Source organism: Barbus barbus (genome assembly GCF_936440315.1).
Source record: "Barbus barbus genome assembly, chromosome: 30".
In the NCBI taxonomy this organism is placed as follows: domain Eukaryota; kingdom Metazoa; phylum Chordata; class Actinopteri; order Cypriniformes; family Cyprinidae; genus Barbus; species Barbus barbus.
The window spans coordinates 1,227,171-1,452,959 of NC_136758.1; the positions used below are offsets into that span (position 1 = coordinate 1,227,171).

The 225,789-nt window shown below is 37.7% G+C and overlaps 5 protein-coding genes across 6 annotated transcripts; 4 read left to right on the forward strand and 1 right to left on the reverse strand.

The window, feature by feature from the left end:
* The first annotated feature begins 14,719 nt into the window (after positions 1 to 14,719).
* LOC306850079 (uncharacterized protein) lies at positions 14,720 to 129,935 on the forward strand. Of its 2 annotated transcripts, XM_079385516.1 has the most exons (16): positions 14,720 to 14,824; positions 14,859 to 14,897; positions 14,969 to 15,060; positions 15,701 to 15,891; positions 30,352 to 30,425; positions 33,379 to 33,497; positions 42,960 to 43,021; positions 44,594 to 44,688; positions 44,816 to 44,909; positions 51,283 to 51,433; positions 53,988 to 54,113; positions 54,929 to 55,058; positions 59,524 to 59,698; positions 92,305 to 92,544; positions 113,007 to 113,373; positions 128,832 to 129,935. In XM_079385516.1, exons 2-16 carry the CDS (start codon positions 14,875 to 14,877, stop codon positions 128,933 to 128,935), a joined length of 2,043 nt encoding a protein of 680 aa, XP_079241642.1. In that variant the 5' UTR covers positions 14,720 to 14,824; positions 14,859 to 14,874; the 3' UTR covers positions 128,936 to 129,935. The 2 variants fall into 2 exon arrangements, with proteins under 2 accessions (XP_079241642.1, XP_079241643.1); XM_079385517.1 differs by lacking the exons at positions 14,720 to 14,824; positions 14,859 to 14,897; positions 14,969 to 15,060 and having other exon boundaries at positions 15,708 to 15,891; positions 30,352 to 30,423.
* Positions 129,936 to 131,985: 2,050 nt separating this feature from the next.
* Positions 131,986 to 164,592, forward strand: nek9 (NIMA related kinase 9). Its single transcript, XM_079386211.1, has 23 exons — positions 131,986 to 132,472; positions 135,608 to 135,785; positions 135,996 to 136,051; positions 140,553 to 140,623; positions 140,702 to 140,807; positions 141,668 to 141,799; positions 141,902 to 142,012; positions 142,097 to 142,161; positions 143,683 to 143,733; positions 143,827 to 144,019; positions 144,976 to 145,120; positions 149,276 to 149,476; positions 150,739 to 150,785; positions 152,487 to 152,648; positions 153,734 to 153,842; positions 153,927 to 154,088; positions 155,330 to 155,497; positions 155,944 to 156,003; positions 156,183 to 156,361; positions 158,542 to 158,691; positions 158,787 to 158,879; positions 160,949 to 161,002; positions 163,368 to 164,592. The coding sequence occupies exons 1-23, from the start codon at positions 132,287 to 132,289 to the stop codon at positions 163,479 to 163,481; spliced, it is 2,793 nt and encodes a 930-aa protein (XP_079242337.1). The 5' UTR covers positions 131,986 to 132,286; the 3' UTR covers positions 163,482 to 164,592.
* Positions 164,593 to 165,891: 1,299 nt separating this feature from the next.
* Positions 165,892 to 178,864, forward strand: LOC306850342 (tubulinyl-Tyr carboxypeptidase 1-like). The gene is made up of 7 exons (XM_079385917.1): positions 165,892 to 166,853; positions 171,978 to 172,066; positions 173,213 to 173,269; positions 173,482 to 173,556; positions 174,602 to 174,983; positions 176,659 to 176,768; positions 176,849 to 178,864. The coding sequence occupies exons 1-7, from the start codon at positions 166,524 to 166,526 to the stop codon at positions 176,919 to 176,921; spliced, it is 1,116 nt and encodes a 371-aa protein (XP_079242043.1). The 5' UTR covers positions 165,892 to 166,523; the 3' UTR covers positions 176,922 to 178,864.
* Positions 178,839 to 207,005, reverse strand: angel1 (angel homolog 1). Its single transcript, XM_079385916.1, has 10 exons — positions 206,899 to 207,005; positions 202,935 to 203,735; positions 194,237 to 194,454; positions 194,086 to 194,155; positions 190,786 to 191,216; positions 184,919 to 185,045; positions 184,720 to 184,833; positions 181,401 to 181,431; positions 180,903 to 181,057; positions 178,839 to 180,062 (listed from the first exon to the last, which is right to left on the reverse strand). Exons 1-10 carry the CDS (start codon positions 206,960 to 206,962, stop codon positions 179,920 to 179,922), a joined length of 2,154 nt encoding a protein of 717 aa, XP_079242042.1. The 5' UTR covers positions 206,963 to 207,005; the 3' UTR covers positions 178,839 to 179,919.
* A 3,910-nt stretch (positions 207,006 to 210,915) lies between these two features.
* Positions 210,916 to 217,841, forward strand: LOC306850027 (leucine-rich repeat-containing protein 74A-like; the record flags this gene model as incomplete). Its single annotated transcript, XM_079385441.1, has 13 exons — positions 210,916 to 211,039; positions 212,014 to 212,189; positions 212,267 to 212,374; positions 212,463 to 212,556; positions 212,641 to 212,690; positions 213,928 to 214,009; positions 214,092 to 214,177; positions 214,269 to 214,463; positions 214,707 to 214,802; positions 216,000 to 216,143; positions 216,235 to 216,339; positions 216,679 to 216,764; positions 217,277 to 217,841. 13 exons carry the CDS (start codon positions 210,916 to 210,918, stop codon positions 217,839 to 217,841), a joined length of 1,911 nt encoding a protein of 636 aa, XP_079241567.1.
* Between the last annotated feature and the right edge of the window lie 7,948 nt (positions 217,842 to 225,789).

The window sequence follows — 225,789 nt, forward strand, 5'->3', positions numbered from 1 at the left end:
ATACGAGAGACATGAAACTAGCACAGCGATTGAAAAAGTCACTCAACTGTGTCATTAAACACAAATAAATGCAGCACATAAAAGAACAGGGACAGGGGTCATTTCTTAACTCAACTTACTGTCTTAAAATGCAATGCTGATGCATTTACTCACGCTCATGTTGATGCTTTTGCTGAACACAGAAAAAGTTATAGTGCAGAGTGTTGGTAACCAAAGAGTTGACGGTAGCCATTGATTTCCATAGTACAGGAAAACATACCATGCAAGTCACTGGCTGGGTTGAATATATGATCCCTTTAAGACTGTAACTATAATTCACTTGTAAGTGACTTTGGGCTTTCTTTCAGTGAGGCTTGTCCAAAAGTCCAACAGTACACTGAAAATAATGGTAAACATCTAAATTAACTGTTTTACAGGTGTCAAAAACGTAATTTAATATCACTGTTTCAACCTAAATACATTCATTTATACCAAGAAAACTAGTTTTTATGAGTTAAACCAGGCAGAAAAAACTCTTAATTTTTTATTTAATTTTCTTGAAATTTACTGTTGAAGGTGGTGAATTTGCTGCTTTGATATATGAGTCATTTAGACACCTTTTATGATAAGATATTTCAATGCTATTTTCATGGTCCTTTATTTGGAGTTCACTATCATTGCTCAGCCAAATAATGACGATGTTGAGGGTGAACTTTCTCTGCTCGTCTATTCTTGCTCGGAAACAAATATGCAGACGCGAGACATCTGCATCATGTCTGGAATATCCCTGGTCTTGTTGAGTTTGAATAAACAGCGTGTGGAAGCTTGTGAGAGCGATCTTTACTGGCATGCGTCCATGAACTGGCCGTGAACCAGGGTGAGCCAGAGGCTAATGGCAGAGGTGTGGTGTTTATATCCAGTATATGAGTGTGTGAGCGTTAGAGGTAACACTTTACAATACTGTTCCACCATTAATGAATAACAAGAACACATGAGTAACGCAGTACAGGCACTCAAACTACTAGTGTCTATCAAGGAGCTATGATTAATGCATTAGTAAGTAATAGTGCTTAGTGGAATGTGGTAGTTCACTATTAGCTAATAATCAGTAACTACTATTTTTTCATACCTCCCCAAGAACTACTAAGTACTGTATACAGGTGCATAATAAATATGAATAATGCATAATGTATAATTAATTCTAAAGTGAAGGTCATGGTAACCCACTAGTAATGACTCAAATATTACCAAATTACTAATTATTTGGATCAGTGTTCTGAAGTGAATAACATGATTAATGCTCTAGTAATGATTGAACTCATTGTACACTTTTGAGGGTTTTGTAAAGTATTGGATAATAATTATTCAGGTGTTACATCCTTCTAAGGGAATTACACATTTTTGGGATCAGTTTTCTGAAGTGAAGATCGTGTTACCGCTCTAGTAATTATTGAAATCATTGTAAACCTTTGAGGGTTTTATAAGTTTCTGGTTAGTAATTCATTTTGCTAGATTTGGTAACACTTAAATCATTACTAGTGGGTTACCGTGATCTTCACTTTAGAATACTGATCCAAATAATTAGTCATTTCTTCAGAAGAATGCAGTAACGCTTGAGTCATTACTATCCAAAACCTTACACATATCTCAAACGCTTGCAATGACGTCAGCCACTTTTAAGTTATCATGCTTTTCACTTTAGAATAGTGATCCAAGTAATTAGTAGTTCCTTTAGAAGGATTTGGTAATACTTGAGTCATTACTAGTGGGTTACCATGATCTTCATTTTAGAATTAATTACACATTATCCACAATTCACATTAATTATGAAACTGTATACAGTAGTTCTCCAGGATATATGAAAACAAATAGAAGTTATTGATTAGCTAATAGTGAACCACCAGTCCGAGCACTATTACTTACTAAATCGTTAATCAGAGCGTCTTGTCTGTAAACTTAAAAGTTTAAGGCAATCAGCTTCGGGAGATTTTTGAGTTTTCTCAACTTGTTGTTTTCAGTTCATACAACAAAAAGTTGAGAAAACTCAAATCTCCTGAAGCTGATTGCCGTAAACTTTTAAGTTTTCTCAGCTTTTGATTTTTTAGCGTGTAGTAGTTACTAGAATGTTAAAAGTGCATTAGCCAATTATTCCTTTGAAGTTATTAATTACTGATGGAACAGTATTCTAAAGAGTTACCAGACAGATGTCTGTAAACGAATGAACGGTGCATCATGGGCTCAGGTGTGAACCGGTCATCGGAGAGCCGTCGTTCACTCAGCACACACATGGCCTTGTGCGCTCCCTCCTCCTTCTTTCATTTTCATTAGTTCTCCAGCGCGGCCTGAAAGCCCGGTTGGCCTGCGCGGAGGTGACAGCTGCTTAAATCACGCCGGTTTAGTGGAGCACCCTGCTTTTTATACACTTTAATCACAGAACTCCTACGGCAGGGGAGATTGGACCAGTGAATAGAATCCACCAATAAAATGAGCAGGCTGAGGATCTGCCGACGGGCTTCTCAGGGCAGAAAGGCATCACCTTCTTCCTGACATACTGCTGGGACGGAGCGCTGCTGTTTTCTCTGCCCACAATCAATCGCCGTGGAGCAACAGGTCTGGGTCGTAAACTCTAGGTCACGTCCTGAGCGGTATACAGTTTCTCATATGAAGCGTAGCCATTAACGCATCGGCCAGAATTCACAGCGAGGCCTTGGGTTGTGTGTTTTTATGGTTCGTCACAGGTTGAGGTCTGCTTGAAATGACACACAGTATTTTTAAACGGTCACCACTTTAATCAAGTGCAGAGAGGAGTTGAGATAGACACCGTCTGAAAGTATTGCATGGGTCTTTCTCTGCCATTTATGACAGCCAGATTTAGGAATGCTTATTTTTTATGTTTTTCAATGTCATGCTAATTATGATTTTTCAAAAACATATTTTCCTAACTCATGCACCCAAAATGCCAGGGACAAAACCTAATGATAATGTGAAACTACTGCTATTTCATATAATAATAATAATAATAATAATGTTATTGCACTTTATTTTACAGTACGTGCACTTACATGTACTTACAGTGTTATTACAGTGTACCTACCTAAGAAAGTACTGGTAATATAAAATAACTACATGGGGTAGGGTTAGGTTAAGGGGTAGGTTCAGAGTTAGTACCTAGATATTAACCAGTTGTTGTAATCACTATAATAATTACATAGTATACACATGAGGAACAGGACCGTAAAATAAAGTGCTACCATGTTAATAATAATATTCCAAATGTTGAAGAATAGACCTGAGCAAAAAATAATATCACAGAGAAATTGCAATTGCAGTAATAAGGATGTAGGATGTACAGTAGTTCAATAAACAAGATTTTAGTACATAGTAACATTTTAGACAATATTGTCAGTGTGTGTGTGTGTGTGGCTCTGAGTCTGGTCCTGCGCATAACACTCTCCTAGTGTTAGCTGCCCTACCGAGCCATTCTGTGTTTTGTAAGTCTAAGTTTAGTTTGTTTTGTTTATAGTCTCGTTTCCTGTCTTCTGCCCGTGTTTCCTGGATTAATCCTTTGCCTTGCCCTTTGGACTCTGTTTGCACCTCTCTTGGACTACTGCTCATGTACCTGGATTATCTCTCTGCCTTGCCCTGTTGGATATTGTTCGTCGATCGTCGACCCACGCTTGCCCTAGGATTACTCTTGTCTTGCCCGTACCATACCTGTTTGCCGTTGTTTGACCCTGCCTGTTTATTGACTGTTTATTAATAAAATCTTGCACATGGATCCGCACGTCTCACGTCTTGTTCACCCCGTTACACTCATTCATTTCAATAAGTGCTTTTGAACAAATGGGTTGAGTGAATTATGCAATGGCTTTTGACAGTCATTTGTTTCATTCATAAATGAATATGAGCTTTTAAACTAATGGGTTGAATGAATGATTCAATGACCCATTATAAAGATAGTCATTTTTCTTTGTAAGGCTGTAACCTGCAATAAAGAGTCACTATTACCCCCTAACTAAAGTACAGAATGACTAACAATGGCCTTAATTAACAAATTTTGTTGTGTCAAACATAAATTTAAAATAAATAAATAAAAGCTACACACACATAAGCTTCTTTAAAAGCTAAATTTAAGTAGAACAATTCTATATAACCCATTCAAATGTAATGATAATGAATGAGAGACAATGAATACTGTATTGTTAATATATATTTTTTTTCTTAGTAAACTAAAATGAATTTAAATTTACGTATTTGAATTAACGCTCCTTTGCATCAAACATTGAGCAGCTTTCATTCTCAGTATGGATTCATTAAGCTGTTGGGACACTGATCACAATGGCTCTGTTTGCTGGCTGTGTGCCAGATACAGTACATGTTTATGCACATGTGTGTAAATGCATAGAGTTCAGTTTTTGGACAGTCCTCTGTTGGATCATTCCTCTGTTTTGAATTAAGTCTCGTACTCCAAAAGTAATGTTGATGAGAAATTGAGTGACCTGTTTGCTCTGATGACCCTGGATCACATCTGAACTGAAAAAGAGAAGCATGTGTGAGTTTTCATGCAAAAGACACGATAGAGAGGAGACAAGCACGGTGAAAACACAGCGGAAAATTACAATTGTCAAAGTTACTGAGATTTTAGACAAGACAATGGGAAAGTGGAAATAACTGTCGTCTTTTCAACACTCACATCTGGGCCGTGTTAGATCTTCAAGGCCAGAGCTTTGGATTCAAAAACATTAAAAGTTCAAATAAACAGTCACATCCAGTATTTTAAGTGCTATTATAGCATTTAAGAGAGCGTTGTCTTTGTCCAGCACATCTTTTCAAAGGGTGCTGGCTCAGATAATAACTCTGATTGGGGGAAATAATGTTTCCCATGTGGCAGCTGCTTTCTGAAGCACTTCATGTATGCTTCATGTATTCCTCATTTCTGAGAAAGACCCGGATGTGTGCGAGAAGTCAGTCATCAAGTTCTGCTCTGGAATCGCTCTTCTCTTCATTGCCTTTGTGTTCTCTCTCTTCATGGTTTTAACAGATTTGTCTCATCCCCTGTGGAGGGAGTTTATCGAGTCTCTGTTGACTTGTGTGGAGAAGCGGCCGTGGTTATAAACTACAGGACCACAATGGTTTCAGGAAACTACTTTTAAACTCTAGTTTGACAAGATACAAGCTACTGTTATGGAGTTGCATTTTAAGATGATAAACTACAGTTGCACTACTCTATATATACTGTATTTGTGTGTGTGTGTGTGTGTGTTGTGTGTGTGTGTGTGTGTGTGTGTGTGTGTGTGTGTGTGTGTGTGTGTGTGTGTGTGTGTGTGTGTGTGTGTGTGTGTGTCCAAAACAAATTCAATATGTTAAAGAAAAGACCAGAGCATAAATTAAGCAATATTACAGAGAGGTTGCTGGTAGGGCAAACAATGTTTTAATAAACAAGAATTCAGAATATATTTTTGTTTGAATATTGTCACAGTGCTGTTAGTCTGTGTTTGATCTGGTTCCAAACAAAGCCACAGCAGAACCACTGCAACACACAGCAGTTCAGTTTCATTCCCACATGAAAATCAACTTTTTAACAAATTGGTTCAGCGAATGATTCACTGACTCAGTCACTGATTTAGTTCTGAATGAATCAGTGGGCTTGTCCAAATTCTCACACTTGCAGTCTTTGCACTTGAGCACTTACATGATACATTTCCTGAGTTTGGCCCAAGTGTTCAAGTGAGTGTAAAGACCACAAGTGTGTGAAGAACCATTCATTATTTAATGGAACACACTTATAGTTTTATAAAAGAATTTAAGTGTTTACAGAGCTTTTTTTTTGTTTTTGTTTTTTCAATACTTGATATACAATGCATTTATATATAAAAAAATAATTCTAAATGTCTGTTCATTAGTCTTTATAACATGATACAATTTAATAATTGTGGTGCTTCTAATTAAATGATAATAAGCAGTTGCAAATGTAGTACAAAATACACAAACTCATCTTTTTGGATTCAACTTTGGATCAGACTAATCTACACTTTTATATAACTGAATTTAAAAAAAAAAAAAAAAAAAAAAAAAAAAATATATATATATATATATATATATATATATATAACCAGTCTTTAAAAAAAAATAGATGATAAACCTTCTATGCAACTGGCCCTTTATTTAAATTTGGCAGATGCTTTTCAGAATCAGAATCAGAATCAGAAAGAGCTTTATTGCCAAGAGTGTTTGCACATACAAGGAATTTGTCTTGGTGTTAGGAGCTTCCAGTACAGAAAGTACAAACATAGTGCAGACAACATATAATTAAGGTGATAAAGAACACTAATGAAGAGAATATACAATAATTAAGGATAACAATAGTAATAAAAATAAAAATATACAGAAAAGAGACATGACCATAGACAGAACTGTGAATGTGCATGTGTCCTATGTACAGATGAAGGTTTGATGAGTTATTTACAGATGTACAGTACCGGGGTGTGTTATGTGTTGTTCAGGTGGGATACGGCCTGGGGGAAAAAACTGTTCTTGTGTCTGGCTGTTCTGGTGCTCAGTGATCTGTAGCGCCGGCCAGAGGGCAACAGTACAAAGAGAGAGTGTGCTGGGTGTGAGGGGTCCAGAGTGACTTTCTTAGCCCTTTTCCTCACTCTGGAGGTGTAAAGTTCTTGGAGGCTGGGCAGAGGGGCACCGATAATTCTCTCAGCAGTCCTAACTGTCCGTTGTAGTCTTCTGATGTCTGTTTTGGTAGCTGAACCAAACCAAACAGTTATAGAAGAACATAGGACAGACTCGATGATTGCAGAGTAGAACTGTTTCAGCAGCTCCTGAGGCAGGTTGAACTTCCTTAGCTGGCGGAGGAAATACAGCCTCTGCTGGGCCTTTTTCGCAATAGAGTCAATGTGATTGTCCCACTTCAGGTCCTGAGAGATGGTGGTGCCCAGGAATCTGAATGACTCTACTGAAGTCACAGTGCTGTTCATGATGGTGAGTGGGGGGAGAGCAGGGGGGTTTCTCCTGAAGTCCACTATCATCTCCACAGTTTTGAGCGTGTTCAGCTCCAGGTTGTTAAGGCTGCACCAGACAGCCAGCTGCTCAACTTCCTGTCTGTAAGCAGACTCGTCACCGTCCTTGATGAGGCCTATGACTCTAGTGTCGTCCGCAAACTTCAGGAGCTTGACAGAGGGGTCCTTTGATGTGCAGTCATTCGTGTAGAGGGAGAAGAGCAGTGGGGAGAGAGCGCAACCCTGAGGGGCGCCAGTGCTGATGGTGAGAGTCCTGGATGTGAGTTTGCCCAGCCTCACTAGCTGCTGCCTGTCTGTCAGGAAGCTGGTGATCCACTGACAGATGGAGGAGGGCACAGAAAGCTGTCTCAGTTTGTCTGAGAGAAGGTCAGGTATGATGGTATTGAAGGCCGAGCTGAAGTCCACAAATAAGATCCTTGCATAATTCCCAGGTTTGTCGAGGTGTTGCAGGATGTAATGCAGTCCCATATTGACAGCGTCATCCACAGACCTGTTTGCTCTATAGGCAAACTGAAGAGGATCCAGCAAGGGTCTAGTGATGTCCTTCAGGTAGGCCAGGACCAGTCTCTCAAGTGACTTCATGACCACAGACGTGAGTGCGACAGGTCTGTAGTCATTAAGTCCAGTGATTTTGGGCTTTTTGGGGACTGGAATGATGGTGGAGCGTTTGAAGCAGCAGGGAACTTCACACAGCTCCAGAGATCTGTTGAAGATTTGTGTAAAGATGGGGGCCAATTGGTCAGCACAGACTTTTAGACAGGCAGGTGAAATACCGTCTGGTCCTGAAGCTTTCCTAGATTTCTGTTTTCTGAAGACCCGGTTCACATCCTCTACACAGACTTTAAACGCAGGTAGAATGGTGGGGGAGGGAGTAAGGGGGGTTGCAGGGGGGGAAGGTGAATGTGTGAAGTGCAGATCAGAGCGGGTGCTGGGTGTCAGTCTGGCCTTTTCAAATCTGCACTAAAACACATTGAGATCGTCAGCCAGTTGTTGATTCTCCACAGACTGTGGGGGTGGTGACTTGTACATGGTGATGTTCCTCAGACCAGTCCATACCGACGCCGGATCGTTGGCTGAAAGTTCTTTTTTCAACTTCTCAGAGTAGTTCTTTTTAGCCACTCTGATCTCCTTTGTTAGTCTGTTCCTGGCCTGGTTATACAAGATTTTATCCCCACTTCTGTAAGCGTCCTCTTTGGCCTGACGAAGCTGTTTGAGTTTCCCAGTAAACCACGGTTTATCATTATTGAATGATAAGAATGACCTGGTGGGGATGCACATATCCTCACAGAAACTGATATATGATGTTACAGTCTCTGCGAGTTCATCCAGATCGGTGGCATTTTATTTAAAGTGACTTACATTGTTTTATCAGTTCATACATTCCCTGGAAATCAAACCCACAATTATGGCATCGCTAATGCCATGCTGTATAGTTGAGCTACAAGAATATGGTCATTTGTTTCACTGGTTGAATGCATGATTCACTGACTCGCTCATTAAAGCCACCTACTGGTGTAAAGTTGTAACAACAGCCTCTAGACTCTAGTTAAACTAAAGTCGCACTACATTGCAAAAGTACAGTAGTGGCTTTAGCCATGTTCTTAAATCTTCTATACGATTCATAAACCAAAAACAAATGTGGTTCATATAACCACCAGCCGAACATTTCTCCATTTCACTGGAGAAGGTGTAACTGTAATCCTTCTGTTTCTCCAGTGTAATCTCATTCAGATTTCTTAAGAAGATTAAATCATGAGCAAATACCCGAGATCACTGGGATATGAGCGAAGGCTTGATTGCAGCCAAAGGCAGCTGGGACGGAGCCGCGCTAGTAGTCACGGGCCCCGACAGACGCATATGGGGCCCCGAACGCAGAACAGGTGCCTGTGATTAGAGCGTTCGATTACATCATCCCAGTCCATCCAGACGTACACAAACACGCTGACAACACACAAGCTGACTTGGCATCGAGTGGACAGGGGGATCCAAGAAAAACAAAGCGGGCACACGAGAGGGCCGGGGCTTTTGTGTTTGCAGAGTGTCATACTTGATCACAGGAGAAACCTCTAACAGGCCCCGCCGCAGCTTTGAAGCTCGGGAAAGACCGCCTCTGTGGCTACCTCTGATGTCAGATCCAATATTCTGATTGCGAGCTATTTCCTGGATTAAGATTGTGTTTGTCGGCAAGAAAGCAACCGTCCTCGGATTGTATATCAGAGAGCAGACATCCTAATTACAGCATCCCACTTCGTTTAGCGGCCTTGAAATGGATGGAGCTTTCTTATCCAGCGGCTGGATAAAATGAGTATTACGGTAACACAAACACAGGATCACTGCAGGAAAGCGATGCCGGTTATTTCTGGATGGTACAAGGTCAAGGCTGATTTTAAACTGGGTTTAATGTCTCTAAATGTATTTGTGACACATTACATAACACTGATCCGCAACCTTTAAGGGGTTGATTCACCTGAACCTGTCATCATTTACTAACTGGGATTTATAAAGGCAAAAACTGATGTTCTTGTGTATACGCCAGCTGAAGAGCATGCTTACACAATCACAATACGCATTGCAACTACTATGTGATAATTACTGTGTGTCACTGAAATGTATGAATTATTACTGTATATGATTTCCTGAAAAAAAATGGAGTTCACATTGCACTTTTAAGATGAAGTGCAATTTAGGAATTTAGGATCATCATCATTTAGCATAATTCTATGGACATCTTTACAAAAGAAGCCACAAGTCTTCATTTGATATGTAGTTTGAAGAAATAGACCTGCAGATGTTATTCACTCATAATCTTCCCAGCTGCCTTCAAAAGTCAAACAATGCACTACATCCCTTTGGCTGAAACTTCACAACTTCATTGTGATGCCAGCACAACCAAAGACATCAAACCAGGAGATATCTAGAGAATAGCTGGCAAGTCCTTATAGAAGAACCTCATCATGCACCATTGCAATACATGCATGTTCGCATGTTGATGAGACAGATACATATAATTGGTAAAGTGTTTACCCAGAATTTAAAATTCATTCTTCACAATCATTCACATCATTTCTTCCCTCTCATGTCATTCTCCTATGATTTTATTTCTTCAGCACAGCATAAAATGATTAATATACTGTATGTTGTAAACAGTGAAGCTCAATAAAAAGTAGAATGTTTCTTGCCGCTGAAATTTTGTTATATGAAGTTTGATACTAAATATATCTTCAATTTAAAAAACATATTTAGTTTCAACCTTCATATAACAAAACTTCAGGGGCAAGAAACATTCTACTTTTTATTCCACTTTTAGGCTAAATGCAAATGTAGATTATATCTCTTATTGGTCATCAAACCTAGATTTATAATGTTTTTAATATGTTTAATTCTTTCTGCATATTATAATATTGCAATTATTATTATTTTTATTTTTTGGGGGAACATTGTAAAGTTCCTTGCTGATTTTTATTCAAATGTGACATATGAATGTACATTCTTGAACTGAAATATACAGTATACATGGAGGGCAAAATTTATTTTTAAATGTTTTTAAAAAATTATATTTTTAATTTTAGATTAATACCTATGTTTTGATATATGCTTTTAATGTATTAATGTGTTTTCAAAAATATACAAAAATGGCCAAAAATATATTGGCAGAAAATACACTATTAAAAATAAAGGTTCTTTGATGGTTCCATGAAGAACCTTTATAGAACCTTTCCATTAGACAAAAAGGTTCTTTCTAGAAGAAATAAGGTTCTTTAGATTAATAAAATCTGCTTCAAACTTATAAAATAATGTTTGTTTGTTTTTTGAGTATTGTTCACTGAGAGATTCTTTGAGGAACCCGAAGTAGTTCTTCACTCTTAGAAATAAAGGCTCAAAAAGTGGGGTTTTGCAGCAATAAGAACCATTTTTGGTTCCCCAAAGAACCTTTGAGTGAACAGTTCTTTAAAAACACATTCCCCCAGTTTCACAGACAAGGCTTAAGCCTAGTCCTAGACTAAAATGTAAGTTTGAGCTGTTTCAAGTGAAATAAACTTGCACTGACTGATCTTAAAATACATCAGTGCCTTTGTTTTGTCTCAAGATGCACACCGGTAATGTCAATACATTGTATGGATCAAAATTATACATTTCTCTTTTATGCCAAAAATCATTAGGATATTAAGATCATGTTCCATGAAGATATTTAGTAAATTTCCTACCGTAAATATATCAAAACTTCATTTTTGATTAGTAATATGCATTGCTAAGAACTTCATTTGAACAACTTTAAAGGTGGATGATTTAAAAGAAAGATTATTTATGATGTACTGTATATATCTCAATTAAAAAAGAAAAAAGTAAGACCATAATATTCATAGACCCTTATGACTGGTTTTGTGGTCCAGGGTCACATACGTGTGAGTTGATCAGTGATTTGATTTGCATACTGAACAGTTTTGTATAGCACTCTGTGGAGATGTTGCACAGTAAAGAGATGAATTTGCATTAGGTAACAATTCTAAACATTGCAGATTATTGTTTATTGAGAAACATTTCGACGGGCGAATGCTTTAAAAACTAACAGCTGCTTTTCCAGTAAAGATGCAAAGTAATTGCAGTGTATTGTGAGCATGCAGCGTCCTGCCTAGTGTTTGAGGCTCGATCGTGAAAGAAAGCATGGAGAACACGGCCTGCCAAACGCTCAGGCTTTACTGCACCACGAGGATCTGTAAAGCAGAAGATGTATGACATCTGAACAGACAGATCTGCTGCGTTTGCGGCTGCAGTAAGAATTATGAGCTGAACTGATTCCTTCTGAAAGTCACAATCTGGATTTTGTGGTACTTTTGAGGCTGGGCAGACATCTGCCTTAAGTGCGGCTACAAATGCGCTCCCATTGCAGAGGAAATACTTGTCAGATGATGTAAATAGACTCGCAGTTATGACTCAATCATACTGTAAATCTGCAGGAAGCTGAAGTTATTCTTGGGAGAGTTCGGTCCGTCCTGGAGCTTGGAATGTGCTGCCATCAGGACGCCACGCTTTTCCTCACAGAACAGCCTAAACCAGGCCGTAATTCACAGCAGACACGCTTTTGGGCATCTGTCATGAGATGTAAAGAAGTGAATTGAAAAAAAGGCTATAATAACTTTGTCAGGTCAGCGTGTGTGATGGTGAAAATACTTCTATAAAACTGCAAAATTGCTCAAAGTGTAATTTAAGGAGCAATTTGTCCCTGCAACAAGATGAGCATGTCACCGCGAACAGAAGCTGTTTTGTTGTCCTCTTAAAAGAAGATGAATAGATGTGGAGCTGTGTGCTAAACCTTGACTGCCGCGACTCTCTGGACGTCTGTGTCATAATTTCACGGCTTCTTATTAAGTGCAAAGTTTTTGTGTCCTTGTGCGACTAAGATGAGTTTGTGTGTGTGTAAATCAGCTTTGAGATGCCCACAGTCTTTATAGAAGAGACCAAAGACGTCATTCAGTGCTTCTGCGCTCCTACACAGTGTTAAATGTTACTCCAGTCCATCAGTTAACATCTGGAGAAGACAAAAGCTCAAACACATCCAGCATTAAGACGTTTTTAACTAAAATACATAGAGTCCATAATCCATAATAAGGCTTCCTCCAGTGAAAAAGTGTTCTGGTCTGAATCAGGAGAGAAATCTGCACAGATCCAGCAGCGTTTACAAGACATAACAGATCTAAACAGATATGTGGCTGGATTTTGTGAGAGACAACAGGAGATGCACTTTTTAAAAAAAGTCTTAATGATGGATTACTTGCTTATCCATTACTTCTGTATTATTGTGATGTTTTTATCAGCTGTTTGGACTCTCATTCTGACGGCACCCATTCACTGCAGAGCATCCAGTGCTGAGACACTGATGCAGAGACACATTTCTACAAACCTGATCAAGAAACACACTCATCCTAATCTATATCTTGGATGGTTTGAGGCTGAGCACATTTTTCAGCAGATTGTCATTTTTTGGTGAACTGTTCCTTTAAAAACTGAAAAACATTCTAGCTTTTGGATACTAAAAACACTAGATATAATGTTTCCAGAACAGGAACCATATGGAAACATGAAGAGAACATTCTCTGTCTGCTGGGATCATTCCTTCAGCAAACTTCTGCTGTAGAATATTTTCTAAATGTGCTTTTGGACAAACCCAGTCTCGTTTTAATTGTGCCGGATGGGTTTCACAAGGCACACAGTGAAATAAACAACTATAGCAGACGTGAGGAAGCAGAGGGCTGGGAAGATGTCTCTGTCAGTTGTGTAAACTCAGAGGGAAGGCGTTGCCTTTGGCCAGCTCAGGGGCACGAGGTGAGGAGAGCAGCACAACCCCAACATCAACACACAGCAAACACAGCATGAAAGGTGTTTGAGTCTCCCTCAGAGGAAAACATCACCAGACTCCAGCATCATCATGGTCAGAGATCTCATGCTGTGAGAGCTCACTCATTTCAAACTAGCTACTTTATTCTCATATGAATAGCCCAATGGTCTCTTTTGACCTCTGCTTTGATTATGTGCATCTGCATCATTTCCCACATGAAGAAATACTATAGTAATTTATAGTAAATACTAGTGCTGTCACAGTGTGTACTGTGTATATTTATTATGTATAATAAATAAATACACATACATGCAGTATATATTTTGAAAATGTACATGTGTTTACATGTATACATTTATATTACAGAGAAATATATTTAATATATAAACATTTCTTAAATATATATGTATGTGTGTGTATTTATATACATATAAATATACACAGTACACACACATATATGATGTAAACACAAACTTTTATTTTGGATGTGATTAATGATTTGACAGCACTAGTAAATACTGTAGTGTTGAACCGTGCTATAGTAAAGTGTATTATACTGTAGATATTATAGTATGTGCAACACTGTTAATGAATGCTACTATTAACTACAGTCAACTGATAAACTGTAACAAATACTGTAGTATACTTTAGTTTTTAGTATAATATACCCTATAGTTGCAGAAAACAGTCCAGTATCGGGTAAAGTCATTTGTTTACATTACTATAGTCGTTATAATACTACAGCCACTATAGAATTACCACAACAAATTAATTCAAGTACTTTACTAGAGTATGGTTCAAAAACACTGTTTATAAATGACTATTAGTCTATTTGTTCATGTGGGTTAGGCTCATCGTTACAGTCTGATTATTACATCCCAAACAGATCAATCAATCGTTTATTATGCACACGTGACACACTTTCCTTTAATATCTTATATGCAACTTATTTTTATTGAGAACCTAAGTCCAAAAATGCATAAAAACACATTTTACTCACAAACTAAATCCTTTGATCTGCATGAACTGAATGAATAATGGCACACATGATTTCAAAATAACTAAGCAGAGACACGGTCTCACTGGTTCTCGCTTTTGGAGAAAAAAATCTAAATAATTTACAAAAATGGGTTGTATGAACACTGGAAGAAGATTTCTCTTACAAAAAAACTAAACAAAAACAAAGATCAGCTACTAGAGTATGTTATGTTACAAGTAAATACCATCCCAGTCTTTCTACTTCAAACATTTTATTTAAAAAAGATATTTAAGCAGAGTAACATGTGTGATGTTTAACAGGAGGGCTTTGTTTAGCAGTCAGCCAGAGCATTTCGCGCAGGCGGATTATCAGGCAGCCTCCTGTAGGGGTCCTTCAGAACCCGGAAGCGCGCCAGTGTTTACAGCAGAGTGGAAGAAGCACGTGTGTGATGATCAGCAGCACAGACTACAGTCGCTGCATCTGAGTGTGTGTGTGTGTGTGTGTGTGTGTGTGTGTGTGTGTGTGTGTGAGAGAGCAGCAGTTTAATAAACATCATGAGAGTTGTTGCGCTGATCAGGTAACGTGATGCGACTGTGTTTGTAACGCCTCCAGAGATTGGAGCTGGTCAGTGATTGTTGTGTGTTTCAGTGGCGGTAAGGACAGCTGCTATAACATGCTGCAGTGTGTGTCTGCTGGTCACTCTATCGTGGCTCTGGCGAACCTCATGCCTCACACACATGGTGAGATCATCGTTAACACATAATAACAACACATGATCTGTTATTTCTTTTAGTTACCAGTGGAAGTGAGTGTCCTGCAGTATGACTTGCCATAACTTCATCAAAAACGAGTTTTTAATCTCCTCAGGTGAAAACTGACCAGTTATTGACCCCAAAACCTTTGAATGGTTGTGTATAATGTTACAGCAGATTTCTGTTTCAAATAAATGCTGTTCTTTTGAACTTTCTATTAATCTGTGAATCCTGAAAAATAAAATATATCACAGTTTCCACAGAAATATTGCGCAGCACAACTGTGTTCAACATTGATAATAATCAGAAATGTTTGTTGATCAGTAAATCAGTATATTATAATGATTTCTGAAGATCATGTGACACTGAAGACTGCAGTAATGATGCTGAAAATACAGCTGCAGATCACAGAAATACATTACAGTTTAACACATATTCACATAGAAAACAGCTGTTTTACATTAGAATAATATTTCACAACTGTTTTTACTTCATACCACAACTTTTTATCCCACAATTCAGACTTTTTTTTTTCAGAATTTGATTATTTTTGTACACATTAATATGTTTAAAAATGAATATCCATGTGGCTTGTGTGAAGTCAATGATTGTTCTGATGTTTTTCCAGTTCCAGATGAGCTGGACAGTTACATGTATCAGACGGTGGGTCATCAGGCCGTCGAGCTGTACGCCGAGGCCATGGATGTTCCCCTGTACAGGCGCACTATTGAGGGCTCCAGTCTGCACACGGGAAGAGAATACAGCCAGACTGAAGGAGATGAGGTGGAGGATCTCTACCAGCTGCTCGAGCTTGTCAAGGTACACCAGTGTGTCGCTCTATCAGACATCACTAGTGCTAGCACTCATACTGATCACACCTCCAGTGCTAAACCTCACATAACCAGAGAACAGACTGCTGTGATGTCCAGCACTAATCATTAAACCCCCTGCAGTGGGTGGAATATGTGACCCTGGACCACAAAACCAGTCTTAAGTGTCAGTTTTTATAAATTGAGATGTATGCATCATCTGAAAGCTGAATAAATGATCTCTCCATTGATGTATGGTTTGTTATGATCGGACAATATTTGTCTGAGATACAACTATTAGAAAATCTGGAATCTGAGGGAGCAAAAAAATCTAAATATTGAGAAAATCTCCTTTAAAGTTGTTCAAATGAAGTTCTTAGCAATGCATATTACTAATCAAAAATGAAGTTTTGATATATTTACAGTAGGAAATGTACTAAATATCTTCATGGAACATGATCATGATGGGTCAAACTGTTTCAGATGCTTCAGTCTGATTTGATGAACTGGTTCGTCATAAAATAACCAGTCTGTTTTTGATTTAAAGGTCAGAAGAAATATCTTGCATGAATAAAAATCACAAACATGACACTTGTAAATTAAATAATTTTATATATATAGATTTATTCATTTATTATTGTAATGTTTTATTTTTAAAAGGATTATGAAAACTGAAATATAAGGAGCTTTAAAAGGTTTTTAGGATTTTTACAACTCTTTTGCTTTAGACCATCCACACACATGATATCTTCAAATAAAATGTTAAGGTTGCCACTGCATCTGTGATTGATTTATAGTTGATTTATAGTTATTTTCAAAGCTTTCAAGGTACTCTAATTATAAAAGAACTTCATTGTTATTTATTTAATACTTTTATTTAAAAACTAACCAAAATTAAAAATACATTTTTATCATCTCTGCAAGACTTGGTGTTGTTCCAAACAAAAGGAAATATATCAGTATCGGCAAAAATGAGTTGAAAAATATCGGATAGTGGCACAATTCCAATATTATGCATCCCTCCTCCAGACCGCTTGCCTGAGGCGCTGGATTACAGATAATAATGCTGTAAATAACCGATCGCTTCACAAAACCTCAATATATCGTCAGGAGCCACGGGATTCATTTTGTGTTGCCTGATGTGCTTTTTGACTCTCAAAGTGCTGTAGCCATTGACTCCTGTGTCTGTCTGTCAGCTGCTGAGATGAGACGCCTGATGCCGCTCGCATCACTTCCTGTTGCTGAGGGGAAATGAGCAGAACGGCTTCAGGAGAGAGATTTCAGAGTCCCACATGTGTGTGTGAAGCCAGACAGCAGCATTTCCCCTTATTTTCACACAAGAGTGCTGTCAAACATAAAGGGCTTGTTGTTTTGGGCTGGAGAAGGTTAGACTGGGAATTACAGGGAATTTAGTTGTTCTGAGGCAGCAGAACTCAGTCATTGATCCTGACTATATAGTGCACTAAACAACACGCATCTTAAAGCGCTCATATTATGAGGAATCACAGTGTGAACATTCAGCAACATCAGTCTCTTCATAGACTTTTAAATTCCACTGCAAACACATAAAACTCCGTCATCTTTTACTAAATCTGTGAGAAATGTTTTAGTCCATACAATGGAAATCGGTGCTCACTAAAACTGATTTATTATTAGTGTTATTGAAAATGTCTTCCACTGAAGGTCATATAGGACCCTATGAAATCAGTTTTATTTATCAATTTTTTCTTATTTTTTTTTTTTCTGTATTTATTTTTTCCATTTGAATTTTTCTGAATTCCTGAATTCAAACAACCAAAAAGCATGTGTCGTTGAAATCATGAAAATATATATTTTAACAACAATATAGTGAAAGTTTAACAAAAATAAATTTTTTAGGGATCTATTAATCCCCCCCCCCCCCCCCCCCCCCCCAAATTCCTTTTTAATGGTTAAAATAATTTTAATAATCAAAAAGCATGTCTAATCAATTGAATTAATACAACTATAACAACTTAATAATTTATACAGAAAATAAAATTTTTAAAGAAATTCTGTATTGTCAGTTGTAATTATTCTGAATTTATGATTTAATACAAATGTATTATTAAAACGGTAATCAAACAACAACATAAAACATTAACAATTTAATTACATTTAACATTTATTTAATTAAATAAAAATAAAAATTTAATCAAATAAAAAATTCTTTTTATTTTTTTGGAAAAGTACTGCGCAACAGAGGTTTACAATTAAAATATGGAAGAACAATTGTATGATAGTCCTTAAAGTATGAGTAGTAGTAGTAATATAATAATAATAATTATTATTATTATTACTACTTTGAGAAGTAGATTCTACTGTACAATAGTAATATGTTTCTGTGGCAGTTTCTTCAATGAAACTTTTAGTTTGATTTTTAATCAGCTGAACAACTACTTAAACTCAAATGGATACCTGGACAATTTTCAATCTGGTTTCCGAGCACATCACAGCACAGAGACAGCACTCATTAAGATAATAAATGATATTCGCGTCAATTCTGATTCTGGCAAAATATCAGTGCTGGTACTACTAGATCTTAGTGCTGCGTTTGACACTGTCGATCATAACATACTTTTAGAGAGACTGGAAAACTGGGTCGGGCTTTCTGGGATGGCACTCAAATGGTTCAGATCATACTTAGAAGGGAGAGGTTATTATGTGAGTATAGGAGAGCATAAGTCTAAGTGGACGGCCATGACATGTGGAGTCCCACAAGGCTCAATTCTTGCACCGCTCTTGTTTAACCTGTATATGCTCCCACTAAGTCAGATAATGAGGAAGAACCAAATTGCCTATCACAGCTATGCTGATGATACCCAGATTTACCTAGCCTTATCTCCAAATGACTACAGCCCCATTGACTCCCTCTGCCAATGCATTGATGAAATTAACAGTTGGATGTGCCAGAACTTTCTTCAGTTAAACAAGGAGAAAACTGAAATCATTGCATTTGGAAACAAAGATTAAGTTCTCAAGGTGAATGCATACCTTGACTCTAGGGGTCAAACAACTAAAAATCAAGTCAGAAATCTTGGGGTGATTCTGGAGACAGACCTTAGTTTCAGTAGTCATGTCAAAGCAGTAACTAAATCAGCATACTATCATCTCAAAAACATTGCAAGAATTAGATGTTTTGTCTCCAATCAAGACTTGGAGAAACTTGTTCATGCCTTTATCAGCAGCAGGGTGGATTACTGTAATGGTCTCCTCACCGGCCTTCCCAAGAAGACCATTAGACAGCTGCAGCTCATCCAGAACACTGCTGCCAGGATTCTGACTAGAACCAGAACATCTGAGCATATCACACCAGTCCTCAGGTCCTTACACTGGCTTCCAGTTACATTTAGGATTGATTTTAAAGTACTTTTACTTGTTTATAAGTCACTCAATGGCCCAGGACCTAAATATATTGCTGATATGCTCACTGAATATAAACCTAACAGACCACTCAGATCATTAGGATCGAGTCAGTTAGAAACACCAAGGGTTCACACAAAACAAGGGGAGTCTGCTTTTAGCTATTATGCGGCCCGCAGCTGGAACCAGCTTCCAGAAGAGATCAGATGTGCTAAAACATTAGCCACATTTAAATCAAGACTCAAAACTCATCTGTTTAACTGTGCATTTGTTGAATGAGCACTGTGCTATATGTCCGAACTGACTGCAATGAATTTGATGTATAATCATTTTCTATTCTTAACTGTTTTAAATTAATTTTAAAGTTTAAACTGAAGGCTAAAGTAAGTGCTGTGATGGTAAAGAGAATGTGGGCAAAGAAAGACAAGTGTTGGTTAATCAGTTTAAAGTAGGACCTCTGAGTTGTATTTGTTTGGTTTCTGGTTAGGGACTGTCTGTAAGCGGAGGGAGTGCGGGAGGGGAGAGCGATGGACTCACTCAGACGTGAGTGAGGGACACCAGCAGAAGAAAACTGCTGTCATAATTTAGGTACATCTGTAAGTGTAAAGGTGTACGAGTGCACATCTATAGACTGAGGGACTAAATGCATTCTCTAAGGCACTAAGAGCCCTAGAGGCAATTATAATTAGTGCATTTGAAGGTATACATACCCCGGACCTCAGAGAATGTGAGATGCTAGAAGGGAGGTTCTAGTCATGAATCGCTCTACCGTCTCTAAACTCCTACCATTACAGACAGGGCCACGCTCTGAGTTTCAGCGAATAGCTCAGATATGATGGTCAAAGTAAGTAGGGGGTGAAGTAGTGGAATAGTTTGGTGTTTTGGAAGGGTTTTTTCAGAGTTGAAAAAAGCTTGAGAATATTTGTTTTTATTATTATTAATATTATTCAATTTTTTAAAATTCCTTATTTTTATTGTTGTGATTATTACTATTTTTTAATGACTATTTTACTTCCTTTTATTGTAAAACACTTTGAATTACCACTGTGTATGAAATGTAAACCTTTTGATATCAGTGAGGCTTGTTGATGTAATTTTTGCTCAAACAAGGTTTCACACTAGTCTTGTGTTAACACACGTATTTGTTGTGCTTATGCTTTTGCATCAGCGTTTTTGTCCTTTTCCATTGTTAATGTGATTTTTATTGTCGTATTATCAACGTTATTAGACATATAGCATCGATGCATCTGGTAAAGCTTTAAGCTTCTCAAGTGTTTTCTTTTTACAAACATCACAGCCCGTTTCCAGCATCAGATCATAGAGAATGATGATAAAAAAAGATACATCTTCATTTTGATGATGACAAAATTAGCAAATAGAAAGTTTCTTTGTCTGGCCGAATGATTTCAGGATATCAGAAAGTTATTTTTCTTGTGTTTTGTTGTAAAAGAGTGCATGTCAGAAGACTGCGGTTTGATTTGGGTGTCAGGAATGGTGTGATAATGAGCTGTTAAATCTCTCGTAGTGCGGCGAGAGTGCTTTAGCATCAGAAGTGTGTTCTGTTTGGGAAGTGTGATGTTTTAAAAGATTCATCCAGCACTTTGACTTAATTAGATGTTATCTTTTGAGCAAATGACAATTGAACATAAAGGAGTGTGTGTGTGTGTGTGATGGTGCAATAGTGCCATCTATAGCTGTACCTGCATGCAGCACATGTGAAGTTTCTCCTCTTCAGACACCAGGAGAATGTTGTTTTCTTCAGTATTATTGTCAGTAGAAAGGCTGTGTGTATGTATTGTGAGGATGTGCTGTAATTGTCTCTGGCTTTCTTGTGTGTACACTGCAAAGATCGCTTATCTTACTAGTTCAAATATCAAAAATTCTTAAATTGTATAAGATGAATTTAATAGATAAGCAAAATGACATAAGATATTTAGTCTTGTTCCGAGGGGGGAAAACTAAATGAAGTGCATTTTGCTTAAAACAAGTCAAATTGGGTCATTGTTTTACTGAAATTTCTTAGAGTCTGTGTTCAGTCTAAATGTAGCTTTTTAATTCAAATATAATTTTTCCTAAGATGCTTTCTGTCTCTCTCTCTAAGATGTTTTTGTTTATCGATATTTCATAGGAGTGTAGTAATGCATCATCTCTCAATATATTTCAGCACAAGATCATAACAATATGTATTGTGCATAGTGACATTATCATTTAAAGGTCACCCAAAAATGAAAGTTTAGTTTGAATTTAGCTTCAAATACGGTGAACCCAGAAGGACACATAATTGAGCTTTGATGTTTAGTAATTATAATTAATAAGTGCAAAATAAAATACATTATAAAATTAAACCTTTTAAATGTATGGGGAGTATTTAGCACTAATCTATATATATATATATATATATATATTATTTAGCAATAACCCAGAAACATTTGAGATGTAATCGATTAGCACAAATCTTGTTTTATAGCACATCTCTGTATAATGGACCCTCAATATTTGTGATATGGCTGCTTTTAAGCTGAGGAGGGAAAATATAATTTCTAAAAGCTCAGCCTTTTCAAATGAAAATAAAAAAATAACACTGAAATTCTCATGAAATTTACTTTCAAACATGGCAGTGTTTATTAATGGCCTAAATGTATGAAATTTAATCAACTTTTTTTGCATACTGACTATTTCTTTCTTTTTTAATTTTTTTATAAATCCTTTAGTTTAGTTTGGTTACAGTGATCAGCAGATATAATTGTGAGGGGTTTTGAGAATAATAGAACAGATGAAATCTTCACACATCAGAAACACAGCTTGTGTGCCTGCAGTCCTTTCAAGATCTGTGAAGAAAACAGTGAAGTTTAATGGCAGACAGCAGAAGACAAATATCGACGGCTGTGTTTGCAGCTCTGCTGTGAGACGGTGTGAAATATAATGATCTGCGAGCAACAAAACATCGCTCTCTTCTCTTCTGCCTGTACTGTATGTGCACTATTCGTTACAGCAGGACTTCAGACAGTAGTTTCACAAAACAATAATTACAGTCTTCTAATCTTAGTTGATTCATCTAAATATAATTATATATACGTGCCAAAAATACTCTTCTTTCTCTTACTACTATATAGTTTTTTCATTTTTATATTTTCCATTTTCATTGCAATTTTAAAGTTATAGTGCTTCTCTTGTGTATTTTTGTTATTTGTTGTTATAAGTTAAATATCTACATAGTTTTTGTTCTACATTTCCTTTTGGTCTAGCTTGTCTTCTAATATAGCTTTCTAATAAACGTTTGTGAGTTATAAACTTGTAATTCTGAGTTTACACTTAACATTTTTTTTCTGCCATAGAATAAAAAAAATCTCTCAATTCTCTTTTTTAATCGCAGTTGTGAGTTCATATTTCACATTTAATAAATTGCAATTCTGAAAAAGTACACTTGCACTTATTTTTTTCGCCAGTTTACATCTCACAATTTTATTTTATTTTTTAGAGTCTATTCCTTGCATTTCTGATTTTTTTTCTTATTGTAGTGGAATTAAGTTTCCTTTATTATGTTAAATGTTTCATGTTGAAATTAACATTAACTATAATAATGAAAGCTTAACTGATGTTGATACTGTAAAGCATTACGTTCTACAAGCATTAAGCATATATTATATTATAATATAATATATTATATGGTCTGTCCTGCTTTAAATACAAGTAGACATCATTTTTATTCAGGATCTTCACTTAAGAACTGGTTTAGTAAGAATTTACTAGAAAGAGGTTTAGAATTTTTTTGTCATATGTGACCCTGGAGCACAAAGGGGTCAATGAGGGTAAATGTTTTTAAATAATCTTTCCATTGATGTATGGTTTGTTATGATAGGACAATATTTGTCTGAGATACAACTATTAGAAAATCTGGAATCTGAGGGAGCAAAAAAATCTAAATATTGAGAAAATCTCCTTTAAAGTTGTTCAAATGAAGTTCTTAGCAATGCATATTATAAGTTTTGATATATTTACGGTAGGAAATTTACTAAATATCTTCATGGAACATGATCTTAATATCCTAATGATTTTTGTCATAAAAGAGAAATGTATAATTTTGATCCATACAATGTATTGTTGTCTATTGCTACAGATATACCTGTGTTACTGATGACTGCTTTTGTGCTGCAGGGACACATATGTGAATGTAAAATATGTTAACTGCTTAACTGCTGTGTTTTTCTATTTGTTTGGCTTTATTTTCCTGTAACTATTATACTACTGCTGTGAATAATTATTGAATTAAGAGTTTGAGACTGGAAGTGTGCATGAATAGTCATTGTGTTTGTGCAGGATGGTTATTTCCTCCTGTCCTGAGATCCACCGAGCGCTCGATCACCTTCAGATGTTCAAACGCTTGCTTCCGCCGGCGCGTGTAAGAAACACACACCAATCAGAGGCGGAGCTAAGCTGCTCTTTAAGGATCCCCGCGGGCCCGTGCTCCAGTATCGACAGCAGCAGACGAGCGTCCCGCGAGAGCGGGGTCCGACAGGCCCTCCAAACACACCTTTGTTTTCTCTCCTCCGCTCCAACTTTTATCCAGCAGCTTCAGAAGGCCGTGTCCGGCGAGCCGTGGGCGTCCATATGGATTTCTCCCGCCGTGAGGAACGGGGCAAAAATCAAACCGTCTCTGATTACTTCCACATTACTGCTGCAAAAGAACATGAAAAGAAATGGACACCTTTAAACCTGCTTAATACATAAATGATGACCTCTCGGGTCACTCCCAGGATGGTGGCGATCGATAGCGCAGCTAATAGAAGAGTGCTTTACCTGAGCGGGTTTGCAGCTGGAGAACGTCCTCATTAAATAACTCCAGCTCAGGCCACTGCCGCCACATTTATTTGATTACTGTCGACATGACATTTATATCACAGTGTCCTGCTGCAGGCTTCAAGAGTCAGCCTCGATCCGTTCTGAATCAAACATCTGTTCTGCTTTTAATATTTCCCTATTGAAAAATAAATATACTCAAATGTATTTGAAAGACATTTATTTCATGCTAAGTGTGTTACAAATACATGTGCATATTTATGTACTTTTGATATACTAAACTGGTATACTTAAAGTCTGCTGAATTGGAACAGCTAATTTTGTTCTTGATACACTTTAATTGTGCTGAAGTTGTGCTAAAGTCCAACTAAAGATATACTGAAGTATATTTGATTGTGCTAAAGTGGAACTGCTGCAAGTATACTTCAGGTACACTTTAAATATCTTACATTTAAATACAAGATCATACAACCCTCATCAATATTGAAATGTGCATTGTGCACAAGTAGTACTCCAAATAAAGTTATAAAGGTATAATTTTTATATCAGTAAGTCTCCAGCAATATGTCAGCAAATATGTTAATAGATTTGAACTATACTTAGTATGAAATAAATGTATTTTAAATATATTACATAGGGTTTAAAGCTAAATAAAAAAAAATAAAAAAATTTACTGAGCCTGATGTCGTTACTAAAATATACAGTCGGGAAAAAAATGATTTGATCCCCTGCTGATTTAGTACGTTTGCCCGCTGATAAAGACATGATCAGTCTATAATTGTAATGGTAGGTTTATTTGAACAGCGAGAGACAGAATAACAACAAATAAATCCAGAAAAATTAATTTAAAAAAAAGATATAAATTGATTTGCATTTTAATGAGTGAAATAAGTATTTGACCCCTTCACAAAACTTGATTAGTACTTGGTGGTAAATCCCTTGTTGGCAATCTCAGAGGTCAGAGGTGTCTTGTAGTTGGCCAGCAGGTTTGCACACATCTCAGGAGGGATTTGTCCCGCTCCTCTTTGCAGATCCTCTCCAAGTCATTAAGGTTTTGAGGCTCCCTCCACAGATTTTCTATGGGATGAAGGTCTGGAGACTGGCTAGGTCACTCCAGGACCTTAATGTGCTTCTTCTTGAGCCACTCCTTTGTTGCCTTGGCCGTGTGTTTTGGGTCATTGTCATGCTGTAATACCCATCCACGACCCAGTTTCAGTGCCCTCGCTGGCTTCAATGCTCCGGCCCTGACGGTACATGGCCCCGTCCATCGTCCCTTTGATGCGGTGCAGTTGTCCTGTCCCCTTAGCAGAAAAACACCCCCAAAGCATCATGTGTCCACCTCCATGTTTGACGGTGGGGAGGGTGTTCTTGGGGTCAGGCAGCATTCCTCCTCCTCCAAACACGGAGAGTTGAGTTGATGCCAAAGAGCTGGATTTTGGTCTCATCTGACCACAACACTTTCACCCAGTTCTCCTCTGAATCATTGGCAAGCTTCAGACGGGCTGTACATGTGCTTTCTTGAGCAGGCGCTGCAGGATTTCAGTCCTTCACCGTGTAGTGTGTTACCAATTGTTTTCTTGGTGACTATGGTCCCTGCTGTCTTGAGATCATTGACAAGATCCTCCCGTGTAGTTCTGGGCTGATTCCTCACGTTCTCATGATCATTGAAACTCTACGAGCTGAGATCTTGCATGGAGCACCAGTCCGAGGGAGATTGACAGTTATTTATCCCGTTTGCAAATAATCGCAGCAGCTGTTGTCTCCTTCTCACCAAGCTGCTTGTAGCCCATTCCAGCCTTGTGTAGGTCTACAATCTTGCCCCTGTCATCCTTGGACCGCTCTTTGGTTTTGGTCGTGGTGGAGAGTTTAGAATCTGATTGATTGATTGCTTCTGTGGACAGGTGTCTTTTATTCAGGTAACAAGCTCCCTTTAAGAGAGCGCTCCTAATCTCAGCTCCTTACCTGTAGAAAAGACACCTGGGAGCCAGAAATCTTGCTCACTGATAGCAGATCAAATACTTATGTCTCATTAAAATGCAAATCAATTTATATATTTTTTTAAATTAATTTTTCTGGATTTATTTGTTGTTATTCTGTCTCTCACTGTTCAAATAAACCTACCATTACAATTATAAACTGATCATTTATTTGTCAGCGGGCAAACTAACTAAATCAGCAGGGGATCAAATAATTTCCCCCCGAATGTACCATTGAAGTGTCATTAATATTTTAAATTAGTATTTATTTTTATATTTTTCATTCTCATTGAAATATTGCAGTTATAGTAATTATAGTGTTTTTAGTTATTTATGTTATTTGTTTTTGTAAATATATCTATATAGTTTTTATGAATTATAGTTTTTAAGTTATTTTAGTATTTCGACATAACTAAAACTGAGAAATGTTGCCTTTCAAATGATAAATATAAAATGTTTAAGTTTTAATTTATTAATGTTTATTTTATTTTTATGGTTTTATTTTTAGTTGAATAGTTCCAAACCCGTATGTTGTCATTTTCCCAGATTCATCGTTCGGCTCTTTTATGTCTGTATGGTTCATAGTGACCGTGAATGTCATGCTCCAAATAAAACAACCCGTCATATAATTCTGTGTGTGAGGAACAGAAGCGCTGATTATTCCCTGATAATCTGAAGCCCTCAGGTCTTATTGTTCATTCTTCAGACTCAGATTCTCCTGTTCAGTTATAATGTCTGTGAGATCCAGTTCAGGGTGATGAACACGAACGGAAATCAGATTACACCGTTTTACATGTAGTCATGGTGCAGCAACCACTGAATTCTGGCTGATATCTCTTTGCCTATATTTGTGGCATTGATGGGATTCCATCACTTCATCATGCTGTGATCTTTGGATTCTTTTTTTAGCACAGAAATCAGAGATTGGGTAAAGCCAGATTCATAATTGTTGTTTGATTTTCTCAACATATTACACTTGACAGTTTTTCCAGAGAGGATTTTGGATTTACTTTTTTATCACTTCTTCAATCAACACTTTCAACAGACAGAAAACAAACACATTTTCACCTTGCTTTTAGGAATAAAATAAGGTGTTTCATTTTGTTTTTAATTGAAATCTACAGACACAAATAGATAAACCGCAATAAAATAGACACTTACATTTCAATTAATTATTAACTGAATTGTTAATCAGATCAAATTGTTGAGTCAAATTATTCAGAATTTGCTCTTTTTTTTTTATTGAATCAAAACCCAGTGAATTGAATTGATTCGTCCATGATGCACAGGCCTAATTGTTAATGAACAGTGACTTAATGTCATTCTCTTCTTGTGATTTCAGAAGAGGCTTGTATGTAATGCACAGGTCAGTTGAGTGTGCAGCGTGAAGATTCATCAGAAGTTCTTCTGTGTTTGTGGAACAAAATAACGGCACACAGGGTTTGATTTCATATTTACACGGCGTGAGGTTGCTGTTTGTTTGCCTCATGAGAACAGACCCAGATCATGTCAGATGTGTGTGTGTAAAGGCAGGACGAACACACACACAGTCCCAGTGCCAGATAAAGAGTGTAGCCTAAAGCTCTTGTAATTTGTTTGTATTTTCTGCCTAATGTAGTTTGCTCAATCTTGTTTAGTGCTGATGGAAAGCGATAGGCCTTATCTGGGTTTGCCAAAGGCATGAGTGTCTGACAGAGCTTGAGCGGCGTTCCAGCACTGTGTTCATGTCTGAAGTTTGACCTGAGCTGCACACATGGCTCGGAGGTCCTCCAGATTCAGTGTTTGAGAGGATAATGTGGACATACAGGAGAGATATATACTGGCAATGTACCGATATAGCAGCCAATAATCGGTATTGGCTGATAAAAGCACTTTCTGACATCAGCCGATGATCAGGGACGATTATATCCATCAAAAGTGGGCAGAAAATACTGCAGCTCATACTGTATGTAAAGAAAATGTCTCTTGTGTAGAATTTAGGGCACTTGAAGTTAACACAGTACGCAGTAACATAATTTTGCTTAAAGGGGTCATATGAAGTTGCTAAAAAGAACATTATTTTGTGTATTTGGTGTAATGCAATGTGTTTATGCGGTTTAAGGTTAAAAAAACACATTATTTTCCTCATACTGTACATTATTGTTGCTCCTCTAATGCTCCGCCTTTCTGAAACGCAACGGTTTTTACAAAGCTCATCGTTCTGAGAAGCGAGGCGTGCTCTGATTGGCCGAATACCTCAAGCGTGAGACGGAAATGTTACGCCCCTTACCGTATTATGATGCCGTGTCCCGGTGCGACGAGACTAAAACAATAAAACCCATTACAAACGAGGCATTTGTGTTGCATCCAGTGAGGACATAATTACTGATTATAATGACTTATACTGTCTTTTTACGCGTCGTGTTGCATCGCGCCTCATAAACATCACCATGTCTGCATTTGTGATCGGAGAAACGACAAACAACACTCGCTACTCTACACTGCTCAAAACTCGCGTTTGAATCGTCAGTGGCAAATTCTTTAAATAAGAAAACATACTTACAGGCTGAGAGTCAGAAGCACCAGACTGTCCTTGTGACGTTGGAATTGCTCTCTTTATAGAAACAGCCTTTGTGCACAGCTGGCAGCTTTTATAAAGAATATCTCTTTGGTTTTGAGACTTTAGTCTTTGCAACTTCAGGGATCTTATCTATACACAAACAGCTTGTAACACTCCAAAGAGAAAGCAAAACTTGAAATCGCATCATATGACCTCCTTAACAGCGCCATTAACGGTTCTGTTTGACCCAGTGAATCACCCATCCTCCTAAGACCCTGCGTCCTCATGTATGAGGACATTATATTTTAGTGAATTTCTCTGAGACGTTGCAAACAAACATTTTAAGTCTGGATGTCCTGTAAAGAATACATTCAGGGCTTTTCAGAGATACCAAATGACTGGATGTTTCACCATGACCACTCCCTCTCCTTGGTCTTCAAAAATGGCTGACATTAATGTAGTGATCAAATGTAACACTCCTTTGGAAATATGATAATATTTTGTAATTATCATTTAAATCTGACTAATTTTTCAACTGTTTGTCATGAATCAACATCTCAGAAAAATGTTATGGGTTTTTAAATCCAAAAATGACTTTCTGTTACGAAACAGGATGTTGATTTCATTCATGTCCTCAGTTGAGGACACCGGGACTAAAAGCATGTTTATTACACATTTTGGAAGTCACAACAAATGAATAGGGAAAGAAAATATATTTCAATATTACTATGAAAAAATCTAGTCAATTATTACTCCCATTATTACACTTCTTTTTTCATTACACGTTGCCCCAAAAACACATTAATATGCAAATTAGATAGTTTATAGATACATTGTATATAATGGGAAAACCTGTTTATGGCCATTTTACACACATTTTGCATAAAGAAAAATGGTATATCAAATCATTCTATTGTAACGGTTATGAATCATCTTTGGTATATAAAAATCCTGAAACCTAAAAATGTATTGGTGATTTAAAAAAAAATATCAATTGTTTATGCCTATGTATGTTCATTCATGTCTTTTTATTTATATTTTAAAATTGAGTCCCAGTGTCCTCTACCGAGGACATAGCATAACATATGAATGAAATATAATTTTCAAAAACAATTATTTGAAAAAATATTTCTAATGCTCTAAACAATGTAATGACATGAGAAAATAGTAATGTTTCCCTAAAAACATGTTCTGAGTCTTAAGAGGCTGTAGTTCAAGCCAGGGTTGCCAGATCTGCGGTTTCCCTTCACCAAACATTGTTTATAGTGCCGCTCATCCAATAATCACAAAAAGCTTTGTGATAAGAAACAAAGTCTCAGCTCTCACATCTGTCCATTTTATCACAAATTTCAGACAATAAATGCTGTTTTGACGCTCTTGAATGTGGTGTGACAGATTGCTGTAGCGCGAGTCTCTTCCACTTTACTATTAGTTATAACACAAAATAAACGAGTGAATTTCAGAAAGTGAAAAAAAAACTTACCGAAATGTGTCATGTCTCATGTAATCACCAGTGTGGGAATGTAATAGGTTACAGATTGCAAGTTACCCTATTTAAAATGTAATAAGTAATGTAGCTAATTACTTCAGAATGTGGAGTCGCGTCTGATTTGGTCACGGTGTTAATATGTGTTAGTGTTGATTTATCACCATGTTGTCTGAGGCCAGTGGTATTTGTGTGACACTGACATATCACAGCATCACTCTCTGCAGTTTGAACCTGCAGCTTCTCATCTATCGTCTCAGACCTTTGATTTGCTTTCCTCTCGTTCTTCAGGAGAAGGAGCGTGTTGAGGCCGTGTCTGTTGGGGCCATTCTGTCTGACTACCAGAGAGTACGTGTGGAAAATGTGTAAGTGGACCCTCTTTCTCTCTTGTTTCTCCTTTCCCTTTCTCACACATAAACGACACTTAATAGACTCCATTATGTCATTGGCACAACAATTAGCCAATTTACCAATGCCTTGTGTCTAGCATGTAGAACTGTGCATCATTTTGGATGAATAAATTAATAAATCAAATTCATAGATGCTAATATGATCAGGAAGTGTTGTATTTTGCCATGAAGCTATCATCAGATGCTGATGTGGCATTAAAATCTGTATTACTACACTACTACTAATGATCAGGCTCGTTTGTTTCAAACTCAACTCACTGACTAAACCCAAAGTGTTTGAAGAGTACCTATAAAATAAACACATTTATAGAACATTATCAAGGTAAACCCATGTGTTTTAAATCTACCTTTGTTCAAAAGCAAAATTTAGGGTCAGAAAGGTTTTTAATGTTTTTGAAAGAAATCTCTTCTGCTCATCTAAGCTGCATTTATTTGATTATAAATACAGTAAAAACAGTAATATAGTGAAATATTATTATAATTTAAAACAGCTGTTTTCTGTGTGAATATGTGTTAAACTGTAATGTATTTCTGTGATCTGCAGCTGTATTTTCAGCATCATTACTGCAGTCTTCAGTGTCACATGATCTTCAGAAATCATTATAATATACTGATTTACTGATCAACAAACATTTCTGATTATTATCAATGTTGAACACAGTTGTGCTGCACAATATTTTCGTGGAAACCGTCATACATTTTATTTTGAATAGAAAGTTCAAAAGAACAGCATTTATTTGAAATAGAAATCTTTTGTCACATTATAAATGTCTTTACTGTCACTTTTGATCAATTGAATGCATACTTGATGAATAAAAGTATTAATTAAAAACAGTTGTGTAATTAATGAGATATGTCATGCTTTCATGCTCAAAGAATCTTGTTTTATGAAAGATTTGAATGCATAACTATATAATATTTGTAGAAGTGTCATTGAATCAGATTGCAATCGGCTGTTTCTTGAACACTGCTCTTGTCTTTCGTCGGTCAGTCAAACAGAAAGTGCCGTCCAAACTCCTTCTGTAGGTTGTTTCAGACATTTGCTCAAACAAATCAATGTTGTCTTCAGGATGTCAAACTTCCAGTGACTCTGAACATTAGACGGACACCACAAACTCTCTGAACATGCTGTGAATGTGTTTTTCACTTCGACGGCTCAGTCTTGGTCTGTGCAGCCGTTTTTGCTTCAGCTCACTTTAGCTGTCAGTCAGCTATTGTTCCTCCGCTGATACCGCGGGGTAAATGCTGTAACTCCATCTGTATACCTGACAGCCCGTAATGCCGCAGGGCTCGACCGTGTCGTGCTAATCACCCTAATCACCGCAGTGCTCAGTTTGACCTGTGACGCTGGCATTGAGCGGACATCCACCCGTGTCACATGAGCGCGGCGGTGGCGTTCTGCCAAGCCAGAGAGCGAGCGCTAATTTGTCTTTGAAGTGGTGTCGGAGTGCCGCCCTGTTTTCACTTCACATGCATCCATATCCTCTTCCACGCTTGCTTAGTTTGCTTTGTATTTCTCTCAAAGGGCCTAGGTTTGCTTTTGGCATTGTTGGGAACATAAGAGCAGAGCACAACATATGTGACCATGGACCACAAAACCAGTCATAAGGGTAAATTTTTGAACTTGTGATTTCTACATCATCTGAATAAATAGCTTTCCATTGATGTATGGTTTGTTAGGATAGGACAATATTTAGCTGAGATACAACTATTTGAAAATCTGGAATCTGAGGGAGCAAAAAAATCTAAATATTGAGAAAATCTCCTTTAAAGTTGTTCAAATGAAGTTCTTAGCAATGCATATTACTAATCAAAAATTAAGTTTTGATATATTTACGGTAAGAAATTTACAAAATATCTTCATGGAACATGATCTTTAATTAATATCCTAATGATTTTTGGCATAAAAGAAAAATGGATAATTTTGACCCATACAATGTATTGTTGGCTATTGCTACAGATATACCCCAGCGACTTAAGACTGGTTTTGTGGTTTAGTGTCACAAATTTATAATTTTGTAATTCATAAACAGTGTAGACTATGTTTTACAGATAATAATTACTCAAATTAAATTTTATGAACCAGCACCATCACAGCAGCATCAGAGCGCTGGGTGTGTTAATCACGCATAACTTTATTTTAATATTAATCGAATTGGACCCAGGATGATTCTGAAAGAAAACTACTGTTGCTCTAGTTAGCTCAGTTAACAGTTTGCTTTGTACATTCAGTTTAACAACAAAGTTAAAGACTGTCTGCGGTGATCCAGACGCTGCTTCAAATCCTGCGCCACTCGCATAGTTTACCATAAAATCACATTATATTTGTCCCAAATTATTGTTAGTGTACATAATGACTTGTTTATTGTGCATCTTTCAGCACAATATGTTATAATAATATTGTTTATTTGTCTTTCTGCCAGTATGCTTTATATAGAGAGCTAATAATAGCTACAGATCGCAATTTATTTTTCTGTTTGCTCTGTTTTGTCAAACACCATATTTCAAACTTATCGACACAACTTTAATTCCTGAAGTGATCTTTTATTTGAACTGTTTTGGACTGCTGTCTTCTAAATGCGGCTGCGCTTCTCGTTCTTACTCTGGCCATGTATTAAATGTGTGTCCTTGAAAACGCACCGTTTTCTAACATATTTACTTTAACATAATATGGATGGTATGACATATTTAGATGCGTCTGAAATTTCAAAAACATATATATATATATATATATATATATATATATATATATATATATATATATATATAATCGTTTGATCAAAATTATTGCTAGGGACAATTTGGTAGTTGTTGTATATTGGTTGGGACATGTCCCTAGCACACCCCTCTAATTCTACGCCTTTGATTTCTCCCATTTCTGGGCTTGACGCTGTGGCTCTCTCTGCAGGTGTGTGAGACTGCAGCTCCAGCCGCTGGCGTACCTGTGGCGTCGAGACCAGGCCGAGCTGCTCAGAGAGATCATATCAAGTGGCCTCCAAGCCCTCCTCATCAAAGTGGCAGCGTACGGTGGGTGACGGGCAGGACTTGAGCAGTCCAGCTACCAATGAGGTTTTACAATGACCCTCTTCTTAGGCTTCTGACCTTCAGGTGACGCAGGGCTGAAACTAGGGAGAAGCACAGAACAAATGTGATCTTAAGTGACGTTAAAGGGTTAATTCACCCAAAAATGAAAATTCTGTCATTACTTACCCACCCTCAATCATTGTCACTGTCAATCAACAATCGTGGGAGGGGCCTCCGTCCATGTGACATCACACGGACAGACGGCTCGATTTGAGAAAGGGGTAAACATTTAACGAGATTACAAACAAACCACTGGATGGATCTTTATCATTATAGGGTGCCAACACACATTTCAGTTCAAACACCATGTAAAAGTGCATATAGCATTATATGACCCCTTTAAGCCGACGATGCTTTTGGGAAACGCAGCCCAGGACTATTTGAAACACTTTTTTCCACTAAAACTTTGATGTGCATCGTCTCAGTTTAATACGTGAACATAACAAACAAAAGATGTGATCGCAAAACAATCAGAAAAAAAGGCATTACGTGCCAATTTTTAAGTCATTACATGTAAATCTATAGTTGCCAGTGGTGACCTCAGCAAGAACGTCACTCACAAATGAATATTTTTGGTTGCAGTTTGGAGCCCTGCATAGACTGTGTCCTCAAACGTGGCTCATCCAGGTAGGATTTAGAGTTGGGAAGTATTAGTTTTTTAATTATGATCTGATAAAACATAAAGCTCTTATGACCTCTGTGTGGGTGAAGATAGTTAACAAAAAAACATCTGCAAATATTGTACCTTTAGGGGTGTAACAGCTTGTCACTGAAGCAACACCCTTAAAATGACACCTTTGTACCTTATCTACTCCTAAAAGGTGCTTATTAGTACCTTGGAGTAGTAATATGTACCCTTAAAGTACTGCTATGAAGTAAATAATGTGCAAAGACCCCAAATGTGTTTTTTTTTTCCTGAAAGCATGTTTATTTAGAAATGATGTATTTGTTTGTGCTTTACACGAATGGGTTGTGTTATAACCCAGTGGCTGTTTTACGTGTAATGTTTATATTCAGTTTTAAAGCTTGAATGATTAGAATATAAATGTGCAGTTGTAAATCTTCTGTCCCTTTCTATTATTTGAAGGGTTTCAGATGAATTGGGATTACCTCTTGTTTTTTTTTTCTATCAAAATCCCTTTTTTCCAAATCCCGTCCCGTGTCTTATCTGCGCTCTTCTAAATGTGTTTTTAAGCAGATAATTCGGTGTGTGAATATGAGCGATCACACGTCTGTGTTTTAAACCCTTCACATGAGCTGCAGGAGACAGAAATACACTCCAGAGGATCTTTGTGTTGTTGTTGTTGTTGTTTGTTTAGACCGGCACACACCGGATCCATGTGTGTATTGAAGGAATGTTAAATATCACCCGACGTGGAAACGCTTGTCCAAATGAGCCCTGAGCGATCCGCCGGCACGGCTTACCTCCAAACCCCAACAGCAGCTCCGGCTCTTGACAGATCTTCCTCTAAAAGCAAATTCCCCACATGTCTGGAAGAGTGTAATTATGTGCGCACACTGAGCTGTGTTTTTCTGCTTGGCTACAGGTAGAAGGGAAGATGCTATCAGCACTGGCTTTTCACCTTGCCTCAGGCGGCGGTAATTAGAAATTAGAGGGTTGGGATGGACTTACACTGCCGCGGGCCGTCGGGGAGCACTGCAGTAATTGTGGCTTTCATGGGTTTCATGGGTCAGGGCCGCGGGCTGAGCTGCATGTGTGTGTTGGGTGACAGAGGTGTGTTGTACATTCACACACACCACAGGTGGAAATACACGCGCCTCAGAGGGCATGACGCGGGAAACTCGACTGCGTGATAAAAATAACAGTTACAGTTACCTTTGTATTTCTACCGAACAGCCACTGTAGATGTATAGATTTAAGATATTTAATGCAGAATTATTTTCTGTGCACTAAACAATACAATGTTTACCTACATTACATTCATACTAAAATGTTATAATATGTGACCATGGACCACAAAACCAGTCATAAGGGTCAATTTTAATTTAGATGTATGCATCATCTGAAGCTGAGCTTTTCATTGGTGTATGGTTTGTTATGATAGGACAATATTTGGCTGAGATACAACTATTTGAAAATCTGGAATCTGAGGGAGCAAAATCAGTAATTTTGATCCATACAATGTATTGTTGGCTATTACTATAAATATACCTGTGCTACTCATGACTGCTTTTGTGCTCCAGGGTCACAAATATGAAAAATACATAAATTTTGTTAACATTTTTGAACGACTTCAATCAATCATGCAAACAGTTTGAACTAATTCACAGAAATTAATACAAAATCATTGTGAGGTGACAATAAGGTTCAATTCATTAGCAGTAGATAATGTGTTCATGTGTAATTAATGCAATAATTAATCTAGGTAAATGTTAATTTATGAATATTCCATAATTCAAATTATCTCATGTTTGTTCACAGTACAAGATTTACAGCATTAAAAATGTAGAAATGAACATTGCTGCAAACAGCGTGGACAAACAGTTTTTAACTTAAACTCCCTGTAAATGGTTTCCCATTGTGAATTTATCATGGTGCCCACGCATATGGCATCTGCTCACTCGTCACCGGCAATGAGCGGCAGATATAAATTATAATCCTGTAATAACAGTTGAAGGAGGATTGTGGGTAATCGCCGGGTTGACAGAAGACATTCAAACCACTTTAAAGGAGGAGATCTGGTGTTACGAGACAGCTGCCCACACAACACGCAAAGTTGAAGTCGAAGAAAATCTCTTCTCAACATTTGTGCAAACAAGTTTCTCTGTGTAGTCATGTCAGAAACCGGAGCAGAACTTCTCGGCAATCGCTCGCCACCTCTGTGCAGCCGAGCAGAAATAATTGGCTGGTAGCGTCAGATATTCCTGTAATTAGTTAATTGGTTGATTTGTGTGGGTGAGGATGGCCAGACGCGGTGTTGTTTCCAGTAGTTAATTGGATGACAGTTCCAGTGGAAATTGGCATGTGTGAAGTTAAAAGGTCTGTTTATAGTGTTGCTGCTTTCCTTTTTTAATGCCTTTATTAATTTATTTTCTGCAATTATGCAGACTCTTTCGGCGTGAACTTTTCCACTCAAATTGTTGGCATTATATTCTTATTATTTAAATGCACACAACCCTTTCCTAAACGTGTGTTTTAGTATTTTTAGAGGCATGTGGAAGTCTTGATGTAATCAGCTAGTGCAGCATTTCTTAACAGGGCATTCAGAGAATATCAGGGGCGCTGGATGGAAGCAGTATTTCTAAAAACTGAGTGTTGAGATCTTTTATAGTACTTTTAGGAATCACACCAAAAAGGTCATCCCAGATGTAGATGAGTGTGTTTGTTCATCAGGTTTGTAGAAATGTGTCTCTGCATCAGTGTCTCAGCAATGGATGCTCTGCAGTGAATGGGTGCCGTCAGAATGAGAGTCCAAACAGCTGATAAAAACACCACAATAATCCACACCACTCCAGTCCATCAGTTAACATCTGGAGAAGACAAAAGCTGAAACAAATCCAGCATTAAGAAGTTTTTAACTCCATAATCCATAATAACTCTTCCTCCGATGAAGAAGTGCATCTCCTGTCACATCAAAATCCAGCTACATATTTGTTAAGAGCTGTCTTGTCTTGTAAACAGTGCTGGATCTGTGCAGATTTCTCTCCTGATTCAGACCAGAACACTTTTTCACTGGAGGAAGTATAAAACATCTTAATGCTGGATTAGTTTCATCTTTTGTCTTCTCCAGATGATAACTGATGGACTGGAGTGGTGTGGATTATTGTGATGTTTTTATCAGCTGTTTGGACTCTCATTCTGACGGCACCCATTCACTGCAGAGCATCCATTGCTGAGACACTGATGCAGAGACACATTTCTACAAACCTGATGAAGAAACAAACTCATCCTGATCTCTGATGACCTGAAGGTGAGGACAATTTCCTATAAAGTGATAGTTTACTCAAAAATGAAAATTCCATCACCATTTAGCCTAATTTCCCACCAAACCTATATGACTTTCTTTCTTCTGTAGAACAAACCAAGTAGATAGTTTGAGAAATATCTTTGTGTATTTTTTTTCTATACGATGGAGGTCAATGGTCACCAAAGTGATTTAGCTGCTAACATTCTTATAAACATAGTTTATATTTCACAGAAGACGATAAGTCATACAGGATTTAAATAATGTGAATGAATTTATGTTGTAAATGTTTGAATATTTTTGGGAGTACAGAAACAAATAGTCCTGCTGCACTCTAATCATAATTTGCTGTTGGTGTTTATGGGACAAAGAGCAACAAGATTTTGAGATTGGTGCATTTAAGAGTAACAGTAAAGTCACACATTCCCAGCCTGATTCTAAAGCGATCAATCACACAACAAAACGAGTCTGTGTGATCATTATGAGCCGATCCAGATCCGCAGCCCGACAGCATCTCAGTCAGTGTCTTCATAAACCTTCATAAGTGTCATTATAAATGGCTTTATACTCTTCGTAAACATCATAAGTCAGTCATGCATTGAGCAGAAGTGTTGTATTCGGTTTAATGTGCTTAATGTTTTTATTACTGCTTTTATGTTTTCAATATTCAGGTTATAAGACTGTCAGTTTTAACAGGCAGTGATAAACATCAGATGAGGTTATAATTGCAGCTTCATTCCATTCATTGGATAAAAAGATTAAATCTCCGTCGTGTCTGCTGAATTGTATTCGTGGTACGGCTATTATTCCTCACACAGCTGTTGAATTTCAGATAAGAGCTCGAACAAATTTTCCGATCTCTCTTAATCTCACCATCTCGTGTGTGTTCGTGCACACGCTCTCCTTCCTAAGCTCTCGCTCACACGCTCACAGATCAGGTGATAGCACGCCGCTATTGTTTCGCTCAGGTCTTTGGGAGCATTGTTCAAAGGATAGACTGGCTCACCTTCCAGCGCGAGATGCTTATTTCATCCATTCTAAAGCTAAAATGTTCCTCAACATGAATCCAATTTTCCTGGCGTTCCTCTCTGAAGGCAGGGATTAAAGGCGAGCTGTCAGTCTGTGCTCCTCAGATCCGGAGAACCGTCACCGGTCTGATGCTCTCAGCGCCTCGCGCTGCTATCTGGAATCTGTGCGCTTTAATTCACCTCTGTGCTCAGTAGCAGATTTGATTCACATTAAGCATGTAGGCAGGGCATTGGCGCTTTGACTGTTTAATGATGCTGTTTGTGATACTGGAGTCTCATTGATAAGGGCTGTAAGGTGAGGATTGCTCCGATGAGACTGATACTGAGCTCTCTCAAACTTTAGTTCACTCAAGACCGCAAGGTCCTGGAGGGGCAGTCATTTTTCTCTTTTATTATTTCTGTAATTATAATCTAGCGTCTAATAATGTAAACAATTTCCAACCCGAATGACTTGTCGCCTTCTGTGAAACCCAAAAGGAGAATTTTGTTTTAGCACATCCCAGTTGCTCTTTTCTATACAATGACAGTGTATTTCAGTCCTTGAACATTTTACTTTTATGTTCCACAAAAACACGAGAGCGAGTAAGCCATGATCTGTCCCTTTAAACTTGACATATTCATCAGTGTATATTAAGACAGTTATTTTACAAGCTTTCTGAAATGTTATGTTTAAATATGCAAATGCGGCATTATCTAATTCAGTATGCACTCATTTGCATAAATTTCCAGAACAGATATCTGAACATTGGATAAAGCCAGGCTCAACATTCTTGTTTGGTTTTGTTGACATATTAGAGTTTTTCCAGAGGAGATTTTGAATTTCTTTAACACGCTAGAAAAACAATCTTGTTTTTAGGAGTATCATTTTGAATATAAATCAGTGTGAATGATATATGAACAAACCCCTCAGTAAAAGCCTTCAGAATATAGTTAGGAACGAAACTGTAAAGCTTGGTGTATGCAATTTCTGCTGAAGTGGAGAAACAAACGCTTTAAAGATTGATTGGACTGAATTAAAATCTTTAGACGCAAATAGATAAAGTGCAATAGAATAAGCACTTAAATGTGTATTTTGGATGTTTTCTTTCCACTTGTCTGAAAGAAGACATGTTATTGAAGCAAAACAGACCGAGCTCAAAATTGACTAATGCATGAAAACACACTGGCTTTGCCTGCAGTGTCTTAATGCATCAGACTAAAGAAGCGCGTATGGAAAGAAACCCTTCACATCTCTGGCAGTATTGTAAGAACTTGTGACCTAAAAAGAATTTGCTCTAATTTGAAGCTCATGAAATCTAATGCAAAACTTGAAAATCCATTTGTGCCCAGTTCACTGGCTTGGAAGTTGACTGGATTGAATTTCAGTTTTATAGGATAATAATGAGTTAAAGACTTTTTGCAGGCATATCGCTCCTTGGGGCTCTGCTTGGACTCTGCTTGTCTAAAGGGCAGCGAGGATGGACGTGCAGGCAGATGAATGGAGCTTGGAGTGGGCTTATTTGTGTTTAATGTGCCATAAGGGGCTGAGGTAATTAGCTTTAGGTCAGGTAGTAAAACAGGTGCAGATGAATGAACATCGTGCAGCTCATGCAAATGAGAGCGCATGACTGCGGCTAGTCTTGACTGTCTGAATATGGACGTAGTTGGTCCAGATCTGCTATATTCACTTGGTTTCAGATGTTCAGTATGTCAGCAGTGGCACAGAAATCTTTAACAGCTACAATGACGATAAACAACACAGTGATAAATACAAGGGCTGTCAAGCGTTTTAAATTTTTAATCTGATCAATTATGTCATGTGCCGATTAATTAACCAAATTAATTGCAAATTAACTGCACATCTATTTTGGCTGAAAAAATTACCCCCAAAAGATAAAGACATTGTGTTAGATGATAAAAGCATTGAATAGACATTACAGAAAGTAGCTTTGGAAACAAATATTTTGATTCAGCATTGCATAAATAATGATAATGAATGGTTATTAAAGTTTTTTAAATGGATATTGAAATAATGAAACTAAATGTGCCAGTAGGTAGCAGCAAGACACTGGGTCATTTAATAATTTATTTAACCAATCCATTCAAACAACTGATTTGTTCAAAAATGAAGCAAGTGACTGTCTTTATGAATGAGTCACGGAATCATTGATTCACCGGATTCATTCAAAACCGCGGATTCATTCAGTAAAACACAGCTGCGTGTTGCTTGGAGACTCACAACAGTTTTGTGTTGTCCTGCATCGTGTTCGTCAGCAACTGCATCAATGTAAGATGACATACAGGTCTGGGCAGGTGCATTGTTTTTTCCATAATTAATCGAATTAAATAAATACCGACACTGTGATTATGCTTTTGCCCTGATTCAGGTTCACTGTACACTGATTCACTTCATAGGGAACTAGGGAGTGGAAGAGACACAGCTTTTTTATTTTATTTGCATATATTCTTCTTGCATCCAAGCCATCAAATTATGCTGTGCTTCATCCTTTATTTAAAATCAAGACATTAATGAACATATTATAAAACATACTCCCTCTTAGCAGTTTGAAATCAATCATTAGAATTTGTTTAAAAGCCATGACTAATTAAAAAGGATATTTAAATAGGATTGAATTTTAATGGTGTTCTCCCTGTTACCTTTGTGTGGGGTTAACATGAGAGGAGAGGAGATTAGATATTCTCACACTAATTATGAGCGGTGTTCCCCAGGGGCGGGTAATGGGGCCGCTCTCATTCTCATTGATCCCCTGCAGATCAGTGGCATCCAAATGCAGCTCGCCGCTCCAGAATGCTGGTCTGAAAACACACCGTCTAAAGTTCAGCTTCCCCTCAGGGCTTGTGGTTTGGACCCTTGAACTCTGAGGTTAGGCAGGAAGAAACAAGCCTTTCACCACACGGCGGTTTGCTCTAGCGGTAGGCGCCAATCATGAGAGGCAGGGAAAATATGGGTTTGTGTTATGTTGGGTTGTCGTGGTTTGTAGTGAGAAGTGGTAAGAGTTTAACCCCTTGATAGACTGGAGATGTTTGTATAAGGGTTGTAGTATTTTGCAGGGGTTGGCCACGTTTATGGCACTTTCCACAAACAGGGTACAGATTGATTTTATAGTATATTTTTAAAACCAATAAAGGTGCAAGTCCTCTGTTCTGTTGCAGAGTTTCCCAAACTGATTTGTGAGAGAACTAAATAAAAAAAAAAATTACATAAATATAAAATAAAATATAATACTAAAAAAATATGAAATATTTGTTCACCTTCATGGTATGACATCAGAGAACTGTGAACATGTAAATGTGTTGTTAAATTATTTAAATATTAACCTAAAATGTAATTTCAAGTAAATAGTGTGCCTCAAAATGTGTTTGGCTGAAAAAACCCCAAAGAATCCCTGATCTACTGATTCATCATTTTACAGTGTTATCATTTTGTAGAATAGATCAGTTCATTGTATAAAATATTTTAATGAATAAAAAATCATTAAAATAATCTTCAGCACTGGCCCACTTTTTGCATGCAGCTCTGTTTCTGACCCTTATGACTGGTTTTGTGGTCCAGGGTCACATATAGCATATATTGCTTTACTGTATATTAATTTACTGTATGTATTTTTCTTTAATTGGTGGGAAATTTAAGTTTATCAGTAACCTCAAACATTTGGTTTTACCTACTGATATTTTATACATTTTATGTATAAATCTTATATATTTACAGAATTTAGTCATTTCTCAAATTGTGGTATTACATACTACATATATGTGGGAAGTCGTGGCCTAATGGTTAGTGTGCACTTAGGATGGGTTAAATGCAGAGCACGAATTCAGAGTATGGGTCACCATACTTGGCCGTATGTCACGTCACTTTCACTTTTCTTTCACTTTACATTGTGGTAACTGCAGATGTTTAAAATAAACCATCTGATATAATCTTAAATTTAGCCTTAGTTTGCTCGAGGTTGAAGCAGCTTCTTGCAGTGATCATTGGCTGAAAAAGAACCCAGCATGGTAGGAAAGCATATCACTCTACTCATGGAAAGTTCCTTATGTGTTTGAATTTGAGTCTGTCCTGTGGATGCTCTGTGTTTGATTATGTTTGTTTGTTGATTATGTCTGTGTGTTGTTGATATTGGCAGCATGATTTAATTCCTGTGTTGTGCCAGGAGAGCGGCGCTCAGCGGAGCTGTGGTTTCTGAGCAGTAGGTCATGATATGAATAGCCTGTGTGTTTTTTTATGAAGGATGGATATGAAAACTTGTTTACAGAGAGAGGTAGATCATAACCAGGTGGCAGTGCATGATGCTCATGTGAACCTCCATCTTGTTCATGATGCATTTCTAATGACATGCTGAGCTCTTTTCAGACAGATGCATGTTGATCTGCAGCTCTCAGAAGAGCACAGACGCTGAAGCTCTGAGTACACGAGTCACTGATTGGCTCTTTTGTTGTGTGTCTGGCAGGCCTGGATCCAGAGAGACATTTAGGAAAATCCCTGGCGGAGATGGAACCGTATCTGCACGAGGTCAGAGACACACAAACACTTCTGTCAGAAAGTAAATCAGCTTCAGCTTTCAGCTCAAGTGTTTCATTATGACAAGCTGTTTTGACATTTCTTCTGAATCATCGTTATGTTGCTCTTTTAGATTTAGTCCATTATTGAAAACAATCAAATGAGATGCAACACCTTTGTATAGGACTTTATTTATTGGGTCATTCCGTGTCAACTCAACCAGAGGTCCCGGCTCAAATTTTTGATTTTGCTAATATTTATTCTGAAGAAAGATAAACATGTATAGTGATGAAAGCCAAAATATTAAATGTTGTGGATGAATATTTACTGAGTAATACACTATTTTGTAGGTGGGGTCAAAATGGCAATTTTCAGAGCCAAATTACAGGGGAGTAAAAATTTCTTCAGAAAGACTGCAGCATCAATGTTATTTTTACATAGAGATTAGTAGGTCTGTTAGTAAAATCTATTTAATTTATCTTTGTTGCATTATGGTGACCATTCAAAAATGAGGAAAGAGCACTTTTCAAGTTTTTTCTCCATAGTTTGCAGGCAAGTCCTATATAACTGTTTTGAAAGCGGGAAAAAAGAAGCAATTCTAGTTTCAACATAATTTATTCTTCTAAAGTTGTTCATTAAATACAATAAGTATCTGCTGTATACAAAGTGACCAAGATTTGGTTTTCAACCACTGAAACTGGGTATTATACAACAGTCTGAATATGGAGCCTTATTGAGGTCCCCGTTTCTCTGGGACTGAACGATACAGGGCCTTGAAAATAAAGATTCCAAAAGAAAAGTTTATTAAGAACTAGAACCTAAAATTATATTGTGATATCTTTAATACTTCTTGAGTTATAGCCACACAAACTTTGGAAAAAGAATACTTATGGCACTCAGACAGGTATGTTCAATGCAGTTGTTTTGACAGAAGGAAACGAGATACATTTCTAGTTTCAACATTATTTGTTCTTAAGACATTTCTCTTTAAAAGAAAATAATTATCATCTTTTTGCAAAGTGACCCACATTTGGTTTTTGACCACTGAAAATGTCTACAATTTATCGATTTACTCCTAGAGCCATATTGAAATTCCATTCTATATAGGGAATTAAAAATGAAGAAGCCAAAAGAGAAGTTTGTTAACACCCAATATCTAAAAGGGCATTAAGATACCTCAAATACTTTTTGAGTTACAGGCCTGCAAACTGTGGAGAAAAACTTGAAAAGTGTTCTTTCCCCATTTTTGAATGGTCACCATTGGCACATATTGCAACAAAGATTGCTAAATTCAACAGATTTTACTATCAGACCTACCAATCTCTGTGTAAAAATAACATTATGATGCTGACATCTTTCTTAAATCTCTATTAATATTTCACAATATTGATGTTTTACCGTATTTTGGATTAAATAAAAGCAACCTTGTTGAGCAGTTTAAAACATTAAATCTTAAGTTTTATTGCGGGTAGAGTATATAAACATTTGGTATTAATGTGTAGCAAAAAATAACGACACTTTATAATTAATACAAATAATAACTATAGTGTTCCTGTTATATGAATGTGTGACTGTTTATGGCAGCTTTCAGAGAAGTATGGAGTTCATATCTGTGGGGAAGGGGGCGAGTATGAGACCTTCACCGTTGACTGCCCGCTCTTCAAGAAGAAGATCGTCATGTAAGTAACAAACACAACACCAGTGTCAGTTGATAATGTGTGTGTGTGAACAGAAAGAATGCAGACAGAAGTGATGGTTGTGGAGGAGAAGCGCTGCGCTATCATGACGGCGTGCTTTGTGTTTCAGAGACTCGATGGAGACGGTCATCCACTCGGCTGATGCCTTCGCTCCTGTTGGATACCTGCACTTCACAGGCATGCACACGGAGGACAAGAGAGAAGTATGATTCCACTTAAAGACTTCTACACATTTCATTTGTCCCTGAGGTCAACTGCTCGTATGCGAATGAGCTCATGGTTGTGATTAGTGATCGACCGATATTGATTTTTTATAACCGATACCGATACCAATTATTTGCATGTCTATGTGCCCGATAACCGATATGCAGAACCGATATTTATTTACTGTTATAAAGTAAATAAATGACTGCGTGAAGTAAGTCCATACATCACTTTGGTTTTTCCTCCTTTCAGTCATCTTAACAAAACATGTTTTGAGAATTAGCAGTCTTTCATGCAGGGCTCTAGACTCATTCTTCCCACTGATCTCACTTTTGCGCACGAGCACATAATTTGGTTGCAATTTGTTTTTTGTTTTTGCTACAACATTTGATTAATCAATGCATGCTGATGAACTTTTATCATAGTTTATAGTTATATGGTAACGAAAGTGTTCAACATTCAACTCGTTCTTTTTCATCTGTATTATTTGTGATTTAAATTTTGTGAACAGGAATTCCTTTTTTCGTGCGCTTTTTACTTTCAAATTTGCGATCTTGGTGTCACATTTTACAAGAAAAGATCATTGTCTGTTTTGCTTATATCTATACACCTTTAACTTTTTAAGACTAAAACAAAAGATGGATTCATTGTTATTCTTAATTAAAAAGCGCAACAACAATAAAACAGTACGTTGACAATGACAAACTCTTACATAACATTTATCAACAAAAACGAATAAGACGAGGCATGGCACAGGACACACCACATGCTGTACTATATACCTAGTATATTACAGAATGTTTAGCAAACTCTGAGGAAGCAAATAAATATTAATATATATATATATTTTTTAATTAAGGAAAGCCTCCATAGCATAACGTGAGGTAAACAGCAAAGATAACAAGCTTCTCAAAACGAAAACAAAAAGAAAAGTAAAACTAAAGTGGCTGTAGCTGACAGGACTTGCATGTTTTTTCTACAAGAATACCACCACGTTCACCTTCTCTGGTTTAAGAAGCGGTCTTTTACTTTAGTTTGAAAACAAATCCATCCGTTGCGCTCCATCCGCGACGCGCACCTTCACGCTCGTGCTGACGCGGCGAGTATAAACCAGGCTCTACCCAGTAAGCGCTCGGCTGAAAGCACCTCTCTTCACGTGATCAGTGAAATCTGACTCCTGCTCTAATGTGCTGCGGCTGGCAGCGCGCGCTGTATGAAGCAGACGCTTTGGAGCAGCGCAGACCTGGCACTCGTACAAATGCGACCACGTCAAATTTTAACTCGCAAACAATTACCATTTTGGTCGCAGTCTAGAGCCCTGTCATGTTAAATTTAATCTTCGTATTACAACAATAAAAAAACATTTTATTTATAAAAAGCTTTAGCAGCAACACTAATATTAGCAGTAAGCAAAATGAACATAGAAAGTCTAATGTTTTCAAATGGAGAAAATAAAGGAAAGGAGTCATATCAACTTCATTTTTAACTACAGTTTTAGTAGGTTTATAAGCTGTTTAATAGGATAAAGAGTGAAGAATAATTCACTGGATAATGTTAATTCACGGAATAATATTCTCTGGAATATTGGAATATAACAAGCATTGTATTTTATTGCATTTCTCAACTGGCATGCTCTAAATTATGCTGCTGACAGCGCGGTTTATCTGCCTTTACACAGAACTATAGGCTACTCAAACTGCGATTGATCGCGGAGATAATAAATAATTAATTTCCATAGAGTTGTATTAATTTAGATGTTTATAAACGAAATAATGGTTATATAGTAAGTGTTAATACAATTTAGGGTGCTTCAAAAAAGTGAATCTTGTTAAGTTACATGCGGTGGCCGTGCTGAGCATTTCTTGAGCATCAACCGCTGAGTGAACTGCAATATGAAAGCGGCTTCACGAGACTAATGATGAGCATATAGACAACAGAGAGAGAATTACATTCAATGCTTTTCTTTCCAACATGCAATCATTCATGGCTGTATTATTTAATTCATGCAAAGTTACGTCTTTATTGGGAGAGGACTTGACGGATTATCTATGTGACTCCGACTTCACGAGACTAATAGACCACAGAGAGAATTAAATTCAGCGCTTTTATTTCCACCATGTGCTAATTCATGGCTGTGTTATTTCAGGCAAAGTTATAGCCTATCTTTATAGGGACAGGGCTTGACAGAGTATCTTATTTATCATATTTCTTAGAACCAAGTTGCATTTAAACTATATATCAGGCATTTATGTAATACATCTAATTTGTGCATTAATGCCTGTAATATTAAATAGTTTACTAACTACAGCAAATCAAGTACCTGCACGCCGTTGCTGTCTCGTCTCCCCTCAGATGCGCTGCAATTGCGATCCTGCGCGCAATTCTGAAAACGTCCACAAGATGGCGGTGTTTATCGGGGTATCCGATATTACAAAACCGATATTCGATTATGGAAAAATGCTTAAATATCGGGAAAATATCGGTAAATCGATATATCGGTCGATCTCTAGTTGTGATGACAGAACGAGTGGCTTTTTGCAGTATAGTTTCGGTAATTGCTCTTTTTGTGCTGAAGATGTATGGAGGACCAAACCTGCAGAAATGATAAATAAAGAAAATGAAGGAATAATTTCCTTGTTAAAACAAATATAAATAACTTTTAAGTTAAGTCGTAAACTTACTTTTGTATTACTTTTCCATCTTTATTTAGTATGTTTCTTAGTGTTATTCTTTCATTTATTAGTTTTTAGATTTGACATTTGAATGTGCCAAAATTTAACTATGGAAATAAATACATGTGGAAATAAATATTAAAAATAAACGAATGTACAAATACATAAATATACAGGTAAAGAAACAATGATGATTTAATCTCTGAATATTACAGTATGCCAAACTCTTTTATTTGCATTTCCTGGGAATCTAACCCTCCATATTGATATTACTAGCACCATACTCAGGTTTTTGAGCTGCAACATGGTTTCCCAAATTTTTGTCAGACAAACACCTTAGAAATGAAGTATTTACTTAAAATACCCTAATCTAAAGTTAATATTTCAGTCATTTAACAACACATTTGCATGTTCTCTGATGTCGGTAATGGTCACATGACATGCAGCTAAACATAGTAAATATCTAATCTTTTTTTTTGTTTTTTGTAAATGTTTTATGGTAAAAATGGAAACGTTATATTTCAATGCTTTTGCGTTCACTCACAAAACTTTTGTGATGGAAATAATATGAGAAAAAAATTCTCCAATGCTTTTGGGAGTGAATGCAGTTTCTCTGTGAAATGCTGTGAGAGAATTTTTCCTCCTGTCTCTCAAATGATTTTCCATCACCATATCCCCTTAGGTCCTCTGTATATATATATATATATCAAAATAAAACGCTTACTAAAAAATAATGCACAACTACACAACTTGGCCAGAGAATTATATGGTGATCATTTTGGCTTATATTGCTATTGGAACTGCAATATTACATTTCATTTTATATGAAAATGTCATTGCTACGGCTGAGACATGCAGACACAAAAAACGATGCATTGTTTTTAGCATGTCTTCAGTAGCACTTCTACTGCCGACACAGAAATCCTGTGAGCGGTTGATGTAGTCTGTTAAGCGGCAGACTGCAGGGCACATGATGCACTCATTCACCGCCTCTCTGCCAGTCCTCTTCTCTTTTTGTCCCCTCACGTAGGCGACTTTGACGTCTGCAATATTCACCCGTGCCTGAAAGCAGGCCTGCCTTAACAAATATGTCCGGTCACATTATCCAGTGTGTGCTCAGGTACGCTGGGCAGCAGTGATAGCGGGAGGAAGTGAAGGGAAGGTTATTTGTGTGGATCTGTGTGACTTTGTGTTGAGGGTTTCCTCTAAGCACATCTATCACTGTTGTTTTAATGTCCTTAAGGAAGTGGGCGCTTTTCATGCCGACACACTGCCATATTTCTCCCCTTGTGCTCTGCTTCTCTGTGGGTTCGTCGCAGTTTGTCTCATGCATCAGGATTGATGTTCAGCACAATTGCTCATGTTATAATGCGGCATGAACCTGATCTGGTCATTCGCATATTTTGGAAGCCCATTTTCGCAGCACGATAAACAAATGAATGCTTTGGTAAATCATAATTATTACACAAGTCATTATGAGATAAAAAGTCAAAATTATGAGGTACTAAGTCATAAATATGAGAAAAAGTCACAATTATGACAAAAATATATAATAATGTCTTAGTATCTAATAATTTAGACTTTTTATTTTATAATCACAACTTTATCTCATAACTTGTCTTTTAATCTCATAATTATGGCTTAGTATCTCAATTTAGAATTTTTATCTCATAATCATGACTTATCTCAAATTTTAATTTTTACCCCGTAATGAGTTAAGATCTCATAATTTGCCTTTTGATATCATAATTATGACTTAGTATCATCATTTTAACTTTATCTCATAATTATGCCAATGTGTTCCCGTATGTCTCCTCTCGTGCTCTGCACCTGTGTGTTTATCACAGTTTGCCGCATGCTGCAGGGATGCATCAGAAATGTTCAACACAATGTGCATGTCGTAATGCAGCAAGTGAACTTCTCTGATTGATGTTACTGTAGCCTTTAGTCGCAATATTAAAGCAATTCTGTCAATATTTCCATAAGCCTGTTTTCATTACTGACAAGTTTCAAAAAATACAAAAATAACACCATATCATAACGGTAGTCCAGAGTAATCCATCTCATGCACTGTATTCCTAGTGTTCTGGAGTCATGTGATAGAACAGACTGAAATCTAAGACCATATTCACTGAAGTGAATCAGACTGATACACAGTAGCTGCTGAATGAGAAGATAGCAGCAGAATTATGTGCTTTATAATGTGCATTTGATTGGTATGATGAGGTTGCATTGTGTGATCTGTCCTCACTCCTCATGAGAAGTTTGGAGACGAGCTGTATGTGTGTTTTGGGTCATGCCGTGTCCGCAGTCTCAGCTGCTGGCTCTGCGCAGCAGTGTGTTTATGCGTGTGTTCTGCTGTGTGTTGGTGGAGGATCAGGGCTTCGAGGGGATGAAAACACATCGCCCAAGAAGGAAACTCCCGCAGCCATGCGGCCTTCAGCGCACCCCGCCGTGTCCTCACCCTACAGCGCAGGGAAATTCCTGCCCCGCTCCGCTAGAGAAGCTCCCACACGCAGCAGTCCAAAGGACTCTCCGTCACGCTGACAGATCCGCGCTGACATGGGCTCTGGAGGAAAGTGCTCCGGCCGCGAGAGGACGCCTGGGGGGGGTGGCAGCGTTTGCCCTGAATTAACGCTGTTCCTCTTCTGCACTCGCTGCACAGACACACTGGAGGATAATTAATTTAATTATCATACGGCCAACTGCAGATGACAGCAGGACATTAAAGAGATCTGAAATATTTATTAAAAATGTGCTGTAATCAGGCGGTGTGTGTGCCGTTTAAGGGGGTCTTCTTGCTCATCATCACAAAAGTTACTGTGAGGAAAACATATAAGAGAGTGAATTCTTGCCAAAACCCCCTGAGTGTGACCCCAATGACACCTGAAAACACGTGTACAGTATCAGAATAAACCTGCTCCTGTAATTCACAGACATATAGAAGCCCACTCTTGCAGCATGATGAAAACAGATATTCTTTGGAAAATCATAATTGTGAAAAAGTAATTATGGGATAAAAAGTGAAGAGGAAAAATGTCTTCATGTCATCATGTAGTAACTCATATTTTTTTCACTTTTTACCTCATAATTATGAAAACTGTCATCATTTTGATAACAGGTGTCTCGATAATTATGACTTGATATCTCATCATTTTGACTTACCTTATGACTTAGTATTAATTTTTTTAAACCTCATTAACATCTCATAGTTGAGATAGTGAGTTAATGTCTCATAAATTATGACTTATTATCTCATGATTGTGACACTGTATCTCATGATTGCGTATGTTATAATTTAGACTTTTTTCCTGTTGCTAGAATAGTAGTTTTGCACACTGTAATGGATTATAAAATACAGGCACAATGTACAATTCTACAACGATTTTGTCTCCAATCAATGTCCCCATCATTATTTAGGTACTGAAAAATGATAACACATTTCATAATTATGACATAACTTTTTAAATCATAATTATTACATAGTATCCCATAATTTAGCTTTTTTTAATCTCAAAATCAAATTATGTGATAATTATGAATTCATGTTTTTTTTTCTTATGTGGCAGAAATGGGCTTCCATAGTGACATGATCATCACATTAATTTATTTTGTGGAGTATCAGCCTGCAGGTTCACTGATCAAGCGTGTGAGAGTCGGTGTGTTTTCAGGGGTGTTTGTGTGATTTATTCTCCTGCAGGGCTCCGGAGGGCGGCCGCTGCCTCTCAGTAGATGTCCTTGCCAGAACACCATTGACAGGATGACAGAAGAGCTGGAATATGCTGATAAAACTCCAGACGTCCAGGGAGGATGTCCATCAAATGCTGAGCGCAGTTGTCAGTCGGAGCCGGGTGAGATGTGTGTGTGTGTGTGAGAGAGAGAGTCAATTCAATTCAAGTTTATTTGTATAGAGCTTTTTACGATACAAATCATTGCAAAGCAGCTCTACAGGAATTTCAGTTTCCGCAATATATTTATATATTGCAGAACCTTAATATGTTTAACTTATGGCAAAATTTGGTAATTCTGTATGTTGTCTGAGCGTTGGCATCCTCTGAGGTCCTCTGAGGGGTTGGCATTATCTTTCCTCAGGTGTTCGGTCATCTCAGATCATTTAAGGGTTGGATCCAGACTGAAGCTTCTGTAATTCCTAGTTACCACGGGATGTTAATCAACAGAGAAACAAATAGAGATATAATTAGCGTAGCTGCTGTTCCATCTAAGCAAAAATGATTTGTTCAACCCAAGCTAAAGAATAATAATAATGTACATTTGATCAGATATAACGGCAGTACAAGATTATAAAATGCATTATGTGAATGCTTGGCTAAAGAGATGCGTCTTTAATCTAGATTTAAACAGAGAGAGTGTATCTGAACACCGAATGTTATCAGGAAGGCTATTCCAGAGTTTGGGAGCCAAATGTGAAAAAGCTCTACCTCCTTTAGTGGACTTTGCTATCCTAGGTACTACCAAAAGTCCAGAGTTTTGTGACCTTAGGGAGCGGGTTGGATTGTAGCGTGGTAGAAGACAAGTTAGGTACGCAGGAGCTAAACCATTTAGGGCCTTATAGGCAACTATCACTATAAATAAATATCACTATATATTGTTGCCACACCGCCGCCACGGCCAGTCTGACGGGGCTCATGTTTATAACAGTAGCTTGGTGGAGTAAACTCATTTAGACCAAAATATTCATTTGGTTTCAGCCAGGTTTCAGTCAGGCAGAGCACATCAAAATTATTATCTGTGATCATTTCATTTACAATAACTGCTTTGGGTGCGAGTGATCTAATGTTTAGGAGCCCAAGCTTTAAAAATTGAGTGTGTTCTGGTATAAAGCACATCATATTGTCTTCTTGCAGCATAACTGTTACTTCACTGATATTCTTTCAGAATTCTATTGTTTCATCGAACACCAAAACAAAAGAAGCATTATACCGCTATAGTTTTGTTAAGGACAATATCATATTTATGGCTGGAGACGCTGATCCTCAGACCAGTGAATAGATGCACCATAGAGCTGCAGTGTTTTATCAGTTCATGCACTGACCATATAATTGTGCGTCTTTAACAAAATAAAAATACAGACCAAAAACACTCACTGACTCCATCACGTTTCCAGTTGGCTCTGTTGGGAACGGCCCTGGGTAATACTGTGTTTCTCGACATGAACCATGTGTTTTGGATATTGCCATAGTTAATTCTATGGTGTTTAGATATTATATAGTATATTTCTCTATTATTTTAATAATTCAGTACCATGATATTGTCCAGGCCAGTGGTTCTTTTTAAATCCAGGGCCCACACTGTCACAACAGTATTTGAAGGGCCTCTCCCTGTGACGAGAAAACTATTTTCAACAACAACAACAACAAAAAAAGAAAACAATTTTCAGTATTCCAAATATTTTAAGAGCTGAATGTTTTTTAGGGATCTCACTCTTAAGCAGTAAATTTACTTGACTATTCAAGTCATTCCTGATAAAAGTGTTTTTTTTATTATTTAGAATCATTGAGATACTATTATAGTTTATATGAATATTTTGAATTAGTTTTTATAATCTCTGTTTTTATTATTTTATTTTTAAAAATATGTTATTTCAAGGAACACATTTTTTTTTATGTTTTAGTATGAAAAAACTGTTCTGAGAAACTGGATAAGATTTTTTTTTTTTTACTCACAATTTAGACCTGGGGCCGGTTTCATAAATGGTTTAGACTAGTCTTAAAAGTAAGTCATCTAATTTTTTTCTTTAAGACTGGTCAATTTTTTTTTAAATTTGCTTAAATACAAACTTAGTCTAAGTTGAATCAAAAATACCAGACTGATTACCCCGTGGGTAACTGCTAGTTGGTCAAACTAGTTCTTAAGAGACTGTCTTAACATAGAGGCTAAGTTTATGCAACTGGCCCCTGATTATAAATGTTTTAGACCTTGGAAGTTTAATTTAAAACTGTATATTTATTATAAAAATGCCAGTGGAGCAATATTTTATTAATTTCCATTAATTTTTCCAAGTCTAGAAATCACACTTTTAAAATTAATCTTTAAAATTAAAATGAATCTATATCAGTTGTTGATAGGGTGAATCAAAATAGCAAATATCTTGATTGTTTTGGATTATTTTAAATGATGCTAAGCCATGTTCAGGCCTCTTGAGAGTCTATGTCTAAGTCAAAATGAATGACTAACTACTCGGGTAGTGTTTTATCAGTGGTGCTGTAATTACTGTGCTGGCATAGACACTCTCTCAGAGGAGCAGCATCATCTCCCATTCACCTCTGAGACCTTGAGTGGTTGATTTTGCAATTGTAGTTGATATAAGCTCTGTATCGCAGTACTCATTACTCGTTTGTAATGTCAAGCACTAGATGTTGATGTGTGTGTGTGTGTGTGTTAAAGGTTGTCTGCCATCACACTCGTCCAGGAGTTCAGCAGGTTTCCAGTGGATATCTGGTCTAACAGCGCTTCAGTCCGAGCACCCAGACGTCCAGAGCCAAACCCGGCACGTTTTCACACTCCTGCAAAGTAGGAAAATTGCTCTCTTTTCTCTCTTTCTGTGAGATCACAGCATATACGCGTGCATTCGGTGTCGTCTCAGATGTAGTGTGCTGTTTTAACCCTGACGACTGTGAAGAAATAATGAAGAACGTCGATCGCAGCTTCTGGCCACTCGTGTGCAGTTCAGCCCATCAAACGCTGACGGCAAATAGGCCTTTGTTCCAAACACGCTTTCATTTTCCCTCTTGTTGTGCTGGCAAAGCGCACTTTTAAGAGGTACGGCGGGGCTCTTTATTCGGTGGCTGCTCTTTTCTTCACACAGCTTGTTTGGATAGGACTCCGTCCGTCACAGAGAAGCACCGACGAGGACAGACGCTTCAAATTAAAGCCGGAGAACGAAAGCGCTGCTCTGGCCGTTTCTATCGCCCGCAGAACTTTTAAAGAGAGCGGCCTGTAAGAGCAAAGAGAAAAATCTTAAGCAAGAGCGGTTGGAGATGAAAAGCATATTTAATGTTTTTCATCTTACTTCGCCAAACAGCCTTCACAGCGCTGAGACAATATTAAACAAGTTAATATTTAATGAGCGGCTTTCTTGTGCGCTGAAACGCAAACGCCTGCGAAGGAAAAACAAACTTGATGTCGTGTGAAATTCTAATGGGGTGCAGCGCCGCTGCGGTTCCTCCATTGTGCGTGTTTTTAACAGACTGTGTTCATGTCGTGTGTTTATGCCGGTTTGAGCCTGAGGTGAGAGTGGAGGATCCTTAGAAGTTCAGCCGCAAACTTTTCTAATGAGAAACGAGCAGCTCTTTGTTTAATTGACCGGTGTGTGTGTGTGTTGGCAGGACAGCTGCAGGAGAAAGGCCTGCTGATGAAGCACGTGCTCCTGGTTCATCTCTACTTGAGCGACATGGAGAACTTCAGTCAGATCAACTCCGTCTACTGCACCTACTTTACTCACAATCCTCCAGCCAGGTAAACAACGCCTCCATCCTTTAAACAGGGAATTCACTGCTGTAAAGATGTGCTTTTAATGAAATGTGTCTGTTTGTGCAGTAGAAAAGTGATGAAAATGCACATGGCTTACTGGATAACAATTTTAGGTAACAATTTACTTGAAGCCGTTATACATAATGCATTATACAAATATTTGAATGCATTAATTAGGCTTAATTCACATTTTGTATGATCTTGTAAGTAACAGTTATAACTTGGGATGCATGATATTGGATTTTGCCGATATCCGATATGCCGATATTTTTCAGCTCATTTTGCCGATAGCCAATACAGATACATGCAGATGTATTTCGTTTTGTTTGGAAACAACAGCAAGTTCTCCTGTGCAGAGATTCTAAACAAATAATTTTTAATTTTGGTAAGTTTTAACAAAAACGTATTTGTTAGAATTAAATTAACAACAATGGAGTTATTTTATAATGAGAGTACATTGAAAGCTTATTATAAATCATTATAAAATAAAATTATTATGAATCAACTATAAATCAATCACTTTTTTTCAGACAGATGCAGTGGTAACCTTAACAATTTATTTAAAGATTTAACATTTGGAGATGGTCTAAAGCAAAAGAGTTGTAAACATTCTGAAAATATTTCAGAGCTCATAATCTGTTTGAAAAAACAAACAAAAAACATATTACACATTAATATTGTAAATTAATATTAATTACGGGGAAGTCGTGGCCTAATGGTTAGAGAGTCGGACTCGTAATCGAAAGGTTGCGGGTTCGAGTCCCCGGCCGGCAGGGATTGTAGGTGGGGGGAGTGAATGTCCAGCGCTCTCTCCACCCTCAATACCACGACTGAGGTGCCCTTGAGCAAGGCACCGAACCCCCAATTGCTCCCCGGGTGCCGCAGCATGGCTGCCCACTGCTCCGGGTGTGTGTTCACGGTGTGTGTGTGTGTGTGTGTGTGTGTGTGTGCATTTGTTCACTACTCACTGCTGTGTGTGTGCACTTGGATGGGTTAAACGCAGAGCACCAATTTCGAGTATGGGTCACCATACTTGACAATACGTCACAACAACTAACTTAACAACTTAATAAAAAAATCTATATATAAAATTATTTAATTTACAAGTGTCATGTTTGTGATTTTTATTCATGTAAGCTATATCTTCTGACCTCTAACTCAAAACATACTCGTGATTTTACAACATCAGTTACTGCTCTATTTAATCAGAAATACAATCTTAATGTTATTTGTGTATTTGACTTTAATTTTATTACAAGTAGGCCAACAGCACCCCCTAGGGAGTTAAAACTCCTTACCTGACGGGCATTAGGACCCGGAGTAGTGACTGTTGAATCTGTTGCGGATGTGTCATTCTGTTCATGCATTCTCAGTTTAAATGCAGCAAATCAGAAACAGTGAATCTAATCACTATTCCGGCAAAAAATCAGTTCAGGAATGAGCCACACTGCTGACTTTGTCTTATCGCTAGCTCACCCTGAGCACATGCGAGTTATTCGTCTTATTCGTCATTAATGTCTAAACCGCTGGCCACAAAAGTGAGTACACCCCTAAGTGAAAATGTCCAAATTGGGCCCAAAGTGTCAATATTTTGTGTGGCCAACATTATTTTCCAGCACTTCCTTAACCCTCTTGGGCATGGAGTTCACCAGAGCTTCACAGGTTGCCACTGGAGTCCTCTTCCACTCCTCCATGACGACATCACAGAGCTGATGGATGTTAGAGATCTTGCGCTCCTCCACCTTCCGTTTGAGGATGCCCCACAGGTGTTCAATAGGGTTTAGGTCTGGAGACATGCTTGGTCAGTCCATCACCTTTACCCTCAGCTTCTTTAGCAAGGACTGAGGACTGAGCATTTTGATTGGACGAACATTTCTTGGTCCTACGCCTTCCACAGAATATATAAAGACAGATTAATACATTTAGACCACTTAACTTAATGATTGCTATAGGGATGTGAAGAGACTTTCAACCAGAATAACAAAATATGTTTCTGAAGATAATCACCTATTGCACCTTTAATCGTTTGACATCACTAATATATATATATATATATATACACACAACAGTTCTTTCTGGTCCTTGAATCTGATTGGCTGATAAGAGTGTTGATGTTAGAGCCCAACAGAACTCCAACAACCATTTCACCGTTTGTATCGCTCCGCTTGCCGAAGTTGCCGTATTTCTCACAGCAAGTGTCATGGCGGACGCCCAAATCCACTATAATTTTGAAAATAGTCCGTTAGTGTCAGCGGGTGCTCAACGCTCGTAAACCTGCGGAGAGAGCCTCACCTCGGCCAGATGTTCTGGAATTTACAGCTGACTCTGATGTCTCTATAGTGGTTAGACATGAGATATAATTCATTTTGGGTATATCTAATGGGCAGTCTTTGGTCTCATTAATCTATTATTTGTTCCAGAGCAAATAGTTTTGGCAAAATCTCATCATGTTTATGTAACTTCAGTGCTGTATATCAGAGCGCTGCCTTTGTACTTCTGACTGAATTGCCTAGCAACTTTTATGATGGCTGTTGTTTGTTAAATATTATTATTATTATTCAGTAAATAATGTTTTATATAACTAATAGTAGTATTTAGTATTAGGAAACAGTGTGTGTGTGTGTTCGTGATGGTGATTTTAGTTACATTGTTCTGCCATTAGGTGGAGACAAGAGACTTTTAAATAGAAAAAGTAATAAAGCGCAGTTTTGAGCAAGGAAGTTATTTTTTCTTTCAAAAAGCTTGTATGCAGCCAACAAATGCACCGAGCAGCGCTGTCATCAGAAATCACCCTTAACAGATGAAAGGATAGTATGATAAAGATATCGCTTTCCTTAGCGGACATTCAAACTAATGTTTTATTGTGAATATGAGATTGATCTGAAGAATGAATGCTGCATCAGATGCAGGTAATCACGATCGCTCAGTCAATCTGTCTGTCATAAAACTCTACAATACATAATACGCCACTTTTACTACAGTAATACAATAAGCTTTTAATGAAGCAACTCAACGTTCCTTCATTACTAGTTCTAAAGTGATGTTTCTGAATTAGTAACAGAGGCTTGAACTCAGCTGTTAAACTGCCAACTTTAGATTTTAATCCGTGGTGAAAGGAAATAGTTTGCACAAAAGAGGGCTTTTAAAGACCCACCGTTGTTATTTTTTATGTATTTACACACTCATGCCATCGAACTGTTGTATAAATGCAATATCACACACGTAGCTGTGAGATATGGCTGTATATCAGCATACTGTGATTACCTACGGCCGAATCACAGCTGTGCCGATATACATATATATAAACCTTGCTACTTGTACTGCATTAGGCTAACCGAGACTTGTCATAGCACTTGCATGGTTAGAAGACAGCTGCATGGTTAGAAGACAGCTGCAGTGCAACAGTCCTCAATGAAACAGCCTCTCCTAACTTTAATTTTATAAGTGTCTGCAGGACTGTTAGGAGAGGTGGAGGTGTAGCTGCTCTGTCTAAAGATGTTTATCAGTGCAAGCAAATGTCATTTGGTCAGTATTTGTCTTTTGAATACCTAGGTATTGTGCTGAAAGGTGCTCCACGCACCCGGTTTATCATTATTTACAGGCCTCCAAAATGTTCTCCAGCATTTGTTGATGAGTTCACTGAACTGTTATCAATGATTTCCTCAGAGTTTGACTGTTTTGCTATTGCAGGGGATTTTAATATTCACATAGATAATGCAGAAATCAAAACTACAAAAGAAATTATAACTGTTTTAAACACTTTTGACCTGAGTCAGCATGTGCACGGACCCACACACAATCGTGGACACACTCTAGATTTACTCATCAGTAGAGGTCTAAACATCTCATCCATTGTAATTAAGGATGTAGCACTATCTGATCACTTCTGTATTTTCTTTGATATATTGATCTCAGTCACCACTGAATCTAGATCTGTCTCTATCAGAAAGAGATGCATTAACGAGAACACTAGTACGCTATTTATGAAGGCAATATCATTAACACCAAGCATTTCTGCAGACCATGTTGATCTCCTGGAGTCATTTAACTCAAAAGTTAAGAATGTTATTGATGATATTGCTCCGATAAAGGTCAGCAAGAAGACTGGCAGACAAAAATCACTTTGGAGAAAATCAGCAGCAGTTCAGAGCATGAAAATACAATGCAGAAAAGCTGAGTGGATGTGGCGGAAGACGAAACTCAAAATTCACTATAGCATCTATAAAGACAGCCTTCATGCTTTCAATGTGGAACTAGCCACAGCTAGACAGACTTTCTTTTCAAACCCTATAAACAGTAACTTAAACAACACTTGCACTCTTTTTGCGACTGTTGAGAGACTGACAAACCCCCCAAGTCAGATTCCCAGTAAAATGCTCTCCGACAGCAAACAGCAAACAGTTTGCTAAATGTAAAAACAAATTTGCAGCTGTGTTATTGTGTGATGCAGGGTCTGTGTCCAGCTGTGGCTCCCGGTCTCTCAGCAGCTGCGGATGGACGTTCTGCTTCAGGACGGGACGGCGCTCTGCGAGGAGGACGCTTTTCCTCAGAGAGACACGCTTCACGTCCAGAGTCTGTCCCACTGGGCCCCGGCCAACATCGGGCCCTACAGTCAAGCCGTGCAGGTACAGTGAGCGCTCATGCATTTGCAGTGTTAATGCATTACAAGTTTTTTTTTTTTTTTACTTGTAATGAGACTTTCTTTTAAGTAATTGGTAAAATAACGCATTTTTAATTTAGAAGGAAATATCTGAGTCACTTTTTTCAAATAAGTAACTCCAGTTCCTGTGTTTCTGATGTATTGAGTGACATCTCTGGTGTTGCCATGTTGAGAGAAATCAGGAGTAAGTGCAGAGTGTTGTGTGTGAACATGATCTTACTGTAGTTCTATTCTAAATATCAACATGATCTTACTGTAGTTCTAGACTAAATATCAACATGATCTTACTGTAGTTCTAGACTAAATATCAACATGTATTTACTCATCTCACCTGCACTAAAACACATTCAGTGTTCCTCAAAATGAATAAAAACAGTCAAATACAAACTCAGAATATTATACAAACCTGCAATAATTAAATAAAACAAATATAATTTATGTATTTAATCCCATTTTATTAACCAATGTCTTTGCTGCTGACCTTCGATGATCCAATTAATTTACATTTACATTTACATTTAGTCATTTGGCAGATGCTTTTATCCAAAGCGACTTACAATTGGTGAATACAAAAAGCGATTCATCTTGAAGAGGCAATCAGACAGAGGAAGTGCTCGTAACACCAAGTCTCAGTCATTGTTCAAATAAGTACAAGCTAGTAGGTGGAGAGAAAGATAGAGGGAAAGTTTTTTTTTTTTTTTTTTTTTTTTTTGAGTTTAGGATGAAGTCAAGTACTGCCGAAAGAGATGAGTTTTCAGTTGTTGTTTGAAGATTGCCAGGGATCCGGCGTTCTGGATAGGGGTGGGAAGATTATTCCACCAGCCAGGAATGGTGAACGAGAATGTTCTGGAGAGTGATTTTGAGCCTCTCTGTGATGGTACCACAAGGCGTCGCTCACTAGCAGATCTCAGACTTCTGGAGGGGATGTAGGTTCGTAATAGTGAGTGGAAGTAGGAGGGTGCTGAGCCTGTGGTAGTTCTGTACGCAAGCATCAGTGTCTTGAACTGGATGTGAGCCACAACCAGTAGCCAGTGCAAGGAGATGAAGAGAGGTGTAACATGCGCTCTTTTGGGCTCGTTGAAGATCAGTCGTGCCGCTGCATTCTGAATCATTTGTAGAGGTTTGATTGTGCTTGATGGCAGACCAGACAGATTGTAGTTATTGCTGAATAGTGTTGAACTTTCTTCTCCTGCGTCATATTCTTCATGTGATTAGTTTGAGCGGCGTCCTCTACTGTACAGACCTGAATTTACATTTCCTTCAGTCTGAGCCGGATTCACTTCACTTTTGTTGTGAAACAGCTTTACATTTGTAAAAGAAGAACTTTATATTAAAAACAAACACGCAAGCCCTGCCCAGATTTAAACTCAAAGCTCAAAAGTAACGTAAGACATTACTTTCCATTAAAAGTAACTAAGTAACATAATTAGTTACTTTTTTAGGGAGTAACGCAATATTGTAACGCATTACTTTAAAAGTAACTTTCCCCAACACTGTTCCTTTGCCCTTTACAGAGACGATTGGCACGACTGCAGCGGCTGCGATCGCTCTATATGTTAATCTGTGTTGAATTAGCACACAGCAAGCGTAATATCATAAATTCAACAGCTCAATCATGAGTAAATGCACTTCCACAGCCCATCACACATGACAGCCAGGCCTGCGTGTTACATTTGCTAAATTGGAGCGCTGTAGACAGTGCCCCATATTGATATAATTACCCCCTCGCTGTGCCCCCTGCCTCGCGCTCGTGATGAGAAAGGCTTCTGCTGATGGCGTTTGTGCCACACAGACAGCTACCTTTCCCAGGAATAATCACTGATTCATGCCTATATTTAATTTAGAAGAGGGAATAGCTGAAATTAGCCAAAGCACTTTGGGGCGTCTTCATTATTGTTGCATCTCCTTGCGTTAATTTAGTAACATTGAGACTCTTCTGTAGCTTTGATTAATATTTTTTATTTCATTTTTTAATATATTGTTTTAATTTTCAGTTTTAGTAATTAACAAAATTACCAAAACTTTAAATGAAAAAATAAAACATGTTTTTGCAATTTTTATTACTTATTTTTCTTGATAAATCTATATCAATAAGAATGATTTAAAGAAAAAATATAATATTAAGTATTCATATATATATATATTTTTTTTTATTCTGAAGTGTCTTTTTAGATGCGTATGTTGTTCTTTAATGAATTTAATTGAATGAAATTAAATTGTAATGGCCAAACCTTTAGTGTGTAACTGTGTTACTGCAAGAAACATTATCTTCTTAAAATGTTTTTCTGTAATTTACGGGGAAATTTAAATTTGGTCCTAAACTAGTTAGGCCAGACTGAGTTAAGTGTTACGGTTAACATTTAACCTAGGTTTTCAAAAATTCTCAATTAATATTGCTAGAAAATGTTTTAAACTGGGTATTAAACTCATTTGAAGAGATTTGATCTAAATCAAATTTAAATTTATTTAATTTTAAACTCATATGAAACTATTTTAATGCATATAATATTGAATTTTAAAGTAATTTTCTGAAGGTTCAGCCGCTCCGCTCACAGAACAAAACACTGATTTCAGACCCTTTTGTCAAATGTGTGTAAAACATTAAACGTATTTCATTATCAGGGAGTGTTCTTTGTCTAATTGCCGAGAGCGTGTTGGTTCTGTGTGTAATGTGAAGGATCCTTATCAGATTTGATTTACCAAATTCGTTAACCTTTGCGTTCGCGTAGCTTCAGGCCCTGAGCGCCATCATTTCGATGAAATTAAACGCTCTGTGTGTTTTTTGTTTTCTCAGTTTCACTCTTGATTAGCTCGCGCGGCGAGGTCACGTTTAGCATAATAGTCCCTGTGTCCTTAATGAGGAATTCTGGACGTGTGACAGCTTCTCCTCTGCCTTGAGATACGTCTCGCCAGATCTCCTGATCCTCTGCTGTTTTGATGTTTATGCAAATCGCATTTGATCATTAAGATTGTAGCGTAACATATTTATGTCCAGCAGACGTAGTATAATTTTGCCAGAAAAAGTTTTAGATATTTTTATATTTTTATCATTATGGACCACAAAACCAGTCATAAGGGTAAATTTTTCGAAATTGAGATGTATCCATCATCTGAAAGCTGAATAAATGATATTTCCATCAATGTATGGTTTGTTATGATAGGACAATATTTGTCTGAGATACAACTATTTGAAAATCTGGAATCTGAGGGAGCAAAAAAATCTAAATATTGAGAAAATCTCCTTTAAAGTTGTTCAAATGAAGTTCTTAGCAATGCATATTACTAATCAAAAATTAAGTTTTGATATATTTACGGTAGGAAATTTACTAAATATCTTCATGGAACATGATCTTAATATCCTACTGATTTTTGTCATAAAAGAGAAATTGATAATTTTGACCCATGCAATGTATTTTTGGCTATTGTTATTGCTATTATATTACTACTACTACCATCCAGCAGACATCTGAGGCTGCCGGATCTAATGAGCTATGATCGAATGATATTTAACGTTACATTAGGACAAATATTTTACACCTTGCTAATATTGCGAGTCTTCCGGCATAAGCTCTCAAACATTTTTCCAAGGGAAGAGGAGAAAAAAAAATCAATTTTCTCTCATAACAGACGATTAAGCTCGTGTGTTGGCAGATGTTTGGAATTGACCCTTCATTAACCAAAGTCGTCGTTAACAGCAGGAGTTGTAAACCGCGCGTCGCCGCACACCTTGGTGATTTAATGTTTCCCGTTCCCTAAAATCCCTTCAGGAGCGCCAGCCATCGTAATGGAATCCGTAAGCAAACAGAAGAGCTGTGTTAAATCACGATCCACACGCTACCCTGAGACCTGGCAACGCTTTAATAATCCAATTTAACATCCGCCGGCATCATGTAGTCCTGTTAGTCCCAGTTTTGGGAATACGCCCACTCCGTCGGGAGGGTCGCTTTATTCCTCGCGCGGCCCCGCAATTGGATTTGCATTGGGAAAAATCACAATCTGACGCCCACAATTAGAGAGCCTCTGCTGCGGGAACATTTGAGTAATCTTCTTAAAGCGGGCGAAACGATTAAAACAATGAGGCCGGATTCTCCCGCATGGTGCTCAGGAATGAATGTGGCGACACAGATGCTCCTGCCGCTCAGATAACGAACACTCCTCTGATTAACAGCAACTCGTGTAATTTCATTTCTGATACATACTCTATCGGTCAGAAGTTTGGAATCATTGAAGTCTTCTGCTCACTGAGGCTGCATTTATTTGATCAAGAATACAGTAAAAACAATGAAATATTATTATGGTTTCAAATAGCTGTTCTTTTTAATTAATTATCATTTTTTCTTGATATGGATATATTTCTATTCACTTTTATTTCAGTTTTAATTAGAGTTATTTTAGCACATCGCGTTAAACTAAATTAAAATGAGATTTTTTAAAAATATTTTATATTTTTGTATATATATATATATATCAGGGCTCGCAAAATCGCTAGCCCGACGTCCCGGGGCTATTGTGTTTTCCAGTCGGGCTACCAAAATGTGTCACTGCCTGCCCGACGGGCTACCTTAAATGAGTTGGGAAGCCTTGATTGAATGCCGCCAGTAAAAGGGAAAGAATAGCAATGCTCGGGCAAACCGCTATAGAGCTGATGTCACGACAGAGTTAGAGCCGGTTTCATAGAAAGAGAACGATATGCACCAAATGAGTCGCTGTAGAAACTGAATACTTCAATGGTTGCGGTGCGCTCAACACGAGAGACAAACGTCCTCATGTGTTAAAGAAGAGTGGCTTTATTAAGTGCTGGAAATAGAGGAGTATGGGTAACTAAACTCTGAAACATGTTCAGTCACACACAAGAGTATTGTACAAACTGTACTTCATAACCATGTTTAGACAGATATAGAAGAATTCATATGTTCATGTTTTTATATTTAACTTACAGATCTCAGCTTAAGTTTGGCTTCAGTTTCTATTCTATTCTATTCTATTCTATTCTATCAGTTTAAATAGTTTGTTTTGATATATGTTAGGCCTATATTATAGACTCAAAAACAAGGTCAATTATTTATCAGGTTTTTTACTTTGAGTCTCTTGCTCATCAAGGCTGTATTCATTTAAAAAATACAGAAAAAACAGTGATACAGTGAAATATTATTGCAATTTCTAATATTGGTTTCCTATTTTAATACCTATACTTTAAAATAGTATTGATTCCTGTGATCTGCAGCTGTATTTTCAGCATCATTACTCCAGTCTTCAGAGTCACATGATCTTCAGAAATCATAATAATATACTGATTTACTGATCAACAAACATTTCTGATTATTATCAATGTTGAAAACAGTTGTGCTGCTCAATATTTCTGTGGAAATTGTTCAAAAGTTTGGTTAAATTAGAAAAAAAAATAGTTGTATTGATCAAGGATGCATTAAATACATGAAAAGTGACAGTACAGTCATTTATAATGTGACAAAAGGTTTCTATTTCAAATAAATGCTGTTCTTTTGAACTTTCTATTCATCTGTGAATCCTGATAAATAAAATATATCACGGTTTTCAACTGTTTTCAACATTGATAATAATCAGAAATGTTTGTTGATCAGTAAATCAGTATATTATAATGATTTCTGAAGATCATGTGACACTGAAGACTGCAGTAATGATGCTGAAAATACAGCTGCAGATCACAGAAATACATTATATTTTAACACATATTCACACAGAAAACAGCTGTTTTACAGTGTAATAATATTTCAGAATTGTACAGTGTTTTGTCTTTTGTCTGGTGTGTGTCGTGGCGATCACAAGCTCGTGTGTGTAGATGTGTTGTGTGTGGAAGCCGCTTCAATTAGCAGATGCAGTTAATGAGGCTCGCTGGGCAGGAGGTGCGTTGTGTACAGATTAATTAGAACATTTACGTTAGTTAGTAACGCAGCTAAATGAGCGGCGTCTCTGAGGAGGAGCTCGTCAGAGCCCGCGGTGATCTCCCTTCGCCATAATCTATTAAAGCGCCGCTTTTATCTCACCTCGCCCTTGTCAAATTTTATGGATTTTTTCATAAACACTGCCTATACTTCATAAATGTCTCAATTTTCTAGTCTATTAACATTACTTCAGAAGCAGTTGATAAAAGAGGCAGGCAAGCATGAAATAATGCCCCAGTAATATGCAGCGCTGCAGGCTAGAGCAGTAGGGCGCGAGCCGGCGCTCAAACAATGCTAGGATGCTATCAGCTCTAATAAAAGAGCCAGCAATCACTTACCGCCGGAGAGAGACGGGAGAGACGGGGGCGGCGGGGCTCAGCAGCAATTGAGCTGAAGAAAAATGAGCTCTTCTACTGTCCTGCTTTCATCCGCCTCGCCAGAGCAGCGTTCAGCATCACCGACCGCACCGAGATACACCAGTCATGTCTCATAGTCCTCAATATATACGCTATAGAAGCTTTAGAATTAATGATCTTTCCATTGATGTATGGTTTGTTATGATTGGACAATATTTGAAAATCTGGAATCTGAGGGAGCAAAAAAATCTAAATATTGAGAAAATCATCTTTAAAGTTGTTCAAATGAAGCTCTTAGCAATGCATATTACTGATGTATCATTTCTTATTACTAATACATAAATACTGTTTTATTTTTCAGAAACATTTATATGCACCAATCTAACAATACTTAGAAAAGCAAATATCTATTGTTTATGACATTTAGTATGTTTCTGAATATTGTCTTCAAATACAATTGAAACTACATAAACATCTGAAACAAAGTTGTTGAAAACTACAAATGTAATGCTAGTAGAATAATACTATAAATCTGTAGCTACAAATAGGTGTTTTAAACACTAAATCAATATATGGAAGAATGTAATTGAATCTTGTAACATTTTATTAAGTTACTTCATATTACTAATATTGATATTATTGTTAAAATTTTATATTTAGTAATAATTACATAATGGAAAAATCTCATATTTTTCATGATATTCAGTATATTTCTTAATATTGTCTGTAAATTAAAAGCAAATTACATGACCGATTGTTGCCAAAATGTTTCATACAAGTGGTTCAGTGCTTGTAAAATACTATAATATAGCTACAAGTAATCAAGGCTTTTTTTTAAATACTTAATGAACACATGGATGAATGATATTTTAATCATTTGATTGAATTATTTCACATTATGTATATATTGGTATTGTTTTATGTTATATATTTAATAGTTATGTGCACCATGAAGAATAGCTGGTAAAAACAGCGGTATTGACCTGCACTTCATCTGAGCTGAACTGAATTGTTTGTAATTAGTGAGAGACGGGAATGAGTGAAAATCTAACGACTTGAAAATAAGCGCCACAGCAACTAAATCAGAGTATATGCAGGCCATATTTGACCCTAAAACATTTTAATTGATATAAAATGCCATTTATGGACCTAATATTTGGAGATGAATCAGTCCATTGAATCAGATGTAGAAACGGAGAGCGTGAAGCACTTGTGCTCAGCCCTGCTGTTTGTGAGGATGAACCCGGCCTGCAGCCGAGCATGATGGGTGTTCAGTGATGTCGAGCAGCGGATCATTAATGAGCTGCTCTTCACAGCTGATCCGATCCGCCTCTGACTGGCTCTTCATGTCAAGCAGCCACTGTCTGTCCACAAACACACCAGCGCTCTTATATCCAGCGTATCGCTTCCTCCGTTTCACCTCCGTCTCTCAAGCAGATTTCAAAAGCCTGCAGCATCTTCACTTTTATGCAGATTCAAGAGTCTGCGGGATTCTCACAAAAACATCCAAACCACGTGTCCTCTCAGCACTTAAAAGAAACATTATATTTTACCTAAAGTCAAGCATGTTTGTAGGATTTAGGATTTAGAAACCCTTTTTTCATTCAAACCATTTTGATGTCCATTAACCAAAAAAAATAAATAATTAATTAAAACTTAAAACCTTTGACTTTTTTATATATATATATTTTCGTTGAAGATCCTCATTAGTTATGTTTCATTATGTAACATTCTCATTAATCTCATTAATACAGTACTTTTGCAGTAAAATGCAGTGTTTTTATTTATATTAGAATAAATTAAATAGTACCGTGATATATTCATAATTCGCAATGTTTGTAATATGCAATGCTTTTTAAAAATTGGAATAAATTAAATACCTTCATATGTATACAAATAATTGATATGCAATATATATACCAAATCTAAATATTTCAATATTTTGTCAATAATGTAATGCAGTGATTTTACCATAAAATGTTTGTTATATGTAATGATTTCACATTTAAATCTCAATAAATTATATGATATCATGATATATAAATAACTTGCCATCATAATAATATATTTATTTTCTGCTTAAAATTAGACTTTAATTTTCGTGTTAATATAATGCAGTCATTTTACAGTAAAATGTTTGTAATATGCAGTATTTTTTATTTAAATCATAATAAATTAAATGATAACATGTTATACTGTGTGTGTGTACACATAATTTGCTATATGTCATTTTCTGCATGGAATATGACTTTTTCTTGTTATTTTACAGTAAAATGTAATGTTTTTGCACTTAAATGAGAATGCATGAAATAATAGCATGATGTGTGTTCAGTGTTGCAGTGCTGCTGAATGCATGTGAATGTGAAGTGTGGCAGGATCATGTGTGGCGTTGGATGTTTTTAAATCTAAAGCGCTGAAAACAGCACAGTCTCTCCAGACAAACACACATTCTGTGCTCATTTGAATTGCATTCTGCAGATGGAAGATGCACATATAAAAACTGAATAATAAGTGCTATATTTGAAGAGCAGCGAGCGCTGTCCGGTTTCATCACGTCCAGAGCCCATTACTATGGTAACGAGGGTCTATTCCTGTACGCCGGCGTTTGACGGGACAGACATTGACAATCAGAGAGCCGCGGGTCAGAGCGCGGTCCGAGGACGGCCGTCATCTCTCCTCTTCATTTATTAGGGAGATGCTGCTTTTAACGGCTGCAGCTGAAGTCAATGATTCACTGATATTAACGTTTCTCTTCCGTTTACTTTTAGCCACTCTCGTAGTTCATTTCTCATCTTGGGCCTCATTGGAGTTGTACCTTTTAACCCTCATTAGCCGTTGTTCTGCAGATATAAACGTGTTGCAGATTAATAATAGACAAATGTCTGTTTGGAGCTGCAGCTTCTTCACTCTTATGCAGATTCATTATTCATATTTCAGCGTCTTACAAAAACATGCCTGCTTCACAAATTTAAAAGAAAAATTACTTTCCTTAATGAAAATGAAGCCTGTTTTAGACCCCTTAAAATTTAGATCCTATTGTATCACCCCCCCCCCTCCAGTTTTATAATTATTATTTTAATGCCACTTAGCTGAAATGCAAACAAAAAAAGTATTTTATTCTTTTCATTCTGACCATTCAAATATGTTTAATGTAATATAGTCATTTCTGCTATTAAATTTTTACATTTAAATCAGAATAAATTAAATAATACCATAATATCTTAATAATTTGCTATCTAAATAATATATCACGTTTTGCTTTATTTTAATGAGAACAAGACTTTTGATTTAGATTTAATTGTCACCAAAATGTCTCAATGCAAAAAAAAGTGCAATGATCCTAAAATAGAATTAATTTTCTTTATGAAAACTTAATGTGCCACATTTAGATACCGTTTTATCATTTTCATGCCTATTAACAGAAAGCAACCCGCATCATTATTGTTCATAAATGTTATTATTTTCATTAAAGATTGCTTTTAGATTCCCGTTAATGAAATACAATATTTTTTACATTTAAATCTGAATAAATAAAATAATGTCATTATATAGAAATAATTTGCTCAATAATATATAATTCTTTCTTGATATTTTAGTAATAAAATATAATTAAAATACAAAATAGAATAATTTTTTTATTATAATATATATGCATGGCAGGTTTTGTGTGCTCATCTATCCATCCATATGTAACAAAGTATAAATAGCATTTGACAAAAAATGTGTACTGTAAAATAAAAAAGAACAAAGGGTGAATGTTAACCTGGCACAGATAGTTGAGATGTTTTAATAGAAAACACTCCAGAAGCTCATATATTGAAATAAAGCTGCTGGTCAAATAAAACACAGGTGTAAGAGCCTGTGAAGATAATAAAAGCGCGTTGATATTTGATAATGAGGAAGATGTGTGTGTGTGGTTCTCTGGTGTTAATGAGCAGACCTCGGCTGTGTTTCCTGAAGTCATACTGCCATCTCTTGAGCAGATCTCACACTGCAGGTGTGTGTGTGTGTGTGAGTGTGTGTGATGTGACACGGCCTGACATCAGCCGCGGGTCTGGAGCAGAGACCCTCACAAACCGGACCAGACCCCATCAGATCCGGCGAGAGACGCTGGGCATTAGGCAGATTAGCAGGAGAGCACACAATGCGGGATGATGGAGTTTGTCATCATTTGCATTGTCCTGGAAAGATGCTGTTTGATAGAGCGGCGCGTGGCGGGGCCTGGCATGTCTCGCGGGCAGGTCGCGGGGTTTTGTGGGATGTGCATCAGTCGAAAAAGCCTCACAACCAATTTGTCACAGACGCAGAGGTCGAGAGCCATGACTTTCCCTCCTCTTCCTCGCTGACAGAACCGCTCGCATGATTTGGACAGATATGATCAGATGTCTGAATATTTCAGCTTCAGAACATTGTTGGTTTCAAACAAATAATATAAAATAACGCTTTGAGTGTTGTGTGATTCTCCAGTCTGACCATGTGTTATTTCAGTGTCATTGAGATGCTGCTGTTGAAAATATAAAAATGTTTATTTTGATATTTTCTGCATACGTTTTTTTTTTTTTTTATCTATACAGTCTTCATTTTTTATTTCAGTTTTAGCTATTTTAGTACATCAGGTTAAACTATGTGATAGAAAATGATAGCTTAATAATTTGCTATTTGAATAATATATCTTTTTTTTTTTTTTGCTTTACTTTAATGAGAATGATATTTTTATAATCTTATTTAGAGAGATTTGGTGGCAAAATCTGTTTGATTGTTGCAATGCAAAAATCGTTTAATGCTCCTAAAACAGAATGAATTTTCTTTATAAAAACATAAATGAATGTGCCACATTTAGATCCCATTTTATCATTGTGATGTTTCCATGCCAGTTAACCAAATGCAAAACCAAACAAACAGAAAAAGCAAAACAAAACTCATAGTTTTTTTGTGAATGGGTTCATTATTTTCATTAAAGGTTCCTGTAAAATTCTAGTTAATTTAATACAGTAAAATGTTTGTAATGCAATATTTTTTCATATTTATATAAAACATAATAATAATAGAGCATGATATCATACATAAATAATACCATATATAAATAATGTGCTCAAAAATATATATTTGTTTGCATTTTGGTTCGGTAACCTTAATGAGAACGAGACATTTTATCATTTTATTTTGAATATATTAAAGAGATCTCATTAAAGAGAAATGTTGCCTTGGCAAATGCTGAAAAAAGGACCATTTAAGTTTCTGATGTCTCTCTTTTCTCTTTTTTTTTTGTCAGTTAACATTTATTTGTTTATTTAAACTGTAATGACCCTGGCGTGAGCTTGCTTGCGCTCCAAACAGCGGACAGATAGAGAGGAATAACCAGCATAAAGCTGACAGGAGCCGATGTGACAGCGTCTGTGGGCGTGCTGGGTCAGACGGACACACACACGCTCCTCTCACACACTTCTGTTACACCTACAATATCTAGACTACTGTTCAAAAGTTTGGGATCAGTATGATTTTTTTATTATTATTTTTTTTAATTTAAAGAAATCAATACTTCACATATTTATTTACTATACATTTAATTGTAATTTAGTATTAAATAGTTCATTTTAATTTAGTATTTATTTAATTTTAATGTTGAATTAAAATATAAAATTTGTAAAAAAAATATATATAAATTTTAATATTATTATTGTAATATTTTAGTATTGTAAATATACTTTTTTAAATACTTTTATAGCAACATTTATAATGCTGTTCTTTTAAATTTTCTATTTATCTTTGAATCCTGACAAATAAAATGTATCACGGTTTCCATAAAAATATTGTGCAGCACAACTGTTTCCAACATTGATAATAATCAGAAATGTTTGTTCAGCAGTAAATCAGTATATTATTATGATTTCTGAAGATCATGTGACACTGAAGACTGCAGTAATGATGCTGAAAATACAGCTGCAGATCACAGAAATACATTACAGTTTAACACATATTCACATAGAAAACAGATGTTTTAAACTGTAATAATATTTCAGAATTTTACTGTATTTTTGATCAGATAAATGCAGCCTTGATGAGCAGAAGAGATCTTCCTGATCCCAGACTTTTGACCAGTAGTATATTTGTCAAACTAGTCTCAGTCTCAGTGATTTATTCCATCACTCACATCACTCTCTTTCTTCTAACAATATATTTTTAGTCCTAAACAGTGTTATTTTGGGGTCAGTTCACTGATTTATGGAAGTGACCTGGAATCGTAAAGTGTGTTCAGCAAAGTTGTAATTGAACAGCATCATCACACACACGTGTGTCTGAAGTGTTGCGTGTACAGTAACGCATGATGCTGTGTTTGTGAGGAGCCGGAGCGTCTCTATATGTGTGCCGTTCCTCAGCGTGATCAATTATGCATGAAGATCCAGTTGGGATGTGAGTCCATTAGCATACCTGATGGTGTGTCCTTGACCGGAGCCACCGAGTTTGACTGTTCGTCAATAGCAGGTCACTTTCCCCGGCGCGGCTCGTCTTCTGGCAGCAGCTCGCATCTTTAAGGTCACCTCCACTGCCAGCGCTCATAAAACAAACAAACAAGATCCGGGACCTCCGAGATTTCACACGCAGGCCATTAAAATGCTGGCTGGAGGAGGAACATTTACACACGTGTTTCCTTCCGGCCGTCTGAGCTTATGGAGAAACTGTGTGTTTGAGCCGTGAAATAAAGCTTGAGAATGCATGGAGCAGTTTCTGAAAGTTGCACTTTCCTGAAGAGTTAAACGACACGCGGCAGCGTAGTTTGACCCCTATGAATATTAATCGTCTCCCTCGGCTCTATTAAAAATGCATGGGCCGTTGTAGTTGTTGATCAGATTTTGGATGCCCATGCAAATTGGCCTGTCTTCCTTGTCAGCGGTGCGGATGAATAATGTAGTTGTGTTGTATATTCAGGGACACACCATTGACAGTCAATTAACAAGTTTGATTGGTGTGTGAACTCCTTCTTTTGAACTGTTAATTTTATGTAAATAGTATTCCCCAGATCTCCTCCTGGCAGGGTAACCTGAGCGAGCCTCTTAATAATTGATCGCATCGCACCTGTTTTTTATTTTTAAATATTATAATAGCCGAGAGGTCTGGCTTTTGATATTCAAATGCACAGATCGCGGGCCGGCGGAGGCGAGAGGGCTTGTGAAGGCCGAGCTGTTAGAAGATCCGATGCCGAAGCTCTGATGCCGCTTGATGGCTCATAACTGGAACGCCAATGCTGATTTGTCTGGGAGGCGCAGACGATCCCAAATAACGCTCACAGGTAAATGATGCGCTGATTGATCGGCTGTTTGAAGGCCGCGAGCTTCCGCCCGTCCCGGTAATTTGTAGCGGCCCGGGCGCGAATGAAGATTCATCAAAGCTGACAGGTGAAGCCAGGAGCCGGGAATCATGAGAAACCCGTATGATTATGGAAATGGAAGTGACTCTTTCCTCCCTGCAGCAAACGCTGTTTGTTGATCTGCTGTTTCCCAAGCTCATCTTCTAAAATGCTGATTTTGTTCAGAGAAGAAGGAGCAGCAGATGAATTTCCAAACATCCTCACGCTTTCTAAGATTCTGATCCTTCAGTTTAGTTCTGCTGCGGGAGAATCAGTTTGGTCGTATGTGTTTGGACTCGATATGCACAGACTAGTTTGTCTCCAACACAGAATAGCAGGAGGTGATGGGAGTTTGGTTTGATGAGGTTCTCCAGTGCACTGAACTCTATAGAGCATCAAACCTACAGTCATGCTGGTGATTAATGTGCCAAGGATATTATAATCAACTAAAACTGAAACCATACAAATAAAATGTTGTTACTTGATATAAAATAAATGTAAACTGAAATAAAATAAATTGTATATTTCAGCTAGTTTCCTATGCAACATTTCTGTTTTTCATATGTGTCCCTGGAGCACAAAAGCAGTCATGAGTAACACAGGTATATTTGTAGCAATAGACAACAATACATTGTATGGATCAAAATTATACATTTCTCTTTTATGACAAAAATCATTAGGATATTAAGATCATGTGCCATCAAGATATTTAGTAAATTTCCTACCGTAAGTATATCAAAACTTAATTTTTGATTAGTAATATGCATTGCTAAGAACTTCATTTGAACAACTTTAAAGGAGATTTTCTCAATATTTAGATTTTTTTGCTCCCTCAGATTCCAGATTTTCAAATAGTTGTATCTCAGACAAATATTGTCCTATCATAACAAACCATACATCTATGGAAATATTATTTATTCAGCTTTCAGATTATGTATACATCTCCATTTAAAAAAAACATTACCCTTATGATTGGTTTTGTGGTCCAGGGTCACATTTAGTTGAAAATTAACTAAATATAAAAAAGAAATAAAAAAATGAATTAAAAACTAAGACATTTAAGAGAAGCTAACAAAAAGAACAAAAACTAAAAACAAACAAACTTGAAAATATAAAAATTAAATTAAATTGGAAACATTTCTTAATTTCATCTAGTTTAACTTACTAAAAATAATAATAACTGAAATTAAAGGTAAAAATTATAGACATTAAACATTTTTCAAAAACACAAGATTACTAAAACTTGAAAATGGAAAATATGAAATTGGAAACATAATTTTCATCTAGTTTATCTTGATGTATTAAAATAATTTAACCGGCATAACAATTTATAAAAACTAGAGAAAAAATGATAAAAATGACAAAAACACAACAAAATGACTAAAAGTCGAAAACAGCAAATATAAAAATATAGTGGAAAAATAGTTGAAATCATTTCTAATTTTAGTTTAAATTTATGTTCCTAAAAACCTAAAACTGATATATATATATATATATATATATATATATATATATATATATATATATATATATATATAAACTATAGACATTTAAAAAAGAATAATAATAATAATAAAAATGACAAAAACCCAACAAAACTACTTAAAAATTTTAAAATAGAAAATGTAAAAAGAAAAACTCTTTGGAAATATTTATCATTTTCATCTTGTTTAACGTTATATTCCAAAATAACTAAAACTAAAACATTTAGAATGACATGAAAAAACTACAAAATGACTAAAACTTTAAAGCTTGAAATACTAACTTGTGTATATATAAACAAATTCAAAGTAAAATGTGAATTAAAATGACTAAAACAACAAAATTACTAAAACTTGAAAAAATATAAAAACTGAAACTCAAAATAAAACAAAAGCTATAATAGCATGTCAGTGATGCTAGAACAGTACATTATATGATTACACAATGAAGACTAATCCTGTGCGTATGTACAGCAGTTTTTACAACAAACCCATGTTTATATTCTAAACTCATGCCTAGCTTTCGTACTGTCCACCAACCGCCAGAAATCACCTTCTGTGACGCTGTGGAGGTCAAGCGGCCGGTGCTATGCAGACTGGACATGTGTGCTCTGGCCGGGGCTTTAGAGTCGCTCTGGTAATCTGGTTAAATGCAGTATCTGCACATGCATGCTAATTGGCTCTAAAGCTGCGTTTGACAGTATGTACCAATTGATCGAGTCCGCTGTGATCGCTGCAGAGGTCACTGTCCTCGCGCTAAACACTTCACCAGAGCTTCAATTAACACCTGATCACCTACGAGACCTGACCTCTCCTGCATATCTGATGGTGCTCGCCTCGTGTATTTTTAGCTGTCAGGATTAAGCTTCAGAAGAGAGTTTGTCTGTGGATTCTCAGCTAATTATCAGCTTGTTATGAATGCGTAGGAGCTGGAGTTTCATCGCTGGTGTGAAACGGGAACTCTAGGTGATACAATCACAATGAAGGTGTAGCGTGTTAATTGATGCTCTGCTGTTCAAACACAAATGCTTTAATAATGGTAATGAATTGCACCTTTTTTGATGTAAGGCTCTGATATTTGGGTGAAACGATCGCTGTTTTATGATTTATGGCAGTTTCCAACTATAGGCCACAAATTAGGGCTTGAAACTTTTTCTTTTACACTAAATGGCTAGGGATTTCAGATGCTGAACCTTCAAGAAAGCCTTAGAAAGTCAAACTAAATCAAGTCTTTTTTAATTGTACAAATGCTTTATAATAAATATTTCTGTTTCTGTTTATATTTTATGGGTTTTGCATTATTTTCTAATAGTGAACAATATGTTCAAATATTAAATAAATGTATCAAAATATAAAATGGGTTACAGGCTTGCAGATGTATCCTACATGAAGCTGTCATTCAGTAGCAGTTTAATATTCTGGTTTTTAGTTATTGGTTAACTTGTATTTCCTATACAATTCTGAAAATATTAGCTCAAATATAATTTGGAATATTGTGATTTGTGTTAAAACTGAGAAAATGAAACAAAATATTCAGGACTGCTTGCATAATGTGAGAAATTGCACAATATTATTTATTTATTCATATACTTACAATAAATTGACAGTCATTTCAAATATGATTATCAAAATTAATGGTTTCACAGACAGGGCTTAGACTAAGCCAGTATTAGGCCATAGTTTAAGTAGGACATTTAAGTAGTTTTTATAAACATGTCTTAGAAAAAAACATTACTGGTGTGCATCTTGAGACAAAACAAAGGCACTGATATATTTTAAGATCAATCAGTGCAAGTTTATTTCAGTTGAAACAGCTCAGACTTACATTTTAGTCGAGGACTAGGCTTAAGCCTTGCCTGTGAAACCGAGGGTTTCATTTTTAGATACAGAGAGTAAATATAATAACCTTGCACCTCTGAAAAAAAGCAGGCATAAAAGAGAACAACTATATGATGAACACAGCAGATGAAATCCTGTACACTACCCAGAAACATGCAGTATATATAATGCAGTTTTATTTTGTCATCCAAGAATCAAACGTTCAAAAAATAACAGACAAATCCCAGATCAACTTCCCAGAAAACACTAGCTACCATAGATGTAAATACATACATGCCTCATTAGCTACTGTTTCTATGGGCCGCGATACGTAAACCATCCGCCAATTTTGGAATGGTCTGCAAACCTTTGAGCCCGTTGACTGTAAACCACTCTGTAAAAAAAAAAAAAAAAAGTTGAGCCAACTTAAAAATTTAAGGCAACCAGCTTCAGCAGATTTTTGAGTTTTGAAGTTTATACAACAAAAAGTTGAGAATCTGGTGCGGTCGAGTAGGGTATCTATACATATCTATGCTAGTTACTATGTAGCAACACACTAGCAAGCACCCAGAACACCCTACATAACAGTCTGTCTGTCTAAGAGACTGCATGGCCTTCAGACTTAGAGATTTTCAAACTCTCTGACTAGGCTTTCTCAAGCTAACGTGAAGTTTGTCTTGATTGCCTTTTTGTAGCAAGTGTATAGTGATGAATCATGAATAGGGTTGTTTTTTCTAGTGATGTCCCATGTTTTCTCTCTATTAAAGCAAAGTGAAGCCATCAGTGTGTTGTTTGGACTCTTTTCTAATGTTGAAGTGCTGCTGGCATGGGTCAAGTCTATAATTGTTTTTCAGATGATAGAGGGATTGTTTTAGAAGTACACTTGTGTAGATCTGTGACTCCTCATGGCTAATAATTATTATTTAGAGAATTCTCATTTATTTTTAATTTTCCACTGCTTATCCGGGACTGGTTTTCGGTGGCAGCAGATGCTCATTTTCCCTGACCACATCTCCCAGCTCATCCTGGGGGATCCCAAGCCATTCCCAGGCCAAGTGAGAGTGCAAACACAGCTTTCACACTGGTTGTAAAGATAGCACACATTAGTGTAACAAGCAATCACGTCATAGGCTTTCTCCAAATCTACAAAACTCGTGTAGATTGGATAAGCAAACTCCCATACCCCCTGCGGTATTCTTGCCAGGGTAAAATGCTGGTCCACTGTTCCCCATCTGGGATGGAATCTATATCGTTCCTCCTCCACTAGGAGGTTTGAGAGTGGGTTGGATTCTCCTTTACAGTACTCTGGCATAGACTTTCCCAGGCAACACACCCTTCGGTCAACTTTTTTGAAAATGGGAACCACCACACCTGTCTGCCAATCACCAGGCACTGACCCAGATTCCCATGCGATGTTGAACAAGCAGCCCAACTTCAATCAGGGCCTTCAACATCTCGGGAAGAATGTGACTTCCACCTGAGAAATGGGTCAAAATTCCCCAGAGTCATCCAACCCTGCCTCAACTTGATCCTCAAAGAATACCTCCAGAATACATCGACAGGCGAGGTCAGCAAGTTCCTGTCCTGACTTGAGCCTGGAATACACTACGCCATTTTTGTTGAACGCTTGTTGCTGAAAATCAGAGCCAGTCTGCAGATTTGAGTTGACAGATTCCATTGAAAATCACACAGTGTATGATTGTCACAGACTCCGATTTGTTAGCTTCAGACCTAAATATTCCATCCAGTCGGAGGATATCAAACATGTTTGATATTTTCAGCCGATTTTAGAACACACATTATTTTCATTTGTCATGCCTCTCCTATCAACAAGGCATACGTTTCTTTTGTTTGGGTTTGTTGTGATCAGAACAACTTGAACCCTTAAATACATGAATGTTTCACCAATCACTATTACATATTGATCTATATATCCAGCACGGATGGATCTCTAACTGCTGCAATAGCAAAAAACTCTCTTGATTTTTTAAGAACAATTACAGAAGAATAAAATAAAGCATATTTAGTTATCTTTTGAAACTTAGAAGTATTCAGTTTGAGTGGATGATTTTACCATTGCTGTCATCATCAGAGCACACTTCCATAGTACATAAACATCTGGCTTATATTCGTGATCTCTACCATATTCTCAAACCTATTGTTTTCAATGACTTCAAAATCAATATTTTGATCACTGGCAGCTTATTCACCTCATCCACCATCAAATGACAGTGACATTTATATTTCATTGCGTACAGTAATTGCCCTGCAGTAAAGCCATTCAAACCAGTTACATTTCTGCTGCTGATATTCTCTTGTTTTATGCCTGTGGTAATAATGAGTGAAACATCACGTCATCATTGTGTATCAAACAGTGCCACCTCGAGGAATAAAGATGCATTGCAGTATTGAGTCAGCAGAAAAATATACTCACACATTTGCATACCTCCGGCCTCTACACTAACAAAAATATTTAGGCCCAATTCTTAAGATTTATGTATTTCAATTGCATATAAAATTTCCATCCATTTTGATTACATATTTTTAACTTAAACTAATAAACTTTATGTGATGCAAATTTGCCAACCTTATGTAAATTAAACAAGTACTTATGTAATAGTACCAATAAATCCAATTTGTTTTAAATGCATAAGAAACATGTATATTTAGTATTAGGTAATAAACCCAGTGTACTTAAAATGCATCACATTTACATAATTGTTTTATCATAAACCCAACGTATTTCATATATTTAATCCTACCCCACCCAATCACACTGTGCTACAACAAAATCTAACTACAACACACAAAAAAGAACAGCAAGATCACCCTGTTACATTATATCAATTTATTAATTCTTCAAAGCATTTGGCTATATATGAGCTAGCAAGACATACTACACAGTGTTCATACACTTGTGTGCAACAACAAGAAACAAAAAGTGCCTTCATATTTACATGTACATTAAGGTTAAACACTATTTTCAAACATTTTTGCCGCAATCAACCATTCTGCAAAAAAAAACAACAACAACTTTTTACAATTTTTAACAAAAAATGCCATAAGGTTGAGTGGTTCTGCACCACCACACTTTTCATGCATATTTAATTACGTTAGGAGTACATGAGTACGAAAGGGACATTCCACATCTACATTTTAAACTTTTAACACTTAAGTGGACTCAAGTACAAAAATCTTTCGTCTCAAAAATGACATCACAATTGTCATTACTTAAGAGTTCTTTGGTAACAACTTGGTTGTATCCTGGATTTTCTTCAAACATGCACTTGAGCTTCGTTGCGTAGCTTCAGTTTGTAACATCTCTCTCAAACATCAGTTTAACGAGAGCCACAATAAAAATATGGGATACCATCATTGAGTTTTTGATACTAATATATTAGTGTCATACAAACAAGCAACCTCCACACATAAACAACCAGTTCACTGGCTCTCCATAATATGTATAAATCAGTTCCTTCAAAACAGTCCATGTAATACGTTCTACAAAAACCTGTTTCCCCAGCGTTGTTTGGCTGTTGCCAACAATTTTGTCCCAAGCGTTCCAATACCAGCAATCAGCACGATGAATCAGTCAATGACTAATCCACAGGCAGCCGGTATATAATCCAATGGCATTTCCCACACACATTACGTGGTTGAACTTATCGTACACAGTCTAATAGAGCAACTTGACTCAAGATCTTATGTAACATACACTTAATTTAACATAAGGCTCAGGGATTCAGTGGAGAAAAAAACCTTTTCCCATCTCTGACTTAACAAAGGATGAAAACAGTGAGCTATAACTCAAACATCCTGACTTTGTATTAAACACCCCTCCTCCACTTCACTTACTCTCTGCTTATATTAGAGTCCTCACCCTCATACCTGAGGTCGTAGTGTTGAGGAAAAGAACTACATTAACAGTAAATTCAACATAGAATTGTTACAAGTTCAGCACATAAATCAGTCCAAAAAGCATCAAACACAAAAGAGTGACACTGCAGAACTTCCACACCAACATCCATAGGTTGGTCTCCAGGACCAGCACCCTCTGAACGAAAGATGTGCATGCCCGCTGTTGTCTGTGCAATTCCAGACTCAGCCTCTGCACTTTTACAGTCCTGAAGGATAAACAAAGAGAATGAGTAGTGTTCCAATGCCAGTCACAGTGTCATATTCAGACATTTTAAGGGCACATTGTTTGCAAACTCTGACATTTTGGATATGTAGACTCATTCAAATACACTGCCTGGTCAAAAAAGTATAATAAACAAAAGTCACCATTTAAATAAGCAATTACTGAAGAGTCTAGAATTGGATGATTATTGCAGTGATTTTTATGTTTCTGGCTTGTTGTATTTTGGCAATAATGATTTTAACCCAAACTGATGCAGTGTGTAGATTTCCAGTTCTTAAACAACCATGTCGGAGGACGTACCAATGCACACACTCCAGCATGACAATAACACAATTACTCAGGCTCAATTTGTGAAATAGTGCTTCAGTGAGCACGGGGAATCATTTTCATGTATGAATTGATCACCAGTCTTGAGCTTAACTCTACTGAATGTCTTGAGGATGTGTTGGAGTCGACTTTACAGAGTGGCTGGACCCTCCCATTGGCAATACAAGATCCAGGCCAAAAATAAATGCAGCTCTTGATGGAAATAAATGTTGTGATGTTGCATAATGTTGTGCAAACAATGCCACAACACAGCACGTTATGAAAGCTATAGGTGGTCCAATCAAATATTAGAGTATGCAACTCCTTTTTGGACAGGCATTAGGGATAGGGATTCGGTCAGGACTCTGTGGTGGACAATCTTTCACAGTTTGAGCCTGATGAATCTTGACATTGTTATCCTGGAATATAGACATGGGTACGACTTCCGACCAGGTTGTTTGAGAAATAAAAGGCTACACACCGCATCAGTTAGGGCTAAAAGAATTGTTACCAAACACACAACATGCCAGAAACATATTAATCACTTCAAGTAACGAGTCAATCCTTAAATATCAAGAATTTACTCATTTAAATCCAGACAGCAACCTTTTTTGGCCTGGCAGTATAAAATAAGAATGAAATGTATAGCCAGTTATTCTGAACTATACTACCTTAAGGAGAAGAGAATTGTGATGGAACTGGACACAGCCGAGCTTAAAAACATGAGCACTCGTGTTGTTCCAGGACGCTCGAGTGGCTTGACTTCACTTGCACTGCATTAAAAAAATAATAAGAAAAAAAGTATTAAACATTGAGTACATTCTACAAGAAAACAGTGTTTCAGTATTTTACTTCAAAATATCATATTTTTTTAATATGACATTTATAATGTCAAAAGAGCAGGTTAACATACACTTACCACATATTCTTTAAAGAGTGTCTCCATGTCTTCACTGAGGTAGATACTTGGGCTCCTCGGGATGTAATTGCAGTTGATTTTAGTCTTCAATCTCAAACATGCAGAACAACAAGATCCCAAAAACACAACATTAGTCATTAATTTACTCAAGGCAAGGCAAGGCAAGTTTATTTATATAGCACATTTCATACACAGTGGTAATTCAAAGTGCTTTTACATAAAAGAAAGTGAAATAGACATTAAAATCAATAAAAACATGGAAATAAAAATAATAAAAACAAGGAATTTTAAAATGATATAGAAAATGATTTAAAATAAATTGAAAGAAAATGATTAAACCTAAAATTTATTGCAGTCAGTTGGGACATATAGCACAGTGCTCATTCAACAAATGCACAGTTAAACAGATGAGTTTTGAGTCTTGATTTAAATGTGGCTAATGTTTTAGCACATCTGATCTCTTCTGGAAGCTGGTTCCAACTGTGGGCGGCATAATAGCTAAAAGCAGACTCCCCTTGTTTTGTGTGAACCCTTGGTATTTCTAACTGACTCGATCCTAATGATCTGAGTGGTCTGTTCGGTTTATATTCAGTGAGCATATCAGCAATATATTTAGGTCCTAGGCCATTGAGTGACTTATAAACAAGTAAAAGTACTTTAAAATCAATCCTAAATGTAACTGGAAGCCAGTGTAAGGACCTGAGGACTGGTGTGATATGCTCAGATTTTCTGGTTCTAGTCAGAGTCCTGGCAGCAGTGTTCTGGATGAGCTGCAGCTGTCTAATGGTCTTCTTGGGAAGGCCGGTGAGGAGACCATTACAGTAATCCACCCTGCTGGTGATAAAGGCATGAACAAGTTTCTCCAAGTCTTGATTGGAAACAAAACATCTAATTCTTGCAATGTTTTTGAGATGATAGTATGCTGATTTAGTTACTGCTTTGACATGACTACTGAAACTAAGGTCTGTCTCCAGAATCACCCCAAGATTTCTGACTTGATTTTTAGTTGTTTGACCCCTAGAGTCAAGGTATGCATTCACCTTGAGAACTTCATCTTTGTTTCCAAATGCAATGATTTCAGTTTTCTCCTTGTTTAACTGAAGAAAGTTCTGGCACATCCAACTGTTAATTTCATCAATGCATTGGCAGAGGGAGTCAATGGGGCTGTAGTCATTTGGAGATAAGGCTAGGTAAATCTGGGTATCATCAGCATAGCTGTGATAGGCAATTTGGTTCTTCCTCATTATCTGACTTAGTGGGAGCATATACAGGTTAAACAAGAGCGGTGCAAGAATTGAGCCTTGTGGGACTCCACATGTCATGGCCGTCCACTTAGACTTATGCTCTCCTATACTCACATAATAACCTCTCCCTTCTAAGTATGATCTGAACCATTTGAGTGCCATCCCAGAAAGCCCGACCCAGTTTTCCAGTCTCTCTAGAAGTATGTTATGATCGACAGTGTCAAACGCAGCACTAAGATCTAGTAGTACCAGCACTGATATTTTGCCAGAATCAGAATTGACGCGAATATCATTTATTATCTTAATGAGTGCTGTCTCTGTGCTGTGATGTGCTCGGAAACCAGATTGAAAATTGTCCAGGTATCCATTTGAGTTTAAGTAGTTGTTCAGCTGATTAAAAACTACCTTTTCAATAATCTTACCTATTAAAGGAAGATTTGATATGGGTCTATATTTGCTCAACATGGTGTTATCAAGATTGCGCTTTTTCAGAAGGGGCTTAACAACTGCAGTTTTAAGGGAGTTTGGAAAAGTCCCAGAAAGAAGTGAGACGTTCACCACTTCTAAGAGATCAGCTTCTAAACAGTTAAGCACATTTTTGAAAAAGGATGTGGGAAGTGTGTCAAGATAGCAGGTTGAAGATTTAAGGTGCTGTACTATTTCTTCCAAAATTTTGTTGTCAATTTCTTTAAAAACACACATAGTCACTTCTTTTTGAAATTGCGGTCGAATCTGTGTGACCTCTGCATAACTTGAGGATGTGCCAATCTCCTTTCTGATATTATTGATCTTCTCAGAAAAGAAGGAAGCAAACTCATTGCATTTGCTGTCGGAGAGCATTTTACTGGGAATCTGACTTGGGGGGTTTGTCAGTTTCTCAACAGTCGCAAAAAGAGTGCGGGTGTTGTTTAAGTTACTGTTTATAAGGTTTGAAAAGAAAGTCTGTCTAGCTGTGGCTAGTTCCACATTGAAAGCATGAAGGCTGTCTTTATAGATGCTATAGTGAATTTCGAGTTTCGTCTTCCGCCACATCCGCTCAGCTTTTCTGCATTGTCTTTTCATGCTCTGAACTGCTGTTGATTTTCTCCAAATTGATTTCTGTTTCCCCGTCTTCTTGCTGACCTTTATCAGGGCAATATCATCAATAACATTCTTAACTTTTGAGTTAAATGACTCCAGGAGAAGATCAACAGGGTCTGCAGAAATGCTTGGTGTTAATGATATTGCCTTCATAAATAGCGCACCAGTGTTCTCGGTAATGCATCTCTTTCTGATAGAGACAGATCTAGATTCAGTGGTGACTGAGATCAATATATCAAAGAAAATACAGAAGTGATCAGATAGTGCTACATCCTTAATTACAATGGATGAGATGTTTAGACCTCTACTGATGAGTAAATCTAAGGTGTGTCCACGATTGTGTGTGGGTCCGTGCACATGCTGACTCAGGTCAAAAGTGTTTAAAACAGTTATAATTTCTTTTGTAGTTTTGATTTCTGCATTATCTATGTGAATATTAAAATCCCCTGCAATAGCAAAACAGTCAAACTCTGAGGAAATCATTGATAACAGTTCAGTGAAATCATCAACAAAGGCTGGAGAATATTTTGGAGGCCTGTAAATAATGATAAACAGGGTGCGTGGAGCACCTTTCAGCACAATACCTAGGTGTTCAAAAGACAAATACTGACCAAATGACACTTGCTTGCACTGATAAACATCTTTAAACAGAGCAGCTACACCTCCACCTCTCCTAACAGTCCTGCAGACACTTATAAAATTAAAGTTAGGAGGGGCTGTTTCATGAAGGACTGTTGCACTGCAGCTGTCTTCTAACCATGTTTCATTTAAAAACATAAAATCCAGGTTGTTTGTGGTTATTAAATCGTTGATCAGAAATGATTTATTTTTAAGTGAGCGAATGTTTAAAAATGCTAACTTGATGGATTTACATTTGGTCTCTACAGCAATCTTAGATTGATGCATTATAGGCCGCAGGTTAGATGGGTCAGCCGTACGGCTTGAGAAGGCCTTAGACTTTCTATTGCTTAATAAAACAGAAATAGAGGAGGCTACAGGCACACTGGGTTCCCGCTTGTTCTGTAAACATTTGTGAATGTTGCTGCTAATATAGCGGGGACCCGACACATATCACTGAGAGCTGTTATCAGTTGTTTTTGGTTCACCTACATCAGATGGAGAGGGGTTTGGGCCCTGACGTTGTGGCAGCGGCCGGAGAGCTCTCGCAGGAGGAGGAGGGTGAGCTGGGCCTGCAGTCTTTGGTGGTTGTGGGGCCCGCCGTTTTTTAGTTGATATCTGAGGGCTTGCAGCGAAAGAGTGGGAGAGTTTGGTCCCAGCATACACCAGTTCCTCCATTTTCTGTGAGAAGCTTAGAAGTGGAGATTCTGGAGAGAGGGAAAGTGTGTCTGGTGAGCAGGGCTCTGGCTCTGGTGTTTCCGCTGGCTGTGAGATGCTGTTTTCCAGAAAGTCGTCCTTGGGTGCTGAGTCTTGGAGCTGTTGGAGCTGTTGTAGTACGTCACAGTCTGCATGTGATGAGCTCTGTGGGCAGGGCTCAGCTGGGATGTCCATGAGCAGTGCTTGTTGTGGCTGCGTGGTGTTATCAGTATCCTTGTGGGATGTGTCAACCACATGTTGACTCAGAAGCTGACATGAATTCCTGTGGTCACTCATATTCTGTCCAGGTGTGTGTGTGCCATTCAGGCCGAGTAGATTGGCACACACCGCTGAAGGATGACGGAGGGAGAAATAGATATTGTCCTTAAGCACTCTTGCACCGAGTCTGTTTAGGTGGAGGCCATCCGGTTTAAACAGTTGTCTGTGGCCCCAGAAAAGATTGAAGTTGTCGATGAAGTTGACTCCTTTTATACTGCAGGTCCTTTGTAGCCATGTATTCAGCCCAAGCAACCGTGAGAACATGTTAGTTCCCCTTGCTGGGAGTGGTCCACTGATGAACGACTGAACTTCAAGACTTTGAAGCGTTTCAAAGAGTTCACTGAAATCCTTCTTAAGGAGTTCTGACTGCTCCTTCCGAATATCATTCTTCCCCACATGGATGATGACTCGATTTGCAGTCTTGTGCTTCATCAGAATGTTCCGAAGTTCTTTGTTTACATCAGAGACATTTGCTTGAGGAAGGCAGTATGTAGTTGTAGTCCTGCTACTGATGTTTCTGATAATAGCATCAGATACGTGCATTTGCACCTGCCATGTAAGCGGACATAACGGATATTCCCCTGTAAATGCGACTCCTACATCATTGAAAAGTGAGTTGTTTTTTTGTTTGTTTTTTACATTTCGCCGTACAGACATATAGGGATGTAACGATTACCGGTTTGACGATAAATCATGATAAAATTCCCCGCGGTTAGTATTACCGTTTCATATTTTAATTATCATTAAAACCGTATTCGATTACCGTGATTTAAACAACTCGCGATAAATAAATACTGTCCAGCATAAAGCAGAGTTTTCAGTAACAGTCTCACGTGCGCACAGCAGCACAGTAGTTTCGTTCTGAGTGAAAATAGGGCGGAAAAGCTGGGAGGTTTTAAAAGAGTGCTTAGGGAATTATACAAATTAATATATCAATGAATTAATCATATGAATGTACCTCTGAAGGATCTGACTGTCTTCAGAAACAATTCGATGGCATTTTGTTTTCATCTTCGCTCCATGTAATACCTAAAGGAAGTGTTCGCGGAGTTCACAGGAATCAGCTGTAATTCAGCTTTTCCGTATAAAGCGCCACCTGCTGTCAGAGACTGGATTTACAGACACTTATTTACATTCAGCCTGTGTGCAGTTTCTGTCTGGCCAAAAAATTGACCAAATTTGCATGACCTGCTGTAAATTTTAACCGGTTGATGAAAAACAAACTTATGTACATTTAAACAATTCAGATATGCTATATAGGATTATTTATGGAGCCGATAAAATACATATAATCATTTATTAATTATCATTTGAATTTAACCCTTTTCTTTAAAGGCTGAAATGTGTGGTCTACCTTTATGTTAAACTTTTTCAAAGCTTTATTTGAACATTTACATTATTTATTTGAACATGCTATTAAACTGGTGTCAGTCAAATTGTCATTTAAAATCCAGACCTCACTGGTAATGTTATTGTTTTAGTGATTATGCAAACAAAAAGTCATTTTATTTGCTGTTTGTTGATTTTTAAGTATGAAACTTGGTGAAGTGATTTATGTTTCGGTACTTTTTGAACATCTCCAGCACATTTTAACAATACCGTGATAATACTGATAACCGTGATAATTTTGGTCACTATAATCGTGATTAGAAATTTTCATACCGTTACATCCCTACAGACATACCTCTAAATGTGCTACTCTAATTGAGTAGCAGAGTATTAATTTGGTTTGTTGGTTTGAAATGTTACTTTTGAAATCACTCTGAGTGCTCAGTGATGGCTCAGTGACGCTTAAGTCCCGTTGGGGAGACTCTACCCATTCATTCCACTGACACCACAAAATAAAATGCACACAAACATGTCCCTGCACTTGATATACAATCACTGATGAACGCATTTGGTTTTAATGAGTAAAACAACTCAGAAGATGTGACATGCTTAACAATATCTACCACCTGAGTATTATTCCACTTGCAATCTTTCAGCTGAGGTGCGTACATAATCACTGTCATGAAGAATTTGTAGCCACCTACTATATCATTATTTTGATGTATTGATGTAGCTATTGCATTAAAAACGTTTCTATCTGAATTGCATGTCAATAAATTAAACTCAGTGTACTATTGAAATCGATTTGTTTCAATACAATATATGCTATTTTTTGTTTGTTTCACCATGTGCAGTGTAAAATGCACACATCTGCTACGGATCACTTACGTCATCCAAAAAATCGGATATTGTAACAATATCGGAAGTGCTGTGTAAATGTGGCCTAATTGTCTGGGCTTTCACCTCGGACCATTTCCCTAGGGAGACTCTATCAGGAGATTAAGCTCCAGACAACACCGGGGTCACTCAATATGAGTGTTAAGGTGGGGGGTATTTATTTACTTACTGTTAGGGCTGCACGATTAATCGAATGTGATTTTCATGCGCAGTTTGTCAGTGAAGCACGGTTCTGTGATCAGTAGTAAATCTCCATCCATTATACATGACTCAAACTCACTATGCTTTCAGATGGAGCAGCATTTACTACACAGAGCCGTAGTTCCCTGACAAGCTGCGCAAAACAGCTTTCATAATCGCAGATCAATTTAATCATGCAATTATGAAATCGATCTGCGATTATGTTTTGTACAGCTTGCCAGTGAGCTACGGCTCTGTGTAGTAAATGCTGCTCCATCTGAAAGCATGGCAAATTTGAGTCATTTATAACATGCATTTGAAAGAGCAACAAACATCTTTCCAAACATGCGACGCATTTATGAACCTCTTGGCCAACAAAATACCACATTTAATAACATGTTTTTAATCAAAACTCACTTAGCATTGCATTATATATTTACTTTATTATAATGAAAATTATAATAAGAACTCAAATAAACCATATGTTGCCGTATTCGTGCATTAGTCACGTTGAATCAATAGAAGCAGTTTCTTCTGTGGGGTCTATTTGGAGACAGTGTTGCAAACTAATTTTCAGAGAAAGTTGCTAAAGGAAGGTCGATTTGTTGCTAAGTTGCTAAATGACTTTGTGTGATTTCGCAATGAAGACATTGCCTAATCACGACGCAAAATTGTCACAACATCAAATCTCAGCAAAAAAAAAAAATGTTATGTTAATTTAGATTTAGTTAATTTATGCTACACTCCAAGAAAAGTCTGTATAAACAGGGCATAATCTACTATGCTAATATGAAAGAATTTTACGTAGGTTTTTTTTTTTACCTGCATTTTTAATTACGCATTGTGTTTTCAGGTTACAGGGTTACAATGGGTAATGATAATGTCCTGGAAAATTACTAGTATCTTTTCCATTTTTCTTACGGTGTACTAACTGATCAACAATCACAGGGTCAAGCTACTACCAAAGTGTATTATAAACAATGAACAATTATTACAACAAAATAATAATAATTATTATTAAATTCAACAATTGCAAATAGCTTATATTTAACTTAATTCACGTGATGTGTGTACTGCTGGGCATCTTTGGTTTCCTCTTTTTGTGTAATTTGGATGGAATATATGTATTTTTATTGTCTGAGTCACTTATCAAAAGTTGCTGAAAGTTGCCAAATAAATTTTAAAAATTGCTAAATTTGTTGCTAGGTGCTTTTGGAAGAAAAAGTTGCTAGGGTAGTCTGAAAAGTTGCAAAATTTTGCAACAAAATTGCTAAGTTGGCAACACTGGCACGAGAGCGTCCTCTGCCCTTCGGATGGAGATTTCCTACCAAACACAGAACCGTGCTCCACTGACAAGCTGCGCATGAAAATTGCAGCTTTTGCCTAACGGGGAATGCGATTTAATTTTCGATTAATTGTGCAGCCCTACTTACTGTTTTTTTAATATCAATTTAATATTTTTCAAATCAGTTAGACCATCTACAGAATCAATTCTATAGTATTATTTTTTGCTGGGTTCCAGGCCACGTTAGGCTTTCAGGAAATGAGCGAGCTGATGCAGCTGCAAAGGAGGCTGTTAATCAGGAAGTAAACAGATGTCAAATTCCTCCCGCAGAGATCAGGCCATGATCATTCTACTCTGTTAATTAAAAGGCTGTTTATATGCCACTAATTGGGTTTGAGAAGCATACATTTAAGAGGCTGACAATTAGCTGAACATATACTTGTTTAATTAGTGACACTTATCCTGCATTTTTAAACCTTTATTTGAATACGGCAACATATCATGCTCCACAATATTTCTATGAATAAATCTCTGACAGAGACTATCAGCCAATCACTGTGTGCATAGTTAATAACCTTGATGACATCATCCATAGCAACTAGACCCGCCCCCTTAAGCCCGGCTCACACTGTGCGATTTTGGCCACGATTTGTTCACCTGAGACAAATTTAGAAAATCCTAAAATCCTAAAAGATTCCTATAATCCTAGGCTAAAATCGGTTGTCTAGATCGCTGGTTTGACATGTTCACCGACAGCCGATTAATGGCCGTTGCGATCAATTTTTTCCTCCGATTAAATTCTGGCAGTGTCAGAATATCGCGTCTTGGCTGTCGTACAGTCTGACATTAAGACAACTGAGATCCTACAGTCTGACATGGGGATCATGTTCGTACAGTGTGACAAGCAACAATCGCAAAAGATTATTAAAAATCGCACAGTGTGAGCCCGGCTTTACTCTGAGCTTAAGACTTCTCTCTATTCTTAGTAAAAGTGTGTCTCAGCAGCTTTGTGAATAGGTTTTAAGAGAAAACTCTTAGCTAAAAACATTTACTGCTATTTAGGAGAACTCTTAGTGGTAAGGTAAAATGTTTTGTGAATACGGGCCCAGACCTATTATTAATCCTTATATATTAAATAAGTGGCAATAAGAGTGTACAAATATGTACAAATAATAAATTACATGAAATGCATCCGGGAATTTCAAACAGATTTTTAATCTCTTTTAAAGGGGTCATATGAAGTTGCTAAAAAGAACATTATTTTGTGTATTTGGTGTAATGCAATGTGTTTATGCAGTTTCAGGTTAAAAAAACACATTATTGTCCTCATACTGTACATTATCGTTGCTCCTCTATGCCCCGCCTTTCTGAAACGCGTTGATTATTACAAAGCTCATCGTTCTGAGAAGCGAGGCGTGCTCTGATTGGCCGAATACCTCAAGCATGAGACGGAAATGTTGTGCCCCTGACAGTGCATTCACACCAGACGCGACTTGCACGAATAAATCGCGCGTAGTTGGACGCTTGAACATTTTGAGTTTACTCGCTTCATTCGCGCGTGAAATTCACTTCACAACAGACGCGAATTCGCATCATGGGAGGGGCTTCTGCAGGCGGCTCCAGTCTCGATGAGAAATGGCTGACATGGATTTTGTTGAGAGGGTAGTTGCACTTTGTGTGCTATGGAAACACTGGACGCGTGTATTTCAGCCGAGAATGTAGTTGTTTAAAACTCAAATCTGCAGTTTATTTATAAAAACAGCGCCTATTTGAAAATGTGCTTCGCCGATTTCGGAGCCGTGAGCTCCAGGCGATCACCGGGCGCTCGTGCTCATGTATCCCGAAGAGAGGAGCATAACTTCGGCTAGTCCTTCTGGCATTTGCCGCTGGCTCTGATGTCTCTGTAGTGGATAAACATAAGATATAATTTGTTTTGGGTAAATCTACCAGGTAATCTTTGGTCTATGGTACAGCTCTGGGTATCCACATACAGGACGATGATTTTGTCCTCTGTTGTTGTTTTGGATTTCTGCCTCCGCTCGTAATCACGTCACTACTAGAGCAAGCTCCTGATTGGTTAAGGCGGCGCTAATATCCGCCAAAGTTCCGATTTTTCAACTTGCGTTATTCACGCGAAACCTTCTTTCTTGGCGTATACATTTGTGCGGTGTTTTGCAAATCTTCCCACACCGTGACGTAGACATGTGGGGCGTGTTTAAATGAGCCGTTTTAGGAGGGCGTGGTCGAGTCTTAACTTTGATAAAGAATATCTCTTTGGTTTTGAGACTTTAGTCTTTGCAACTTCAGGGATCTTATCTATGCATGAACAGCTTGTAACACTCCAAAGAGAAAGGAAAACTTGAAATCGCATCATATGAACCCTTTAAAACTAGATTTGATCAAGTGGTATTTACCAGATGTCGCATAAGTCATACAAGACTGCTTCATGCATTTTTCCTTAAAGGTGAAGACCCTACTCAATGCCTGTTTAGCAAAATTAAATAAATATATACCTCTACTCAAATCAATTAAATATAAATAATTTACATTAATTGATTAACAGTGTTCGTTAAGGTGTTGTGTGTCTCCTGTAATTGAATGTTTGAATGGTTTATCTCTGAGTTGTTGTGTGTGCAGACCTAACTTGCGGTTTAACTCATTGTGTGTGTGTCTCAGGTGCGGGATGCAGTGTTCTGCGCGGGACAGATCGCTCTGGTGCCCTGCTCCATGCAGCTGGTGAAGGGGCCGGTGGCTCTCCAGGCTCGGCTCTGCTTCAGTCACATGGAGAAGGTTCTGCGTGCGATGGACTCTAGACTCACGCTGGCTCACGTGCTGCAGGCACACATTTACATCACCCGCCGTGAACACGCCGCAGCCGTCACCGAGGCCTGGAACACGAAACTACAGCACATCCAGGTGAGTCAGTCATTGCTTCAACAGCCCGTAAATTCTATAAAAAGTGGCCAGTGTTGAGACATTTTCGTAGAGGCCCACAGTGGAAGCTCATTGGGCCAACATCATGCTCCACATACCAGTATATTACACATGAAATATCTTCTGACTGGCTGTGATTGGGTCAGTCTTCTGACTGCGGATCTCACTCAGGTGAACTACTGACCCACTGTCCCCAGCATACGCAATAACAGTTTTCTTAGTTTTTGTCAACAGGAAATGTTTTTGGAAAACAGGTCCATAATAATACTGTATGACATTTAATAAAAAATTATATTAATTGTTTATGCAATATATGATACGTTATGATAATATATGATAATAAAATACATGAATACAGTATGGAAAATAGGAATACTGCATAGAAAATAATTATTAAAAAGCCAAAATATTGTATTTGTTTTGCAAAACAATCCTTTAGTGATAAACTATTCAAGCAAAAACATGAATATCTTTGTCAGTAATTTTGTCTTGTTTTACAGTAAAAAAAAATCTAAACATCCTTAAATCATGATACTGTACAATTGCTTGAGATGCATATTGAAAATATGACGTCTTGTTTTTTTAAAATTAAATATAAATGTGTTTTTGATTAAAACAACACTATATATATATCTGTCAGTGGGGTTAAAAACTTGTTTTGCCTTTTGAATTAAGTTGATTTTTCTGAGCCCATTGGCAGATATATTTTTTCTTTACATCTTGAGACCCTATTGACATAATGTGTTTTCAATTTAACTTCTTCCTTAAATTTTCTTTACTTGGTCTTAATAGGGTCTTAAAACCCTTAACTTTACCTTCATAAACCTGCAGAAGTCCTGCTTTTATAAACCAGAGCGCTTTTATTTGGCTTGGAAAACACACAAAACCCTTCTCTAATCTTCTCTACAATCTCCAGATTTATAAACAGATTTATTTTATTTTTAAGTGCATTTTCTACCATTCATTCTTAAAGGAACACTCCACTTTTTTTGGAAATAGGCTCATTTTACAACTCCCCTAGAGTTAAACTGTTGAGTTTTACTGTTTTTGAATCCATTCAGCCGATCTCCGGGTCTGGCGGTAGCACTTTTAGCTTAGCTAATGTACTTGTAATGTACTTTAGCTCTATTATTTATAATACATTATGTATTTTAACAGTTTTGTTCAATAAAAACCATATGATTACTTGGTTTTTACACTTTATTTAAACTAATTATTATTGCCTCATTGCTATTATATTTTAAGTCATTTTAAAGGCTATTATTGTAAAAAAAACTATTGTAATTATCCGATTACTCGATTAATCGGCAGCATAATCGTCAGATTACTCAATTACCAAAATAATAGTTAGTGACAGCCCTATTCTTAAGTGACAAATGTTACATACATTTTACGAAACTGTGAAACCTCAGCCGTGGTGCTGCTTGATGCCAAGCGAGATCTGATGTGATGAAGCTCACACACTTCATCAGATCCAGCGACTGTTTCCTGTCAGACTGATGTAAACCAGACCAAAGACTGGTGTTCAGCAGATCCGGTGTGTGAAGTGTGTCGTCTGAGCCCGAGACTATTATCTTAAACCTTTTATTAACGTGTTTGCTTTGTGATAATTGTAATTATTTTCTCTTGCTGTCTGTATTGTTTCATTATTTTATGTTTATTTAAGAGACCTCGATTAGGGAAAAGCAATTAATCCCCGAGACCTCCGGACCCTTCATGAATCTGACATTTAAATGCAAATGAAGGCTCTCCCTGGTGAAATCGGCTCTAAAGTGTCGCTGTGTTTAACGCAAGCCGATCTGGAGCTGCTGAGCGCTCATGAAAACTTGATGATGTGAGAACGGTGCGTGTCTTTAATGATATGGGCAGATGTCTTCCTCAGAGCCCCTGATTGAACCCTGGGAGCGGCTGACTCTGATCTGCTGCGCCGTATGGCTCACGAGCTCTTATTGATCAGCTCACAATCATGACGATTATTGGGAGTTCAGATATCACAAACCAATTCCTGCTCAGATACATGCACTGAATGTACAAATGTGTTGGAATGGTGTGATAATGCTCACCAAGGCTGCATTTATTTGACAGTGAAATATTATTACAGTTTAAAGCAACTGTCGTCTATGTGAATAAATTTGTACAACCCAAATTCTGGAAATGTTGGGGTGTTTTTTTTTTTTATTAGAATAAATTGAAAACTAAAAGACTTTCAAATCACTTGAGACAATATTTTATTCACAATAGAACATAGATAACATAAATGTTACACTGAGAAATGTTATAATGTTATGAACAAAATGAGCTCATTTCAAATTTGATGCCTGCTACAGGTCTCAAAATAGTTGTGACGGGGGCATTTTTACCATGGAGTAGCATCTCTTCTTTTCAAAACAGTTTGAAGACGTCTGGGCATCGAGGTTATTAATTTCTGGAGTTTTGGTGTTGGAATTTATTCTCATTCTTGCCTGATATAGGTTTCCAGTTGCTGAAGAGTTTAGTTTTTTGTTTAATGATGCGCCAAATGTTCTCTATAGGTGAAAGATCTGGACTGCAGGCCAATTCAGCACCTGGACTCTTCTACTATGAAGCCATGCTGTTGTAATAGCTGCAGTATGTGGTTTTGCATTGTCCTGCTGAAATATACGTCATCTTGAGGGGAGCATATGTTGCTCTAAAACCTTTAAATACCCTTCAGCATTCATAGTGCCTTCCAAAATATGCAAGCTGCCCATACCGTATGCACTTATGCACCCCCATACCATCAGAGATGCTGGCTTTTGAACTGAACGCTGATAACATGCTGGAAGGTCTCCCTCCTCTTTAGCCCCGAGGACACGGTGTCTGTGATTTCCAACAAGAATGCCAAATTTGGACTCATCTGACCATAGAACACTTTTCTTTGAAACAGTCCATTTTAAATGAGCCTTGCCCCACAGGACACATGGCGCTTCTGGACCATGTTCACATATGGCTTCCTTTTTGCATGATAGAGCTTTAGTTGGCATCTGCAGATGGCACGGTGGATTGTGTTTACCGACAGTGGTTTCTGGAAGTATTCCTGGGCCCATTTAATAATGTCAATGACAGAATTATGCAGATGAGTGATGCAGTGTCGTCTGATAGCCCGAAGACAACATGCATCCAGCAAAGGTCTTCGGCCTTGTCCCTTACGCACAGAGATTTCTTCATGTTATGCACTGTAGATTATGAAATTTGCAAAGTCTTTGCAGTTTCATGTTGAGGAACATTGTTTTTGAAGTATTCCACAATCTTTTTACGCACTCTTTCTCAGATTGGAGAGCCTCTGCCCATCTTTACTTCTGAGAGACTCTACCTCTATAAGACATCCCTTTTATAGCTAATCATGTTACAGACCTGATGTCAATTAACTTAATTAGTTGCTAGATGTTCTCCCAGCTGAATGTTCTCAAAATATCTTGCTTTTTCAGCCCTTTGTTGCCCCCGTGCCAACTCATCAAATTTGAAATGAGCTCATTTAGTGGATAAAAGTGTAAAATGTATCCGTTTAAACATTTAACATTTTTAACAGTTCTCAATGTTCTATTGTGAATAAAATATTGGCTCATGTGATTTGTAGTTTTCATTTTATTCAAATTTAAAAAAACGTCCTAACATTTCCAGAATTCGGGTTGTAAAAGGTAATTTATTCCTGTGATCAAAGCTGAATTTTCAACAGCCAAAACATTGTAGTTATTATTAAACTGATCAAAAGTGAGGGTAAAGACATGTATGATCTTCCAGAAGATTTCTGTTGTAAATAAATTATGCTCTTTTGAACTTCTTATTAATCAAAGAATCCTGAAAAATAAAATGTATCACAGTTTCCACAAAACATTAATGAAGTTTTATGCACAAAATCACCAAGGCTACATTTATTTGATCAAAAATGCAATTAAAAATTGTGAAATATTGTTACAATCTAAAACAGCCATTTTCTGTGTGAGTGTATGTTCAAATGTAATTGATTGTTGTGATCAAAGCAGAATTTTCAGCATCATTACTCCAGTCTTCAGTGTCACATGATCTTCAGAAATCATTATAATATGCTAATTTGCTGCTCAACAAACATTTATGATTATTGGCAATGTTGCATTTTATTTTTATGGGTTCACAGATTAATAGAAAGTTAAAAAGAACAGCATTTATATGAAACATGCATCTTTTCTAATATTATAAATGTCTTTACTGTCACTTTTAGATTAACATGAGATTAATGTCGTGGCCTTAATGTCGTGGCCTAATGGTTAGAGAGTCGGACTCGTAATCGAAAGGTTGCGGGTTCGAGTCCCCGGCCGGCAGGGATTGTAGGTGGGGGGAGTGAATGTACAGCGCTCTCTCCACCCTCAATACCACAACTGAGGTGCCCTTGAGCAAGGCACCGAACCCCCAATTGCTCCCCGGGCGCCGCAGCATGGCTGCCCACTGCTCCGGGTGTGTGTTCACGGTGTGTGTGTGTGTGTGTGTGTGTGTGTGTGTGCATTTGTTCACTACTCACTGCTGTGTGTGTGCACTTGGATGGGTTAAACGCAGAGCACCAATTTCGAGTATGGGTCACCATACTTGACAATACGTCACGACTTTACTTTTTTTAACATGAATCACAAATGGTAACTTTCTGGATTTCTAAAATCCAGAAACTCTGAGAAGGGGTTTTTCATTTAAAGTAACTGTGATGAGAATTTAGTGGTTTTATGTGCTGAAAATGTGATAAACCATCACAATGCAAAAAATCATAATGATCCTAGAAAGGGCTGAAATGTGAGCTCATCAGATGGAGCCTTTGAGCAGAGGTGATTGATGCGAGTCACGTCTGTGTGTTGGCATCGGTGCATGTGTGAGATTATTCGGTCTGCTCCGTTTGATCCCGTGCTCGCTGCGGACGGGCTTTTCCCCGCGGTGTGGATTTCACACGGCACCGGCGCTCATTTCAGCCGAATGTCATGAGAATATATCCATGCAACAATAGAGACACTTGATAGACAATAGAGTTCATGATTAAAACCAGCATACAGGAAAATACTCAAGACAGAGACTAAATATTAAAGTTTAAGCATCAGTTATGTTGACGAGCCACTTATCTGAATCCTGGCAGGACGTGTTTCACAAGTGAAGAGCTGTTTTGCTTCACATTATGATCTGATGTGTGTATTCAACACATGTGACTAAACTAATCACACGCAGAATCGCCGATGACTGACGCGCTGTCAGAAGTGATGTCTCATGAAAGTTTGCACACCTGAACTGCTGTTACTTTAAAGGGGTCACGAACTGAGAAACCAAAATTCCCTTTAGAGTTTATTGTACTATAAAATCATCCTGTAAATTTCAGAGCTCAAAACATTGTTGTTAGTCTAAAAACAGCTTATATTGAAGGCAGTTTGCCAAAACAACAGCTTGTGGAATGTTCTACTCTATGATGTAATAGTGTGGATAAGCACCGCCTCCGCAGAAGATAGACATCACTGTCTGTTTATCCCTGCCCACCGATTCTACAGCATTGACATGGTTGCCTGTTTAGTCCCGCCCACCGATTCTACAGCATTGACATGGTTGCCTGTTTAGCCCCGCCCACTGATTCTACAGCACTGCCTGTTTAGTCCCGCCCACCGATTCTACAGCATTGACATGATTGCCTGTTTAGCCCCGCCCACCGAGTCTACATCACTGCCTGTTTAGTCCCGCCCACCAATTCTACAGCATTGCCTGTTTAGTCCTGCCCACCGATTCTACAGCATTGACATGACTGACTGTTTACCCCCGCCCACCGATTCTACAGCATTGACATGATTGCCTGTTTAGCCCCGCCCACCAATTCAACAGCACTGTCTGTTTAGCCCCACCCACCGATTCTACAGCACTGCCTGTTTAGTCCCGCCCACCGATTCTACAGCATTGACATGATTGCCTGTTTAGCCCCACCCACAGATTCTACAGCACTGCCTGTTTAGTCCCGCCCACGATTCTACAGCATTGACATGATTGCCTGTTTAGCCCTGCCCACCGATTCTACAGCTCTGTGTTTAGCCCCGCCAACCGATTCTACAGCATTGACATGATATCCTGTTTAGCCCTGCCCACAGATTCTATAGCACTGTCTGTTTAGTCCCACCCACCGATTCTACAGCATTGACATGATATCCTGTTTAGCCCTGCCCACAGATTCTACAGCATTGACATGATATCCTGTTTAGCCCTGCCCACAGATTCTACAGCACTGTCTGTTTAGTCCCACCCACCGATTCTACAGCACTAGGTGTGTTCCACTTCATGCAGCACTGCGCAGACCGATTGATGGCTGACTTGAAGCAATGCATACCGGTTAGAAATTTTGTCCGACTTCAACCGGCGCCGACACTACGTCACTGTCACATGTGGCATCAAAGTACCGCAATAGCGTTTCGAGTGCAGTCGGCTGACTTAGCTGATGCAGCTTTTTCAGAGTGACTGCAAGAGCGCTGATGACGACACAGCTGTTTCACGATTGGCCAAATTCACCACATGACAACCATGACGTGTGTTTCTAGCATCTTCAATTCCAATACTGTTCACAAATCTGTTTTTAGAACAGTAAAAACTTTTTTTACTGTAGTCGCAATGTTATATTGAGTCACGTTTAATAAAAAAAACACTGATAAAAGCAAATATACCCCAACTTTATTGGTATTTAAATAGTATATGTTTATGTTGAACTTTATTCTTGAACAGATGGCACTGTATTAAGCAGTATATAAAAAGTGTTTCTGTTGCTGATGAAAACGTTTCTGAAACGTTTGTGCATTTGACAAATATTGCATGTTATTCACTTCATCTGTGATGCAAACACAGCGAGAGCATCACTACCGGGAGCAGAAAGTGTCTGATTTCACGTCTCCGCTTTCAATTCCACCCCCGACTGCAAGCGGCTACTCTCGCCGATAGGTCTGCGCAGTGGCCTTAACTTTAAAAAAAAAAAATATTTTACCACTTAGGCATGTTGACATGAAATCAGCCGTAAACTAGCAAAACACTGAGAACGTGCAGAAATCCTGGCGAGTCACAGTGACAGAGCGGAGGCGAGAAAGCTGCGGAAAATCCACTTACCCAGAAGCGTCCGTCACTGATGTAGATTTACAGAAAATTACCGTTTTTTTTCAAATAAATTATTTTACGTACTTATTCCCAACACTTCATTAAGCTTTAAGTTACCTCTCAAATGACAAGGGATTAACTTATTATCATGTTTATATTAATTAGCCTGTGATTCTCAAAGACGGCCTGGGTATGCGGTGCATTCGCAGCTTATATTGACAGAACGCCACTGGTATGTACATGTAGTTAATAAATATTACTCAGTACTTAAAGATATAATTACACTGTAACAAGGACACCTTAAAATAAAGTGTAACCAAATTTTGTATTTCATTGTTCTGTGCTGTTGTTTTTGCACTTGCGTCTTGCATTGAGTATAGCATCATGGATCATTGCCGCATTAATCTTTTTGTCAAGCATTTATACCCTTAAAAGTCAAACTAAAACACAAATAAGGTGACATATCTTTTCTTCTTCCATATTATGATGTTCATCTGAGTGAAACAGATTCTTGACAAATAAAAAATATAGGGTCAGACTTGGATCTGTGCATCGGTTATTGATTGGATGCTGAGATGTGGGCGTGGCACTCTTGCAGGGGGCAGGGTTTAAGAGCACTAAATGATCCTGCATATGTCACTAGAGAGAAGATCCAGTTATGACAGACTGGTTAAACATTGCAAGGTCAAAAATACTGAATACTGTGCATACTCTATGCATAAATTGTTCACAGTCAAATCTATAACATGCATTTAAATATATAGAGTGAAGTTCTGTTGTATGCCAACTTTGAAGAAGTTATTTTGACAGAGCAAGCAAGATAAACATGTTTGAATATCTTCTGAACAATGCATAAACTATGTGAGTGACAATACAGTATAGTGTTAAAGTTAGCATGTGTACAGTGAGTGATTTAAATATTTGTCATTTTTGTTCCATTGAGCAAAATAAATGTCAGTGGATTTTGTTCTATTAGAGATTTAAATGTTGGTTGTTTTATTCTAATAAGAAATGTAAATATCGGTTATTTTGTTCTAATAAGAAATCTAAATATCGGTTATGTTGTTCTTATAAGAAATGTAAATATTGGTTATTTTGTTCTAATAAGAAATCTAAATATTGGTTATTTTGTTCTTATAAGAAATGTAAATGTCGGTTGATTTGTTCTAATAAGAAATTTAAATATCTGTTATGATGTTCTATTAAAAGATTTAAATAGTGTCACTAGAGAAGATCCAAACATTTATTAAAAAATGTAACAATGCACAAAGTTGTTCACAGTCAAATCTATAACATGTATTTAGAGAAAAGAGAGAATTTCTATTTTATGCTTCTATTTGTGAATATATTTTGAGCAATGCATTAATGACATGAATGATGCTGTAGTGTTAAAGTGTGTGTGTGTGTGTGTGTGTGTGTGTGTTGACGCTGGCTGTCAGCAGTGATGTCTAATGAGCAGTGATCTCTCCTGTGTGCTCTCACATCATTGACATGCTGCTGGATTTGTGCACTCAAGTGATATGATGGAAATGCTTTCTTTAGATGAACGATAAACCAGTCGTCCCGTTTACCAGTGGCTTCACCACGCATCAAACAATCAGAGTGCTAGTTAAAGGAGATGGAGCTGCTGAAGTGGAAGAAGCCGTAATAGAAACACGGCCATGTGCTTGTGCCTGGTGCTGGAGCGTTCATAATGTCTGTAATGGGGTGTGTGATGGAGTTTGCAGGGTTAATTGGCGGCTTAGCAGATGTGTTGTTTGTGTAGAGCGTTTAACTTCAGATCAATCAAAACAAAACCTGCTCACGCCTCTCATGCTCACAACTTCATGAAGTTTTTGAAGTTGTGTATGAACTTTCTCACTCAGGTTATTACATTTACATTGATGCATTTGGCAGACACTGTTAAATAAAGGCACTTACATTGTATTTAATTGTATACATTCAAGCATGCGTTCCCTGGGAATCGAACCCATGACCTTAGCATTTAGATCTGGCTATATTGTATTTATAGTGTTGTCTAGCACAGAGGTCTTCAACCCTGCTCCTGGGGACCCATGCTGTATCCGAAATCGCCCCCTATACCCTCAAATAGGGCACTATTTGAAGGGACAGCCATTTTGAGTGGTGTTCGAAACCATAGTGGATGTTCTCGAGTGCACTCATTCAATCCCACAATGCACCGCAAAAACGAGTGTACAACCGATGTACACTCAACGGCTAGAGAATCCCCAGAATGCACTGTGAGAGTCGCGCGCCGAATGAATTCCTGCGTCTCACCAGAAGATGGCGCCCGCAGCTGAATCATCCATTAATTCATTTTAGAAACGCCCGTCCACGGTGTAATACAGCGTAATACAACACAGGGACAAATTAATTGTAAATTGACTATTAGGGTTTTATACATAATTTCCGTGACAGAGTTCAAGATAAATCCTTTAATCTTACTACTGGAGCTGCCCATTTCAAATGCTTATTAAACAGCAAGCAAACTATGCAAAAGCGGCAGTCCTTCCGGTGCACTCAGTGTCCGAATTCACTCACTCATTTTCATTCACTCCTGTGAACTGTATGAGTGGACTAATGTAGGGAATAGTGAATGAGGTATAGGGGGCGATTTCGGATGTAGCCCCATTCTCCTGGAAAGTTTATTTCCAACCGGCTTCGGCACACCTGCCTGCAATTTTCAAGCAGTCTTGAGGAGCTTGATTGGCCGCTTCAGGTGTGTTTGATTAAGGTTGTAGCTAAACTCTTCAGGATAGTGGGTCCCCAGGAACAGGGTTGAAGACCTCTCTGGTCTAGCAATACATCAGTGCCACAGTGACTCGTGCACACATTCAGGCGTTCAGAGCGAATAAGAGACTGAAATACTTTTTTATATATAATATAATAATATAATTGTATTAAGAAATTGAAATACGTTTTGTTTTGTTCTATTAAGAAATGAGCAATATAACACGAGTCAGCCGTAGGTAATCACAGCATGCCGATATAAAGCCATATCTCACGTCTACTCGTGTGATATTGCGTTTATACAACAGTTTGACGTAACGAGTGTGTAAATAAATTAGGAACAACAACAGAGTGTCTTTAAAAGCCCTCTTTTGTACAGAACTACTTCCTTCCGCCACAGATTCAAATCTGAAGTTGACAGTTTAACAGCTGAGTCCAAGTCTCCATTACTATTTCCAAAACGTCACTTTAGAACTACAACCCCCATTCCAGAGAAGTTGGGACATTTTGTAAAATGCAATAAAATCAAGAAACTGATTTAATTCTTTTTAACTTTTATTTAATTGACAAAAGTACAAAGAAGATATTACACTGACCAACATAAATATATTTTCTAAATATGAACAAATTTTATTTTTGACGGCTGCGACACATTCCAAAAAAGTTGGGACAGACGCTAAATGAAAGTGAAAAGGTTATAGAATATCCATGTTAAATTGTTTTGAAACAGTTTACAGTAAGCAGGTGAATTGGTAATACAGTAGGTCAAGGTATCATCATGTTTGGGTTTAAAAGGAGCATCTCAGTCTTTGCAAGCAAAGCTGGATCATGGCTCATCACTTTGTGCCAAATTGCACAAGAGATGTGTCAAACAAATCAAAAATCACATTTCGCAATGCAAAATTGCAAAGAATTTAGGTCTTTCACCAAGTACCATACATACTATTGTTAAAAGATTCAGGACACATGTAGGGCAAGGCAGGAAACCTCAGTTGAATGTGCTTGACGTTTGAGCCCTCAGATGGCATTGCATAAGAAACCGTCATGCTGCGGTGTAAAATATAGCCACGTGTGCTCAGGAGTGCTTCAGAAAACCACTGTCATTTACAGCAGTCTACCGCTGCATCAAGAAATGCAACTTGAATATCTGTTACTCTAGGAGAAAACTACACATCAATTCTATGCACCGATGCTGCCGGTTTCTCTAGGCCAGACCTCGTCTCAGATAGTGAAGTGACATTCAGCCAAGTATGGTGACCCATACTCGGAATTCGTGCTCTGCATTTAACCCATCCAAAGTGCACACACACAGCAGTGAACACACACCCGGAGCAGTGGGCAGCCATTTTATGCTGCAGCGCCCGGGGAGCAGTTGGGGGTTCGGTGCCTTGCTCAAGGGCACCTCAGTCGTGGTATTGAGGGTGGAGAGAGCACTGGACATTCACTCCCCCCCCCCACCTACAATCCCTGCCGGCCGGGGACTCGAACCCGCAACTTTTGGATTACAAGTCCGACTCTCTAACCATTAGGCCACGACTTCCCAAGAAGATAGTCAAGAAGACAGTGAAAATGTGTGCTGTACTTAGACTGAGTCCGCATTTCATCTTGTCAAAAATGGATTTCGAGTTCTCAGTCCCAAAGACCATAGGACCGTCCAGACTTTCATTAGCAACAGATGCAAAAGCAAATGTCTGTCATGGTATGGGGGTGCTGCAGAGCAAACAGCATGGGTGACTGGCATATGTGCGAAGGTACTATTGACATGGAGGTGTAAGGTTATTACATATAATATTAATACGTAATTTAAAGAAATAGTTTAATTTAGCTCAAAGGGAATCATTTATGATTTTATAGGGATTTGAACAGAATCAGTGTTACGGCGATTCACTGAACGAGCCGTATGACAAACTCTGCACTGGATATTAAAATCCAAATATAGTGAAAACACTATTAAACAGCATTGTAACAAGATCGGCAGATTAAGGCATTAACTTATGAGCAGAAAACACAAGATACTTCTCTTTCAATATAAATCAGATTTTATTTATATAAACCTAAGACATAAACTAATCTAACACATGAACACAAGCATTCACACATTCACACGTTGCAGAAAGAGAGAAAGTGAGGAGAGAATGAGTTTAAGAGAATGGAAATGTGATATCCCAAGTTTACAGCAATATGTTCAATTGCATAGACCTGAACAACCATCAATCACTTATTTAACCCTCGCTTTGAGTTTCTCAATGAGGCTAAAATTTATATTAACTGCACCTAATTCAGTTAGAATTTGGAGGTGTAGCTTGCGTGCTTTGCCTGTGTAACGGGGCTGTGTCCTCGTTGCAGACAGGGGGTTCCCGAAGTGTCTGATTGGCTGGAAGTTCAGTAGTCTTTGAAGTGACGTCTTTGGGCGTTGGCTTGCTGGAAGTTGAAGCGAGTGCAGTCGAAGCTGGACTTTGTATCAAACTTACATTAACACACGAAACTCCACGGAAAGAAAAGAAACTAAAGTAAAAGAATAAAAATAAAAATAAAATGATGTAACGAAACTAAGTTGTTTTCCTTCTCATTCTGGCACGTGGGCCAGAGCATGCTCAAACAGCAGCAGGCGGTGAGAGGTACGAGAGATAGAGAGAACAAAAGAGAAGAATACGAAGAGAGAGGGAGGAGAAAGCGGACAAGAGTTTTAAACTCAGCTTTCAGACCCTCTCATCTGGATGTCTTGACCAATTAGATAGGCTGTTATCTTAGCTAGGGGTGTTCTTTACATCATAAATCAGCTTGTTATCAGTCACATGGTCCAAACTTTACAGGCTCGTGCAAAGTATACCTTTTCAACATTGATTTTTATAACAAGACTATGATACATTTGACCAAGAATTGATTGGAAGAAACACTTAAAGCATGAATTTTCAAGCTCATACATACTAAATATGCAATATTTATCTTTAAGGCTCGAGCTATTCAATAATGATTAAAAAGACATACATATTATTTGATTAAAACATGATATGTGGGTACAACATAAAAATGTCCTTTTAGGATGATTTTATGTGCATATGGAGAAGAAAGTCTTGTATAGTTCTAAGGAGAACGAAGGCATGTTCTTTAGACAAAGGAATGTTGGGTTGGACTGTCTTCTATGTGGGGGAGAAGTCAGTCTAAGGAAGCTTGTGAATACAATCGTGGAACACGTGATGGCCATCTCTTTGACAATCAGTCTTGATTACTTGCAACAAATTTGACAGTCTCCTTCTTGAATTGGAATTATCAATAAGTGTTCTTTGTCTCAGTGTTGCAAGCTGTTTGGTGAAAGAGGCTCGCTGGTTAGGAGGCAGGAATCCGATTTATGGCGTTGTCCTGTTACAGCTTTGAGGCCTCTCTGCATTCCAGCTCCTCAGGTCTCAGTGTTCTGATGCATCTTAAAATTGTCTGATTCAGTCTCTGATATCCTACAGAGGCATATATTGGGATTGTACATTGGACATATACTGCCATAAAGATTGTCTTTCATGGGAAGTCCATGGTTATTAGATCAAGACAATGCCAGGTCTCATTCTGCATGTGCTACAACAGCGTGGTTTCGTAGAGACAGAGTGAATGTGTTAGACTGGCCTGCCTGCAGTCCAGATCTGTCTCCTATATATGACCAGTCATGAAAAGGAGAGTCAGACAAAGATGATCAGAGACTGCTGAGCTTCTGACGTCTTGTATCAAGCGAGATTGAACAAAAAAAATGCTTGCAAAACTTTAACAGTTCAAATCCACAATTCCCAAACAATGAAACACTGTAATTAAAAGGAAGGTGTTAAACATGCCTCTTTCCCAACGTTTTTGAAGTGTGTTGCAACCATCAAAATCAAAATTTGTTCATATTTACAAAATACATATATGTTGCTCAATGAAAACTTTGGAAATCTTTTCTTTGTACTTTTGTCAATTAAATAAAAGTTTAAGAGAATGAACAAATCACAGATTCTTGATTTTATTGCATTTTACAAAATGTTCCAACTTCTCTGGAATTGGGGTTGTAGTAACGAATGAATGTTGAGTTGCTGTATTAAAAGCTTATTGTATTACTATAGTAAAAGCAGTGTATTATGTATAGTAGAGTATTATGAGAAAGAGATGGACTGAGCGAGTGTGATTTCCTGGGTCTGATACAGCATTCATTCTTCAGCTCAATCTCATATTCACAATAAAACATTAGTTTGAAAGTCGAGAAAAGCGATATCTTTGTCGTACTGTCCTTTCATCTGTTAAGGGTGATTTACATTGACAGCGCTGCTCAGTGCATTTGTTGGTTACATCTTGTAACCTTTTGTTAAAAGTAAAAATAACTTCTTTTTACTTCTTTTTCAATATAAAAGTCTTTATTGCTGACTTGTAAAAATAGTCTCTTGTCATCATCTAATGGCGGAACAATGTAACTAAAATCACCATTACGAACACACACCGTTTCTCAATACTAAACACTAGTATTATATACTACTATTATTTATATAAAATATTATTTATTGAATAATAATATTTAATAAACAACAACAACTGCTCTAAAAGTTGCTTTGTTTTGTTCTATTAAGAAATTTAAATATTTGTTCTGCTAGGAAATTTAAATATGGGTCAGAAATTTAAATATTGATCAAAGATTTAAATGTTGGTTTTGTTTTGTAAATACATGTAAATATTGGTTGGTTTTATTCCATTAAGAAATGTCAGTGCTGGTCAGAAATTCAAATATTAGCCAGTTTTGTTGTATTAAGAAATGTAAATATTGGTCATATTTAATGTTGATAGGTTCTTTTTAGCGTTTTTACCATTGGTCAGTTCACTTCAAAGTGAGAATAAGCGATACTGAAAAAGTATAAATGAAAATATGATTAGGCCTTAAGCGCAACAGAAAGTGTAAATCACTGCTTGAAATGAAGCAGGAGTTTCACACTCGATGAGCATCTGATAATGATCTGTTGTTTGCTTTTAACGTCTTGTCACACTGAAACATTGCTGTGAGAATGTGTAGGTGTTTGTGGAACAGCTCGTGCAGTGTTTGAGTTGAGTGGTAGTGTTCTGGTCCTGCTGTATCTCAGGCGTCGGCCCACCGCACAGAGCCGCTGCAGCAGAGCGTCCCGCTGGGAGGAAATGTAGAGGAAGCGCCTGAGCATCCCGAGCCATCAGCACCCCGCTGAGCACTGACTTTACACCGCTTCCTTATTATGGTGTTTACTGTTCCACCTCCTCCCAGACTCCTGCGGGCGAGAGACGCGCTGAGAACAGGACAGCAGAGAAACATCACGCTGCTCAACACAGATTCTCCACCCGACAAATCACTGCAGACCAGGATTCTTGGGAATTATATGTGAGGCAATTTTAAAAGTCTGATTTCTGGACCTATAAAAAGTAGGAAATTAATAAAATCTTAAAAGGTCACAGATAATTAATATACATTTATACATTATACAGTAATTAATATACATTTGTCTAGTTATGTCAAGTTCTATAATATTTTTTATCAAGAAGAAATTTCTTAAATTTTGGAATTACAAAACTTAAATTGTATTTATCTTTATTGTATGTAATTATTTTAACATTGCTAATTGTTTGTTTTATTTTAATATATCTTATATTATTTTAATATACTGTAGCTATTTTATTTAATATATACCTTATATAATATATAATGTTGAAAACAGTTGTGCAGCTTCTTATTTTGTGGAAAATGTGATGCTACATTTAAAAAAATAAGTTGTTTTTTTATTACAAAAGTAGAAATTAATATCTTTATTCATCAAAAGTGACAGTAAAGACATTTAAAATGTTACAAAAGATTTGTATTTGAAATAAATGCTGTTCTTCTGAACTTTCTATTCTGTGAATCCTGAAAAATGTATCATGGTTTCCACAAAAATGTTCAACATTGATAATAATCAGAAATGTTTGTTGAGCAGTAAATCAGTATATTATTATGATTTCTGAAGATCATGTGACACTGAAGACTGGAGTAATGATGCTGAAAATACAGCTGCAGATCACAGAAATACATTACAGTTTAACACATATTCACATAGAAAAGAGATATATTAAATTGAAAAAATATTATACCATTTAACTCTGTTATTTGTTATTTGATCAAATAAATGCAGCTTTGGTAAGACCGGTAATGCGATCTGGGTGGGATTACGGTTTCAAATGACGTGAGGCATGAATTGTACCTGAGCTAGAGTTTTGGGCTGGTTTTGACCCGTGAAGGTGGTCCACCGATGATGCGTTTGAGCTCCACGCTGAAGAGCTGGATGTCAGGGGCCGTGAGGTCGGCCTCTAAAGCCACTAAACGAGGCCCTCCAGATCACAACACAGCCTTATTACGGCCCCCGAGGGCCATTAACAGCCTCCCGTTCATTACGGCGCCTCGCCACTGTTAAGTGCTAATCTTTGGCGTATTAAAACGCGCTCGTTACAGACGTCTGAGTGAACGCTTTACACACAGCTTAAAGCTGCTATTGTTTACTCGCGGCCGCGCTGAAAAGTGGTTCGATGTTGATCCGCAATCAGTGGCAGCTGCTTTAATCTGGATGTAAGTGCAGCGTCCGCCCGGCGGGTCACGAGCAGAACGCGGCCTGGAATTGGGAGAAAAGCCTCTCCACACCACCTCTGATTTATTCGCCGTCTGCTTTTGAGTGAATTTCAAAATAAAGTGTATGTAACCCATCATTATTCTGCTGTGCTGGAGTGGGATGTGAGTGGATGAAAATTGATCCAGCCAATTGAAAAGGGGGTTAAGTGTTTTTGCCCTTATCGACGGCCCAACAAAGGGGCTGTTGTATAAAACACTCATTTGTCCCCCATTAGCAGATGAGACGGTGTTATTTGAGGGCCACATTGTGCCGCACATGAGTTTGAGAGGCGATAATGGCCAAGGATGGATAAGTGCGCAGACGCCAGCCGAGAATAAAGATTTTAACTCTGTGGAGGAGGAGGATGATGATGAAGACATTTAAAGCCATCACAGCCGCTCTCCAGTGTGGTGAAATGGTGTAAAATGACCTGGAATCAATCACGCCGCGTGTCTTTGTTGTGGCTCGGTCATGCAAGTTTTGAGGGTTCAGGTGATCTTTATTCAACTGCTCTGCTCTTTGCTAGTCTTGGCTGGTTTAGAAACCAGCTCAGATGTTTCGTCAGCATGCATTGGCTCTGCAAGCCTTTACTTCACACTGCTTGTTTTGTAACTTCAAGCAACCTGGTAACACTTTCTACAGGCTTTCTGCGGGTCTTAATTCACCTTTCCACAAAACAAGGCAAAATAAGTGTTGGTAACACTTTACATAAAGCACTTATGTATAATGCATTATAAAATATTAATGCATTACATTAATTCACCTTATAATGCATTGTATAATCTCACAAATAATTGTAACCTGAGTTATGATAAATCATAAAACTTTGCTATTCATTGCTACATCTTTAGAAAGTAGAATGCATTTAAACACATGATAAACAAACCTTCAGATATTATAATGCATTTTAAATTTGGTTACAACAATTATTCATGCAAAAAGGCATTGCAACATATTATGAATACCTTTGTTATGCATTATACATAATGGCTTTAAATCTCACCACTTAAATCAGAGCAGAAAATCATGGCAGTAAATGTGGCATGCACTACAAAAACTAATTTTTGTACATACATTTACTTGAGATGCACAATGAAGATGAATACGAAGTCTTGTATTCTGAGAAATATAGCAAAATTAAATGCATTTATGTTTAAAACGAGAACATATATCATTCAGTGGGGTCAGAAAAATCAACTAGTTTTCCCTTTGAATGAGGTTTATTTTTCTGACTGCATTGGCAGATATTTATTCTTGTTTTAATCATAAGCTCACTCCATTTAGATGAATTTCTTTGTGTCTCCTTCCATTTATTCCTTCCATTTTAAGTGTTCATAAAAGAGAAAGATGCCAAGTTTGTCATCACTCCTTCAACAGTGTAATAAAAACACTCACACGGCAGTGTTAACTAGTTCCCTGACAGGGTAATAGAACAGAAAGAATAGAGTTATTAATAACTGTGGAAAGGAGTCATCACAGGATCCATACACTGATGTTCACTAGGGTCATTTCAAGAGAAATCAAGGTTCCTGATAAATTGAAATGCATTTTTATTTATTTTTAGTCCGTAACATGTTTTTAAACTCAGTAGCTTCTCTGTATGTAGTTTCAAAGCAGAGGCAGCCAGTGTAGATCTACTGCTTCAGGGTTTTGTTGTGTTGAATTCTCTTGGATATGATCAACAGCTGAACATCCTGATGAATGAAAGACATGTAGGGACAGTTTTACTTCATTAGCACAAGAGCACAATTCCAAAAGAGCGCTGATGGGTGTGGAAATTTCTGCGGGTGATTTAGGAACAATGCACAAATTAAAGAACACAGAGGCAACAGATCATTTACATATCAACCAACGCAATATACCAAGCGCAGCACAAATTAGCGTAGTCGCAAATAAAGAATAAAGAAGCCACAGTATGTGGAAAAAACCGGAGGCCAAAAAATGAAGGTTTGCTAGAAGTTTTGATAGACCTGGTATTAGGGATGGGGCCGATCCGATCCAGTATCGGTATCGGGTTCCGATACCAGCTTAATTAACGGATCGGAAATTTCCGATCCAACCAGGAGAAATGTCCGATCCAGAGTTATGTTTTTTTTTTTTTTTTTTTAAATGCTTTATTTGAACATTCAGTTTACAATGTAAAATAATAAACTAAAAACACAACAATAATTATTACGAATAACAAAAATATTAAAATAGTGAAAGAACACACTTCAACAATATCAACGCACAAAACCGATCCAGAGTTATGTCTACAATGCTGTCTGCTGAAATGACGTGTCGGTGACGTGGGCTAGGTGACGTGTCTGTGCTCCAATGAGACACTGAGAGAGATGACACGCCTCCTTTCAGGAAATCCTCTGCAGTTTGCAGGTAGCAGTTTAAGCATTGAGCGCCATACAACATGTCCGCTGTGTGGAAATATTTTACGGTCGAAACGCCGCAAAGTAAGACAGCAACGTGCAATGTTTGCAAAGCCGTTGTTCCAAGAGGTGGAACCTCCGCCGCGACGTTCAACACTACAAATGTAATTAAACACCTGAAAAAGCACCACTCGAGAGAGCACAAGGACTTTTTAACCAGGGGGGAGAAAGAAGAGAAGAGCCGCTAAGAATCACTTCTGGAATCATTCAAAAAGCAAAGTAAACTTCCAGCTAGGGTGACCAGACGTCCCGAAAAATTCGGGACAGTCCCGAAATCTAAGCTGCTGTCCCGAATTCCGAATCCCGCTCTAATTGTCCCGAAAATTATACTGAAGCAAAATCTTAAATAGTTATTGTCTGATAAAACATAAAAAACTGTCCGTGGAGCGAGGTTGAGTCATCCTGCAGCCTGGCAACCAGCCCCCGCCGGCTGCGTTGGTCAGTCACTTTCGTTTGAAATTCATTATCTTTATTATTCATTAAATAAAGATAATGGTCTGGTTCCTCAAAAAGAACCTGCCAATGTTTAAGTGAGATTTGTTGAAAACCATGTCACTCCCTCAGTCATTTGACTTTTTATTTTATTTTCAAGAATAGTTACACAGACTCTGGGGTTAAGCTTATCCAGGTCACCTTCAATGCCAAACCTCCCATGCTTGAATTGTGCCGTTCAGATGCACACTCTTATTGATAGTGTTTGTGTAAGATGTTTACAGTACACTTATTGCACTTTTATTCAAAATGTTTAACATTTGAAAACCTTATTTTGTTGCTGCTACACAAGCAAGAATTTACTGAATTTATGTTGATCAGATGCACATTGTTCTATTGATAGTGTGAATATTTATTTTTATTTCAAATATTTGATATTTGAAAACCTTTTTTTATGCTACAAGAGTCAGTGTACTTAATTTGTGTTGATCGGATGAAGCAGCCCTTTGTATTATTTGGAGAGTGGTTGTATGGAAGTTTACCCTTTTATTTCATGTTTGACACTTTAAAACTGTGTTGCTGCCTAGTGGTGATTTATATCTGTGATGTTTAATTCATATGACAGGGTTTGTTTCTTTGATGGTGTATATTGCACTAGTATCTAGTAATCCTGTCTTGAAATTTAAATAAATATCCATTTAAACCCTTAAAGTTGCATATTTGTTTTCAGGATGGGATTTCTGCCGTTTTCTAACCTCATACTTACCTCAAGTTGCTTTTTGGGACATACATAGACTTGCTTGTAGAGAAGTTTATTACCGCCTCATAAAATCAACAATAATGATAATAATCATAGTGATATTAAAGCAAATAGAGCTCTGGTATCGGAATAGTATCGGTATCGGCAGATATCCAAATTCAGGTATCGGAATCGGATCGGAAGTGAAAAAATGTGGATCGGTGCATCCCTACCTGGTATTGCGTGACTCTGAGGCTTCCAAGTCGTCTTTTATTTCCTGAAGCAAATTAAAAATAACATGGCTTGTCTTTAGTTAAACCCGACAGTACAATTTTAATGCCAGAAGACGATTTGCGCTGGCGGAAGCTGTTAGTAAAACTGGCCCTTACAATCCATAACTTGTGTGCATCTGTCTCTGCTCAGGAGGAGTGTGCCGGAGCGGCGCAGGTGGAGAGCAGCATTGCGGTCGTGCCGTCTTTGCCCAGAGGAGCAGCGGTGGAGCTGCATGTCACGGCTGTGCAGGACCGTCCCACAGACAGATCGTCTCATCTCTCCGTCTCAGAGATACCAGGGTGCAGCGTCGAGTGCCGTCTACTGCAGTCCAGCTGCGCTCGATACGCCTCTCTGTCTCTCGCCGTGAGCTTGAGCGATCCTCCCGCCGCGGCCGAGAGCATCACCCATCAGCTACTGTCTTCATACCAGAGCGCTCTTCACAAGACCAGTCTCTCTGCACTGTGTGCCAGAGTCTTCTATAAGAGCCACGACTCGCTCGTCACTCAGATCGCCACAGGTACGCTTCAGCTCCGCAGTCTGGTAATGTTTGGTCACTCATAAAGGAATAGTTCAGCCAGAAATGAAAATGTGTTCACCCTCAGGTCATCCAAGATGTAGATGAGTTTGTTTGTTCATCAGGTTTGTAGAAATGTGTCTCTGCATCAGTGTCTCAGCAATGGATGCTCTGCAGTGAATGGGTGCCGTCAGAATGAGAGTCCAAACAGCTGATAAAAACATCACAATAATCCACACCACTCCAGTCCATCAGTTAACATCTGGAGAGACATTTTTAACTAAAATACATTGTAATGGATTTAAATAAAATTAATACAAATACATGGATTATTAGAATCCATAATAACGCTTACTCCAGTTTAAAAGTGTTCTGGTCTGAATCAGGAGAGAAATCTGCACAGATCAAGCAGCGTTTACAAGACAAAACAGATCTAAACAAATATGTGGCTGGAGTTTTGATGAGAGAGACAACAAGAGATGGACTTTTCATTGGAAGAAGTGTTATTATGGATTAAAGACTCGTATTTTAGCTGGAAGAGACAGTTAATTATGTCTTAATGGATCATATGTGATGCACATCACACCTGTCCCTGTTCACACACACAGATTCATTCAAACACAATTCATTCAAAAAGACTGATTCACTCAGGAACCAAAACACTGCACAACAGTTCTATATTCAGTTATTTTTTAATGCCAAAGTAGAAAAAAGGAGTTATTAGCTTCTTGATTATTGAACTGTTGTATAAATCAATATCACATTTGCAGTCATGCAGATAATGGGAGAAAACTACACTCAAGCTTTACATCTGGGTCTGAATTCACAGAACATTTTTATAAAATGATTATCAACTGCTATTTTCTTGTTATTTTCTATTAATATTTAGTGTTACCCATATAAGACTGTTCTTATATTTTTTCTTTAGATTGTTTTAAAAACAAAACTTGAGAAGAATTTTAAATACTGAAACAAATGTTCTTAAAAAAATCATAGAAAAATAACCTCTTGAAGTTATAACTTCAAGAGGTTATATATATATATATATATATATATATAGCTGAAAGTTATATAGGATAACTTTCAGCTTGTCTGAAATCCCAAAAAGTAGGATGGTTAACAAATTTATTATTTCAAATATTAAACATTACAACAAAACACCACCTATGTATACAGCATATAACAAATATTACTAGTAATGTAAACAGTGATCTGACATGATTATGGCATGATGTGACTTGCTTCCTGCTTTTTGCTAAATTCATAATTCATTCATACAAAAAACAAAAACATAAAAAAACACCCAACTAGGGACCTCATTTGTCATTTTAAAAATAAAATTTTCAGCAGCATTCACAGGAGGTTCTTCAGAAGATATATGAGAACATCTTAAGAATTTCACTACTTATTAATCTCTTCGATTTTTTTGTTTGTTTCTTCACAAAATGTCTTAACATCTTTAAGAAGATTTTCATGAATCTGGCCCTAAAATTCCTCCTCATGTTATTCCAGACCTGTTTTTGGAGAATATCCTGCCTGCTCTTTTGCATCAAATGAACTGAAGTTATGACACAAAATCATCATAACAGACTTGTGCTCTATATTCCAAATCCTCTGAAGTCATTCATATAGTTTTGTGTGAGGCTGAAAATGTAACTACACTTCTATAGTCGTGTTTCCAGAGCACCAATGCTAAGATTATATTGAGATATTAAGATCATATTAGCAGCCCTAGCACATGTCCAGTGTTTTGCAGTCCGCTGAGAGTCCGAGCGATTTCATATTTACGGGACGTTTCTTGAGGACACTTGCGGTCGTTCATCTGTCTGACATGCGTGATGTTTTGAATGCAGGCCTCACTGTTGCTTATTACAGGAAATGAAATTATAGTGTGAGGCACGGAATAGAAATGAGACGTCTCGTCTGAGTGTCTGCCGTATGACAGTTTGTTTGTCTTGAAGATGATGTGATGCCAGTGCAGAAGTCAGTCTGAATGCCCTCTTACATTAACATCAGGTCTGCTGACGGGATCCTTTCAGGTCTGGTTTGATATCAAACTGTCTCAAAAGCGGGATTGAGTCTGGAGCGTTTGGTAGGAAGACCTGGTCTGATTTCAGACGGGCTTCCATTGGGTTTCTTCTACCTCCTGAAGTTTGCTTTCACTTCAGATCGGTGATCTATCGGTGGTCTATAATGGTCTTTTGTGTGTGTGTGTGTGTGTGTGAGAGAGAGAGAGAGAAATATCAATGTCAGTGATAAAGCGATTAGCATGAAGTCTGGTCCACATTGGTGTTTATTCTGACCATGAGCTGCTCGTTAGAAGAGATGCATGTGCTGCATCTAAGAATGATGATATTAGAGTAACTATTATATTAGACTGGAAAATCAGACAATCACCAGTAGAATTGAAGAAATGATTGGCAGAAACCCTGTGGACAAGAGTTAGGGTTAAGGTTAATTTTTAGTCATTATTTGGTTATTACTTATAGTTTTACATAATTAGATAATTAAATAATTATTTATTAAAAACCTTAAAAACATAACCTTTATTTTAGCTGTTTGCCAAGGCATCTTTTCTCATTTCCATTTAAAGAGATGTACTAAAATAACTAAAATAAAAATTACTGCTTTTTAAAACACACACACACACACACACGTTACAGATCGACCAGGCACAGCGAGCACCTTCACCAGAGTACTAATGGGCACACCTGCACTTCATCATCACCTCATTAAACCCCGCTATAAAACCACACACCTCACCACAGTCAGACGTCCGGTCTCATTTATTCGAAGTGGACTCCTACATATTATCTCAGCGACCTACCTGCTACTTACCGTCCTGTGTACTAACCTCTTGTGTTTCCTCCAAGTGTTGTCCATCCGTGTCCTGGATCCCTGTTCGTCATTCCTGGAACTTTCCACAAAGCAAAGAGGTGTGTGGTCTCCCTGTCCATCCACGAGCTCCTGCCAAGGAACAACACGATTCAGTAATCCACTCTATTCATCCGCCAACGTATCTACATCTGATACTCACCGCTGCTATATCCTGCCATTGCTCATCTGTCGAAATAAACCTTACCTCTTTTATATCTCCTGTGTGTCCGAGTCCATCTTGTAACAGAAGATCGGACCAACACCGAAGGATCAGATGAGCAACCCGGATCCGTTTCAGGAGCTCGTGGATCACCTCCGACGAGTTCTTGCTCCAGCAACACCGCCGATCACACCCGTCACCGGAGCCACGGCTTCTTCACCGCCCATGATCGCCAGTCCCATGGCCAGACCAGCGCCCTTCTCCGGTGTGGCGGAGGAGTGCAACGGGTTTCTTCTACAATGTTCATTGAATATCGATATACAACCGCATCTGTTCCCCACTGAAAAATCCAAGATAGCATTCATAGTATCTCTCCTTTCCGGTAAGGCACTACGGTGGGCTGAAACCATTTTCTCTCAGTCTGGTCCAGTAACTCAGTCATATCAAAGTTTCACCACCCACTTTCGGGAAGTGTTTGGAAGAGTAGAAGGGGACCCATCTATCAGCGATCAGCTCTATCACCTCCGCCAGGGTGCCAGCTCCATTTTCGGATTATACTCTCCAGTTCAGGATGCTGGCGGCGGCCAGTGGGTGGAATGAAAGAGCCCTACTCACCACTTACCGTCAAGGTCTAGAGCCGATCTCACCTCACTGATCACGAGCGGCAGCGGCGACTAAGAGAAGGGCTCTGCCTGTATTGTGGAAAGGGTGGGCATATCAGGTCGACATGCCCCATTCTCCCACCACAGCTTTTGGTGAGTGCCATTCAACCCATCTCTCAGAATATGAAGCCACTCACATTTGAAGTCATGCTTACTGCCTCTAACGTCTCTATTCCAGTGCAAGCCCTTCTTGATACCGGTTCCGGCGGTAACTTCATCTCCGGGAGCCTCTGCCGCCAACTCCACCTCCCGACCGTTGCCAACCAAACCGTCTACCAGATCCATGCGATAACGGGAAGGCCCATCGAACGAACCACAGTCCGATACAGTGCCGGGCCCGTGCACCTAAGATTCAGTCACTTACATGAGGAATTCATCACCCTGTTGGTTCTGGAAGGAGTGCACACGTGTTCAGTCTGGAGAAGGCCTCCAAATTACCTCCTCATCGGCCATGGGACTGTGCCATAGATCTCCTGCCAGGTGAGCCAGTGCCCAAGGGTAGAATTTACCCTCTGTCAATCCCCGAACAGAAGGCCATGGAGGAGTATATCGACGAGGCTTTAAAACAAGGTTACATCCATCCATCCACCTCCCCTGATGCTTCGAGTTTTTTCTTCGTGGCCAAGAAGGACGGAGGCTTGCAGCCTTGCATTGACTACCGGGCTCTTAATAATATTACAGTGAAGTTTCGATATCCCCTTCCTCTCGTCCCAGCGGCCCTGGAACATCTTCGTGGTTCCACCGTATTCACAAAGCTCGACCACCGCAGCGCGTACAACCTCATCCGGATACGCGAGGGGGACGAGTGGAAGACAGCGTTCGTTACACCAACCGGCCACTATGAGTATCTTGTTATGCCGTATGGCCTAGTCAACGCCCCCTCCGTGTTCCAGGACTTTATGCACGAGGTGCTCCGGGAGTTTCTACACAGGTTCGTCTTAGTTTACATCGATGACATCCTCATCTACTCCCGGAGCTTGGCAGAACATCGCCACCATGTTGCGGTGGTCTTGAAGCAACTGAAGAAGTTCCATCTGTTCCTCAAAGCCGAGAAATGCTCATTCCATCAGTCTTCAGTACACTTCCTCGGGTACATCATAGATAGTGATGGCATCCGAATGGACGAGGGGAAGGTGGAGGCAATCCGAACTTGGCCGGCACCCTCCAGCATCAAGGAACTCCAAAGATTACTGGGCTTCGCAAACTTTTATAGGAGATTCATTCAGGATTATAGTGCCATTTCCAGTCCCCTCACCAACTTCCTCAGAAATAGGCCCAAGTCTCTGTCCTGGACCCCAGCTGCCACAGAGGCCTTTGAGAAGTTGAAGGAAGCCTTTACTCACGCCCCTATCCTCGTTCATCCTGATCCCCAGAAACCCTTCGTGGTAGAGGTTGACGCTTCCACCTCAGGCGTGGGAGCTGTACTTTCTCAGCAGCAGGGGAGCCCGGCCAAACTCCATCCATGTGCCTTCTTCTCCAAGAAATTCAGCCCGGCGGAAAGGAATTATGACATCGGTAACCGAGAACTCTTGGCCATCAAGCTCGCCCTCGAGGAATGGAGGCATTGGCTGGAAGGTGCACAACACCCATTCACCGTCCTGACAGACCATAAGAATCTACAATACCTAAGGGATGCCAAATGGCTCAATCCCCGTCAGGCACGATGGGCTCTCTTTTTCACCCGGTTCCATTTTACCATCTCATACCGTCCCGGGTCCAGAAATACCAAAGCCAATGTTCTCTCACGTATTCATGCCACTGAGGAAACCGACGAAACCCCTGAGTCAATCATCCCAGAAAAGATGTTCACCTGTCCTATCCAGTGGATTACCGAGCCGGTCACTCCTGCCAATGCCTCCACAGCCGCCCTCCTGGTAAACAATATGTTCCTAGACAGCAACGCACTGCCATCATCTGCTCCGTTCATAATTCTCTGGGCACTGGCCACCCAGGGACCGACAGAACCCTCTCGCTGGTAAGGGATCGATGTGAGAAGGTTCGTTCGGGGATGCGCGGAGTGTGCCATGTCCAAAAGCCCTCGCCATCTACCAGCAGGCAAACTCCTCCCGCTGCCCGTGCCCAATCGTCCATGGTCACATCTGGGAGTAGACTATGTTACCGACCTGCCGGCATCGGATGGAAACACTTGCATTTTGGTAATAGTGGACCGATTCTCCAAGTCTTGTCGACTTCTCCCCCTAAGAGGTCTACCCAGCGCTATGGAAACAGCGGAGCACCTCTTTAATCATGTCTTCAGATATTTTGGCATCCCCGAAGATATAGTGTCGGATCGTGGTCCACAATTTGTCTCCAGAGTCTGGAAGGGGTTCTTTAAGCTCCTAGATGTGACCGTGAGGCTCTTGTCAGGATACCATCCCCAGACGAACAGGCTGACAGAGAGGAAGATCCAGGAGATCGGTCGCTTCCTGCGAACCTTCTGCCATAGCCACCAGGACTCTTGGAACCAGTTCATTGGCTGGGCCGAGTAACGCCCAGAACTCCCTACGTCAAGCTTCGACTGGACTCACTCCCTTCCAGTGCGTGCTCGGCTACCAGCCACCGTTATTCCCCTGGTCAGGGGAACCCTCGGAAGTACCTGCGGTGGATTACTGGTTCAGAGAGAGCGAGAGGGTCTGGGACGATGCTCATCACCAGCTCCAGCGTGCAGTACGCAGACGCAGGATGACAGCCGACCTTCGCCGGTCAGAAGCCCCGCGATACCAACCAGGACAGAAGGTCTGGCTGTCGACTAGGGACATCAAGCTGCGTCTGCCCTGCAAGAAGTTGAGTCCCAGATATGTCGGTCCCTTCACCATTCTCAAGCGAATCAACCCGGTCACTTTTCAGTTACAGTTACCCCCATATTACAGAATTAATTCAACCTTTCACATTTCACTCCTGAAGCCTTATCACTCTCCTGTTTCTCCCTCCACAGAGCCTGGTCCGAGCGAGGAACCCCCTCTCCCATTAATACTGGAGGACGGAGCCATATATAAGGTTAAGGAGATCTTGGACTCCCGGCGCCGTGGTGGCCGCCTGGAGTACTTAGTGGACTGGGAAGACTATGGGCCAGAGGAGAGATCATGGGTCCCCAGAGATGACATCTTAGATCCCACATTACTGGAGGAATTCCATGCGACCCATCCCAACTGTCCAGCCCCCAGAGGAAGAGGAAGGCCACCACGACGTCAGGGTTTTCGGCCCCCCAGGAGCGGGCCGTGGAGAGGGGGGTAATGTTACAGATCGACCAGGCTCTCACCTCCACCAATCACAGCGAGCACCTTCACCAGAGTACTAATGGGCACACCTGCACTTCATCATCACCTCATTAAACCCCGCTATGAAACCACACACCTCACCACAGTCAGACGTCCGGTCTCATTTATTCGAAGTAGACTCCTACATATTATCTCAGCGACCTACCTGCTACTTACCGTCCTGTGTACTAACCCCTTGTGTTTCCTCCAAGTGTTGTCCATCCGTGTCCTGGATCCCTGTTCGTCATTCCTGGAACTTTCCACAAAGCAAAGAGGTGTGTGGTCTCCCTGTCCATCCACGAGCTCCTGCCAAGGAAACACATGATTCAGTAATCCACTCTATTCATCCGCCAACGTCTCTACATCTGATACTCACCGCTGCTATATCCTGCCATTGCTCATCTGTCGAAATAAACCTTACCTCTTTTATATCTCCTGTGTGTCCGAGTCCAACTTGTAACAATATGTATGTGTATATATATAAACAAAATTACTGAAACTTTTAAACTAATTAAACTATTTAATCGTTTGCAAATAATAATAATAAAATTGACAAAAACATAATTGCTAAAACTTTAAAATAAAAATAAAAATTATTAAAAGTGTTAATGAATTTAAACAACATGTAAACATAAACATTTAATCAAATCATTACTGTCTATAATAGTTTCTCAATAATACTAAAATAACACTGCTTTGGACTGCTTGTTGTGACTGAATGCAGATGTAACTCGTTCATCTAGGTTGATCTGATTAAATGTCCCGAGTTTAGGGTGTTAAAATTAAAGAGAAGAATATTGTTTTATTATGTTATCATTCAGAAGGCATCTAAATTCCTTGTGTTCTATTATAGTGCTACAGTAGTGATACTGAAAGCATTTAAATATTTTGAGACAGAAGCACTTCACTAAACGAGTTATGATTCATGCATTAATAACCACACACATTTATCTGTGTTAGAGTCTCTTCATCTTCTCATGTGGAGGTTTCTGTTTCTGAGGCATGTGTTCATATGCTGTAGCATATGTTCAGACGTGTTTATGGAGCTGTCAGTCGTCTCGATGGCCTCTGAGAGCGCCCAGAGCCGCTTCACGGGTCACAGCCCCACCATATCAGAGGAGAGATGAAGACTTCTGCCCTCCAACCCTTCTGCTTGGACGGGACAGTTGAGCATGAAAACACAGATCTGTTGGCTTCATGCAAGCCTGAATCTCGTCTCGTATCGCCTGACAGATGAGTGTTTGGCTTCTGGACATTTGGACGCATCTCAGAGAACCACTGCAGAAGGTGTCTGTGGTCTGACGCGCTTCAGAAATCAAGCTGATGTTCCTCAGCAGAAATGAAGATGTTTACATGCACATCAGTCGATACCTACCAGAAATCAGTTTATTGAAATAGCCTGTTTAAACAGTTCACATGCAAACCAATAACCTGGCAATCCAAGAAAACAGTGTTTTTTAGACAAAGTTATTTTCTGTTCCTGTGTATTCCACTCTGAGTAATGCATTGATGTGAGTTGTGATGTTGTTAAAGCATCAAGCCTGACGGCTGTAGTAATACTCAGGAAAACTATAAAAAAAAAAAAAAATGGAACAGTTTATTGTACCTTTAGACAAAATCTAAAAACAATGTCTAAAAGGTTTGCATATGTGTTTTTGTTGAGTGTCATATTTGATCTGTCAGGCTTTTATGGCTCATATAGTCTGATATAGCGAGAAAATGGAGAGAAAAAAACAGCTCAGTTTTATTCAGAGACTCAAACTGAGCAAAATATGCATGATAATGTAAATCACTGAGATCTTTATAACAGTAGAGCAGATACTGACATAAAATGATCTAAATATCAGTGGTCACTCTATAGCTGCAATAATATGTCTCAGTAAGATGAGACTGAAATGATCCAAACATATAATGCAATGCAGTCCGATGCTGATTGAGAGATGAAGAAATAAACGCTCCTCAGAAGATGTGAGATGAAGATCATTCCTCCGCTGAGGAACAGTGAAAGTAAAGCTTCTGGAAACAAACGCTCCTCAAAAGATCCTGATGATCAGATTTGAGACGCACTGATTTATCTAGAAAATTATTGATGGAGAATCAAGTAAAGCTGAGCTGCTTCAGTCCAGTAAGAGTTCATCTGGAGATATGACTGCAGTTATTCTGACGTTTACTTGATCAAAATCAGTCAAGATTTGACAGAAAAAGACACTGAAGCAGCAGCTGAAGCTGGACGTTTCTACAATTACACTAAAAGAGCTTTTACTGGATAAAACACTCTAAACTATCAGACGACAGAAGACATGGAGGAGATTGAGTGTGAAACAGGTTTAACAGCAAAGACTGATCATGTTGATCATTTAGAGGCCTTAGAAATGTGTGCATCAAATCTGAAACAGTAGCTTTATAGGGTTTAATCCACATGCTTTATCACATGCAGACTTCAGAAAGCAGACTGAATGCAGGTTTATATGCCGGGTGAAATCAGGGTAATGAGCAAAATTGGTTTATGCATTAGTGCGTTTACATGACCAAACGTGTTGTCAGCTTATTAAGCAGAATCGTTTATTAATGTGTATGTAAAGGCACTCAAGGTCTGAATTTTATGAGCAATTACACCGGTTTAGTGGTTAATGTAACTGACCCACAGGCTGTGCGTTTGGAAAACATGAACCTGTCAGAAATTCACTGCAGGAATCTACACGTCTTTATTGATGCTAGACTATGAAGACTAAGACTTTTACTTTCTGCTTTTCTTTATTATTTAATGTGCGTAAATAAATCTGTCATGAAAGCAAGTTTTTACTGTAGCTAATATTTAAATGTTCATATTTCAACAACAAATTGGAGTAGAAACAAAAGTTTAGATAAAACTGCAATATACAGTGCCCTCCAAAAGTATTGGAACAGTAAAGACAAAATTGCTCTGTTGGCTGCAGAGTCAAGACATTTACAAATATGATTAAAAGATGAATATGAGACAGAACTACAGAATGTCACATTTTATTACTGGGTGATTCAACACACAGATGTTTTAGCAGCTAAGAAGTTGAGCACTTTTAGAGTTCATCCCTCTATCTGATGTGAGCATAAGTATTGGAGCAGTTGCCTCACAGGTCTTTCTAAGTGATCAGCTGTGTCCTGTTGCATTAATTCTTCAGATATTAAAAGCAGGGAATGTGTCGTATCAGTTATATCCATTACTTCTGTATTCTGAATCTTGCATTCGATGATGACACACACAAACCAGGATGAAGACGAGGGAGCTGACTTTGAGAGAAAAGCAAACAATTTTGATGCTAAAAGAAAAGAGGAAGTCAATTAGAGCTCTAGCAAAAACAAAGCGCATGGAGAAATCAAGAGTTTGGAAACCAACAACGACCTGATCGCCTGAGAAAACAACAGTAGCTGATGACAGACAAATCATAAAAGCTGTGAAAATGAATCCTAAAAGACGTGTCTGTAAAATCACCAGCAACTTCCAGAAAGCTGGGGTGATGCTCTGACAATCTACTGTCCTCAGGAGACTTTGACACAGAATTACAGATGCTACACAGCAAGATGCAAACCTCTGACCAGCACCAAACATAGAAAGACAAGAGTAGAGTTTGCTAAAAAGCACAAAGATGAGCCAGAAGAGTTTTGGAACTGTGTTTATGGACCGATGAGACAAAGATGAACCTTTATCTAAGGGATGGGAAAGCAAAAATGTGGAGAAAACAAGGGAACTGCGATGATCCCAAGCATACAGCCTCATCTGTACAGCATGGTGGAGGTGGTGTCATGGCATGGGCATGCATGGCTGTCTCTGGAACAGGTCCTCTCAACTTTACTGATGACTTAATGTATGATGACAGTAGCAGAATGAATTTGGAAGGGTACAAAACCATCTTGCCTACCAATATTCAAGAAAATGCCACCAGATTCATTGGGAAGTGCTTCATATTGCATCAGGACAATGACCCAAAACACCCTGCAGTTCAGTCAAGGAATTTATAAGAGCAAAGAAATGGAAAGTCTTAGATTGCCCAAGTCAATCTCCAGATTTAAATCTGATTGAACATGAATTTCAGCAGCTGAAGAGGAGAGTAAAGGCAGAAACTCCCCAAAACAAGCAACAATTGGGATTGTCTGCATTAAAGGCTGGGAAAAGCATTTCAAAGGATGAGAGCAAGAGTCTGGTGATGTCTATGGGTCACAGACTCACTGCTGTGATTGTGTGCAAGGGATCTGCAACTAAATAATAGCTTTTAATCTTTTATATCTGCCTTATGTTCAACTGTCCCAATACTTATGCTCACATCAATGAGTGGGATGAACTCTAAAAGTGCTGTTCTTTTTATTTGGTAAAACATGTATGTGTTGAAACGGCTAATAATAAAATGTGACGTTCTGTAGTTTTGTCTCATATTCATCTTTTAATCATATTTGTAAATGTCTTGACTCCACAGCCAACAGAGCAATTTTATCTTTACTGTTCCAATACTTATGGAGGGGACCGTAAATGCTCATATACAGCTCTGTTTTTATTTGAGCGCTTTGGTTATTAAATAAATTAGATTACCATGAATCAATTAGATCAACCATGAATCTTAAAAAACAAATCCGCTGATTTGCAAAAAAGGCCAAATATTACCTAATTTGATTATTCAGAGTTCAAAATTATAAATAAATATCATTCCATCAAGTACATCGTTTTTTTTATTTATTATAATTTTTTTTCAATGCAATAGAGCGAAGTATTCAAAATATAAAAGTGGAAAATGTGGAAAGGATCTTTTTACAAAAAGGATCAAAATGTCATAAAAATGATCCCATACAACTGGTTCCGTATTCCAAGTGTTCTTAAGGCATACGATAGGGTTTGCCGAGAAACACATCGAAAATGTAATCTATTAAGCAAAAATCTCCAGTCATTGCATTCATGCATTGTATACACGTTTTTATTTTATAGTTCATTTGCATTTATAGTTTGCGTCGACGTCGAGACAAATAAAATTATGACTTGAAACACAATTTCTTTACAGAGGTGAATATCTCTGTTCTGAGACAGTTAAAGCAGCTAGAAAGAGCGCTCCGTCTATAATCACTAAAAGCTGTCACTCACTTCAGTTCATCGTGATCTCACGCCGTTCCGTTAATAAGCTCTCTGCACAATGAATCTCTTATTTACATCATTTCTACACTGTTATAATGAGAGGATTCACAAGCTTGCAGGACTCCTCCGCACCTGACAAAAACTCGCCGTTTTGAATGGGGAGTGAACATTTGACTCTCTCCATAACACAAATACATATTAGTGCATTTGCCAAGTATGTTTCGCGAATATCAGACGGGGCCCCCTGATTCCCCGGGGCCCTAAGCGGCCGCTTACCTCGCCTATTGGTTAAGTCCGCCCCTGGGCATAAGATAATGTCCTACACATGAAAATGGGCTGAGAATTGATCAAATAGTTGTAATCTGGAACAGATGAGACATGAGTCGTGTGTTTGTGGCAGTTTTTCTGCTGATTTATGGAAAATACAAGATGCTTCTCCTTACAAATGCTGCTTGAAAGCAAAACTGATATGAGATGCACATATTTAGTAAGAAAGTGGCATGCTATGGCAAACAGACAGCACCCCTGAATTAGTGAGAAACAAGTATTGGATTTTATTCAGCAAATATGATGCAGGACAGTGTTATTAAAGAACACAAACCGGGGCCTTTAAAGCAGGAGCTGGCATGAATGGAGCGTTTGATGGCGATGAAGGTGACCGTGTCTCTAATATAATGTGCTCTCCTCAGACAGCGCTGTTGATCTCCTGATGAAAGTCCAGCGGCCCGGAGAGAACCGCAGGCCTCCGTAAAACACAGAGGAAAGCTGTTTTCATTCACACTGGTTAATTACTCGCCGTGCGATCTGTGACGTGCTGTGTGTGTGTTCCTAATGAAAGAGCCTGACGACTATCAAAAGAGATTTCACCTTTCCATCGCAGCGTCCCTTCGTTTGTCTGATGATCTTGTTCGCGTTTGTGCTTCACACTGACCTGCGGTGCACTCAGGCTAATTGGAGTGAAAGGGTTAGTGGGGAAAAAGTCATTTACTCACCTTCATGTTGTTCTTGGTTAATTGTTGAAACGTGAAGTACGATAAGATAATTGAGAGGTTTCTGTTCCTCCTTCTGGCCAGGGAACATAAAAGATAAATGCACAATAAAATGAATCGAGCGGTTTAATTGAAGTCTCATGCCATCACTTTATATGATGAACAGATTTAGTCATTTATTGACAAATAAACACATGCATACAGTGCATCACACAAACACTGCTGTGTTTACCATACGTGTGTTGTTACGATGTGAATAAAAGCCTAACTGAAATCTGCTCAGCAGATATTGTGATCATATCTCATCACAAGATTTAGATTGCGCGAATCATTTGGATTTGTTTTGCGAAGGCTTTTTGGCTTTGGAATAAATATCTGCCAATGCAGTCAGAAAAATAAACCTCATTCAAAGGGAAAACTAGTTGATTTTTCTGACCCGTCTGAATGATATATGCTCTTGTTTTAAGCGTAAATGCATTTAGCTACATTTCTCAGAAATATTTATTCATCTTTTATTCATCTTCATTGTGCATCTCAAGTAAATTGTGCATCTTGAAGGTGTTTAAGTTACCTGGACCTTCAGTGGGAAACAGAAACCTCTCGGGTTTGATTAAAAATGTCTTGATTTATGTTCCGATGATTAATCGAGATTTTGGGTTTGTAGCAACATGAAAAACAACATGAGAAAATGGCAGAATGTGTCAGTGCTCGCTTTAAACAGGTCATGTGACTGTTTTGAAGGAAGCTGCCATCAGCGTTTCCCAATCAAAGCCATGTGTTGATGCATTTCTCAAAAGCAACTGTGGTCGATATCTCTGTTGTTACTAACATATTTGAGCAGCTTGGTGTTTCCCAAATCTAAAGTTTCAAGAAACAGCATTGTATGGTTGAACTGCAGCTCTCCACCTGTGCTTAAGCAGAGTTTATTGTTAGAACGACGTGTGGATCATGCACTTGAGCAAAGCTAGCATGCAGTACCTTCTGTGCTTCTCCTTCCGTACATATAGAAATGTTGGTAACGCTTTAGTTAAGGGACCAATTCTCATGCTTTTGAATAAAAATGTTAGCAAACGTTACAATTTGACATGCAATTGTACGCCGCAGTGGAATGGGAAAAAAGCTTATGAGATGCCAGATGAGCTTCTTTTACTTTGAGCGCTGTGTTTTTAGAGCACCGTTTCATGTGCGAGATGCTGCCAGGTCAAACACGGCCGTCAAGCGCATGTTTACACAGAAAGCAGAACTACTGTATGTCTGCTATTTAAAGTTTGACAGACTGAAAGTGCTGCTGTTAATAATCATTCACTACTGCTGTTATACTGTCAGTCAGGAAGAGTTTTGACCTCTAAACCTGAGCCTGAACACTGAACATCTGAAAGATATATATGGATTATTTAGCATTTTACTTACATTATATTATTTCTGAATGTATTTAAGAGAGTTTGCACTTTATTTTAAGGTGTCCTTGTTACGGTGTAATTATACATTCAGGTACTGAGAAATATTAACTACATGTACATACTATAATGAGGGTTTAGGGTCAGTTGCATGTTATTATGCATATTTTTTGTTATTACTATATATAGTAAGTACATGTGTAACAAGGATGCTGTAAAATGAAGTGTTACCCAACATTTGCCTTCATATTTCATGCATCTTTTCTGCAAAGATATTTAGCAATTGAATGTGTTTTATATTTACACCATGTTGAACTTAATATGTGCTGCACTTGGGACTTTCAGTAACACTTTATGTATAATGCATTATAAAGTATTATTAAAGGGCATAATGGATTACAATTATTCATTATGTGCATTGCAATACATTATATCTTGTCATAACTGAATTTAAAATGCATAGTGTAACAATGAATGGATAAGTGTAATGTATTAACTGTGTTATTCATGAGATTGCACAATGCATTATAATGTGCATTACAAGACATACTTATAATAATAATGCATTACACATAAAGGCGTTAAGTAAAGTGTTAGTGAACTTTCTTTAACCAGATGATTAATACAGAGAATGTTACTATCTATCTAGTTAAACGTTAAAAAATCAAAACCTTGAAACAATCAGATGGGTCAAGTGTTTTGAGCAGCTGTAATGGTATTGTTTCGTGGTTGTTCTGAAGTGCTGTAAGGGCGTATCAGGTGACTCCTGCGCTTACAGACCTTCCCGATCAATTCTTCTGCAGATTCTACAAGCTGTTAATCTGCTGTTAATGGCTAACTGCAGATGTTCTGCTCCTCTGTGTATAGACTGGTGTGTTTGGACGCGCACGCCTCTGCTCTGACCATATGTCTGCGCTCAGAGCCACAAGCTGCCGAGGGTCGCAGCGGCTCAATAACTGAAGTGTGTGTGTGTTCTGGGCAGGATCGAGTGTGTAGTGTGACCCCTGTGCTCTCGTGTCTGCAGGGTTGGAGCGTCTGGATCGCTGCGGTGCTGCTGTGGCTCTGGTTCCTGTGGAAGATCTGCCGGATCGCTGTGTCCTCCGCGTCTCCTGCTGGCTCTGTGTGTAGCAGACAGATTGTTGCTCTTGAGTTCTGCTCTTACTGATCTCCAGCTCAGATCGAGTCCATGACACCTGCAGTCTATGATGTTTTTGTCTCCAGCTAAAGCAGTTTTGTTGTGAAACCGCTTGTAAACTATGTCATGTAATGTCACATTTTCCTCACAAAAGACATTCAATGTCCATAAACTCAATAGATAGAGAAAAAACCTTTAGAGAGGAGCATTTTGATAAATTACATATTCATTATTTTTATTGAACCTGTCAGTGATGTTTTATTTAATGCATGTTTGAATAAATCTCTCATGAAATCAATTTTTTTTACAGCCACCATTTAAATGTTTATATTCCAACAACTGATTGGTGTAGAAACCTAATTACTGTGCACAATTTAAATGTGACCCTGGACCACAAAACCAGTCTTAAGGGTCTTAAGATGTATCCATCATATGAAAGCTGAATAAATAATCTTTCCATTGATGTATGGTTTGTTATGATCGGACAATATTTGTCTGAGATACAACTATCTGAAAATCTGGAATCTGAGGGAGCAAAAAAATCTAAATATTGAGAAAATCTCCTTTAAAGTTGTTCAAATGAAGTTCTTAGCAATGCATATTACTAATCAAAAATTAAGTTTTGATATATTTACAGTAGGAAATGTACTAAATATCTTCATGGAACATGATCTTAATATCCTAATGATTTTTGTCATAAAAGAGAAATGTATAATTTTGATCCATACAATGTATTGTTGGCTATTGCTTCAGATATACCTGTGCTACTCATGACTGCTTTTGTGCTGCAGGGACACATATGGTTTCTACAAAACTGTGTTATGTGCATATTTAAATGTATACAGCTCCATTTTTATGCTTTTTTTTATTTGAAATAAATGTAAACAATTGGTTACATTTACATTTAGTCATTTAGCAGATGCTTTTATCCAAAGCCACTTACAAATGAGGACAACAGAAGCAATCAAAACCAATAAAAGAGCAATGATATGCAAGTGCTATAAGTCTCAGTTAGTTTAACAGACTTGTACTGTATTAGGTTTGTGAGAGAATCAGACTGAACTGAAAATCTGCAAGCTGTTTTTTCACGCACATGTATTTAAAGCTATATTTCGATCAGTTATGGAACATGAGAAGCATCATTGATCTAAACACACAAGTTTGAAAATATGAATGAGATTTCAGAGTTTGGAGGACGATTATTATGAGTGTTGTGTGATGTCATCTGCAGACATTAATGCATCTCTCGCAACCCTGAGAGAGTCTGGTCTGATCTACACAGGTGTGTGTGTGTGTGTGTATGACACATCTTTTCCACACATTATACAGTGCTGTGTTTGTGAAGGTGTGTCTGCGCAGCTGTCTCACACACTCTCACACACACACAGCAGCTGCGGCCTCATGGGAGCAACACACACACCCTCATTTCTGTGCATTTGAATCATCCCTGAACATGATTTGATTGATGTGTTTATTCATTTGGCCCATATGTAGCATACGAATGTTGTGTGCGTGTGTACTTGTCTTTCCTACGTTATAGTAATACCAGTAACATTACAAAATTCCCTACAAGTACAGTAATACCAGTAAATTTGGACCTTATGGGGACCTTTTTTTTTTTTGGTCCCCATGAGGAAACAAGCTTATAAATCAGACAGAATGAAGTGTTTTGAGAAGGTTTAGGAGATATATTAGGAGAACATACAGTTTGTACAGTAAAAAAAAAAACATCTATGAAGGGTCGCTGTAAACTGTGTGTGTGGTCGTGTGTGTATTCAGTGGAGTGTGTGTGTGTGTGTGTATTCAGTGGAGTGTGTGTGTGTGTGTGTGTGTGTGGTCGTGTGTGTATTCAGTGGAGTGTGTGTGTGTGTGTGTATTCAGTGGAGTGTGTCGCCCTCTTGTGGCTTCTCTGTGGAAATAAGTTGTAAGATTCTATATGTCCAGTAAGCATCAAATATATTAATTTTCACATGTTTGTAAGTTTTACTCGGCTTGTCTCCACACTAATATGTGTACAGTGGTGTATAGATCTGCTGCAGGGGAAAGCTGAGCTGCTGTCTGTCAGAATGTGCTGCTCGTGTCTGTCTCAGATTCTGTCAGCGGTGTAATGATTGTTAATGAGAATAGAGAAACTCCTCAGGTATAAATGAGTTGTGCTGTGATGTAAGTGGACAGTATGAGCTGATATACACAGATCCGCCGGATAAATCAGGAGCTTCTGTCAGAAGAACATGTGCTGCAGATAGTCAGACCAGCATTCATTTCTTTATTTTAATTCGACTGTATTCATCAGAGACTCGTGGACGATGTTGGATGTTTGGCAGCAGTACAGTGTGATCTGCAGAAGTCTGCTGTTATATGGAAATAAACATGTTAATCAGTACATAATGTTTGATAATCTACAGTCATGTATTAATGAATGTCATTAGAAAGTTTAAAAACAGTTCATCAATCACTAGCAGCTCCACAAATATATAGAATAAACACATATAATAAAGCATTCATAACATGATGAGTGCAAGTTTACATTAGTTTGAGCTCAACATACAGCAGGCTGAACTTATAATGATCTCTTTCCCCAATTACTTTATTTAATATATATATATATAAATAATTATAATGATTTTAAAAACTACTGTTTGATGTGAATATTAACAAAATAATGCTTTGGCCTCAAAAAGTATTTCTACAAATATTACAATTATATAACTACTTGCATAACATACAAAAATAAGTGTGTTTTTATTATTTTAAAGAAGCACCATTTTGAATTACTAAATTTCAGAAAAGGTTTTAAAATATGAAACAATATATATATATATATATATATAACATATAGTTCGTGTACCGTAATAACTCGTTTTATTAGGATTTTAGTCATCAGCTATGTTTATAAACATCTATCCATGCTTTCCCAACCAGATGGTCGTATAATAATAATAATAATAATAACATGTGATCGATTTATGTCATGCTGCACATTATTTTGAAATAAAAGGCCGTGAGCTGTGAAACCTTCTCACTTCCGGTTCCTGTGTTGTTTGTGTCCGAACAGAGCGGTGTCGACTCTCAAAGATTCACTCGGTTCGCTCGATGAACTCAACGGACGCGCGCCTGTTCAAAACAAACGCACGACTGAACCGACTCCCTCTCGGAAATGACTCCCGACGGCAACTTCATCTTGTGTAGTTCAGTTTGGAAAAGAAGAAACGGGGCACGAAGAAAGTAGTGTGCTCCGATTAAACGGCTGAACGTGTGTTCGCGCGATATTGCAGCGCAGATGTGTGCGATCTGAGGCGATCTTTGAGTCAAATCACCGAAGCAGCTCAAAGCGTTACTGTAAGATGTCTCTGGAGGAGTACGAGCGGCATTACGCATCTCTGAACTCCGAGTCTGGATGTGAATCAGTCAGTGGAAGATCATCCACATCTGGAGCTTTCAGCGGAGAAGAGGAGAGACTGCATTACATTCCCATCCGAGTGCTGGGAAAGGGCTCTTTCGGAGAAGCGACTCTGTACAGACGCACTGAGGTGAGCAGCACTCTCTCATTACATATTCAGATCAGCAGCAGCCATTAACTACATACTCTGCTCTGATTGGCGCGCTGGGCCTTCTAGCCACGCCCACTGATAATGATGACGGAGTCGAATTAAACTCCAGGGGACAGTTCTTCAAAGAGTGTGATCTGGATCAGAATGAGCATGTGTTGCTGTAACCCATTTTACTTCTGCTCACCCTGATCCAGATCCGGATTACTAGTGCTGTACGGAGGCCCTAAAGGGACATGCTGATGGAGAAAAAAAATGAAATGTCAATGTTCTGCAGATAACTACTTCTGACTGTACTTCTGACAATATAGTTTACAATCAGTGATAAAGCAACTTTAAATGTAATATTTTTGTTTGATATTGACGGATGTTTGGGGAAACATCACGTTACAAATGTATTTTTTTGGACCAGTTTTAAAGTTTTATTACACTTTTGTTCCTGAAATCCACTCTTCTGCTGGGACCAGAATAATCCCAATCTTACTAAAACCTTCTGAACAACACAAACTGAGGATTTAATCCAGATCAAACCCAAGATTGGATGTTGTGATCTAATCCGAATTCAGAATCCTTTCTTTCTTATGAACAGTTTTCAATATTTGATCCAATCCGATGGCCAAAATCTGCTCGGATGACTTCTGAACCGCTGGCCCCTGGACTGCATATCCTGATGTTGTACATGTACATATAAGCAGCTCCTGTTGTCTTTCTCAAAATTATGTTTTATTATGGAAGATTATTTCTGACAAAGAATACAAAATTCTAAAAAGCAATTGCAATTTTTAAAAATAAATAGTATATTTCTGACAATTATATTTTCACACAATTCTGAGATTATATTTTGCTGTTCAGATTTCTCACAATTGCCGGAAAAAAGGTCGGAATTGCAAAATGTTAACTCGCATTTGCAAGAAAAAAGTAAGGGTTGTTTCTACCGCAATAAAAAAACTAAAAATGGTAATTTCAATATTTTATCACACTTTTTATTGCAATTCACAGAAAAATAATCTCAGAATTTCAACATATAAAAAGCTTGTTTCAACCATGCCATAAAAGATGTAAAAGTTGTAATTGTAACTTTATTTTACAATCCAGACTCTTTTTTTTTTTTTTTTTGAGTCTGAGTTAGGGGTGGGCGATATGGGAAAAATATCATATCACGATTTTTGTTTTAGAAATATCACGATTCACGATTTTATCACGATTCTTTGTCATGTTAGTTTTACTATTTTGGTTTCACAAGTTGTCTGAGCATTACAGCCAAACTAGAAACACAAAGATGCACAGCAGATATTTAGGCCAAAGGGAGCGAAGATAAAAAATCTGTCATCATTTTATCTTTCTTATTAAAAAGAACAAAGATACACATTACAAATACACATAATATACAAATAAAACAAACAGTGCCTTATTTTCAGGTACAATAGGAGTATTTAGCAGAGCATTCAATGAAATTGAATGAACAAATATAAAAATAAAACACTAGATAGACTGATTCCTAAAGCAACTGTATTAAAGTTTTTCAGTCAAGAATAGTGAGTGATTTTTCTCTGTGTTTTGTTGTTTTGTTAACGTTAAATGAATAGTTCCCCCACAAATTAATATTCTGTCATCTGTCTGTCAATTCTGTCATAATGTTTTATTTTTATACCATCATTTACTCAAAAGTTGTTTTAAACCTGAATGAGTTTCTTTCTTCTGCTGAACATAAATGCTATTTTGAAGAAGGTGGAAAACCAAACAGTTTCTGGTCCTCAGTGACTTCCATAGGATTGTTCTTTCTATCAAAGTCAATGTGGACCAGCAACTGTTTGGTTACCCTCATTCTTCAAAATATCTTCTTTTGGGTTCAGCACAAGAAATTAATAGTGGTTTGGGACAACATGTGAGTGAGTAAATAATGACAGAAATTAAATTTTAGGGTGAACTATCCCTTTAATGACAGTCGACAGCACGTTTAGTGTCCTGTCCCTTTAAGAGCTGCACGCATCTAATATACAGACACGCATCCGTTTCTCTCTTAACTATTTACTTTCATTTTAGAGATAACCAACTGAGTCTGTATGTAAACCTTGTGTGTTTTGACAGTATTAGCGCAAAAGATAAGTTAGTTGAGTAATCAGGCGCTGTTAGACAGGCGTTTTAGTGCGCGTGCTTCAGGTGTATGTGCTCAGAACAAGCGCACGTCAGACCAGCGCGTGAATTAAACATTTAACCAGCAAGGCTTGTGTGCAAATAATGTACTTCTGCGATCGTGAATAAGTGCAGTGTCCTGTCAGAGTAACTCTACTGCTGTATGTGGTGTTGTACAGTATATAGAGACGGCGGCGCCAGAACTGTATTTGACACAATGTCGCTGGAGCACGATACTACCATATTTCTTCAAAAGCAGATCGTGGAGACATTTTTATCGTCCACGATCAGAAATCGTCATATCGCACACCTCTAGTCTGAGTTTATTTCACACAATTCAGATTTGTTTCTCTCAGTTCTTAGAAGAAAAGTTGGACCTGTGAGATCTGAACATGCAGTTGCAAGGAAAGCTTGTTTCAGCCACACACATAAATAAATAAATACACAAACAAACATGAAAATTCTGACTTTCTCACAATTCTATTTTTTTCTCTCTCAATTCTTTATATATAATTCATCAGGGGAATTGCGTGGGAAAAAGTCTAAATTGAAAATAAACTTACAATTGTGAGGAAAAAAAAGAATGGAATAAGAGAAAAACTGAATAATTTTTTAAAATGATTATTGGAATATTTTATCTCACAATTCAGACAATGTTTTTGAAGAATTGCATGGGGAAAAAATAATTGTTAGATATAAAGTTGCAGCTATCTTTTTGTATTTTTTATTTGATGGTAGAAACAATCCTCCATAAATCTACAAATCTGTGCACAAACATGCTGAATAGAACACAATATTAAACATTCCACATTTTATACACATTTGTTTTCCTCAATGGCTTTGGCTCAGTTTTTGACACAGTCGTAACGTCCTCTAAACTCTTATTGCAGTCTCACAATGGCGGCTCATTTGCCAGTTTATCAGATATCTCAAACACATGCACCGGTTTAGCTGATCGAGCTGGTTTTGTTGGATTGTGTGCAGGATAACTCTCTGGTGGTGTGGAAGGAGATCGATCTGAACTGTCTGTCGGACAAGAAGCGCAGAGATGTGATGAACGAGATCAGCATCCTGTCCATCCTGCAGCACAACAACATCATTGCCTACTTTAACCACTTCATGGACAAGAACACGCTGCTGATCGAGCTGGAGTACTGCAACGGTACCACACACACACACACACTCATACACACACACTCATACACACACACTCACACACTCATACACACACACACACTCATACACACATGCACACACACACACACACACTCATACACACACACTCATACACACACACACACACACACACACACACAGAAGAGACCAGAGCCCTGATGAGCCGCTGAACAGCTGTCTGAATGTGTTTGTGCAGGTGGAAACCTCTACGAGAAGATCAGCCAGCAGAAGGGAGTGCTCTTCAAGGAGGAGGTGAGTTCAGGAGAACCGCGTCAGCTCACAGCGTCTCACACAGGGTTCTCATAACGTACTTGGGGCCAGTTTTACTAAACAGGGCAAATTAGCACGAGAGAGCAATTCCAAAACAGCGCCGATGGGAGGGAAAATGTCTGCGGGTGATTTACTGACAACCAGGGCTGTCACTAACGATTCTTTTGGTAATCGAGTAATCTGTTGATTATTCTGACAATTAATCAGGTAATTATATATTTTTTTGTAGTAATAAAAATATACCTATGCAAACAATAGCCTTTAAAATGACTTAAAATATAATAGCAATGAGCCAGTAATAATTAGTTCAAATAAAGTGTCAAAAGCAAGAAATCATATGGTTTTATTGAACAAAACTGTTAAAAGACACAATGTATTATAAACAAAAGCGCTAAAGTACATTACACATTATAACAAATGACTGCAGGAGGCGCCAACGCCCTGACGATTGTTTTTACACTTTACTGCGTGATCTAATCCACGTTTAATACTGACTCAACAACATTTAATTAAAATATCCACTTAATCTTTAATAAATGGCCATTTCTTGAATATGTGAACATCAAAACAAACTCAGAGTGTGGGTTTTAACTTTTATTTTGAAATTGCGATGAACAATTAGCATATTGAGAAAGATATTGACGTATTTTTCTGTGTTTGCTTAGGTTTATATATGATTTACCTCACAAATCTGATGAAATGGTGCACGTTGTGTTCCCAGATGAACGTTATAATAAACCCAAACTCACAACAACATGCAGAGATAGAGTTTGAGACGCTCGACACATTTATCGTTAACTGATAACAGTTTGTGCGGAGCAGCATTTACTGCGAACAGAGCCGCTCTGAGACGCACGTACGTAACCTGCACGCATGTAAATAATTAAAGCGCATATATTAAACCTGCATCGCATATATTCATTTAATTGAATAGTAGTGTTTGTGAATTCACTATAGCATTATGCTTTATTATGATTTTTAAATGGGTTTAATATGTGGAATGTGCCACTTCTGGCATTTTGTCGATTACTCGACACGGGCAAAATGCAATCGAGGATTTTTAAAAATCAAATACTCGAATAGAATCGAGGAATCGTTGCAGCCCCACTGACAACGTGCAAATGACAGAACACAGACCCAATATCTCATTTACATATCGACCAACGCAATATACCAAGTGCAGTGCAAATTAGCGTAGTCGCAAATAAAGAATAAAGATGCCACAGTATGTTGAAAAGAACTGGAGGACAAAAAATGAAGGTTTGCTAGAAGTTTTGATAGATCTGGTATTGTGTGACTCCTAGTTGAGGGTTCCAAGTCATGTTTTATTTTCTGAAGCAAATTAAAAATAACATGGCTTGGCAAACGATATGTTCAGATAATGTGTTCTTCTGGCATTCCAAATAAATTAATACACGTGGAAAAAATCCTCTCCCTTCTACCACGTGCTCTCTGTTCTCTGCAGTACCTCCTCCTGCAACAATAATTGAGAGCCATTTCAAGCGCAAAATAGTTTAAGACATGCTTTTTTGGGGCGTTAAATAATGGCGCAAATGCCACTAATTTGACGAGCGCAAACATTAGTAAATCGCGTTGCAAGATTCATTTTAATTACACATTTTATTAGGAAAACTGCAATCATTTTAAAAATACATTTAAAGGGAAACTCCTACAAATGCATGTTCAATAAGGTCAGGCACGAAAATGACTGTCCACTCCTTTTCAGCGCTAATTCTTCACTGTGCATCTTTAGTAAAAAGTCTAACCACACTATTTTAACGCCAAAAGACGGTTTGCGCGGGCGTAAACTGTTAGTAAAACTGGCCCTTAAAGTGCTTGAAGTACTTGAATTTGACTTTTTGAAATTTAAGTCCTGGAAATCCCTTGAAAACAGCCATATTTATTAGAGGTCTATTTATTAGAGGTTTATTGGGTGGTGATGGCGCAGTGGATAAGACACATGCCTTTGGTGTGGGAGACCTGGGTTCGAATCCACTGTGAGACACCAATGTGTCCCTGAGCAAGACACTTAACCCCTAGTTGCTCCAGAGGCGTGCGACCTCTGACATATATAGCAATTGTAAGTCACTTAGGATAAAAGCGTCAGCTAAATGAATAAATGTAAATGTAGGTCAACCGATAGTGGATTTTACCAATACTGATAGCTTGTTTGGCCCACACTGGCCGATACCGATTAATCAACCGATTTAAAAACAGTACTGAACAATACTTTGTAAAATAATAAAAATATTAACATGAATTATTCTTTTGATTATTCAAGTTACTTCATAGTTAATTAACTAATGTTAACAGAAGAAATGTAAAAATGTATTAGTAATAGTAAATGCTGAAATGAACAAACTCTTCTCCAGCTTTCAGTAATCTTAATGTTACAAATGGACTCTTATTTAAAGTGTTACCATTTCATTTCAACAGTCAAGCTTAAAGATGGCCATCTTTAAATGCCTACACAAAGGCCATAGCACTGAAATTACATATATATATACTTTCACACTTCATTTGCTTCTATTTTAGAACACTTGATGATTATCTAATCAAAATAACAAAATATGGCAGTCACACACTGGGCAGAAGTGCAGTCTACCAAAACTCACAGGGATCTCACACACATCATACACACGCCGTGTTCAATGCAAGCGGTGTTCGAAAACAGTTTATTTAATCACTAAATGGACATAAGTTTACTTCAAGAATGAACAATGTGGTATAAATAAGTTTGAAGTTGAGTTGGAAAAAAAATGGAAAGACAAAGCACGATCTATATTATAACTCTATATGACGCATACACTTTATTAGAGCCGCAGAAAGACAAACGTTTTGCTGAAAAATGCTCAATAAACAATTTTACAGCCTTAGGGTGAAGCTATTATGTACATTAAAGGGTTACTCCACCCCAAAATAAAAATTTTGTCATTAATCACTTACCCCCATGTCGTTCAAAACCCGTAAAAGCCGGACACAATTAGCGTACGTTGTTCTGTGTCAGCTGCACCACACAGATACATCTTCTATGCTTTGTTTTGAATGAAAACAGCGTATCCGTGTGTTGCGGCTGACACAGAACAGCATATGCTATTTGCGTCCAGCGGATACTCTCCAAAATGGTGCTACGCTGACGCAGAGGAGACGAATTGTTGAATAAAGTCGTTATTTTTATTTTCTTTGCGAACAAAAAGTATTCTTATCGCTTCATAACAGTCAGATTGGACCACTGATGGCAGATGGACTATTTTGGCGATGTCTTTCAAGTATGAAAAGTGATTAATACATTTTTGGGATGGAGTAACCCTTTAACAGCGATTTGGGACAAATATAATGTAATTTAATGGAGAACTGTGTAATTGGCGCTCTGTGGCATGGAAGGAATTTCTGTCGGCTGCATTTAAATCCACGTCTGAAGTTTCCCGCTCTGCGAGTCAAAACAAGCAGCACGAGGTGTCAGTGATTTCTCCTCTAGAGGCTGCTCTGGCACTGTATAATCACAGCGGATGCTTCTCAGCTGCCCCAGCAACGGACGCAACCTGGAAAACTATCGGCATGGATTTTTCCCGAAAGTTCCTGCAATGAACTATCCGATTGCAAAATCGGCCGACCTCTAATATTTATGAAAAGGTACTTGAAAAGTGCAAAAAGGCAGTATATATGAAATGAGTGCTAATTTTTGTGTTCGATTAAAAACAATCTTTTCACTCAAAATTAACAACGCAGCACATCTGATATAAATATAGAGCTATTTCACCTGGCTTTCAGGAGCGCACGAGATCTCGCAATATTAAACGTGACGATACTCCTTGAGGTGAAAGCAGTCTCGCGATGTCAGAATAAAGTTGAGTTTGTGGTAAAACCTTTGATAGTGCTTGTATTATTCTGTCTTTTATTGCATGTCCTGTTTGTTTGGGTTTCCAATCACGCATATAAAGTGTTCCTGTTCCTCTGCATATGCTGTGAGTTTGTGTTGCTTAACGATCATCTGAGAAAGCAGTGTGCGTTATCTCACTGTATTTGTAACGCAAGTCATTTATAAACCTATGCCAACACAAGAAAATACATCAACATATTTCTAAATATGCGATTTGTTGTACATCGTGATTTCAAAATAAAAGTTTAAACCCTTGCTCTGAGTTTGCATGTGGCCGAATATAAAAATGAAATGGATTTAAACGTTGTTGAGTCACACAGTAAAGCGAAACACCACCAGGTCGTTGGTGCCCTCTGCAGGTATTTGTTATAATACATTATGTACAGTCCCCTCCATAAGTATTGGAACAGTAAAGATACAATTGCTCTGTTGGCTGTGGAGTCAAGACATTTACAAATATTATTAAAAGATGAATATGAGTCAAAACTACAGAATGTCACGTTTTATTATTAGCTGTTTCAACACATACATGTTTAAAACCAAAAGAAAGTCCTGGAATTCCATTTAGCAGTTTCTGTAGGAGCCCTGCTCTGTCGTTCACAGGTGGTTGTGTGGTACTTATATCAGATCGCCGCTGCCGTCGCTCACATCCATAAAGCCGGCGTCCTGCACAGGTAATGAGAGAATCACAGAAACTCTGATTATGAATAAAGCAGCGCAGTCGCTGTGAGTGGTGTGTGTTTGCTTTGAAGGGACATCAAAACGCTGAACATCTTCCTCACCAAGACCAACCTGATCAAGCTGGGCGACTATGGTTTGGCCAAGAAGCTGGACTCCGAGTATTCAATGGCTGAAACTGTAAGTGTGACACAGTCATGCAGGTTTATCAGTATCTGCGCTCATATCATCATAATGTTTGAGGATGAAGTCTGTGTGAATCACTCAATAAACCCAGGATGAAGCACAGACTCTTGATCACCCGGAACAGCTCTTATTTTATTATAATGACCATCATCGGCCTGCTTATTACACTTATTTATCAAGTAAATAATCAAATGGACATGAAATATTGCTTGCAGTTGTTAAAGTTTCCCAAACGGGTTAAAAAGCTAAAATTCTCATAAAGACATTACAATTTTAAATATAAAAATAAATACAAATATTATTTTTCATTACATTGTATATATTTTATTTTAGTTAATTAATTGATTTATTTGTTGGGGCTTCCCATACTGGGATTAAAAAGCTAAAAATGATTCATAAAAATATCAAAATTGCACATAAAAATGATTTACAATATGCATTTATTTGTTTGTTTAGAGCACCCCAAACTGGGATTAAAAAGCAAAAATAAATCAAAATCATAGAAATATTACATTTTTAAATATGAAATTGAATTAAAACATGTTTTATGTTTGTTTGGGCTTCTCAAACTGGTGTTTAAAAGAATTGTGTGATACATGCAGGCATTTTAACTTTAGAGGATGTTCTTGTAATTCCTGTTATTCTCAAAGGTATATTAATTTAATTACATATAATTTTTTATTTAGCGTTGCTGCATTGCGTACTGTATATACTTGTGTATAAATCTCCATTATGAGTATTTTGTTGGATTGTCTTTATTGCAGTCACATATATATGAACTTCTCCCTCGCTTGACTTGGACTGTCAGTCATTGGTCATGTGCCTCTCGTGAGCTGATGTGTTTTGTTCTGCAGTGTGTCGGTACGCCGTACTACATGTCTCCTGAGCTGTGTCAGGGGGTGAAGTACAACTTTAAATCAGACATCTGGGCCATGGGCTGTGTCTTATTTGAGATGCTGACCCTCACCAGGACCTTTGATGCCACCGTAAGCGTCTCTTCATCTCAAACATTCACAAACACTCGTTCATTAGACCGAGATCTGCTCAGTGGTGTGCGATGATGATGATGATGATGGTGTGCTTCCCAGAATCCTCTGAACCTGTGTGTGAAGATCGTCCAGGGTAACTGGACCATGGAGATCAACTCGGACGTTTATACGCCTGACCTCATCAAGATGGTGTACGAGTGTTTAGATCAGGTAATGCTGTGTTACGGCTCACTGTGCCTGTCAATCATATCTGTATTCACATCATAATGACGCTGGTGTGTGTCGATGATCAAGGACCCTGAGAAAAGGCCGACGGCGGAGCAGATTCTAGAGCAGCCCGTCATCTCTCGTGTGAGAGCGTGAGTGAACCCTCCAATCAAAAGACAAAAAACAAGACCATTCCTGTGTTTAGGACCATTCAGATTTATTTATTTTTTTTCAATTACATTTTGTATTTATTTTTTTCTTTATTTTTATTTTAATTCTTTATTTTTACATATTTAAAGCTGCAGTCCATAACTTTTTATTTTTTAAAATAATCTGAAATCAATATTTGAGCGTGCATAACCAGCCAGTGTTCAGTACTATCGCCTTACTTTAGCCCGATTCACAACTTTTAACAGCTTTTAATAATGTTTTCTGATTTGAGTGGGACTGGTAGGAATTCGTGGGAAATTCGAGCATGCTGCTGCGATTACGTCACGTCTGTAAACATAAAGAAGTGTTCCTGGCTAGTAGGCTATATCACGTATATGGATGCAGCAGGTGGAGGATCATTTATAGCCTTATCTCACCGCAGCTGGAATAATTAAATGTATCATTTTGATGGCGGATTGTAATCCAGAAATTATTATGTTTATGAAACACATGTGACTGAAATTAGATTATACTCCAGTTTTAAACATGCTTCTGATTAAAGATAGCCTGGGATTACACAAGAGAACCAGTTTGAAGGAAGAATAATTAGCTTTTTGGGTTAAAACTATTTCTTTATATTGAAATTTGAATGTTCTGACAGTTAAGAGATTAGACTGTACAGAAATTGAAATCTGCACACTATACTCACAGTCACACAATGCTGATGTTGTTAACATTAACAGTTTGAGAACAAAGTATAACAATAATAATAATTTGCATGGTTTGATGTGATATGAGCTAATTAACCGATCTTTAGATTTAATCACCATTGGTAGCGTGGTTTATTGTAATGTTTTGTTCCTCAGTTGGTCAGAAGAAACGTGGCAGACTTGTTACTTGTTCTTATGACAATATCTGGTGAAAATTGTTATTTGGGTCATATATTCCAAGACATAGGCAAGAATTTGTGATGCCCAAGTACAGCATCCACACCGGTGCAGTGACTGACCTCCACACATACTCCTCAAAACATTAGATTTATGCCGGAGCACAAACCACGTAATGAAGATAATTGCACAAATAACTGCAATTGCAGATTTCACACAGAGATGGAGACAAAGAGGCCAAATATACGGACTGCAGCTTTAAATTTTTTCTTTATTTTAATTGTATTCATTTCTTTGTTATTTTTATTTCTTTAATAATTTTGTTTTATTATTTGTTTATATTATTTATATACTATAACTGTTTTAATGTTATTTTATTTTATTTGTTTTATGCATTTTAGTTTTATTTATTTCAATTGTATTTATTTTAATTATTTCTTTATATTATCTTTTGTATTTATTATATAAATTTTATTATTTAATTAATTTATTTACCTATTTATTTACTTATTTAAATTTAAATTGTATTTTATTTGATCAAAGTTTCTTTATTTTTTATTGTGGTGCCTACCCTTCCGCTTGAGTTTGGCCGCAGTGATGATGTTGACTGTCGATCATGTGTGTGTGTGTGTTTAGAGAGCTGGAGGAGAGGGTGGCGGCGCTTAATTCAGCCATCAAGAAACCCAAGTAGGTGTCCTGTGTTTCCCAGCAGAGCGTCAGTGTTTGTGGAGTTGCTGTCTGCTGTTAATGTTTTAATGGCTAATGGTTTGGTGGTTTGAGGTTGACCACGGTGACGGAGACGGCGGTGGCGGTGGTGACGACGCGCTCCAGGGAGGTGTATTTCTGGGGCGGAGGGAAGTTCACTCCTCAGAAGCTGGACATGTTTAAGGGCGGCAGCATCGCTCAGCATGTCTGCGCCGGAGAAACACACTTCGCTGTGGTGACCGTCGAGAAGGAGCTGTACACCTGGGCCGTAAGTGCGCTCCACACTCAGATCTGTTGTGATGATCAGAAATAGAACATGACAGCTGAAAATTCATTGAATCCGTGTGCTCCAGTTTGAGCCTAGTCTTTTTTTCTGTTCTTTTTCTTTTTTTTACTAAGCTGCTTATTAGTAGGTGAACATTTTCTGTGAGACAAGGTTATTATAGTAAATTAAACTAAAAAAAGTTACTTGAAAAAACAAAACTAACTGAAATAAAATGAAAAGCTAGCTGCCATTTCTTATTTAAATTTAGTTTAAACTTTATATACTAAAATAAGCCAAACTGAAATGTAGTAGGAATAATAACAATATAGCTATATTTAAAGATATTTTGTTACTTTAAGTTATTCATATCTTTATTTTAATTATTTGTTTTATTTAGTTAGTTATTTTTATTTTAGTGATTTTTATATTGATTTTATTATTTGTTCATATTGTTTGTATTTATCTTTTTATTATAATTATTTATTTTTTGGTTTAATATTATTTTATTTTGTTTTATGCATTTAAATTTGATTGCATTATTTCAGTTGTACTCATCTATTATTTTTATTTTTTTTATCTAATTTATTTCTTTAAATGTATTTATTTTTTTGTTTGTTATTAGTTTATATAAATTGTATTTTAGTATTTGTTTATATAAATTGTATTTATTATTTTTTATATATATATCCTTATTTAAAGAAAAAAATAACAACAAAACTTTATTATACTAAAAACAAAAAATTTAAAACAACATTATTCAAAATATTAATAACAACTACAATAGTATCTCAGTTTTACAAAAATAGCACTGGTTCGAGTTAGGCTGGGCCATGTCCTGATCACAGTCATTCAGAATAAAGACACAAACACATAAAAATAGAAATAAAAAGCATTGCAAAACTAAGAAACAGATTGTTACTTTGGCAGAGCTGAACAGATGCTGCTGTGTGTTTCTGCAGAGCGTTCAGGGAGGAGCGAAGATGGTGGGTCAGCTGGGTCACGGCGACCAGGCCTCGTACCGACAGCCGCGCAGAGTGGAGCGTCTGCAGGGCAAAGCCATCCGACAGGTGTCCTGCGGCGCCGACTTCACCGCCTGCGTCACCGGTGAGCGGACCACACGCTCTCTATAACCCCAGACCGCCTCAGAGCTGCTGCAGAAATAACCTTTAATCATCAGGAAAATTACTTCCATTCAAGGTTGCATTAAATTGATCAAAAGTGACATTTATAATGTTCAAGTAGATTTCTATTTCAAATAAATGCTGTTCTTTTGAACTGTCTATTCGTCTGTGAATCCTGAAAAATAAAATGTATCACGGTTTCCACAGAAATATTCAGCAGCAACTCGAGCATCAATAATAACTTTTAATAACTCTGCACCAAATCAGCAAAATTTATCAAATAAAAAAAGAAAATAATTTATAATAGAAAAGATTTTTTAAATTGTGATTATATCACAATATTACTGTTTTACTGTATTTTTTGCTTAAATGCAGCCTTGGTGAGTGTATGAGCCATATATTTGCCATATATTAGAATGTATTTAATTAAATTAAATCTGCATTGTTAATATTTTCCATTTAACAAATATTTAGGCTGATTTATACTTCTTTCTAAAATATTTACCCACTATGGATAGGCTTTTAAAAAAATATATTGTATTTGAATATTCTAATATTCGAATATTCATTTATTTAAACGAGGTTTAACAAGAAAGACGGCTTCATTTAGATTATTTGACGTTAAATGCATCATATAAATCACTTTGGAATAAATCACAGTAGGCCTATGTATCATGATAAAAAAAAACGACTTTCCAGTCTGTAAAATACGGTAGGCTATAGCAAATGATTTCACGGACCCCCTATCTCTTTAAGAACCGCTGGTCTACACAGAAGAAAGCTCTGTCTAGATTCTGCCCCGGTATGAGTTGTGTCAAGCTATTCATTAGTCTGTTTGTTTGACAAAAAAAAGATGAAATGTAGTTGCAAAAAATGTGTTAAGAATGCGTACAACTGCAGCAGCGGAGGACTATTATTCTGCTGCATGAAAACTGCGGAGGAACTGATGACGGCACGGTCAGCAGAAAGGGGTGTTTAATTCCTGCCCACGTGTAGAAATCACATATTCAATCGGTTTGTTCGTTTTTCTATCCCTGAACAAGAAACGAAAATTTAAGCTGAATTCTCGTTCTTCATTTTTTGGGAAAAAAATAAATAAAATGGGACGCTTTTTAAATTTTTCTACTTTCAATATTAAATCAAAAAAACAAATGATGAGAAAAATGATAATCGGCCAGCAAAGCAACACGTAGTAAAATTTGAATAGTGTTTTTATTTTTCGAATAATAATTACAGATCGATTATTCCACTATTTGTGCACACCCCTATTACCCACCCCAAACTTTTGAACGCTAGTGCAGGCCTATTCAGTCAGCTTCATTTGAGGGCCAGATTATCAAATTGAAAGGGGGGCCGAGGCGGCGGGGCCATCCCGATCTCGTTCTGGGGGGCCTATATTAGAAATGAAATTGAAATGCATATTCAGCAGTAAAATAATCTAATATTACCAACAGTAACGTCTATAAAAGGTTAACATTAGTGCTTTCAATCAATTAAAAAAAATCAGTTTTCTGTTATTAATTGCATATTAGTAGATTTATATTGTCATAATTTCACCCTGAACCTCTAAATATACAAACCCGATTCCAAAAAAGTTGGGACACTGTACAAATTACGAATAAAAAAAGGAATGCAATAATTTACAAATCTCATAAACTTATATTTTATTCACAATAGAATATAGATAAGTGAGACATTTTGAAATGTCATGCCAAATATTGGCTCATTTTGGATTTCATGAGAGCTACACATTCCAAAAAAGTTGGGACAGGTAGCAATAAGAGGCCGGAAAAGTTAAATGTACATATAGGAACAGCTGGAGGACCAATTTGCAACTTATTAGGTCAATTGGCAACATGATTGGGTATAAAAAGAGCCTCTCAGAGTGGCAGTGTCTCTCAGAAGTCAAGATGGCAAGAGGATCACCAATTCCCCCAATGCTGCGGCGAAAAATAGTGGAGCAATATCAGAAAGGAGTTTCTCAGAGATAAATTGCAAAGAGTTTGAAGTTATCATCATCTACAGTGCATAATATCATCCAAAGATTCAGAGAATCTGGAACAATCTCTGTGCGTAAGGATCAAGGCCGGAAAACCATACTGGATGCCCGTGATCTTCGGGCCCTTAGACGGCACTGCATCACATACAGGAACGCTACTGTAATGGAAATCACAACATGGGCTCAGGAATACTTCCAGAAAACATTGTCGGTGAACACAATCCACCGTGCCATTCGCCGTTGCCGGCTAAAACTCTATAGGTCAAAAAAGAAGCCATATCTAAACATGATCCAGAAGCGCAGGCGTTTTCTCTGGGCCAAGGCTTATTTAAAATGAACTGTGGCAAAGTGGAAAACTGTTCTGTGGTCAGATGAATCAAAATTTGAAGTTCTTTTTGGAAAATTGTGACGCCATGTCATCCGGACTAAAGAGGACAAGGACAACCCAAGTTGTTATCAGCGCTCAGTTCAGAAGCCTGCATCTCTGATGGTATGGGGTTGCATGAGTGCGTGTGGCATGGGCAGCTTACACATCTGGAAAGGCACCATCAATGCTGAAAGGTATATCCAAGTTCTAGAACAACATATGCTCCCATCCAGACGTTGTCTCTTTCAGGGAAGACCTTGCATTTTCCAACATGACAATGCCAGACCACATACTGCATCAATTACAACATCATGGCTGCGTAGAAGGAGGATCCGGGTACTGAAATGGCCAGCCTGCAGTCCAGATCTTTCACCCATAGAAAACATTTGGCGCATCATAAAGAGGAAGATGCGACAAAGAAGACCTAAGACAGTTGAGCAACTAGAAGCCTGTATTAGACAAGAATGGGACAACATTCCTATTCCTAAACTTGAGCAACTTGTCTCCTCAGTCCCCAGACGTTTGCAGACTGTTATAAAAAGAAGAGGGGATGCCACACAGTGGTAAACATGGCCTTGTCCCAACTTTTTTGAGATGTGTTGATGCCATGAAATTTAAAATAAACGTATTTTTCCCTTAAAATGATACATTTTCTCAGTTTAAACATTTGATACGTCATCTATGTTGTATTCTGAATAAAATATTGAAATTTGAAACTTCCACATCATTGCATTCTGTTTTTATTCACAATTTGTACAGTGTCCCAACTTTTTTGGAATCGGGTTTGTAGAAACAAGATAAAGATGGCATATTTTAAATATGTTTAATGGCATCTTTTTACTAAGTAGCATATTATTAATGAAAAGCCATATCACTTATACCAATAATGTTACTGGTGTCTCTATTAAATCCAATTTCCCCTCAGTTTTAGCCATTAATCAGAGTCATTCAACATTAATTGAAATTTATAACATTTAATAGGCTCTGAAAAACATAACTTTTAATTTAACTGAACTTAAAACAATCTTCACATAAACTATAAATTGTATATGCATAAACTATATTGATTAATCTTTATGCAAGCTACAAAAATTAATCAGCGACTTGAACAGTGAGTGATTTCTCTTTTTTTTTTTTTTTGTACTTTGATTTACATCAGTGACAGACTTCATTGTTTTTCACTTTAAAAGCAGCGCTGTCTCTTTAAAACCTGATGCATATGACACTGAACACTTCATGGTAATTTAGGACTTTATAACTGTTTACGAGATAATTAGCCAAAACCGTGTTTTTTGACATAAATGTGTATTATTGGTCAGTTGAAGCGCTACTGGCACAATGTCTGAAGCGTCTCAGCGTAACGGTTATGTGTACAGCCGGACGCGCAGACTTTCAAACTATACTTCATTTGTTATTTCTCTCCAGAAGTTATGACCAAAAACACCGTCTTTATACTCCTTTTAACTACAGTTGTGGATCTCTCATAACTCCCTCAACACAAGCGCTTCTCAACGCTGCTGTGTGCCATCTATCGATGTTGCAGATTGTTGGTATTTTGTCTCGTCCTTTTCTTTTTTTTGGCTGGCCCAGACCAGTGTTGCCGCCTTGTGGACGAGCTAATCAGTGCAAAAACAATTCAGTGCATATGTGCAACATGTGTACTCTTCCTCAGGCCGGATTGGGCCTGCTAGTGTATCATTAATATCTAAATATCATCAAGTCAAATGACCAGTGGAGGATCTGTGTGTTTGTGACGTGTGTTCCTCCGGCAGACGAGGATCAGATGTACATGTTCGGCTCTGATTACTACGGCTGTGTGGGTGTGGAGAACGAGATGGGCATGGAGGTGCTGGAGCCGGTTCTGCTGGAGTTCTTCCAGGAGCGTCCGGTGAGACGGGTGTCCTGCGGGGACAATCACGTGGTGGCGCTGACCCGCGCCGGGGACATCTACTCCTGGGGCTGCGGAGAGCACGGTGAGCACGGTCACATGACCGCAGGCACTTCCTGTCACAGCGCTGAGTCTGCTGATGACACTAGTCATGCTTCCATCCAAAGATTTAGATTTAACTTGTGCGCAAAACTAAGAATCATATCACTAAGAAAAGTAGGAGAAGCCACTTAATATAATGCATTTCAAATATGATGAATTACTTGCACCAGGGCAGACGAAACAATGCTGTCATTGCTTTCGGAGGTGGATGCTTCTGTTTGGGAACGCAGTCGTGTGAGACAGCTCTGGGAGGCAGTTATACAGAAATACTTTGAGATCGGTCCGCTGGTTAGTCAAGTTATCCCGTCCCATCATGCAAAGTCGCATGACTTTTTTTGATGTGCATGGTGGAATTTATTTGGTAAATGTGTTTCCATCGTCGTTTATGCACATTTATTTTCTTATCGGATAAAAAGTTAAAGGATTAGTTCACTTTTAAAAAAACTTTTGCTGATAATTTACTCACCCCCATGTCATCCAAGATGTCCATGTCTTTCTTTCTTCAGTCGAAAAGAAATTAAGGTTTTTGATGAAAACATTTCTCCATATAATGGACTTCAATGGGACCCAAACGGTTCAAGGTCCAAATGACAGTTTCAGTGCAGCTTCAAAGGGCTTTAAACGATACCAGACGATGAATAAGGGTCTTATCTAGCAAAACGATCGGTCATTTCAAAAATAAATAAAAAAGTTTAAGTTTTATAAGCACAAATGCTCGCCTTGCTCTACGCAATTACGTGGAAAAGGTCACGGTTGAGGTAGGCGGAAGTACCGAGTCAGTAGGCTTTTTAATATTAAAACACCCAGGACACGCACAAATGGGCATTTTAAACGATAAACTGACATAAAGACATTTGAATATGTGTATATGGTCCTTCTTCCGCACATTTGTAAACACTGACTCGGTACTTCCGCCTACCTCAACCGTGACCTTTTCAACGTCATTGCGTATTACGTGACGTCACGAACACGCATCACAGAACAGAGCAAGGCGAGCAAGAAAGAAAGACATGGACATCTTGGATGACATGGGGTGAGTAAATTATCAGCAAAAGTTTTTTTAAAACTGAACTAATCCTTTAACCTACTCAATTGTGCACATCAATGTTTTATGCACATTTTTAGAATTTATGCTCATCTTTGTGTTTCCATGCAGCATTTTTTTAATGCGATATTCCAAATATTCCAGAATGCACATAAAATATGGATAGAAACATAGCTACTTATGCCACTTTTCTTGCGCAGGTCGACTCGGGCTGGACTGTGAGGACGATTTCTCCTCTCCGATGCAGGTGAGAGACACTTCATTCTTCATACTCCTATTTTCAGCGTGTCTTGGGGAATGAAATACCTGAGGAAAGTTCGCTTTTGTAGTTTATTTTCTGTGTGCTACACTGTGACACTACTCCATCTTAAACAATTTAAACTGCATTTTACTCACTCTGTTCTAATTATTCTGCATGCAGCTTTGATGAGCTGGTAACACTACAGTTAGGTTAGTCAGTGCCTTAACCAGCAGTAAAACTGAGCAGTACAGTACATTACTTAATAACAATACAGCGGTTCATTGTTAGTTCCTGTCAGCTCAAGTCCTTTAAACAATATTAACAGATACAACTTTTGATTTTAATCATTTATTAGTAAATGTTGAAATTAACATTAAGATTAATAAATGCTTCAGTATTTTTCATTGTAAGATAACTAATGTTAACAACTGGAGTTTGTCACTGGCAGGACCATTACAAATATACTAGTTTAGAAAGAAAAAAAAACATTAGTAACATTATTTAAAATAAATGTTGACTAATTGCAGCATCTAAAATGTGCACTTATATTTGCACTACTGGTCAAAAATCTGGAATAATTCAGATGTTTTTTGTTTTTTCTAAATAAGTCTCTTCTGTTCTCCAAGACTGCATTTATTTGATCAGAATTACAGTAAAAACAGTAATAATGTGAAATATTATTTCAATTTAAAATAAATGTTTTCTATTTTTAGATATTTTCTATTTTATGTGGATTTAGTTCTCAGTTATTGTCGATTATTATTGATGCTTATTTAATATGTGCTGCACAATATTTTTGTGGAAACTGTGATGCATTTTATTTTTCAGGATTCACATATGAAAGTGTAAGTTCAAAAGAACAGCATTCATTTGAAATATAAACCTTTTGTAGCATTAGAAGTATCTTTACTGTCACTTTTGATCAGTTTATTGCGCTCTTGCTGAATAAAAGTATTATTTTTATTTATTTATTTAGTTGTTTGTTTGTTTTTTAAATCTTACGGACCCCAAACTTTTGAATGTATGATGGTTTCCACAAAAAAACTGTGTTCAACATTGATAATAATCAGAAATGTTTGTTGATCAGTAAATCAGTATATTATTATGATTTCTGAAGATCATGTGACACTGAAGGCTGGAGTAATGATGCTGAAAATACAGCTGCAGATCACAGAAATAAATTACACTTTAACATATATTCTATACTTTACTATAATATTTCACTGTTTTACTGTATTTTTTATCAAATAAATGCAGCCTTGGTGAGCAGAAGAGTCTTCTTTCCAAAACTTCTTTTTAAAAATCTTAGTAGCATGACTGGTATATATTTTAACTTTAAACTCAAAATAAGATAAGATAAACTTTCTTGGTGCGCTGAATTCAAACGTCCATGGAAGCATCATGCATGTGCTTGATGAATTTTCATGTTTTAAAGACAAAATATTTTATATTCAAATACTATTATGTGCTTGTTGATGTTTTTAAGTGAATTATAATATTTGCTCAGACTCAAGTAGATGCAGATGCACTTTTACGATTATATGATCAATTGTACAGTTCAGGATTATTATTCTAAAATATTTGCTCTGAGAATCCAGTATCCCAGAGGGCCGTCTGATAGATTTTACCATCAGCTCCTGAACAGCACAGATCATTGAGCAGTTGTGTGTGTGTGTGTGTGTGTGTGTGTGTCGTTCTCATCTGCAGGTGGAGGTTCCTAAGAGTGCCGTCATTGACTCGGTGTACTGCGGCAGTGACTGCACCTTCTTCCTCACCGAGTTTGGAAAGGTTCTAGCCTGCGGGAGCAACGACCTCAACAAGCTGGGTCTGAATCAAGGCATCACTGGAATCAAAAACCACCCGGGGGAAGTATGTACTACGACAAGCATACTCATGAACTCATGTGCCGCAGTATTTAGCAGCTCCCGTCCCAATAGTGACCTAGTAAGATTGTACTGTCAGTTTGGGCTGTCGAGCGATTACACGGTTTAATCAAGCCAATTACATGATGTGCCGATTCATTAGTCTAATTAATCACACATTAATTACTCCCCCCAAAAGATCATTTAAAGTCATTGTGTGAGATGAGAAAAACAGTGAATAGAAATTACAGAAAAGTAGCTTTTTAGAATGAAATATTTTTTTATTAATACTGAAATTTGAAATGATATTTTTTTTATTTATGAATTGGCACTCTCAAATGAAAACTAAAAATGCTAGTAGGTGGCGGCAAGTCACTGTCTTAATGAGTGAGTCATTGAATCATTCACTCAACCGATTCACTCAAACAGCTGATTCATTCAGAGACGAAGCAAGCGGCTGTCTTTATGGATAAGTCACTGAATCATTGACTCTCTCGATTTGTTCAAAACCATGGATTCATTCAGTAAGGAATCACCGCCGTGTTGATCAGAGACACTCAACAGTTCTGCTGTGGCTTTGATTGGAACCATTTTCATTTGCGAAATTAAGCAAAACAGACCATATTGACTAGGGCTGCGATGATAAATCGATTCGTGGATGGATTCTGAGATCTTCCGAATGCATGGCGATTCTCTGGAATCAATTCTGAGCTTATAGTTTATCAGCAGATGTTTTTATCCACACACTCAAATCCTGATGAAGAAGAGCGCTTGTGTGTTCGGCTGAGTGTCATTTCACCTCGGCTCAGAATGTTTTTATGACGTGAGATTAATGTAAACACAGGCCACTGAACATCCTTGTAATTCACTTCAACCTTTTCAAATCTTATGAATGTTTATTTTTGGTTTGTGTGTGTGTAAGGAGCAGAGTACGGCTGTTTCTGAAGCATGCAGCACCATCTGCTGTTCAGAACTAACCTCAGAATCCACTCCAGAAAATATAAGAGGGGCCCTCGTATCTTAAACTTTAGGGTCCTATCACTGTGTTAAATGGACAGCCGTACTGTCATTACACTAACTGATGTTGTGCAGGGTTATCAGGGGATCCCATACACCACCACCCTCACACTGGTCAAGCAGCTCTCACGCTTCAAGATCCAGTTCATCTCTCCGGGGAAGACGCACACCGCCGCTATAGACGGTGTGTTTCATCTCGCCTCACGCTGTTGCGTTTACTGCTGATGTTCTGATGATTGAGGCTCATGGTGTGTGAATGATTGTGCAGCGCGTGGCCGTCTGATGACCTTTGGCTGTAATAAATTCGGGCAGCTGGGAGTGAAGGACTTCAAGAAGCACCAGGGTGTTCAGATCCTCATGGGGGCCTTCGGAGGGAAGGTCATCACCAAGGTGTCTTGTGGAGACGGTTTCACGATCGCCGCCACCGAGGGTGAGTGCAGGAGCTCAAACACACGCTTGTGCACGAGTTTGTGTTTCTCAGGAGCTTAAAACCTCTTGATTTCAAGGCTTCTGTTGAAAATCAGTTTTGTAGATTATCCCTGCATACGAATTTCTTTATGATCTAAATGTATGAGTTGTAGCAGACAGAGAAGGGGAAGCATCATCCCCAGAGTGTTATTTTAGTAGTATGTACTATTATAGTTTTTATAATTTTTTTGCATTAGCTTTTATTTGTGTATTTTCAGTTTTCATACTAATGTTTTAGTGATTTTGTTATGTGCTTTGCAGTGTGACACACTAAACTCCATCGATTTTAAACTGCATTTTACTCACTCTTTTATAATTATTATACATGCAGATTTGATGAGCATTAGTTAATGCATTAACTAACAATGAACAGTACATTAGTTACAGTATTTATTCATCTTTGTTAATTTTAGCAATAGATGTCAGCTCACGTTTATCTTTTGGTTTTAATAATGTATTGTTAAATGTTAAAATTAATATTTACTAACATTAATAAATGCTTTAGAAGCATTTTTCATTGTTAGTTGATGTTAATGAGGCTATCAGCACCAAAAAAAAAAGTCAAAAGTAAAGTTACACTTTATCTTAAGGTCCTTGTTATAGTGTAATTATACATTTAAGTACTGAGTAATATCAATTAACTACATACTATATGGTTAGTAGTATGTATTAGGGTTACTTGCATGTAATTATGCATAATTAATTGTTATTATAATAGTAAGTACATGTAACATTTGTAACAAGGACACCTTAAAATATAGTGCTACCAAAATGTTTTATTAGATTTGTTTTTTTAAATGTTACCGTTTAGGTTTAAATTGCTTTTATTTCAGTTGTAGTTTTAGTTCAGTTGTAGTTTTTATTTATTTCCAGCCGGTAACTTAAGCACTTGTCAGTTAGCTGCCAAAGCAACATTTCTCAATTTTTATTTAGTTTCAGTTTTTCATCTAATATTTATATATTATTATTTAATGTTTTATTTCAATTTTAAAACATTTTGTTTTATAAGTTTTAGTTTCAGTTAACAATAATAATCCTGGATCCAATCAAATTTAAGTTTTCGTTTGTGTCACGTGTTCATCACCACATCATTCCCAGACATACATTAGTCTTATTTCACCATTGTCATCATTTATATTTCTAAGTATTTAAATATATGAATATGAATGGCTGGCTGCGGTGCTTGTGATGTGTTTTCCTCAGATAATCAGATATTCGCGTGGGGGAACGCAGGGAACGGGCGTCTGGGGATGCCCGCTGATAAAGGCTTCGGCTCCGAGGTCTGTCCTGCTCTTCCTCGGCCCATCTTCGGCTCGCTGCACCACGTGCCTGATCTGTCCTGCCGGGGCTGGCACACCATCCTCATCATGGGTCAGTAGCGCACCACAAGTGTGCTGATTTTCAACCAGCTTTGTACTGTTCTGTCAGTAGTACTTGTAAATGAACGATGTGAATCTCTGTTTCCTGCATGTTAATTCGACAGTTAAAGTCCACCAGATATTACAAAATACACCGTTTTGTGTCATCCGGTGGGTTTTTGACAGCTGCAGGGCTTGTTTCAAAACTACAGATTGAACTTCCACTTTTTTGTATCCCAGTCGGATTGAGCCCAGTGCATTATGGGTGTTGAAGTTTCTCTATTTTTGTGGCGAAAGGAATCATCACTGCTCTTTCTCTCTGTTTTGTGTTGTCCTGTAGCTCATTTCTACTGCACAGACAGCCAAGATTTATTAAAGTCCATCTTGCCAGCAGTTCATTATTTATTAAAATGAGCATGTAAATATTTGTAGTTTAAATATGTTTACGTTTATTCACAGAAAAAGTCCTGAACTCCAAAACGATCCGTTCAAACAGCAGCGGACTGTCTATTGCAAGTGGTAAGATCAAATCTTTGTTGTTTTTCATTTATTCATGTGTAAGAGCCAGTGTTATTTTAGTATAATTGAGATACTGTTGTAGTTTTTATTATTTTAAGCAAGTTATATACACCCCACAATTCACTGAAACAAACGTGTGTGTGTGTGTGTGTGTGTGATGGTGTGTTAATGCCGCGCAGGTCAGTGCTCCACGTCCTGCGTGGATTTGGAGACGGTCTCAGCCACAGACTCTGAGCTGCGTGAGGGGATGCTGGGAGGAACCGTGGAGGCCGATATGGACGGCAGAGGTCTGGAGACGCCCATCTTCTCCATGGACAGCAAGACCAACGAGAGCTCCTGCCCCTCATGGCTGCAGAAGGTGAACGCAGATTTAACACCCATCATCCTTCTGAGGCTCTTAAAGAGATCCTTGTTCATCCTTACAAAAAATAAGATCTGAAGTCAGAGCAGAAAGTCTTCAGTTTGCACCAGTAAACTATACCACAAACCTTAGCAAATCATGTTGTGTGATTCATGTAAATGCTCTCCTCGCATAAATCTCGCGTCTGAAAGGGAAACTTATATGTTATTGTTTCACTTTGTGTCTTTAGTAAATCCTGACGGTAGTCTTTAAAGCTAGAAGAGGGTTTGCGCTGGTGCAAGATGTTAGTAAATCTGGCTCATCAATGTCATTTTGTATCTCCAGAAAATGTATCCTGATTTAAGAATTTTTAGATATTTGTACCAGAAAACAAGATGAAAATACTTAAGAACATCAGTTTTTTTTTTCAGAGAACATATGATAACACATGTTCCCCTGAATTTTTTACTTAACCCTCTGGGCCTCTTCAGTTTTGGGTCATACTCGGTACTTCATGGTCAAAAATGTTTTCCCCAGGAAAATCAGTCTAATAAATCATTGCTCAATAAAGTTTTTTTTTATTATTATAAAGACTTTTAAGGGGATTTTATGATACTATGCCATTTAATTTTATTTGCATTTATCGTATTTGCCATTTATTTCCTATATCGGTGATTTTTGACCGTGAAGGTACCAAGCGTTACTTTTTATTTTTGATCTTATTTTAACAAGACATTTTACATTTCAAAATGTATTTTTTTTTTTTTTTTTAGCAAAAGTGACCAAAGAAGCCCAGAGGATTAAATTCCCTTTATTTGGTCTTAAAAAGGTTTTAAACAGCAGTGTGTCTTATCAGTATGGACAAGCAAACGCACACCCTCTGCTTAATGTGAGAGAAAGTCTAGACAACAGATGAGAAGAGACCTTTGTAATGCAAAGCTGCTGCTGGACCATTTTCGTCTCCTGCTGATCTGAAATCGGTTAAACTTGTCAGTCTTTTCAGTTGCTTTGAATGGCCATTAATAAAACCCTACAGCCAAACTTGAGTGTGTTTTTCCAGCAGCTCTTTCTAGGGGTGTGAATCGTCACTGGTTTCGTGATTCGATTCAATTCTATATCACAATGCATCACGATTATACCAAATTCATTTTGTGCATTTTTATCAAATTATATAAGCAGGCTACTTTTTAAAATAATTACAAATTAATAATAAATAAATAAAAAATTAAGAATTTAACCAACTAAATATAGCTTTAAAACAAACAACACAAAGCTCATGTGAAAGTCTGTCAGTGCGTGAGTTTCGTGAATCTGATAGATACTGCATTCCAAACGGCAGAAATGAAAGCATATCTAAAGTAAAACACTGAGATAACGGCGGGTGGAAGCACACTGTCAAGCAATGCACACGAGTCTCACAGAGCATATTCTGTGCAATGAAGCCGCCACGATTGTCTCTAGTGCACACACTAAGCTTGGGTTTTCCAAAATGTGCCCAAATCTCGGATTTAAAAATAGTGGGTGCATTTTTTTTTTAATACTGGTGTGACTAGTGTGCGTGCAAATTATGTCAGTAGGCTATAATCGATTATGGTCTATTACTGCATTGATGCAGAATCGTCTATGCAACAATCTCAATTCAATTCAAGTTTATTTGTTTAGTGCTTTTCATGATACAAATCGTTGCAAAGCAGCTTTACAGAAAATGTAAAGTTCCTACATTATATTTAAGAGTAGGTTATTAGTGGTGAATATGACAGAAATGTACAGTGAAAATCATGCAGTTAGTTACGAATGACACATAATCAAACAGACGGTGAACACTATTAGCTGCAATGATTATATGTTGAGATTAAACTCTGTTTGCAATTAAACTTTGTGATTAAGCAAAATTTGGTAGTTTTATATGTTGTTCCAGGGTTAGCATCATCTGAGGTCTTCTGGGGGGTTGGCATCATCTCTTCTCAGTGTTCGATCATCTCAGGTCTTCCTAAGGGCTGGATCCAGACTGAGGCTTGTGTAATTCCTAGTTACCTCGGGATGCAAGCCCCGTGACAGAAACAGAGAAGCAGATAGAGACTAAATTAGCGTAGCTGCTGTTCCAACCAAGCAAAGAATAATAATGTGCATTTGATCAGGTATAGCTGAAGTACAAGTTTATGAGATATATTTTATGTGAATGCTTTCTGTGACTGCAGGAGCTGCTGGATGCCGAGTTCATCCCGATGCCGAATGATTCCCAGGACTCCATCGACCCGCTGACGAAGCCCTACACCGAGAGCGCCACACTGCCGTACGAGGAGCTGGACCAGCTCAAAGCTGCTGCCGCCGCCGGAAAGAGCCTTATGGTACGCAGACTGCATTCTAGCCCTAACGGGGGCGGGGTTTCCTCATGAGTGGGCGGGGCCTCCCTCCTGACCCGTGTGTTGTGTTTGTTTTGCAGCCGGCTGCATGCGTGGATTACGAGCGGATGAACGGCGTGGAGACGGGACGCTCCGAGCAGAGCTGCTGTGGCGCGAGCATCGAGCTGGCAAACGTACGCTTCACACATCTGACACACAGCTGAACACTACACTGCTTTAGCACAGGTCTGAAACAAGGTTATTCTCATAAACGAAGATGAAAACGATTGACAGATACAAACTCCTCACCTTTCAGTGACAACTCACTTTTTTTACATAAAAATAGGTCCCCTATGAGATTTGCTTGGATCCAATGAGAAAGTGTTTGTGTGTTTGGGGGGGGGGGGGGGGGGTAGTGTTCTTTATTTACAAGGGTAAATAAAGAACTGGGGCTGGTTGCATAAACTGTTTAGACTAGTCTTAAAAAGTTAGTCATCTAATTTTTTTCTTCAAGAATATAAAAAAATATATTAAAATATAAAAGATAAAAATAAACAATATTAATAAACTATAATACTCAAGTCACCTTTATTTCTGTAGCACTTTCACATTTCTGTAGCAGCTTCACATGAATAAACAAGAATAACAGAATCGATGATGCAAATCTCATCAAATATAGGAGTTCAGTTTCATCTGTAAAGCAGCTCTACAGTAGACAATAGCTTCATTATTCAGATCAAATCAGCAGCTTTCAGCAAGTTTGTTCTCATCTGATAGTGTCAATGCATTAAATCATTCATATTACTGGATACTAGGTGTCTTTTTAAATTAAGTTTCTTTTATTGTTTTCATCTGTCATGTGTAGGGATATGCCGTATCAGATTTTCATGTTGCAATTAATTGCTAATGCTTTTATCACGGTATACGGTATTACATTTCCATTCACATTTACTCTTAGTCATTTAACAGATGCTTTTATGCAAAGCGACTTACAAATGAGGGCAATAGAAGCAATCAAAATCAACAAAAAAGCAATGATATGCAAGGATTTCTTTAGGGCCGATATTAGGGAGTAAAAAAATACGATATCGATATATCGGCCGATATTCTTTGTGTATATTATAGTACAGTACAGTCTATAGTCAAACGTCAAAAAGTAGAGCTCGATATATATTTGCCGATATTATTGGTCGATATGAGCCTGTCACAGATATATCATATCGGCGAATATGCCGCCAAAGTAAATAAACAACAATGTCCACGTCTTTTACTCTCACAATGAGCTTATCATACTTGTTTGCTACATTAGTAGTGCCCTGTGATTTCAGCGATGAAGAAAACATGAATGGAATCGAGGAATCCAGTCATAAAAACTGAATTTACTGTATAATGCAGACTTTTTGATGAATATTCATTTTTGATGAATAAATAAAAAGCAGGTCAGTACACTCTAATGAAATCGTGATATAGACTAGTGTCTGTGAATATTAAACTGCAAAAAGACTATTTAAATATGAATCCTCATGTTCTGCGTGTTCATTTGATTACCAGAAAATACACAACACAGAATTCGTGAAAAAATATTATTCATTATTATTATTTATTAATTTTAGATGTTTACATTTGGAAAAGCTGTGCTTCCTACATAAACCTGCCCCTGTTGGATTGGCAGTAGCTTGCTTGCCCTACACAGTTACCTTGTTTATTTTCTTAATTCAAGTTATATAGATTTTGTTCTATTTGTGTTTAAAGTTATTTATGATAAGTGAAGTGAACTTTACTGTTAAGTGCACTGATGTCAGTCTCATTTTGAATAATAACGTTTGTTGTTAAATACGCAGCCTCCATACCCTTAAAAGCAGAATAAGGGTACAACTGAGTATAAAAATATCAAATAAATACTTTTTTGAGGTCACAAATGTTTAAAAATGTAGATTTCTTATTCATATATATAGCCTTACTTCAGTCAACACAACTATAGTTTTAAAATGTTTGTATTAAAAAGCTTGCATTTAAGAATGTGACATTTGGTTTAAAAATGTAAGAGTTATTTTATTTTATAAAAAAAAAAGTTATTTCCCATAGAAGTACTCTTTTCCCATAAGAGAGAGGCAAAATGTAGATGTATTGTTAAATGTTTTCGACTTTTTCTTTTTTGACTTTTTTTTTTTTTCTTCTTTTTTTAAACAATATGTGAAAGTCAAGGAGTATGATAGTTTGCCTGACATATTTGAATGTAATGAAGTTGTGTTTTATTTTGCAGCTCAGAGAAACAGTGAATCGACAGGAAGCCCAAATTCAGCTCTTAGAGAAACAGGTGAGCACTACTGGTCTGACATCTGCGCTGAAAACACTGACAACAACCAGCTCATGACATCACTTTAACACATCTCAGAGCACAAAAGCAATAGTTTAGACAAATTAAAATCTGCTCAAATTGTCCTCACCCTCAGTTCCTCTGAGATCAGAATGAGTTTGTTTCTTGATCAGGTTTGTAGAAATGTGTCTCTGCAAATTAAGTTTCATCAGGTCGCGAAGAAATATAGAGCTGGGTATTATCAGCATAACAGTGAAAGCTAACACCATGTTTCCTAATGATATCTCCCAAGGGTAACATGTAAAGCGTGAAAAGTAAGGGGCCAAGTACTGAGCCTTGAGGTACTCCACACTGCACTTGTGATCGATATGATACCTCTTCATTTACTGCCACAAATTGATGGCGGTCAGATAAGTATAGTTTGAACCACGCCAGTACTTCTTCTAATGCCAACATAATTTTCTAGTCTATTTAAAGGAATGTTGTGGTCGATAGTGTCGAACGCAGCGCTAAGATCCAGTAGCACTAATAGAGAGATACAACCACGATCAGATGATAGAAGCAGGTCATTTGTAACTCTAATGAGAGCAGTCTCAGTACTATGATACGGTCTAAAACCTGACTGGAAATCCTCACATATATAATTTTTCTCTAAGAAGGAACATAGTTGTGATGATACTACCTTTTCTAATATCTTTGACAGAAAAGGGAGATTCGAGATCGGTCTGTAATTAATTATTTGGGGTCAAGTTGTGTTTTTTTTTAATGAGAGGCTTAATAACAGCCAGTTTGAAGGTTTTTGGGACATATCCTAATGACAATGATGACAATAATGGTGCTCATTATAACACGGTGTTGGACTCTTTTCCTTAATCTTCCTTAAGCGTAAAGGAGCAACCGTATCTAAAGTGCTAGAAAAGTGAGTCAATAGTTTCTGTTACATCATCAAGTTGTTCTGCGCTATTGGATATGCTGAGGAATTGAGATAAGTCAGGCAGATTATTTATAAAGTAGTCTTTTGTGGTAGAAGTGATGGTTCTATCATACTTGTAACAAGGAGTTGGCTTTACAGCTTTAGCTATATGGAATATACCTCCCCCTTTACCTTTTGGACGTGGCTCATGTTTGTAACTGTAATCTTGGGGGTAGACTCTTTTAAAGTAATGTAGTCATCTGGTTTTAGCCAGGTTTCTGTCAAACAAAGCACTTCTAGTTTATGGTCAGTGATCATATCATTTACAAAAAGTGCTTTTGTAGAAAGGGATGTAATATTCAATAAGCCAAGCGTTATCATTTTTTTATCTGTATTATATCTGTTTTTTATTTGTTGAACATCAATTAAATTGTTACTCTTACTTTGGTTTGGATGTTTTCTGTATTTTCTAGTTCGGGGAACAGACACAGTCTCTATAGTGTGATATCTAGGTGACAGAGTCTCTATGTGCTGAGAATTAACTGACTTCTGTGACGTGAGGCGGCTAGCAGACGGTCGGTTTAGCCAGTCTGTCTGCTTCCTGACCTGGGCCCCAGTTAGTCAAGTACGTACTCTAAGACTATGTGCCATATTTCTAGAGAGAAGAGCGGCACCACCCCAGGAGGGATGAACACCATCTCTTTTCAACAGGTCAGGTCTGCCCCAAAAACTCGTCCAATTGTCTATAAAGTCTATGTTATTCTGCGGGCACCACTTAGACATCCAGCCATTGAGTGACAGCAGTCTGCTATGAATCTCGTCACCCCGGTAAGCAGAGAGAGGGCCAGAGCATATTACAGTGTCTGACATCGTATTCGCAAGTTCACACACCTCTTTAACATTATTTTTAGTGATCTCTGACTGGCGAAGTCGAACATCATTAGCGCTGACGTGAATAACAATCTTACTGAATTTACGTTTAGCATTAGCCAGCACTTTTAAATTTGCCAGGATGTCAGGCGCTCTGGCTCCCGGTAAACATTGGACTATGGTGGCTGGTGTCTCTATTTTCACGTTCCGTACAATAGAATCGCCAATTACTAGAGCACTTTCATCAGGTTTCTCAGAGGCTGCGTCACTGAGTGGGGAGAACCTGTTTGATGTTCTGATCGGAACGGAAGAGTGGTGTTTTGACCCGCGACTAGGCCGCCTCACAGTCACCGGAACCGAACAATGTACAGGACTCCCTGAGCTAGTCGCATCCAAAGCAGTATCTACAGCCCTCACATTCTTACTGTCCTCAACTAAAGTTTGGATATGTGTCTCTAATTCTGAAGGAGTTATTTGGAAGTGTGTCATTAGCAGTTTAATATTCTACAAATCTCGTGCTCAGCTGAATGTGTTTTCCCAAGCTAACTGGACATGATTGGTTTTTATGTAAATGTTTGTCAGTTCAACGATCAGCTGAAGGAGAACGAGAGACTGTGGAGAGCCATTCAGAGCCTCAGAGCAGATGCTGGACTTCAGGACATCAGTCAGAACCACCGCTCTGCCCTTCAGGAGTGAGAGATCGAGCTATTACTGCTTACAGTGAGTGTGTTCAGTGCTAAATCCAGACGGATCGAGGGGGTTTCGCCAAAATCAGTAGTGCCTTGTTTTCATAACCAAAGACTGTACGAGTTTCATGCTGCTAATGTCATGCCAAAGCGCTCCGGATCTTTTAGTGCTGTGTGTACAGACATAAACAGTGAGTGTTTTATCTGGAAACAGCATTGGATAATGTCAGTTCAATCATGAGACAATCCCTCCAGAATGAATGTCAGAAAAGTGTCATAAACAGTTCACTTCAGTCCTCATGGGTTTAACGCTTTCATATTTAACATTCAGCACAATATTGTTTCAGATGCTCTTTTATAATGAGGTGAAATTAAGTTGAAAGTGCCTCTATATTAGTTTGTCTTCAGTGCATCAGTGTTAATGTCATTTGTACAGTGTTTTGTGTGTTATTCTCACAGGTTTGATCTTTCCTATACAAGCAGGTCTAATGCAACTGATGTGTTTCAACCAAAGATCCTTAGAAACACTTTAAAGCTATGAATGTGAAGCCAAAACACAGTTTGTTTGTGTCACGGGACGTTGATGTTCTCTGCATGTGCGGTTTCTTCTGTACGACGTCCACGTGTTGAGTGAAAGTTTTGCAGTAATTTCACATTTATATCAGAGTAAGTTTGTTGTGCACACATCATGTCAAAACTACTGAATTTCTTGTGTTTTTAGCATTCTTGTCTCTTTTATGTATATTGCCAAATATTGGAGAACGACACCAAGTTTATGCAAATCTGTGGAGCGCAGGTCACATGCAGTGTCTCTGAGACTCATTTCTGTCCCTTGGTCAGAAAACTGCAGAAACTGCATTCTGCCGCTGACATTTGCATGTTTTTAAAGCAAGTGCAACCAAAGATGATTTTGTTGTGTGTGTGTGTGTGTGTGTGTGTGTGTGTGTGTGTGTGTTTTATTTAGTTTTTATTTTTTCATTAGTTTTTTTTTTTTCTCCAATTTCTGTACTCTGAAACTGTCATATAATTGAGACTTGCTTTTGAGGTGTTTTATGCTTCGTATCAGACACTGACTGATGCACATTTTTAATTAAAAAAAGATGAGGCAAAATGTCACACTGATGTTGGGGTAATATTTGATGGTGTTTTAATTATGTTGCTATTTGTAATGCAGTGTTGGCCAAACCGTGCGCGTGCGTTTGTGCGCGCGTGTGTGTGTGTGTGTGTGTGTGTGTGTGTGTGCATGTTTATGAGGACACAAATGTGTATAATGACATGGGTATGACAGAGGTATTACAATATGAAGGTGGTTTATGAGGACACTGCCTATGTCCCCGTAATTCAAAAGGCTTAAAAAACATACTAAATGGTGTTTTTTTGAAAATCTAAAAATGCACAAAGTCTCCTGTGAGGGCTAAGTTTAGGTGTAGGGTTGGTGTAGGCCAATAGCACACACAGTTTGTTCAGTATAAAAACCATTACGCCTATGGAGAGTCCCCATAAACCACAAAAACCAACATGTGTGTGTGTGTGTGTGTGTATGTGTGTGTGTAATAATTCTTCTATTTACTATTTTCTGAAAAGCCACTAAAGTCAGTCTCACCAAGATTGAAATTATTTCGTTTGCAGTGGCTTTTCTCAAAAACTGCGATGCATTTGTGTGTGTTCTGGGAAAACTTTTGGTAGGTTATTTGAGTATGCCCTACAATTAGCCATAAATATTTGAATGCATTCATTTTCTGTAATATCCCTGTAAAAACTATTTTCTTCTTCTTTTATGAACTTTAATTGAAGATGTCTTTGCCAAGCACTAATCTGATCGTTGTGCGCATGCGCATCACACCAGGGATTTGGGAGTCGACCACGTCTGCAGCGCCGGAGAATCTGAATCATTTTAGCCAATCGGTTCGTTCGGACGGCTCTTTTCAATGAACCGATTCACAACCAAGTCATCACTCAAAAGCGATCCAAAGTCCCCGCGAGCAATTTTACTTTCATTTCTGTCTTAAAATTGTTGTTTACATTGTTTGATCATTATTAGGTTATATAGCTGCGCCAAATGTTGTTAAAAAAACTTATTATTAGTATAACAGCATAATGAAATTAAAAACAATCCTAAAAAGTTTCCTTGTGAAATCATACTTTCTTTTTGACACAACATTGTTGTTTAACACTTTTTGTAAATTATTCGAAGTTATATAGCGGTGTCAAATATTGTATTAAACATTATTATTATTATTATTAATAGTAGCTTGACATCAATAGTATTTAACTACCGATTAAAATAATGTTATTTCTTAACTCTCTTGCTTTCAAGTATAATAATATTGTTCTAATCTCAGTGGAACCCTGATAAATACACATGCATACAGGCCGGGGCTTCGCGAATCGGTTCGACCGGATCTTTTAAAGGGTTCTGTTCATAAGAACGAGTCGTTCATGATCGAGCATCACAATCAGCGTCATATAAAGGGATGTGTGATCCGACAGGGCGCTGGCTCGGACCCTACACCGAAGCAAGATCAAGCTGGACACGGAAAACCACTGAAGTGTATTGTACCGTGTTTAATTACGGTACCGGCAGCGAGCGCGCGGGGGGAGGGGGGCGGTCCTCTCATTGTCTGTAATGCAGCTCGTTTTCATCACATATATCTGCATTTGAACGCGTCCACGTGACTTTTGTGTTCTCCGTGGTTACATTTAAGATCAAATGCTGTTAGTTTCTCATGTAACACGCTGTTTGTGTATAAAACAGTCTGGTGTTGTGATCAGAGGATTATAACTGGATTCCTGCGCTCATAAACAACACTTCTGTATTATATTTGACTTGCATGCTGTCAGAACTAGTATGCTGGTTGATATATGTTGACAGAGTTGTGGCTGGGGGTCAGATTGTGTCCAGACACCCCAGCCATCCCACCGGGGGCCGTAGCACTGCTGGACCCAGGGGTCAGAAGGGGCCCAGAGGTTTCTAGGGACCCACAGCAGTTTCTTAATCGTGCTTTTAAGAAGGTCACAGTATTGCTAGCTCCGGCTGGATTGTGGGCCATCCATGCCGGTGTCCTGCTGTGGGACCGTTCATCACGGCTCCTCTCCGAGGAGAATCACCCACAAGAAGCCGGGGATCAGGACCTGTTTGAGTCAGCCGTGCTCTTCTGTCGGGCTGAGAATGCTGCGGTCTGCTTTCAGTCTGGAGGGAGTCGAGGAGCAGGAGGACGAAGGAGAAGATCTGCGGGATGGAGGGATCCCGTTCATTATTAATAGGGGGGGTCTGCCCATAAACCAGGAGACCTGGGAGCAGATGTGGCGGCACGTCGGCCGCATCCACCCGGATGGAGAAGCGGTGTCCAGGAGGATACGGGGAACCGGAGACCTCCCCAAGGTAGAGCTTTCACTATGTGCCAAAACAGCCAGTGGATGTTCTTCTGGTGGGCCTTTCCCAGGTTAAAAAAAGGACACTTCCATAATGTACTTAAAGTAAACTTAGTATACTAAAAATGTACTTCTTAAGATAAACTTAAGAACATCTAAGTGTACTCAACTGTGCTATTTTGAGACACTATGAATATGAGCTAAAATGTTACCATCTCTGTATTTAAATAATTATTTAGTTAGCATTTGTAGAACCCATCTTTCATAATCCAGTACACTCAAGAGGTGACTAAATACATATTTTAGATACAGAGATAATGTGTTAAAAGCACATTTTAGTGTATATCCATGGTGTCCCAAATTAGCTCAGTTGAGATGTTCTTAAGTACTAAAGAATCATTTTTAGTATACTAAGTACACAGTGTGTGAAAATAGAGCACTTTAAGTACATTATGGAAGTGTACTTTTTTTACCTGGGTATTAATGAAGAAAATAAATCTGTAGGTCTTGGTAAAATATACTTTTAAAATAATGCATTACAATATTGCGTTACTCCCTAAAAAAGTAATAAATTATGTTACTTAGTTACTTTTAATGGAAAGTAATGCGTTACGTTACTTTTGAGTTTAAATCTGGGCAGGGCTTGTTTGTTTGTTTTTAATATAAAAAGTTCTTCTTTTACAAATGTAAAGCTCTTTCACACCAAAAGTGAAGTGAATCCGGCTCAGACTGAAGGAAATGTAGATTCAGGTCTGTACAGTAGAGGACGCCGCTCAAACTAATCACATGAAGAATATGACGCAGGAGAAGAAAGTCCAACACTATTCAGCAATAACTACAATCAAACACAAATGTGTCATTTCTGCTTAGTATGGATTAATCGGATCATCGAAGGTCAGCAGCAAAGACATCGGTTAATAAAATGGGATTAAATACATAAATTATATTTGTCTTATTTAATTATTACAGGTTTGTATAATATTCTGAGTTTGTATTTGTTTTAATTGATTTTGAGGAACACTGAATGTGTTTTAGTGCAGGTGAGATGAGTAAATACATGTAGATATTTAGTCTAGAACTACAATAAGATCATGTTGATATTTAGTCTAGAACTACAGTAAGATCATGTAGATATTTAGTATAGAACTACAGTAAGATCATGTTGATATTTAGTCTAGAACTACAGTACGATCATGATGATATTTAGTCTAGAACTACAGTAAGATCATGATGATATTTAGTCTAGAACTACAGTAAGATCATGATGATATTTAGTCTAGAACTACAGTAAGATCATGTTGATATTTAGTCTAGAACTACAGTACGATCATGTTGATATTTAGTCTAGAACTACAGTAAGATCTACATGATGATCTTACTGTATTTACATGATGATCTTACTGTATATTTAGTCTAGAACTACAGTACGATCATGATGATATTTAGTCTAGAACTACAGTAAGATCATGATGATATTTAGTCTAGAACTACAGTAAGATCATGTTGATATTTAGTCTAGAACTACAGTAAGATCATGTAGATATTTAGTCTAGAACTACAGTAATATCATGTTGATATTTAGTCTAGAACTACAGTAAGATCATGTAGATATTTAGTCTAGAACTACAGTAAGATCATGTTGATATTTAGTCTAGAACTACAGTAAGATCATGTTGATATTTAGTCTAGAACTACAGTAAGATCATGTTGATATTTAGTCTAGAACTACAGTAAGATCATGTTGATATTTAGTCTAGAACTACAGTAAGATCATGTAGATATTTAGTCTAGAACTACAGTAAGATCATGTTGATATTTAGTCTAGAACTACAGTAAGATCATGTAGATATTTAGTCTAGAACTACAGTAAGATCATGTAGATATTTAGTCTAGAACTACAGTAAGATCATGTAGATATTTAGTCTAGAACTACAGTAAGATCATGTTGATATTTACTCTAGAACTACAGTAAGATCATGTTGATATTTAGTCTAGAACTACAGTAAGATCATGTTGATATTTAGTCTAGAACTACAGTAAGATCATGATGATATTTAGTCTAGAACTACAGTACGATCATGTTGATATTTAGTCTAGAACTACAGTAAGATCTACATGATGATCTTACTGTATTTACATGATGATCTTACTGTATATTTAGTCTAGAACTACAGTACGATCATGATGATATTTAGTCTAGAACTACAGTAAGATCATGATGATATTTAGTCTAGAACTACAGTAAGATCATGTAGATATTTAGTCTAGAACTACAGTAATATCATGTTGATATTTAGTCTAGAACTACAGTAAGATCATGTAGATATTTAGTCTAGAACTACAGTAAGATCATGTTGATATTTAGTCTAGAACTACAGTAAGATCATGTTGATATTTAGTCTAGAAGTACAGTAAGATCATGTTGATATTTAGTCTAGAACTACAGTAAGATCATGTTGATATTTACTACAGTAAGATCATGTAGATATTTAGTCTAGAACTACAGTAAGATCATGTTGATATTTAGTCTAGAACTACAGTAAGATCATGTTGATATTTAGTCTAGAACTACAGTAAGATCATGTTGATATTTAGTCTAGAACTACAGTAAGATCATGTTGATATTTAGTCTAGAACTACAGTAAGATCATGTAGATATTTAGTCTAGAACTACAGTAATATCATGTTGATATTTAGTCTAGAACTACAGTAATATCATGTTGATATTTAGTCTAGAACTACAGTAATATCATGTTGATATTTAGTCTAGAACTACAGTAAGATCATGTTGATATTTAGTCTAGAACTACAGTAAGATCATGTTGATATTTAGTCTAGAACTACAGTAAGATCATGTTGATATTTAGTCTAGAACTACAGTAAGATCATGTTGATATTTAGTCTAGAACTACAGTAAGATCATGTTGATATTTAGTCTAGAACTACAGTAAGATCATGTTGATATTTAGTCTAGAACTACAATATGATCATGTTGATATTTAGTCTAGAACTACAGTAAGATCATGTTGATATTTAGTCTAGAACTACAGTAAGATCATGTTGATATTTAGTCTAGAACTACAGTAAGATCATGTTGATATTTAGTCTAGAACTACAGTAAGATCATGTTGATATTTAGTCTAGAACTACAGTAAGATCATGTTGATATTTAGTCTAGAACTACAATATGATCATGTTGATATTTAGTCTAGAACTACAGTAAGATCATGTTGATATTTAGTCTAGAACTACAGTAAGATCATGTTGATATTTAGTCTAGAACTACAGTAAGATCATGTTGATATTTAGTCTAGAACTACAGTAATATCATGTTGATATTTAGTCTAGAACTACAGTAAGATCATGTTGATATTTAGTCTAGAACTACAGTAAGATCATGTTGATATTTAGTCTAGAACTACAGTAAGATCATGTAGATATTTAGTCTAGAACTACAGTAAGATCATGTTGATATTTAGTCTAGAACTACAGTAAGATCATGTTGATATTTAGTCTAGAACTACAGTAAGATCATGTTGATATTTAGTCTAGAACTACAGTAAGATCATGTTGATATTTAGTCTAGAACTACAGTAAGATCATGTTGATATTTAGTCTAGAACTACAATATGATCATGTTGATATTTACTCTAGAACTACAGTAAGATCATGTTGATATTTAGTCTAGAACTACAGTAATATCATGTAGATATTTAGTCTAGAACTACAGTAAGATCATGTTGATATTTAGTCTAGAACTACAGTAATATCATGTTGATATTTAGTCTAGAACTACAGTAAGATCATGTTGATATTTAGTCTAGAACTACAGTAAGATCATGTTGATATTTACTCTAGAACTACAGTAAGATCATGTTGATATTTAGTCTAGAACTACAGTAAGATCATGTTGATATTTAGTCTAGAACTACAGTAAGATCATGTTGATATTTAGTCTAGAACTACAGTAAGATCATGTTGATATTTAGTCTAGAACTACAATACGATCATGTTGATATTTAGTCTAGAACTACAGTAAGATCATGTTGATATTTAGTCTAGAACTACAGTAAGATCATGTAGATATTTAGTCTAGAACTACAGTAAGATCATGTTGATATTTAGTCTAGAACTACAGTAAGATCATGTAGATATTTAGTCTAGAACTACAGTAAGATCCGGGTTTTGGCCTATAAAAATACATCAACCGTGTAGCACTCTATATCCCAGCGGTTTGTAGACTGCTTTCCATCTGTCTTACTGGATTTATTCTTTAATTCGTCCCTTGTGGGCTGATCAGATCAGATGCATCTAATCAATATGCTGTGAGTTCATCTGAACCAGTGTCACCGTTACTGCCCAGCTGATGTGGGATTCAATGGCTGATACATAAATACCTTTAAAATAAAAGTTCCTTTATTGGCATTTTTGGATGCATGAAACACCTTTAACATCCATGGAATCTTTCCATTGCACAAAAGTTTCCTTAGATTTTTTTTAATGTTCTTCACACTAAGAAAAAGTGATTCTTTTAAGAACTGAAAGGTTCTTTGGGGAACTAAAAATAGTTCTTCTATGGCATTGCTGTGAAAAACAGCTTTTGAAACCTATATGTGACCCTGAACCACAAAACCAGTCAAAGGGTCATCTGAAGGCTGAATAAATAATCTTTCCATTGATGTATGGTTTGTTAGGATCGGACAATATCTGGCTGAGATACAACTATTAGAAAATCTGGAATCTGAGGGAGCAAAAAAATCTAAATATTGAGAAAATCTCCTTTAAAGTTGTTCAAATGAAGTTCTTAGCAATGCATATTACTAATCAAAAATTAAGTTTTGATATATTTACGGTACAAAATGTACAAAATATCATCATGGAACATGATCTTAATATCCTAATGATTTTTGTCATAAAAGAGAAATGTATAATTTTGACCCATACAATGTATTGTTGGCTATTGCTACAGATATACCTGTGTTACTCATGACTGCTTTTGTGCTGCAGGGACACACATTTTCTATTACTATCCTTTTACACTGAATCAAGGACTGATCAGCTGACTGGTCTGTCATTAATTAAAATGAGCATGATGTCATTGTCCAACTGTTAACTCTTTTTTTTAACCCCGTAGATTCCAGTACCAAGTGTGCCTACATTCCAGCCCAACAGCAGTATTCCCCAGCGCCTGGAAGACATGCAGAGATACATCAGGGACTTGCAGTATCCTTTCACGCTCGTCTTTCCGGAGGGACATCCATGTGCTGAAGTTGCTCCTCATGCCACAGTTTATAGTCACTTCATGTCCCTCAATCAGCCGTTTTCATATTGTTACTGTATGCTGTATGAACTTATGTCTGTAAATAGTTCACTACTGCAGTAATACACTAATAAATAAAAAATGTTTAAGATAAATTTATTTAAAGAAATATTTAACCCCAAAAATCGTGTACTTAAAAGTGGATAGTGGTTTATGCTACCAAACTCCAAAAAGAACAAAGAGAAAAATAATAATTGAGCTAAAAACATAAAATATAACTTATAGTTCAAGTTTTTGAAGTCATGATTTTGGAAGTAAACTGCTGGTTTTGTCTGGCCAGAGGATAACGGCACACTATTTCCTTATTTAACACGGTAAAGCTGCTTTGACATTGTAAAAAGCGCTATGGTGACTTGACTTGATGATAGTTTTGTGTGATTAACAGACTGAAATTTAATCCTGTAAACATGACATTTTTAATAGAATAGTTTATTGATCATTCCTCCACTGAGGAACAGTGAAAGTAAAGCTTCTGGAAACAAACGCTCCTCAAAAGATCCTGATGATCAGATTTGAGACGCACTGATTTTTCTAGAAAATGATTGATGGAGAATCAAGTAAAGCTGAGCTGCTTCAGTCCAGTAAGAGTTCATCTGGAGATATGACTGCAGTTATTCTGACCTTTACTTGATCAAAATCAGTCAAGATTTGACAGAAAAAGACACATGGTTTCAGTGAACAGAGACTTTGGGTTTGGTGATTGTTGTCCATTACATTTGATCATTGATTTCAGCTCACTGTTATGTTGTAGGCAGACACAAGAGTTCAGTGTTTTTTACATTGATGATGATGAGGATGATGATGATGACAGCTGAATTGAGCAAATGTCAAGAACAATGAAACATTGTGTGTGCTTTTGGTTTGGCCCACTGTATGTCACAACTATTTGTTACATGACATTTTGTAACACTGTAACAGTTTCTCTGTATATATATACAGAATAATACTCATGATATATTTCACTCATGATATAGGTTACTGTCTGTAAACTTTGATATAGTGCATTGTTTGTCTCCTGACAGTGTTCTGTGCTTAACATTGTCTGTCAGATACAATCACACTGGAACACAGTTTTTTGAGATCAAGAAGAGCAGGCCGCTCACAGCGTAAGACCAGTCTCCTCTCTTAAAGCTTTATCCTTCAATTAAAGCAAAATCATGCTGCTAGCTTTCTATATTCAGTTTTTTGATTATTATTATTTATAGACCTTATTGGGAGAATATGTTTTTATTAATTTTAATTTTCATCTGTTAAAAATATTCCAGGCTCACTTGCATACAGACTCTTATTGCATTATTACCTACAATGTGTTTTTCAGATTGATGGACATTGCCAAGGAAATGACAAGAGAGTCTCTACCAATTAAATGTTTGGAAGCCGTTATCCTCGGAATGTATCCTTCTGGAACTGGATTGAAAATATTAACAATTTTATCATTTTTTTTATACCTTTGTGCATGTGAAAAGAGTAATAGTTGTACTCATACGAGTTGTGTTTGTGGTTGGTTCAGTCAATAACAGCTGCTTCAGATGTGACAATCAAAAACAATCTGGACTGAACTTTTTTTTTTTCATTTGAACAATAATGTTTATATGTTTTACATCTTTATATGTTTTATCATACAAAATACACTACACTAACTAATATACAGAGTATGTAGTAAATACTCTGTCCTTAGTCCTAAATACTCATAAGCTTAACAATGGAAACAAATTGGTTGTTTCCCCTTAAAAGTTTTTCATGAAATGAAAACAGAGGACCTAATACAGAGCCTTGTGGCACTCCATACTTAATTTGTGTTAGTTTTGACAGTTCTTCTTTCACAAAAAGTGGCAGCAATCAGACAAACATCTTAATGCATGTTCACAAATGTTAATATAATACTCTAATCTGTCCAAGAGAATGGCATGATCTTTGGTGTCAAAGGCAGCAATGGAATGGTTAGTCCAGTTTAGTCTTTCAGTAATCTTCTAAACAGTTTAGTGACAGAAAAAAGGATGTAGGCAACAAGAGGATTTCTTGGGTGTCCTGAAGATGTCCAGAATGAAGGGCTTAGGCAGATTTGTAAAGATTATTGCCTGCTGGGACCAGAAAAGTGCTCTGTCAGACAGTCTTGAATGGTACTGGCAGAATAAAGACTAAACTAGATAAAACAGAAGGAGAGAAAACATTCTGAGATGATGATTAGATAGTTCTTAAATATGAAACAATGTAGCTTAAAATGTTGATTAATTTGGAATTGGACATTGATGGCAGGCTTTTTTTTAATGAAACATATGGATAAATCTTTCACATTGACATCTATAGCATGCATTTAGAAAGTAGATTTTCATTTCATGCTGACTTTAACACTTCCCCTGTACTTGCTGGTAATGTAAACAGCTGTCTATGACCATTATTTATTACCATTGACTCCCTTAACACAGCTGACGCTTCAGTTACCTCACCAACAGCATGCCGGCCGTCGAGCGGTTTCCTCTCAGCTTTAAAACACAGTTCTCAGGGAGTCATTTTTGTCACATTGTGCTGGGCGTCCACAGCGGCGGCCGTTTTGGTGCTCTGGGCATCAGCCGCCGCGAGGACTTGATGTACAAACCGCTGGAGTACAAAACACTCACGGACCTCCTTCAAGAGTTCCAGGTGGCCTATCGGAGATACTGGCACACACTGTGCAAGGTCAAGATCGGTCATTATGTGTCACACGACCCACACAGCGTGGAGCAGATTGAGTGGAAGCATTCGGTGCTGGACGTGGACAAGCTGTCCAAAGAAGAGCTGAGGAAAGAGTTGGAGAGACACACTCGGGATATGAGGTTGAAGGTACGGATGATATGCCTACGGTTAAATTATAATACTGCCGACAGTACCAAATTGTGTATTCTTGGCTGCTCAGAAACAAAGGTGCTATCAAGTCATTTTATTAGGAATAGCTCACAGAAAATTTGCCTGACCAGTATCAGAGAAATTTGTTGCAGAAATGACATGCTTTCAGCATATGTAAAGGTGAAGCATGTGCTGCGCAAATGGAATTGCAAAAACTATTAATTTACAAACAGGTTTCCCAAACACTTCTATTGCCCTTCTGTAGGTTGCCTTGCCAGTTAATTCCTAAAAAACTAATGATAGATTGCGACATGACCAGCCTTAGTTTTGAGAAGGAAAATTCTGATGCCTATGAAAAACAGTAACACATTTTAGAGGTATTGCAAGGTATTACACTATATTGTTTTGGTTTTTAAATCTGAGACTGTTGTCAGACATGATAACTAAATTTAGTGACGTGATAATTGGCCCTCAGTGATGAAGTCTAGATCGTAAAGTCTTACCTTTATTTAATTGTAAAAGGTTATATGACATTCACAGATGAGTGATGTCTGTGAACTCCAGCAGGTTTGTAATAGACTTGTGGAAATCTGCACAGGTGAAAGATTTTCCTGTCATCTGTCTAATTAATAAATCAAATCAACTGCCACAGTATTTAAAATAACACCTAGAACTTAGTTTTATGTTGTTTACAGCTTTTAAGCAAGACCTGTCATCCAGCATTTAAAATTAATTTTGGGTAAATGCAAAATGGACCTAATACAGAGCCTTGTGGCATTCCATACTCAGTTTGTGTTATATTAGACTGTTCCTCTTGTAAACAAAGTGGCAGGTGTTCAGAAAATATCTTAATGCTTGTCCACAAATGCTAATGTAATTCTCTAATCTGTCCAAGAGAATGGCATGATCTTTGGTGTCAAGGGCAGCACTAAAATCAAGTAGTACTAGACGACAAACACATCCAGGACATCCCACTGCCATTTTGTTTGTACCCACATTTTAATGTGCTTTTCTGGATACTGGGATCCTCTTTGATTATTTTTGTTTGCATATTTTTTTTCATAAAAGCCTCTTTGAAAAATGCCACCATGAGTCTTTTAACATTTACATTTATGCATTTGGCAGATCCAAAGTGACTTGCATTGCATTTAAAACACTTTTTTTTTCTTAAATCTGATCATAAGGATCTTTTGAGGACCGTTTGTTTCCAGAAGCTTTACTTTCACTGTTCCTCAGCGGAGGAATGATCTTCTCAAGCTCAAAACCACATCTTTTGAGGAGCGTTTATTTTTTTATCTCTCAATCATCATTGAAATGATCCAAACATATAATGCAATGCAATCCAATCTAGTATCTGCTATACTGTTATAAAGATCTCATTGATTCACATTACAAACATCAGAATTTCATCTTAAATGACTAAATTGCATATTTTTGCTCAATTTGAGTCTATAAATAAAACGAAGCTGTATTTTCCTATTCATCAGACTATATGACCCATAAAAGCCTGGTGGATCAAATGTGATACTCAAAAACAAAAAAACACTACTGAACAAAAAAAACCAAATTGTCTAAAAGATTCAATAAACGGTTCCATTTCAAATAATTAGATTATTTCATGTCATATAATAATCACATTGTGTTTAGTGGTTGACTGAGCTCTGTGTTTCAGATTGGTAAAGCTGTTCCTCCATCACCGTCTAAAGACAGGAAGAAGGATATGGGATCTCCTCTGAGGAACCCAGGCAGCCCGATGCGCAAGAACAGCCAAAGCGACAGACGGTACTTACAGTACAGATCATTCACAACACTGATACAGTTACATCACAACATCTGACCAACAGGTGGTGCTGTTTTAACAGGTCGTCCGTGGAGAAGCGGTCCGGGCCAGCGGGGCCCACGGCTGATGTGAACGGATACCAGATCAGGGTCTGAGAGATTCACGAGACAAAGACTGAAACAGCTGTGAGAGGATGAAGATGTGTGTTCACTTGAAGAAAGAAGTATCGTGCAACAGAGAATGTGTTCACTTGTAAGGGTAGACATGAACACCTCCTCTAATCATTCATTAAGTAGAATAGCCACATTATGAACAATGCATCATATTTATATTCATTTCAATACAATGCCTCAGCGGTTCATTGTGCTGCGAGCAGCTTTTCATATGTAATCTGTAAATACAGTGCAAGGTAACCTTTAACTCTACTAGACACTGATGTAGACTAGAGGATAGCCTGGAGTCCATTTATTGGTGCCTTTGATCAGTTTTTGGACTGCAGTAATGATTTTCTGGCTCAGTATTTTTGCATTGTTTTCCAGTATAGTCTTAAAATTTCTAAATCATTCAAGATACTTTCTTCTTTAGAAGCAAAACGACTTGATTTTCAGTCTTGTTTTCTGAAAGAAAAAAAAGAAAAAAGTATTTGCTCAAAACAAGAATAACTGTCACGGGTCAAATGTTTAGTTTTTTGTTTTGAGCCTCTAGTAAATGTATCTTGATTGAAGAAAGCTTGGACCATTTTAATGGAAAACAGAACAAAAAAGAAAACATTTCCATGCTCTTAATCTAGCTTTCCCTTTGAATGCAGTTTATGTTTCTGAGCGTGCTGGCAAATATTTGTTCTTGTTTTAAACAAACTCACTTCATTGTGATGCATTTTTCAGAAAACAAGACATTTAGTTTCTAGAGTACACGCATCTTGATATGAATGTTTAGATATTTGCACTGGAAAACGACAAAAATACAGAAGAAAACCTTTTTTTTTGCACTGTTGTTATAACATCTATAACAATACGAGCAGTTCATCCTCGCCGACACACTTTTTGCACTTAGTGACACTTACAGTATTGAACTTTTCTTTAGTCATCAGGTTTCACCAGTGAATCCAATCTGAACTACAATAGAGCAAATATTTGGCGTTGAAAGAGCAAAAGCACTTGTGTTTGACTCTCACTGGTGAATCTGTCTGGTGTTTCTGATGGCTTCAGGACTGATCATGATATTAATGGACATGTATGTAAATGATGTTGCCGATCAGAATATACAGGGTTCAGTAGTTATGAATGCAGCCCTCGCCCCTGTTGGTTTTTAGTTATTAGATATGTTTTAACTCTTGAAAGAATGGATGCTCAATTGCAAGTTTTTAAAGTCAACATGAAATGGACTTTAATTCATGTTCCTGCTATTAACAAAAAATAATTCATCAGTGCATAACATGCTACAGAAATAAATGTTTTGTCTTCATTATCTTCCATCAAAATATAACTTGCTTCTCCTCTGAAGTCACTTTCTCATCTTGATCAACCACCTGTCACGCACATAATGTGTTGTGAGCATCATTTCATGTTGACTTTAGGAGTAGCGTGATGTAGACGTGCTGTTTGAGTAACAGTCTGTTTCATTAGCAGATGTTCTCCTACAGTAGACACTGCACAAACACACACACACTTGCACACTAAAGCCAAACGTGCTTGTTGTGAGACACTATGAAGTGCACTAGTGATTCCGATGTGTGCAGAAGACACTAATGCTGGTGCTGTTAAATGTTCTTCATTAGAACTGCATCCTGCCACATGATTAACCAACTGTGTGTGATTAACAGATGTTGCTACTGTTGATTTTTCACTTTGACGTCGCGGCACTGAATGTCATTTAAACAATCACTGGTTCTTTTGTGACACTTGAAACTGAAATGTACAATAAATTGCCTATAATTTGTTTTTGTCAAATGAGAAAAATATTGTTTCTGTCGTGTGACATCTTACTCATGATACTCCAGATTGAAGCGCTAGAACATACAAAATATAAGTATATATGATAGAATCACAAAAATAGAATAGCAAAACAATGTAAAAGTGAGATTAAAGTTTTATAATGTAAAAATTATAATGCCTTTTTTTTCTAACATATGCATCAATGGTACATGTTTAAATGTAATAAATACATGCAATATTACCACTTTACAATAAGGTTCCATTAGTTAATGCTTTAACATGAACAATGAGCCATATATTTATGTATTTATTAATCTTTGTTAACGTTTGTTAATAAAAATACAGCTGTTCATTTGTATGGTTCAGGTTCATTAAATAATATTAAGAGATACAACTTTTGATTTTAATATTACAACTTGAAGATTAAGAAATGCTTCAGATGCTTTTTTTTAGTTCATTTTAAGTAAAGTAGTTACCTAATGTTAACACACAGAATCTTATTGTAAAGTTTTACCAGTTATTAATTTACTGAATTTGATTATAAATATATTTTGCCCCCATAATCTTGAATTTTGGGGGCATTTTAATTCACTTTGGTGGTGTTTTTGCTCCAGCCGAGGTTTACTTGCAGTGCGGATGAACATGTTTTTAGCTGTGAATTACTTTAACCTTCAAACCTCATTTCACTGAAGAAAAAGCAATTGTTTTCAACTTTCTCATTAATCTCAATGTACTGTAAAGTTTTTCAATAGTATGACCACACCACATAATTTTCAAGAGAACACATTCAGACTCTTTAAAATGAATGACTGTGTGTCATTAGATGTCCATAACGGAGTGTGTATCTGACCTTCAATAATAACAACATCATGTGGCTTCATTTTCTTCTTTTTGTGTTCAATCAGCAAAAACGACAGCAGTGCATGTAGTCATTTATTTAGCTCCGTTCAAAATATAAATGCAAAACCAAAAGAAAAGAAACGGAAAACTAATAAATGCATGCAACTGCATTATCTTGAACATGTCAACCATAAACGGTGCATCGTATTTTCCTTGCATCAAACATCACGCTGGAGAATATCACACGTGCAAACACTTACTGAACAGAAAACTAAATATTCACCTGACCAAAAATATATATTTTTTTCTTTCACAATCCAATTGAAAGGCAATGAAAATGATAAAGACAAGCAATCCTTACATTTGTCAAATATTAGGGTCAGACAGGAGGAAGCTGAAGCTTGACGATCAGACTGAGATGATCCGAGGGAAACGTTTCGTTAGGAAGTCCTCGCAGAGACCAGAGATCAGCCTCCGACAGCAGAGACAAACGACCCAGCAGCTTCAATCCACCAGCGCTCTCTGTCAACACAACACAGCAGGACATTACTCAAACACAACCGCTTTCTCAGCCTTCAGACTATATATCGCTGAGTATCATATTTGCTCCATCAGGCTTTGATGGCTCATATAGTTTGATATTGTAAATCACTGAGATCTTTATAACAGTAGAGCAGATACTGACATAAAATGATCTAAATATCAGTCATCGCTCTATATCTGTAATAATATATCTCAGTAAGATGAGATGTAAATGATCCAAACATATAATGCAATGCTGATTGAGAGATGAAGAAATAAACGCTCCTCAGAAGATGTGAGATGTTTTGGAGGCTTGTGAAGATCATTCCTCCACTGTGTGACATTTAACAGCAAAGTTTGATCATGTTGATCATTTAGAGACCTTAGCAATGTGCTTTTTTGCTATATTGTTAACAGATAATGTGAGAATTATGAAGTTTGATTCAGTGTATCATTAAAACTCTTATGGTTTTGTTGATATTTTTAATATGGATATTTTGATATTTCATGTCGATTTTAGTTCAAGTATTAGTAATTATTTTTATTTTTTATCAGTTTTTGCCATTTTTATTGTCTACGTAGCTTTTATTCATTTTTATTTCAGTTTTAGTTATTTTAGTACATCAAGTTAAACTAATGCAAAATAAATGTTGCCTTGTTAACTAGCTGGAATAAAATAAGTGTCTTTTTTTATATTTTATTTCAAGTACCAAAATAGTTTTTATGATTTAAGTTTTAGTTCACTATAACAATGGTTTGATTTTACAATCAAGATGAGAGAGACCAAAAACAGCATTTTAAGGGCAGATATTTTCTGATGATCTCAGCTCAAAGCATCACCTTCAGCTGCAGCAGAGGCGGTGGAGTAGAAGATGTAGTCAACCATCGCTCCTCCCTCTGAGTTCAGAGAGCTGACCACAGCCGTCCGCGTGTCGGGCTGGACAGGACTGTAAGCTGAGCTCAGGCTCAGTGCGTGATGCAACGTGTGTCCAAACCTGCCAAACACCAGCAGATTTCATGTGAGGATCCTCATCCTCATCTCAAACCAGTCTCTTCAGTTTCTAATAAAAGGCAAAGCTACAAGACTATTCACTTCCCCTGAGGAACTATGCACTGCGTAACTGAATCAAAAATGATTAATAAAACAAAATTACTTTTGACTTTTAATTATATATATATTTTTTTGTGTGTGTATTAGAAATATGTACACAATTCCATCACATCATTCAAGGGAGTTTTAAGGGAAAAGCCAGTTCTCTGCTTGATGGATGAGGATCATGGTTAGTGTAGTTCTTCAATGGACAAGACTCTTCTGTACCTGAACACCAGCTAACTCACCTTGAACTAAACATTTCCATGTCTTCTGGCTCTGTAAAAAACAGAGTATATTTCAGGAAGCACAGATGATTGCAAACACCTCAGACATATGAAGAAGTTTGCCATATTAAAGGGATAGTTCTCCCAAAAAGGAAAATTCTGTCATTAATTACTCACCCTCATGTCATTCCAAACCTTTGTTCATCTTTGGAACAGAAATAAAGATATTTTCTTCATAAGATGAATGGTGAGGGTCCGAGAGCTCTCGGATTTCACCAAAAATATCTTAATTTGTGTTCCGAAGATGAACAAAGGTCTTACGGGTTTAGAGCGACATGAGGGTGAGTAACTAATGACACAATTTACATTTTAGGGTGAACTATCCCTTTAAGTCCCTTTACAAAAGTAAAATCCACACTAAAGGCTTAGTAACCACTAGTTGATTTTTTTAACTAACTCAGTACTCATTGCACCATTTTTTCTTAAAACTTGAGAAGCAGATTGTAGGTTGTAAGCACTGTGTTGAAGTAATGCATAGTCATATATGACATTTACCTTCAATGATCTAATAACAGCCTTCAAATACAAGAGCAGAAGTTCAGTCTCAGTTTATCCAGTTTAGGGCTGCGTTTCCCAAAAGCATCGTGAGCAGTGATCGACCGATATTGATTTTTTATAACCGATACCAATTATTTGCATGTCTATGTGCCCGATAACCGATATGCAGAACCGATATTTATTTACTGTTATAAAGTAAATAAATGACTGTGTGAAGTTAGTCCATACTTCACTTTGTTTTTTCCTCCTTTCAGTCATCTTAACAAAAAATGTTTTGAGAATTAGCAGTCTTTCATGCAGGGCTCTAGACTCATTCTTCCCACTGATCTCACTTTCGCATGAGCACATAATTTGGTTGCAATTTTTTTTTTTTTTTGGTTACACTTTATTTTGATAGTCCACTTTAGACATTCTACTAACTATAAGTAACTTTGGTAACTACATGTCAACTAATTCTCATTCATTTGCAACTACATGTCTACTAACTCTCAGTAGGGTAGGTTTAGGGTTAGTAGAATAAGTTGACATATACTTGCAAAGTTTCTAATAGTCAGTATGTTGTATGTTGTGGACCCATCAAAATAAAGTGTTAGAAGATATTAAGCAGACAGTCTACTAATACTCTAATGACTGCTAGTTGACATGTAGTTGCAAAGTTACATACTGTTAGTAGAATGTCTAAAGTGAACTATCGAAATAAAGTGTTACCTTTTTTTTTGCTATAACATTTGATTAATCAATGCATGCTGATGAACTTTTATCATAGTTTATAGTTATATGGTAATGAAAGTGCTCAACATTCAACTCGTTCTTTTTCATCTGTATTATTTGTGATTTATATTTTCTGAACAGGAATTCCTTTTTTCGTGAGCTTTCACTTTCAAATTTGCGATCCTGGTGTCACATTTTACAAGAAAAGATCATTATCTGTTTTGCTTATATCTATACACCTTTCACTTTTTAAGACTAAAACAAAAGATGGATTAATTGTTATTTTTAATTAAAAAGCACAACAACCATAAAACAGTAGGTTACAATGACAAACTAGCTTACATAACATTTATCAACAAAAACTAATAAGACCAGGCATGGCAGGACACATCACATGCTGTATTATATACGACTAATAAATTACAGAATGTTTAGCAAACACTGACGAATCAAATAATAAAAATATAAAAAAAATTAAGGAAAGCCTCCATAGCATAACGTGAGGTAAACAGCAAAGATAACAAGCTTCTCAAAATGAAAACAAAAAGAAAGCCCTGTCATGTTAAATTTAATCTTCGTATTACAACAATAACAAACATTTTATTTATAAAAAGCTTTAGCAGCAACACTAATATTAGCAGTAAGCAAAATAAAAGTAGAAGGTCTAATGTTTGCAAATGGAGAAAATAAATAAAGGAGTCATATCATATCAATTCACTGGATAATGTTAATTCACGGAATAATATTCTCTGGAATATTGGAATATAACAAGCATTGTATTTTATTGCATTTCTCAACTGGCATGCTCTAAATTATGCTGCTGACAGCACGGTTTATCTGTGCATTTACACAGAACTATAGGCTCCTCAAACTGCCATCGATTGCAGAGAATTTCCATAAAGTTGTATTAATTTAGATGTTTATAAACGAAATAATGGTTATATAGTATAGTAAGTGTTAATACAATTTAGGGTGCTTCAAAAAGGTGAATCTTGTTAAAAGTTACATGCAGTGGCCGTGCTGAGCATTTCTTGAGCATCAACCACTGAGTGAACAGCAATATGAAAGCGGCTTCACGAGACTAATGATGAGCCTATAGACAACAGAGAGAGAATTACATTCAATGCTTTTCTTTCCAGCATGCGCTAATTCATGGCGGTGTTATTTCAGGCAAAGTTATATCTTTATAGGGACAGGGCTTGACAGAGTATCTTATTTATCATATTTCCTAGAGCCAAGTTGGATAAACTACATATCAGGCATTTATGTTATACTTCTAATTTGTGCATTAATGACTGTAATATTAAATAGTTTACTAACTACAGCAAATCAAGTAGCTGCACGCCGTTGTTGTCGCATCTCCCCTCAGATTTCAATTCTCAAAACGCCCACAAGATGGCGGTGTTTATCGGTGAATCCGATATTACAAAACAGATATCCGATTATAGATAAATGCTTAAATATCGGGAAAGATATCTGTAAATCGATATATCGGTCGATCTCTAATCGTTTATCGTAGATCCATTGGTGGCAATGGGTCTATGATATACTTAGGCTTACAATGCTTTTGGGAAATGCAGCCCAGGTAGATAAATGAGGCCAAGTTTATTTTTATATAACCAACTTAAAGTTATGACCAGTATTAATTAAAAAATAAATCAGATGACTAACTTGTAAGACCAATCTAAGCTTTTTATGCAACTGGCCGCTTGTGTGACCCGTCAAGTAACAAGAATGATTTCTTTGGGAAACATGGTATACACAGATGAATTCGTGGTCCACACGAAAACGCAAGGGCGGCGTTTTCAGATTTATCCACTCTGGGACCCGGTTTAAAAAAATATCGGTTTCACTCTCCCAAAACGGCGGATCCGTCTGGACGAAACGCTTATACGGTTACATTTATGCATATACAGCTAAACACGTCTCCGTGTGGACGGGGCCTAAGTTTTACCCAAGATTAATAGTGCAATGCTTACATGGTTAGTTACATATGTGTGTAAACTGTTTACGTCAAAACTAGGCTTAGGCACAACTGGTGCACCAAACTTGAGGAGAGTAAATTTATCACCTGGTGTTTTGTCGGTGACTCCTGGTATGAGCTCCAGATCAGCGGGCCGCACACACGCCACTGGACAGTATCGCAGCTGACACAGAAACTCAGCGCTGTACTGCCGATTGTCTACTGCAAACATACAGATATGAGCAACATTAAACACATGCATGCTGGGAATCCAAAGTGATTAGAGAAATGTTGAGCTGGCGCTGACCTGAAGCTGCTGTCTGCGTGTCAGACCTGTACTGACAGCTGTCAGTGATGCCGAGGCTGCTGGGCCACAACGGGGCAAAAAGCCTTGTGTGATGGACTTTATACGACAAATCAACCTGACCTGAAACCTGCAAGAGCACACAATCCATTCATCACAACACAATCCAAATACAACACTAAGACTGAGAAAACCACACACGAAGTACACAACAGTTAATGTGTCTACAGAATTATTTTTGCTGGAAATTTAACAAAAAATATCTTGCATCTTTAAAAATGTGGTAATGTCTGTTTTCGTTTAATGAATAAAAACCTCCACATTTGATTAATTTCTGTTGACTTTATAATATGGACAAAAACAGCTGAACAAATCTTTAAATGTCTTCTGATACAATTTGTACAGTATAAAACCCCATTACTCCTATGGAATGTGATCATAATGATAGGAATACCTGTGTGTGTGTGTGTGTGTGTGTGTGTGTGTGTGTTAGAGTGTGAGTGTGAGTGTGTGTGTGTGTGTGTGTGTGTGCATGTTTATGTGGTTTATGAGGACACAAATTTGTATAATGACATGGGTATGACAGAGGTATTACAATATGAAGGTGGTTTATGAGGACACTGCCTATGTCCCCGTAATTCAAAAGGCTTAAAAAACATACTAAATGGTGTTTTTTTGAAAATCTAAAAATGCACAAAGTCTCCTGTGAGGGCTAAGTTTAGGTGTAGGGTTGGTGTAGGGCAATAGCACACACAGTTTGTTCAGTATAAAAACCATTACGCCTATGGAGAGTCCCCATAAACCACAAAAACCAACATGTGTGTGTGTGTGTGTGTGAGTGTGTGTGTGTGTGTGTGTGTGTGCATGCACAGTTTTGCACACACATAAGTGCACCTTCTTAACCATATTTTGAGGGCAAATTAGTACCCAGAAGTGAGAAAACCTGACAAAATCAACAAAAACCTCCCTTTGAGGACGTCCTCATTTGTAAAACTGAGTGAGATGTGTCTGAAGAAGGGAGACAGATGGCATCAAATACATTATCAAATACAAATTACATTACGCCATGTGATACTGTATGAGTAGATACATTACCATGGTAAATAAGACTGCACATTACTATTACTCACCTTTCATCCAAAAAGTTCAGTTATAGTATAGATTGAAGAGTACTAAATTGACAGCGAATTCTGTTCTAGCACCAAACCTTATGGCCATGTCATACCTTCACCACACCTTTTGATACAGTAACACACTGTATAAATACTTTTACAAACATTATGGATGTTATGCGAGTTATGCAAGCTAGGTAATTTAAGTGTATTTTCTAACATGACAGTTATTGCCTCAACAACAAAGGTGATTTCAAACATGTATCTTGCATTGTTTGCTCTTGAATGCACTGATTGTCAAAAGTACTAAGTTGAAAGAAGATCTTACTTTTGTGTTTTGGTGATTAAACCAAATGTTCTCAATATATGTGCAACTACAATGAAATCAGGTTTTGAAAGAACGACTAGTGGTGTTACAAGTGTGATCAGTTTAAAGTTTTATACATAGATTTTAGAAAATGTACACATTACTTGAAAATAGCACCAAACCAAAAAAAAACCAAACTGCACAATTAATTGAAATTAAACTGCAAATGCAATTAGGTAAAAGCTATGATTTCTTTATGCGCAGCTTGTCAGTGGAGCACGGTTCTGTGATCAGTAGTAAATCTCCATCCGAAGGCCAGAGGGGTGCTCTCATGCTGAAACTCAAATATGCCCCGCAGATGAAAGATAACGCATGTCGCTCCAGGAAATCCCTATAGCTGTATCTGAATAACAGAAGACTGAACTGCTTTCATTTAGTCAACATGACTAATAAACACATCAATGACAATATATGGTTTATCTGAATTCTTCTAAGAATTTTCATTAATATAAAGTATGTTTATAATGCAATGCTAATGGACATAGCCTTTATCACTGCCAGAGCATGTGAGTGGAGCAGGGAGCGTAGTGGTCATATTTCCTTCGGAGCAGAGAGGGCCTTTCTAAAGATTTCACTCCGCTGGCTCAACACACTCAGCACCACTCGCTCAACCCAAAATGCCCTTTGGTAATTTGCTAGTTCGAGAATGTGTGGAATAAGCAATAGTTTTTTTCTAATGTTTCTAAAAGTACATTTTAAAATCCTGTAAAGATTGACAGATGCTTTAATAGACCGCATTTCCCCTCAGTTTTGGTCCATTTTAATTTTAGAAAGTGTGTTTCTTTTATTAACGCCACTAAATAATTCTTTGTTAAGTGCATTTCATCTTGTGTGTGCTTTTCATGGGCCTGATAAGCAAGGTGTATTTTGTGAAATTCTACGTGCATTTCATCTTGTGTGTGTTTTGAATGTTCTGTTGCACAATAACTGAAGCTGTGCTTTCATGGAAATAAAGTAGGCCTAATGAAAATCAAATAGCTATACTTTTTCAGTTATTGAATTTTTAGGAAGGTTTACCAAGTGGCTTCAAATACAAGACATGTTTTTAAATTAATAATTTAAATTTAATACATTATAATTTCATTATAAATAGGAAACAAATAAAAATAAATTAGGCCTACTGGAAAAACTTTGTCAGAGCGTGATCTGAGAGGGATTTGGTTTACCGGTGAGCTTGAGTGGGACATTAGCGGAGCGTTTTGCTTTGGCCGTGAGCGACTGAGCAGAGCGCACGCCCACAGAGCGGAATATTGAGCTGAGCGTCACATTGCTCCACTTCGCTCACATGCTCTGATCACTGCATAGAATACTATGAAATATGTTTGCGTGCCTTATTCTGTGTAAGAAGCCACATCATTTCATAGAAGGATTTCATTTCAAACACTCCACTGACATTATTTGGAATAAAAATTTGGAATAAAAACATGTTATTAAATGTTGACTTTTGTTGGACAAGAGGTTCATAAATGCTTATGTTTGGTAAAATGTTTGATGCGTGTTGCTTTCTCAAAAGCACGTTATAAGTGAGTCACTGACAAGCTGCGCGTAACAGCCTTCCTGATTTCATAATCACACTAAACCAGACGATTTAATTATTTCAGTTTGATTTCGATAAATTGTGCAGCCCTACCTAAGACATAACCTACTATGTTTACATGAATACTCGTCAAAACAGGCATTTTGAAAGTGTCTATTTGACCATTCAAGTGTGATAAGGAGCGAAAGAGAACTGAAGGGATCACACGCTGTCCGAGAGGCTACTTGTGTGGGTGCTTTAGGTGTGTTTCAGACAGCACGGGGTTGTTTTCTGCAACTTAATGCACTTAACTCTTTTATACGGCAAGCAATTCTATTCTCTGCTATACGCGATGAACAAAAACTTTGACTTTTCGCAATATTTTGAAGTAGCCTGTTATTAAAATAATTCAGATATTGCACACGTTGCGATATACATATGTAAATTTGCGATATTTTGATAACTTTGATATATCGTGAGCCCCCACTACCGATATTTAAATCTCTTAATAGAGCAAAACAACTGATATTTAAATCTCTTAATAGGACAAAAAAAACTATATTTATATATCTTAAAATACAAAACCGTTATTTAAATCTCTTACTAGAACAAAACCCGAGTAATATTTAAATTTCGTAATAGAACAAAACAATTGATATTTAAATATCTTACTAGAACAAAACAACCGATATTTAAATCTCTTACTAGAACAAAACTGACCAATATTTAAATCTCGTAATAGAACAACTCAACCAATATTTCAATCTCTTACTAGAAGAAAACAACCGATATTTAAATCTCTTATTAGAAGAAAACAACCAATATTTAAATCTCTTACTAGAAGAAAACTGACCAATATTTAAATCTCGTAATAGAAGAAAACAACCGATATTTAAATCTCTTACTAGAAGAAAACAACCGATATTTCAATCCCTTACTAGAAGAAAACTGACCAATATTTAAATCTCGTAATAGAACAAATCAACCAATATTTAAATCTCTTACTAGAAGAAAACAACCGATATTTAAATCTCTTACTAGAAGAAAACAACCAATATTTAAATCTCTTACTAGAACAAAACTGACCAATATTTAAACCTCGTAATAGAACAAATCAACCAATATTTCAATCTCTTACTAGAAGAAAACAACCAATATTTAAATCTGGTAATAGAACAAATCAACCAATATTTAAATCTCTTACTAGAAGAAAACAACCGATATTTCAATCTCTTACTAGAAGAAAACAACCAATATTTAAATCTCTTACTAGAACAAAACTGACCAATATTTAAACCTCGTAATAGAACAAATCAACCAATATTTCAATCTCTTACTAGAAGAAAACAACCAATATTTAAATCTGGTAATAGAACAAATCAACCAATATTTAAATCTCTTACTAGAAGAAAACAACCGATATTTCAATCCCTTACTAGAAGAAAGGGACCAATATTTAAATCTCGTAATAGAACAAATCAACCAATATTTAAATCTCTTACTAGAAGAAAACAACCGATATTTCAATCCCTTACTAGAAGAAAGGGACCAATATTTAAATCTCGTAATAGAACAAATCAACCAATATTTAAATCTCTTACTAGAAGAAAACAACCAATATTTAAATCTCTTACTAGAAGAAAACAACTGATATTTAAATCTCTTACTAGAAGAAAACAACTGATATTTAAATCTCTTACTAGAAGAAAACAACCAATATTTAAATCTCTTACTAGAAGAAAACAACCAATATTTAAATCTCTTACTAGAAGAAAACAACTGATATTTAAATCTCTTACTAGAAGAAAACAACCAATATTTAAATCCCTTACTAGAAGAAAACAACCGATATTTCAATCCCTTACTAGAAGAAAGGGACCAATATTTAAATCTCTTACTAGAAGAAAACAACTGATATTTAAATCTCTTACTAGAAGAAAACAACCAATATTTAAATCTCTTACTAGAAGAAAACAACCGATATTTAAATCTCTTACTAGAAGAAAACAACCAATATTTAAATCTCTTACTAGAAGAAAACAACCAATATTTAAATCTCTTACTAGAAGAAAACAACTGATATTTAAATCTCTTACTAGAAGAAAACAACCAATATTTAAATCCCTTACTAGAAGAAAACAACCGATATTTCAATCCCTTACTAGAAGAAAGGGACCAATATTTAAATCTCGTAATAGAACAAATCAACCAATATTTAAATCTCTTACTAGAAGAAAACAACCAATATTTAAATCTCTTACTAGAAGAAAACAACTGATATTTAAATCTCTTACTAGAAGAAAACAACTGATATTTAAATCTCTTACTAGAAGAAAACAACCAATATTTAAATCTCTTACTAGAAGAAAACAACCGATATTTAAATCTCTTACTAGAAGAAAACAACCAATATTTAAATCTCTTACTAGAAGAAAACAACCAATATTTAAATCTCTTACTAGAAGAAAACAACTGATATTTAAATCTCTTACTAGAAGAAAACAACCAATATTTAAATCTCTTACTAGAAGAAAACAACCGATATTTAAATCTCTTACTAGAAGAAAACAACCGATATTTAAATCTCTTACTAGAAGAAAACAACTGATATTTAAATCTCTTACTAGAACAAAACTGACCAATATTTAAATCTCTTACTAGAACAAAACAACCGATGTGAAAAGATTGTGTATTGTGAAAAGCGCTATACAAATACATTTCACTAGACTTGTCCAACTTTCCTATTCAGTCTCTATCGGTATTTGCAGCTACTATTGATCAATTTAATGTTTAATATTGATAAATTAAATGTCTGACTTTCATAATATTGTTTCTTCAGACTGATAAAGAATGTTGTGACTGTCGAGTCACTCACCATCCAAGCAGGTAACCCATGGTAGTAAAGCTGTCCGGTGGTGATGAAATTCCACAGAGGGCTGTTGGGTAAAGCGTTAAAGTCCCCACATAAAACCACCTCACAGCGTCTTCCTTCACTCCTGCATTTCTTGATCATGATGTCAATTTCAGCAAACACGATGGCCAGCTGGGCGAGCTTCACATCTCCTCTCCTAGGGTTGAACAGCAGGTGTGTGTTGGCCACACATATGGGGCTGAAGGCTTCATTCTGCCCTGCTGTCGGCTGGAGGAGCAGCACAATGCTCACGTTGTCACGATCCAGCAGCTCACAGTCCGATTGGCGAAACTCCAGCAGATTGACGGAAAGCTGGGTAAAGCGGTCACTGTGATAACACACTGCACAGCCATCCGTTTTGGTCCCAGTGCGGCGTTTGTAGATGCAGGTGTAACCTGGGTAAAAAAGTTCAATTGTTAATTGTCATTAAAAGAAAGAAACATCTGAACACACCTGCAAATTCACAACTTACTACCAGTCTGACTGATTTCAACCAACAAACAAAGCTCTCAAATCTAATTTACAGTCTTGCATGTTAAAATTTACATTTGGATTTGATGGCTTATTATGCAAATTGCACAGTCCAATTGTAAATGACAACGTTCTGGCAAACAGGCTCTTCAAATACAAAATTAAGGTGATGCTGTTGGACCCCTTTCATACTGCATTTGGAAGCACGGAGTGAAATTTATTATTAGTTTCATAATACATTACACTAAATAAACGATAGAAATACTATAATCATATCCAACTTTATCTGCATACATATAGTACACTCACGTAACGTGATATACTATATCAAATCTCAACTGCTTGATTATGTTTATCATCACAAAATGTGAGCTATATTATCATCCAATTTGACTTGACTCGTCTTTATCTACACATAGGGTAATTTATTTCATTATGCATTAATTGTGTCATTATCTTCTCCACTGTACAGCTTACATTTGGTCCTGTCCTCATACGAAATGATTGTATGACATCAGAAGATGTGCACCAGTCAAATGGACTGTTAGGACACTGTTATCTTATCGTTTGCGATATACCGGTAAAAATTCTCCCCACGATAAGAATTAGTCTTCCCACGATAATAACGATAGTCTAGTTGTTGAAATATTTCTGTGCGGAGCGCCGGTTGGACGTGAAATTGAGGAGGAGTATATCGCTATATGAGGAGCTCGAACTCCTTTTACAGTCTGTAACTGTTTGGTTAGGGCTGTACAGTGCACAAAAAATGGGTCTGAATAAATGTAGTACAGTAGCACGTGTGTGATGCAGTTTTGCATGTGTATGAGCCTGTTTACAAACCTACTGTCCAACAAAGAAGTAATTTATCGATGTGCTTTTTCTTGAATAGGAAATAAATAAACTTTCCTTATAAAAATACTCAAGATTGAAGAATACATTTAAAATATATTTTGTGCAATCGTATGTTTATTGTCTTCAAGTTTCATCAGTTAAAAGTTCTCTATCTCCGTTGTGCGTTTTATTCAGCGATAAGTGGCAACTAGTGATGGGCGGATCGATCCTAAAGTATCGATACTGATGTTGTATCGAAAGGATCGATCCTCACATAAAAATATAGATTCTAAAGTGCATTTTTTAAACCACTAATTTTATTAAGACATTCTGTGCATAAATAAGCTTTTAAGTGTTAGTCTAATTGTGTTCGAGTGATTTCTCCTGCTCGATCGGAAGCAAATGCTGAAAGACAAAACCAATCAATCACAGACAGCGTGACTCATGGCTCAGTCACAGTGTTTGTTCAAATAGAGCTACGTTTCCCAAAAGCATCAGAAGCATAAGTAGATCTTTATAAAACATTGCCACATCATTACATTACATATCATTGTTACTATGTATAAAATTAATTCTGAAAAATGCATCATGGTTTCCACACAAATATGAAGCAGCAAATGATCATTATTTCTGAAGGATCATGTGACACTGAACACTGGAGTAATGATGCTGAAAATTCAGCTTTGATCACAAAGGCATTTTAAATTACATTTTAAAATATATTAAATAGAAAATAGTCATTTTAATGGTTATGGTTTTATTTCACAATATTGCCCTTTTTACTGTATTTTTGTTCAAATAAGTGCAACCTTGGTGAGCATGATGTTTATTTAAAAAATATTACAAAATCTTACTAACCCCAAACTTGGTTTATGTAATATTTATTTTAAATAGGCTAGTTTGTGCAAGTAAATGTATTTAAACTGGTTGTTAAAAGTTCAAATGGATTGTGCTAGGTTCTGTAATTGCTGTTAATAAAAAAATATGCTAAAGTTTCACCTTTAGAAGTACAGCAGCCTGGGAGCCTTTTACAAAAATTAACCATGGTTTTATTACAGTAACCACAGTGTTTGTAGTAAAACTGCAGTAACCACAAATTTATCATAAAAATAATAATTTTAGTACTTATGGAACACAATGTTTATTTTTCATGAGGTACCCTCAAAGATGCACATTTGTTATCTACCCTTCAAACATACATACTTGTATGGTACTAATATGCTCCCTTTTAGGGTAGGTGCACCTTTGAGGTTACTGCCCCAGTAAAGGGCTGAAATACAATTTATTTTATTTCTGAGTGTAAACAAAAAACAAAAACAAAAAAAGCCTATGAAATGTTAAAAAAACCCCATCTAATATTAAGTGAGTATAACTACTGATTATATTTTTTTAATAATTTAAAAGATCAGTTTAGTCAAGGTATCGGTATCGACGATACTGGGCTTAAAAATATCGGTATCAGATCGAAAATAAAATAAGTGGTATCGCCCATCACTAGTGGAAACCTTCATGGAGTGTTGTCAGTAGTATTATTTCTGCTATGGATATGTGGAGTTTCTGCGCAAGGCTGCCCTCCGGCTTCCAGTATGAATTAAACAGTGTGTACTCAGCTATGCTCCCAACACCCTATTTTGGGTAAAAATAGGAAAGATAATACTTTTCTCTAACGAAACAGGATTCCCTGAATTATCGTCATTGATATCGTTATTGCAATAAATACCAGAAATATCGTGTTATATTTTTAAGCCCATATCGCCCATCCCTAGACATTGTTATGATTCCTAATCCCCATCTGCTTTCCCTGTATGGAAAAGAACAGCATGAACGTTCTGCTGAATATCTCTTTGTGTTTTGCTGTTCATGACACAAGGGTTCGCAGGTGCACTCATGTTTACATCAGAGGCAGGTTTCATCACATTTTCCACAAATAATTCAGGCAGCAGTTTATGTTTGGTTCCTCACCCATGTCAGTCAGGACAGGATAGATCTGCTCTAGGAAGTGGTCTTCTTGAACTTCCTGAAGACAAATAATCTGTAAAAAAGAGGAAATAATAATATTGCTTAGAACCAACAGCAGTTATAGTTATAGGTTTTGGGTTTTGTGTCACCTTACGTCAGGTTCCCAGATCTGGAGCTCCTTCAGGATGGTCCAGAGTCGCTGGTCCCACACTAACACATCCTCTGAACAGTGTGTGTACAGCTGTGGATTCGCTTCTAGCAGATCTTGAGCCAGGATGTTGTAAGACATGATGCTGAAGTCAAACCCAGCAGCTGTGTCCCCACAGGCACCGGTGTGGGTTTCACTATGATCCTCCCACACCCGCCACATCACTTCGACATAGAAAAAAAGTATGATTTTAATGGAAGACTGGGTAGTCAAACAACTACATAACATAATAGATGTGTAAGTTACACTAGCAGCCAAACATTTGGACAAATCTAATCTTTAAATAAAGTAAAAACATTAATATGATGAAATGTTACTACAGTTTACATTGATATTACATTAATTGTTAAAATAATTGTTGCCTTTCTGTCACTCACATCCACATTGTGTAGAATGACAGACACTAGGGTTCACTCTTGGGAGCCCCAAACACCTCTGAGTAGTAGTAGTAGTATATTTTTATTTAATGCCATGTCAGCACCAAACACCTCTGATGTATTTAGAATAGGCCAATGAAAGATGGTGAGTGGAGGAATTGTTCGAGGCTCCCATTTACTTCTGCAGACCAGGCTTGCATGCAATGGCCATCCTGCAGGTTTAGCTGGCCAAAGCATTGAGAGAGCTGCACAAGGTTAGTCCTGAACAAGAGGTAATGCATTAACTGTGTTTGGCAACCTTTTATGCTCTGCGGACTACAAAGTTTAAGGCACAAGTAGGGATGTAACGATTACCTGTTTGACGATTAATCATGATAAAATTCCCCACGGTTAGTATTACCGTTTCCTATTTTAATTATCATTAAAACCGCATTCGATTACCGCGATCTGAACAACTCACGATAAATAAATACTGTCCAGCATAAAGCAGAGTTTTAAGTAACAGTCACAGCATGCAGAGTAGTTTCGTTTTGACTGAAAACAGGGCGATATGAATGGCATGAATACACATGAATATATGAATGAATTAATTATATGAATGTACCTCTGAAGGTTCTGACTGTCTTCAGAAACGATTCGATGGCATTTTGTTTAATAGCACATGCTATTAAAATGTTGTCAGTCAAGTTGTCATTTAAAATCCAAACATCATTGGTAATTTTATTGTTTTAGTGATTATGCAAAAAAAAGTCATTTTATTTGTTGTTTGTTGATTCTTAAATATAAAACTTACTTTACTTTTTGAACATTTCCAGCAACATTTAACAATACCGTGATAATACTGATAACCGTGGTAATTTTGGTCACTATAATCGTGATAAGAAATTTTCATACCGTTACATCCCTAGGCACAAGCCCTGGCAAAGGTGGAGAGGGCGACAGAGGGAAGGATGAAATATCCTTCAGGGTCAGACACCATCGGGCCTCTGGACCAAGGAAGGTGCTTTTTGGTCCGGAGGCCCGATGGTGTCTGGCCCTAAAGAAAATGTCATCCCTCCCTCTGTCGCCCGGCCAGATACTACGGTGTCCTTTTCACCTAAGTACAAGGTGAGGATGGTGGAGACAACTCCTCTGCACAATCTGACCTGTGTTGCAGCCTGGAATTAAACCATGCCATGCTGGTTTTGTCTGGCCAAAGGAGAACTGGCCCCCTGACTGAGCCTGGTTTCTCCCAAGGTTTTTTTCTCCATTTCTGTCACCAATGGAGTTTTGGTTTCTTGCGATGAGGGAATCTATGATGTCTGGTTCTGACAGGGCAGATTGTAAATTATTGCAAGCGAAAGTTGCATCTGGAAGGCTTTCTAGACCGGGATCGAAGCTCTGTTTTAAGGCGAGACACGGCAGGCAAAAACATCGTTTTTTTTTTATTGGTCAATTTTGAGATTTTTGGATATTTGTCTTCAATAACATGTCTTCTTTCAGACTTGTGGTGAAAAAAAGTCCGAAATACACATTTAGGTCTTTATTTTACTGCACTTTGTCTGTTTGCGTCTGTAGATTTCTCATAAATTCAACAAAACTTGGCGTTCTAAATCAACATGCTGCTCCGCGATCTCTGCCTGTACCCAGTCATCACGTATACTGCTGGAAAGCTCTCTCTCTTCTCTACAATGCTGTCGGATCCAAATATGGTCATTTCCTTTTTATCAGCAACCAATCGTGAAACTAAAAGAGGTGATTTAACTCTAAATGCGCAATCTCATTGGCTGAAGACAATTTCTGACAACGTGATTCGTTCAGAATCGTCACATGGTATGCTTTGACGCGTCCTTGTTTGGTTAAGCTTTCCGCGGGATCTTTTGAGTGAATTAATGAAAATGACTTCGCGTCAATCATCGAAAAGAGTACAGCAGTTGTCACTTGCAAGGGGGAAAAGGAAAATTAGTGATGGATTACCCAGTGAAATGCCCTCAGGAAGCGCATCTGAACGTAAGCTGTCGATGGGAGGTTTAGAATTTCTAATGTCAGAAATAGCCCAATACGTGTGGCTGTTACCACCTTGTAACATATTATAACATTACTGTAACAATATTTGTTTTGTATGGATGAAATATTTATTTATTTATAAGATTTATAAGAATAGAATAAAGTGCCATCTCATTCATTATGTTGTGGTGGTCAGTTTTACTTTTACAGTACAGATTTCTGTGTGCTGTATCTATAAAAACAAAACAAATGAACAGTTATTGATACTATACACATTTCATTTTAGCGGCAGAAATTGAGAGAGGTCTTGAGTCACTTCACAGGACCAGGGAGCAGGTCAGGCAGGGAGGATGCAGAGAGAGGATGCAGATGCGGTGATAAATATCAGTGTGTCTTTTGATGGCACTTGGCAGAAAAGAGGGTTCACATCACACTATGGGATCGGGGTGTGCATCGATATTTTTACGGGACTGGTGATCGACTTTGAGGTTCTATCCTCCTATTGCCATGCTTGTGCCCTTAAAGAAGCTGCCAGGCATGAGGGAAAGATTACAGATGAGGAAATTGACAGCTGGAGAGAAACGCATGACTGTGCACAAAATTTTAGGGGCTCAAGCAAGGCTATGGAGCAGGAGGCAGCGAAGAGGATGTGGGCCAGGTCTGTGAGTCGCCACCAGCTGAGATACATTCAGATGCTGTCAGATGGGGACAGTGCTGCATTCAGGGAGGTGGTATCCCTCAACCCATACCCTGGGCATGAGGTAGTAAAATTAGAATGCATCAACCATGCCCATAAGCGTATGGGCACAGCACTACGAAGATTAAGTGCTGAACGCAAATTGGGGGGGAAGGGTCTGGGAAAATTAACGGCCAAAAAATGTAAAACATTACAAAATTATTACAGGGGGGCAATTTTAAATAACCAGGGTTCCATAGAGAAAATGAAAAATGAGATCTGGGCTGATCTCCTCCATAGCATGTCCTGTGACGAAGTCCCCTTGCACACCAGGTGCAACCTGTCCTGGTGTTGGTATAGGAGAGCGGAGGAAAATGGAGAAACTCCAGAGAGCCACAGGCTCCATGCAGGAAACTTTTTGTCTCGGGAGGTGGGCCAGAAGCTGATACCTATATACCACCGCATGTCAAGTGACAGCCTGCTGCAGCGCATGCAGCATGGTGGCACTCAAAATGCGAATGAGTGCCTCAACTCCGTCATTTGGGCCCGCTGTCCAAAAACAGTGTTTGTAGGTAAGAGTAGAGTTGAGGCAGCTGCAAGTATGGCCATTTCAACTTTTAATGAGGGGGCCTCTGCCATGCTTGCCATTATGGATAAGCTTTGGCTGGAAAGCACTGTCGTTACCGTCACCACCATCAGGGAAACCAACATGCTGAGGATCACAAAAGCCGAATCCATCCGGTCTGAGAGTGTAAAACGTTGCAGAAAGACTCTGAGCACAGCTAAAAAGCTGAAAAGGCATCAGCAAGAGAGGGGTGAGGGGCCTACATATGGTGCAGGCATGGAGAGCTAGGCTTTCAACCCTCATGGGTGAACTTTGTGTTCCGATGGACATAGATACTAGAGTTGCAGTTCTGATGATAAGTTTGTGTCTGTATTTGTGGTTCTCTGTGGTTAGTTGAAGGTCTTATTTGGCAATGTTGTTTTATTCAGTTGTCATTGTTCATGGTCTACATTGTTATAAACAATTACTTGGCCAGTTGTTTTGCTTGTTAGCAATGTTTTCATATAAAAATGTGTAGATTTTTACAATATAAATCTTTAAAGCCCGTTTTCTCAAAATGACTTTTCTCTCATACTCCAAGTCCGAAATCTCCACTTCAGTAGCACCTATATACACCAAACTTACCAGTCTTGTACCTAGTTATATTATGAAGACAATTACAGAGGGATTTGTAAATATATTATTCCTAGCCTGATTTATATAACATTTTATTCCAAAAAACATGGCGAAAATACATTTTTTAAGGCTATTGACAGTATATTCTGATTTACAGGATAACAAAAGTAGATATCCATAAATCCCTCTGTAATTTTTTTCCCATCTCATATGTGAACACAATGAAAAAAGAATTTTGAACCTGGCTTTATCCAATTCTGAGATTTCGTTTTTTAAAATATATGCAAATTAGCGCATATTTAATTAGATAATGACTAATTTGCATATTTAAACATAAAATTACAGAAACTTTGTAATACATTTTTTTCTCATCTTAATGTAGGTAATCAACTGGGAAAGTTTCATGGTGATATCTGCTAGTTAAAAATTTTACCCTATTCACCTGTAGTGTCTCGCCTTAAGCCGGACAGCAGATAGTGTGTGAATTGCTTGCCAGGGTGATCTTTAAGCTCGAGAGTTAAGAGTGAAACATTGACAGGAGAAGAGTGTTTTTTTTAGGGATGTCCCGAGCCGATCTCAAGGATCAGGATCGGGTCGATCAAACAATTTTTTAACTGATCAATATAGGCTCTCCTCAGTCCGATCCTTATTTTACATCAGCTGTCATGCCGGTAGGAGGCGGTATGCGCCTTTAAGTGGGTTTTCCAACTGCCATTAAAAGGAACAGACGACACTCAAATGTGTGTGTGTGTGTGTGACGCGCGTCACACACATTTGAGCTTCTGTGTTCAGTGTATTTGATGCGCACTTTTGTAAAGATCACTCATTCATTTATGGGTTACTTTTATCTGCCGTCTGAGACATCGTTGTTATAACGTGTTGCTATGGGTATAGTCTTGATTCGGACTTGACTAACAGACTAACAGTGAGCAACATGCTTTCTAAATTTATCTTCACTTTATGTTGCAATTACTCTGCTTATTATACATATAAAATGCAAGAAGTTTATATCAAGTAGTTATTTGCCAAAGATTTGTACACGGGCAGACAGGGTGGGCATAGACACCACCACAAAAGTTACAAACATGTTTAAAAAAAAAAAAAAGAAATTGTTGAAATTATTACAAACTTGGCGATTGGAAATGGTCTCATGAAAAACATCCTCTCTCATTTACAGAAACATGGCAATCAAGCCCGGACTGTGGCATGTATTAAGTGGATTTGACAGGTTTGGGGGATTGGCTGGAGCTGGGGCTAGGGGTTGAGGGGATTTTATATAATGAGTGGGCAAGATTAAGATTGATGATCGAGAGACCTGCAAATGGCACAAGATATATTGTGGCAGCCAAGAAAGAGTCCATTGTAAAGGTCGATATCCAGATCACCCCAATAGGTGCACTGGTTCCACTGCACGACTCTCATTGCTCATTTAGTGGAAAATAACTTGGGATAAGTGTAAAAGACACAGGTTTGATGGGTTGAGTTAACCTATGAGAACAGAGAGCTTCGGGCTGTAGCCGCAAGACCTGTGCTAATGGAGTGGGGGTGTGGTCCATGGCTAAAGAGGTGGGTGGTGCAGGAGCAGCGGGCGGAGAGGAGATGCTGATAGAGCTCAAGGCTGACGTGGCCTCCTGGCTGAGGGGGGCATGTCTAGCTCTATTAGATGGGTGACTGGAGGCCTCTTGGGAGGAGCAGTGGTTGGAGTCGGTCCAGATTTCGAACTCAGGTAAAGAGCATAAAACTGAGCTTTGGTTTGCCTTCAAGAAAAATAAATGTTTGTGGTTGGCAAGAGCATGCTGCAATCCATTAGCTGTCCATTTTGTTAAAGGGGTCATATGACGACGCTAAAAATAACATTATTTTGTGTTTTGGTGTAATGCAATGTGTTTTCGCGGTTTAAAAAATACATTATTTTGCATATACTGTACATTATTGTTGTTCCTCTCTGCCCCACCTTTCTGAAACGCGTACATTTTTACAAAGCTCATCGTTCTGAAAAGCGAGGTGCGCTCTGATTGGCCAGCTATCAAGTGCGTTGTGATTGGCCAAATACCTCAAGCGTGAGATGGAAGTGTTACGCACCCTTACCGTATTTGGAAACACAGTGTCTCCATGACATGCAGCGGCGGCAACAATCCTACAGTGAGAATAAAAGTTATGCCTTCTTTCTTTGCGCAAACATTTGGGCGGTGTTACGCAAATCTTCCCACGCAGTGACATAGATTTGTGGGGGCCTGTTTTAATGAGGCATTTTAAGAAGGCATGGATGAGTCTTAACTTTTATAAAGAATATCTCTTTGGGTTTGATTATGCAAAATTCACTTTTATAAGGTGTGTGAACACAGTTGTGTGGCTGCAGTGTGTGAAAAAACCAGCCTATAATGTTTTTATAAAACCAATAAATCATGAACAGTCTCTCCAAACGAGGCGTTTCAGATTCTCCCTCTCACCGAGGGGGCCATTTGTGACGCTCTCTGGAAATAATATGGAAATATACACTGTCAGCGCCAAAGAGGCATTACAAGTCTTGTGTTTTGGGATGCACTAATAAACATAGGAGTCGCCATAAACTCCTCCCATCTGAGGCGAGGACACTGTGGTTAAATTTCATTTTCGAAGGAAATATCCTGGAAAAAACGTGCGCGAACGTCAGCTCCAGACAAAGTAAGTATCACGTGTTTGTTTTCCAAATTGCCCTTCTGAAAGAGCTTCTTGGCACTCTGTAAGGCTAATTGCTAAAGCTATCATTGTCTCTGCCTGTTTTCACTGATGCTGCCTTCAAGTGCTGCCAGAATGATCGTGAATAGGAAAGTGGTAGTTAAAAGTTGCATATGAAAGCAATGTGAGTCGATCGCTTGAAGTTGTTGAGCTCATAATCAGAAGTGGGACTTATAAAGTTTGTGATAGCATGAGACCAGCTATGTTGTTATTTTTATCCCGCCGTGCTCCCCGTCTGTGTAATTCATAAAGGCGAATTTATTATGCACAGTATAATCAGATGACTGACTTTGAAACAGAGTTTTCTGTAAAGATATTAATCGTGGAATGTTTATTTGTAAAGGCTAGCACTGCTAATGCGAAGCTTGAGCTCTTGAAGCTCCGCCCTCTTCTCCAGGAGCAACAGCTCATTTGCATTTAAAGCAACATACTCAAAACAGCGCGTTTTGACTCATACCGTAAAAGTGGCAATTTTAACAAGCTATAAAAATGTATCTGTGGGGTATTCTGAGCTAAAACTTTACATATACTCTCTGGGGACATCAGAGACTTATTTTACATCTTGTAAAAAGGGGCATAATAGGTCCCCTTTAAATCTTTGCAACTTTATGGATCTAAAAGCACGAACAGCTTGTAACACTCCAAAGACAAAGGAAAACTTGAAATCGCACCCATATGACCCCTTTAAATCAGGAGTAGGAGATGATCCGGATGTAATCGGATGAGCTGGAGTGTGTGGAGAATTTGAGATGACTGGGGTACATGGCCACATAGCTGGAGGTGGGGAGGACAGTGGTCTATGGCGGCGCCTCAGCGAATTTGTAGGAGGATGCCAAGAGGGACGACCTCAATCCTTGCTGGTCTGACAGATACGGGGAAGGGAGTTAGGAGAATCTGGGATCGACTCGGCGATGGCAGGAGATTCCGTGGAACAGGAAAATTCCTTGTCGGAGGTAAATATTTGGAGTTCATAAGGGTGGGACATGTTTCACGGAATAGGGCTGGGCCAAATGCTGGAAGAATTGTTGCTGGGACGACGATTAACAGAACTGAATGTTTAGGCTCCTCCCGAACCTACATTTGGAACTTCATTTTATATTTTTTATAATTATATAACATTTTCTGAAATGTTATCTTTACATGTGCAAATGAGGCATTATCTAACTAAATATACACTAATTTGCATACATTTCCATGACAGATATCTAAGCATTGGATAAAGTTCTTGTTTGATTTTGTTGACATAAATCAATTTCTCTTTTTACCATAAACCAAAATGTACTGTCAACAGGCAGGAAAAAAAAATTCCCCATGTTTTTAGGAATAAAATGTCAAATAAATCACTGTGAATGATATATGAACAAACTCCTCTATAAAACCCTTCAGAATGTACTGTAGCGAATTTAAAAAATCACTGCCTTTAAAGATATCAATTGGAATTGACATCTACAAACACAAATAGATAAACTGATATAAAATAAACACTTAAATGTGTATTTTGTTGGTCTTCTTTTCACTAGTCTGAAAAAAAGATATGTTAAAGAAGTAAAATAGACCAAAATCTAAAAATTGACCACTGAAAAACATTGTTGCATTAACGTTTGTAAAAGATTTTTCTAAATTAATTTCAGTAATTGAAGGATAAACCATTAAAAGGTTTGGTGTTTTTGCAATGATATTTTTGCAGAGTAAATCTGGGATTCCCACCTTCAATGCTGTCATTGTCCTGAAGCGCAGGATAGTAGCTGACGTCAGGAAACTGCACATAAGGGCAATAACACATCTGTGACAGCCCGAGGCCTACGGGAAAATGCCAGCCGATGGGCTCTGCTGGTGCATTAACCTGCTGAGAGTCTGCAAGCAAAACCGCCAAATCAAACACTGGGCTGCCAAGGGCTTCATTCCCAGCGCCAGAATCAAACCCCGGGAAGATGTCAGCGCTGGGATGAGTGAGTCTATTTGACATGGATGAATCCACCTCTCGGTCATCATAGACACATGTTTCTGCATATGCATCAAGCTGGTTGAATGCAGAGAGCATGTTATCAATGTCTGAGTGGATCTGATATCCAATATTGGGAAACTCAGACTCATTCATCACAGGAGCTCCATCATTTGTTTCTTCTAAACACCAGAGCGCTGATTCTGAGAGGTTTATGTCACTCTCTGACCGCAGACACACTCTCACACCAACATCTCCATCACACACAGATGCTGCAGGAGCTTCCATCTGATTGACGTAACGCAGTGATTTGTGCACATCTTCATGCATTTCCTCCTTGTTCAACTCTTCTGGTCTCTTTTTCAGCTCACAGACGTCCAGTAGATCTACCAGCGCTCCGTGAGGACTCTCAGTGTCCGTGTGGTCTGGATCGGGAGCAGCGGCTGTGTTTCCCGTGCTGTTCCACTGCAGTAACAGGCCCGTCTGCTGCTGTCCAGAAAGAGCACCGCCACCATCCCAAACCTCTTTGCCATTAATGTACACAAACGGCGCCTTGCACCATAGTTCTGTGGAGAGAGAGAGAGAAGATATAAAAGTGACAGATCTATTTGGGAAAAATAAACATTTTCTGAAGTTACTGGCAGGCTACTGAAAAACTACAGGTACCACAAACAAAATAAGCACCAAGGGCATGTTTAAAAAAGTTGATTCCATCCTCACTGCACTTCTGACATGATCCCAAACGAGATCAATATGAATGCATGCAATATCCGTTTCTGAAATGTGATGAGATCACATGTGAGCTGCTCAACTGAAATACATGAGCATGTCACATGGGCTGTCAGGGGCTAGTTGTCACATGGGGAAGTTGTCAATCAAAGGTTCCGACTAAAGTCATATCGAACAAATGCTTATTTCCTCTAGTGGTGGTTTGTAGGTTGGTTTCATACACTACAAAACATAAATTGCAATTTTTCCAAGTAAAAACAATTCAGGTTCGCTGTGTTAATTTGTAGGGCAGCAGAATTTGACCAAAATTTTGTTATTATATATCAATCAATATGGATTTTACATTTCTTTCTGCAGCAGAACTACAAACACATATGTGACCCTGGACCACAAAACCAGTCATAAGGGTACATTTTTGAAATTCCTTTCCATTGATGTATGGTTTGTTAGGATAGGACAATATTTGGCTGAGATACAACTATCTGAAAATCTGGAATCTGAGGGAGCAAAAAAATCTAAATATTGAGAAAATCTCCTTTAAAGTTGTTCAAATGAAGTTCTTAGCAATGCATATTACTAATCAAAAATTAAGTTTTGATATATTTACAGTAGGAAATTTACTAAATATCTTCATGGAACATGATCTTAACTTAATATCCTAATTATTTTTGGCATAAATGAGAAATGTATAATTTTGACCCATATTGTTGTCTATTGCTACAAATATACCTGTGCTACTGATGACTGCTTTTGTGCTGCAGAGATACATATAAAGTGTTTAAAAAAATAATTCATTCAATTGACTCTGATTCATGGTATTTTTACACTGCTATTTTTATTGGAGATGCAATTCTACAGTGGATTTGAAATACGTTCCTCTGCCAGAGCAAAAACACAGAAAACAAGAGGGAAAGTAACTACCAATATTGTGTCTAAAAGGCAAGTTACTGAATATTAACTTCTTTTTTTAGTGAACAGTTGTGCAACAGTAATATCACACTCCCAATCTGCAGTGTTCTGAATATCAGCTGTCGGTATTGATAAATTCAGAATAACATATATCTGATTGGGTATGAAGAGAACTATATAAAACCAGACTGAAATCATTATTATACAGCGGGGGGGAAATTATTTGATCCCCTGCTGATTTAGTACGTTTGCCCGCTGACAAATAAATGATCAGTCTATAATTGTAATGGTAGGTTTATTTGAACAGTGAGAGACAGAATAACAACAAATAAATTCAGAAAAACACATTTCAAAGAAAGATATAAATTGATTTGCATTTTAATGAGACATAAGTATTTGATCTGCTATCAGTCAGCAAGATTTCTGGCTCCCAGGTGTCTTTTCTACAGGTAAGGAGCTGAGATTAGGAGCGCTCTCTTAAAGGGAGCTTGTTACCTGAATAAAAGACATCTGTCCACAGAAGCAATCAATCAGTCAGATTCCAAACTCTCCACCACGACCAAAACCAAAGAGCGGTCCAAGGATGACAGGGACAAGATTGTAGACCTACACAAGGCTGGAATGGGCTACAAGCAGCTTGGTGAGAAGGAGACAACAGCTGCTGCGATTATATGCAAACGGGATAAATAACTGTCAATCTCCCTCGGACTGGTGCTCCATGCAAGATCTCACCTCGTAGAGTTTCAATGATCATGAGAACGTGAGGAATCAGCCCAGAACTACATGGGAGGATCTTGTCAATGATCTCAAGACAGCAGGGACCATAGTCACCAAGAAAACAATTGGTAACACACTACACCGTGAAGGACTGAAATCCTGCAGTGCCTGCTCAAGAAAGCACATGTACAGCCCGTCTGAAGCCTGCCAATGATTCAGAGGAGAACTGGGTGAAAGTGTTGTGGTCAGATGAGACCAAAATCCAGCTCTTTGGCATCAACTCAACTCGCCGTGTTTGGAGGAGGAGGAATGCTGCCTGACCCCAAGAACACCATCCCCACCGTCAAACATGGAGGTGGACACATGATGCTTTGGGGGTGTTTTTCTGCTAAAAGGACAGGACAACTGCTCCGCATCAAAGGGACGATGGACGGGGCCATGTACCGTCAGGGCCGGAGCATTGAAGCCAGCGAGGGCACTGAAACTGGGTCGTGGATGGGTATTACAGCATGACAATGACCCAAAACACACGGCCAAGGCAACAAAGGAGTGGCTCAAGAAGAAGCACATTAAGGTCCTGGAGTGACCTAGCCAGTCTCCAGACCTTCATCCCATAGAAAATCTGTGGAGGGAGCCTCAAAACCTTAATGACTTGGAGAGGATCTGCAAAGAGGAGCGGGACAAATCCCTCCTGAGATGTGTGCAAACCTGCTGGCCAACTACAAGACACCTCTGACCTCTGAGATTGCCAACAAGGGTTTTACCACCAAGTACTAATCATGTTTTATGAAGGGGTCAAATACTTATTTCACTTATTAAAATCACTTATTAAAGTAAAATTTATGTTTTTCAATTATTTCACAATTTATTGAATACAATTTCTTTGGCCAGAGCATTGGTTTGATAAATGTGTACGTTTTCGTTAACACTTTTGCTCTTTCTTTGATGTATTCTCTTTTTTTCTACTATTTTATTTATAGGCATTTATGACAAAACATGCAAATAATAACTGCAACAAGAAGAACATTTTTAGCACTTAAATGTTGCTGGAGTCTATATAGATTGATATGGTGTTGAAAGGCAGGTTCACATTAGAGTAAAATCATGCTAAATGTTAAATAAAGCAGTTGTATTGTTGTTATTTAACAGTACCAGTGCAAATATTTCATTAGTTGTTGTTGTTGTTGTTGTCAAGAGGACAATATGGTTTCTGTCAATAAAGAAAAGTTCGAAAATAAAGTGTGACAACTAGCCCCGGTCTCCCCTACACCAAAGTGCCGTGGTATTCCTGGCCATCATCCTCACTGCAGCAGATGGATATAAGATATAAGAGTAGTCGCCTGGATGACTGATGCAGAGGCCGTCAGCTCTTACCTGCAGCTCTGCGGATCAGCCTCGAGAGCGGATACAGCGCGTAGAACATCAGACTCGCGGTCATGATCACCGGCCGAACGCACCCTGAGCGCCTTACCAGCGTGACGACACGCGCAGCGCGATGACGTCACGCACAGCTGCCTCCTGAGCGTTACAATTATTTAACAATTAAAACATTAGTGAGGCAGTGTTTGGATGATCGATAGAGCCGTCTATCAATACTTTTAACAAGAATAATCTTTTCCAGTCCTCCCAAGAGAACATGCTTTTATTTCTGGAAGAGCTCCTTATGCTCTCTTTATGCTCTATTATTGACAACTCTAATGTATTTATTAACCAATGTCTTTTTAGTAGTTTCAAAAATAATAATAATAAGAACAAGTCTACTTACAATACTTTCTGTGTAAGTTTTCAGTGGCATAGAATGAAAGATGTGTGGCTTCTAACAATACAGTTATTTAAATCTCTTTTATACATTATAAACTTGCTCCTTTTGTCATCGTTTTGAAGAAACAATTATTTAACTTATTTTGGGGTTGTTTATTGCAAAGTATTTTGGATTGATTTTTCACATTTTATAAAAACAAAATTCAAAAAAACATTTATTGGCAAACTTTTGTATATCAAAATTGTGCTCTTTGGTGACTCTTTGAAACCAGACCAGACATTTATAATTATTTATTACTATTTCTTGGAAAATTCTACATTCATAAATGTAAATTTTAAAAGAAAACACTTTTTTATTATTATTCCCAAGGAAGATATTGGTGTATATTTGAGGAATTCTACAGGATATTTTAAGAAGTTCTAAAAACCTCCCAGTGAGAGCCCTATGCTGTAAAAATAATAATAATAAAGCTAATAATAAGAGTTTCATGTATATAGTTACCCTCTTACTATGTTGTCTTCATGATTGTTTGATTGATGTTCTCCAAAAACATCGTTCTAAACTCAGGGCTGCAGAAAGGGTATGGCGCAAATGACCTTAATTTATATCGATCACTCCTCTCTGATTTCTCTGCTAATGTTTCCACTGCTAAAAGGACATACTATCGTGACAAAATTAACAATTTGCCTAACTCTCGCATGCTCTTTAAAACATTTTCCTCCCTCCTTTGTCCTCCTCCTCCTCCTTCATCATCTCTAACAGCTGACGACTTTGCCACATTCTTCATTAATAAAATTACAAACCTCACTGTACAATTTTCCACACCACAATCTATCAAACATATCTTACCAGCAAACATACACTCGTTCACATCCTTCTCTCCACTCTCTGAGGCAGAAGTCTCTAAACTCATCCTTTCCAGTCATCCTACTACCTGTCCGCTTGATCCTATTCCATCTCATCTCCTTCAAGCCATTTCACCTGCAGTCGTACCTGCACTCACTCACATCGGTAACACATCCCTTCACACTGGAATTTTTCCCTCAGCATTTAAACAGGCTCGTATAACTCCACTTCTTAAAAAACCCACTCTTAACCCAACTCTTTTAGGGAACTATAGACCAGTTTCCCTTCTTCCTTTCATTGCAAAAACACTTGAACGAGTTGTGTTCAACTAAGTCTCTGTCTTTCTCACACAGACCAATCTCCTGGACAGTAACCAATCTGGCTTCAGAAGTGGACATTCGACCGAAACTGCCTTGCTTTCTGTTGTTGAAGCCCTAAGACTTGCAAGAGCAGCTTCCAAATCTTCATTACTTATCTTGCTGGATCTGTCTGCTGCTTTTGATACAGTCAACCATCAGATCCTCTTGTCAACCCTATTGAGAAAGGGCATCTCAGGAACCGCACTCCAGTGGTTTGAGTCTTACCTCTCTCTGATAGGTCCTTCAAAGTATCTTGGAGAGGTGAGGTATCCAAGTCGCAGCATCTAGCTACTGGGGTGCCTCAGGGCTCAGTTCTTGGACCGATTCTCTTTTCTGTCTACATGGCATCACTAGGTTCTGTCATTCAGAAACATGGCTTTTCATATCACTGCTATGCTGATGACACTCAACTCTACCTCTCAATCCATCCTGATGATCCGACGATAGCTACTCGCATCTCAGCTTGTCTAATAGACATTTCTTGCTGGATGATGGACCATTACCTTCAACTTAACCTAGCTAAGACAGAACTGCTTGTAATTTCAGCTAACCCATCGCTTCATCACAATCTCAGCTTCCAGTTAGGCTCATCTACCATAACTCCTTCAAAAACAGCCAGAAACCTTGGAGTTGTGATTGATGATAAGCTGAATTTCTCAGACCACATTGTTAAAACTGCCCGGTCCTGCAGATTTGCATTATACAATATTAAGAAGATCAGGCCCTTTCTCTCGGAACATGCAACACAACTCCTTGTTCAGGCTCTTGTTCTGTCCAGACTTGACTATTGCAATCCTCTCTTGGCAGGTCTTCCAGCCAATTCTATTAAACCTCTACAATTAATCCAAAATGCCGCTGCAAGATTAATCTTTAATGAGCCGAAAAGAACGCACGTCACGCCTCTGTTCATCAATTAGCACTGGCTACCAATAGCTGCTCGCATTAAATTCAAGGCATTAATGTTTGCCTACAGAACCACCACTGGCTCTGCACCCCTTTACCTAAATTCTTTACTTCAGACTTATGTGCCCTCTAGAAGCTTGCGTTCTTCAAGTGAACAACGAATTATTGTACCATCCCAAAGACACAGAAAAACACTTTCAAGGACTTTTTCATTAACTGTTCCCATCTGGTGGAATGACCTGCCCAACTCGATCCGAGCAGCCGAATCCTTACCCATCTTCAAGAAACGGCTAAAAACTCATCTGTTCCATCTTTACTTGACCCTCTAACTCTAGCACTATCTATTCTAATTGTATTTTATGTCTTTTTATAAAAAATAATAATAATAATAATAATAATAATAGTTATCTGTACTGCGTTAGGCTAACCAAGACTTGTAATAGCACTTGCACGTTGTAACTCTTTTGTTGGTTTTGGTCGCTTCTTATGTCCTCATTTGTAAGTCGCTTTGGATAAAAGCGTCTGCTAAATGACTAAATAAATAAAATTTTAAATTTTTTTTTTTTTTTGCATAATAAAAATAAATTGATATGTGTTAATGTTAAAATTAAATAATTTTTGTTCAAATCTGTTTTTGTAAATAATACTGGATGACTTCTTAGACTGATGTTATCAGACCTGCTGTGGTTATGGTAAGACGGATAAAATGCAAACACTGAAACTGCAACATACAGTATTTACTGATGAGTTTAAACACAGATTGCAGCATCTAAGATATTATTATTAGAAGAAATAAATGGAAACAATAGCTCACTTTGGTTGTAATAGCGACTGGTCAGATGTTAAAGCACAAAAGGCCTCCTGCCTCGGAAAAGAGTTATATAGAAAACAAAAACATCCTTGAAATTGTTCAGATGGAATACAGTCAATCTCATACTCAGATCAAAACATGTACATATATATATATATATATATTTTACATGTATGTATTTGGCAGACACTTTCGAAGTGAGATTGCATTCAAGCTATACGTTTGATCAGTTCATGCATTCCCTGGACTCTTTATGCCAGATGCATAAACAAACAAACAAGTAAATATTTGATTAACAAAAGATGTTTTGTTCTGAGCATGAACATACTTGAGATTCATTTCATCTAAAGTTCTTAGGATTTTCTGTGATCTGATAATTCAAGGCAGGAGAGCATCATTTCAGCTGATCATTGTTCATATCAGCTACATTAGCAAATGTGTTTCATCCATGCAGTTCATACATTACCATGGCAATTCCTTTTAAGAAAACAGCACATGAATGATGACAGTAGTTTTGAAGTGTTTGAACAGACTGCAGGAATGTGAGTGTCTGTCTGACATGCATTTTTAATGGCCTTCTCTTCACAAGCACAGGTGGATTCCAGCAGTAGTGCAGGTGTCACATATACACCTGTTGCTAAGACACATAACCAGCTTCATACTGGACAACACTAGACCTTCACATGACTCTGTTAAACTGCACGTAGAAGATGAGGGGTGATGAAGACATCAGTGTTCACAGTCTCTCTCTGGACTCCCTCAGCTTGACAGAATATGAGAATCCACACGATGTGATTCTGGAGGATGAAGGCGACACAGAGCCGGACGCTCGGGGTAAGAACCAGATAAAAACTGTAGATCTAAATCAAAAGTGCTCAAGGTTCCTGCTGAGAACTTGAGATGAGGCCCAGTACAGGATGCAGATTCATACCTTAAGATAAATTAATAAATGTGTTTATCATTTATTTCATTTTTGAGTATTTCAATTAACCATAAACACGTTATCATATTTCTTTATAAATCTTTCAAATGTCTATTTGTATTTAATTTGTCATATTTAGTCACATTTAATAAATACAATTTCATTGGGCCAAGGTTTTGAAATTATTGACTGTAGTTTAATCAGTAGGAAATACTACATTCAACATATCAAATAAAAAATGAATTATTTAATTAAATAATGTAATTTGTCACAGAACCTGCGTAAGACTAATGAACATCTGTTGTGTGTAAATTCCTCTTCTTCTCATTCCAAACTCACACTAAAAGACAGATAATTCAATTTCAATTCAATTTAAAGTGCTTTATTTACATGATTCTCTTTACATACAATATTACTGGAGAATTATACACAAAACAACTAAATATATATATTAACAATAACTATAACAATAAAAATAATGTGCAAAGTAATGAATAAAATTCTATTTTATTATATGAAGAGCTCATTTGCAAAAACAGGTAGCCTAACTCTGTTTTTAACAATTTTCAAAAATCATGTTTTTTCATTGTGCATTCCAGTTCATCTCAATCAAACTACAGTCGGGTTATTATGATTAGGTAAAAAATAACTAAAAAATACAGCTAACTAACACGATAAAAACATGATCTTTGAAAAAAAAAAAAAAAACGAGTTTTGCAAATAAACTCTTCATATATATATATAATATAGAAAATAAAAATAATATAGAAAATAATAAATTATAATTACATAAAAAGTTTGCCCGACCCTGTATGCATTACTCCTTCAGCAGCTTTATATCATGTTGAAATGCTGATATGGCTCAGGTGTTTTTCTCCGGTATCAGAGCTGAAGCTCATCAGGAAGGATCTGTCCACTGAAGAACTGTACCTGCAGGCCTGTAAGCTGGTGGGAGTCATTCCTGTCAGATACTTCCTCAGAAACCTGGGCTCTGCCACCATTAACCTCAACCACCATGGACTCGGTCCTCTGGGAGCAAAAGCTCTGGCCATCGCTCTCGTGGTGAGACTGAGCGTTTCTGATGTTTCTGATGATCTACTGATGCTCTGATGCTGATCTCAGACGCTCTGTGTCTGTAGACAGACATGCACACCACAACACTGGAGCTGGCAGACAACTTCCTGTTAGCCGAAGGGGCCAGATATCTGACAGAGATGCTGAGGGCCAATTTCACCATTCAGAATCTTGTAAGTCTGTTTTATCATTCTCATTTACCTGTTGTGAGGAATTTGTCCACTAGAGGGAAGCAAAGCATTAACTTCTGGCATCTTCCAGGATCTTTCTGACAATCACCTTCAGTCTGCTGGAGCCGAGTGCATGGCTAAGATGCTCCTGGAAAACATTTCCATTAAATCTTTAAAACTGTCAGGTATTTCATGCATATGTGCATACAGCGTGATCAGATGGTAAACCTGATTCACAGTGAGACAGAACGCAATGTTTATGTTCACAGGGAGTAAATTTGCTGAAGATGATGCCAAATGGTTTGCAGATGCGTTTGCTGTAAGTTCATGCACCACAGTCTACTTATGCAACACACATCTAGTTAAAGAGATCGACAATTCTGTCATCATTTACTCACCCTCATCTTTTCCCAAATCATCTTCCTTTCTTTGGCAATACACAAATGGTAACTAAACCATTTTGGTGCTAATTGAGATCCACTGTATGGGCTAAAAGCTGAGACATTTCTCAGAATAGCTTCTTTTGTGTTTCACAGAAGATTGAAAGTCATACTGATTTGGAACAACATGAGGGAGAATGAATAAAGACATTTTTAGGTAGACTATAGTTACTCATTCATCTAAAAGGGGAAATTAGACAAATATCCACTAGATGTGGCTGTTTCTCAGTAAGAGATACACTTTAAAAGTTTGAGCATGTGTCATTGTACATCAAATAAAGTGATGTTTCTTCATTTTGGTAAAAAAAGGGGGAAATAAGGCACACGGGGGGAGTGTCTGAGACACTTTTAGTTTTGGTTTGCTGTGCACTTTTTATGGGTGTTCTATTCTATTCTATTCTATTCTATTCTATTCTATTCTATTCTATTCTATTACAATAAATAAGGAATTGTGAGTTATCTCACAAATTAGATTTTTTTTTCTTGCAATTATAAGTTTATATCTCACAACTGCAAAAAAAAAGTCAGAATTGTGAGATGAAAAGTTGCAATTACTGTTTTTATTTCTTATCCCGTGGCTGAAAAAAACAAATAGTAAGATGTAAAATCAGAATTCTGGGAAAAACAAGTCTGAATTGTAAGATATAGAGTCAGAGATGCAAGAAAATAAGTTAGAATTGTTTTTATTCTTTTATCCTTTTTTATTCTTTGGGGGAAATGGGCTTCCATAGTTATATTTAATGATACCATGTAAAATCACTTTAAAATGTCTTTTTATTGCACACCTTACATTATATTACCAAAGCTAACATTGCTAAATTAAATATTTTTCCATAGTGTTTTTAGTATTATGCATACTAGGTCGGGCAAAATCCCGTTTAAAAAAATGGCATGATAAGAATATGAATATACACACAACAGAAGGGGGTTCATTAGTCTGATACAGATTGTGTAACAACATCAAATTAAAAAACAAATTATGTTATTACATTATTATTTATTTATTATAACATATTCTGGTGCTGCAGAATTTACACTCTGCACATTTAAGAAGTGATGCACATTCAGTACATCTCAACTTCTGAGAGTAGAAACATCTTATCTGTATCTTTTCAGAGCAACTACAGAGTGAAGGAGCTGGATTTGAGTCACAATCGGTTCTGCGGCAGAGGCGGGGAACATCTGGGTCAGATGATAGGTGAATACGACACGCACAATGTGTGAGAATTAAACTTCACTACACAAAGAAAGCACAGTAGTTAAACATATTCTTCACGCAGCAAATAATGACGGTTTAGAAGTTCTTGATCTGAGTTGGAATCATCTGCGAATGAAAGGAGCTGTAGCTTTCTGCGCTGGACTGAAGGTACTCACACACAAACACACAGCTCACATACATTTCCATCTCACATCGTGCAAATCATGCAAACAGTCAAGCTGCCTTTCTCTGTCGTCAGGTCAACACGACTTTGAAACACTTAGACCTCTCATTTAATGGCTTTGGAAACGAGGGCGCTTTGGCTTTGGGTGAAGCACTAAAGTTCAACAATACGCTGATGCACCTGAACCTCAACAACAACCGCATCACCGATGAGGGAGCGAGCCTGCTGTGTAAGGGACTGGAGGCCAACGACACGCTCAGAGTGCTGCAGGTGCGGCAGACTGTAGAAAACTATGTCAAGTTAGATTACAATCACCTTTTTAAACAGTGCTCAAGTACAATGCAATACAATCGTATGCAAAAACTTGTTTGAATAATGAACAATTAAATTATACCGCCTCTATGCATATGTTACCAGGGCATCTCAGACTAAATGGCAAATCGGAGTCATTTTAAAGCAGAATCCCAGATTTTGAAAGTATCATGTGTGATAATGGTAATTGTTTTCTCACAGATGGCGTATAACTCACTGACAGTGGAGGGAGCTCTTACTTTAATCAATGTGGTCAAGAACACACCCAAAACTGCCATCGAGGAGATCAACATATGCGTGAGTTCAGAAGATACATTATCATAATCAACAGAGCTGTTATTACTTATAGCTTAAGCTTTATTATTTTCAATTATGACAAGAAACATACATTATTAAGCATTATACCTTTACTATTGCTATTCCAGAATATTAAGAATATTAGGATTTTAAATTGTGCATTGATTCAGACTTCCACATATTCTGTAGCTTATAGAAACAAATTAATTTAAAATATAAGCCCTGGACACCACAAGGCGGATCTTGAAAAGGCTTTCTCTTTCAATGTGCCACACCTGAAATAAAAATTAGACACAGACACACTGAGTTTGGGCGATTGGAAAAAGTGATTTTCACAGAAAGCTAAAAATAAATATTTAATAACATTTTAGCCCGGTTTATGCAGCCCTGCACAACATTCAGACAAAAATATATTTATTGTGGCCACAAATTAAGAAAACATTCGCTCATTTTATTAATTCATTCCCTCGTTTTAGTTTAACCATGGCCATGAATTAAGAATTTGTTCCCTCATTTTGGTAAATTGTGGCCACATTGTACTAATTTGTTTCCTCATATTAAGTCAATCAAAACGAGGGAAATAATTAGTACCATGTACCATGTATCTGCGGGCATGATTTACTAAATAAGGGCACATTGGTAAGTTGTGGCAAGGACTAACAAAAATTCCACCTAGACTTAACCATATATTTTAGCTTAAATATTGCTAAATTCATGACACTATTAATTCTGTACCAACAATAACGTAATTATCATATGGAAAAATATATATGTGACCCTGGAGCACAAATATGAATAGTTTTGTGGTCCAGGGTCACATATTCTTTGGACTTTTGGAAGCTGCATTCAAAATCAATTTTGGCTCAACACTCAGAAATGAGTTTCGTGCAGCCATGATTTGCAGCTGCTTTTGCTTCCGGACTCTGAATTTAAGGAACAAGCCAGACCATAAACATACAAAATGTATTTCGGTTTATATAGTGAAATATATTTTTTGCTATACCTTCTCCAGTCTGGATTTAATTCAGTTTGTGGCCAGCAATCTCTATCTCTGTACAAAACGTATTGAAATGTTAATGTATCAACATGACCTCCACAGAGCCATCAGTACGCTAAATTACTGTTTTTTTAATAAACTTTATTTAGTTTTGTGATAAAAATGGCCATGTGTTTTCTTTCATTTGTGTTGTGTTGCAGAACGTGCTGGTGAATGAGAACTTCGTGCAGCTCTTGGAGCTGATCTGTCAGGAGCATCCCAGTCTGGAGGTGCAGTATGGAGGCGTTGGTGGCTTTATCGCCAAAAAGCCTCGCAAACGCATCGACCCCATGAAAGTCATTCAGGTAAATACTCTACACTCATGAGAATGCAACTTGCTGAAATTTCTCAAGTCTGAGGGTCTCTCGCTGCATTTGCTAAATTGCCTTTTTGAAGGATTACCTCGATCAGCGCAAGCTTCGTCTGTGGGACTTCTTCCGTAACATCGACAAGGATGGGACAATGCGTGTTCCTGTCGTAGACTTCAGGAAAGCCGTTCAGGTATTGACCTGGGTCTGAGAAGGTCCCACTTTCCTGTAAAGTAAAAAGTCAAATCCATGAGTTGAACTGATGAATGTCCAGAGTAAGCAGAGCTGCAATCTAGACAAAAGCACAATAAAATATAAGAGTTTTCATTTGTGCACATGTTTTTGATCATTACATTATTCCCAGACTTCCACTTGTGTTATTTCAATGCTTTTATCATCACAACACTACTATTCTGACATGTGGAATATTGTTTAAGAATGAGCATATGAATATAAATATATGAGTGTAAAACTAGGTCTTGGCATCAAATGACATTATTATTTTTTGAAATATTATTTTTGATCACACCAGCAATCCAGCATCCCATTGGAGAAATTCCAGATTGAGGAGTTGATTCAGAGACTTGACAGAGACCGAACAGGCATAGTGGACTACAGGTCGGCTCTCTTTTACCACATTACTCTGAACTCTGAGTTAAAAGTAATTAAATGCATGACAAAACACACAGGTTCTGTGCACCTGGACAATTCTCACCAATAATGCAACTTTATGATTGCATTCACACACATAGAGATGATCCTAAATCATAAACTCTGAGTTACTGTTTGTGTTACTGTCATCTGTCTTCATAAACCGATATAAAACCTCATATGTGACTGATTTTGAGCGCTCTACATACATGTGTTCAAACATCAGTGCTTCACTACAATATTAAAGTATTACACTATTGTTGTAGTACTAGTTGTTGTTTGAATGTTATCATTCTCACGGCCATTGGAATCATTAAAGGTGCAGCTTTAATTTCAGTTGAGCACTTGCTAAAAACCAACTCACTTTTAACGTGACACTATCCCGACTTATTAAACACAGCCATCAGATACAAGTGAAGTCATAAAAGACCTTCAAAGTGCAGTTATTGTTACTGAATTCATGCCTTGCTACCCTACAGAGGCCTGGCAGATACTAGGAAACAGATGATGCGAGACCACCGGCGCCAGTTGCGCAAAGTGGAGTCCCGGCAGAAGAAGGAGAAGCAGAAGAGCGACAGGATCCTAAAAACCTTTGAGAGCGCTGTAGAGGCCGTCACTCCACGGAGCTCCATGATAATATCCCCAGGTGCCGCCAAAGAAGACTCCAATGGCCTTCAGCCGTTCTCTGCCACCCCGCTCAGCTCCTGGCACCATATAATCATGTCCAACAGCAGCCGCTACTCTGTCAATAACATGAGCAGCGAGCATGTGCACCTTCCCATGATAGGGAACCTCTCGAGCTCACCAGCCATGCGTTCGTATTCCCAGCCAAATCTCTTCGCCAGCATTCATAAACCATCCACCAGCAAACCCACTTCTGCCCAAGGAATGCACTCGAGGTCCAACCCAAGCGTGTCCAGCAGTAAACTCAGCCCCACCGCTAACCTGACCAGATCCAGGCCTGCGTTAAACACAGAGCCAACCAGTAAAACAAAAGTCAAAGGGAAGAAAAAGAAGACCAAGAACAGAAAAGAAAAGATATAACACCAAAAAGACATGATGTTCACGTAGTGACAATGATTTTCAGTGAATAACAACAAAGTTGTATCTGGGACCTCAGACGATTTGCAATATACCAAATGGGATATATAGACAATTTTATCTTACTTTGTCAACAATATCATATTGATTTTCTTATATTCGTGTGTTGTTTCACACCATTTTCATTTTGTGCTGTTTTATTTGCATGCAAATGCTTTTGAAATGTGAATGTGAAGTATTTATCATGTCAATAAAGTACTAAAATTGAGACTGACAGAGAGAGAGACTTTGAGTGCATGTGATTCTATGTTGATGAGATTCAAAATCATAAAGTTGGGACAGCCAAATTCCCAAAATTGATTAAGTAAATAAAAAGGTATGTCAAATATTTGCAGAACTCCAGTTACATATTACATGATCATGTAATTTACCAGCCTAAAGACTGCTTCAGTAACTCTGGCCTGCTTGTTCAAATGCCAAATTTATTATGCAGTTTACTAAATACCACGTTAAAATTACAATTTATTTGTTTATTTAGTTGAGATCAGTGTAAATTGAAAAGAAATGGCCATTTATAATGTATTAGGCCAACATGCCTGACCTGAAGCCCATATGGAATCTATGGGATATGTTCAAGAGAAAGATGAGAAACAGTGGATCCAACAATCCAGACGAGCTGAAGACTCAATAGTGCCTCAGCAGAGCCACAGGCTGATCGCTTCCATGCCATTCCTCACTGATGCAGGAGTGTGTGCTAAAGGAGCCCACCCAGACTAAGTATTGAGTGCAGAAATCAATACTTTAAAGAACTTGAACTTTTCTGTTTTGCAAATCCTTTTTTTTTTTTATTGATCTTAGGACATATTCTAATATTTTGAGAGTTACTGATTATAATGATTTATATTGTCTCTATATGTGTGGCATCTAAACATAAAATCACGTCTGCATTTGTGATCGCTGAGAAGACAAACAACAAGCTCTAACTTCCTCTACACTGCTCAAACTCGTGTTTGAATAGTCAATAGCAAATTCTCATTTGGGAGTCACACTCATGGTCTTCACGGAAACTGACCGGACACCTTTGTTTTTCTTCAGTAAAATCAATCTAAAGTATTTTTGTTCAATAATATATATATATTTTTTCATTTGTATTTTGAGAGAATTTTATGGTACTAATTAATGTTTATGCAATAATTATGATCAATATATATATATATATATATATATATATATATATTTCAATTAATACAGTATTTCAGATTAAAATATAGACAAGGCTTTTAAAATCAATTTTTTTTAGGCAGAATAGCACCTCCTGTTGAGAGCAAAAAGAAAACATGTAATTTCATTGTGTAACCACTAGATGCCTCTTTAGGACTTTATAGAGAGGCTTGTTTATAGAGCTGTTTTTATAAGCTTGTGGATTTAATTTGACAGTGCATTCTCAAAGACTACTTTTTGTCAAGTTTTGTTTTGTATGTTGATCTGAAGTGTAGGTTTTTACATTATAACTACATTAAAACCTGAACACAGAAAGCATTTTGTTACACAAAACATTACAATTCTATAAAATTGTATCAAAAATGAACAGGAATGCTTTATCAGAGCTTAATTCTTCTGGGTCTGGTCTGATTTGAACCTCTTATTTCAGTCTTCAGGCTCATTTTGGCTTTATGGTTATAGCCAGACCAATTCATTTGAGTGTGTATAATTCTGTATGTTTGTGTGTGTGTTTGTGAGAGTGTGTGTGTGTGTGTGTGTGTGTGTGTCTGTGTCTGTGTCTGTGTGTGTGTGTGTGTGTGTGTGTCTGTGTGTGTGTGTGTGTGTGTGTGTGCATGTTTATGTTGTTTATGAGGACACAAATTTGTATAATGACATGGGTATGACAGAGGTATTACAATATGAAGGTGGTTTATGAGGACACTGCCTATGTCCCCGTAATTCAAAAGGCTTAAAAAACATACTAAATGGTGTTTTTTTTAAAATGCACAAAGTCTCCTGTGAGGGCTAAGTTTAGGTGTAGGGTTGGTGTAGGGCAATAGCACATACAGTTTGTTCAGTATAAAAACCATTACACCTATGGAGAGTCCCCATAAACCACAAAAACCAACATGTGTGTGTGTGTGTGTGTGTGTGCGTGTGTGAGTGTGTGTGTGTGAGTGAGTGAGTAAGTGTGTGTGAGAGTGTGTGTGTGTGTGTGTGAGTGCGTGTGTGAGTGTGTGTGTGTCTGTTTTACACTCTTGATGTTTTGGAGAGTAACCCCTTCCTTCCTGTCCACTGTTTTACTGCATTGTAGTTGAATTATTGATTTTATTTTACATATTTGCTGTGTTACAGTCACACCAGTTCATAGGTGTCTGTATTTTATTTTTTTTTCCCATTCATTTCCTATGGTCGGTCATTGTTGACTGAAGACCATGAGTGTGACCATGACCAGTTCGAATCATGCCCTCAATTTGTTTTCTGTGTTCACATTCCAGATGCCATAAATGTCACCAAGTTTCATATCATTCCGATGAAGCTGTGATTTAAAAAATGGAAAATGTCAAATTGTCCAGTCAGAAGAAGTGTCTGAAGAGCACACAAGGGTTAAATATGAAAACATACTTACAGGCTGTGAAAACAGAAAACAGTCCTCTGTAAAGTGCGCCGCACAAACTCGAATATTTGTGTTGTACTGCTCTGGAACGGTGTTGTAAATCAAACTCAGCCACAGATTTCTTCTTGTGTCCTCTTTCGGGAGACCAAACAGAGTGCTTTTTCTCTGGCATCGAAACACACAGCGTCTCCAGGACATGGCGGCGACTGCAACAATACTACAACCAGAAACTCACGCTTTCCTTCTTTGCCTAAACCATAGACTGTAAAAAAAGATGGACGACGCGTCTCCACTTCCTTCCATTATACAAAAGTGAAGCAAATACATCTCAGTATGGCTGCAGCCATCTTGCGTAAATGACGTCATTTGGAGCCCCAGTCTGCGCAGTAGAGCTTCGTTTGGAGCCAGAGTCTGCGCAGTAGAGATTCGTTTGGAGCCAGAGTTTGCGCAGTAGAGCTTCGTTTGGAGCCAGAGTCTGCGCAGTAGAGCTTCGTTTGGAGCCTGAGTCTGCGCAGTAGAGCTTCGTTTGGAGCCCGAGTCTGCGCAGTAGAGCTTCGTTTGGAGCCCAAGTCTGCGCAGTAGAGATTCGTTTGGAGCCCGAGTCTGCGCAGTAGAGATTCGTTTGGAGCCAGAGTCTGCGCAGTAGAGCTTCGTTTGGAGCCCGAGTCTGCGCAGTAGAGATTCGTTTGGAGCCAGAGTCTGCGCAGTAGAGCTTCGTTTGGAGCCCGAGTCTGCGCAGTAGAGATTCGTTTGGAGCCAGAGTCTGCGCAGTAGAGATTCGTTTGGAGCCAGAGTCTGCGCAGTAGAGCTTCGTTTGGAGCCCGAGTCTGCGCAGTAGAGCTTCGTTTGGAGCCAGAGTCTGCGCAGTAGAGATTCGTTTGGAGCCAGAGTCTGCACAGTAGAGCTTCGTTTGGAGCCTGAGTCTGCGCAGTAGAGATTCGTTTGGAGCCAGAGTCTGCGCAGTAGAGCTTCGTTTGGAGCCCGAGTCTGCGCAGTAGAGCTTCGTTTGGAGCCAGAGTCTGCGCAGTAGAGCTTTGTTTGGAGCCCGAGTCTGCGCAGTAGAGATTCGTTTGGAGCCCGAGTTAGAGATACGTTTGGAGCCAGAGTCTGCGCGGTAGAGCTTCGTTTGGAGCCCGAGTCTGCGCAGTAGAGATTCGTTTGGAGCCCGAGTCTGCGCAGTAGAGCTTCGTTTGGAGTAGTAGTAGTAGTAGTAGCCCTTTATTGTCACTAGTCACAAGTACCAGCGAAATTAGCCATCAACCTGTCCATACATAACATACATACAATATGACAAGGGGGTAGACAAGACAGGAAGACAGGGTAATTGAGGAAGAAATACAGCATAATATGAGGAAGGCGGGGAGAAAATAAATAACCCCCAGACTATGCTCCTTTGGGAGTACAGTGTGAGAACAGGAAAAACACCCCAGCAACACAAGCACATAATCAAAACAACATAGACACATGACTTTGCAACAGGGGAGGTAATCCAGCTCCGTCAAGCAGCCATCCGGTCCTGCAGGCGTTCTTGGCGCTGGTCACAGACCCGCTTGTCAGACTGGCGGTACAAAGCGGCGAAGGCGAGGGATCAGGGGTGGGGAGGTGAATGCATATCTGTATATACTGTATGTGCGTATGTGTGTGTGTATGTAAAGTTAGTGTATTTGTAGGCCTGGAGAGCCGCCACGCTGGCATTCAAATCAAGTTGTCTCAGTCCGCAGAATGTGATAGCGACAGAGCAAGTTGCCATGGAGACAGCCTTGATCAGGACCCAGACAGAGTCAACAATCAGCAGGTGTCTGTGGAAGGGGGGTGGAACGCAAGAGCGTCTCACTACAGTGCTCTTCCCGGGGTTGTTTTTCCAACAGCGACCTTGACCGAGGCCAGTGCTGGTGTGGGAGATCGAAAGAAGATAATATAAGATTGTTTGGTCTTTGGGGCGAGTAGCCGCATTCCAATTTTCACGGCTACTCTCTTTGTCCATTCTGGTCTCCAAATCCATCAATTTTCCTTTGCAAAGCCGTGAGCTTCTCCATGATGGTATCCATATTGCGGTTAATAGTCTCAGTCTCAGTGCTGACCGCTCTGCCCACTGCTTCAATCATGACGGGCAGCCTTGTGAGGCTTTTGACAGCTGTACCCGTTTCCTGAATTCTTCGATAACTCAGGGCAAAGCCTAACCCAATCAGCAGAAGACCTGTTATCATGGTTCCGAATAGAATAGGTAGATATCTTCAATGTCCTCTACGGAAAGAGCCGCCAGACACACGACCCGCCACCTTTCCCATGCATCCATCGTGTAGCTAGCTGCGAACGTTCCGGCAGGGCAGTCAGGTTCCCCCGAACCCTAGCTTCTCATAGAAAAGATTGTGTCAATTGCGTTGAGAGACCAGTTGATCAAATCCATGATTTTTCAGTTTGGAGAGCAGTGCAGAGAGAGTCTCTCAAGTATTAGACAATAGACAAGACGAGATGAGACGAGAGAGCAAAGCAGGGAAGGGAAGGTAAGGGGAGGAGAGGGAGAGAAAAATGCGTCCGCCTTCGTTGAGAGCCAAGTAAGAATTCCGCGGAGCTGCGGAACCAAACTCCCGCCCAAACTCCTGCAGACCCAATCAACTATAACGACACGCCCCATTTTTATAGCATCAAATTACTAGCTAAAATCAAACTTACCACAAAAATTAACAATTGAACATATATCAGCGTGATAACAACTACCTTAAATGACCAAAATCATCTTTCGGAAAATTATATTGGAAGTGTAATTAATTTTTTTGTTATGATTCAAGTCCCATTTGTTTACATGGAGAGGGCGGGGTTTATGACCTGTACTGCAGCCAGCCACCAGGGGGCGATCAAAGAGCCTGCAGCTTCAGTTTTCATGACATGTGAGACACACTTGGCCTAATCACGTGGGCGAATCTTCCCACGCCGTGACGTAGACATGTGGGTGCGTGTCTGAACGAGGCGTTTTAGGGGGCGTGGCTTACTCTTAACTTTTATAAACTTTACAGATCTTCTATATGCACCAAGAGCTTGTAACCCTCCAAACACAAAGCAAGAAATGTGACCCCGTGTCTCTATATTATAAATCTGTTCATATTTACGAATGGATTTAAAATGTCCCAACATGAAGTATTTAGCAGCATCTGTTCTTAAGCAGGTAAAGTAACTATAACACATTTATAAATCTCAAAACACACATAAAATCGCAGCTTAACTACTTATTATCAGTTCGCATTAATTGCCCTCACAGAAAACATCAAACATACAAAAACACAATGTTTTCCTCTATGAGTTTATAATTGTGTAAATAAGTGAAATACCGTGAACTGCTCAGCTCTCCTCAGAAGACCCGGAGCCGCGAGGCTCGTCATCGAAAAGCGCCGAATTCAAGGGTTTTATTTATTTATTTTATTTATTTATCCAAAAGCTTTTATCCAAAGCGACTTACAAATGAGGACATAAGAAGCAATCAAAACCAATAAAAGAGCGACAACGCGCAAGCGCTATTACAAGTCTTGGTTACCCTAACGCAGTACAGATAATTATTATTAATTTTTATTTATTTATTTATTATTTTATTTTATTATTATTTTTTTTTTAATAAAAAGACATAGATGAAATAAAATTAGAATAGATAGTGCTAGAGTTAGAGGGTCAAGTAAAGATGGAACAGATGAGTTTTTAGCCGTTTCTTGAAGATGGGTAAGGATTCAGTTGCTGTGATTGAGTTGTGCAGGTCATTCCACCAGATGGGAACAGTTCATGAAAAAGTCTGTGAAAGTGTTTTTGTGTGTCTTTGGGATGGTACAATAATGCGTCGTTCGCTTGAAGAACACAAGCTTCTAGAGGGCACATAAGTCTGAATTAATGAATTTAGGTAAAGGGGTGCAGAGCCAGTGGTGGTTCTGTAGGCAAACATTAATGCCTTGAATTTAATGCGAGCAGCTATTGGTAGCCAGTGCTAATTGATGAACAGAGGCGTGACGTGCGTTCTTTTCGGCTCATTAAAGATTAATCTTGCAGCGGCATTTTGGATTAATTGTAGAGGTTTAATAGAATTGGCTGGAAGACCTGCCAAGAGAGCATTGCAATAGTCAAGTCTGGACAGAACAAGAGCCTGAACAAGGAGTTGTGTTGCATGTTCCGAGAGAAAGGGCCTGATCTTCTTAATATTGTATAATGCAAATCTGCAGGACCGGGCAGTTTTAGCAATGTGGTCTGAGAAATTCAGCTTATCATCAATCACAACTCCAAGGTTTCTGGCTGTTTTTGAAGGAGTTATGGTAGATGAGCCTAACTGGAAGGTGAGATTGTGATGAAGCGATGGGTTAGCTGAAACTACAAGCAGTTCTGTCTTAGCTAGGTTGAGTTGCAGTTGATGATCCATCATCCAGCAAGAAATGTCTGTTAGACACGCAGAGATGCGAGTAGCTATCGTCGGATCATCACGATGGAATGAGAGGTAGAGTTGAGTGTCATCAGCATAGCAGTGATATGAAAAGCCATGTTTCTGAATGACAGAACCCAGTGATGCCATGTAGACAGAAAAGAGAAGTGGTCCAAGAACTGAGCCCTGAGGCACCCCAGTAGCTAGATGTTGCGACTTGGATACCTCACCTCTCCAAGATACTTTGAAGGACCTATCAGAGAGAGGTAAGACTCAAACCACTGGAGTGCGGTTCCTGAGATGCCCTTTCTCAATAGGGTTGACAAGAGGATCTGATGGTTTTAGAAAAGAAGTTAAAGAACACGCCGATTTTTATTAAGAATTGGCCTGAAAAGGTTATTAATGATCTTTGTGATGTGCTTAGATACACGAGAGAATGTTTATTCTTTCAGTTATTTCATGTGTAAACACAATGTCCCTGTGTTCCATAAGGAATTTCTTACAATGATAAAAGATACACTTGTTTTAATTAAATGTCTTGAAAAGTTTGTAAAAAAGTGAGCAGAATTTTTTGATTGATGACAAAAGTTTACGACCCAAAATGTAGTAATAAAATTATAAGAAATGTGTTTCAGTCAATAAAAATAATTACTCCGAGGGAATATTTAAATTTTAATAGTTTAATTTTTTATTTTTTTTAGAATTCAGATAAGATTAACTGGAAAAAAGCATGGCTCTTAACTTATAAATGTTGTGTCCCCAACAAAGTTAAAGAACTACATTTAAAACATATATAATATGAGAGTACATCCAAATGTGGCTTTAATTGTAATTTCAGTTCTGACTCAATGATCATCTTTTTTTCAAAAGCACCCTTGTTAAAGAATTTTGCTCTGACTTTTTAAAATTCCTTGCCACAAAAAACAATTTTCAAATTTTTCCAAAATCCAATCTCATTG

What these genes read in the sequence shown, in the direction of transcription:
- LOC306850079 (XM_079385516.1), top strand. Translation starts at nt 14,875, where the DNA reads ATGAGAGTTGTTGCGCTGATCAG. An exon ending in CCTACAGTCAAGCCGTGCAG is followed by an intron (nt 59,699 to 92,304) that starts GTACAGTGAGCG and finishes TGTGTGTCTCAG; the next exon opens with GTGCGGGATGCAGTGTTCTG. An exon ending in CGAAACTACAGCACATCCAG is followed by an intron (nt 92,545 to 113,006) that starts GTGAGTCAGTCA and finishes GTCTCTGCTCAG; the next exon opens with GAGGAGTGTGCCGGAGCGGC.
- nek9 (XM_079386211.1), top strand. Translation starts at nt 132,287, where the DNA reads ATGTCTCTGGAGGAGTACGAGCGGCATTACGCATCTCTGAACTCCGAG. An exon ending in GCACACCGCCGCTATAGACG is followed by an intron (nt 153,843 to 153,926) that starts GTGTGTTTCATC and finishes ATGATTGTGCAG; the next exon opens with CGCGTGGCCGTCTGATGACC. An exon ending in CCGCCGGAAAGAGCCTTATG is followed by an intron (nt 158,692 to 158,786) that starts GTACGCAGACTG and finishes TTTGTTTTGCAG; the next exon opens with CCGGCTGCATGCGTGGATTA.
- LOC306850342 (XM_079385917.1), top strand. Translation starts at nt 166,524, where the DNA reads ATGCCGGTGTCCTGCTGTGGGACCGTTCATCACGGCTCCTCTCCGAGG. An exon ending in GAAGCCGTTATCCTCGGAAT is followed by an intron (nt 173,557 to 174,601) that starts GTATCCTTCTGG and finishes CTGACGCTTCAG; the next exon opens with TTACCTCACCAACAGCATGC. An exon ending in AACAGCCAAAGCGACAGACG is followed by an intron (nt 176,769 to 176,848) that starts GTACTTACAGTA and finishes CTGTTTTAACAG; the next exon opens with GTCGTCCGTGGAGAAGCGGT.
- angel1 (XM_079385916.1), bottom strand. Translation starts at nt 206,962, where the DNA reads ATGACCGCGAGTCTGATGTTCTACGCGCTGTATCCGCTCTCGAGGCTG. An exon ending in TCCTGTCCTGACTGACATGG is followed by an intron (nt 191,217 to 194,085) that starts GTGAGGAACCAA and finishes TTTTTTACCCAG; the next exon opens with GTTACACCTGCATCTACAAA. An exon ending in ATGGGTTACCTGCTTGGATG is followed by an intron (nt 185,046 to 190,785) that starts GTGAGTGACTCG and finishes GTGCTCTTGCAG; the next exon opens with GTTTCAGGTCAGGTTGATTT.